The following is a 266,879-nucleotide window of genomic DNA, read 5'->3' on the forward strand; positions in this document are numbered from 1 at the left end:
AGAGCTTTGAGATAAATCCTCCAAACTCAAAACAGACATTCAGACCTTCAGACCGGTCTGACTCCGGTTCCTATGTCTTTTTTAACTAATTGAGCTATAGGACATATAACCTTCAAAATGTTTATTTATGAAAAAACAAACTTTCAGACAAAGTTTATAGGTACCTAACTGGGGCGGCTCAGTTGGTACAGCGGGTCGGCCACTAATCACAGGGTTGGTGGTTCGATTGCTGGCCCACATGACTCCACATGCCAAAGTGTCTTTGGGCAAGACACTGAACCCCAAGTTGCTCCCAATGGCAGGCTAGCACCTTACATAGCAGCTCTGCCGCCATTGGTGTGTGAATGAGTCACAGTGTAAAGTGCTTTGAATACCATTAAGGTTAAAAAGGCGCTATATAAGTGCAGACCATTTACCATAGTTAGATAGTTTTAAGGAAACAGCAGTTAAAATTTTGACAGTTGTTAAATTTCGCTCTTCTTGACAGGATGAGTCCTATAGGTTGTGTACCATGAAAATACCACATGTTGCTGTTATGTTGAATGATTAAAACCCTCCTGCAGGAATTTGGTGTGGCGATGCTACATAGTATCATATATTTTTGTTTATATGATATGATTATGTCATAAATTACATCATTGTTGTAATGTAATGGCAATGTTATGTAATGTTGCCATGAAGTAGCATAATGTTATGATAATATTAATGTTAAATTTGTACTAATGTTATATTATTGATGTGGTAATGTTGCATTAATGTTATAAACATGTGATTATATTTTGTCTTGAATGTATGGTAATATTGTTGCAATGCTGTAGTAATGTTGTAGTAATGTTAAATATATTTAATGAAGAAACAAACACACAGTATGACTGGGCACTGCTTCTCTTTTTAGTGCCTAAAAAACAGGATTTAGCACTGTGTATGTTACCTAGTAAATTAAACGTTGTCAAATTTCCCGCTGTCAGTTTCTGAAAAGTCCCAGGCATATTGAAGCCAATTTAATACCAAGCTCACAATCCTGTTATGTACCAGAAAATTATTTTCTAATATTTAGGACAGAGAACTACAAAGAGATGAACAGAAAACGAGGTATTCAAGGATATGGAGCTCTTTCTGTATCTTGGTCATTGTCTACAATTAAAATGCATTGTCTAGGACAACAAACGTTTCACACATTACACATTGAGTTCTTTAAACTCAAAATTCAATAAAAGTTTATCACATTTATGTCCCAGTTGCTTCTACACTCTGCTTGGGGAGAAAACAGTACATTTACTCATTCCATGTACCTCAAAATGAAGGGGGACAAACACCTTTTAAAAGAGCTTTATAACTCTTTCTAAGAGGACAGAAAGTGTGTCACCCATATTAGTTATCTGCTGGGTAAGGATTCTGAGGAATGGGTCGGTCAGAAAGACACACATGATCTCCGGACACTGGCCTTGACCTGGAGGAAGAACAGGGCATGACCTAAATGTCACCTTTGGACAAGTTTATCTAGAGAAGCTTCTTAAACTTCAGCTGTCACCACCTGTCTTCCATGTTTATTGAGGCATCATTGTGTTCCAGATTTAGACGGCAAGCATTAGTCCATTCACAACATTGTTGTTTTCAAACCAACTGACTAGCATTACTCAAAATTTTATAAAATGAATCAAATCAACCCACAACTGAAATGACTTAAAGGTCTCTCACTAATAAATCTGCATTACAACAGTTGTTGCTTAGCAGTGGAGGTTGAGTGTGTGTTTGAAAAGTAGAGAGAGAGAGAGAGAGAGGAGAGATTTCCTCTGTTCCAGCAGCTTTGGACCCCTGCTCTCTTCCCTCCTTAATTCACCTCATTCAGTCTCTATTTCAAAGCCTCCAAGAGGAGCCAAAAGGTCTCTCCCCTCTTGTGTATGTAGAAGAAAGACTCAGATAAAGAAGCTGGCGCATGGTTAAGGGAAACCAGGATGCTTATCAGCCACTTTTTGAAATCTACTCTGATACTTTTGATGGTCGGGTACAATAGATTTCCAAGCATGCTGAGGCTGTGCTTTCATGCAGTTTATCATGATGGAAACAAATACTCCTTGTGCAATCCATGTCCTTCATGAGGCCAGACCATTCAACAGTACATTTTCCATGTCCTTTCCATACAAAGAACAATACACATAGATAGGATGTTTAATTACCACAATGTTAACCCTTATGTTCTGTTTTGGGGCCTAAAGACCCCAAAGTTCCTTTGCATGTTTGGAGTCTCAGAGACCACGTGTGATAAAACATGAATTAATACATCGCTGTTTCGACTATCTAATTGGTACACACTTTAGACTTGTACCAGGTGTTTACTTCGATTTATTTTATTGTATATTTCTGACCCTAAATTGAAGCAATGCTATTATGCTGAGTAACAATCACCTTACAAAAATGTGCATGCTTACAGCATGGTGAAACAGACCAAAGCTTTAATAATGGCTACTGTTTTTTATTTTTTTCAATTGCACAATCACGCAAAATTACAGTATTTTAAAGACCCCTAAACATAAAGAAGATAAAGTTAATTTTATAGATGTTTAAGTGAATCTTAGATTTGATATAGGAAAACAAATCTAGTGATAGCCTTTGCTGTGAGGGTGTGTCATCTCTTCTAACATTCTTGAGATTGAACTGATTTTTTCAAGATCTCATTTTGTTATTATGGTTGGTCATGTTTCGTAATTTGTAATCAGGTATTATCTGGCCGTGGTGTTTTAAGGACTAAACGAGGTACTGAACTAAGTTCAAACGTTCAAATCCTAAAAAAAAAACCTAGACAGTAAGAAAGAGTTCAGCCTGTGATGTAGCGACATGTACGTAGCTCTCCTCTCCATTCACAGACGCAGATGGGCGTCGCCACTCTCACGAGCTCTATTTAAACACCCTACAGCAGAGGAGTGAACGGGTCTGTCATCTCACTGGTGGATAACAACTAAAACGAGGATTAATATCGCGACGCGTAGCCTACTAGCAAAGCAAAAAAGGGCAAAATGACTGAGGTGAGCAATATCTTTATGTCCTAAAGAAATATGAAAGACTTGAGACTGAGTGTTTTTAAGTTATAGCAATAGCCTGGTTCAGACACCTGCATTAAAAGCTGTATTTCAATGTACGTTATCGATATAAAAAGCAACACAAATAGGATGTTTGAGTCGTTACGTAATAAAGTTCACATAACATCATAGGATAGTTACATCCTTGACCTGTCTTGTGTCTTATCATTAACATGTCAAAGAAAAAACAACTCTTTATTTTTCCTGTAGACTATTTATTTACATTAATTATACATTTCAAAAGTTCTAAATGGTAACATAAAGCTGCATGACCAGATTTTTGACCAGACCAAGAATTATTTTTATTTTTTATTTAATTTTAAATGTCCAAAAAATATTTTAATGGATTGGCCCCATTCACTTCCATCGTGAGCGCCTCACTGTAACACAGACTTTCGCTTTTTTTTTTGTTTTGTTTTTTTTTTTTTTTTTTTGTTAATGAAAATGTTAATGTCATTCAGACAAAATATTTTATATATAAAAAAATTTAAATAAAAAAAATCGACTCGTCCCTCCTTTAAAAAAAAAAAAAAAAAGTGAAAGTCTGTGAGGTGCTCACGATGGAAGTGAATGGGGCCCAATCCATTAAAATACTCACTGTTTGAAAATTATTCCCAAAATATGTAAATATTATGTCTGTTGACATGATTTTAGTGTGATTAAAAACTCTTCCATTGTAAGTGCCTCACTGTAACCAATCAATGGTTGATTAACCAATCAACACTAAATGCTCTTACTTAAAGTAATTAAATAAATATAAAAATACGCCATGCATCTTTACTACTCCACCCACTGTCAGAACTTGGCAGTGCAAAGTTATAGTTGACTTTTGTATGACAAACTGCTTGTTTTGTTCCTCACTTGTAAGTCACATTGGATAAAAGTGTCCTGCGCCTAAATGTAAGTATAAAATTTAAAATGTATACTTTTTTAAAAGAAATGGAGGGACGAACCAAATGTAATTTTTTATGGTAATCGACATCATGCCACACAAGCTGTCCCAGAATATTCATTTAAGTCAACATATTCTGCTCTGTAATTGTTTGCTGACAATGATCTGTTTATGTTTAGAGATTTACTCAATTTATAATTCTTTATTTACACTGTTGCATGATAGGAAATCATCTCACCATGAAAATACATTCAGAAACTATAGAGGCAGCCAACTACCCTAATCTTTCAAATGGTTTCATAACCAGTCCTTGTGCATGATTTGGATCGTTGGTATATTTAATGTTCTTTAATTATACTTTATTGTAAGAATACATAATAGTATGTATAATATAATAAATGTTAACATATTTAACATTGCTCTTTTTGGCAGTAATTCTAATAATCTCTGCATGCATTGAGCATGACTTAATTAAATCATGACTTAATCGTCAACATCCTCTCGGCAAGGCCAGTGTCACAGGTTCAAGGCCTTCAAGGTGCCTGATGTTATAAAGCACTTGACCTTACCCCAAACCACTATAGTCAGATGTGACAGAAAACCTTTCATGTTATAACATAGATAGTCCGTTGTATGTATGCATTAATAACACAATCCCAGACAGAAAGGCAGAAAAAAGGTAATGAGGGCATAGAAACAGACAACAGGAGGAAAAAAGAGTGATATTCATCAATTTGTGCAAGGAACGTCCTAAAATGTTTCCTCTTTGGGCTAATGGATATGAACCATTCTTAAAAGCGTTTATCAAACAGCACTATTGTGTGCTTACTAAATGGAAGACAATCAGATTTTACTTTGTAATAAACTTCAAACAGAATGCAGATGGAGAAACAGAAAATTTCCTTTTGTAAGGGAAAATGGCGTGTAATCCAAGACCCCAAAAGTCAAGCTTATCAGTACATAAACAAAATCACACACTGTTTATGTTTTGATCAGTCTCACCACACTGCATGAAACAGACTAATTTAACACAGGATATACCAGCAGTCATATCCGTTGTTGCAACTCTGCTTGAGATTGAAGGGTTCCACTAAAAAGGATTTAGTGACCAGCGAAAATAGGATCAAGGGTCTGTGACCTCACCAACCACACGGCAACCCCAGTCTTTTAGACAGGGCCACTTACTAGATGTTTAAGATGGCGTGACGAAATCCCTAAACTGAAATTACTTCACAGAAATCGCCATGAAGCCACTTTGATTTTTAAAAAGCAGGACCAGTTTAAAAGTAACTGGCTTAAAGCCAAACAGCTTTGAGCTTTTGAAGTAGTGTCAGCTTTCTAACAGAGCTGAACCATGAAATCATAATAGGATGTTGTGATGATTTCACAAATATGTAATGTTCTGTTGCCGTAGACAAGTTTGTCTTGCATGATTGGAATGTATTATGTCAAACAAATGATCAAAACAATGTTTTAAATAGCTCTTTTGGACATATTGCACTTACAGTATGACACTGCAATAAACAAGTTGGTTCTTGAAAACACTTGACACTTACTGAGCACTTTATAAGGAACACTGTGATACTAATAAAGTGCCTGACATGGTCTTCTGCTGTTGTAGCCCATCTGCCTCAAGGTGGTTAGCTAATCTTTAGTAATACAGTAGACTGAGGCCATTATTGTAATCAAATTAGGAAGTTGGAAAACATCTAGATGGGTGTTTTAACTACTGTTTCCCTCCCCTTTCACAGATGCTGTCTTCATCTCCAAATGAGAATACTCTAAGTGCCAGTGAACTGACTGAATTCTTTGTCATGTGGGAGGAATTTAATTTCACAGATGCCAGTGACAACAGAACACTGGTGGAAACGTGCCCCACGTCCTTTAACCGATCTGCTCTTCTCCATGCTATGTGCACCCTCTATGCCTTCATTTTTGTCGTGGGTCTAGCTGCCAATGCGCTAGTGGTGTGGGTGAACTTGCGATCACAGCGTCATTACCATGAAACACACTTGTATATCTTAAACCTGGCAGTGGCAGACCTGTGTGTGGTAGCTACTCTCCCTGTGTGGGTGAGCTCGTTGGCACAGGGTGGTCACTGGCCATTTGGCCAGGTGGCTTGCAAGCTTACACATCTTCTCTTCAGTGTCAACCTCTTTGCCAGCATCTTTTTCTTGGCCTGCATGAGCGTGGATCGGTATCTATCGGTGGTATGCTCAAGGGAGATATCTCACAGACGCAGACGACAAATACGCTTTTTAGTGTGTGTTGTAATGTGGCTGCTTGCGTTGTTTGCCTCTATACCTGACACATACTTCCTCGAGTCTGTAAAGTCATTACACAGTCACATGACCTTGTGCCGTCCTGTATACCCAGAGGACAACCCTCTGCAGTGGATGGTGGGCATTCAATTGAGTTTTGTGGTTCTAGGTTTTGCCATTCCCTTCCCTGTTATAGCAGTGTCTTACACATTGCTGGCAAACACACTGACTTCCTCTTCCTTCTCCTCAAATTCCCCTTTAAGTGCAGACCAGGATCGTAGTGTGAGCAGGAAGGTCATCCTCACGTACATAGTAGTCTTCACAGCGTGCTGGGCACCATATCATGCTGTACTCCTGGCCGACTCTCTGGCCATGCTGGGAGTGCTTCCTCTAAGCTGCAGTGCAGAGAATGCCCTGTTTGTGACACTGCATCTTTCACAGTGCCTGTCACTGCTGCACTGCTGCGTGAATCCAGTAGTCTACAGCTTTGCTCACCGCCACTACCGCTATGACCTCATGAAGGCCTTCATCTTCAAATATTCCACCCGTACGGGGTTGACACATCTAATGGAGGGCTCTCAGGGCACTGAGACAGAGTATGCAATGGTGGAGAACACCCCTACAGCTGTAAACTAGATCCCACAGGAATTTCATCCTCAACCAGAGCTCTGCACTGCTTCAAAACATGACCTCACTTGACATGTTCAGATTTGAATTTTCTAGATAAGCAAAACTGAATTAAAACAACATGTTTTTCATTGAACTAGCAAACGCTCAATGGTGGCCCCAAATACACTGAACACTCATGAGCTTTTGGAATCATTCCAAATACATTTTGCAGAAATGTACCAAAGACAGATGGCTTCTTATTGTAACTTATGAACCAATAGGCACTCATCCAAACAATAGAGTTCAAGCTGAAATGTGTAATTTTTGTGCCACTTGCACCACCAGAGGTAACTGAAAAATGAATATTGTCTTCAAACAGCTTTCCGAACACACGTGAAGTCGGAATGATGTTTTCAATAGTTTTGGTACCCTAGGATCGGCAACTATATGCCGATGCGCTGACATACAGCATACTTATCAGACATGTTTGCAGTTAATGGTCTGCACTTATATAGCGCATTTTTAACCTTAGAGGTATTCAAAGCGCTTTACACTGTGACTCATTCACCCATTCATACACCAATGGCGGTAGAGCTGCCATGCAAGGCACTAGCCTGCCATTGGGAGCAACTTGGGGTTCAGTGTCTTGCCCAAGGACACTTCGGCATGTGGAGTCATGTGGGCCAGGAATCAAACCACCAACCCTGCGATTAGTGGCCAACCCGCTCTAGCACCCGAGCCACAGCCACCCTTAATTTAGAATAATCCGGATTCATTAACATTAGAACGTGGTTTCAATGTGTTTACCTTTCGACCTGGCATGATTGGTAGCGTGTTGCATGATCTGTGTGGGAGACTAGGGTTCAAAGCCAGGCAGTAACCATGTTTGAAAAGTCAATGACAAGCATGATACGGAGGTTTCACTTTTCCCCCTAACATTACTTTTGTACTCCACTAATGGTTAAGGTAAGGTTTGGGTTTGAGTTGGGGGATAGAATCTAAAAATATATTATTTTCTCTTCATTGTATAATGTCCTGTAAAGCTGAAAACAACTTGCTTCACTACTAGCTTTTGGCGACCTCTCCTGGACATAAATGGAGCTCACATGTGACCATATGCCCTACAACACTTACTGCTTTTGCCACTAGGGGCAGTGTTTAGAAATTTCAGTCAACGTATACCGATTTTGAAGAAAGAAAATTCAATCTACTCTTTCCTTTTGGTCAACGTATACCAATATTGACAAAAGAAAATTGGTCTACTCTTTCTGATTTTACTGTGAGATCAGGCTGGAAACACTGGGCCTTACTAATAATTGCGTGGATTTTGCGTACTTATGAGCACAGGATTGGCTGGAGTCCAGGATTGGCTGGAGTCATAAGCAACCAAATTGGCCCAGTTGCTAGGGAGGGTAGAGTTACATGGGGTAACCCCCTCGTGGTCACTATAATGCGGTTCGCTCGCGGTGGGGTGCGGGGAGAATTGCGTGAAGCCTCCACACATATCATGCGATGTCTCCACGGTAACATGCTCAAAGATCCTTTAAATGGAATGTTGAAAGAATGTTTCAAAAAGAAGAATTTTAAGTTATTTATATTTGTTGCATAGCTCAAGTTCTCTTTTTCTTAAGTGTGTTTATTTATAGATGTGGCCTTCTTAGTATTGATTGAACTGTGTTCACTATGTGTTTTGAACAGTCTGTGCCCACATGTTCTGTTCTCTGCAACAGCTCATTCCAACATTTTTAAAGGATGAGACAATCAGAACATTTTCAATCTGGATTTTCAAAGATTGAGTGTTTATGTAGAGTTGTTTCCAATGTATATGTATTTCTTTGTGTCTATACTTCACTGTAGTTTTTGTTTTGTTGTGTATATAATGTTTCACTACTGGCTGTAATCTGTAACAGCTTCTTATGTGTGTACTTGGAAGGGCATTTACTTAAAGGTTACTGTATCATTAATAGATTGTGTGTATATTTAGATTTTCTGTAAGGTAACTTAAATAAATTGTTATATTTATCTTTATTCTATCATACATTTTGTTGTAGAGTTCTGATTGAACATTGTTCTGGAAATATATATTTTTTCTTTCAAAAAACCTTTTGAATAACTCTTGTTTCTTAAACATCAAGTGGCTCTTCTCTAAATCCCTTTTCCTAATTCTGTTGCCCATAAAGCTGGAGTATTTTATCTCATGGAAACTGCATGGATAGGAATGTACTCACTAAGTTTTTTACACACTAAGTGCTTCATAAAAACTTAAAGGTAATGACTACAATCTTGGAGAGGGTGGATCTAAATGCAGGATTCTTATAATAATAAACAAATGAAGATGATACAACAAGGAAGGTTATAACTGAGATGATAATGTAGCATCACACCACAGCCTTGAAGGGTGTTAGCAGGACAGCTAATTCTGTACCCCTTAGTGGTCAGTTTCAAAACACAGTGTTGTGCCTCACAATCCACGGCTGTTCAAATGTTGCATTGTTTTTCAAGGCTGCTGATGGCTACATAGTCTTAAAGCATGGCTAGTGGCAAAATAAATGGTGCGATTTTATTTTCCTAAAGCCTCTATTCATCGTGTGTATCTGATGAAACCACATTCAAGTTTGATTGATTATGGCTTATGACAAAGAATACTCATTAGTTCCATATGTTACATAATATACATAGGAACATCAAATATATTTTTTTCTCAATGAAAAATGTGTTCCCATAAATTGCAGTTTGGTTGATAAAGTCAGTTTGACCAGTCTTGACCTCATTTGGTTTTAATTGTCACTAATTCTTTAAGTACTCTGTTGCACACTAATCATGATTGTGACACATTTCATCCATAAACATGCCATGTGTCTGTCTTTTTTTCTTTCTTTCTTTCTTGACATTCTCAAAGTGTTCATGTGTGGAAAATAACAACACCACAAAACTGTCAGAAATACAACACAGTCAAAACTAAAACTAAAAAAAAATTTAAAAAAATAACATTAAGCAGCTTCATAAAAATGTGTTCTTGCAAACACATCATTGCTCTGAACATAGGCTGAGACTGTGTTCATCTCATAGAGGCAAAGAAAAGACCATCAGTGTGAAACAGGTCATGACTAACAAATCACAGCAGGTTTTAGTTTACAGGCTACACAGGAGCAAAGACAAAAACAAAGCAGTGAACTGTGGAACTTTAACAGTGTAGAGAGAATGAAATAGCATGACATGTATCTCAGCATAAAAGCATCCCACAAGCATTTAGAGTAACTAAAAATAAGAAAACATGTCTCTGTCACATAACAGTTGTTATTTAGATAGGGATCACTTATGCAAAGCATAAAATCAGGCAGATACAGGTCAGGAGCTTCAATTAATGATCACATCAACCATCAGAATGGAGAAAATGTGGTCTCAGTGATTTCAACCGTGGGTTGATTGTTAGTGCCAGGCGGGCTGGTTTGAGTATTTCTGTAACTGCTGATTTCCTGAGGTTTTCGTGCCAAAAAGTGTGAGTGGTGGTGGTGTAGTGGGCTAAAGCACATAACTGTTAATCAGAAGGTCACTGGTTCGATTCCCACAGCCACCACCATTGTGTCCTTGAGCAAGGCACTTAACTCCAGGTTGCTCCGGGGGGATTGTCCCTGTAATAAGTGCACTGTAAGTCACTTTGGATAAGTGTCTGCCAAATGCATAAATGTAAATGTAAAAACTAAAAATATACTGCCAGCGAGTGGCAGTTCTGTGGACAGAAATGCCTTGTTGATGAGAGAGGTCAACGGAAAATGGCCAGACTGGTTCGAGCTGACAGAAAGTCTATGGTAACTCAGATAACCACTCTGTACAATTGTAGTGAGCAGAATAACATCTCCGAATGCACAACACATTGAAGCTTGAGGCGGATGTGTTACAACAGCAGAAGACCACGTCGGGCACTTTAGTAGGACTATAGTGTTCCTATAAAGTGCTCAGTGAGTGTATAATAATAATTAAAGTAAGACTACATGTAAAGCTTAAAATTTGATGTATAAAAAAAGACACACATGGTGACATATAACAAATGGCATATAAAACATACAGCCTAGAAGATACAGAAAACTTGGAATCTACAATGAACCATTAAACCTCATTTTAAGGCAGAGTTGCTTAAATTGACAAATATCAAATATATATAAGATGTATCAGAGGTCATTATGATGGCCTTACATGAAATAGAAAATGTTTAATCTGAAACCTAGAAGGCTTGTAGTCTAATGATAAAATTTTTCATGTAGGGACCCTGCACTTCATCTTAGCCCTTCATTACATTTTAGCTATTGTTAAATCAGTCTTCATAGGAAAAATGTTGTCTTTCATTTTAGTGACCTCCTGTGGTTTGGCTGGTGCTCCAAAAGAGATTTGAGAAAATCCACTGGTTCATACAGGCTGAATGAAGAACCCAGTACGGCGTGTACTGTGAACAGATGGTATGTATTTCTGTGAGTTGGTTTTACAACAAAGCTAAAAGGATTTGTTTCTGATGCAGTTGTTTGTGGAGTTTGCATCCATAAATATTACAGTTGCTATGGACCTATAACAAGAATGATTCTGTAAAACATGAAAATGTGTAATCAAGAAGATAAATATTTATCCTACACACAAACCTCATAAAAACAACTTAAAACTCTAGAATGGACATGCATTCACACACAAGCAATCACGTTACATGACACATAGAAAACTGCACGTGTCCTGCATAAACACACATATTCATGTGTGCAAATTTGATGTCTCTGATGTAAATGTTTATATTTCTCTGTAAGGGCAAGACAGGGTCTTTTTTCCCTTATTTGAATTTCGTGTAACAAGTCTGTGCGCCATGATTCCAGCAGTCACAGTTATCTCTTCATCAAGACTTTAAAACAGTGTGACTAATATAATTTCAGATAAGACGAGCCTTTGAGGCTGTGTGAAGGAGAGGCTCTGCTTTCCGACATAATAATGTAGATGGAAGAGCAGGGGAATATCGCTGTGGAGGTGGGGGCGTGGTTGAGCGTTGGCTTGTGAATGGAGAGTTAGATTGGGCGTTGAGAATGGTAAGGATCACCACCTGTCATTGATTATCTCTAACAGCTGCTTGGCATTGTAGTGAGAGTTGGAGATGGATTTAAGAGCAAGCCAGACGCTAGAGAGGGGAAAGAGAGCCATTTCTTCGATTGTGTGTGCGTGTGTGTGTGTGTGTGTGTGTGTGTGTGTGCCCGGCAGGCAAGGTTGCGTTGGCTGGGTCATGTAACCCGCATGCCCTGCCACCGCATGCCTAAACAGCTTCTGTTCAGCTGTATAGAGGGGGCTAAGCGGGCACAGCACGGGCTGGAGTAGAGATGGAGTGATGTGGTACAGGAGAATGTGGAGCTGAGTGGTCTTGCCGATGACTTGTACCAGCGTCAACGGCCTCTTTGAAAGAGGCTCGTGAAGGACGCTACTGGCCAGTTGGAGGCAGTCACCCTCCAACAACAACGGAGGGCAGAGGAGCGACGCTCGCAACAACTAGCTGAGCGCCGAGTGGCTAAAGCACAGCAAGTTGGCACAGTAGGTGGCACAGGCGGTGCATCAGCCAGTCATCTCAGTCGGTCGACCCGTGTCACCTGTTGGATCTGTCCCGTGACCTCCAGCCAGCGGGCGTTCGACACTTCACGTGGCCTTATCGTGCACATAGCCTGGCACAAGCATCGTGGTGATGTCACCGCCACTTAGTTGTGAAAGGCGGTTGTTGTTTTTTTGTGTGTGTGTGTGTGTGTGTGGTGAGTTGGATTCGTCGTCTCCCTCTTCCTCCTTTCCTCAGGCATCTGACCTCAGCAACATGTTGAAGAGCTGTATGTTTATTCAGTAGATGGAAACAGGGCTGTAGCAAGGAATTCTGGGCCCCATGACTGTATATTCGTCTGGGCCCCTTTTATATTTAAAAATACAGTTTACAGTTTGTTGTGGACCCCCTGTGCCTGCGGGCCCCTAGAATCGTTACCACTGTTCACACCAATAGCTACAGCCCTGGATGGAAATGCTTTCTAATGTGCTGCAGCAATCTAAATGGGTGAGAAGTAATATTAGGATAGTACCATTAGGAGTGTGCAGCAAAAGCATTTTCTGTATCTGTATTTGGATTAAACTGGATGTGGATGGAGTTTAAACTAAATGAAAAGCCTATTTCTCAATGTAACTCTATTCTGTTTACAGTTGAAATATAGCAAACAAGCCTTTAATAAGTCATACAATTATTTATTATTTTATTATTATTATTATTATTTAATTACATTATCATTTTCATTCTTTTTGTCTTACCAGATGCTGCTGTATAGGCTTGTGTATTGTCAACTGTAGATTGCTTTTCCTCATCATCCATATTGTCAAACTAACAAACAAACAAAAAATAATAATACAGGACTGTGGCAGGGCGGAGGGCGGGGCCGGGTTGTGATTATACACACCCGGCCCCTTATCAGGCTAATTAAGCATCCGAGAGGGAAAAAGGCAGATGACAGACTGTGGTGCGACGAGAGAGAGATAGTTTACGGACATTTCCGTCATGTGTGTGTTTGTCTTTTATGTTTATCATTAAAACTATTATTTATATTGTCAAGCCGATTCTCGCCTCCTCCGTCCCATTGAATCACTTTACACTGGTGCAAAGCCCGGGAAGGAGGAGGGATGCACGTCGCGGAGTCCTCGACACTGCCGTCCACCGGGGGAGGGAGTAGACCGACCGCCCGGACGCGGTGAATGGCTGCCATCCGCGAGGCGAGTGGGGACTGGACTCCCCGACTGCCTGGAGCGATGGAGCCGCTGCCAGGGGTGGAGGAGAGCCCTGCCATCCCCCAGAAACACGGAGGGGTCGGAGGAAGACCGCCATCCACGAGGGGAGGAGGGAAGTGTTCCCCGACCTCCTGGAGCTGTAGGGCCGCAGCCAGGGGTGGAGGAGTGTCCCCACTTTTCCAGCATCTAATGCTGACGCAAAAACATCACTGGAGTAACCATAATTTGCACTATAAATGTAAATATTCAATGAAACTTGCATGTTTTTGCACAAGTTAAAGTTTTTTATGCTTTTCGCAGATGCTGGACAACTGTGTCCCGTAATTATATAAAATGTCTTTTATTTTGTGCGCCTTTTACTGCTGTCAGTGGTGCTTTTTTCTTGTGGTATCACAAAACAATTTCACTATACACAGAAAAGCACATTATATTACAGAAATAAAACAAATAACCCTTAACTTGTTGATACACACCCCTTTTTTGAGCACAAACCATGAAAATGACATACCTGAACTTAAATGGTTGTATTTACGGGACCCTTTGGAGTATAGACACAGTTGTAGTATCTTTTTAAAGAAGACACTTTGGACTTTATTTCTCAATTTCAGAATTAATATATGTTGTTATTTTTTTAAGTTAGAGAAGCTGAAGTTTATAGTAATGGAAATATTTTGTGCTGAACTTGTTTTTACAATCTAAAAAACAATAATAAAAGTACCAAGACAACCCAGAAATACAATGTCCTCAAAGTCACGAGTCTAAAGATGTTACGCTTCAAATCTGAAGATGATCGAATAATAAATGAGTTCCTGCAGCTTTAATCTCTGTAAAATCTCTGGAAGTGTTCAGAGTCAAATTAAGGTTCGCATTTTTAAAAACAGACTTTGGAGACGGGCTGGTTTTGTTTATGAGACTCTAATATATCAGATCATATACAGATTTACAACATGAATGCTGCTCAGATTGCAGTTTGTTGAAGAACGATGATGAAGGAGAGATCTCATGTAAACAATGGAGAATATATCAATATTTCCCAGATTTATCACTTTTATGGACAAAAAGTGCGATTGGATGTTTTTCAATGAATGCTTGTCATGGACGATTGACCCAAGTGTGTTGAACTGGATTCATCTGGCGATCGTGTTTTCATAATAAAGGTATGAAGTCCCGTTTTGATATCGCATGTTTTCATTTGTACTCCTGCACAAATAACTCAATTGCTGTTTCTGGAGCATTGCTATCGTGAAACAGAGATCAGATATCAATGTTGAACCCTTTGACCTTTGAAAAGATGTATAATTTGTTAACATTCATTACATTTATAGATGGTAAATTCTATTTATTCTATCTATTAAATGTAAACAGAGTGACGTCACTACTGCGTCCGGTGGATTGCGTATCAGCAGTTTAATTCTTATGTAGGCTATGTATATTAGCTATTCAGTGCTGAACAGTTTATTGTGTTTTATGTATGTATTCGTTTATTTATTAGAATTATTATAGTGGGGTCCTGGGTAGGTCAGTGAGTAAAGATGTTGATTACCGCCCCTGGAGTCACGAGTTGGAATCCAGGATGTGCTGAGTGACTCAAGCCAGGTCTGCTAAGCAACCAAATTGGCCCGGTTGCTAGGGAGGGTAGAGTCACATGGGGTAACCTCCTCTTGGTTGCTATAACATATTATTCGCTCTCGATGGGGTGCGTGGTGAGTAGTGCGTGGATGCCGCTGAGAATAGCGTGAAGCCCCCATGTCAACAAACCACGTGATAAGATTTGCAGATCTACAGTCTCAGACGCGGAGGCAACTTGGGGAGAAAAAGGGGGAAAAATTATGTATTTTTATATATATTATAATTCTTAACAATTTTCATAGTAGTTTTCTTTTATTTACTTTTAAATAAAGGGGGTGGGGGCGGGGCTTCCATGTCTACTACACCACTGCTTAGCACTAGTAGTACCAAGAATATGGTATTAAACAACTATCCCAGCTACTCATGATTCTGTGGAACTTCAACAGCAAATTATGCAATAAGAATGACTGGAAGCTTTCACTGTAGCTGCTTTTCCATCATCGGTCCCAATGAACATAGTGAGTAATGGTTCCAGTAGCATTTCCACAAGGACGCTTCCATGTCTTGAACTTATGTTACAACTCTTCCATGTCTTGCTTCATGAGTCATGGGTAAATCATTATCCACAATCACCATCTATCTGTCTCCATCACAGCTACAAACATCAGGTGGCAAGTTCACACTTGATACAGTTACATCATTCTGTTAAGATAAGAGATATGTGACAGTGAACTACAATGTAACTTACTGTTGAAAGAAAAACTGTTTATTTTCAGACTGTCATCAAATCTGTCCTATGACTGGCCAAGTTCAGCTGCCATCCAGAAATTTTACAGAAGCTCTTGCGAGACTAGGTGATTGTGGGGAAAGATATTTGGGTGAGACTTAAAGCATTTACTTCTTGGCCAGTTTTTGTTCTAGTTTAGAGTTTGTTACCCTTAACTAACAGTAAGAAGAGGAGCGGTCACAAACTGTAAATTTACACAACAGTAAAATCTTTACAGGATTGAACGTGTATTGCTGTAAGCATGCCAACAGAGTATCTAAATAACACATATATACTGTACCTCATGATGTCACTCCAGCCAAACATGTCTCAAAGTGATTCTCACAGTGATGTACTGTAGCTATTACTTGAAGTTCTATACATCTAGTATTCCCTGTCTATTCTTGTAGAGTTGTTTTATTAAATGTAATGGGTAATATCTCAGGTCGTGACTGAGTGGTCCAATGATAAAATGTGCCATGTGCTGATTTATGCAGAACAAACCGTAAAAGGTTGCTTGATTGAAAGAGACCATAAATTCGATATCACTGCAGCTATGCCGTGACCTCGGATTATAAATATGGACAACATAATAATTAAATCTTCTTATTCTCTTCAAAGTACAATTGACATATACAGTATGTATTCTTATATGGCTGGTGATAAGACAGTGAAATCTCTGGGATGGATGTACAGAAGTCTTATTCCTGGAATATCTAAACCCTGGAAAGGGTGATGCACGAACCGCAGAGCTGCTCAATTCTCCCATCATCATTGTGACCCTGAGCAAGACACTTTTTGGATAATAAACATTCATTAAGTGATGAATAACCGTACCCACAGTCAAGGAGAAATCAGTGAGAGTCAAGTTTCTCTCTGGGGTGAGATGTGTGTGTGTAGATGGGCACAGAGTCTTGTTTTTACATCCCTGAAAATGACAACATCTGGTCTGTTTGAGTAAAGGAAGAAAAAAAAATAAACCTCTACACCCTTTTCACATTCACCACAAATATCAGCTCATACAATATGCTGAATCAAATATGAAAGGAAACTGTAGCTTGATTAGTAAACCAGGGAAGCAGGTTACCCCACCCACTATTCTTTCTTTTCAACCACATGTCGAGTGCACAAAAATATGCCCCCGGGGGACACAATGAGTCTCCGTGACTCAGCAAAGTGAAAAGAGATGGGAAAGGTTGTTGTAAATGTTAGATAGGGAACTATTTAACAATCATCAATTGATTATTAATCTACAAGCCATGTATCAAGATTCTTATACATCATTTCCTCCAACAAAATGTATGCTTTCTCTTGTACTGTACAGGTGTGCACACCCTTAGTGGTTCATGAGGGAACTGCAGGGGTTTCATGACATTGTGATAGAAATGTCAATGCTCTGTGAAATAAAATAAAAAGAAATACAATGATATTAATTTTAAAAGAAATATGAAAAGAGTTTATTACAATTACAATATGTACAGTGAGTGAAAAGAAAAACATGTACGACATGCAAATATGTAAAAATCATTATATTTATATAACATTACTTAAAGTATCATAAATCATTTATTATGCAGGTAATTTCGGTCCGAGGTATTCAGGATAACAAGTTGGGAATCCCTGGTCTCTTTTCTGTATCCTGTAACAGATGTGTTATAATGATAAACTAGATTTCCATGTTAATACAAACCAGTGCTGAGGGTAGACATCAACAGCACACTAGAGACTCTGAATAATAAGTCAAAAAACTATAAAGAAATAAACTGAAGTACAATTAAATATGATTTTAATATCACTGTAGGCAGGGTTTGGGTGTAACAGAGTACATGTAATGGGATTATGTATTTAAAATACATAATTTGAGTAACTGTATTCCACTACAGTTACAATTTCAATAGTTGGTAATCAGAATAGAGTTGCATTCAAAAACTGTTTTGATTACTGAAGAGATTACTTTCCATTGTATTGTCATTTGTTTAATTTAATATTTAGTCTATTCAGTTGGAAAGCATTTATCCATATAAATGATGCGATCCAAAGAGCATTTGAACAGCGGTGAAACACTTTCTTATGATGTTGTGACGAGGAGCAGGGTCGGGCCGTGAGGACACACGGCTGGCCCTAAATCGGACTAATCAGCCGGGAGGGGGATAAAGAAGAGTTGGTGGCACAAGTTTGAGAGAGAGAGAGAGAGAGAGAGAGAGAGAGAGAGAGAGAGAGAGAGAGAGAGACGCACGCACGCACGCACGCACGCACGCACGCGGTCGTGTTGCATGTGTGTCTGTGTTTGTTTTATATTGTTTGAGTTTTGACATTAAACTCATATTAACTGTTTAGTCGGTTCCCGACTCCTCCTAGCCACGGATGTGTTACATACTACCTGACAGGGAAGTACGTTTGGAGGTGCATAAATATTTAAATTTATAATCAAAACAAGTGCAAAAGATTTTACCACTGCTGGTAGTAATACAAAGTATTTAGAAATACATTTTTGAATTTCAGTAATCTAACAAAATACGCTACAAATCACATTTCACAACATGCATTCTGTAATCTGTGGTGAAATACCCTACCAACCATGATTGTAACTGAGAGGTCAAATGTAATGTAATTTGCCATGATTCATAACTAAGTTTCACTATCATCTCTGTCTTTAGTCTATCTGTGTGACGAACTGGACATGGAGGCAGCATTACAATACATATGCAGGAAGTTTATTAAACAAATCAGGCAAACATATCCAAATCACTGAGCAGAGAGATGTAGTCGATATAACAGTGATTCAATAACAGGCAAGCAGCCCAACAAGGCAAACAAAGCAAAACACTGATCCAAAAGATGATATCCAGATAAACAGGAACAATGAGCATAATGTGAGACATGAACAGCAGGCAATGAAAACACTTGATAAGACAGAGGTTTGCTGGCAATACTTCGAAATGAACATTGGAAATGCATGGCTATATATATACACAAGTGGTAAACAGGAAATGAACAGTGAAGTAATGTGGAATAATCAGTATTCGGGAGAGGGCTCCCTCTGGTGGTTGGTAGGATGGGTAACAACCTCAGATGTTAAAATATGCTGTGTTGACCTCTATTTTTCTAACAGGTTATTCCTTTACAGAACTACCGAATAAGTACCCTTAAAGTATATTTACATTATTAATTACTCATTTGTAATTTAGCTGCCAATTTTCCCACAGTAACTTATTACATGGACAGTCCCTTCTAAAGTAACCAAATATCTCGATTGCTTACTGTATGTTTAAACCTTTTTGATGTTTAAATGTTTTTGGTTACCAGTCCATATTAATATAAATAACTATTCACATTTACATGTAGTCATTTAGCAGACACTTTTATCCATAGCAAATTACAAATGAGGAACATAACAAGCAATTGTTATGGGAACACTTTACAATACAGTATCGTGTCCATACTCAGGATGATGACGCGATGGTCACTTTGTGATAATCCTTTAATGAATCTAGATCCACACATACTGTAACAGTTCGGGAAAGGGGATGAACATTCAAAAAGACTTTAATTATAACTCAACATCAAACTTAACTTGAACATAATTACACACGTCGATTACGCACGTCTCTCTCTCTCTCTCTTTGGCATCCCCAACTCCTTCTCTTATCTCTCTCCTGCTGATTGAGTTACTCAGCACCAGGCATGCACCCTCATGGCCCGGCCACACCCTCCTCCTCGTCACACATACTGAAAACATACTTGTTATACAGTATATCCCGTACACTGATAAGCCAAAAAATTATGATCACTCACAGATGAAGCGAATAACATTGATCATCTCCAATCAAGGCCGTATATTAAGGTCTGGGTAGATTAGATTATGAATAATCAGTATTTGTTGTCAACATGTAGTAGCAGTAAAGATCTGAGTGACTTTGATGAGGGTCAAAAAAGCCTGGCGACTTGGTCAGAGCATCTCTGGAACGGCAAGGCTTGTGGGTGCTCCCAGTCAGCACTGGTGAGAACCTTCCGACAATGGTCCAAGGAGAGACAAACCACAAACCGACAGGGTGTTGGGCGACCAAGGCTCATCGATGTGCGAGAGCAACGAAGGCTATCCCGTCTGGTCCAAACTAACAGTGGCACAAGTCACTGAAAATTTTAATGATGGTTACGGGAGGAATGTGTCACAAAACACAGTGCATCGCACCCTGTTGTGTATGGGGCTGATTAGCCACAGACCGGTCAGAGTGCCCATGATGACCTCTGTCCACCATCGAAAGCACCTACAGTGGCACGTAAGTATGGGACCTGGACCCACGGAACTGGACCTTCGAGCAGTGGAAGAAGGTCATCTGGTCTAACGAGTCACATTTTCTTTTACACCACATGGAAGGCCGTGTACGTGTGCGCCGCTTATGCTTACCAAGATGCACTGTGGGAAGACGACAAACCAGTGGAGGGAGTGTGCTGCTCTGGGAAACCCTGGGCCCGGCCACTCACGAGGACGTCAATCAGATATCCCCTAGACCTGTAGCTGGTCACATTAACAGGCCTGATGTGAAATACGGAAGAAAGAAAACGTCCTGGTTCTGAATACGTGTTCGTAAAGTGATCAAAGGACATTGTCTCCAACATGTAGTTTATACCATTTAAGTCATAATGTATGATTGATATAATACACAGTTGAAGTCTAAATTAATTTAAACTAAGTTTTTCACAATTCCTGGCATTTAATCGTAAAAAACATTCCCTGTCTTAGGTCATTTAGGATCACTATTTTATTTTAAGAATGTGAAATGTCAGAATAATAGTAGAGAGAATTATTTATTTCAGCTTTTATTTCTTTCATCACATTCCCAGTAGGTCAGAAGTTTACATACAATTTGTTAGTATTTGGTATCATTGCCTTTAAATGGTTTAACTTGGGTCAAATATTTTAGGTAGCCTTCCACAAACTTCTCACAATAAGTTGCTGGAATTTTTGCCCATTTCTCCAGACAGAACTGAGTCAGATTTGGAGGCCTCCTTGCTCCCACATGCTTTATTGGTGCTGCCCACAAATTTTCTATCATATTTGTGATGGGCCACTCCAATACCTTGACTCTGTTGTCCTTAAGCCATTTTGCTACAACTTTGAAGGTATGCTTGTGGACATTGTCCATTTGGAAGACCCATTTGCGGCCAAGCCTTAACTTCATGGCTAATGCCTTGAAATGTTGCTTCAATATATCCACATAATTTTCCTTCCTCATGATGCCATCTATTCTGTGAAGTGCACCAGTCACTCATGCAGCAAAGCACCCCCAGAACATGATACTGTCACCCCCATGCTTCACGGTTGGGATGGTGTTCTTCGGCTTGCAAGCCTCACTCTTTTTCCTCCAAACATAACGATGGTCATTATGGCCAAAAAGTAAAATTTTTGTTTCATCAGACCAGAGGACATTTCACCAAAAAGTAAGATCTTTGTCTCCATGTGCACTTGTGAACTATAGTCTGGCTTTTTTATGGTGGTTTTGGAGCAGCGGCTTCTTCCTTGCTGAGCAGCCTTTTAGAATATGTTGATATAGGACTCGTTGTACTGTGGATATAGATACTTGTCTACCTGTTTCCTCCAGCATCTTCACAAGGTCCTTTGCTGTTGTTCTGGGATTGATTTGCACTTTTTGCACCAAACTACATACATCTCTAGCAGACAGAATGCTTCTCCTTCCTGTGCAGTATGATGGCTGCGTGGTCCCATGGTGTTTACACTTGTGTACTATTGTTTGTACAGATGAAGGTGGTACATTCAGGTATTTGGAAATTGTAACCCAAGGATGAACTAGACTTGTGGAGAGCCACAATGTATTTCTGTGGTCTTGGCTGATTTCTTTTTTTTATTTTCCCATGATGACAAGCAAAGAGGCACTGAGTTTGAAAGTAGGCCTTAAATACATCCACAAGTACACCTCCTATCAGAGGCTAATTGTCTATAGGCTGGACATCATTTTCTGAAATTTTCCAAGCTGCATACAGGCACAGTTAACATAGTGTATGTAAACTTCTGACCCACTGGAATTGTGATTATAGTCAATCAAAAGTTAAACAATCAGTCTGTAAACAATTGTTGGAAAAAAGTAATGTACTGACTTCAACCTAAGTGTATGTAAACTTCTGATTTCAACTGTAACTTCATGAAACAAGTCCATCCTCTATTCTAATCTTGCTATTTATTTCAGCTGTTGGTCAGAGTTTGGACCCCCTCTAGAACATGTGCTGTCCTCTCATATAATGAAACAGCAGCATGCATGTGATACAGTGCTTCTCGCGTCAGAGCCATTAGGAATGAGGTAGAAGAAGCCGAGACTATCCCCAGAAGCAATGTAAAACATTATTCCCTTCAGACACACAGCGGAAACCCCTTTTAAAAGATCTCAGATGGAGCACTCACCAAACTCATCAACATTGTATGCTACACAGAATTATTGCGTTTCAGTGGTAAATCAATGTTTTTTGGGAAATCAAGTAGATACGGCTTTGGTATTATAGTCTAATATACGTTACCAGACTTAGTGTTACACACAGTTTGACCCTTTTAATGTGCCATTCATATTTTCAGTTTCCCATCACAAAAGAAATTGTTATATAAAAACTTTCAACAGCTGTGATTGCACTTAAATGAGGTGCTAGTTTTACACGAACTATTTAAAAGGCTCCTGAAAAATAACTATAGGAAATGTAGTGTTACTGGAGCCTTACTAGTGGCTCTAGAAACAAACTTTTCTGATGTTAGTGTATCAAGGTGAGGGATGAGGTGGAAATCGCTAGTGTAAGAGGTCTTTACCAGTTGGCCAGTGTCTCCTCTAGGACACAAACTATCATCTATACACCACCATTTACCCCTTTACCAAATTACCCCACCGAGAGTATCCAAGATAGTGTTTACAGTGCAATTTGGGCACTTATACAATGAAGGGTAGTCTGGTATAAATTAGGTGGTGTGGAAACAATGCCTTTAGTAAAGAGATACATGGGTGAAAACATTTTTTTAATGAATCTCTCTAAGGGCCGATAAACCAAGGTCATGGCTTTTTGGAGGGGAGTCTGAGACGCAGGTCTAGGCAAAGCCAGACCATTTGGCCAGGCTAGATAAAGTGAAATGTTGATTTTGACCATGAACTGAAGACAAAAAGAACACTGAAATTCAATAACCTGCAACAGACTCGCCTTAAGTAGGAAGTGCACTGAATGCCTTGTCTGATTAGAGGCCAAACAAAACAGGGTGCGCTATCTAAGCATGGGCAGTTTTCAAAAGTTGGCAAATAATTATTAGTATTGTTGTGAAACCTTGAAAGATCTATAAAACACACAGCTATATGCAATCAGGGTATCCAGTAGTGTTTAAGCAAAATGTCTAAACGTCTTCAGTACTTCAGTCTGCTTTAGATGTGATTCAATAGCATACTATGGGGGGAAACAGTATGCTACAGAGGTTTGACATTAAGATAACGCCTGAGTAAGAGTATACAGACAATGCTTGAATTAATTATTTTTAACATTACAATTGTTGGAGGGTTAATTCATCCAAAAATTTAAATTCTGCCATAATTCAAATTTTTGGATTAACTATTAATTTGCATTGGTCCCAAGAAAAAAAAAAAAAAAAAAAATATATATATATATATATATATATATATATATATATATATATATATATATATATATATATATATATTTAAAAAGTAGGATATGAGAAACTGTTAAAATTTGAAAAAGTAAGTGAAATGCCTAATAAGTAACATTGGTTTAATCAACATCAGCATCTTTCTTTTAAGCAACATCCTGACCCAATAATATAATAATAATATAAAAAGTTAAGACAAACAAATCTGAGGACAACTGAAACTGTTTACTCCTGTGGAGATGGAAGGACACATCCGTCACAGACCGGTCTATCAGCCGGACATAAAGAATCGGAAGGTAGAGGCTTTGAGGACACATTTTTGTAAACAGTCAAGCTCATCAGGGCAATTACATCAGTGAAAACTGGCATTCATATTCAATGTCAATGTCAAACAATTAAAGCGATAGTTCACACAAAAATGTTAAATTCTCTCATTATTTACTCACCCTCATGCCATCCCAGATGTGTATGATTTTCTGTCTTCAGAACACAAATGAAGATTTTTAGAAGAATATTTCAGCTCTGTAGGTCTTTACTATGCACATTTGTTGTTTCAAAAATCACATAAAGGAAAAAGTATTCCTTCTGAAGATATATATTTTACCAGTGAAGTCATATGAATAACTTTTATGTTTCCTTTATGTGATTACAAAGGTCTGGTCACCTTTCACTTGCATTGTAAGGACCCACAGAGCTGAAATATTCTTCTAAAAATCTTTGTGTTCTGCAGTAGGAATAAAGTCACACACATCTGGGATGGACGGAGGGAGTAAATGATGAGAGAATTTTCAATTTTGGGTGAACTAACACTTTAACATGAAAGGGGAATCCTACTGATTCCTAAAGATCACTATTTGTGGCAAAGCTCTAAATCTTCAAAACTGATTTACATGATAAACATTAAAGGGTTAATAATTACAGTGTAAATGTTAAGTGTTCAGTAAAAAACATTGGTCCATAGGTTGTGCTATGTAATGTGACCTTAAATGTTCACTTCACTGTAGATCTGTTTGATTATTGATGTTTATTCGTCGTTTACCTCCCACAATATAACAATAAAAAAAAAATACTTTTCAATTAAAGAATATATATATATATGTGTGTGTGTGACATGTCAAGCTACTTGCAGAACACCTGTGATCAATTATGGACAACCACCTCAAAGAGGACAGAGCAGAACATCTATCTGTGGGGGGAAAAAGATGTTGCTGATTATGATTACATCTATGATCATGCTTGTGTTTTGTTTTAACAACAAACTAACAGACGCCACTTGGTTTTACATCTGAAATATCACTACACATTTAGTCTTTTCTCATTGGTATACACAGAGAGCCACATACATTTTATCCATATTTTCCCAAACACCATTGATGCTAACACAATCCGCCAGTTAACGGATTAGCTACGTAACAAATAAGAAAAAACAAACAAACCCATAATCCAGTCTGCTTTTATGGAAAATGTTATGGAAATATGCTTGGGGTGCTGTTTCAGTTCATTCAGCCCACGTTGTGTTTAAACCATGAGACAACTCTTCAAATTTTTCAACGTTTATGCGACTCTACACTCAAAAACACAACCCGGTCGAACATCTGAATTATGTTCAGGTTTGGGAGGGTTACTTTTGAAATGTATTCCACTACACATTACAGAATACATGCTGTAAAATATAATTTGTAATGTATTCCTTTAAATTACTCAAGGTAAGTAACATAATCTGAATACTTTGGATTACTTCTTCAGCACTGGTAGATATTTTCACTTGTTTTAACTAGGGCTGTCAATCGATTAAAATTTGTAATTGAATTAATTACATGGTGTCCCGATTAATTAATCGCATTTAATCGCATTTAATCGCACATACAAATATTTGCTGAGAAAGCCCTCATATATATATATATATATATATATATATATATATATATATATATATATATATATATATATATATATTAAATATTCAGATCAATTAAAATGCATTACATTCCTGTAGCAGAAGAGTTCATCATTGATAAGACAAAAAGTGGCTTTAGAATACAATGTATTGATTACTACCATATTATTGATCGTAAGTCAATCATTGACACACAGTTCACAGTAATCCATTACACAAGTGAATTTGTCAATCAGAGATTTATTATGAGGGCTTGTTTAAGGACCGTCAATGAACACCTGCGTCAGACATGCTTGTGTAGTGTCTCCGGTGCGTCGCATCATAAACATAAAATATTTAGGTCACTGTGTCAACTTAAATATAGTTTAATACTTAGAACACATCTTGAGATCTCTTAGTTTGCATTTGCGCTCCTTCAAGTGTTTTGAACGCAAGAACATAACACATGTTTGTGTTGTTCTGCAGCTGAAGTGTTTTCTTCACTGTATAAACTGTGTGTTGCTCACACAGCTGAAGTTTCACTTACTGCCCTCTGGAGTAAACAGGTGGTACTACAAGCTTGCATTTCTCAGGAATCTTCCTTATACGGGCGCATTGCGATTAATTGACTTAATTTTGACTAGTTTTGACTATAAAAAAATCTGCCAGTACAGTAAGACAAAATGCACAAAATTCTCTGAAAAACCTAAATATCTTATGCAATGCTGTTTCTAAAACAAGATTAATCAAATTGTTGTTGTTTTAAGTTTAAAAAATATATATTTTTACAGGAAAACAATACAAAAATTATTAGTAAGAATATGATGTTTTCCCTAACATCAAAGGTCTTAGAAAAAAAGAAATTATGATCCAACATGAATTTTCTTGATAAAAAAAAAAAATTACTTACTCCAAACGTACTCCAAACTTACTTTTCTGTCTGCTCGTATGAATGTAACACATCATAAGAAAGTGTTTCACCGCTGTTCAAATGCTCTTTGGATCACATCATTTATATGTATAAATGTTTTCCATCTGAAAAGACTAAATATTATATGAAAGAAATGACAATAAAATGCAAAGTAATCTCTTCAGTAATCAAAACACTTTTAGAATGTAACTGTATTCTAATTACAATAATTGAAATTGTAACTGTAGTGGAATACAGTTACTTATATTTTGTATTTTAAATACGTAATACCGTTACATGTAATCCGTTACTCCCCAACCCTGGTTATGTTTTATTTTCACAAACCGCCTCCCGTATTCATATCTATGCCGCCTCCTCTTGGCGATAAGAGATGACAATACACGACTTTTATTTTGAAACACCTCAGTGAATAGCGGAAGTGTGTGAGCAGTTGTTGAGGCAGACAGAGTGCAGCATGGCGTACACGGCGAAAATAGGACCTTCAATTTTGAGCAGCGATCTGTCGCAGCTCGGGAGAGAATGTGAGAGAATGATGGAGTGCGGTGCTGACTTTCTGCACCTTGACGTTATGGATGGGTGAGAAATAAAGTTTGTAGTTCTTTATTTAATTTTCCACCTTATGATGACCTGATGACAGTTATTGCAAACAATTGACCCAGTTCTTAAAGACCATCATCGTTTAAAAATATTTTCTGCTAAATTAATTCAAAATATGAATATGCATAGCGAGATCATTCATTGATAGTACACATGTTAATTAATCAAATATGTTAGAATGTTAACTTCCTTAAAGTGACCAGATCATTAGTAAGATATGCTAGGATAATAATATATATGTTTTGTGATAATTAGAAAACATACTACTACTACTACTTATAATAATAATAATAATAATAATTATTATTATTATTATTATTATTATTATTATTATTAATAGAGACGGATTAAATTGGGTTCATCTTTATTTTGGGGTGATATTGTATGAGTCACGTGTCAAATGGTAAAACATCTATCTAACTCTTATCTTACTTTTTCCGTTCTTTTGCATCTTAAGACATTTTGTTCCAAACATCACATTTGGGCATCCTATGGTGGAATGTTTACGAAGTTCTATTGGTCCTAACCCATTTTTTGGTGAGTTTCATTCTTTGCAAAAGTGAATTTCTTCATAATTGTTCAGTACCTTTTGAACATTGTTTCTTCACTTAGCAGTCAGTTTAAATTTGTTTAATTATTTTAGAAATAAAATGTTGGTAACACTTTACAATAAGGTTCCATTTGATTTCAATTAGTAAACAACATTAGTCAACATTAACAATAAACAATACTTTTACAACATTTAGTAATCTTGGTTATTGCTAATTACAACATATAGCTATACATTTTTTTTAATCAAAATTTGCAATGTTGCTGTTTTGTTAGTTGTTAGTGCATGATCCCTAATGCATTAACTAACGAATGGAGCCTTATTGTCAAGTGTTACCAAAACGTCGTCCTATCCTGGATTCTCTTACATTTGAACCCTTTATCCGGATTGTTAAATAAACAGTATTAACTTTGGGACATACCAAATAAAATAAAACATTGTAGTGTTTGCTCGGTGGATGTGTTGAGGTTTTGCTAACCCTTTGCCTTATCGCAGACATGCATATGATGGTGTCCAGGCCAGAGCAGTGGGTGAAGCCCATAGCAGCCGCAGGAGCCAATCAGTACACTTTCCACCTGGAAGCCACCACCAACCCTGGCAACCTCATCAAGGAAATCAGAGAGAGTGGCATGAAGGTCTGTGGAAAGGGGAGAAACTGTCAGTACTGTTTTTATTATTATTATTAATGCTTTTTAATGCAATGCAGTATATGCAAAGACATTTAAGGTTGTTCATTTGGAAATCATCTGCCATGCTCTTATTATGACATACATATATTTACATCCATCACATTGGTAATAGCGCATTTGCTAACACGTTCTATATTCTAGGATGTATTTACAGGCAGATGCTTGTTTTATTGGACTACTATAGAGCTATTCAGCCATGACGTTGTAGGTTAACCCGGAAGTCTAATTCGCCATTGGTTCCCTTGGGATTTTCCAATGGGTTTTTATAATGGGTTTTTTGAACTTATGAGTTTGCTGTAAACATTGTTTTGTTCTATGACATAAATTACACAATTTCATACCTAAAATGTGAATTTTGACGCCACGTGTGTTTTTAAATAAAAGTATGTAGTTCAATACAGCTTTAAAATTCACGTATGAGGTATACAATTGTGTCATTTCTGTTGTGGAACAAAACATCCACATATCGTCAAGTAATGTTTTCCACAGACCTTGTTTTACCTTAAAGTTAAAAAACTCTGGTGTAGAGCCCTTGAAGTGGGTACTCTGAAGGGAACACAGAATTACTGTATGAATGTGCCCTTCATCTTGTGGAAGGGCCCGTTCATTTTCTCACTTTCATTTGGAACGAGCTTTCGGGTGGCATCCCCTCCCACATCAGTGCCCTTTGAGGGGGCAAAAATGAAGTTATGAATTAGACCCTGAGCATCGAAGTGCAACACGGAGCATCAGCTGTTTCATTCTGTTTGTGTTTCATAAACTTACAAATGACAAAAACACGACAGAAGATGTTTACAGCATATACACTCTAAAAGCTTTTTCTCCAGGCCATTATTTGATTTTCATTTAAAATGTGAGTGAAATAATGTGTTGTTTTCTACTCGCAAAATTTACGATCGGCCTGATGAAACGCATGTTGTTGTTTTTTCGGACTTTATGTGAACGAAAACACATTCGCCCGTTTTCTCTTTGGAAATGGTACTTTTCCAAATATCACTGTCGTGGTCACAAAAGCAAAGTTTGTGGGGAATAATAGCCATTTTCTCTACTTTTGAGGCATAAGCAATTGGGAAATAACACTTACTACCCAGGAACAAAAATTGTGTTACATAGTGTAATAAGTAACTAAACATGCTCACGTACTTTGAACTCAGTTTTTATGCTACAATAATTTAATAAATTGCTTTTGTTTATCTATGAAACATATAGTTAGCATTTTGGCTGTGCTCTCACAGAACGATAAATGCAAACCAGATCAAATGTCCACTCCATGTATTGTGTTGTCAGTTCATCAAAGGATAAATTTACGATTGCTGCTTCATTTCCGACATCACATGGCACATCTGCAGTGTAGACAGCTTTATTAATAGTGGGAGCGGTCGCATCATTTTCAGTGATAGAAATTGAATACGTCTTTTATACTGTTAATAACTGAAGGATCTTTCTGATTCAGGCAAAGCCAGTTTGGTTTTTGTTTAACTCGTTGACTAATCACTTCCAGAAAAATACCACTGTGTTACCATTTTTGGACGTGAGCTACCCATTCAGAAGCATGTTGATGAGGTCAGACTGGAAGCAGCAGAGATGTAATGATAAAGTGGAGGTGCAGAGATGATAGAAGATTGATGAGACAAGAAAAAGATTAGTCACTGCGCCGTTACCATGGTAATACCATTGTACTGAATGATTATATTAATTATTCATGATGCTGTCATAGTACTCCAAGATACTTGGAATAAAAAAGTACCATGGTTTTACTATGACACATGTTAAAAACATGGGATTATCACAGACCGTGTCTGGAGAAAAAAAAAAGTGTAAAATATGGTGCTTATTGTTTGGAATATAACAGAATAGGCTATAATTTGTCAAAGGAAATAATTGGGGAAATTTATGTTTATAATACAAGAAAAATGCTTACATACTCAAAAAGCAAATAATAAGTTAAGTCTATATTAGTGGTACTCTTTAAAAAAATTATAAAATAAATATAATGAATAAAAACAAACAGTGCCCTTTTTTTATCCTTTCGCCCCTGTACCTGCTGAGGTCTGAGTGCGCCACTGCTCTTCCAGGTTTTTGGACTAAAAGCTGAACAGCTCGTTTGGACAAGTAATGTGGCAGTGAATTTTTACATTTCATGCACCTCTCCTGACTAACAAACACATTTACAGTAGAGACATGTCCCAGACTGTGTTATTAATGGTGAATACAGGAATAGTTGCCCCAGAAATCTCATTGTTTACTCCCTCTCATGTAGTTCCAGACTTCAGTGGACAAGGGTAAATTTTTTAAGAATATTGTGTCCATTCTTGTCTACTTAATAAAAGTGAATAAGAACTACTAATTGTGAATCTCCAAAATGTCCAAAAACACAACATAAATGTGCTCCAAACGACTTGTGTGCTATATTCCATGGCATAAAAAAGTGATGTGTGAGGAACACACCAAAAAAGATGTTCTTTTGGATCTCTGTTATGACTTTTATGGGCTTTCTTTTGAGCGTCATAGCCCTTTTTCTCTTTCATTAAAAGGAGAAGAGTCGAGACATTCTTAAAAAAAAATTTGCCTTTAGGGGCCTTAGTAGCTCAGTGAGTATTGACGCTGACTACCACCCCTGGAGTCTTGAGTTTGAATCCAGAGTGTGCTGAATGAATCCAGTCAGGTCTCCTAATTGGCCTGGTTGCTAGGGAGGGTAGAGTCACTTGGGGTAACCACCTCGTGGTTGCGATTAGTGGTTCTCGCTCTCAATGGGGCGTATGGTAGAGACAGAGCGTGTGGATCCTGGAGAATAGCATGAGCCTCCACATGCTGTGAGTCTCCGCGGTGTCATGCACAACGAGTCACGTGATAAGATGCACGGATTGACTGTCTCAGAAGTGGAGGCAATTGAGACTTGTCCTCCGCCACCTAAATTGAGGTGATTAACCGTGCCACCACAAGGACCTACTAAGTCATGGGAATTGGGCATTCCAAAATTGGGGATTAAAAAAAATACAAATTATTTCCCTTTTGTTTGTCTGTGATTTTGTCAGCTCCGTTGTGATATATGTTTTTAACAGAGGGATGCTGGTGTGTTGGGCTTGGCATGTAGTTTTCAAACCATACACCTATAGAAAAAAAAAAAAACATGTTGGAACCTGCATTAAGGAAGTGGCAAAATTTGAGTTGTTTTGGGATTTTCCAAGATATGAAAAAGAAATGTTATTGGTTAAATGAACTGTTGCAGTAACCCCTAATTTGGATATGTCCTACAACATTCGTGTATATAAAAACTACAATAACTTGTCTGTGTGACAAAGTTTTGCAGACAAAAATGCAGATATCTGTTTTTATCTTATTTAGGTTGGTCTTGCCATCAAACCTGGAACAACTGTTGAAGAATTAGCACCATGGGCTAGACAGATCGATATGGCTCTTGTCATGACAGTAGAACCTGGCTTTGGTGGACAAACGTTTATGGAAGATATGATGCCAAAGGTTTGTGTGTGTGTGTTTATGCCTCTTATAGTCTTAAATAGATTCCTCATCTTTCAGAAGTGGACAATGAAGATGCTTGTGTTGTGTGTTTCCACAGGTGAGCTGGTTAAGAAGTCAGTTCCCTTCTCTGGACATTGAAGTGGATGGAGGAGTTGGTCCAGACAGCATCCACAGATGTGCAGAGGTACATGAGTCCATTCCACGTTTCTATATTAGTTACATTTATTTTATTATCAATATCATTTCTCAGGGTTTCCTCGGTCATGGGAAACCCGGAAATATCAGGGAATTTTACAAATGCATTTTCCAGACCTGTTTTAGCATTAATGAAATCTCAAGTTGTGGAAAAGTCATCGAATTTTCTTTCAAATATAATACATTTCTCAGGTTTTCCTCTGCTTGGCTAGATTAAGAATAAAACGTGCTTGCAAGCCATAGCGATTATTCAATTTGTGAGTGAATAATTCTTTTTTTATTTAGTTTTTCAATGATTCCCAAATGTTTTATAATTATTGAATCACTCTGAATTTAATTGACTTATTGATACATTGAGTAATCGCAGATGACTAGAAAGGTCATGGAAATTCATTGGTCAAAAAGTGTGGGAAGCCTGTTTTAAGAATATTTTTATGTGTTTGTTGCTGATTCTTTGATGCATTTGGACATTTAAACAGAGCCACAATAAAGCCACAGCACACTTAATACAAAACCGAAGAATTAATATGTGTGACGTCATTTAGAACAAAATCTGGCCAAAACGAAGGTGCTTTTGAGTTTGTTTTAGTTGTTCGTAAAAGCTCGCCAGTGCAAACTTTCAGGAAGATTTCTTACAGGCTGCTAAACACCTTCTTACTGCCATTTGTCCACATCATTGAGGCAGATGGCTAATTCCAGTACGCTTCAGACAGTCAAGATCAGCCAACATGAAAACGTGCAGTTATTAGCGAGCTGGTGCAAACATACTTGCATCCGTATGATCATTCGCGTAGAGATATTCTCCAAGAACATGCCATGCTTTTTTTATTTTGTATTATTCTACAAAAGGAATCCAGTCTACCCAAATGCCCTTAAGTGCCCATTCACAAGCTGTTTCACTCATATAACATCTGCATTTGAAAGCCATTCACACACCTGCCCATAGTATGGTATTCCTAGCGTTCCTTAATTCTGCCCATTAACACTATACACTCATCTTTGCAGTAGTATCAGTGTCATTGTAAATTACAATAACAGTGCAATTGGCGCATATTATGGGTACATTTGACGTGTTAGCGGATTAGCGCTATGAATGCAGACTGTAAGCATGACAAATTACACATTATCTGCTGTGTATATATATTACTTAAAATCATCATTAAGCATTTAAAACCGCTTCTTTTACTGATCTTGTGTAAATTGTGCTCAGAATGAGGTATGAAGGCATTGATAATGCATTTTAATGCCACTTTGGTTAAGGTTTTATTGGTTAAATGCCTCCCATAGTGGTGTAGCCAGTATGTCATTGCTCAGCTGTTTTGAACTCATTTTTGGCTCTGAGCCAAGAACAAAGAAGATCTTATCCACGATTGTACCAGGATCTTTATTCCCACCATATTGCTAAACGATGTGTAATACAACAGCAACACAGTTGTTGATATTATTCGCTCACTTATTTATCTGGATTTTCTAGTTACTTATTTGATTAGATATACATTTTAGAGTTTGCAGTGTGATGAGTTTCTCAATTGTATTCCTCTTGTTAATTAGATCAATCTGTGACCTGCTCTTCCAACTTTCTTAGGCTGGAGCTAACATGATTGTGTCGGGCAGTGCTGTGGTGGGTAGTGATGACCCTCGCTCCGTAATCGCCCTCCTCAAAAATGTTGTAATTGAGGCAATCCAGAAACGTTCTTTGGACCGCTGACCATCTTGATGTTTTATCTCCGTCTGTTTTCAGTCACCACTGAAAGTTTTTTGTAGAGATTCTGAGATTGAATTTTTATATACAAATGTGTTCTCGAATGTTCAGTGGTGCCTCTGAATGGGCATGACCTTGTGCGGGATGTGCCAAAGGTGCATTTGCACATCTAGAGACCATGAGAACTGCCCCTGCCAAGACTCTTGTTTGGATACAACAGAAGTTTCAGCTGTGTACCACCATCAAGAACTGCTTGAGTTAATACAGAATGTCTCTTGTCGCTCTCCTTTTAGTGACAACAATATGACCATTCCTCTCTAAATGATACTGTTGTTCTGATTTAAAATATTTTGCCTGAAACCAAATTTCAGCAAATTTTTTGCTTCTGTCATAGCACCCATAACGGAGTGTGTGAGAGGGAAAATGGCTACACCATTGATGATAAAGCTGCTAATAACTTTTTTATTATGGGTTCACTGTTTTCAGATTGTGACTCAAATACTGTATTACTCATTTACTGCAGATCATGACAGTTCAAATGGATTTTGATCATTTATTGAACATTCCATCAACCTGTTTTTCAAGAGGACTCTAAAATGATAAAAGCATTAATCAAAACAGTTTAAGTTGTTTTTTTTTTTTGTGTCTATTTTAAATCATAAATATGAACAAACATTTGGCCATTACTGAACATTGCATTAATTGAAGGACCAAGTAAGGTTAGCTGTCACCAAACTAAACGATTATAATAGCAAAGAACCATTCATTAATGTGAACATTTTAATTGAAATATGAAGGAATGGGTTGGTATTGAAATTGTGCCCACAGAACAGAAGCAGATCCGTTAATTAAATGTATAATCTGTAAGTGTCTGTCCACAGCCAGGACCTCTGGATAGCAGGTCCTGTGCTTTCCAAAATATGATTCTTTCTTTCACTTTGTGCCATCCTTTGGCCAAATCTCCAAATATACCACAGGGCATCAATGTTTGGATCTACAGGGCATAATAGAACATTAATAGAAAACTATAATAATAAAGGCAAGATCATTTTATTTGTAGTAAGTCATTTTCACCTCTTATCTCGGATAAGCGTAATGGTGGATCATTGTGAGATTTTGGCTGGGATAGACTCACTAATAGCATAAGAATACAAAGCAGAGCACACAGCTTTACTGCCATTGCTTAGTGTATGGCACCAGAGAGTGAGCAAAGTGCCACCTGATAATATCTGCAAAGTGATTGAATCAAAGCACGGTCATTTGTCTTTCTACCATTAAAATGTCCTTAATTTAGAACTGGAAATAAAATAAAAAATGACTACAAAAATGTTTGTGTTTTAATATTTACCACTCATGTTTCTATTTTCTGTACATTTGCATTTATATAAATAATTGATAGTGAGAAAAAGGTTTTGCCTTGTTGGGAAAATATGATAAATATGCCCCAATCACATTTTCCTCAATCACATACTATTTTAACCATTTAAAATAGTTTACATTTCAAAAATCTGTCTTCAATGCGTCTTAAATGTGTAAATTGCTATGCATTGAAACTTACAGGATATTGTAAGCTGTTCCCCTCCTGGAATCGTAAACTGTGATCCACAAATGACAGATTAAATGATCCTTTAGTTCAGAGTATGCATAAGTGTGTCTTGTCTAGGACTGAAGTTTGTCAGAGTCTTCACATGAACTTGAGTTTATGAGAGGTTGAGTATCTTCTGAGAGGTTTGAGTCTTTCTCAGAGGTTATGGAGATAAAACAGCCCTACAGATACACAAATGTATACCCCCTCTATGGGAGGGTGAATGGTACACAGGTTGCATGAATACACTAAATGCCATGTTGGAATTGTGCTGAAACTGAGCTATTGATTTAAAACATCACTGACACAGAGGATAATGAGATTAACACATTTGAGTAGTGTTAGATATTTAATGAGAAGAAAGATACAAACATTTATTATATATGAAACGTATATAAAATACAATATTTGATGTAATGTATCCTAACCCAGTTCATTAGATATAAAGCGGTTTTGTTTTTTATTTAAATGGCGTATGTGCTGTAAACAGACAAACATGCAGCTTCTGTTATGCACATTTGATATTTTGACACATTTTCTGTCCTAAGGAAATAAAGAGTGCATGTTAAAAGATGAGCTTCTCCTTTGATCTGAATAACCTGACACATCTACTGAAAGCATTTATTAAATATATCTGTAACACTTTACAAAAATGTCCCATTCGTTAACAGCAGTTAATGCATTAGATATGAACAAAAAATGTACAATACAGCATTTATTCATCTTTGTTCATGTTAGTTAATAAAAATACAATTGTTCATTGTAAGTTCACGTTAGTTAATAGTGCATTGACTGATGTAACTTTTGATTTTTAAAATGTGTTATGTTGAAATTAACATTAAGATTAATACATTCTGTTAAGTATTGTTCAATGTTAGGTCATATAACTAATGTTGTAGCTAATTGTAACAAAAGAAACCTTATTGTAAAGTGTTACCAATACTTATTAAAAAGATGAAGAGTCCATGAACATAACAACAACTGTCATGTGACATATGCCTGGTGTAAATGTATAAATGTTCTGTAGGTTTGTATTAATAATATATGAAAAGGCGTAATCTTTCTTCACATGATGCTCAGCTTCCGTAATAATCTTGCTTAATTGCCAGATCCTTCAGAGAAAGCAAACAGAGCATAATTAGTACCCGAAACATCCAGTATTTTCTTACAATGTAATGTTCCCCCATCAATGAATACTGACTGAACTTTTCTCTGTGGTGTTTCCCATGTGTTAGCATGTCTGGTAACTGATGGAAATGTGATAAGTAACCAGACTTTCTGAGGCAACCTGAGCAATTATATTATACCAAACTAAAGATTTTCCATTACCCCTTTCATGGCCACAGGAGGTGGGAAGTTGATTTGTTCCTGAGGCTGAGCAGGGGTCCTGATTGCTATCTGAAAGTCACTGTGTATGGTAACCGAATGTTTAACGAGGAACGTTAAGACAACATTTGCTAGGTTCCTATGTCTAATGGTGATTTACAAATACTTTACACATGTAGGCCTATTCTGGAATTACTACCACTAAATAATCATATACTGCATTAAACATGAGCATCCCTTATCATGTGCAAAAATAACTTGACGACTGACCAAAGATGTCACGAGAGAATCTAGTTTAGTAGTCTTCATAACACATATTGACTTCTTGTGCCTTTCTTGTATGGAATTTTGCATATTATATTTACATGTATGCATTTGGCATATACTTTTATCTGCAGGGACTTGCAGTGTTTTTGAGCTATACATTGTATCAGTAGGCTACATGCATTTCCTGGGAATCAAACCCATGACTTTGGCATTGCTAGCTAAACATTGCTACCTAATATACTGTTGGGCCTAGAGTACTCAAATCACATATTCAAGTTTAAGCCCAAGTTCACTGTCAATCATTTTTATAGTTAAGTTCTAATGCTCTGATAATGCTACGTCAAAAGTGACTGAAGACATTTCTAATCAGTAATAGAAAACAAATGGAGCTCTTTCTTTTTATACACAATTATGATTGGGTTAAAGAAATGGAAATGACAGATTACACATTACAGAACATTGAAAAAATGTGCTCTTACTGAATAATCATTTAACATCCTTGATGGCTGAGAAGCCGGCACGAAAGAGAGAAGACATGGCAACAATAGTCAGCCTCTTTTTGACATTGCTATAATAATCTGTTTTTAAAACACAAATATGTTTTTTCTGTGAGAGATTTAGTACATGCAGTAGAGGGTGCTGGAAGACAGACTGGAACAATGATTTCTCAAACAGCTGGTTCTCTACATACCCGTCTACGGGAGGTCTCCACTGACATCCCTGCAGCACTCAAAGCAGCGATTCTTTTCTGAATATCTGTAACCTTTAAATGAAGCAAAGGGCTGTGGTTAACAGACAGTAATTGCGTATGGAAAGTCTAACATATGCTTCATCTCCCTCTGCCTGGTCGGCGATTATGTTAATAAAGCTCACACCTGAAAATCACTTGAAAAATCTGCTTATTTTGACTCCCTATATCCTTATGTTTAGAGGCAGGTTTAGTGATGGCCTTTAGTGGTAGGAACCAGTGATAGTTAGGGTTAGGGGTGGGCTTTTGGATAAGGGCTTATAAGTAGCGGGGGGTCAGAATCTGGCAGGGAGTCAAATTCGGCACAGCACTGGCTTAAGTCACTAAGACCATCACTTTGGGGGATAAATATGTGTGGACTGGAGTAAATGTTAATGTTTAGATTGAGTGTCGTACCCCGCTTTGAGTGCTCTGGACACTGGCTGCTGCCATTGCAACTTTACCCTCCAGTTGCGACAGCTCACAGCTGGTTGTGTTACTGAGCTCAAAGGAACTCACCCTCCTCTGCTTTTTGAGGAAATTATGTATATCTGGCTTTGCTTTCTGGAGTACACACAATAAGAAACATACAATAAATATTAAGAACATCAGACTTGTTTCAAAGCAAATTGTACCACTAAATATAAGTAGTTCACTAGAATATGGCTTTAGATCAGGGGTTTGAGAAGCATTTATATTGAAATTGTAACTATCTTTGACATGAATAAGAATTCACGGATTATGGTTTACACATTTAAGCAATTAAAGCGTTGAATGTTGATGTTTTGCTCACCCATTCCTCCTCCAGTGGCCGCTCATGTCTGACATTCCCAATTCCAGCTGAAGTTCTTCTCAAAGCTGTAGCCTCATAAACAGCTTCTTTATTTGGAGAGTCCTCTGAAGATTGTGTTTCATCATCAGAGGACAGACCTTTGTCACTTATTTTTTCGGTAAGTTCATCAAGTTTTTTCCTGAGCTCAAGCTCCTCTAGGTCAGCAGGAGACAGATCTTCCTCTTTCTTCTGCTCAACCTAGAGGGAGAGAAGAAAAACAATATAAAGATCTGAAGTCTTCTTTGATGGCAAAGAAGAAAAATATCTTCAGCAAATGCATAGAAATGCTAATTATATGAATTATTCCTCAACTGTGTTTTTAAGACAATAATTAATTTATCATCTCAAAGACCTAACATTAGATTTTATTCATATCCTCTTTTTGCATTTCTTTAAAATATCATTTATTTCATTGCATGTTATTTTATAATGACCTGTTCGATTGATCCCCCAGTTACTGGAACTGTCATTTTCTGCTCCAAACGGTTGAGAAGTGTCTCAATTGCTGACATACGCTTATTTAGCTCAATAATCTAGTGTGAGAGGGAGAAAACATACTGTATATGTTACATGGGCCAGCAAACATTTTTTGACAAGAAGCATTGACCAAATTGTGAAGCCCCATTATGTTATAGAGCCATAAATGGACTTTGATGTTATCACAACTCATGACAAAATGTCACATTAGTTTGACAGTTATGACGTGACTTTTATGACATGTGGGGGAACCTCATCTGGTGAGGGCTCCCTCTGTAGGAATGGACTGTATACAGGTATGACATTCATCTGAGACTCATCATCATCGTCTGAGTCCAGGCTGTAGGAAAGCTCACGGTGGAGGTGATAGTTAGTACTGCCAGCTGAGGAAATGCTCATTTTAGACAGGGAACAAGCTTTTGTCATCCTCTGCTCTAGGTTCAGTGTGCAGTCATCTGCAGAGAGCAAAACAAAATATTTTGCATCTGTATTGTATCATCAGTTGAAAAGACCAACATGGTCACCATGTTTAGGATGCTGGTGTGCTAATCCCAACAAAGGCAACAGCTTCAACAGACAGACCTTGATGGTCAACCAGCTTCAATTGCTAAGATTCTCTAGTGAATAGTTTTGCTATATTGGTTCACCAGCTAGACCAGCATCAGACCAACATAAACCAGCCTGGACCAGCATGGAAATTCATGCTGGGCTATCCTGGTCTATTTCAGCAGGATTTTAATCACTTCACAATGTGACAGATGTATGAGTTCAAAGGGTAGTCGGCCCAAGTAAAAAGAGTCTTTACAACTAGCTTGGCCTGTCAGGAATTCAGTTGAACTCATGGTCATTCTCTTTATAGTGTGCTAGATCTATTTCCCCAGCACAAGTTAATGCTCGCTGACATAGGACACATCTTACCAAAATAAGAAGGCTTGTCCAGACTTCTTTGGCTGATTTGAAACACGTCCTTCATTTCATGACCTCTGTCATGGGTTCCATTCTCCAGAATCTGCTTAAAGGTTGTAGGCCAGTCCTCTTCAGTTAGTGAGTCTTTTCTCTGGGTTATTTTCTCATGGCTGCCTGAATGCTGTGAGAATCACACAGTCACATATAACATGGATGTTTTAAAATTATGGTTCATTTCTTTAGAAGTAAACCTTTTTTTAAATTGGGAAACAATTACTTAGTGCACCTTTAAAATTCAAAGCAACATATGACATTTAAGGTGCTCTGGTTACAGAGCCTTAGAGTGTCAGTGCAATTATTATGTTTCTGTGCAAGCTTCAGTCTTTCAGTGTTTGATGGATGATATTTGAAACTGCTCAATACATCTGCTTAGTTGTAACATCAGAGGTATAGGATAGAACATACGAACCAGCAAGAAGTGAGGCCGAGAATAGACAGAGTTCTCAACGCCAAGATTAAAATCAAGAGGATCAACTGGAAGCAGCCGTCTACCTCTTCTGGTCTTAAGGGAGAAATATTTAAATGTTTAATATTTTATTTTCTACATCGCAATCATCAGTCAAACAGTTCTATCATCCATCCATCCATCCATTATCTATCCATCCATCTATCTATCCATCCATCCATTATCTATCCATCCATCTATCCATCCATCCATCTATCTATCTATCCATCCATCTACCATCATTTATCTATCTATCCATCAATTAATCTATCTATCTACCATCCATCCATCCATCCATCCATCCATCCATCCATCCATCCAAGGCAGGTTCTCACAAAAGGTTAATGTGTTTTCAAGTAACTATCTTTTTAGGGTTTTACTGCCAAAACATTTAACAGTCTGATGAACTGTTAAAGGAATATAAGGGAATAGTGAGAGAGTTGCGGTGAACTGGTATGTCACCTCGCCACCATTTTGAATGGCCAACTGTGTCATACCTCAGGCTGAAAAGAGTGAGATATCAGTAAAACAGTCTGCAAGTTGTTTTGAGTCTGCTATTGTGGCCCCAGCTTAAAGATGTTTACATGCAACACAAAATTGGAGTAATTGTCAAAAGTCTACCCATGTTGACCGGTTTTATTATGCCGTTTAAGAGGAAAGCCATTTAATATGTTTAAATGACCACACACATTGTCGGCTCTTGAATGCGTATAGACATTCACAGTAGTGAAATATTTGATTGTTGACATGAATGATATCGAGGCTGTGAGGGGGTATTTACTCTGTTTATTATGTTTATTTAGAGTCCCATAGAATCCCTAAACCTATTCCTACCCCTAACCTTAACCCTACCCCTAAATCTAGCCCTCACTCTTGAGACTTTAGCATACAGACGGTTACCTTCTAGACACTTTAATGTCTTCAATGACATCCAATTTATAAAGCTGCTTAAAGCTCCAAGATCGCATGTTTTCTGGAGTTTTTATATCTACTGAAGAGTTTGTTTCATTGGCATTCCTGTCAAAAATTATTGATGGTGCTACTGTCAATAAAGTCCATCTTATGAGGTATCGGATGCGCATGGATGTGCTGAGTGTTGGTAGTCTTTAAAGGTTTGGTTTTCGTAAGTTTATATTAATTGATTGCGTGCCATCCCATCAGGGCTGGACTGGTAATCTGGCATACCGGGCATTTTCCCGGTGGCCCGAGGCACTTTTGAGCCGTTCAGGGGCGGAATGGCCATTGGTAGAACCGAGCGGGCTGGTGGGACAGCTGCAAAATGTACTGAATGGGCCGCGTTAAGCAAAAAATTAGCTGCCGCGTTATGTAGAATGGACCACAAAACGTTGCCACGATATGCAGAAAAGGACAGCAAAAAGGACAACTTTTGGATAACAACCCCCCCCCAACCCCACTCAACAGTTGGCCTAGTTGCCATGTAAAATTTCTCAGTTGGGCCGATTTCTCTTGTGGTGTGTTTACCTGAATGTGTTACTGACACTATTTTACCCTAAACAAGATTAGACCACAAGAGGGCAATCTTCCTCTACTGGGGAACTAAATAAGAAAACTTGTTAGGCTGATATGTGTCCTGCTTCTCGTTCATTTGCAGCATAGTTTCTGATGTTACAGAGATTGTACAGTACCAGGTTGAAGTGCCGTCTGTCTCGTCCCTTAGATTGCTCATCCTCCTGACTATACAGGGAACCAACTGTGTGGATGACAAGAATTTCAAACATGAATCCTTTGATCGTAGAGACACTGTAGTGTTCACCGAGACTGACTGTTCAGATACTTTTAATTGAATATGACCAGACCACCTACTAACTGGTCATTTTTAGTGACCATATCATAGAAAATCATGTTCAAGTTTATTTATAATTGCAAGAGACCCCTTTAGTTAAGACAACCCTGAGTTAAAATTATAAGGCTAGTGTTGTTAAGTGTTTTCTCAACACATGGGCCCATAAATTAATTGATCTTCTGAAAACACCAATAACAGAGAAATGTACGGAACAGATCTCCACATGGCTTATTCTCAAATGTTTTTGATTTTATGTAGGTTTGATCATGTCACTTAATTCTTGTATTTATTTAATGGCTATTTAAAATTTGTTTCTGCCAGCTACACATTGTTTTAAAGTTTTATTTTCCCGCATACATTGTTTTTCGTGTTCTTGACCGTATTAAATCAGATATAATGCGTGTGTTTTAACAGTGAGTTTTACTCACTGTTCACTTCAGGCATGCTGTGCGTGTCATCGTCTTGAGGCTCTGTGTGTTTGGGGGAGGTTGGGTTTAGGGAGGAACAGCAAAAGATGAAAAATTAAACAAAAGAAAACAAGAGAGCGAAAATGAGCTGTGATTTGTTACAAGAAGCAACTATCAAAAGTACAACACAAAATTTCTCTAAAGCAAAAACAAGGGAACTAAAGAATTAGCCTAACCCTGCTAGTGTTTTAAGTTAAGAATATATATAGATATGTATATATATATAGATAACTATAGATTTTGAATGTTCTGTCTGTGATCTTTACTAAATAACCAGTTATGGTCTTTTAGGGTGTTAAGCAACTTTAAGTTGTTTTTGAAAATTTGTCCAGAACATCTTTACATTTTCTAACACTTAGCCTGTTGCACATACATATACTCTGTTCATGGTAGGGTACAATGGGAGTACCAAAAGTGTTATTTTCTCCTAAAACACTACATGGTAACAAAACCACTTCAGCCTAAACACCTGTAGTTGTGCAACTAATTGTTTTGTATAAGTGCTATATGATTTATGTAATAATTATATATATATTTTTAACATTGTGCTTAACATTTTCATCTCATTTGACCCAAACAAAAATGTTCTTTTGCTGACTTCTGTATTCAGGACAGATGGAGCCTGACAATTTGATTAAAGAGATGCTTCTGAGTCCAGAAACGGAGGGAAAAAAGGCATGTGACTGTGTAAAAAAAAAGTAAATCACATGGATGATTTGGCCCAGACAAATTCTCTCTCTCTCTCTCTGGATCTCTAACTAAATCCTTCAAAGTTATGAAGCTCTCACTCTCTAAGATCTACCTTCAGATTTCTTGTTGTAAGTCATATGTTAGACATTGCTTCAGCTGTCTGCTCATTATTAACAGATGAGACATGATGGTTAGTTTTTCTAAGGGTCATTTCATTTTTTACATTTATAGTTATTTATTTTAATTTATAGTTAATTTGTATGGTTATGTATTGGTCATTTATTGTGTGGAATCACATGGTAACCCCCCTGGACATGGTGCCCTTGGGTTCTTGCCCATATGGTTAATCTGGTGCTCTAGTGAAGTCTACCTCTGAAGTCAGTTTGAGAGCAGGCACGATCATTGTTTAGTCGCTTGAAAAGGGAATTTATGACCTTTGCACTGCCAAAATTTTTGAAGCGAGAGCGTACATTCTCATGAAACCATTCCAATGTGCCAATCTTGAGGATTCTATTGGAAGAAAGGAAAAAACAAGATCATTTCAGCCTATCATGCATTTCATAGGATGGCCAAGTGATTTAATTTCTACTTCTAAATACAGCATCAAATATCTGAAATATTGCTTAAACCTGTCTCAAACCTTTAATTAAAAACACTGGATGTTGTGACTTAAAAAAGAATAATAATAATACGTTTTCTGTGGGTTTCTTATGATGCACATAACACTCTTATGTCAGTTATACGCTCACCTGGTCATGTGACATGGATCACACACCCAACCGCTTTCCTTCTTGTTAAAATGACTGCAGGACTTGCAGACAAAGAGCTTGCAGTCCAGGCATTGGCGCTTGCTGTTGACAAGTAATTTGAAGGGCTGCAGACAGCGAATGCAGAGAGAATCACTGAGTTTAGGCTGATATTCCAGCAGCTCTCTTTTTGTATCCTCTTTCAATATTTTGGTCTTTAGCTCCCTGCAAGCAAAGGAATAATCAAATTGACAGATTTACAGACTCTTTTCATTACCACTAATCGTTGTCTATGAAACTGAGTCTTTGTTGACACTTTATTCTAGTCAACATATGCCTAAAAGAATGTGGATGTTGGAATTGTGTTAATCGTGAAGATTAAGAATGTTGAGCTTATTTTCTCATTAAATATTCACATTTTCAATACAGTTGAAAACAATATAGTCTTAATATTGTAAATTCTGTTTATGTTTTGGGTCACTGTAGTCCTAAATTCTGTACAGTTATACATTATCAAGTTGTAGGCAAAAGGCATCTAATTGTAAATGGCAAGGTGAGGGTTCAGCTGATCCGACTGCTTTTTAGATCGCCAGCACAGCTCAGTTTAAGACTGAGAGGAAATGACTCCACATGAGTGATATGCACCCCTAGGGTTGTCCTCTCTTGTGCTTTCTTGAAATCCTCCATACTTAATGTGCCAAATTCTCAAGCTTCATGGCCAAAAGGATGGCATCCAGCACAATGACACTGTGTATCACAGCTGTATCACAGCTGTGGAGTATTAAAATGGGATATATAAGTAATTTCTGCTATATCTGCTCTACTGAGGAGCTTTTGAAAGATGTGCTTGTGGCACATTCAACTTTTTTTGGCAAAGGTTGAAAGCAATTGAGCATAATAATTTAAGTCAGGTTGTGTGAGCGAGTCAAATATATAACATTACATCATAATAATCAATTCATAATGGACACACAAGAGAACAAAGCGATCATGTTGCATTTTTGACATTTGTGAAGTAGAAAAACCTGTTTACAAAATGTAAATGTTATTTTTGTGAATAATAATGATTAAAATGCAATGAATAAGGAAACCAACAAAGAAAGCTGAACAAACTCAGAATTTCAGGATTCAGGATTTCTCACAAACAAATAGGCCTAATTATCAAATATAGCTTTTAAAGATATAGCTTTCCTCACAGCTGATTGGATCATCTGTATGAGCAGGGCCGTTTCTGAGTATATGGGGGCCCTAAGCGAAGCCCTTAGGGTTAGAACTTGAAATCAAATAAAGCTGTTGTGCTTGAACACAGACTAAACATAGTAACTGACTACTTAGTATTTCAACAGATAAATCATTTTGTTTGAGTATAATTGATTATCAATAGTAAGTTCAGTAGTTTGTATGTTAATGTAATCATGTGTTGAAGCAGTAAACGTATTTGGCTTGCTGTCCGTATACTGGAGGGCTCAGAGCTCGAGACTCGACTCGATTCCTGATTACCCCAGATTAATCAACTGATTACCCCAGTTGTCAGATTAAAATTAACATGTTCCTCCTGAACCTCTGTTAATTAACTCCATTTCAGTAGTTTGTATGTTAATGTAATCTTGCGTTGAAGCAGTAAACGTATTTGACTTACAGTCTGTATGAGGGCTCAGAGCTTGAGACTCGACTCATGATTACCCCCAAAAAGGTGTTAAGATGAAAGATCGGTACCATGACTATGGCATTAAATATTTAGGACAGCAAGCCAGCAACAATTCTGTTTGGTAAATTGGCTTGGCAGATATTTCAGAATTGTCCTTCCCCCCCAAAATCTGTATAGAGGGAGCACTTTACACATTTGTTTGAAGGTGCATTCTTGTACGATGGCTGGTCAAGAGGACTATGCTGCGATTCGAACAAGAGACCACCAGTCATAGAAGTGGATGGGCTCACGGCATGCAAAGTGGGAAGCTGAAAATGAGTGTTGGCTTGCGCTGTGTTCGAAATTGAGGGTTCACAGCATTGGAACGGGTAAGCCCAGCAAGCAGTCGAATGGGAAAAAATGAGAACGAGAGTTGGCTCGCACTGTGTTTGAAAGGGAGACTACTCTATAGAGAGATAGCTCATAGCATTTGAACGGGTAAGCCCAGCAAGCATCGAACGGGGAGAATGAGAACGAGAGTTAGCTTGCGCTGCATTCGAAAGGGAGGACTCACACTTTGATTTGAACGAGAGACTGTTCCATTGAGAGAGAGAGCTCACGGCATTCAAACGGGTAAGCCCAGCAAGCAATCGAACAAGGGCCACTCTGTGTCTGAAATGGAAAGCCCATCAATCTCCTCGTAGGGAAAAGGCCATGATTCAAGGACGTGGATGAGCTTGCACGGCATTTGATCGAGAGGGCTATGCTGCGATTCAAACAGGAGGACTTCTGGTTTAAATAAACTCAGCAAAAAAGAAACATCCTCTCACTTTCAACTGCTTTTTCTTCCAGCAAATTTAACATGTGTAAATATTTGTATGAACATAAAAAGATTCAACAACTAAGACATAATCTGAACAAGTTTCACAGACATGTGACTAACAGAAATGGAATAATGTGTCCCTGAACAAAGGGGAGGTTAAAATCAAAAGAAACTGGTGTGGCACCAGCTGCATTAAGTACTGCAGTGCATCTCCTCCTCATGGACTGCACCAGATTTGCAAGTTCTTGCTGTGAGATGTTACCCCACTCTTCCACCAAGGCACTTGCAAGTTCCCGGATATTTCAGGTGAATGGCCCTAGCCCTCACCCTCTGATCCAACAGATCCCAGACTTGCTCAATGGTATTGAGATCTGGGCTTTTGCTGGCCATGGCAGAACACAGACATTCCTGTCTTGCAGGAAATCATGCACAGAACGAGCAGTATGGCTGGTGGCATTGTCATGCTGGAGGGTCATGTTAGGATGAGCCTGCAGGAAGGGTACCACATGATGTCTTCCCTGTAATGCACAGCATTGAGATTGCCTGCATTGACAACAAGCTCTGTCCGATCATGCTGTGACACACCGCCCCAGGCAATGACGGACCTTCCACATCCAAATCGATCCCGCTCCAGTGCACAGGCCTTGGTGTAAGGCTCATTCCTTTGATGATAAACATGAGTCCGACCATCACCCCTGGTTAGACAAAACTATGACTCGTCAGTGAAGAGCACTTTTTGCCAGTCCTATATGGTCCAGCGAAGGTGGGTTTGTGCCCATAGGCGACATTGTTGCTGGTGATGTCTGCTAAGATCCTGCCTAACAAAAGGCCTACAAGCCCTCAACCCAGCCTCTCTCAGCCTTATCTCTGTTTGTGAGATAAAGAGGAAATCATCTAGTAGGTGAATTAAGTGGGGAACAGAGTAGTTATTTGACAAGAGCCGGCAGATAGCGATTCCAGCTGAAAGTAAGGCGGATGAAAAAAATTATATATCTCTGCGCGCTCGAAAAGATGCCAGAAATCAAAATGGAGAGACCTTATTTTAAACGCTGAAGTGATGTCGACTTCAGCTAGCCAGGTTCCATTTCCATCATTTTTATCATTGGGATGGCTTGGTCGGTGCTGTGGTAGTGGAGAGAGAATTTAGTTGTATTTTTTTCACCCGAGACAAATTAGGCTGTTAATGTCCAATGTTCCACTAATTGTTCCTCCATTTCTTCGGTCCAATGAGACTTTCTTGATACCGCAGCCATGCTAGTTGATGTTCTGTTGCAGGGACATCAGGACTCCTCCCACTGAAACTTCCCATGCCCCGTTTCTTGCTCTCTCATTGGCTGTAGGTCAACGCTGCTGTTGTATTCAGTCAAAACATACTTCACACATTATGCCGAGTTTACACTACACAAATTTTCTTATATCTTTTATTTTTATAGCTTCATGCTATAAACTGCTTCAGTGAATGGAGCATAAAAAGAAAGACAGGGTAAAAAATATAACACTTAACCGAATCCTCAGATGATCCAACTGCGTTCACACAGCCAGCTACTTTGTTGCTGCATGTCGACAGTGTCTGGCGGTTAGGTCACTAGTTGTGTGTATGAAGAGTCTAAACAGTAATGTTTCTTTACAATTTATATTATTATTATTAAAATATTAGGATCATGTGAGCTCTACCATCTTCTCTCGTATTGGCTGTCGCTCCCAAAAGTCATTCTTCATTTGCATTAAGTTAAACATTTCTCACATCAGGTCGCCAATGATTGCCGTCGCTCGTGTTGCCGGAAGTCGCCAGCTCTCATTGTAAATTAATGCGATGTGTTCGTTTTATATGTCTATGGTTTTGTCGCTGCATGTCGCTGGCAGTGTGAACGCATTCTGTTCGTGGGCAATGGGCGGGGCCAAATACCGGACAGACTGTCATGTCAGGAGAGTTGTCACAGGAAGCAGATAAGCAGCAGCTTTAATACTCCTGCCCGCGGGCTGTGATTTGTCAGATTACAATGAACATGCTCCTCCCGAACCTTTGTTAATTAACTCCATTTAATGTTGCCTTACACAAACACATAATTATTATTTGTTCAAAGCAAATCAATTAATTTGGTTTCAATTATTTTGCAAGCAAAATCCAATAGGCTCTTGGCTAACTTACCATTTACAAATCATAAGTTACATTAGCACTTCACTTATGTTTACATCTAAGTTTTCTGTCAAATTCTGTGAGGAATGCATGAGCAAATTTTGTCTTTGTTTTTATCATCACCAAATTACAACCAAGTCTCCACAGAACTACTTTGAACCAGCCTTTGTCTTTCAACTGAGGGAAAATTCAGGCAAAATTGTCATGTGATGTTATTCATTATGCTGAGACAAATCCTATTACCTCTTTTAAAATGACTGGAATTTAGACATACATGGGCACATTCGGTTTGTAACGGTATCTGAGGCACCAAAAGCTAAAAACCTCTGGTGCTTTCTGACATACAAGTGAAAGCAGAATCATTAGTGCAAATGACCAACAGCACAGGAACAAACATCAGGTTTGTCACAGGAAATGCCTTTTACATGCTCTCTAGACATGTGCAGAAGCTACAACACTGTCGGTTAGGAACTTAACCTTATGCAGGTGGCATGCAATGGACACTCAGAACCAGAATCGAACTGGGATCTCAGGAAATACATTTTCTGTTACAGTATTGATATTAAAGTCAACGTCAACCATGGACAACTTCCCACATGTTTATAAGTGTGAATGAGGGCCAAATCCGTGACCCTGTTACTGATTGATTAAAAGGAGCGAATCGTTATGAATCCTGACAGCGACTACACAATTTGTACATTATACAACCATGACTTACTACATTCACAAGACCTATTCTTGGCTAGAGTTATGTTCAGTTCATTAAATCATGACAACCAACATAAACTTCAACAACCATTCCAGAATAAAACTTCACCAAACAGTTAACAGATAAACATCCATTAAGACTGCTGCTCTCCTGAACTGTGTGATGGACTGTCTGAACGCCGTAGTTTCCCCAGCCTGAACATGCAACAGCCGGTTCTTCTTTTCTGTTTATGGACATAACGCATAACTTTTATGTAAAGACCCAAGGATGTATGACAAAAGACTTTCACGCCAAATCCAAACTGACACCTCAAAATACAAATAATTTTTCTAGGCTTATTGTAGTGAATTGGGGTTAGGCAAGCAGTTGGAGTGGTGGTGGCGTAGTGGGCTAATGCACATAACTGTTAATCAGAAGGTCACTGGTTCGATCCCCACAGCCACCACCATTGTGTCCTTGAGCAAGGCACTTAACTCCAGGTTGCTCCGGGGGGGATTGTCCCTGTAATAAGTGCACTGTAAGTCGCTTTGGATAAAAACGTCTGCCAAATGCATAAATGTAAATGTAAGCACATCTTTTTGATCAATGATTTTTTTATGCACTCACTCAATAATGCCATTTTGTTCTGCTGCAGTGCACGAACGACGAATATTCGTATTTCAAATTTTAATTTGACAGCCTTAACGGCCATTTACCTGAACACTAGTAACAGTTTATGACGACACCTTTTCCACTATAATATGAGACGTCAAAGCCCTTGAGACACATCCTCCATAATACATGAAGGTAACTAACAATATCTTTTACTAACCATCACCCACGAAATGTAACAATTCTAAGATGTGCCTTAAACCATTTCCTCATGTTCAAATGCACTGATTCAACTGTAAAAATAAAAACAAGTACACAGCAATAATTAACACTAAGACTTTCTCCTCCAACAACTTAAATAACAATTTGTTAGAATGCCTAAATACATTTTTGGTAGTTTGAAGATTATTTCATAGAACTATCCATGGAAGATAAGTAAAGTAGTGAAGACTACCAAATGAAATCCTCTCCCTAAAACATTTCTCCACTGAAAAATGATTTCAGATTTACATCAGCTGCGTTTGCATTGAGCTAACTGCAATGGAACTTTTCCTGAGAATTTGAAGCAGTTTAAATTAATGACAGACATTGAACAGATTCCAGATGAGTAGACTAGAGAGGACCTCTGATAACCAAAACCCATGAAATAACTTGATCCTCATACTGTATGATAGGGCCAGGAATGGTCAGACAAGTATATTTAGGAACACGTTTTGGCAGTTGATGATACCTATAGCACAAAATACCTCTAATAAACTATTACAGTCTCCTGGCTGCAAACCAATATCCCGTTTAAATCCTTCAAATGTTTCCAGTGGAAGAGTGCTTTTCTCCTCCAGAAGGCATTTCACATGACTGGAGACACACATTGCAAAGACTTTTGAAACCTATTTTGTCTTTTCAATTAGAAAATATTAAGGCTTTTAAACAATATTGCTCTGAATTGCCTATTAAAAACAAGAAAGAAGGTTTTGCTTTGAGTGTTTCATCTACATAAAAAAGAGAAAATCTGCAGAAATGGATTTCTCACCCTAGTCTGTCCTCTTCTTTCTTTCGCAAGCGGAAGTCTCTCTGGATAACCTGCCAGACATGCTTGGCTTCGTCATCCGTTAGCCTGGAGAGATCCAGGTTTTTCCCATCACCTTTGCTGGGCATCATCTCGAATCTCATCTGAGTGAGAGCCTATGAATCATAATCATAGCGCCGCTTTATGGTACCAAGTGTGGAAAGTTGTTTTCAGCAATACAGCAAACAATGGTTCAGCCTCATTTATTGCATGCTGGTAGCACCCAACTATTTCAAACTAGTTGATTTTACTCCTCACAGGCTAAACAGTTTATTTCACCACATTTCCTTGAGTATGTATTGCCACTTCAAAGGTGGAATAGAAAACAACATTTAGGAGAGAGCTTATTTGTAAACGAAATACTTGGCATTTTCCATTCTGACATAATACTGGCATACGTTCATCTACATAAAAGACATATTGAAAATCAACAGGTTATTGTAGAAGGCCATCTTGAGAGATTTCACTTAAACAGGTCTGTGGGAGGGCGGATGGCTGAGGCTGCTCCATTGGGGTGGATGGTAGTGGCGAGGACTCTACTACGGCACATCCCTCCTCCTCCTTCCCGGGTTTGGGACAAGTGTAACACTTGGAACACAATGGAAAGAGGAGGCGAGTGCCGGCTTGATACTATAAATAATAAACGTAACCAAAGACAAATACACACAGGTGTCGGGCAGCTGCCCGTCATCTCTGGTCGCCTTTATCCCTCTCAGGCTTCATCAGCCTAATTAGGGGCTGGGTGTGCGGAATTACGATCCGGCCCGCCCTGCCACAAGGTCATTTTGTACATATTATATTATCGTATTTGTTCCCTGAGTTAGGCTTATAATTTAGTCAAGTTTTTTTTTAATGATCATAGTCATAGTTTTTCCTGACCATTTTCCACCATAGAATTAAATGGGCTACTGGAACTTCTGCTGGGACTTTCAGTGCCTCTTTACATATGAAATGAGCAACACACTGTATTCAAGTGCTGCAGATTTTCTGTTTGGTCAGATAGTTTCCACTGCTTCATCGTTCAATAACTTTTTCTTTCATTCTTTGTTCCTCAAAATAAACGTATGCAACTCTTTTCTGACATTGGGTTAAGCAGGTGCTACACAGCCAGCACAAGGTTTTGTAGATATTTTCATTTATTTACTTATTTGTGACGTGTATTTTGGAATAATAGAACAACTTCTTCCTAATGACCTCACCCTGACTGTGCAGGCCAAATAGCTGAACAACAAAAAGGCATCATTATTGCTAAACGTTGACAGTCTTGTGCATCAGAACATTAGTTTGGATCAGTTGGTTTGGCAGCTATGTTTTAATAAATGGTCTTTTTATACTGGGGAGGAAGATTTGAATTTGAACGTTTTTTTTTTAATTAAGAGTTTACTATGAAAAATATATTAAGAAGATCTTTTTCAGGAATTTCAGAGTGAACACAAATTCACTGTTTTGAGTATTTGCAGATAAAGGCATTTTTTTTTATTATTCTCTAAAAGGAAAACAACACCAGATTGTTCAATTTTATAAACAAATCAGTGAGTTAGAATATAAGTAATCGAATTTATCCTGTGAACACTTGACTGGCAATGAAGAGAGCCATGTGACTAGTTGTGCATGAGCAGAAATGCTGCTGACAGAGACATTTAAGTTCTGGCTGAAATGTATTTGGTTAAATCCTATGACATCATTATATGAATGATGTGTCCATATTCCTTTCACAATGACAAATTAGACACAATTATACAATGTTTATTCAAATATAAATTGTTTCCTTCTGAAGCCCCTGCTCAGCTCAGCTGCAAAATGAACAAGTTACATTGTTATAAAATTCAACATCTCTGCCTTTCTTGGATGTTTCACATTTTAAAGAAAAATAAGTGTTTACACCTGATTTACCATTTTTGCTGAAGGGAAGTAACTTTTCTCACCTCTTTACACAAATTGTGGAGCGATATAGAGCTCATGTTTTTAGAGGGACTTGTATGCTCACTTTCAATTACAATTCTTTTTTTTAAAGTTATCTAGTTTCCTGGCCTTTGCAACAACAAAAACTGTGTAACCACTCCACCAATATATAATAAAAGGGCAAAAATTCTTTCAGTGTAGCAGAAAATTCATTTTGTAGATAGTAGATTCATCTTGTCTATAGTATAAGATTTTGTAAAGCAGGTTTGATTTCGTCGTTTGATTGTGCTTTGTTCATTTCTGCCATTCCATCAAAAATCATTGCTTAGGCTCTTAATATTCTACGGCTGAACCTTAAGGACTATATATAACTGATAACGGATAGCTCTAGAGGTGAACTGTTAAGCAATAAATAGTAGCATTACATGTTATTTCATTTTAAGTTTGTAGAAGAAGACTAACTTTATACAAATTGCAAAGCAAATATTGTACAAATATAGAGTTAGATGTTTTTGCAATATTCCTTTTAAATCTCTGAGTTTCTTGTTTGAAGCAAAACCTATTATTTTGGTGTATCAACAGGCTCAAAGCCTGTTCTTTGGTTTTTGCCATCATATACATGGTAAGTACAGTATGTAATAAAAAGTTTTACCTGAACTTCGATTCAGCAGCCTGTGGTAATCCTGTGGGATTTCAAATGGACAAATTCAGGCAAACACTCAAACTGCTGTGTTTATCACATGTCCAATTAACTGTGGGACTGGGAAGGGCCAGTGAACTATTTAAACCCCACTTCAGAGTTCTCTTTGAAACATCAGATAACATTTATTAAAATTGATGGCAGCAAAAACTGGACACATATGGAACCAATATTTTGTTATTTATTGCAAACCTCAACTCACTCATTGACACTTTCACTTTCCTCCCAATAGTTTTGTCTTCATGGCTGATTTTAATGCTGTTTAGCACTGTGGGGGTCTGTCCATGTATGCACATTTTTATAGACATGCAGGCTGCATAGTCTGTTTCACTTATTTGAGTTATGTATAAAGAGATTAGTAATTTGTTCTTCCTGACACTCACACATTGTGTACATTTTTTGCGTTTGTAGTTTTGCTATTTGCAATACCATAGTGTTGTTTTTGGTATGTGACTTCAAATACAGAGTACACCATCAGCTGCAAAATTTGAGCTCTAGATTTATGAAACACATTTAACTTCCAATAAATCTATAGGATGGAAATAAAGTAAACTTGAATTTTATATACATATATATATATATATATATATATATATATATATATATATATATACATGATGGCTTGTGGCCATCCATCTTCCTCTTGGACACATTCCAGAGGTTGTCATGATCCTTCTTTGTCTACTCTTCTGCCTTCCCCTGTCACTGCCAGCACTCCCAGCCATGGAGGCCATTTCCCTGTCGCTGCCAGCATTCCCAGCCAAGAAGGCCATTCCCCTGTCGCTGCCAGTGCTCCCAGCCATGGAGGCCATTCCCCTGTCACTGCCAGTGCTCCCAGCCATGGAGGCCATTCCCCTTTCGCTCACAGAGCTCCCAGCCATGGAGGCTATTCCCCTGTCGCTGACATTGCTCCCAGCCATGGAGGCCATTCCCCTGTCACTGCCAGTGCTCCCAGCCATGGAGGCCATTCCCCTGTCACTGCCAGTGCTCCCAGCCATGGAGGCCATTCCCCTTTCGCTCACAGAGCTCCCAGCCATGGAGGCTATTCCCCTGTCGCTGACATTGCTCCCAGCCATGGAGGCCATTCCCCTGTCACTGCCAGCGCTCCCAGCATTGGAGGCCATTTCCCTGTCACTGCCAGCACTCCCAGCCATGGAGGCCATTCCCATGTCACTGCCAGCACTCCCAGCCATGGAGGCCATTCCCATGTCACTGCCAGCACTCTCAGCCATGGAGGCCATTCCCCTGTCGCTGCCAGCGCTCCCAGCCATGGAGGCCATTCCCATGTTACTGCCAGCGCTTGCAGGCTTGCAGGCCTTTCCCCAGTCGCTCCCAGTGTTCCCGGCAATGGAGGCCATTCCCCAGTCGCACCCAGCGCTCCTTGCCAGGGAGGCAGTTTCCCAGTCGCTTCCAGTGCTCTTGACCATGGCGTTTGCCGCACAGCCTGTCCAGTTCCCTGTGATCATCGAGCCTGTCATGTTCCTTGTGGCCATTGATGATCCTGTCCTGTTCCCTGTGGCCATCGATGAGCCACTATGGTCATCGAGCCTGTCCAATTACCTGTGGCCACCGATGTGCCTGTCCTGTTCCCTGTGGCCGTTGACGAGCCTGTCCTGTTTCCTGTGACCTTTGACAAGACCGTCCAGTGCTCCCAGCCGTGGAGGCCTTTCCCCAGTCGCTCCCAGCATTCCTGGCAATGGAGGCCGTTCCTCAGTCGCACCCAGCGCTCCTTGTCATGGAGGCAGTTTCACAGTCGCTGCCAGTGCTCCTGACCATGGCGGTTTGCGCACAGACTGTCCAGTTCCCTGTGATCATAGAGTCTGTTCTGTTCCCTCTGGCCATCGACGAGCCTGTATATTTCCCTATGATCATCGAGCCTGTCATGTTCCTTGTGGCCATCGATGATCCTGTCATGTTCCCTGTGGCCATCAATGAGCCTGTCCATTTCCTTATGGTCATCGAGCCTGTCCAATTACTTGTGGCCACCAACTTGCCTGTCCTGATTCCTGTGACCTTCAACAAGACCGTTCAGTTCCCTAAGGATGTTGATCAGCCTGTCACGTTCCCTGTGGCTGTCATCAAGTCTGTCCAGTCCCCTGTGACCATCAACTATCCTGTCCAGTCCATAGCTGCCTTCGGCCAGTCCTTTGCTCAGTCCAGTGTCCAGCACCCGTCAGACACCAGCTACCATTCTGTTGCTCAACCCAGTAAAAAGCATCCATCAGGCACCAGCGACCTGTCTGTTGCTCAGTCCAGTGGCCAACACCTGTCAGACACCAGCTACCATTCTGTTGCTCAACCCAGTAGCCAGCACCCATCAGACACCAGACACCAGTCTGTTGCTCAGCTCAGTAACCAGCACCTGTCAGACACTAGCCACCAGTCTGTTGCTCAGCCCAGAAACCAGCACCCGTCAGACACCAGCCACCAGTCTGTTGCTCAGCCCAGTATCCAGCACCTGCCAGACACCAACTACCTGTCTGTTCTGTCTCCTTCGGGTGCCACTCACTCAGTCCTGTCTCCAGCGGTCATCAACCAGTCTGACCCATTCCTGGCCCCAATAACTACTGCCCAGTCCCCTCATGCTGTCTGTCCAGTCCTCTCGGTCCCTTGCCCAGTCTGCCAGCCCTCCAAGGTCAGTTTTCCCAGTAGCTACCATCGACCTCATATGTCCAGTGGCCGAGGATTTTCCAGTGCTGAACTCAGCTGCTTGGCCCTGGCCTCCCTGCCCATCCAGGTCTCCAGGTCCATCAAAGCCTTTGGGCCCTTTTCTGGTTCCACCATGTACTTCTGGTCCACCTACAACCTGGCCCATTCCTTTCCCCTGGTCTTCAACACCCACTCCCTTCTTGATCTGATTTCTACCCTCCTGGTCCTCTGCCCACTCACTGGGCCAATCCATCAGTACTGTCATGACCCTTCTCTGTCTGCCCTTCTGTCTTTGTCAGTATTTCGTCAGTGTGAGTTTGTTTTATGAATGACCACATGGCTTAGGCTAATGTTTAAGTTTGCCATGTGGTCTCCCAACTCTGCTCCCTCATTCCCTCTGGCCTCACCCCTAGTTTAGTCCTCAATCAACATACTGTCTTTAGCTGTTTATTCTTGTGCCTTGTCTATATTTATTGTGCTTCATTTCCTCTAGTGTTTGTCGGATCTTTTCATTCCCATGTCTGAAGACCTGCTTTGTATGTTTCTCCTCTGTCTGGTTTATCATGTTTAATTATTTTTGTGTTCTTACCAGTTTTCTCCCTTGTGAGTTTTGTGTTTCCTTTTTGTTATTCTTTTGTTTAATAAAATCATTTATTTAACTCATTCCTGTGTTTGGGTCCTGCTTACGTTACCACGACAGAGGTTTTTATTGCAGTTCAGGTCTGGAGGTTGGGCTGGCCATGACAGGGTCTTGATTCAGTGGTCCTCCATGCACACCTTGATTGACCTGTCTGTGTGGCATGGAGCATTGTCCTGCTGAAAAAAACACTTATCAAAGTTGGGGAACATTGTCAGAACAGAATGAAGCAAGTTTTCTTCAGGGATAACCTTGTACCTGGCTTGATTCATCATCCTTCACAATGATGAATTTGCCTAATTCCAGCCTTACTGAAGCGCACCCGCAGATCATCACTAATTATTCACCTGGTTGTCTAATGGTTAGATGGAGACCTGAAGATGCCTTCAAGCCATGGTGTCTCACACCCACTATGAAATTTAGTGGAGGATCGGTGATGATCTGGGTTTGCTTTGGCCAGGCTGGACTCGTCAGATTCGTCTTTGTGAAGGATGCATGAATCATGCCACGTGCAATGTTAACCTGGAACAAAACATGCTTTCAAATTGCTTCTGCTCTGACAATATTCACCAACTCTGAGGATTAGTTTTTCCATCAGGACAATGCTCCATGCCACATAGCCATGTCTATAAAGGTGTGGATGGAGGGCCACCGGATCAAGACTGTGTCATGGTCAGCCTAATCTCCAGATCTGAAACCCATTGAGAACCTCTGGAATGTGATCAGGAGGAAGATGGATGGCCACAAGCCATCAAACAAAGCCTAGCTACTTGTATTTTTGTGCCAGGAGTGGTGTAAAGTCACCCAGCAGTAATGCGAAATACCAGTAAAGAGCATGCCAAGACGCATGAAAGCTGTGAGTAAAAATCTGGATTATTCCACCAAATTTAGATTTCTGAACTCATCCTAAATTAACACATTAGTATTGTGTTGTTAAAAAATTTATATGAACTTTTTTATTTGCATTATTTGAGGTTGGAAAACACTGCATCTTTGACCAGTTGATAATTTCTCGAAATTAAATTTGAAATTTGGGAGAAAAGTTGTCAGTACTTTATATAATAATAATTAAAATAAGTCATTTTACGCAAACACATACCTATAAATAATAAATCCAGAGAAACTGATAATTTTGCAGTAATCTCATATTTGTTTCTAGAGCTGTATATACACTCATGAGTAAAAACATTATGACCACCTGCCTAATACGCCGTTGGTCCTAATATGTTGCCAAAACAGCACCGACCTGCAGAGGAATGGACTCTACAAGACCCCTGAAGGTGTCATATGGTATTTGGCACCAAGACAATAGCAGCAGATCCTTCAAGTCCTGTGCACTGCCATCAGGGAATTCCATTGCCATGAAGGGGTGTACCTGGTCTGAAATGATGCTTAGGTAGCTGGCACTGGTCAAATTGACGTCCACATGAATAGCCGGACCTTGGGTATCCCAAGAACATTGAACATTGTCTATGATCACACTCCCTCCACCAGCTTGTCGTCTTCCCACAGTGCATCCTGGTGCCATCTCTTCCTCAGGTAAACAGTGCACATGTACATGGCCGTCCACGTGATGTAAAAGAAAACAGGATTAGTTGAACCAGGCAACCTTCTTCCACTGCTCCAATGTCTAGTTCCGATGCTCGTTGGTGCTTTTGGCGGTCATCTTGGGCACTCTGGCTGGTCTGCGGCTACTTGGCCACATACGCAGCAGGGTGAGATGCAATGTGTGTTGTGGCACATTCTTCCCGTAACCATCGGTAAAACTTTTTTTACCTTCTGTCCAGATGGGATAGCCTTCGTGCATAGATGAGCCTTGGGTGCCCCACACCCTGTCGCCGGATTGTGGTTTGTCTCTCTTCGGACCACTGTTGGTAGGTGCTCACAACTGCTGACCAGGAGCACCCCACAAGCCTTGCTGTTTCAGAGATGCTCTGACCAAGTCATCTGGCCACAACAATTTGGCCTTAAGTCACTCAGGACTTTACACCTGCCCATTTCTCCTGCATTCATGTTTGCTTACCATCTAATCTACCCAGACCTTGACATGTGGCCTTGTTAGGAGATGATCGATATTATTCACTTCACCTGTGAGTGGTCATAATGTTTTGGTTCATCAATGTGTATACAGTATATATTATATATATTAGTTATCAAAGCAAATAAATGTTAAATGTTTGAAGATAAAAATCATCAAAAGATTGGGTCGTTATTTGGATTCTTTGTTTAAATCATATTCTTTCTTTTTTTTAAAAAAAAGAAGTAAACATTTATTTATTTGCTGTGGTTGATTCAGGCATAATATACTGTAAGCACTATCAACCCTAATAATGCATTTAAGACTGGCAATTGCTGAGGAAAGTTTTAAAATGTGTTAGTGTGACATATATGCATGGGAGATGCAAGTCTATGCTTATAAATGGTAATTATTGCATATAAGGGGAGTTCTAATCTCATGCACTCATGACTCCTGAACACACTGTGATGTACTGTTTATTAGGTTGGAAATGAGAAGTTTTCGCATTTGCCTGACCTTCACCAATCACATGACTTTGGACCGGAATAAATTATTCATTCTTGGCTGGTGACTCTGATTAAGTTTTCCCAAGTTATTTTCCAACACATTTAAAAGGTTTCAACCATACGCATTTTTTAAAAAGTCAATCTCTTCGTGACTGTGGGGAAATTTTAAATATCAAGATAATATGCTCAGAAGCAACTTAATATCTTTTCATCATGAGTTTCTACAATACAACATAAACTTAACCCAAAACCTGTGTTAGCTTCCCTGATAATGGGCATTTTGGGTGTGCAGACTTTCCTCTTACCAAGGTTTAGTTATGATAATCTATAAAGTCTATGCAGAAATCTGTAGACTGATATTACATGTGATTACAGTGTCAAATCTTATTAGATCAGATACACACATACATGTGTATGTCAGTAGAAATAAGAAAAACCCTGGTATGGTACATGATGTGCTAAGGAGACTATGCAATTTAAATATATGATATGAATTGTAAGCAGTATATAGCTGCAGCCCCAGCCCACTCAATCATGAGTTTGGTTCACCCTTGAAATCACACACGTACCCACCCCCCACCAACTGCCTAGCCCACCCATAAAGTCTTATGGCCACCTAACATCTTAGAGCTGAAGCCAGACCTGGCATCAGTTGGTAGTAGTAAGCAACAATATCCCCCTCTGCTGTCAAGAAAAGAAATCACATCTCTGACAGGTTTTGTTATGTGCTGTAATTAGCATCTTCACCAATTGAAGTTTGGTTGCTGAGGAAGCAAATGATGCACTCTCCCTTCATTTAAAATTGTATCAAATCACCCCACATCATTTGTAGCATTTAGTGTCTTTAGGAAAAAGTAGTTTTGTTGCATCACGTGAGATTAAAGCTACAGACGCTTTTAGTTTTGAAATGTGACTGATTCTTTAAAAAGGACTTTATTTTATTCATCGCAAATGTATTGCATTGTGAAAATATTACATACCAGAATGGAGGTGTTTGGAGGGGAAAGGAGGTCAAATTGAGAGAAAGTGAAAATTATAAGGGATTTGTAAAATTAGCCAAAAAGGAAAGGAAGGCTGTGCCAGGTATTACAAGACTACAAAGTAGCTTATTTTGATTTCATGTTGACTCATTGTGCTCTTGGATAATAAAGCAGGAAATTTCTGTTCTTGGTTACTTGGCACACACAAGAAAGGGAAGCATATCAGTTGTAGACAAAACATGAGGAAATCGCCTTTCCTCACAGAACCTTGTGAGCTCATGTAATTTCACCAAAATTATTGCATGTTTGCTGATGGGGTCTTGATGAGGTGATATCGTGCAATTACACTCTGCCTTCTCCTACATGAAGCTATGAAGAGATCATCCACAGAGGACATTTTAATCAATTATTTGGGGGACAGGCCATCATCCCAATTTAAAGGAATATTCTGAGTTAAAATTTAGCTCAATCGACAGCATTTGTGGCATAATGTTCATTATGACAAAATATTATTTCGTCCTGTCTGGCCTTGTGAGTGCTTCACTGTTACCGGAATAGTTCACCAAAAAATGTGTATTCTGTCATCATTTACTCATCATTGTTCCAAACCGGTATGACTTTCTTCCAAAAGACAAAAAGAGACGATTCTGTTTAATGAACGTCCGAGACACTTAATGCAAGATTTCTTATTTTAGTTTGTTTTAGTTGGAACAAAAAGAGAGATGCTTGGAAAATGTAAGGCCTTGCTGTCTCACCATTCACTTTCATTGCTTTAATAAAAGTTGCATTGAAAGTGAATGGTGACAGAGGCTGTCAGTCTTACATTCTGCCAAAAATCTCTCTTTTTGTTCCAAGAAAGAAAAACAACTAAAACAAACTAAAATAAGAAATCTTGTGTTAAGTGTCTTGAGAGTGTATTAAACAAAATCATTATCTACTCTCCATTTCTGGGCCATCAGATCTCAACTTGGGACAGTGCCTGCAATTTTTGTGCAAGAGGCCCAGTCCCGTAACCATTAGTAGCCCACTATACTCCTGTCATGTAAATCTTTCCTACTAATCTCTTTCCTCTCCACTTTCTGTTTGCAAACAAACATTTCCTATTTAGCTGGCTGTGAGTTGCATGCAGGAAACTTTATGCCTATCCTTTCAAACAAACATTAGGCGTGAAACATTTGAATCATGGAAATTCAAACTCCAACATGAAGTACACACTGTATGTACATAATGGAACAAATTAGTGTGATCTACAAACACACTGTTAATTTCAAAGGCTGTCGTTGTTCAAGACACCTCTTCCGATATTTTATTGCTCGGTAGTGTTAAAATGTTACATTTAGAAGTTCCATCATACCCAGTTTCACTACATTTCCAGCTATGAATATGTATAATGAGGCATTAGTCATTGTGGCATTGTAGTTGTGGTTACTGGGGTCAGATATTAAAACACCAGCTGCCAGTACAGGACACCCAGTGAGATTTCAATAGAGTTCGTTGTTCAGTTTGATTGGTGAGTCAGTGAAGCAACAAGGGAGGGTTAAACTGTGGCTGCTGTTGGCATCTGTGATGGGAGACTTGATACACAGTAAGCTGTTTCAACCATTCTGAGGGCCAAGGACTTGAACACAACGTTTCTTTTTTTTTATTTTTACAAAATGGTTACTTTAAGTGAGGCTTTGTGCAATTCTTGCTCAACAAGTTTAACTGCAAATAGGAAAATTAAGGTCTGACTGTAGATGAAATACCCTTGTAGAAAAACAAATTATAATAATGGTGCAAAAAAAAAAACGTGCATAACTAAAACCAGTATGACTAAATCTTTATTTTTCAAAAGAACTAGTGCTGTTAATAATTTCTTGTATTTATAACAGGTTTGCAGAAATACAAATGATCAAATCTTTGTCTAGCCAGAGCGAATTTTTACAAAATATGTGGCCGCATCCTTTGCCCTCAACACTAAGTGTAATCCTAACTCAGTACCATTATATGCATGTTTTTGTCCCCTATTAAGCTTTGTATGGGCCAATTTATTTGGAGCCAATTTATTTTCTTTCTTTCTTTCTTTTTTTGTCTTTCCAGGCTGCAGGAAGAATCTTAAAATGCTGGAGTAAAATACAAAACAGATATTCCCCTGAAACTATCCAAAGAGAGATAAAAAAAGATTATGGTGAGAGGGGGACTTTAGAAATGTGTTTTGCACATGCTGTGCACAGCTGCCAGGCATCTCTCAGAGAATCCATTTAATCTGATTTAGAGCCATCTCACCAAAATTAAAGAGAGAAAGAGAGTTTGGAACCCAGCGAAATCACATGATCAGCTGCGACGGACGTAAACATTCTGTGTTGTTTGTACTTTGCTTTATCTTATCTATAGTGTTGACGGACAGCTAAAGTTCAAAATAAATGAGATGTGGGATAATTTCAGCCACAGTTGAAAGAAGTTTGTTGATGATTAAGGTTCGGCATTCAATTTTAGATGCATGTGAGTGTGTTGCAAATTTGCAAATATCAGTAAGTTTAGTTGGTGTTGCTCGAACCCAACTAGAACTAATCTGCAATCTGTGAGTCAAATTTATTGACAATCTGTGCCCACCTGGCCTCATGAAAACTATATAAAGCTGCAGCTCAAGTTAGAGTTAGGGATTTAGTCAACTGCAGATTTGTGTGTGAACAGACTGCATTATAATCTTGCTAAACCGTGAAAACATTTGCTTTTTAGGTCGACATTTTTGTTGTATTAGCATCATAATAATATTAGACACTCATATTTTTGTGTACACTAACACCTTTTCCAAAATACACTTTCTGATGTAGTTCTTAGCTGGAGGCGTCTTATACTGTTGAACGAGTGCAAGCTGAAACTACTTTTGACAAATGTTTGACCATGATTGTAGACCTACTGTATTTACCTTTCAATATAACTGGGTTTGCTGACTCTAGTCATTAAGAACTGAAAATATAATGAACTACATCTGGCTCTTTTTAAATGTAGCAGCAGTCATTAGCAGCTTTAATTTGATTTATAATCCAGTTTCATAATTATCTTTGGTTTTTGTTTTGCAATCATTTTACTTAATTGCTGTACATGCAAAAAGGTTCGATTCTCATTATAATGGCATTTGTGTCCTCACCTGATCCTGCAGACCATCCATCCATCCATCCATCCATCCATCGTCAACCGCTTATCCTGTGTACAGGGTCGCGGGGGGCTGGAGCCTATCCCAGCTAACATTGGGCGAAAGGCGGGGGACACCCTGGACAGGTCGCCAGTCCTGCAGACCATTCCATTTTTAATTTCACAAGCTTTGTTTGCAACTTAAGAAATTAGATTATGATATCTAACACACATTGTGATCTACTGTATATTTTTGGGGTGTAGAATGGCTGACCAAATTGTTGCATTCAAATATTATAAGCACTAATACTTATTATAATATTAGGCTATTTATTACAGAATTACACTAAAAGCAACGTTCACCCAAAAATGACAGTTCTTTGTTTGTGTTCCTCAGAAGAAAGAAATTCATGCAAGATTTAGAAGGCATAAGGATGAGTGAATGGTGAGAAAATGATCATTTTTGGGTTAACTATTTCTTTAATGACATGTATTATCTATAATTAGTAATGTAAAAATGTAACAATGCCACAATTGTGTAATTGTTCATGAAGTGTGGATATCCATCTTTATTGCACATTACACTATTTGACTAAAACTACATAAACAAGCTGAATAAAACTCAAAGAATGTCAGCGTCATGGCCTAGTGGTTAGCATACATGCACTGACATATAGAGTCGTTGTATGTGCTTATGTAACCAATTGCTGTTTGGATCCAGCTCCCATCAATTCCCTCTTCCACAATCTTCTTCCCAACTTTTCGCATCCAAATCTCAACTCTGAACCTAAGAGGCAAACATAAACAAACAATTAAACACAGAATGACACCATAAATCACTGATCGTTTCAGCTAGTTTTCCAGCAGGCAGGTTTGCGGACACGTGATTCAGTTTGCTCCATGACTAAGCCGAGGAAACTATGATACAGTTTGGGAACATGCACAGCTCCACAATATCCATACAGTTACCCATGGAAACTCTTGGACAACACATCACTTTTCCGGGAACACATAAACAGAGTATCATACCCACCATTAAAATGTTGCTACTTTACAACATATACAAGCAGTCCAACAATATTTCCAGTGCTTAGATCGATCCAGTGCATGACAACCTTAAAAGTTCAAATAAACAGTGGTTTAGTTTTATTAATATTATTTTGCCATGCTGCTGGTTTCAATCTGAAACGAACCCTGATAATCTGGTATTATTTTAAACTGATCAAACAAGCACAAAAAGGCTGTAGAGCAGAGCCTTTGAGACACTGGTGTACAATATAAGTCTAGAAGCTCAGTGCATATTTTCTTTAGTTTTTTCTTTAGTTCATATTTTTTGGGGTTTAGCTGGTTATTTCATTGAAAAGGGGAATTCATACCAACTTTATTAATCCAAGCTTTTTTGAAACACCAATAAAGACTGTATTACACAATATAAAGTCATCATTTTTTCCAAAGTTTTTAAAAAGTAATGGTAAAATTATATCATTCTGTATTATTTTGGTTTACTATGTGCTCACTTCAGAGATTTGGTGGATGGTTCTGTTTTAAATTAAGTATCATATATAGTTGCATCGTAAGGACAGGAGACACATTTTAGTGCATGGACTAGATTCAGTTACTGCTGTAAATATCCGTGAGGCTTATGTCTTCCAGGCAATAAATATTCCAGTATAACATTTTGACCCTGACATGGCCATTACACTCTTTTGGATGGAAGTGAGAGATGAACAGAGGTGAGATGAAAGCAGTCAAATCTAGTCAAAGAGCTAGACTGAATTTATATGCCCTACTCAGGGATGATATGATGTTATATGATGATGTGTTGTTTACTGCTTTTGTCTCTCAATTACAAGTATATACAAATGGGCAACTCTTGTTTATCATCTCAAAATTATTAGGCTAAATCCATACTATGTCTTGTATTTTTAATATATTTATTTTGAGACGTATCTGTTTTACTTAAACGCAATGGGGCAGATTTTGTCAACATTCGTTTTAACTTGCAGTGTGTCCTTTTTTTGTGTGTGTTAAAATCCTTTCTCCTATTCCATTTTAAACATGCAGAGACAACTGTAACTAAGCCATTTGTAGGTTGATTTTACCCAAAAGTGTAAACACTGAGGCTCGGTGGTGCCATCAGTACATTGCTCTCTTTTTTTGACACAGCAAAATGGGCTCAACCAATGGCATGAATATGGGGCGGGACTATCTGTTTGCGCAACCATTGAAAGATGTAGAGTGTTCGGGAAACCAGTCTGACAATACCAATCATTATATTTGCAATTGAGATACACACTTCATCTCTATTTAATTGTGACGCCATTGAATCACAGGCATAAGCTGTGTAAGCTTCGTAAAAGTCCAGGAGTCTGACATAATTCAGAGTAAAGCGAAGCCAGTTAATTGCACGTTTGAAGACAGCGATATCACCGACAACAGAAACAGGTGATATCTGGGCTGAATTAGATGTGTATTCTTGCGCCTGGTCTCTCAGGACTGACCCCTCACTTTGATCCGCCCAACTTTGGTCCCCTCTTAATGTTTTAGTTGTGAGTCATCGAAAAGGAAACAACTTTATTGTGTGGAATTCCACAAGGATGTTACTGAACTTGAGTTCCTTGGTCTTCCCATGCCACATGTTGTTACAATCAAAGGGATTCAACTTGATTGGCATATTTTAATTGTCTCTGTATGTGTTTTCTGATTGCATTACAATACCCTTTGAAATATTTTCAATGATTTACATTGTCCTTTATTCCTTTGTGTGGCATTTTCCCCACATCATTGTGTAAACACAGAGTTAATATTTTTCTGCTGATTTCAGCTCTTCATAATCAGAAACAAATGCTCGCATCCTGAACCCTGTTTGTCAAAGTATTCCACGTGCGTTTACATTTATGCTCCCGAGAGACACTTTTTATGCCAAAGATACCGTGAAGAAAGTTCATACAGTATATTATGTTTGTGATAATTACTTTAGTTGGTAGCTCAGGATCCGTTTACATTTAGTCATGTAGGCCAAGTTGAGATGGAGTGGCTTAAGAGAGACTTGCTTTGGTCTGTTACATTACCTTCCCAAAAAGTAACAGCCAGACCAAATATGGCCTTGGGTCTGTTTCTCATTTATGACTCGCACAGCCCCCCCACACCCCCACCCTGTGCTTTTTTTTTCTTCTTTTCTCTTCTCTTGCGAAGGAAAGTGGAAGGCGTGGAAAACTTGAGTGGCTTTTCTCCAGGATTCTCTGAGCTGTGTGTTCTGTCCCGGGCTGGAGTGAGTGGCACTGCTCCTTTGTAAAGCACACTGCCAGCTAAAGGAACGAGTGTCTCACAGCTCCATCACACGAGCTAATGAGCATCATCTCTGCCTGACCTATCCAGCACAGTTTACTGAAGGGATATACCAGGACGATAATGACCTAAGAGTTGTCTCTTTGCAGATATTTGAAATTCCACAGAAATACTGTGGAATACAGAACTCTGAATTGAGGTGAGTGAAATATTTATGTTTGATTTATGAAAATATGTCTTTCTTAAAGGTGCATGTAATTGTGTGAGTGAGACTGCACTGGACGATGCATGTTTTGGAGTGTTTTGATGTAATTTGATTCTGAAATTGTCCTAAAATCTGCCTTTGCACACACCCTTTTCTCCACTATAAGGCTTGGGGTTTTTTTTGAACACACACAAAGTGTAGGCGGCTCTACATCATAATTAAAGTTTTATTGTAAAGTATTGTCTGCGTATAGTCAATTCCAGCTTTGGGAGAAAGAGGGAATTTTTGTTTGTTGCACAGGAAGAAGCATTGCAGAATGAGCACAATGCTCTGATAAGTAGAAGACATAAGGAGGGGCTCTGTGCACACTGTTACGGTTGCAGAGAACTTTTGAAATCACTGCTAGAGTATGTCACAAATCACTCAAAGGTTTGTGTTACTGATGATATGGTAATACTCTTGGACATGACTATATTTATTCTGTTAAAAGTGGAAAAAATACATGGTTTTCTATGAGGATGTTAAGTAGAATTGTCATAATAATCTGCTTGGGTTGGGCTGCTTAATGTTTCAAACAAGATCATACTGAGCTTGTTTTAAAAAATGCAAAAAGCAGAACAAGTAGAAAAGCTTTGGCTTAATAATTCTCTTTTCTACCACTTTAGACTATTCAAATCACACCTTCTGTCCACTGCTGTAAAGTGAGGGTGATGTGAAACACTTTTTCCACAGTCTCTGCCAGATGTACAAAGAATGCTGGGAGAGTCAGAGCTCAGACATTAAATTTAGTGAAGCAGAACCAGATGTGTGCCCTTGAAAACACTAGAACCCCTAGAAGCATTACAATTATTTACCCTTGACAAACATACATGCATACATAAGCATGACCTTAAATACCTTATAGTGACAAAAAAGTATATGGACACACCTTAAATTCACACCTAAAAATAATTTGAATTTCATTTCATAGATAACATACCTGCCCCAGGTGTCCCAACAGAGTAACCAATATATAACTGTTTATGCTATATAACTTTTTTTTTTTTTTAAAAAGATGATGATGATGATGATGATGATGAAAAAGAAGAAGACAAATGTCACTTGGTTTCATATTTTGTTTTATAATAATTGTGAAAAACAAATTAAGTGTGGCCTACAGTATGTGTCCAAATACTATTTTAGTATGTATGTGTGTGTGTGTGTGTGTGTGTGTGTGTGTGTGTGTGTGTGTGTGTGTGTGTGTGTGTGTGTGTGTGGTTACAGTGATGTAGTACTTTGAATGACTTCACTCTACCATTTTCTGACAGAGTCTTTCATGAGAGACTTTCCATTGCTATTATTCTCAATTAGCATTTCAATCTCTGGACTCTCTGAAATTTCCTTCCGACTTTATTGACCTTTAGTGCTCTGCTTGTGAGATGTCTGTTCGTGACAATCACTGCTGTGTGCCTGCACACAACACAGTTTTGCCCTGGGCCTTAGATTTTCCCTCTTAGGCCGGTTTTGAGTGACTGGAAAAATCTGTTTTCACACTAAGGCCACTAGAGGACGCTGTTGAAACACTTTGCAGCGTGCGGTTTTCAAATTTGGCTTAACACAGTGGTTCTCAATTTTTCGGATAATGACCTTTTAAACAAGAAAAACTACTTTATATATATATATATATATATATATATATATATATATATATATATATATATATATATATATAAGATTAACTACATTTTCTTTATTCTTCATATCACAGAAAAAGAAAAAAAATCTTTAAAAAAAGTCATTAAAAAACTGAACGATAAGTTAAAAAAAACTTTACTGAAAAGGACCTAAATGAAATAATTTTTGTCACTAGGATGTTGTTCTTTTATGAACATTTTGTGTTACATAAATATATAAAAAATCAATCCTCCATTCATCCTCATTTAACTATCAGATTGTTTTATATCTCATTGAAGACATTTTTACATAGATAGTTATTTTTAATAAAAACGATTTGTGTATGCAAATAAGCCTCAGCAGTCTCTTAAAGTATTTTTATAATCCTCATCCAGTAATACTCTAATAATGAATGTTATTGGCCCATCCTGACCAGCACTGAAAAAGGAAGTATGTGACAGCGCCATCTACGGCTATGCGCTGCTTCAGAAGCGGTCAGGACCTCTAGCTCAGTGTTTCCCAACCACTGTGTAGTGTGCCGCGAAAGATTGTCAGATGTGCTGAGAAAATTATAAAATTCCACAAAATAAATAAATACATTAATGATTATAATTTTTTTTTATAATTTCAGGGATCCAAACTCATCACCTTTCAGATAAATTCTCTGTTTTAAAACCATAATTGGTCACTTTTGTGATTGTGAAGAGCAATACTTAATGTGCTAAAGTGACTTTTATACGCTTTAAGGGTGTTTAACGTGACTCGCGTCAGCGCTGCAGAATACATGGAAGTCTATGAAGTGACGTCACACCAAAGTGTTTTTCACACACGTTTTTTCTTCACCAATAATGTCTCTGAGAGTACTAAGTCACAAAAATTTTTAGAAACTGTCCAAATTTGTGAAGAGACATTGAATGTCTCACTTTATTTTAATTAAATATCATCTTATCGTTTACGAATATCAGAGACCCGTTATTGAACTCATTTAAATGCACCAAGAAAACGCTTCGACTTTCTGCTATCAAAGCAACTGCAAGATTTTTTATCTCTTTCAAATACATGTTTTCAATGTTTATTGTGAACACCTCCCGCTTTTCTACATGGCAAACTGGTAAAATCTCCTCTGTGACGCTTTCTGCAACTCTTGTCATGTGGAGGAAGATGCGGCGCTTGACCATAGACTGTAAAAAAAGATGGACGACGCCCCTTCACTCTTTTCCATTGGTAAGAACTGAAGCCGTGTCCCGATATGGCGCTGACATCTTGAGACTTGAGTCTACGCAGTTGCGATTTCGGGACCAGACCTGCGCAGTAGTGAGCAAGAAGTAAAGCCGCGAAATCAAGGCTCCGCCCTCACTCTCGCTGAATCAATCGCAAGCACACGCCCCTGCACTTTTGACTTTTGAATTATGACGGTGTGAAATAATTAATTATAGAAATTTAGATATTAAATTTAAAGCTCCAATCTCCTCAGTCCTCCGAAGATCCCGAAAATAAGTCAGTTGGTGCTTCAGTGACTACTTCGCTCAGAGAACCTGTCAATCACAGCTGTCAATCATGATGTCACAGCACCGTTTTTATAGCATCAAATAACTAAATAAAAAGAAACTTATTTTGAAAACAAACACTTGAAATTACATCAACGTGATAGAAATGACAGTAAATGACATATTTACAACTATCTTTGGAAAAAGAATATGTGAAGTGTAATTTAATTGTTTAGTTGGTCTCACGTCCCGTTGAATAACATGGGGAGGTGGGGTTTATGACCTATACTAGGACCAGTCACCGGGGGGCGATCGAGACGTTTTGGCTTCACTTTTGAGGGCTTGTGCCGCACACTTGCGCTTGATGCTGGCGTTGAACGGAGCATTGACGCCTCGACTTGACTCATGTGAAATGCACTTTACAATGACGAAAGAACATTATTGAAACTCAAAATAATAATTATTATTTGTCTATTATTGTGGTCTTCTCTTATAAAAGTCATGCTCAGCAGTTTAAATAGATTACTGTAGCAAAATGATCCGTAGATCTGTTTTGTGTTTATAATTCTTGTACTGAAGTCAGGAGATTTGTAACCATGCAAGTTTTAATAAAGGAGAAGGACGTTATTGAAACTCACTATTATTAGAATATTATTGTTGAAAAATAATGCTCAGACTGAAGGAAGACTCTCGATCTGTTTTGTTCTTTTAATGCTTAAACATTATAAAGTCTCTCGGTAGATTTCGGTCATGTACGACTGAAAATGATTCACTGATTCACTCATAGCACATGAGACTCTCATTTGTCGCCACCAGGTGACATTTCCAGAAGGGGTCACTGAACAAATTTGTGAGACAGAAGCCTCACCAAAATACTCTTTATTTTACAGCTAATTCTACACAATTGTAAACTTGAATAAACTTGAATCACTAAAATAGCTGGAATTGATGCTTTTAGCTTCTTCTTTAAAACAACATCCCCAGAATGAAGTTTTAACTTTTCGCCCCTCATGAGTTTGAATCCCTGTTATTTGTTTTGGCATTGCAAGAACAAATCTACAAATTAGAAAAGAAGCAAATTTGTTGTTTTTTCATTCCTCATTTAGCGCTCTTACCACCTGTGACCTCACACAGCGCAGCCTACCGATGCAACTTTAAAAAAATAAAAATAAACAAAATACCTTTTTCAAACATTTCAAGTAAACACGCTACTAAGACGGACAGAAAACATGGAGAAGTTCTTGAAAAGGAAAAATATTGATGATGGTTAACCTGTGTGGGATAGTGGTGTGCCGTAAGAATGTTTTAGCTGTAAAAAGTGTGCCGTGGCAGAAAAATGGTTGGGAAACACAGACAATCATTTACATATGATTAATGATACTGACAAACTTTAAAGGTACTATGTAATATTTTTACTGTACTAAATAGTAAATTGACCATAATATGTCATTACAGAATTAGGAAACATGCTAAGTTGAAATACAATGCTACAGCCAGTATATTAAAACGTTTGCTGAGGCTAATTCTGGTAAACCCTGCATGAGCTTCGAGTCTGGGGCGGGGCGGGGCAGGGCAGACAACTCTCCAATATTTAGAATTTGGTCTGCAGTACATATTTCAAACGCTTGTTGTCAATCTTAAAAACCATTATTTACTCACCCTCGTCGTTCAAAACAGTATGACATTTTACATCCGTGAAACACAAGATTGAGGGATGAAAGCATCGTGACTGTCCAAACTCTGAAAACACACATAAAAGCACCTTAAAAAGTCCATAACACTTGTCTGCGCATATCTAGCGGCTTTCTCTCCTTCTGCATGCCGAGTGCAGATTTCACCCCTGGGCAGATCGACAGCACTGTTGTGTGTGTATTCCTGCTAAAGAGTATATTTTCTCTATTAGAGCACACACATCACTTTGGTCATTTTATTTGTGTAACAATAATGACAAAAATAAACTATAGATTTACTGTTAGAGCCTGTAAAATTGCATAGTTGTCTTAAACAAAATTTGATAATATTAGCTTGAATGATATGGCAACCAACCACTACCATCTGCTGTAATGGACAGCATTGCATGTTATTTTATTAGAATTTTTAGTCCTGCAGTACTGTTTATTTATGATATAAGTTTTTACAAAAGAAACTTTCACTGTTATTCTGAGATCAACATGGAGGGGTTATTTTGCTTTCTTACATCAGTCTGTGTTATTGCTTTTTTCGTCTGTGTGTCCAGCACTTAAGCTGTTTTTCTGAGTTTGGACAGTGGTTTTTTACTGTAAAGTGAGTACCTTAGCAATCCTGAAATCTCACATCTGTGTGGATTTGGCCCATGGAGTGGAAAAAAGTTGCATAGATCTCAATGTGCTGCCAAAACTTTTCAACTCCTCTTAAAAAATAAGTGTAAACATTTCTGTGTACTTCAGAGAATGGTTGTCATATAATGTATTATGAGATAGCAAGAGAAAATAAAAACTACACAATAAAGGACTATACTTGGAATATTAATAAAGTCAGTAACTTGCATGGATCTGCAGTTGAAATGTGATTAGCCAAACATTACTGAAGTGTGAGGAGTTAGGACAGAACTGTGGTTGAAAAACAGTCATATGTGTAAACACTGCAATTGAAGGTGAGTAAAAGCTCCTTGTGTCCTCTCAGGGAAACTCTATGAGGTTAACAAAGCTCCAGCCATGTGTACTATAAGCTATGCATTTTTCACAAAAATTTAAAACAAAATTGTCTTTCTTTTCAGTCTATTCCGATCCATTTGTGGACCATGTGGAAGAACCAGTTGTTACTGTATGCCCTCTTGGGTATAACGTTTTTTGGCCTATTCCCAAAACTTGAAGCTCAGGGTGGTAAGTTTAGTGCAAGCATATTTTAACTTCTGCTTTACTTTCTTTTCAGATGTAAGCATTTTGTTAGAGGTCACAAAAATCATGTTTACTTAACAGTTTTTTACTTACATGGATTGAATAAATACTTTTTTCAAAAAGGAAACTATTCTCTTACATATGAATCACAGGGTGTCAGCAATCTGTGTCTTTAAAAAACACTTCAGAGATCATCAGCAGCTATTGATTATGGCTAACCACCCAGCCAGGGCAGTCTCATGATGAATACACCCCTGAAGCAAAACATACTTTATTCTTTTCAAAGCTCTATGTAAACATTAAGAAATAAAACTTTTTTTTCCCCAATGTATTACATTTACTTGAGTGTGCAACAACAGATAACAACAACTAGATTTGAGAAGATCCCATATTATTACATCAATGCTGGTCACTTTTGTGTTCAAGCTTTGGGGTGGAATCTCAGATGCAAGATGGTGACAACAAGAGAAACATCTACAGTTTATTTTAAAAGAATGGAGAGCTTAATAATACAGCCATAGTTAGTCACTGATTTAAATATTGTGAAGCCATGCAGAGACAACTAGAAAAATATGTGGGGTGCTTTAGGCTGATCAGAACTCCTAATGTTTGAAAAACATCAACAGATAACTCAATTTTAAGCTTGCACCACTAATCCAGATGTGTCCCGAGAGCGACTGTCAGCATCAGCAAGAATGGCCACAGACTGTTAATATTGACCAAGGGTAATCCATGCAAAACTCCCCAAGAAATAACCCAATTAACCATTCTCTTGCACTGTTAACATTATTGGTTTCAACCCCACCCCCACAAAAAAACTAAACAAACAAAAAACATTTGCTGCATGTTGTGTCACCTCTCTGTTTTGAGTACCTTTTTTAAAGAGATGTGAGATAATGGATTTTAGGTGTAACACATGTTCACAACCATCAACATCCATCCACTTCCTTCTGTCTCATCCATTCACTCATCTATCCGCCCCTTCCTCCACTACATCCTGAAAAATAAAATCAAAAACATAGATCCACTTCAAAAAGGAAACTTTTCACTTACATATGAATCACAGGATGTCAGTGATTTGTGCTTTTAAAAAACTATTTAGAGATCATCAGCAGCTATTGATGATGGCTAACCACCCAGCCAGGGCAGTCTCATGATGAATACGTCCCTGTAGCAACTTTTTGCCTGCATCATGAAAATGCCATTTTCTTTTTTAATCCCCAATTTGGAATGCCCAATTCCCACTACTTAGTAGGTCCTTGTGGTGGCAAGGTTACTCACCTCATTCTGGATGGTGGAGGATAAGTCTCAGTTGCCTCCACTTCTAAGACAGTCAATCCGTGCATCTTATCATGTGGTTAGCTGTGCATGACACCGTGGAGACTCAAAGCATGTGGAGGCTCATGCTAGTCTCCGCGATCCATGCACAACTTACCACGAACCCCATTGAGAGTGAGAACCAATAATCGTGACCACAAGGAGTTTACCCCATGTGACTCCTTGTGGATACCCACCCTAGCATCCGAGCCAATTTGGTTTCTTAGGAGACCTGGCTGGAGTCACTAAGCGTGCCCTGGATTCGAACTCATGACTCCACGGGTGGTAGTCAGCGTCAATACATGCTGAGCTACCCAGGCCCCCCTGAAAATTTCATTTGCATGTAGACATTTAAAGACAAAGTTTGACATTTTGGTGAGACAGTGAACCAATGACGATCTTTTGGTGGTGAAGGCAAAAAGTCGCTATAGGGACGTATGGTTTTCAGTGTGTGTTGATCTTGAACAACTTGTGTCTTGAGATCTTGTCTGATTCTTATATGTGTTTGTGTGCTGACTGTCTTCACTGTGTATCCATATAAGAAATCGTTCCTCCACAATTTATACAGTTATGAACCTTTATGTTCTCATCTTTGAAATGTTCACCAAATAAAAGGTCAGATTTCACTGACTGAAAAAATAGAAGAATATAAACAATAAATACAAATAAAAACATATGAAGAAAAATTGCAGAAAAGCTAATGTTTTTTGCATGCTCTGTCAATATATATATTGGTTTTGTGAATACCACAGGTCCAAAGATGAGGCAAAGGGGTCATGATTGGTGCTATTATCACGGAGTAGTGTAACATGAGTCTGCATGTTCTGACTGAACACAAGAAGATGACAAGAATTTGTTACATAGGCCTCTATAGATGAGCCCAAGCACATCAAATTCATACAGAAAATGTACAAAAACTACACATATGACTAAAAGTGGCCCAACTACACATACAACATAATTAGTACTTTAAAAGCTGTAAATGAAAACCCTACAACATAATTGCACACAATTTAGAGAGTATGAAAATGAGAAAATTAGACCATGCAGGGATGATCTATATCTTCCTTGGTTCAGCAGACATGCAGCATTTTGTGTTTATGTTGTGTTTTTATGATGTATTCTAATTATCCATGATTATGTTTTATGCTTGCATCCTTCCCCCCATCCCTCCCTCTTTCCCCTTTTTAACCCACACGTTTTGCATTCTGATTTGTTTGTCTCTCTGTCCTCTCTCCATTTCTACTTTCAAAGCCCCCGCGCCAGCTGACCTTGTACTCTTAATTGATGGATCAGAGAGCATTGGAGCTGCCAACTTCCCCCGCATCCGTGATTTGGCTGTCCAATTGATTGATGGGCTTGCCGTGGGCAAGGACACAATCCGGGTAGCCCTTGTGCTTTATGGTGCCAACCCTGAGATTCAGTTCTATCTCAATAGCTATGACAACAAAGAGAGCATCCTCAGTGCTATCCAGGGGCTTACATACCCTGGTGGGGATGAGGCAAATCTGGGGGCAGCCTTGGAGGAGGTGGCAGACAGTCTGTTGGGCTCAGATGCAGGGGGCAGGGCAGAGGAAGGGGTGCCCCAGGCACTGGTGGTGATCAGTGCTGGGCTGTCCACTGATGATGTCAGTCAGGGCAAGAGGTCACTAAAGCTGGCCAGTGTGTACACCTTTGGCATTGCTGTAGGTGATTCTGGTGCTACTGCCCAACTGGAAGCTGTTGCTACAGATAAAAGCTTTGTTCTGTCTGCCCCTGATGTCAGTACAGTGGCAAGCATGGGTGACCAGATACTACCATACATTAATGGTGTCGCCGAGCGCACCATTGTGATTGAAACAGAAATAACAGAAGGTATGTAATTACCATAAGAGGGGGATTCCAAAAAGAAACGGAGGAACAGGAACCAATAGCGATAAATTAGCACTATGAATGTGTGTGTGTGTGTGTGTGTGTGTATATACACACACACACACACACACACGATCAGCTACAACATTAAAACCACCTGCCTAATATTGCAAGGGGACCTGCACAATATTAGGCAGGTGGTTTTAATGTTGTGGCTGATCGGTGCATATATATATATAGGCCTATATATATATATTAAGGCTGTCAATCGATTACATATTTTAATTATATGGTGTCCCGATTAATTAATCGCGATTAATCACATTTTTTAATCAAATATTTGCTTAGAAAGCCCCTCATGTAACAATAATTCAATATAGAATGATTATACATATTTATATCAATATATAATTATACATAGTTATCTTTATATATTTCAAAATTGTATATATATATATATATAAAATATTCAGATAATTAAAATGCATTTCATTCTTGTGGCAGAAGAGCTGCTCATTGATAAGACAATACAAAAAGCGTCTTTAGAATACAATGTATTGTTTACTACCATATTATTGATCATAATCCAATCATTGACACACAGTTCACAGCAATCCATTTCACAAGTGAATTTGTCAATCAGTTGGAGATTTATTATGAGGGCTTGTTTAAGGACCGTCAATGTACACCTGTGTCAGACATGCTTGTGTAGCGTCTCGGGTGCATTGTGTCATAAACATAATATGTTTAGGTCACAGTGTCAAGTTAAATATAGTTTAATATTTAGAACACATCTTGCACTCCATCAAGTGTTTTGAATGCAGGAACTTACTTAACGCATGTTTGTGTTGTTGCTACTGAAGTGCTTTCTTCACTGTATAAACTGCGCGTTGCTCGATACAGCTGAAGTTTCACTTACTGCCCTCTGGAGTAAACAGGTGGCACTACAAGCTTGCATTTCTCAGGAATCTTCCTTATTATGGTCCGGGGGCATTGCGAAAATTAATCGCACTGAATTAGCGCATTAAATCGACAGCCCTAATATATATATATACACGTATATATAGTATATATATATATATATATATATAATACAATTTATTTGAAATAAAAAAAAGAAATTAAGATCATACTTATGAGACAGGGGTGGGAACGTATCAGTCTTTCTATAAAATAAAAACATTTCTGTTTATTAATGAAAAATATTTAGATGTGTATAAACAACATATGCATGTTCTATTTGCAAATCAATTATAAAAATTAATTTTTGGTACACTGTTCTTGCCTGTGATTAAATGGTGTATATTAGGGATAGGATAGAATAAATCAACAGTAGTCTTTAAACACAACAATATAAATTTTTATCTAAAACTATGTTTAATGTTTAAATGGACTTAAATGGTCACTTGATACAGAATAGAAACTGCAGCGATTTGTACATGGAGACACATATAATGAGTTTTGCAAAACTTTATATAGAGTCATGTTTTCACTATGTTGCAGTAATTTTTAAATAGCAATATTTATGATAATTCATTGTACCTAGAAAGTAATCTTCTGGTTAATTCTTTACTCTTCTGTTTTATTCTTCAGTTTTGATTATAATTGTAGAAGTACTAAGCAGGATTTTTTTTTCCATGTAGCTTTGGCTGTTGGGAGTAGAGATGTAATTTTCCTCATTGAGAGCAGTATGGGTAACACCTTCATCACTGCAGTGCGAGAATTCATCAAAAAGTTTATTGACATCGTGCCAATCGGCCCTGATCAGGTGCAGGTCGGAGTGGCCATGTTTTCCACTACCCCAAGAATGGAGATTAACCTCAACTCATACAATTCAAAAGAATCCCTAATTTCTGCCCTTGCCAAAATTAAACCCAAACCTGCAGTTGACATCAACATTGGATCTGCTCTGGAGTTTGTGAGGACCAGCATGCTCAGTGCTGAGAGTGGGAGCCGCATTCAACAAGGTGTGCCACAGCTCGTGTTGCTACTGGCCAGTAAAAAATCCAAAGACAGTGTCCAACAGCCAGCTGAAGAACTTCGTCGAATGGGTGTTCTGACTTTGGCTGTGGGATCCAAGGCTGCTGATGAGGCTGAGCTCAAGCAAATAGCTTTTGATGAAAGTGTGGTTTTCATGCTTAAGGATATGAGGGGATTGCTGCGTAACCCTGGAGAAATTATCTCCCCTCTTTCTACATTGTCTGGTGTTGTTGTGACAGAGGTTCCAACAGAAACAGGTAATGTTTTGAGAAAACATTTTGATATTTGTTTAGATTTTTGTTTTAATTATTATTATTATATATGTATTAAGTATATGTATAAATCTTACATATAAAGTACTCATCAGATAAATAAAATACTGTATAATGTTATGCAATTGCACCCATTGATATAGTCTTATAACATATTAATTCTTAATCTTCGTTTAAATAATATATAGATACCTAATTTAGCAAAACTATGGTTGTGTAAAAACTTTCAGACACCACTGTGGACGTTACTACAGTCCAAACCCAAAGAGTTGTCAGAGACATTGTCTTCTTAGTGGATGGATCAAGCTATGTTGGAAATGCCAACCTGCAACATGTGCGGGACTTCATCTCTGGCGTGGTGAACAGATTAGACATCCGACCTGAGCGAGTGCGCATTGGCCTAATGCAGTTTGCTGAGGGACAACGAACTGAGTTTTATTTGAACACTCACAACACCAAAGAGAAAGTGCTCTCAAGCATTGCTCAGCTTCGACTGATGGGAGGACGTGCATTGAACACTGGTGCAGCCCTAGAATATGCCCTAGCCAACCACTTCCAGCCCTCAGCTGGGTCTCGTAGGCGGCAGGGGGTCCAGCAGGTACTGGTGCTGATAACCGGAGGTCCATCTCAAGATGAGGTCAAGAGGGTTGCAGACCGTGTAGCTTTAGATAACGTTTTGACTTTTGCTGTTGGAGCTGGCCAAGTGGAACAGGATTTCCTGAAACAAGTGGCTTTTGTTGAGAATTTGGCATACTACAGAAGAAATTTTGCTGACTTGTCAGGTGTAGTTGACCAGATTATGACACCGCTTATCTCCGTTGTTGGGGAGACTGATACAGTAGAAGCAGGTGAGCTACAGCACCAAAGACTCCACGTGTTGCCTTAATACATATCTTTATATTTTATTTTTAAAGATCCACAAAGTATTTTTTCCATTTAAAAAGTTTAACACACAAAGAGATTAATCATACTTTTGTACTTTTGACAGATGTGTTTAAAATGATGTACACTTACATAAGAGGAAGATTCTAGTACTTTCAAGCATTGTGTAATATTTTATTATATGTATTTTCTATCCATTTCACAGATATTGAAATAGTTTCGCCACCACCCTCTGGCATTGAAAGGGATGTTGCATTCTTGATTGATGGCTCTGATGATGTCAGAAGTGACTTCCCCTATATCCGTGACTTCATTTCCAAAGTCATTGAGCCTCTTGACATAGGAGTTGATAAAGTACGAGTTTCTGTGGTCCAGCATAGTGAGAGACCAAGCCCTAGCTTCTACCTGAACACTTACCAAACCAAAGAAGAGGTGCTAAGGGCTGTAAATGGACTAAATCTGGCTGGTGGTAGAAGTCTGAACACTGGTGCTGCCCTGACTTTCATGAAAAATAACATCTTATCACCACAATATGGCAGTCGAGCTGCCCAAAATGTCCCCCAGTTTTTGATTGTTTTGACTGGAGGGAGATCAAGAGATAGTGTCAAGGAACCTGCAGTTGCCTTAAAGACTGATGGAGTGGTGCCTTTTGGTGTCGGAGTAAAAAATGCAGACCCTAAACAGATTGAGGAAATTTCTCAGAATCCATCATTTGCTTTCAATGTGAAGGAATTCAACATGCTCGACACAGTGGGAAAAACGCTTAAGAACTATGTGAGTCTTCCAAAGGCAGACCTGAATACCTTACTAATGGAAGGTAAGAATTCTTTTTTTTTTATGTTGCTTTGGTCGATATGCTTACACCGCCAACCATTTTTGATGGCTATTTGGGTTTTCAGTGGCTATGCTATTCTGTTTCTAAATATTTCTCAATGTTGTACTGTATCTTAGTTGATTCCAAAGACATAGCAAAAGATGTTGTGTTCCTATTGGATGGTTCTGATGGTACTAAAAGTGGATTCCATGCAGTATGTGATTTTGTTCAAAGTGTTGTTGAGAAACTTGATGTGGAGGAGAGCAAATACAGAGTATCTGTGGTTCAGTACAGTGACAATCCAGAGGTTGACTTCTATCTTAAAACTTACTCAACAAAGGCAGAGGTTGTAAATGCCATACGATTTCTGAAACACAAAGGTGGAAAAGTTGCTAACACTGGAGCAGCCCTCCAGTTTGTGAGGCACCAGGTTTTTACTTCTTCTTCTGGGAGTAGACGACTTCATGGTATTCCTCAAATACTAATTTTGTTGAGTAGTAGGCCATCTAATGATGAAGTAAAAGGACCTGCCATGGCCCTTAAAGATCTTGGAATAATGACAATGAGCATTGGTGTGGAAAATGCAGATCCAATTGAGCTGAAAACAATTTCACATCAATCCCAATTGACACACTATATCACTAGATTTGATGACCTTCCTTTATTTGAGCCACAACTAGTTTCGACACTCAAGAACTTCTCCAAAGAATCTGGAGAAATTTTCAACACAGGAGTTCCAGACTCAACAGGTAAGTGCTGTCATAATAAGCAATCTGTAAGCACACTGTAAAAATTCAAACATTCTAAAAGCACCATTAGTGTTCCTCAGAGACCCACTGGAGAACCTCTAGTAACATAAATATATTTCAAGTGCATAGAAGAAGATTCTAAAGGAACCATTTACAGAATCTTTAGTTGTTGCAGGAACTAAAAGTTTCTCAGAGAACTTAAAAGGTGCATAAAGGTTCTTCTGTGGGTTCTGCCAGTGTGGCATCTGAGGAACCCCATATATTTAGTGCCTAGAGAATAATAGTGCCTAGAGAATAATTTCATTTAAAAACAATGAATTCCTGTTTTAGTTAATATAGTGTCAGAATTGTTACAGGAATTGTTGTGTATATGTTACTGTTTTCATTCTGGCCTGAATTCAATATATTTTTCAAGTGCCTCAAAACCTTTTCCTTTTGATGGGGTTACTGAAGAAACCGTCTTTATGGTTCTTTATGCTCTATAAGTTTATGTCCAAGTGTTTTTATCATTGTTATGGCAGTTGCTATATATACTGTTGGTTGCTGTTTCAGGATGGCCTGAATCTAAAATGATTTTCTTTAATCTTTCTGTCTTGGATTTCTTCCATGTCTTAATTGTCATCTTTTGCCCAGAAAAGATGTTCATTCCATGGGAATATTTTTTTTTTACTACATTTCAGTTGCTTTCACTAATTTAATACTATTCACATCCTGACCCACAAAATAATTTTTGAGGAGTCGATGTCACTTATATTTTATATATTTTTTTTTGCTTGCATATTTCTCTCCAGACACTCTACAACATGTTTTGGCTCTTGCACACTTTTAATGACTTTACAGTTCAGTTTATACATTGAATGAGAAAGATGTGTTCCAATATCCTTTTTTTCTTTTCTTGGAAACTTGCTCGATACAGGAATTTACAAACGGGATATAGTTTTTCTTCTTGATGGCTCAGATGACTCCAGAAATGGACTTCTTGTCATCCGTGAGTTTATTCGGAGAATGGCAGAGAATCTTGACATCGACCAGGACATTGTACGAGTAGCTGTTATTCAGTACAGTGAAAATGCTTTGGCACATTTCCTTCTTAATACTTACAATAGTAAGAAAGCTGTCCTTTATGCCATTAATGGCCTCACAGCAAAAGGTGGACGGACCCTGAATACTGGAGCAGCGCTGCAGTATGTCAGGGATCATGTTTTCACTGTTGCCTCTGGAAGTAGACATCAGCTAGGAGTTGCTCAGCTGTTGATTGTCATGACTGGTGGCAAGTCTAGTGATGATGTGGCAAGTCCTGCTGAAGATCTAAAAAAATTTGGAGTTCTGTCCATTGCCATTGGAATAAAGAATGCAGTAGAGGCAGAGCTCCAAAGCATAGCATTTTCATCTAGATTTATATTTAATCTTCCAGTCTTTGGTGACATTTTATTAATACAGCCTGATATTCTCTCATTTATCAAATCCAAAATGGGAATAGAACCCCCTACTATCATTGGTAAGAACAACCATACTTGCTTGGCAAGATCTTGATATTCAAGCTGATTCTTTTGACTTTCAGCCTTTAATAATTTGGACATGAAACTTGATGAAAATCTCCTTCCTTCACTAAACTGCTTACGTAACCATGAGGCCATTTATTTTTTCATTCAGCTTTTTTCTTAAAGACTGGAAAATAATGGCCTTTGCCACTAAATATTTACTATGTATCTGTGCTGTTCATCTTTTGTTTGATTCTCCATCTGCATACTTCAGTAATTTTCCAAAAGTTCTCTTAGCCATTGAAGTGTCTCACTGCTTGTGGGGAATCCTTTTCAGCTTTAACTCTTGTTTGAGCCAATGATTTCTGAATCATTGGTTGAATTTCATGAATGGAACCTTGTTGTTCTTTTTCTGTTCTAGTTGCTTGATTAATCTTACTCATTAAACTGAGTGTAACAAAACACTTACTCTCCCATCATAATACATATTTAGTTTTTTCAAACATTGTCAGCACATTCTTAGATAGAGAAAGTCAGTATGGTAAAATGTGTATATATTATATTTCTATGAATTATTCATATACAATTTTTTTTTAAGAACACATAAATGATCACAGCATGCAGTAATGTACCTTACTGATGTATTCAAGGTGACATTATGAAAAATTGGCACTTTTAACTGAAGACATAACATTTTCATCCCAGTTGAATTAGATGCAGCTCAAAGAGACATTGTCTTTCTCCTGGATGGGTCTGATGACACAAGGGATGCTTTTAAACAAATGTGTCGGTTTGTTCAAAGAGTGGTGGACAAACTCAATATTGGAGAGAACAGCGACAGAGTGTCTGTGGCCCAGTACAGCAGAGAGCCACAGGTACATTTTTACCTGAACACACATGCCACAAAGCAAGACTATCTCAATTCAATTGAGAGTCTGCAGCACCAGGGAGGAAGTCCCCTCAACACAGGGAGAGCCCTTGACTATATTAAAAACAACATGTTCATTGCCTCTTCTGGGAGCAGAATGCTGGAGGGGGTTCCTCAAATTCTTGTTCTTGTGACTGGAGGAAGGTCTCAGGATGATGTTAGAGCTCCCGCTGCTGCTCTGAAACAGGATCATGTAGTATCATTCAGTATCGGCACCCAAAATGCAGACATTATTCAGCTCCAGACGATCTCATATACTCCTGGCCATACCCTTACTGTCCCTCAGTTTGATGACCTTCAAACCATTGAGCAGAAACTTATATCATATGTAAAAAGAGTGCCTCGTCAGCCCAAGAGGCCTCAACCAACTACGATAGGTAAGGATTAATGTTTCTCAATTAAAGTTTCTCGATGTTTTAGCTGTTGAGGCGTACTCAGAGCAATGTCCTGACCAATGGAAATATAAAATAAATTATCTTTTATTTACAAAATATTTGGGGTGGGGAGAAAAACTATTCTGTTACAAATCACAATTGAGACAAACCATTTTTAAATTGACTCCTGATGAAAATGTTTTGCAGTTTAATTAGAAAAATTTCACATTTAGCTTAGTATGCTAATACATTGAAAGATAGATATAGGAAGATATATTTGTGCCGAGTTCCACATGAACACATTTTCTCTCTGGGAAGTTTTGTGTCTTTAATTCTCTAATTCTGTCGGACATCAAATCCTCTTTTCCGCTTTGGGTAATGTTATTAGGCATCCCGCACAGGTTAATTTGTGAGGTTTTGTGGCGAGTACTTTTCAGGAGTCGTTCTGCAGATTTTGTCTGACACTGGCTTATTAAATTGTTGCATTAAAAAAGGCTCATCAAACTGCTCGATGCCGTGAAGTACATGTTTATAAGTTATGAACTTTTGAATGTGGAGTGAGGATCACCCTGTGACTCCAAGCGCTCTACATTGAAACGCATCAGTCCGCATCAGGAATGTGCATAAGCGATTCTGTGCCGCTCTATATCGGAGCCTTTCTTGTTTCTTTTATTTGATATTTTCGAGTTATAGGTTTTTAGCCTATTTATTTGTTGAATATCTGTTAGTTAACCTGCTACATGGCATATGCTTTGCATCCATATCCCTATAAAACCCATCTCATCAGGGTCACATGGGCATTATGCAGCCTTTATTATACATGGGTTCCTTAACACTGACTAGTCGACAAATACCTATTGTGAAAATTGGTAGTTTTGCACATTCCTACCTTTTACTTCCACATTCTGTATTAAAGAATGAAACAAATGTCATGTCAGACAACTGTTCTTCATGTTCTTCAAACATATTTATTAACTTCAAATCAAATTGTATTGTTGTAATATCAAATCGGGAGGTCTTTGGAAATTCCCACCCATACAAAATAATGAGGTTGAAAAACCTCTTGGACACACAAAAAATGTTTCATAATTTGGATGATTTCAAAAGTGTTTGGGTTTATGATAAATCTATATATTAACTATTCTCTTGCAACAGATGACAGGAAGAGAGATATTGTTTTTTTAATTGATGGCTCTGATGACACAAAGGAAAGTTTCAAAGGAGTGCAAAACTTTGTTCAGACCCTGGTTCAGCAACTGAATGTGGCACCAAATAAAAATCGTGTTTCAATGGTCCAGTACAGCGATGACACAGCTGTTGATTTCCTGTTAAATACACATACATCCTCAGATGATGTTATAAACCATGTGCAACGTATAATTCATAAAGGAGGACCGCTGCGTAACACTGGGGCAGCCCTACAGTTTGTTAAGGACAACCTATTTACTGCTGCTGCAGGGAGTAGATATTTGGAGGGTGTGCCACAGGTTCTAGTTCTGCTAAGCTCTGGAAGGTCCAAAGATGATATTCAAGGTCCGGTCAAAGCTTTGCAAGACATCGGTGTCATTTCATTAAGTATTGGTACCTCAAATGCTGATACACTTGAGTTACAAACAATATCCCATCAACCAAACTACTTTTTAATTTCTGACTTTGAGAACATTCTTGAAGTTCAAGAGAATATTTTGTCTTTAATAAAAGGGATATCTTACCAACAGCTGCCAACAATGACTCCTCAGGTCTCTGGTAAGAGAAAATACTTTTTTTCATACTGCATGTTCATGTCACCAATGGACAGCAGTGTCCCATATATTAAAGCATGAGAATATAAAGAACATACTGTACATTCTTGCATAATATTTAGATTATGCTTAGTCAAAAAACATTGTCTAATGTTCTGTCATGTGCTCACAGGGAGATAAACCGATTAACTCCAGCATGGTAAATCTTTTCATTCCTATTCTTTGTTACAGAATCTGTCAAAAGGGATATTGCATTTCTTATTGATGGATCTGAAGATTCTAGAATTGGATTTGAGTCAATTCGCAGTTTTATCCAAACATTTGTTGAGAGTCTAAATATTGAGGAAGATCTTGATAGGGTGGCTGTTGTCCAGTACATCCGAGATCCCACAGCTAATTTTTACCTCAGCTCATACTCAACCAAAAAAGAGGTACTGAATTCAATACGTTCCATAAGGCACAAAAGTGGAAGGCCTCTGAATACTGGAGCTGCTCTACTCTTTATTAAAGAAAATATATTTGCAATTTCCTCTGGAAGCAGACATAATAAAGGCGTACCACAGATTCTGTACTTGTTTAGTGGTGGCAGATCTAATGATGATGTCAGAACTGTTTCACAGTCCTTAAGAGAAAGCAACATAAACGTTTTTACCATTGGCACAAGAAATGCCGATACACTTGAGTTACAGACAATGGCTTCCACACCAGCCTATGCCTTCTCTGTTCCTGACTTTACCTCCATCAGCAGCATTTACCCAAGAGTTGCTTCTATTTTGACAAGTGGTTATGAAATTACTGAGCAGTTTCCAACACCTAGGGGTAAGAACTCTGATCATTCCTGAACATACAAATGACATTAAATAAAGTTGATACTTGCTATGAATAATCTTTTTTTTTCTGTGTAGGATTTTCATATTTGGTTTAGTAAAGATATAATGGAAAGGCATCAATACTAAATCAAACGTTAGCTTCTGTATCTAGTTCTAGTTTTTATAGCAGATCTGTGGTTTTGTTGAAATGATGAATTAAAAATATATATTTATTTATTTATTTTAGTCCAGACTTCGAGTGGTGAAAGGCATATTGTGTTCCTTATTGATGGATCTGATGATGCTAGTCTCAGATTCACTGCTATACGAGATTTTGTGGCTAGTTTGGTAGAGACATTTGATGTTGGTCAAGGAAAAGATCAAATTGCTGTCGTGCAGTTCAGTAATACTGCAGTGATGAGCTTCAATCTCAGTACCTATGCCTCCACTGCTGAAGTGGTAGATGCTATAAGAAACCTCAAACCAAAAGGGGGAATGCCACAATATATTGGCCAAGCTCTACAATTTGTCAGAGACAATATTTTTACCTCCAGAAGTAAAAGTCGGCAAATAGAAGGTGTTAGCCAAAATCTTGTGCTTGTGGCTGGTGGCAGATCAAGAGACTCTCCTCATGGACCAGCTAAAACACTAAAGAGTATGGGGGTAGACATTTTTGCCATTGGGTCAAGACAGACAGATCCCATTGAAATGGAGGCCATTTCCTCACAGAAGAATTATGCCTTTGCTGTTCCTGATTTGTCTGACCTAAAAAACATGCGTCAAAGCCTACTGACCAAACTGACAAAAACTGAAGTGAGACACAAAGAAAACACCAAAATTGATGGTAAGAATTTAAATTAATATTTGGTGAAATTATTTCTCCTTGAAATGATCTACTCTTTTGTGACATTTTGGGAAACACAGGACCCTATTTTCATGTTCGCACAGGGCTATGCACTACAACCATGTGCTACGTCTTATCCAATTTTTGTCAGAGTGATAAATCTAAGTGCGAAACATTTGGTGCCAGGGCAACATGCAATTGGGGCAAGTTATTTGCTGTTAACTATGTTTCTCATATATGCGAGATATTCAGTCTGCATAGTCTATTTTTTTTCTTCCTTTTATTTGATTGGTTGTTGTTCATTTCCAGTGGTGCTAACATGAGAGTGTTTGATCTGATTTGTTGCATCTCTTTTTTCTTCATGTTTGCTGAAAACTGCTGCGGTTGCAGTAAGATCTTTAATCTTAATTTTAAACTAACCTGGGCATTGCTTCCCAAAAGCATCATGAGCCTAAGTACATTGTAGAATACATCTTAATATATTTTAGGTTTGTGTCCCGTTTCCCAAAATCATCGTAAATTATGTAGTACTTGAAAATTGTCACAGATTAAGGATTGTTCAAAGCAATAAGACAGACTTATGCAGTCAACTGCAGACCAATCACGAAAGTACACATAATACAATTTAAATACTACTGGTAGTGTTGCGATGCATAGCTACACTTTATTTATATTTGCTCTTCAGGGGTGTAAAAAGTACTTAGAAATTATACTTAAGTGAAAGTATGGATACTGAGTGAAAATTGTATTCAATTATAAGTCCAAGTATTTAGCCAAAAACATACTTGAGTTAAAGTAAAAATAAGTATTCACATTCATTTGTACTTAAGTATTAAAAAGTAAAAAGTAACTTTTTTCATTACTAGAGATTGTGTGAGAGAGGATGTTAAATTCGATTGGTTTGTTGTGTGAGTCGCATTTTTACTGTCTCTGATGACTGTCATATTTCTCCCACATTGGCATTCGCAACCTGGTCATAAATATCATTATGCAAAAATGTAGTTATTGTAACATGATTCTATGTGGCCTGTTGAACGTAGCATAGCAATTTCCTGGTGGAGTGAACACTAGCGGCGCTAAAACAACTACGAACAATCAATGTAAACAAACAATGCACAGTGCTATCTTATGACATATAAACATTTTCACTATAATGCATGATTTTAATGTTTGCATTACATAACCAACTACAGTTACAAGCTTGTTCGAGTGTGATCAGTTTGTGCGGTAGCTCAACTTATAGAGTGTTGCATATGCAGACCAGGATACGAGTCCTGAAGAGCACGCAAGTTGACGTGTGAGCCGAAAGTGTCATAGAAGTACCATAAAATGTAATGGCTGCTTCAGAAATTTTTGTTTTTTGTGACACATTTGCTTTTTCTGACACTATCGGTTAGGTTTAGCTTTAAGGTTTAGGGTCGGGAAGTCGGTTTTGTTTATTGAAATCTCGATTAACCTTAAAATCCTCATCTAGGTGAAAATTTCACTCGCTTTTAGCGCCACACAGTGGACATTTCATCTCGGAACTGCCCTGAGACCTGTAATGAACCATTTTATATTTTGCAAAAACATTGCTACATTATCATCATTGCTGGTTTTATATATATATTATTATAATTAATAGTTGCCTAACAACAACAATAATTCTGCAAATACGGAGTAGAAATGAATAGATATGATTTAAATATGAAGGCAACATGTACACATTTAATTACAAAAGTATTTTGATTATATATATATATATATTGCAATGTGAATGATCATTCCTGTCTTCATAACTGTCCAGTCTTTAGAAGTACCTGGTGTTTAGAATAAAGTTTAGGACAAAAACTGTAAGTGTTTCTCAATTCGTGCTTATAGCCTGAATACAACACATTCAGTTGGGCGGTCACATTTGGTCTAGTCACACAAATATTTCAACACACAGCCGCCATGCGACACTCTGCCATTTGTCAATCTGTCATTTGTCAGATGCAGTGAAAATGCGGCTTCAGTCCAGTAAGACAAAAGAAAATGTCCTGCAAAAATGTAATGAGTATTCTTCAAGTTTAAATAAAATTGTAAGGAGTAAAAAGTACTATTTTATCTTGGGAAATATAATTAAGTAAAAGTACAAATATTCCATTTAAATTTCACTTGAGTAAAGTACATATCCCCCAAATAATACTTAAGTATTTTTACTCAATTACTTTACACCCCTGCTGCTCTTAACACACTCTTGAGAGATCTTAAAATAGGACCCACAGTTTATAGATGTTGAGGATTATACCACAATTCTGAAAAATATGGGACAGTATGAAAAATCCAAATAAAAATAAAAACCAGTGATTTCTAAATTATATTCATTCTTTGCTAAATTGAAAACACTACAACTAAACATTATATGATGTTTTACCTGGTTTTTTTTATAATGTACAGTCATTTCAAATCAGATGATTGCAACATGCTCCAGATAAGTTGATACAGGGGCAATTTAAGACTATTAAAAATGTGACGAGTTAAAATAACAAGATGATGTTAAACAGGTGAGGCAATCGTGTCATAGTATAGAAGGAGCCTCCAAAAACAGCCTAGTCCTTCAAGAGCAAGGATCATTCGAGACTTGTCAATTTGTCAACAGATGCTTCAGCAAATAATCCAGCACTTTGACAGCAATGTTCCCCAAAGACAACCTAGAAGGATTTTGGGCATTTCACACGCTACAGTGCACAATATAGTAAAAAGATTCAAGGAATCTGGTCAAATCTCAGTGCATAAAGGGCAAGACAAAACCACCTTTCTGATCCCTCAGACATCACTGTCTTAAAAAACATAATTCATCTGTAATAGATATGATGAATATGGGCTTGGGATGACTTTAGTAAACCTTTGCTAGACAACACCATTAGCCGCTGGATTCACATATGCAATTAAGACTTTACTTTGCAAAGCAGAAGCTCTACATCAACACTGTTCAGAAGCGCTGCCGACTTCTCTGAGCTCAGTCTCATCTTATATGGAAAGTAGAACAGTGGAACAGTGTTTTTTGTTTCCGATGAGTTCACATTTCAAGTAGTTTTTGAAAAACACAGCTGTCTTGTTCTCTGGGCCAAATAGGAAAAGGAACATCCAAGCTGTTATCAGCATCAGGTCCAAAAGCCAGTGTCTGTATGGGCCAGGGGGGTGTCAGTGCCCATGGCATGGGTAACTCGCATATCTGTGAGGGCAACAATTATTGCAGACAGATATGTAAACATTTTGGAGCAGCATATACTGCCATCCAGCACCGTCTTTTCCATGGATGTCCTGGCATTTTCAGCAGGACAATTTCAAGCCGAATAATCCGAGAGTGTGGATGCTAGATTGGCTCAGGTGGTAGAGCAGGTCAGCCACTAATTGAAGGGTTGGTGGTTCGATTCCCGGCCCACATGACTCTACATGCCGAAGTGTCCATGGGCAAGACACTGAACACCAAGTTGCTCCCAATGGCAGGCTAGCGCCTTGCATGGCAGGCTCTGCCGTCACTGATGAATGAGTATGTGTGTGAATGGGACACAGTGTCAAGTGCTTTGGTAACCGCTAAGGTTAAAAAAGGCATTATATAAGTGCAGACCATTTACAATATGGCAACGAAGACCCCATACAATTGTGCAGCTGAAGACCTGCATAATGGATGAAAATTTGCGGGAAAAATCCACTTTTTAAACTAAATAAACTTGTATCTTCAGTGCCTAAATGCTTAATAAGTGTTTTTCGAATAAAAGGTAATGTTTCACAATGGTAACATTCGACTATCCCAACTTTTTCGGAGTGTGTTGCAATCATCTGATTTAAAATGATTGTACATAAAAACAATCAATATAAAGAAAATGAAATTCGCAAGGTAAAACATCATATGATGTGTAGTTGTAGTGTTTTCAATATAGCAAAAGGGTGAATATAATTTACAAATCACTCCTTTTTGTTTTTATTGTCATTTTGCATACTGTCACAACTTTTTTGGAATTGGGGTAGTATGTCTGATTATTTTACGTTTTTATTGTACCGCTTTGGGTAGATGATCTAGCACTGATAATAATTCTAGAGTTGAGGTACTGCAAATGTTGGTACCTGTTTTGAAAGCTGTCTGACTTAAATGCAGAAGCATTCTCTTGAACATGCTTCTTTTTTTCAGTTATTTTAAAATATTTTGATTGTTCAGTGATGTCTGTCTGATAAAGATCTGAATTAAGTAGAACGCTACAGAATATTTAAATGTTATTTTCTGTGTTTTAATTTTCTTTAGTTTTTAACATTTATATATTTGTCTCCTACCATTTTTACATATGATTATTTGTAAAAACTAATTATGATTTAAAAATTTTAAATACTGTAAATGTCCCTTTAATTCAAAATTATTGTAATTCTAGGCACAGGATTTAAAAGGGATATTGCCTTTCTTGTGGATGGTTCAGACAATACAAGAAGAGGATTTCAAGAGATATGTGATTTTCTGTACAATATTATCACAAACCTCAATGTGGGAACTGATAATGATAGAATCGCAGTAGTACAATACAGCAATGTAGCTGTGGCAAATTTTTATTTTAATTCATTCTCAAGAAAGGAAGATGTATTGAATGCTGTAAATGTACTTAGCCATAAAGGTGGAAGGCCCCTAAACACAGGATCTGCCCTTCGGTATGTAAAGGAAAACATCTTTTCAAGTTCTTCAGGTTGTAGGCACAAAGAAGGCATCCCTCAAATATTAATTCTGCTGACGAGTGGAAGATCAAGAGACCGCATTTCTGAGGCAGCCTCTGCTCTCAAAGAACTTGGGGTGCTAATTGTTGGAATAGGAGTAAAGTACTCAGACTCTGAATTGCATGATATATCATCTGAAAATCATGTGCTTTCATTTGCTGACTTCAGTGAATTACCAAAAATTCAGGCTCAGCTACTGGAAGCCATGAAACCTAGTGACTACAAAAAAGAATCGATAGGTAAGTAAAATACTGCTTCCTAACACTAGTCAGTCAAAAGGATTTTTAATAGATTACTAAATGTAGTATCATTATTAATCACTTTGCATTTCATCCTGACTACACTGGATGTGAGCTGTACATCACGTCGCTTTTAAAGCGAACAGATCTCAATATAATAAAGGATGCCCCGTTCTATTTCTAAGGCGATGCAGAGCTACTCTAGGCACTTTATAATTATAATACGTTTAAATCTTTTTGTCATGAATTTTGTTTGTTATATATTTTAATACGAAGTGACTATTGCACTAGGTGTAAATAGCACCTGCCACACAGTGCAGCTATTTGCACTCCAATAGTCTTATAGAAACACAGAAATTAAAGACAAACTGTGTCCTACAGTGTTGCTGCTATGGCGTAGTGTGTCAAGATGGTACAGGTGTGCTTTTCCCTTATGGAAGACCTGGGTTTGACTTTTGTGCCAGTATTCCCAATCCTGTTTCCTGTCTCCACTACCAATATTGCCTTTAATGATACTTATAATAATAAATATAAAGGTTGATATCCTCACAGTGATTTGGTCACGACGAACGTTGCGTTTTTGTGCAGAAGCCTTAGTTTTAATGCAAGTAACCATGATGTTACAACAGTAATATGCTATTAATAAAGTAACAATGTTTAATTTTGTGGTTACTATGATTTTAATATAAAAAAAAACATGGTGATACTATGGTTACTGTAGTAAAACCATGGTTAATTTTTGTAAGGGAATGTAAGGTTTAGGTATAGGGGTTAGTGTACCGTGTCTGTGGGACTCCCTGCAGTATTTGCCTCTACTGTATGTTATTATTAAATTAGGGGTGTAAATAGTATCTGCACAATTTGGGTGTAACATTTTAAATAAATTCTGACAGCTACATTAAAGCCAAATTGTGATGTTTCTGGTCTCTCATCTACTTATTTAACTAATATTTTGTGTCTACAATTTTTATGCAGCTTTAGCAGCAATAGCATAACAATAATAATTATATAAAAAGTAAATGTGAATAACAGTGGATTTTTGTTGAAAATAAAGGCTATTTTCCCTGATTAATCCTTGCTGAAGTCCACTTAGGCTAAAAGATGATTGGCCAGTGTCTACTGTAGTGAGCCTCAAGCTGTTGCAGTGCGGCGTGTCGCGTCAACGGAAGTGCCAGTTGTGATAAAACAAGTGTTATATGCCGCATTACATTATTAGAACTAACGTTCGAAGAGGTTAAATAAAATGTTGAAACTTTTATTAATAGGGTATGTGTTGTATGATCAATGATACATTTGCCTGACAACGAATTGGTTGTGCTTCTGTTTATTAAATAGTTAAAGTATATGTATTTGCTACTACTTTTAAGTAACATGTTCTTTTTAGTAAATCTATCTTGTAACATACAGTAAATGACAAAACATGGTACAAAAGAACTGTGAACTCCACTATTTTACCCTTCAGTATTTGTTTCTTAGCTGAGAGTCATACACCAAGGAGAGATGTTGTCTTCCTGCTGGATGGATCAGATGGCACTAGGAATGGGTTCCCAGCAATGAAAGAGTTTGTTCAAAGAATGGTGGAGAGATTGGAAATTGCTGAGAACAGAGATCGCATTTCTGTGGTCCAGTACAGCAGAGACACAGAGGTCAATTTCAATCTAAACACGTACACAAAAAAGGAAGGCATTCTTGATGCTTTAAGAGGTCTGAGACACAAAGGAGGCAGACCCCTCAACACGGGGGCAGCTCTCCAGTACGTCAGAGACAATGTCATTACTGCGTCCTCTGGCAGCAGACGACTGGAGGGTGTGCCACAGATACTTATTGTGCTTAGTGGGGGAAGGTCATTTGACAGTGTTGATACAGCAGCCTCCTCTCTAAAAGAGCTTGGAATCTTGACCTTCGGAATTGGCTCAAGAGCCTCTGATAGCCGAGAATTGCAGATAATCTCATCTGACCCTAATTACGTGCTCTCCGTGTCTGACTTCACCGAGCTTCCGAATGTCCAAGAACAGCTGCTGGCCTCCGTACAGGCTGTTGCAATGCCTAGTACGCCAGCTTCACCGACAGTGATCGGTATGTGCATGGCAGAACTTTGCAAGAGCTGGCTCACATGCAGTCTTTTCTCAGCATGACAACTTTTTCTCCCTAAGTTGTTTTGAGCACTTCTATAATTACCCACAGCTTAGATAGTTAATGAGCTGATGAACTAATACAACTTTTTCAAGTTTTATGAATAATAATGGCGTTTTAATTATGTTGTTTTTCCCCCTAGCTGATTACACCATACCAAGAAAGGATGTAGTAATTTTGCTGGACGGCTCAGATGGCACTAGGAATTCTTTCCCAGCAATGCGTGAATTTTTGCAAAGACTAGTAGAGCAATTTAACATAGAGGAAAACAGAGACCGTGTTTCTGTGGTACAGTACAGTAAAGACGCCGAGGCCCATTTCTATCTTAACACCTACGCTACAAAGGGGGAGATCCTTAACACTGTCAGGAGTCTTAGGCACAGAGGAGGGAGACCCCTCAACACAGGGGCGGCTCTCCAGTACGTGATGAACAATGTCTTCACTGCCTCTGCTGGGAGTAGAAAGCAAGAGGGCGTTCCTCAGGTTCTTATACTTTTCAGTGGAGGACGCTCAAACGATAACATAGATACACCTGCCTCTGCTCTGAAAGAGAGTGGGGTCTTAATTTTTGGCATTGGCACCAGAAATTCGAGCAGAGAGGTACAGATAATTGCCAATGGTCCTACCTATGCACAGTCCATCCCTGAGTTCTCTGATCTTCCCAGTGTCCAGCAGCAGTTTTTGAGCTCACTGAACAATGTGCTTGTGCAAGTCCTGCAGGTGACACCTACTGTTATGGGTAAGGCAGTATCCCACACGTCTTTATAAACCGAAAACTGAGCCATCGCTGTAATGCATGTCGTAGATGGAAAACATTTTAGAGCTCAGCTTTAATGCATGTTAGCAAAGTCCTAAGAAATTTGCCTAAAAAGCCAAGGGTTTCAGCGAGTGCTCACATGACTTTGTGTTCCATTTCCATACTCGTAGTTGAACGAAGGATGGCTGGGAGGGATGTAGTGTTCCTGCTGGATGGTTCAGACGGCACTAGGAGCTCTTTTCCAGCAATGCGTAACTTTGTTGAAAGAATGGTGGAGAGATTGAATGTGTCTGAGAGGCGAGACCGTGTGTCTGTGGTCCAGTTCAGCAGAGATCCAGAGGCCCATTTTTATCTTAACACATACACGAAAAAGGAGGACATTCTTGACACGGTCAAGGGACTGAGGCACAAAGGAGGGAGACCCCTTAACACAGGGGCAGCTCTGCAGTATGTGAGAGACAGTGTCTTCACTGCCTCCTCAGGAAGCAGACGTTTAGAGGGTGTACCACAGTTACTGATTCTGCTGAGTGGTGGAAGTTCATTTGATAATGTTGACACACCGGCCACCTCCCTGAAAGAGCTTGGAGTATTGATCTTTGGGATAGGGTCAAGGAGCTCTGACAGCAGTGAACTGCAGAGGATCTCCCATGACCCAAGCTATGTACTCTCAGTGAGTGACTTCTCTGACCTTCCCAGTGTCCAACAGCAGCTTTTCACCAACATTAACACGGTAGTTGTAGCGGGCACGCCAATCACTACCACAATAATAGGTAAGAAAAAGACACAACTGGCTTGCTTTAATGCCCCTCATTTTTTATGATCGTAGCAAGATTTCTTTTATTGTTCCTGTAGTCCTAATGAGTTGTGGAAGAAAAACTACTTGATGAATAGTACAACTTAGTGGGAGGGGACATGAAATCAAATAGAAACAAATATCCTAAAACAGGAACAATGGCTACACATATAGTGTAATGCGTTGTGCTTTTTGCTTGGTATGTACCCTTTCAATGTTTTCAATGTTTGTTTCTTAGCTGAGGGTCATGGACCAAGAAGAGATGTTGTTTTCCTGCTGGATGGATCAGATGGCACTAGGAATGGGTTCCCAGCAATGAAAGAGTTTGTTCAAAGAATGGTGGAGAGATTGGAAATTGCTGAGAACAGAGATCGCATTTCTGTGGTCCAGTACAGCAGAGACGCAGAGGTCAATTTCAATCTAAACACGTACACAAAAAAGGAAGGCATTCTTGATGCTTTAAGAGGTCTGAGACACAAAGGAGGCAGACCCCTCAACACGGGGCAGCTCTCCAGTACGTCAGAGACAATGTCTTTACTAGCGTCCTCTGGCAGCAGACGACTGGAGGGTGTGCCACAGATACTTATTGTGCTTAGTGGGGGAAGGTCATTTGACAGTGTTGATACAGCAGCCTCCTCTCTGAAAGAGCTTGGAATCTTGACCTTCGGAATTGGCTCAAGAGCCTCTGATAGCCGAGAATTGCAGATAATCTCATCTGACCCCAATTACGTGCTCTCCGTGTCTGACTTCACCGAAGCTTCCGAATGTCCAAGAACAGCTGCTGGCCTCCGTACAGGCTGTTGCAATGCCCATCACTCCAACATCGCCAGCTGTTACTGGTATGTGCATGGCAGAACTTCCCAAGAGCTAGCTCACTTGCTGTACCTTGTCGTTCTACTTTATCTCCCTACGTAGTTTTGAGCAGTGAGACAATTACCCATAGCCTAGATAGTCAATGAGTTGATGAACTAATGTAAAATTCTACAGATTTATGAATTCCATGAAAATAACTGGGTATTAATGATGCTTTTTTCTCCTAGCTGATTACACCTTACCAAGAAAGGACGTAGTATTTCTGCTGGATCGGTTCAGATGGAAATAGGAATTCTTTCCCAGCAATGCGTGAATTTGTTCAAAGAGTAGTGGAGCAATTCAACATAGATGCAAACGAAGACCATGTTTCTGTGGTGCAGTACAGTAGAGACACTGAGGTCAATTTCTATCTGAATACCTACACTTCAAAGGAAGACATTCTTGACAGTGTCAGAGCTCTGAGACACAAAGGAGGGAGACCCCTCAACACGGGTGCAGCTCTCCAATATGTCAAAGATAATGTCTTTACTGCCTCCTATGGCAGCAGACGACTGGAGGGTGTGCCGCAGATACTGATTGTGCTAAGTGGGGGAAAGTCATTTGACAGTGTTGATACAGCAGCCTCCTCTCTGAAAGAGCTTGGAATCTTGACCTTTGGAATCGGCTCAAGAGGCTCTGATAGCAGAGAATTGCAGAGAATCTCATATGACCCCAGTTACGCTCTGTCCGTGTCCGACTTCACCGAAGCTTCGAATGTCCAAGAACAGCTGCTGGCCTCCGTACAGGCTGTTGCAATGCCTAGTACGCCAGCTTCACCGACAGTGATCGGTATGTGCATGGCAGAACTTTGCAAGAGCTGGCTCACATGCAGTCTTTTCTCAGCATGACAACTTTTTCTCCCTAAGTTGTTTTGAGCAGTTCTATAATTAGCCACAGCTTAGATAGTTAATGAGCTGATGAACTAATACAACTTTTTCAAGTTTTATGAATAATAATGGCATTTTAATTATGTTGTTTTTCCCCTAGCTGATTACACCATACCAAGAAAGGATGTAGTAATTTTGCTGGACGGCTCAGATGGCACTAGGAATTCTTTCCCAGCAATGCGTGAATTTTTGCAAAGACTAGTAGAGCAATTTAACATAGAGGAAAACAGAGACCGTGTTTCTGTGGTACAGTACAGTAAAGACGCCGAGGCCCATTTCTATCTTAACACCTACGCTACAAAGGGGAGATCCTTAACACTGTCAGGACTCTTAGGCACAGAGGAGGGAGACCCCTCAACACAGGGGCGGCTCTCCAGTACGTGATGAACAATGTCTTCACTGCCTCTGCTGGGAGTAGAAAGCAAGAGGGCGTTCCTCAGGTTCTTATACTTTTCAGTGGAGGACGCTCAAACGATAACATAGATACACCTGCCTCTGCTCTGAAAGAGAGTGGGGTCTTAATTTTTGGCATTGGCACCAGAAATTCGAGCAGAGAGGTACAGATAATTGCCAATGGTCCTACCTATGCACAGTCCATCCCTGAGTTCTCTGATCTTCCCAGTGTCCAGCAGCAGTTTTTGAGCTCACTGAACAATGTGCTTGTGCAAGTCCTGCAGGTGACACCTACTGTTATGGGTAAGGCAGTATCCCACACGTCTTTATAAACCGAAAACTGAGCCATCGCTGTAATGCATGTCGTAGATGGAAAACATTTTAGAGCTCAGCTTTAATGCATGTTAGCAAAGTCCTAAGAAATTCGCCTAAAAAGCCAAGGGTTTCAGCAAGTGCTCGCATGAATTTGTGTTCCATTTCTATGCTCGTAGTTGAACGAAGGATGGCTGGGAGGGATGTAGTGTTCCTGCTGGATGGTTCAGACGGCACTAGGAGCTCTTTTCCAGCAATGCGTAACTTTGTTGAAAGGATGGTGGAGAGATTGAATGTGTCTGAGAGGCGAGACCGTGTGTCTGTGGTCCAGTTCAGCAGAGATCCAGAGGCCCATTTTTATCTTAACACATACACGAAAAAGGAGGACATTCTTGACACGGTCAAGGGACTGAGGCACAAAGGAGGGAGACCCCTTAACACAGGGGCAGCTCTGCAGTACGTGAGAGACAGTGTCTTCACTGCCTCCTCAGGAAGCAGACGTTTAGAGGGTGTGCCACAGTTACTGATTCTGCTGAGTGGTGGAAGTTCATTTGATAATGTTGACACACCGGCCACCTCCCTGAAAGAGCTTGGAGTATTGATCTTTGGGATAGGGTCAAGGAGCTCTGACAGCAGTGAACTGCAGAGGATCTCCCATGACCCAAGCTATGTACTCTCAGTGAGTGACTTCTCTGACCTTCCCAGTGTCCAACAGCAGCTTTTCACCAACATTAACACGGTAGTTGTAGCGGGCACGCCAATCACTACCACAATAATAGGTAAGAAAAAGACACAACTGGCTTGCTTTAATGCCCCTCATTTTTTATGATCGTAGCAAGATTTCTTTTATTGTTCCTGTAGTCCTAATGAGTTGTGGAAGAAAAACTACTTGATGAATAGTACAACTTAGTGGGAGGGACATGAAATCAAATAGAAACAAATATCCTAAAACAGGAACAATGGCTACACATATAGTGTAATGCGTTGTGCTTTTTGCTTGGTATGTACCCTTTCAATGTTTTCAATGTTTGTTTCTTAGCTGAGGGTCATGGACCAAGAAGAGATGTTGTTTTCCTGCTGGATGGATCAGATGGCACTAGGAATGGGTTCCCAGCAATGAAAGAGTTTGTTCAAAGAATGGTGGAGAGATTGGAAATTGCTGAGAACAGAGATCGCATTTCTGTGGTCCAGTACAGCAGAGACGCAGAGGTCAATTTCAATCTAAACACGTACACAAAAAAGGAAGGCATTCTTGATGCTTTAAGAGGTCTGAGACACAAAGGAGGCAGACCCCTCAACACGGGGCAGCTCTCCAGTATGTCAGAGACAATGTCTTTACTACGATCCTCTGGCAGCAGACGACTGGAGGGTGTGCCACAGATACTTATTGTGCTTAGTGGGGAAGGTCATTTGACAGTGTTGATACAGCAGCCTCCTCTCTGAAAGAGCTTGGAATCTTGACCTTCGGAATTGGCTCAAGAGCCTCTGATAGCCGAGAATTGCAGATAATCTCATCTGACCCCAATTACGTGCTCTCCGTGTCTGACTTCACCGAGCTTCGAATGTCCAAGAACAGCTGCTGGCCTCCGTACAGGCTGTTGCAATGCCCATCACTCCAACATCGCCAGCTGTTACTGGTATGTGCATGGCAGAACTTCCCAAGAGCTAGCTCACTTGCTGTACCTTGTCGTTCTACTTTATCTCCCTACGTAGTTTTGAGCAGTGAGACAATTACCCATAGCCTAGATAGTCATTGAGTTGATGAACTAATGTAAAATTCTACAGATTTATGAATTCCATGAAAATAACTTGGTATTAATGATGCTTTTTTCTCCTAGCTGATTACACCTTACCAAGAAAGGACGTAGTATTTCTGCTGGACGGTTCAGATGGAAATAGGAATTCTTTCCCAGCAATGCGTGAATTTGTTCAAAGAGTAGTGGAGCAATTCAACATAGATGCAAACGAAGACCATGTTTCTGTGGTGCAGTACAGTAGAGACACTGAGGTCAATTTCTATCTGAATACCTACACTTCAAAGGAAGACATTCTTGACAGTGTCAGAGCTCTGAGACACAAAGGAGGGAGACCCCTCAACACGGGTGCAGCTCTCCAATATGTCAAAGATAATGTCTTTACTGCCTCCTATGGCAGCAGACGACTGGAGGGTGTGCCGCAGATACTGATTGTGCTAAGTGGGGAAAGTCATTTGACAGTGTTGATACAGCAGCCTCCTCTCTGAAAGAGCTTGGAATCTTGACCTTTGGAATCGGCTCAAGAGGCTCTGATAGCAGAGAATTGCAGAGAATCTCATATGACCCCAGTTACGCTCTGTCCGTGTCCGACTTCACCGAAGCTTCCGAATGTCCAAGAACAGCTGCTGGCCTCCGTACAGGCTGTTGCAATGCCTAGTACGCCAGCTTCACCGACAGTGATCGGTATGTGCATGGCAGAACTTTGCAAGAGCTGGCTCACATGCAGTCTTTTCTCAGCATGACAACTTTTTCTCCCTAAGTTGTTTTGAGCAGTTCTATAATTAGCCACAGCTTAGATAGTTAATGAGCTGATGAACTAATACAACTTTTTCAAGTTTTATGAATAATAATGGCATTTTAATTATGTTGTTTTTCCCCTAGCTGATTACACCATACCAAGAAAGGATGTAGTAATTTTGCTGGACGGCTCAGATGGCACTAGGAATTCTTTCCCAGCAATGCGTGAATTTTTGCAAAGACTAGTAGAGCAATTTAACATAGAGGAAAACAGAGACCGTGTTTCTGTGGTACAGTACAGTAAAGACGCCGAGGCCCATTTCTATCTTAACACCTACGCTACAAAGGGGAGATCCTTAACACTGTCAGGACTCTTAGGCACAGAGGAGGGAGACCCCTCAACACAGGGGCTGCTCTCCAGTACGTGATGAACAATGTCTTCACTGCCTCTGCTGGGAGTAGAAAGCAAGAGGGCGTTCCTCAGGTTCTTATACTTTTCAGTGGAGGACGCTCAAACGATAACATAGATACACCTGCCTCTGCTCTGAAAGAGAGTGGGGTCTTAATTTTTGGCATTGGCACCAGAAATTCGAGCAGAGAGGTACAGATAATTGCCAATGGTCCTACCTATGCACAGTCCATCCCTGAGTTCTCTGATCTTCCCAGTGTCCAGCAGCAGTTTTTGAGCTCACTGAACAATGTGCTTGTGCAAGTCCTGCAGGTGACACCTACTGTTATGGGTAAGGCAGTATCCCACACGTCTTTATAAACCGAAAACTGAGCCATCGCTGTAATGCATGTCGTAGATGGAAAACATTTTAGAGCTCAGCTTTAATGCATGTTAGCAAAGTCCTAAGAAATTCGCCTAAAAAGCCAAGGGTTTCAGCGAGTGCTCACATGACTTTGTGTTCCATTTCCATGCTCGTAGTTGAACGAAGGATGGCTGGGAGGGATGTAGTGTTCCTGCTGGATGGTTCAGACGGCACTAGGAGCTCTTTTCCAGCAATGCGTAACTTTGTTGAAAGGATGGTGGAGAGATTGAATGTGTCTGAGAGGCAAGACCGTGTGTCTGTGGTCCAGTTCAGCAGAGATCCAGAGGCCCATTTTTATCTTAACACATACACGAAAAAGGAGGACATTCTTGACACGGTCAGGGGACTGAGGCACAAAGGAGGGAGACCCCTCAACACAGGGGCAGCTCTGCAGTACGTGAGAGACAGTGTCTTCACTGCCTCCTCAGGAAGCAGACGTTTAGAGGGTGTGCCACAGTTACTGATTCTGCTGAGTGGTGGAAGTTCATTTGATAATGTTGACACACCGGCCACTTCCCTGAAAGAGCTTGGAGTATTGATCTTTGGGATAGGGTCAAGGAGCTCTGACAGCAGTGAACTGCAGAGGATCTCCCATGACCCAAGCTATGTACTCTCAGTGAGTGACTTCTCTGACCTTCCCAGTGTCCAACAGCAGCTTTTCACCAACATTAACACAGTAGTTGTAGCGGGCACGCCAATCACTACCACAATAATAGGTAAGAAAAAGACACAACTGGCTTGCTTTAATGCCCCTCATTTTTTATGATCGTAGCAACATTTCTTTTATTGTTCCTGTAGTCCTAATGAGTTGTGGAAGAAAAACTACTTGATGAATAGTACAACTTAGTGGGAGGGGACATGAAATCAAATAGAAACAAATATCCTAAAACAGGAACAATGGCTACACATATAGTGTAATGCGTTGTGCTTTTTGCTTGGTATGTACCCTTTCAATGTTTTCAATGTTTGTTTCTTAGCTGAGGGTCGTGGACCAAGAAGAGATGTTGTTTTCCTGCTGGATGGATCAGATGGCACTAGGAATGGGTTCCCAGCAATGAAAGAGTTTGTTCAAAGAATGGTGGAGAGATTGGAAATTGCTGAGAACAGAGATCGCATTTCTGTGGTCCAGTACAGCAGAGACGCAGAGGTCAATTTCAATCTAAACACGTACACAAAAAAGGAAGGCATTCTTGATGCTTTAAGAGGTCTGAGACACAAAGGAGGCAGACCCCTCAACACGGGGCAGCTCTCCAGTACGTCAGAGACAATGTCTTTACTGCGTCCTCTGGCAGCAGACGACTGGAGGGTGTGCCACAGATACTTATTGTGCTTAGTGGGGAAGGTCATTTGACAGTGTTGATACAGCAGCCTCCTCTCTGAAAGAGCTTGGAATCTTGACCTTCGGAATTGGCTCAAGAGCCTCTGATAGCCGAGAATTGCAGATAATCTCATCTGACCCCAATTCACGTGCTCTCCGTGTCTGACTTCACCGAGCTTCGAATGTCCAAGAACAGCTGCTGGCCTCCGTACAGGCTGTTGCAATGCCCATCACTCCAACATCGCCAGCTGTTACTGGTATGTGCATGGCAGAACTTCCCAAGAGCTAGCTCACTTGCTGTACCTTGTCGTTCTACTTTATCTCCCTACGTAGTTTTGAGCAGTGAGACAATTACCCATAGCCTAGATAGTCAATGAGTTGATGAACTAATGTAAAATTCTACAGATTTATGAATTCCATGAAAATAACTTGGTATTAATGATGCTTTTTTCTCCTAGCTGATTACACCTTACCAAGAAAGGACGTAGTATTTCTGCTGGATGGTTCAGATGGAAATAGGAATTCTTTCCCAGCAATGCGTGAATTTGTTCAAAGAGTAGTGGAGCAATTCAACATAGATGCAAACGAAGACCATGTTTCTGTGGTGCAGTACAGTAGAGACACTGAGGTCAATTTCTATCTGAATACCTACACTTCAAAGGAAGACATTCTTGACAGTGTCAGAGCTCTGAGACACAAAGGAGGGAGACCCCTCAACACGGGTGCAGCTCTCCAATATGTCAAAGATAATGTCTTTACTGCCTCCTATGGCAGCAGACGACTGGAGGGTGTGCCGCAGATACTGATTGTGCTAAGTGGGGAAAGTCATTTGACAGTGTTGATACAGCAGCCTCCTCTCTGAAAGAGCTTGGAATCTTGACCTTTGGAATCGGCTCAAGAGGCTCTGATAGCAGAGAATTGCAGAGAATCTCATATGACCCCAGTTACGCTCTGTCCGTGTCCGACTTCACCGAGCTTCCGAATGTCCAAGAACAGCTGCTGGCCTCCGTACAGGCTGTTGCAATGCCTAGTACGCCAGCTTCACCGACAGTGATCGGTATGTGCATGGCAGAACTTTGCAAGAGCTGGCTCACATGCAGTCTTTTCTCAGCATGACAACTTTTTCTCCCTAAGTTGTTTTGAGCAGTTCTATAATTAGCCACAGCTTAGATAGTTAATGAGCTGATGAACTAATACAACTTTTTCAAGTTTTATGAATAATAATGGCATTTTAATTATGTTGTTTTTCCCCTAGCTGATTACACCATACCAAGAAAGGATGTAGTAATTTTGCTGGACGGCTCAGATGGCACTAGGAATTCTTTCCCAGCAATGCGTGAATTTTTGCAAAGACTAGTAGAGCAATTTAACATAGAGGAAAACAGAGACCGTGTTTCTGTGGTACAGTACAGTAAAGACGCCGAGGCCCATTTCTATCTTAACACCTACGCTACAAAGGGGAGATCCTTAACACTGTCAGGACTCTTAGGCACAGAGGAGGGAGACCCCTCAACACAGGGGCTGCTCTCCAGTACGTGATGAACAATGTCTTCACTGCCTCTGCTGGGAGTAGAAAGCAAGAGGGCGTTCCTCAGGTTCTTATACTTTTCAGTGGAGGACGCTCAAACGATAACATAGATACACCTGCCTCTGCTCTGAAAGAGAGTGGGGTCTTAATTTTTGGCATTGGCACCAGAAATTCGAGCAGAGAGGTACAGATAATTGCCAATGGTCCTACCTATGCACAGTCCATCCCTGAGTTCTCTGATCTTCCCAGTGTCCAGCAGCAGTTTTTGAGCTCACTGAACAATGTGCTTGTGCAAGTCCTGCAGGTGACACCTACTGTTATGGGTAAGGCAGTATCCCACACGTCTTTATAAACCGAAAACTGAGCCATCGCTGTAATGCATGTCGTAGATGGAAAACATTTTAGAGCTCAGCTTTAATGCATGTTAGCAAAGTCCTAAGAAATTCGCCTAAAAAGCCAAGGGTTTCAGCGAGTGCTCACATGACTTTGTGTTCCATTTCCATGCTCGTAGTTGAACGAAGGATGGCTGGGAGGGATGTAGTATTCCTGCTGGATGGTTCAGACGGCACTAGGAGCTCTTTTCCAGCAATGCGTAACTTTGTTGAAAGGATGGTGGAGAGATTGAATGTGTCTGAGAGGCAAGACCGTGTGTCTGTGGTCCAGTTCAGCAGAGATCCAGAGGCCCATTTTTATCTTAACACATACACGAAAAAGGAGGACATTCTTGACACGGTCAGGGGACTGAGGCACAAAGGAGGGAGACCCTCAACACAGGGGCAGCTCTGCAGTACGTGAGAGACAGTGTCTTCACTGCCTCCTCAGGAAGCAGACGTTTAGAGGGTGTGCCACAGTTACTGATTCTGCTGAGTGGTGGAAGTTCATTTGATAATGTTGACACACCGGCCACTTCCCTGAAAGAGCTTGGAGTATTGATCTTTGGGATAGGGTCAAGGAGCTCTGACAGCAGTGAACTGCAGAGGATCTCCCATGACCCAAGCTATGTACTCTCAGTGAGTGACTTCTCTGACCTTCCCAGTGTCCAACAGCAGCTTTTCACCAACATTAACACAGTAGTTGTAGCGGGCACGCCAATCACTACCACAATAATAGGTAAGAAAAAGACACAACTGGCTTGCTTTAATGCCCCTCATTTTTTATGATCGTAGCAACATTTCTTTTATTGTTCCTGTAGTCCTAATGAGTTGTGGAAGAAAAACTACTTGATGAATAGTACAACTTAGTGGGAGGGGACATGAAATCAAATAGAAACAAATATCCTAAAACAGGAACAATGGCTACACATATAGTGTAATGCGTTGTGCTTTTTGCTTGGTATGTACCCTTTCAATGTTTTCAATGTTTGTTTCTTAGCTGAGGGTCGTGGACCAAGAAGAGATGTTGTTTTCCTGCTGGATGGATCAGATGGCACTAGGAATGGGTTCCCAGCAATGAAAGAGTTTGTTCAAAGAATGGTGGAGAGATTGGAAATTGCTGAGAACAGAGATCGCATTTCTGTGGTCCAGTACAGCAGAGACGCAGAGGTCAATTTCAATCTAAACACGTACACAAAAAGGAAGGCATTCTTGATGCTTTAAGAGGTCTGAGACACAAAGGAGGCAGACCCCTCAACACGGGGCAGCTCTCCAGTACGTCAGAGACAATGTCTTTACTAGCGTCCTCTGGCAGCAGACGACTGGAGGGTGTGCCACAGATACTTATTGTGCTTAGTGGGGAAGGTCATTTGACAGTGTTGATACAGCAGCCTCCTCTCTGAAAGAGCTTGGAATCTTGACCTTCGGAATTGGCTCAAGAGCCTCTGATAGCCGAGAATTGCAGATAATCTCATCTGACCCCAATTACGTGCTCTCCGTGTCTGACTTCACCGAGCTTCCGAATGTCCAAGAACAGCTGCTGGCCTCCGTACAGGCTGTTGCAATGCCCATCACTCCAACATCGCCAGCTGTTACTGGTATGTGCATGGCAGAACTTCCCAAGAGCTAGCTCACTTGCTGTACCTTGTCGTTCTACTTTATCTCCCTACGTAGTTTTGAGCAGTGAGACAATTACCCATAGCCTAGATAGTCAATGAGTTGATGAACTAATGTAAAATTCTACAGATTTATGAATTCCATGAAAATAACTTGGTATTAATGATGCTTTTTTCTCCTAGCTGATTACACCTTACCAAGAAAGGACGTAGTATTTCTGCTGGATGGTTCAGATGGAAATAGGAATTCTTTCCCAGCAATGCGTGAATTTGTTCAAAGAGTAGTGGAGCAATTCAACATAGATGCAAACGAAGACCATGTTTCTGTGGTGCAGTACAGTAGAGACACTGAGGTCAATTTCTATCTGAATACCTACACTTCAAAGGAAGACATTCTTGACAGTGTCAGAGCTCTGAGACACAAAGGAGGGAGACCCCTCAACACGGGTGCAGCTCTCCAATATGTCAAAGATAATGTCTTTACTGCCTCCTATGGCAGCAGACGACTGGAGGGTGTGCCGCAGATACTGATTGTGCTAAGTGGGGAAAGTCATTTGACAGTGTTGATACAGCAGCCTCCTCTCTGAAAGAGCTTGGAATCTTGACCTTTGGAATCGGCTCAAGAGGCTCTGATAGCAGAGAATTGCAGAGAATCTCATATGACCCCAGTTACGCTCTGTCCGTGTCCGACTTCACCGAGCTTCCGAATGTCCAAGAACAGCTGCTGGCCTCCGTACAGGCTGTTGCAATGCCTAGTACGCCAGCTTCACCGACAGTGATCGGTATGTGCATGGCAGAACTTTGCAAGAGCTGGCTCACATGCAGTCTTTTCTCAGCATGACAACTTTTTCTCCCTAAGTTGTTTTGAGCAGTTCTATAATTAGCCACAGCTTAGATAGTTAATGAGCTGATGAACTAATACAACTTTTTCAAGTTTTATGAATAATAATGGCATTTTAATTATGTTGTTTTTCCCCTAGCTGATTACACCATACCAAGAAAGGATGTAGTAATTTTGCTGGACGGCTCAGATGGCACTAGGAATTCTTTCCCAGCAATGCGTGAATTTTTGCAAAGACTAGTAGAGCAATTTAACATAGAGGAAAACAGAGACCGTGTTTCTGTGGTACAGTACAGTAAAGACGCCGAGGCCCATTTCTATCTTAACACCTACGCTACAAAGGGGAGATCCTTAACACTGTCAGGACTCTTAGGCACAGAGGAGGGAGACCCCTCAACACAGGGGCGGCTCTCCAGTACGTGATGAACAATGTCTTCACTGCCTCTGCTGGGAGTAGAAAGCAAGAGGGCGTTCCTCAGGTTCTTATACTTTTCAGTGGAGGACGCTCAAACGATAACATAGATACACCTGCCTCTGCTCTGAAAGAGAGTGGGGTCTTAATTTTTGGCATTGGCACCAGAAATTCGAGCAGAGAGGTACAGATAATTGCCAATGGTCCTACCTATGCACAGTCCATCCCTGAGTTCTCTGATCTTCCCAGTGTCCAGCAGCAGTTTTTGAGCTCACTGAACAATGTGCTTGTGCAAGTCCTGCAGGTGACACCTACTGTTATGGGTAAGGCAGTATCCCACACGTCTTTATAAACCGAAAACTGAGCCATCGCTGTAATGCATGTCGTAGATGGAAAACATTTTAGAGCTCAGCTTTAATGCATGTTAGCAAAGTCCTAAGAAATTAGCCTAAAAAGCCAAGGGTTTCAGCAGAGTGCTCACATGACTTTGTGTTCCATTTCCATGCTCGTAGTTGAACGAAGGATGGCTGGGAGGGATGTAGTATTCCTGCTGGATGGTTCAGACGGCACTAGGAGCTCTTTTCCAGCAATGCGTAACTTTGTTGAAAGGATGGTGGAGAGATTGAATGTGTCTGAGAGGCAAGACCGTGTGTCTGTGGTCCAGTTCAGCAGAGATCCAGAGGCCCATTTTTATCTTAACACATACATGAAAAAGGAGGACATTCTTGACACGGTCAGGGGACTGAGGCACAAAGGAGGGAGACCCCTCAACACAGGGGCAGCTCTGCAGTACGTGAGAGACAGTGTCTTCACTGCCTCCTCAGGAAGCAGACGTTTAGAGGGTGTGCCACAGTTACTGATTCTGCTGAGTGGTGGAAGTTCATTTGATAATGTTGACACACCGGCCACCTCCCTGAAAGAGCTTGGAGTATTGATCTTTGGGATAGGGTCAAGGAGCTCTGACAGCAGTGAACTGCAGAGGATCTCCCATGACCCAAGCTATGTACTCTCAGTGAGTGACTTCTCTGACCTTCCCAGTGTCCAACAGCAGCTTTTCACCAACATTAACACGGTAGTTGTAGCAGGCACGCCAATCACTACCACAATAATAGGTAAGAAAAAGACACAACTGGCTTGCTTTAATGCCCCTCATTTTTTATGATCGTAGCAACATTTCTTTTATTGTTCCTGTAGTCCTAATGAGTTGTGGAAGAAAAACTACTTGATGAATAGTACAACTTAGTGGGAGGGGACATGAAATCAAATAGAAACAAATATCCTAAAACAGGAACAATGGCTACACATATAGTGTAATGCGTTGTGCTTTTTGCTTGGTATGTACCCTTTCAATGTTTTCAATGTTTGTTTCTTAGCTGAGGGTCGTGGACCAAGAAGAGATGTTGTTTTCCTGCTGGATGGATCAGATGGCACTAGGAATGGGTTCCCAGCAATGAAAGAGTTTGTTCAAAGAATGGTGGAGAGATTGGAAATTGCTGAGAACAGAGATCGCATTTCTGTGGTCCAGTACAGCAGAGACGCAGAGGTCAATTTCAATCTAAACACGTACACAAAAAAGGAAGGCATTCTTGATGCTTTAAGAGGTCTGAGACACAAAGGAGGCAGACCCCTCAACACGGGGCAGCTCTCCAGTACGTCAGAGACAATGTCTTTACTGCGTCCTCTGGCAGCAGACGACTGGAGGGTGTGCCACAGATACTTATTGTGCTTAGTGGGGAAGGTCATTTGACAGTGTTGATACAGCAGCCTCCTCTCTGAAAGAGCTTGGAATCTTGACCTTCGAATTGGCTCAAGAGCCTCTGATAGCCGAGAATTGCAGATAATCTCATCTGACCCCAATTACGTGCTCTCCGTGTCTGACTTCACCGAGCTTCGAATGTCCAAGAACAGCTGCTGGCCTCCGTACAGGCTGTTGCAATGCCCATCACTCCAACATCGCCAGCTGTTACTGGTATGTGCATGGCAGAACTTCCCAAGAGCTAGCTCACTTGCTGTACCTTGTCGTTCTACTTTATCTCCCTACGTAGTTTTGAGCAGTGAGACAATTACCCATAGCCTAGATAGTCAATGAGTTGATGAACTAATGTAAAATTCTACAGATTTATGAATTCCATGAAAATAACTTGGTATTAATGATGCTTTTTTCTCCTAGCTGATTACACCTTACCAAGAAAGGACGTAGTATTTCTGCTGGATGGTTCAGATGGAAATAGGAATTCTTTCCCAGCAATGCGTGAATTTGTTCAAAGAGTAGTGGAGCAATTCAACATAGATGCAAACGAAGACCATGTTTCTGTGGTGCAGTACAGTAGAGACACTGAGGTCAATTTCTATCTGAATACCTACACTTCAAAGGAAGACATTCTTGACAGTGTCAGAGCTCTGAGACACAAAGGAGGGAGACCCCTCAACACGGGTGCAGCTCTCCAATATGTCAAAGATAATGTCTTTACTGCCTCCTATGGCAGCAGACGACTGGAGGGTGTGCCGCAGATACTGATTGTGCTAAGTGGGGAAAGTCATTTGACAGTGTTGATACAGCAGCCTCCTCTCTGAAAGAGCTTGGAATCTTGACCTTTGGAATCGGCTCAAGAGGCTCTGATAGCAGAGAATTGCAGAGAATCTCATATGACCCCAGTTACGCTCTGTCCGTGTCCGACTTCACCGAGCTTCGAATGTCCAAGAACAGCTGCTGGCCTCCGTACAGGCTGTTGCAATGCCTAGTACGCCAGCTTCACCGACAGTGATCGGTATGTGCATGGCAGAACTTTGCAAGAGCTGGCTCACATGCAGTCTTTTCTCAGCATGACAACTTTTTCTCCCTAAGTTGTTTTGAGCAGTTCTATAATTAGCCACAGCTTAGATAGTTAATGAGCTGATGAACTAATACAACTTTTTCAAGTTTTATGAATAATAATGGCATTTTAATTATGTTGTTTTTCCCCTAGCTGATTACACCATACCAAGAAAGGATGTAGTAATTTTGCTGGACGGCTCAGATGGCACTAGGAATTCTTTCCCAGCAATGCGTGAATTTTTGCAAAGACTAGTAGAGCAATTTAACATAGAGGAAAACAGAGACCGTGTTTCTGTGGTACAGTACAGTAAAGACGCCGAGGCCCATTTCTATCTTAACACCTACGCTACAAAGGGGAGATCCTTAACACTGTCAGGACTCTTAGGCACAGAGGAGGGAGACCCTCAACACAGGGGCGGCTCTCCAGTACGTGATGAACAATGTCTTCACTGCCTCTGCTGGGAGTAGAAAGCAAGAGGGCGTTCCTCAGGTTCTTATACTTTTCAGTGGAGGACGCTCAAACGATAACATAGATACACCTGCCTCTGCTCTGAAAGAGAGTGGGGTCTTAATTTTTGGCATTGGCACCAGAAATTCGAGCAGAGAGGTACAGATAATTGCCAATGGTCCTACCTATGCACAGTCCATCCCTGAGTTCTCTGATCTTCCCAGTGTCCAGCAGCAGTTTTTGAGCTCACTGAACAATGTGCTTGTGCAAGTCCTGCAGGTGACACCTACTGTTATGGGTAAGGCAGTATCCCACACGTCTTTATAAACCGAAAACTGAGCCATCGCTGTAATGCATGTCGTAGATGGAAAACATTTTAGAGCTCAGCTTTAATGCATGTTAGCAAAGTCCTAAGAAATTAGCCTAAAAAGCCAAGGGTTGAATCTTCAGCATAAGATTGTAAATGTATCTGAAGCATGGAGTTATTTCATTTGTGTTCCATCTCAGCATATACACCTACCTAATCCGACAGTGCTGACATGACTTTGTGTTCATTTCATACTGAGTTGACGAAGGATGGCTGGGAGGATGTAGTGTTCCTGCTGGATGGTTCAGACGGCACTAGGAGCTCTTTTCCAGCAATGCGTAACTTTGTTGAAAGGATGGTGGAGAGATTGAATGTGTCTGAGAGGCGAGACCGTGTGTCTGTGGTCCAGTTCAGCAGAGATCCAGAGGCCCATTTTTATCTTAACACATACACGAAAAAGGAGGACATTCTTGACACGGTCAGGGGACTGAGGCACAAAGGAGGGAGACCCCTCAACACAGGGGCAGCTCTGCAGTACGTGAGAGACAGTGTCTTCACTGCCTCCTCAGGAAGCAGACGTTTAGAGGGTGTGCCACAGTTACTGATTCTGCTGAGTGGTGGAAGTTCATTTGATAATGTTGACACACCGGCCACCTCCCTGAAAGAGCTTGGAGTATTGATCTTTGGGATAGGGTCAAGGAGCTCTGACAGCAGTGAACTGCAGAGGATCTCCCATGACCCAAGCTATGTACTCTCAGTGAGTGACTTCTCTGACCTTCCCAGTGTCCAACAGCAGCTTTTCACCAACATTAACACAGTAGTTGTAGCGGCACGCCAATCACTACCACAATAATAGGTAAGAAAAAGACACAACTGGCTTGCTTTAATGCCCCTCATTTTTTATGATCGTAGCAACATTTCTTTTATTGTTCCTGTAGTCCTAATGAGTTGTGGAAGAAAAACTACTTGATGAATAGTACAACTTAGTGGGAGGGGACATGAAATCAAATAGAAACAAATATCCTAAAACAGGAACAATGGCTACACATATAGTGTAATGCGTTGTGCTTTTTGCTTGGTATGTACCCTTTCAATGTTTTCAATGTTTGTTTCTTAGCTGAGGGTCATGGACCAAGAAGAGATGTTGTTTTCCTGCTGGATGGATCAGATGGCACTAGGAATGGGTTCCCAGCAATGAAAGAGTTTGTTCAAAGAATGGTGGAGAGATTGGAAATTGCTGAGAACAGAGATCGCATTTCTGTGGTCCAGTACAGCAGAGACGCAGAGGTCAATTTCAATCTAAACACGTACACAAAAAAGGAAGGCATTCTTGATGCTTTAAGAGGTCTGAGACACAAAGGAGGCAGACCCCTCAACACGGGGCAGCTCTCCAGTACGTCAGAGACAATGTCTTTACTGCGTCCTCTGGCAGCAGACGACTGGAGGGTGTGCCACAGATACTTATTGTGCTTAGTGGGGAAGGTCATTTGACAGTGTTGATACAGCAGCCTCCTCTCTGAAAGAGCTTGGAATCTTGACCTTCGGAATTGGCTCAAGAGCCTCTGATAGCCGAGAATTGCAGATAATCTCATCTGACCCCAATTACGTGCTCTCCGTGTCTGACTTCACCGAAGCTTCGAATGTCCAAGAACAGCTGCTGGCCTCCGTACAGGCTGTTGCAATGCCCATCACTCCAACATCGCCAGCTGTTACTGGTATGTGCATGGCAGAACTTCCCAAGAGCTAGCTCACTTGCTGTACCTTGTCGTTCTACTTTATCTCCCTACGTAGTTTTGAGCAGTGAGACAATTACCCATAGCCTAGATAGTCAATGGGTTGATGAACTAATGTAAAATTCTACAGATTTATGAATTCCATGAAAATAACTTGGTATTAATGATGCTTTTTTCTCCTAGCTGATTACACCTTACCAAGAAAGGACGTAGTATTTCTGCTGGACGGTTCAGATGGAAATAGGAATTCTTTCCCAGCAATGCGTGAATTTGTTCAAAGAGTAGTGGAGCAATTCAACATAGATGCAAACGAAGACCATGTTTCTGTGGTGCAGTACAGTAGAGACACTGAGGTCAATTTCTATCTGAATACCTACACTTCAAAGGAAGACATTCTTGACAGTGTCAGAGCTCTGAGACACAAAGGAGGGAGACCCCTCAACACGGGTGCAGCTCTCCAATATGTCAAAGATAATGTCTTTACTGCCTCCTATGGCAGCAGACGACTGGAGGGTGTGCCGCAGATACTGATTGTGCTAAGTGGGGGAAAGTCATTTGACAGTGTTGATACAGCAGCCTCCTCTCTGAAAGAGCTTGGAATCTTGACCTTTGGAATCGGCTCAAGAGGCTCTGATAGCAGAGAATTGCAGAGAATCTCATATGACCCCAGTTACGCTCTGTCCGTGTCCGACTTCACCGAGCTTCGAATGTCCAAGAACAGCTGCTGGCCTCCGTACAGGCTGTTGCAATGCCTAGTACGCCAGCTTCACCGACAGTGATCGGTATGTGCATGGCAGAACTTTGCAAGAGCTGGCTCACATGCAGTCTTTTCTCAGCATGACAACTTTTTCTCCCTAAGTTGTTTTGAGCAGTTCTATAATTAGCCACAGCTTAGATAGTTAATGAGCTGATGAACTAATACAACTTTTTCAAGTTTTATGAATAATAATGGCATTTTAATTATGTTGTTTTTCCCCTAGCTGATTACACCATACCAAGAAAGGATGTAGTAATTTTGCTGGACGGCTCAGATGGCACTAGGAATTCTTTCCCAGCAATGCGTGAATTTTTGCAAAGACTAGTAGAGCAATTTAACATAGAGGAAAACAGAGACCGTGTTTCTGTGGTACAGTACAGTAAAGACGCTGAGGCCCATTTCTATCTTAACACCTACGCTACAAAGGGGAGATCCTTAACACTGTCAGGACTCTTAGGCACAGAGGAGGGAGACCCCTCAACACAGGGGCGGCTCTCCAGTACGTGATGAACAATGTCTTCACTGCCTCTGCTGGGAGTAGAAAGCAAGAGGGCGTTCCTCAGGTTCTTATACTTTTCAGTGGAGGACGCTCAAACGATAACATAGATACACCTGCCTCTGCTCTGAAAGAGAGTGGGGTCTTAATTTTTGGCATTGGCACCAGAAATTCGAGCAGAGAGGTACAGATAATTGCCAATGGTCCTACCTATGCACAGTCCATCCCTGAGTTCTCTGATCTTCCCAGTGTCCAGCAGCAGTTTTTGAGCTCACTGAACAATGTGCTTGTGCAAGTCCTGCAGGTGACACCTACTGTTATGGGTAAGGCAGTATCCCACACGTCTTTATAAACCGAAAACTGAGCCATCGCTGTAATGCATGTCGTAGATGGAAAACATTTTAGAGCTCAGCTTTAATGCATGTTAGCAAAGTCCTAAGAAATTAGCCTAAAAAGCCAAGGGTTTCAGCGAGTGCTCACATGACTTTGTGTTCCATTTCCATACTCGTAGTTGAACGAAGGATGGCTGGGAGGGATGTAGTGTTCCTGCTGGATGGTTCAGACGGCACTAGGAGCTCTTTTCCAGCAATGCGTAACTTTGTTGAAAGGATGGTGGAGAGATTGAATGTGTCTGAGAGGCGAGACCGTGTGTCTGTGGTCCAGTTCAGCAGAGATCCAGAGGCCCATTTTTATCTTAACACATACACCAAAAAGGAGGACATTCTTGACACGGTCAGGGGACTGAGGCACAAAGGAGGGAGACCCCTCAACACAGGGGCAGCTCTGCAGTACGTGAGAGACAGTGTCTTCACTGCCTCCTCAGGAAGCAGACGTTTAGAGGGTGTGCCACAGTTACTGATTCTGCTGAGTGGTGGAAGTTCATTTGATAATGTTGACACACCGGCCACCTCCCTGAAAGAGCTTGGAGTATTGATCTTTGGGATAGGGTCAAGGAGCTCTGACAGCAGTGAACTGCAGAGGATCTCCCATGACCCAAGCTATGTACTCTCAGTGAGTGACTTCTCTGACCTTCCCAGTGTCCAACAGCAGCTTTTCACCAACATTAACACAGTAGTTGTAGCGGGCACGCCAATCACTACCACAATAATAGGTAAGAAAAAGACACAACTGGCTTGCTTTAATGCCCCTCATTTTTTATGATCGTAGCAACATTTCTTTTATTGTTCCTGTAGTCCTAATGAGTTGTGGAAGAAAAACTACTTGATGAATAGTACAACTTAGTGGGAGGGGACATGAAATCAAATAGAAACAAATATCCTAAAACAGGAACAATGGCTACACATATAGTGTAATGCGTTGTGCTTTTTGCTTGGTATGTACCCTTTCAATGTTTTCAATGTTTGTTTCTTAGCTGAGGGTCGTGGACCAAGAAGAGATGTTGTTTTCCTGCTGGATGGATCAGATGGCACTAGGAATGGGTTCCCAGCAATGAAAGAGTTTGTTCAAAGAATGGTGGAGAGATTGGAAATTGCTGAGAACAGAGATCGCATTTCTGTGGTCCAGTACAGCAGAGACGCAGAGGTCAATTTCAATCTAAACACGTACACAAAAAAGGAAGGCATTCTTGATGCTTTAAGAGGTCTGAGACACAAAGGAGGCAGACCCCTCAACACGGGGGCAGCTCTCCAGTACGTCAGAGACAATGTCTTTACTGCGTCCTCTGGCAGCAGACGACTGGAGGGTGTGCCACAGATACTTATTGTGCTTAGTGGGGGAAGGTCATTTGACAGTGTTGATACAGCAGCCTCCTCTCTGAAAGAGCTTGGAATCTTGACCTTCGGAATTGGCTCAAGAGCCTCTGATAGCCGAGAATTGCAGATAATCTCATCTGACCCCAATTACGTGCTCTCCGTGTCTGACTTCACCGAGCTTCCGAATGTCCAAGAACAGCTGCTGGCCTCCGTACAGGCTGTTGCAATGCCCATCACTCCAACATCGCCAGCTGTTACTGGTATGTGCATGGCAGAACTTCCCAAGAGCTAGCTCACTTGCTGTACCTTGTCGTTCTACTTTATCTCCCTACGTAGCTTTGAGCAGTGAGACAATTACCCACAGCCTAGATAGTCAATGAGTTGATGAACTAATGTGAAATTCTACAGATTTATGAATTCCATGAAAATAACTTGGTATTAATGATGCTTTTTTCTCCTAGCTGATTACACCTTACCAAGAAAGGACGTAGTATTTCTGCTGGATCGGTTCAGATGGAAATAGGAATTCTTTCCCAGCAATGCGTGAATTTGTTCAAAGAGTAGTGGAGCAATTCAACATAGATGCAAACGAAGACCATGTTTCTGTGGTGCAGTACAGTAGAGACACTGAGGTCAATTTCTATCTGAATACCTACACTTCAAAGGAAGACATTCTTGACAGTGTCAGAGCTCTGAGACACAAAGGAGGGAGACCCCTCAACACGGGTGCAGCTCTCCAATATGTCAAAGATAATGTCTTTACTGCCTCCTATGGCAGCAGACGACTGGAGGGTGTGCCGCAGATACTGATTGTGCTAAGTGGGGAAAGTCATTTGACAGTGTTGATACAGCAGCCTCCTCTCTGAAAGAGCTTGGAATCTTGACCTTTGGAATCGGCTCAAGAGGCTCTGATAGCAGAGAATTGCAGAGAATCTCATATGACCCCAGTTACGCTCTGTCCGTGTCCGACTTCACCGAGCTTCGAATGTCCAAGAACAGCTGCTGGCCTCCGTACAGGCTGTTGCAATGCCTAGTACGCCAGCTTCACCGACAGTGATCGGTATGTGCATGGCAGAACTTTGCAAGAGCTGGCTCACATGCAGTCTTTTCTCAGCATGACAACTTTTTCTCCCTAAGTTGTTTTGAGCAGTTCTATAATTAGCCACAGCTTAGATAGTTAATGAGCTGATGAACTAATACAACTTTTTCAAGTTTTATGAATAATAATGGCATTTTAATTATGTTGTTTTTCCCCCTAGCTGATTACACCATACCAAGAAAGGATGTAGTAATTTTGCTGGACGGCTCAGATGGCACTAGGAATTCTTTCCCAGCAATGCGTGAATTTTTGCAAAGACTAGTAGAGCAATTTAACATAGAGGAAAACAGAGACCGTGTTTCTGTGGTGCAGTACAGTAAAGACGCCGAGGCCCATTTCTATCTTAACACCTACGCTACAAAGGGGAGATCCTTAACACTGTCAGGAGTCTTAGGCACAGAGGAGGGAGACCCCTCAACACAGGGGCGGCTCTCCAGTACGTGATGAACAATGTCTTCACTGCCTCTGCTGGGAGTAGAAAGCAAGAGGGCGTTCCTCAGGTTCTTATACTTTTCAGTGGAGGACGCTCAAACGATAACATAGATACACCTGCCTCTGCTCTGAAAGAGAGTGGGGTCTTAATTTTTGGCATTGGCACCAGAAATTCGAGCAGAGAGGTACAGAAAATTGCCAATGGTCCTACTTATGCACAGTCCATCCCTGAGTTCTCTGATCTTCCCAGTGTCCAGCAGCAGTTTTTGAGCTCACTGAACAATGTGCTTGTGCAAGTCCTGCAGGTGACACCTACTGTTATGGGTAAGGCAGTATCCCACACGTCTTTATAAACCGAAAACTGAGCCTTCGCTGTAATGCATGTCGTAGATGGAAAACATTTTAGAGCTCAGCTTTAATGCATGTTAGCAAAGTCCTAAGAAATTAGCCTAAAAAGCCAAGGGTTTCAGCGAGTGCTCACATGACTTTGTGTTCCATTTCCATACTCGTAGTTGAACGAAGGATGGCTGGGAGGGATGTAGTGTTCCTGCTGGATGGTTCAGACGGCACTAGGAGCTCTTTTCCAGCAATGCGTAACTTTGTTGAAAGGATGGTGGAGAGATTGAATGTGTCTGAGAGGCGAGACCGTGTGTCTGTGGTCCAGTTCAGCAGAGATCCAGAGGCCCATTTTTATCTTAACACATACACGAAAAAGGAGGACATTCTTGACACGGTCAGGGGACTGAGGCACAAAGGAGGGAGACCCCTCAACACAGGGGCAGCTCTGCAGTACGTGAGAGACAGTGTCTTCACTGCCTCCTCAGGAAGCAGACGTTTAGAGGGTGTGCCACAGTTACTGATTCTGCTGAGTGGTGGAAGGTCATTTGATAATGTTGACACACCGGCCACCTCCCTGAAAGAGCTTGGAGTATTGATCTTTGGGATAGGGTCAAGGAGCTCTGACAGCAGTGAACTGCAGAGGATCTCCCATGACCCAAGCTATGTACTCTCAGTGAGTGACTTCTCTGACCTTCCCAGTGTCCAACAGCAGCTTTTCACCAACATTAACACAGTAGTTGTAGCGGGCACGCCAATCACTACCACAATAATAGGTAAGAAAAAGACACAACTGGCTTGCTTTAATGCCCCTCATTTTTTATGATCGTAGCAACATTTCTTTTATTGTTCCTGTAGTCCTAATGAGTTGTGGAAGAAAAACTACTTGATGAATAGTACAACTTAGTGGGAGGGGACATGAAATCAAATAGAAACAAATATCCTAAAACAGGAACAATGGCTACACATATAGTGTAATGCGTTGTGCTTTTTGCTTGGTATGTACCCTTTCAATGTTTTCAATGTTTGTTTCTTAGCTGAGGGTCGTGGACCAAGAAGAGATGTTGTTTTCCTGCTGGATGGATCAGATGGCACTAGGAATGGGTTCCCAGCAATGAAAGAGTTTGTTCAAAGAATGGTGGAGAGATTGGAAATTGCTGAGAACAGAGATCGCATTTCTGTGGTCCAGTACAGCAGAGACGCAGAGGTCAATTTCAATCTAAACACGTACACAAAAAAGGAAGGCATTCTTGATGCTTTAAGAGGTCTGAGACACAAAGGAGGCAGACCCCTCAACACGGGGGCAGCTCTCCAGTACGTCAGAAACAATGTCTTTACTAGCGTCCTCTGGCAGCAGACGACTGGAGGGTGTGCCACAGATACTTATTGTGCTTAGTGGGGAAGGTCATTTGACAGTGTTGATACAGCAGCCTCCTCTCTAAAAGAGCTTGGAATCTTGACCTTCGAATTGGCTCAAGAGCCTCTGATAGCCGAGAATTGCAGATAATCTCATCTGACCCCAATTACGTGCTCTCCGTGTCTGACTTCACCGAGCTTCGAATGTCCAAGAACAGCTGCTGGCCTCCGTACAGGCTGTTGCAATGCCCATCACTCCAACATCGCCAGCTGTTACTGGTATGTGCATGGCAGAACTTCCCAAGAGCTAGCTCACTTGCTGTACCTTGTCGTTCTACTTTATCTCCCTACGTAGCTTTGAGCAGTGAGACAATTACCCACAGCCTAGATAGTCAATGAGTTGATGAACTAATGTGAAATTCTACAGATTTATGAATTCCATGAAAATAACTTGGTATTAATGATGCTTTTTTCTCCTAGCTGATTACACCTTACCAAGAAAGGACGTAGTATTTCTGCTGGACGGTTCAGATGGAAATAGGAATTCTTTCCCAGCAATGCGTGAATTTGTTCAAAGAGTAGTGGAGCAATTCAACATAGATGCAAACGAAGACCATGTTTCTGTGGTGCAGTACAGTAGAGACACTGAGGTCAATTTCTATCTGAATACCTACACTTCAAAGGAAGACATTCTTGACAGTGTCAGAGCTCTGAGACACAAAGGAGGGAGACCCCTCAACACGGGTGCAGCTCTCCAATATGTCAAAGATAATGTCTTTACTGCCTCCTATGGCAGCAGACGACTAGAGGGTGTGCCGCAGATACTGATTGTGCTAAGTGGGGGAAAGTCATTTGACAGTGTTGATACAGCAGCCTCCTCTCTGAAAGAGCTTGGAATCTTGACCTTTGGAATCGGCTCAAGAGGCTCTGATAGCAGAGAATTGCAGAGAATCTCATATGACCCCAGTTACGCTCTGTCCGTGTCCGACTTCACCGAGCTTCCGAATGTCCAAGAACAGCTGCTGGCCTCCGTACAGGCTGTTGCAATGCCTAGTACGCCAGCTTCACCGACAGTGATCGGTATGTGCATGGCAGAACTTTGCAAGAGCTGGCTCACATGCAGTCTTTTCTCAGCATGACAACTTTTTCTCCCTAAGTTGTTTTGAGCAGTTCTATAATTAGCCACAGCTTAGATAGTTAATGAGCTGATGAACTAATACAACTTTTTCAAGTTTTATGAATAATAATGGCATTTTAATTATGTTGTTTTTCCCCTAGCTGATTACACCATACCAAGAAAGGATGTAGTAATTTTGCTGGACGGCTCAGATGGCACTAGGAATTCTTTCCCAGCAATGCGTGAATTTTTGCAAAGAGTAGTAGAGCAATTTAACATAGAGGAAAACAGAGACCGTGTTTCTGTGGTGCAGTACAGTAAAGACGCCGAGGCCCATTTCTATCTTAACACCTACGCTACAAAGGGGGAGATCCTTAACACTGTCAGGAGTCTTAGGCACAAAGGAGGGAGACCCCTCAACACAGGGGCGGCTCTCCAGTACGTGATGAACAATGTCTTCACTGCCTCTGCTGGGAGTAGAAAGCAAGAGGGCGTTCCTCAGGTTCTTATACTTTTCAGTGGAGGACGCTCAAACGATAACATAGATACACCTGCCTCTGCTCTGAAAGAGAGTGGGGTCTTAATTTTTGGCATTGGCACCAGAAATTCGAGCAGAGAGGTACAGAAAATTGCCAATGGTCCTACTTATGCACAGTCCATCCCTGAGTTCTCTGATCTTCCCAGTGTCCAGCAGCAGTTTTTGAGCTCACTGAACAATGTGCTTGTGCAAGTCCTGCAGGTGACACCTACTGTTATGGGTAAGGCAGTATCCCACACGTCTTTATAAACTGAAAACTGAGCCATCGCTGTAATGCATGTCGTAGATGGAAAACATTTTAGAGCTCAGCTTTAATGCATGTTAGCAAAGTCCTAAGAAATTAGCCTAAAAAGCCAAGGGTTTGAAATCTTTCAAGCATAAGATTGGTTGTAAATGTATCTGAAAGGATTGGAGATTTATTTCCCATTTGTAGTTGCCATCTACAGCATACTACACCTACCACTAATCACAGACAGCGAGTGCTGACATGACTTTGTGTTCCATTTCCATACTCGTAGTTGAACGAAGGATGGCTGGGAGGGATGTAGTGTTCCTGCTGGATGGTTCAGACGGCACTAGGAGCTCTTTTCCAGCAATGCGTAACTTTGTTGAAAGGATGGTGGAGAGATTGAATGTGTCTGAGAGGCGAGACCGTGTGTCTGTGGTCCAGTTCAGCAGAGATCCAGAGGCCCATTTTTATCTTAACACATACACCAAAAAGGAGGACATTCTTGACACGGTCAGGGGACTGAGGCACAAAGGAGGGAGACCCCTCAACACAGGGGCAGCTCTGCAGTACGTGAGAGACAGTGTCTTCACTGCCTCCTCAGGAAGCAGACGTTTAGAGGGTGTGCCACAGTTACTGATTCTGCTGAGTGGTGGAAGGTCATTTGATAATGTTGACACACCGGCCACCTCCCTGAAAGAGCTTGGAGTATTGATCTTTGGGATAGGGTCAAGGAGCTCTGACAGCAGTGAACTGCAGAGGATCTCCCATGACCCAAGCTATGTACTCTCAGTGAGTGACTTCTCTGACCTTCCCAGTGTCCAACAGCAGCTTTTCACCAACATTAACACAGTAGTTGTAGCGGGCACGCCAATCACTACCACAATAATAGGTAAGAAAAAGACACAACTGGCTTGCTTTAATGCCCCTCATTTTTTATGATCGTAGCAACATTTCTTTTATTGTTCCTGTAGTCCTAATGAGTTGTGGAAGAAAAACTACTTGATGAATAGTACAACTTAGTGGGAGGGACATGAAATCAAATAGAAACAAATATCCTAAAACAGGAACAATGGCTACACATATAGTGTAATGCGTTGTGCTTTTTGCTTGGTATGTACCCTTTCAATGTTTTCAATGTTTGTTTCTTAGCTGAGGGTCGTGGACCAAGAAGAGATGTTGTTTTCCTGCTGGATGGATCAGATGGCACTAGGAATGGGTTCCCAGCAATGAAAGAGTTTGTTCAAAGAATGGTGGAGAGATTGGAAATTGCTGAGAACAGAGATCGCATTTCTGTGGTCCAGTACAGCAGAGACGCAGAGGTCAATTTCAATCTAAACACGTACACAAAAAAGGAAGGCATTCTTGATGCTTTAAGAGGTCTGAGACACAAAGGAGGCAGACCCCTCAACACGGGGGCAGCTCTCCAGTACGTCAGAAACAATGTCTTTACTGCGTCCTCTGGCAGCAGACGACTGGAGGGTGTGCCACAGATACTTATTGTGCTTAGTGGGGGAAGGTCATTTGACAGTGTTGATACAGCAGCCTCCTCTCTAAAAGAGCTTGGAATCTTGACCTTCGGAATTGGCTCAAGAGCCTCTGATAGCCGAGAATTGCAGATAATCTCATCTGACCCCAATTACGTGCTCTCCGTGTCTGACTTCACCGAGCTTCCGAATGTCCAAGAACAGCTGCTGGCCTCCGTACAGGCTGTTGCAATGCCCATCACTCCAACATCGCCAGCTGTTACTGGTATGTGCATGGCAGAACTTCCCAAGAGCTAGCTCACTTGCTGTACCTTGTCGTTCTACTTTATCTCCCTACGTAGCTTTGAGCAGTGAGACAATTACCCACAGCCTAGATAGTCAATGAGTTGATGAACTAATGTGAAATTCTACAGATTTATGAATTCCATGAAAATAACTTGGTATTAATGATGCTTTTTTCTCCTAGCTGATTACACCTTACCAAGAAAGGACGTAGTATTTCTGCTGGACGGTTCAGATGGAAATAGGAATTCTTTCCCAGCAATGCGTGAATTTGTTCAAAGAGTAGTGGAGCAATTCAACATAGATGCAAACGAAGACCATGTTTCTGTGGTGCAGTACAGTAGAGACACTGAGGTCAATTTCTATCTGAATACCTACACTTCAAAGGAAGACATTCTTGACAGTGTCAGAGCTCTGAGACACAAAGGAGGGAGACCCCTCAACACGGGTGCAGCTCTCCAATATGTCAAAGATAATGTCTTTACTGCCTCCTATGGCAGCAGACGACTAGAGGGTGTGCCGCAGATACTGATTGTGCTAAGTGGGGAAAGTCATTTGACAGTGTTGATACAGCAGCCTCCTCTCTGAAAGAGCTTGGAATCTTGACCTTTGGAATCGGCTCAAGAGGCTCTGATAGCAGAGAATTGCAGAGAATCTCATATGACCCCAGTTACGCTCTGTCCGTGTCCGACTTCACCGAGCTTCGAATGTCCAAGAACAGCTGCTGGCCTCCGTACAGGCTGTTGCAATGCCTAGTACGCCAGCTTCACCGACAGTGATCGGTATGTGCATGGCAGAACTTTGCAAGAGCTGGCTCACATGCAGTCTTTTCTCAGCATGACAAATTTTTCTCCCTAAGTTGTTTTGAGCAGTTCTATAATTAGCCACAGCTTAGATAGTTAATGAGCTGATGAACTAATACAACTTTTTCAAGTTTTATGAATAATAATGGCGTTTTAATTATGTTGTTTTTCCCCTAGCTGATTACACCATACCAAGAAAGGATGTAGTAATTTTGCTGGACGGCTCAGATGGCACTAGGAATTCTTTCCCAGCAATGCGTGAATTTTTGCAAAGAGTAGTAGAGCAATTTAACATAGAGGAAAACAGAGACCGTGTTTCTGTGGTGCAGTACAGTAAAGATGCTGAGGCCCATTTCTATCTTAACACCTACGCTACAAAGGGGGAGATCCTTAACACTGTCAGGAGTCTTAGGCACAGAGGAGGGAGACCCCTCAACACAGGGGCGGCTCTCCAGTACGTGATGAACAATGTCTTCACTGCCTCTGCTGGGAGTAGAAAGCAAGAGGGCGTTCCTCAGGTTCTTATACTTTTCAGTGGAGGACGCTCAAACGATAACATAGATACACCTGCCTCTGCTCTGAAAGAGAGTGGGGTCTTAATTTTTGGCATTGGCACCAGAAATTCGAGCAGAGAGGTACAGAAAATTGCCAATGGTCCTACTTATGCACAGTCCATCCCTGAGTTCTCTGATCTTCCCAGTGTCCAGCAGCAGTTTTTGAGCTCACTGAACAATGTGCTTGTGCAAGTCCTGCAGGTGACACCTACTGTTATGGGTAAGGCAGTATCCCACACGTCTTTATAAACCGAAAACTGAGCCTTCGCTGTAATGCATGTCGTAGATGGAAAACATTTTAGAGCTCAGCTTTAATGCATGTTAGCAAAGTCCTAAGAAATTAGCCTAAAAAGCCAAGGGTTTGAAATCTTTCAAGCATAAGATTGGTTGTAAATGTATCTGAAAGGATTGGAGATTTATTTCCCATTTGTAGTTGCCATCTACAGCATAATACACCTACCACTAATCACAGACAGCGAGTGCTGACATGACTTTGTGTTCCATTTCCATACTCGTAGTTGAACGAAGGATGGCTGGGAGGGATGTAGTGTTCCTGCTGGATGGTTCAGACGGCACTAGGAGCTCTTTTCCAGCAATGCGTAACTTTGTTGAAAGGATGGTGGAGAGTTTGAATGTGTCTGAGAGGCGAGACCGTGTGTCTGTGGTCCAGTTCAGCAGAGATCCAGAGGCCCATTTTTATCTTAACACATACACGAAAAAGGAGGACATTCTTGACACGGTCAGGGGACTGAGGCACAAAGGAGGGAGACCCCTCAACACAGGGGCAGCTCTGCAGTACGTGAGAGACAGTGTCTTCACTGCCTCCTCAGGAAGCAGACGTTTAGAGGGTGTGCCACAGTTACTGATTCTGCTGAGTGGTGGAAGGTCATTTGATAATGTTGACACACCGGCCACCTCCCTGAAAGAGCTTGGAGTATTGATCTTTGGGATAGGGTCAAGGAGCTCTGACAGCAGTGAACTGCAGAGGATCTCCCATGACCCAAGCTATGTACTCTCAGTGAGTGACTTCTCTGACCTTCCCAGTGTCCAACAGCAGCTTTTCACCAACATTAACACAGTAGTTGTAGCGGGCACGCCAATCACTACCACAATAATAGGTAAGAAAAAGACACAACTGGCTTGCTTTAATGCCCCTCATTTTTTATGATCGTAGCAACATTTCTTTTATTGTTCCTGTAGTCCTAATGAGTTGTGGAAGAAAAACTACTTGATGAATAGTACAACTTAGTGGGAGGGACATGAAATCAAATAGAAACAAATATCCTAAAACAGGAACAATGGCTACACATATAGTGTAATGCGTTGTGCTTTTTGCTTGGTATGTACCCTTTCAATGTTTTGAATGTTTGTTTCTTAGCTGAGGGTCGTGGACCAAGAAGAGATGTTGTTTTCCTGCTGGATGGATCAGATGGCACTAGGAATGGGTTCCCAGCAATGAAAGAGTTTGTTCAAAGAATGGTGGAGAGATTGGAAATTGCTGAGAACAGAGATCGCATTTCTGTGGTCCAGTACAGCAGAGACGCAGAGGTCAATTTCAATCTAAACACGTACACAAAAAAGGAAGGCATTCTTGATGCTTTAAGAGGTCTGAGACACAAAGGAGGCAGACCCCTCAACACGGGGCAGCTCTCCAGTACGTCAGAAACAATGTCTTTACTGCGTCCTCTGGCAGCAGACGACTGGAGGGTGTGCCACAGATACTTATTGTGCTTAGTGGGGAAGGTCATTTGACAGTGTTGATACAGCAGCCTCCTCTCTAAAAGAGCTTGGAATCTTGACCTTCGGAATTGGCTCAAGAGCCTCTGATAGCCGAGAATTGCAGATAATCTCATCTGACCCCAATTACGTGCTCTCCGTGTCTGACTTCACCGAGCTTCGAATGTCCAAGAACAGCTGCTGGCCTCCGTACAGGCTGTTGCAATGCCCATCACTCCAACATCGCCAGCTGTTACTGGTATGTGCATGGCAGAACTTCCCAAGAGCTAGCTCACTTGCTGTACCTTGTCGTTCTACTTTATCTCCCTACGTAGCTTTGAGCAGTGAGACAATTACCCACAGCCTAGATAGTCAATGAGTTGATGAACTAATGTGAAATTCTACAGATTTATGAATTCCATGAAAATAACTTGGTATTAATGATGCTTTTTTCTCCTAGCTGATTACACCTTACCAAGAAAGGACGTAGTATTTCTGCTGGACGGTTCAGATGGAAATAGGAATTCTTTCCCAGCAATGCGTGAATTTGTTCAAAGAGTAGTGGAGCAATTCAACATAGATGCAAACGAAGACCATGTTTCTGTGGTGCAGTACAGTAGAGACACTGAGGTCAATTTCTATCTGAATACCTACACTTCAAAGGAAGACATTCTTGACAGTGTCAGAGCTCTGAGACACAAAGGAGGGAGACCCCTCAACACGGGTGCAGCTCTCCAGTATGTCAAAGATAATGTCTTTACTGCCTCCTATGGCAGCAGACGACTAGAGGGTGTGCCGCAGATACTGATTGTGCTAAGTGGGGGAAAGTCATTTGACAGTGTTGATACAGCAGCCTCCTCTCTGAAAGAGCTTGGAATCTTGACCTTTGGAATCGGCTCAAGAGGCTCTGATAGCAGAGAATTGCAGAGAATCTCATATGACCCCAGTTACGCTCTGTCCGTGTCCGACTTCACCGAGCTTCCGAATGTCCAAGAACAGCTTCTGGCCTCCGTACAGGCTGTTGCAATGCCTAGTACGCCAGCTTCACCGACAGTGATCGGTATGTGCATGGCAGAACTTTGCAAGAGCTGGCTCACATGCAGTCTTTTCTCAGCATGAAAATTTTTCTCACTAAGTTGTTTTGAGCAGTTCTATAATTAGCCACAGCTTAGATAGTTAATGAGCTGATGAACTAATACAACTTTTTCAAGTTTTATGAATAATAATGGCGTTTTAATTATGTTGTTTTTCCCCCCTAGCTGATTACACCATACCAAGAAAGGATGTAGTAATTTTGCTGGACGGCTCAGATGGCACTAGGAATTCTTTCCCAGCAATGCGTGAATTTTTGCAAAGAGTAGTAGAGCAATTTAACATAGATGAAAACAGAGACCGTGTTTCTGTGGTGCAGTACAGTAAAGATGCTGAGGCCCATTTCTATCTTAACACCTACGCTACAAAGGGGAGATCCTTAACACTGTCAGGAGTCTTAGGCACAGAGGAGGGAGACCCCTCAACACAGGGGCGGCTCTCCAGTACGTGATGAACAATGTCTTCACTGCCTCTGCTGGGAGTAGAAAGCAAGAGGGCGTTCCTCAGGTTCTTATACTTTTCAGTGGAGGACGCTCAAACGATAACATAGATACACCTGCCTCTGCTCTGAAAGAGAGTGGGGTCTTAATTTTTGGCATTGGCACCAGAAATTCGAGCAGAGAGGTACAGAAAATTGCCAATGGTCCTACTTATGCACAGTCCATCCCTGAGTTCTCTGATCTTCGCAGTGTCCAGCAGCAGTTTTTGAGCTCACTGAACAATGTGCTTGTGCAAGTCCTGCAGGTGACACCTACTGTTATGGGTAAGGCAGTATCCCACACGTCTTTATAAACCGAAAACTGAGCCTTCGCTGTAATGCATGTCATAGATGGAAAACATTTTAGAGCTCAGCTTTAATGCATGTTAGCAAAGTCCTAAGAAATTAGCCTAAAAAGCCAAGGGTTTGTAATCTTTCAAGCATAAGATTGGTTGTAAATGTATCTGAAAGGATTGGAGATTTATTTCCCATTTGTAGTTGCCATCTACAGCATACTACACCTACCACTAATCACAGACAGCGAGTGCTGACATGACTTTGTGTTCCATTTACATACTCGTAGTTGAACGAAGGATGGCTGGGAGGGATGTAGTGTTCCTGCTGGATGGTTCAGACGGCACTAGGAGCTCTTTTCCAGCAATGCGTAACTTTGTTGAAAGGATGGTGGAGAGATTGAATGTGTCTGAGAGGCGAGACCGTGTGTCTGTGGTCCAGTTCAGCAGAGATCCAGAGGCCCATTTTTATCTTAACACATACACCAAAAAGGAGGACATTCTTGACACGGTCAGGGGACTGAGGCACAAAGGAGGGAGACCCCTCAACACAGGGGCAGCTCTGCAGTACGTGAGAGACAGTGTCTTCACTGCCTCCTCAGGAAGCAGACGTTTAGAGGGTGTGCCACAGTTACTGATTCTGCTGAGTGGTGGAAGGTCATTTGATAATGTTGACACACCGGCCACCTCCCTGAAAGAGCTTGGAGTATTGATCTTTGGGATAGGGTCAAGGAGCTCTGACAGCAGTGAACTGCAGAGGATCTCCCATGACCCAAGCTATGTACTCTCAGTGAGTGACTTCTCTGACCTTCCCAGTGTCCAACAGCAGCTTTTCACCAACATTAACACATTAGTTGTAGCGGGCACGCCAATCACTACCACAATAATAGGTAAGAAAAAGACACAACTGGCTTGCTTTAATGCCCCTCATTTTTTATGATCGTAGCAACATTTCTTTTATTGTTCCTGTAGTCCTAATGAGTTGTGGAAGAAAAACTACTTGATGAATAGTACAACTTAGTGGGAGGGGACATGAAATAAAATAGAAACAAATATCCTAAAACAGGAACAATGGCTACACATATAGTGTAATGCGTTGTGCTTTTTGCTTGGTATGTATCCTTTCAATGTTTTCAATGTTTGTTTCTTAGCTGAGGGTCGTGGACCAAGAAGAGATGTTGTTTTCCTGCTGGATGGATCAGATGGCACTAGGAATGGGTTCCCAGCAATGAAAGAGTTTGTCCAAAGAATGGTGGAGAGATTGGAAATTGCTGAGAACAGAGATCGCATTTCTGTGGTCCAGTACAGCAGAGACGCAGAGGTCAATTTCAATCTAAACACGTACACAAAAAAGGAAGGCATTCTTGATGCTTTAAGAGGTCTGAGACACAAAGGAGGCAGACCCCTCAACACGGGGGCAGCTCTCCAGTACGTCAGAAACAATGTCTTTACTGCGTCCTCTGGCAGCAGACGACTGGAGGGTGTGCCACAGATACTTATTGTGCTTAGTGGGGGAAGGTCATTTGACAGTGTTGATACAGCAGCCTCCTCTCTAAAAGAGCTTGGAATCTTGACCTTCGGAATTGGCTCAAGAGCCTCTGATAGCCGAGAATTGCAGATAATCTCATCTGACCCCAATTACGTGCTCTCCGTGTCTGACTTCACTGAGCTTCCGAATGTCCAAGAACAGCTGCTGGCCTCCGTACAGGCTGTTGCAATGCCCATCACTCCAACATCGCCAGCTGTTACTGGTATGTGCATGGCAGAACTTCCCAAGAGCTAGCTCACTTGCTGTACCTTGTCGTTCTACTTTATCTCCCTACATAGCTTTGAGCAGTGAGACAATTACCCACAGCCTAGATAGTCAATGAGTTGATGAACTAATGTGAAATTCTACAGATTTATGAATTCCATGAAAATAACTTGGTATTAATGATGCTTTTTTCTCCTAGCTGATTACACCTTACCAAGAAAGGACGTAGTATTTCTGCTGGATCGGTTCAGATGGAAATAGGAATTCTTTCCCAGCAATGCGTGAATTTGTTCAAAGAGTAGTGGAGCAATTCAACATAGATGCAAACGAAGACCATGTTTCTGTGGTGCAGTACAGTAGAGACACTGAGGTCAATTTCTATCTGAATACCTACACTTCAAAGGAAGACATTCTTGACAGTGTCAGAGCTCTGAGACACAAAGGAGGGAGACCCCTCAACACGGGTGCAGCTCTCCAGTATGTCAAAGATAATGTCTTTACTGCCTCCTATGGCAGCAGACGACTGGAGGGTGTGCCGCAGATACTGATTGTGCTAAGTGGGGGAAAGTCATTTGACAGTGTTGATACAGCAGCCTCCTCTCTGAAAGAGCTTGGAATCTTGACCTTTGGAATCGGCTCAAGAGGCTCTGATAGCAGAGAATTGCAGAGAATCTCATATGACCCCAGTTACGCTCTGTCCGTGTCCGACTTCAACGAGCTTCCGAATGTCCAAGAACAGCTGCTGGCCTCCGTACAGGCTGTTGCAATGCCTAGTACGCCAGCTTCACCAACAGTGATCGGTATGTGCATGGCAGAACTTTGCAAGAGCTGGCTCACATGCAGTCTTTTCTCAGCATGACAACTTTTTCTCCCTAAGTTGTTTTGAGCAGTTCTATAATTAGCCACAGCTTAGATAGTTAATGAGCTGATGAACTAATACAACTTTTTCAAGTTTTATGAATAATAATGGCGTTTTAATTATGTTGTTTTTCCCCCCTAGCTGATTACACCATACCAAGAAAGGATGTAGTAATTTTGCTGGACGGCTCAGATGGCACTAGGAATTCTTTCCCAGCAATGCGTGAATTTTTGCAAAGAGTAGTAGAGCAATTTAACATAGAGGAAAACAGAGACCGTGTTTCTGTGGTGCAGTACAGTAAAGACGCCGAGGCCCATTTCTATCTTAACACCTACGCTACAAAGGGGGAGATCCTTAACACTGTCAGGAGTCTTAGGCACAGAGGAGGGAGACCCCTCAACACAGGGGCGGCTCTCCAGTACGTGATGAACAATGTCTTCACTGCCTCTGCTGGGAGTAGAAAGCAAGAGGGCGTTCCTCAGGTTCTTATACTTTTCAGCGGAGGACGCTCAAACGATAACATAGATACACCTGCCTCTGCTCTGAAAGAGAGTGGGGTCTTAATTTTTGGCATTGGCACCAGAAATTCGAGCAGAGAGGTACAGAAAATTGCCAATGGTCCTACTTATGCAAAGTCCATCCCTGAGTTCTCTGATCTTCGCAGTGTCCAGCAGCAGTTTTTGAGCTCACTGAACAATGTGCTTGTGCAAGTCCTGCAGGTGACACCTACTGTTATGGGTAAGGCAGTATCCCACACGTCTTTATAAACCGAAAACTGAGCCGTCGCTGTAATGCATGTCGTAGATGGAAAACATTTTAGAGCTCAGCTTTAATGCATGTTAGCAAAGTCCTAAGAAATTAGCCTAAAAAGCCAAGGGTTTGAAATCTTTCAAGCATAAGATTGGTTGTAAATGTATCTGAAAGGATGGGAGATTTATTTCCCATTTGTAGTTGCCATCTACAGCATACTACACCTACCACTAATCACAGACAGCGAGTGCTGACATGACTTTGTGTTCCATTTCCATACTCGTAGTTGAACGAAGGATGGCTGGGAGGGATGTAGTGTTCCTGCTGGATGGTTCAGACGGCACTAGGAGCTCTTTTCCAGCAATGCGTAACTTTGTTGAAAGGATGGTGGAGAGTTTGAATGTGTCTGAGAGGCGAGACCGTGTGTCTGTGGTCCAGTTCAGCAGAGATCCAGAGGCCCATTTTTATCTTAACACATACACGAAAAAGGAGGACATTCTTGACACGGTCAGAGGACTGAGGCACAAAGGAGGGAGACCCCTCAACACAGGGGCAGCTCTGCAGTACGTGAGAGACAGTGTCTTCACTGCCTCCTCAGGAAGCAGACGTTTAGAGGGTGTGCCACAGTTACTGATTCTGCTGAGTGGTGGAAGTTCATTTGATAATGTTGACACACCGGCCACCTCCCTGAAAGAGCTTGGAGTATTGATCTTTGGGATAGGGTCAAGGAGCTCTGACAGCAGTGAACTGCAGAGGATCTCCCATGACCCAAGCTATGTACTCTCAGTGAGTGACTTCTCTGACCTTCCCAGTGTCCAACAGCAGCTTTTCACCAACATTAACACAGGAGTTGTAGCTGGCACGCCTATCACTACCACAATAATAGGTAAGAAAAAGACAAAACTGGCTTGCTTTAATGCCCCTCATTTTTTATGATCGTAGCAACATTTATTTTATGGTTCCTGTAGTCCTAATGAGTTGTGGAAGAAAAACTACTTGATGAATAGTACAACTTAGTGGGAGGGGACATAAAATCAAATAGAAACGAATATCCTAAAACAGGAACAATGACTACACATATAGTGTAATGCATTGTGCTGTTTGCTTGGTATGTACCCTTTCAATGTTTTGAATGTTTGTTTCTTAGCTGAGGGTCGTAGACAAAGAAGAGATGTTGTCTTCCTGCTGGATGGATCAGATGGCACTAGGAATGGGTTCCCAGCAATGAAAGAGTTTGTTCAAAGAATGGTGGAGAGATTGGAAGTTGCTGAGAACAGAGATCGCATTTCTGTGGTCCAGTACAGTAGAGACGCAGAGGTCAATTTCAATCTAAACACATACACAAAAAAGGAAGGCATTCTTGATGCTTTAAGAGGTCTGAGACACAAAGGAGGCAGACCCCTCAACACGGGGGCAGCTCTCCAGTACGTCAGAGACAATGTCTTTACTGCGTCCTCTGGGAGCAGACGACCGGAGGGTGTGCCACAGATACTTATTGTGCTTAGTGGGGGAAGGTCATTTGACAGTGTTGATACAGCAGCCTCCTCTCTAAAAGAGCTTGGAATCTTGACTTTCGGAATTGGCTCAAGAGCCTCTGATAGCAGAGAATTGCAATTAATCTCGTCTGACCCCAATTACGCGCTCTCCGTATCTGACTTCAGTGAGCTTCCAAATGTTCAAGAACAGTTACTGGCCTCAGTACAGGCTGTTGCAATGCCCATCACTCCAACATCGCCAGCTGTTACTGGTATGTGCATGGCAGAACTTCCCAAGAGCTAGCTCACTTGCTGTACCTTGTCATTCTACTTTATCTTCCTACGTAGTTTTGAGCAATGAGACAATTACCCACAGCCTAGATAGTCAATGAGTTGATGAACTAATGTGAAATTATACAGATTTATGAATGCTATGAAAATAACTTTCATAACTTTCGTTAATGACGCTTTTTTCTCCTAGCTGATTACACCTTACCAAGAAAGGACGTAGTATTTCTGCTGGACGGTTCAGATGGAAATAGGAAATCTTTCCCAGCAATGCGTGAATTTGTTCAAAGAGTAGTGGAGCAATTCAACATAGATGCAAACGACGACCATGTTTCTGTGGTGCAGTACAGTAGAGACACTGAGGTCAATTTCTATCTGAATACCTACACATCAAAGGAAGACATTCTTGACAGTGTCAGAGGTCTGAGACACAAAGGAGGGAGACCCCTCAACATGGGTGCAGCTCTACAGTATGTCAAAGATAATGTCTTTACTGCCTCCTATGGCAGCAGACGACTGGAGGGTGTGCCACAGATACTGATTGTGCTAAGTGGGGGAAAGTCATTTGACAGTGTTGATACAGCAGCCTCCTCTCTGAAAGATCTTGGAGTCTTGACCTTTGGAATCGGCTCAAGAGGTTCTGATAGCAGAGAATTGCAGAGAATCTCATATGACCCCAATTACGCCCTGTCTGTGTCCGACTTCACAGAGCTTCCGAATGTCCAAGAACAGCTGCTGGCCTCAGTGCAGGCTGTTGTAATGCCCATCACTCCAACATCGCCAACTTTTACTGGTATGTGCATTGCAGATCTTCCCAAGAGATAGCTCACTTGCTGTCCCTTGTCTTTCTACTTTATCTCCCTAAGTATTTTTGAGCAGTGATACCATTAGCCCTTGCTTAGAAAGTGCTTGGAGTCTTGACCTTCGGAATAGGTTTAAGAGCCTCTGATAGCAGAGAATTGCAAAGAATTTCTCATGATCCTTATTCAATACTCTTTATAAGGGATTTTGCTAACCTTTCCAGTGTCCTACAGCAGCTTTTCACCAACATTGATATGGTAGTTTTGAAGTCTATGTCTTCCACTCCCATAACCATAGGTAAGTAACATTAGTATGAATTGTCGTGTTGCATTTTATCTCCATTTTGTTCATTCTGCTCTCATGGCAAAACATATTTTTGTTTATAACAATCGCTTCATATAATATTGCTATGCCTGTTTTATACTTTTATAATAATATATATAATTGGAATAAGCCGAACTTTTTCTCCTGGACTTACTAAATCTCCCTAGGCGAACAAAGCCGCCATTTATACCACGCGCAACGTCGTTTAAAAATGTGTTTGTTTAGGATGATGCCATGATGTTCAATGTACTGTTCCAGCCACAATTAAATCCAGTAATGCTGGTTTTTCTCCCCATGGACCGACGCTTTTAGCGCTGTGTTGCTTCTTTGCTTTATTATATTTGTCATGGCCCATTTTACTTTTAAAAACTCAAATCTCTCTCCACTCATTTGTCATGGTCGTGCTGTCTTTGAAGATTTTGTGTTGCAAATCATGTAAAAAAGTATACTTAAATATGATCTCTGCAAGACAGGCTTAAAAGTTATTCATTTTAACAACAGTAGCCTAGGTAACATCACTTCAGCTGGCAAACTCTATTGTAAATAAAAAGTGTCACGTTGAAACCACACCCATGAGTAGTTTTAACAAATCGTCAACGTACTTCGACCAGCTGAGTTCTCTTGGGTCAAGCATTTCTGAGATGTGCGTGAACAGGAGAAATCTCACCAAACAAACACCTTGGCAGAGAAAAGGCATCATTACATTTTGCCATCATTTACAGGTGAACTAAGCAAAGCCTGGCCGCACAGTAAGTATAAGTAAGCTTTTAAAGGGAACTATATTGAATGGGTATTCATTTGACTTTCATTGGTCGTGGTTATTAAGGGTAGCATCACTTATCATCATTATTGTTCATACTTAGGGTTAGAAGTATTTCACTATGTATTCAACTTTGATGTGTATTCCTGCATTGTTTGTGGTACGACATGAATAATGTTTCAAATCATGCAGCTTCTTGAGGAGACATGTGCTATCACTTTTATAAACAATTTGACTAACACTTTGCCCATAAATCTATATTCATGGAAGGGTACTTGCCATATCTAGTGACCAGAATATCAGTAGACGACTCTCATAGAGGGGTGTTAAGCTGATCAGCATCTGGTATCCCAGCCTGACCAGATGACAAGTGCCCAAAACTCCTCTTTAAACAGCTCAACAGATCAACCTAACCAGTTTGCGCAGGCTGGGAGACCAGTTAAGACAAATAAAGCAACTTAGACTGCTTAGAATACTTGCTTTAGTTGATAAAGAGGTTTGTATTATATGCATTTCTTACCATCCAATATGCCTTTTTCAGTTATGTAAATGGACGGTCATCAATGTTGATAAATCTCAACATATTAAACTCCTTCTTTCTCCTGACAAGGTACTACTGTATGTGTTTTATCACCATACAAAATAACAAGATTTAGTATATATCAAGGTGATGCTGAAAGTGTTACAGTCCATGTGGGACAATTAGGACCAGGACTCTGTTCATTTTATTCTCTTAGGAATAAACATAGCCAAATTGTCTTGGTAGATAAAGCATTAAAAGAATGTCTGAAGAGATATTTTAAGCCAATTTGCTTTCTAAATATTGCTTTTATTGTTGATGTGTTGGCAGCATGTTAATCTCCCAATTGTATTTAAAAATTCGAACTCATGTGTTGTATACATTTCGACACCAGTGAACACTTAAGCAATCATTCCACTCAAGTTAGGAGTATTATATTGTAAATGGATTTTATGTATGTTACATGCATGCATGTATGTTATTAGACTATTCTCCTCTTGACATTTTTTGTCTTATTTTGCATTTGTTCAAATGTTAAGAGTGGTGCAGTTTTTAAATATGTTCAAGGCCTCTTTGATTGAATAGTACAGGTTATTAGTCAGGTTCATTTTTCAATGCCAATAGGTTGTACAATTTGTCATTATGTCTCAGCATATGATGCTATTGTTTTTGTTTATGCAATTTTACAGTCTGTGCCCTCCTCCAGTCAGCATAATTTTATATTAAATCAGTACTTCTTTTACATTCATTTCAGCCGAGTCCCAAGGACCCAAGAAGGATGTCGTCTTTGTAATCGATGGTTCTGATGGTGTTGGCAGGGAGTTCCCAATTATCCAGGAGTTTGTTCGCAGAGTTGTGGAGAACCTCAATATTGGTGAGAACAAGATCCGTGTCAGTGTGGTGCAGTATGGAGATTCTCCAAACGCAGACATATACCTCAACTCCCATAAGACCAAAGAAGGGGTCCTAAATGGCATCAAGGAACTCAGACAACGAGGGGGCAGACAGCGCAACCTTGGTCGGGCCATAGACTTTGTTGCTCGTGAAGTTCTGGCTTCTGGACGTGGTGGAAGAAAACAGGAGGGAGTTCCACAATTTGTTGTGGTGGTTTCAGGAGGAAAAGCAACAGACAATATAAGAACGTCTGCAACAACTCTCAAGCAGTCAGGAATTGTCCCGTTTAGCATAGGGACAAGGGAAGTTGATACTGAGGAATTGCAGGTGATCTCCTATGTCCCCAAATATGCCTATGTAGTTGATGACTTGCCTGGTCTTTATACTGTTCAGGACACACTCATAACGTCACTGACTGAGCTATCTAGTGAAGAGCTAGCCAAATTGCGTCCTTTTTACCCTGCAGAATCAGGTAATTGCAATAATCACATTATTAATTTTCATGATTGATGTGCTACAACATTGAGATATGCCTGTGAAGGTTTTAATTCATCCATGTCATTGTAGACTGTAGATTTCATTCATGGAATTTTCTTTGAAGTAGTTTTAAAACTCATCCACATCTAAAATCAGCACCTTGGAAGATTGTCTCTAAATGCACTTACTGTATATTACGATTAACAAATAAAAGTAACTCCCTCAGTAGTCAGAATTCACACATTCATAACAAAGAAGTGATTCCCACAGCAATTTGTTAGTTATATGTCATAGTATAAAAGCTGAAAAATTCTGCCTTCGCAGGCTGTATATAGAGGTTGGAAGGCATCAAGGCGCTTCCAAATCCAATGTTTGCGCCACATACTGTCTGTTAAGATGCCTTCATCTAGTCAGGCACCATAGGCCTTTAAGGCACCATAGGTATTTTTAAAAAGTAAACGTGGTGATTGCTAGGCTTGCTGAAAGTTGGGCAGTGCAGAGAAGGGTTTGGTTTAAGTAGAGAGGGGTCGGTCGCAGTACTTGCACTTTTGCTAGTCCGGGGCGTGTAGGTAGCGGCAGGTCTGTAGCTATGTGACCAATGATTTTATGCCTCATTCTATGAGTAGAATTCACATGATGCCAGAAAAGGAGGCTATCTTAACCTCTCGATGATGATTTAAAGACAGTAGAAAATGTTATATTTGTCTTGTTTACATTCTGAAATGTTGGCGCTAATGCGGACATTTACTGGAATAATTGTATGATGCAGGTAAATTTGCATAAGCTCACTCATAACTCTACAAGCCTGTGTGTTCATGTTGACTGAACTTGACTAACTGAACGGGAATCAGCTGCTGGCATAAAAGTAGGGTGAGTTTCAGGTCACACCTTCTGATGATGTGGACTTATGACGGTAAAAAGGTGTTTAGCAGCCGGTTAGACGTTTTCCTAAAAGTTCACCCAGGCGAGCTTTCATGAACCACCGAAACAAACTCCAAAAACACTGTCTTTTTGGACAGATTTAGGTCTAAATTATATACACTGCTGTGCAAATCATATCTGCCACAATTTACACAAATAGCATGTGCCACTATTTACAATAAGTGTAAATAGCATCTAACTTCCCTTAATTTGGTCATTTAATTGTTTCTTATTTATTTGCACAGTCTTGTAATTTAAGTTGTGCATGTGAGTAATGTGTACTTATTCTTGAATTGTTGTACTCCTAAAGCAGCTGAGCTAATCATCAACAGTTGATAGTTTTGCATTTTTTAGTTTTATACTTTTTAATAAATTGACTTGTTTATCTGGACAGTTTAAGGTTGCTTGATATTTGGTGTGTTTGGATAGGTGAACCTGTAGGTAGGGATCCACAGTTTTAAAATCTGCTTGTGGCCCCCAAAATGCTAGGGCTAGATCTGGTTGGATGGTCAACAAGGGAGAGTACTGCCACATATTTTGGCGCTGTTTTGGCAGATCATTTGCTGCTCGGTCTGACAAGTGAAACGGCTGCTTTCATCCATGAAGCAATGCTTTTAAATCAGGAGAAAAAAGCGAACGCCCCCTTCCAGGTGTGAAATTCAATTGCTGTTGATTCATTTCTGTCAATAGGCGTTTATTCATTAAATGTTTTGTGTAATATCAGTTTATTACAAGACCTGCTGAACCTGCTCGAAAATGGAAGTTCTAGAAAACAAAATGTGTTTGTTAGTCAGAATCTGTATTGGAAAATATTTTTCAAGGAAAAACATTGATTTTGATGCACAATCGTGAGTCGTGTTTCAACTTTAGGTTCTACAAAAATAGCAAAAGTATATGCATGCTTACACACCACAACAAACAAACAGCAAATGCAAGTGCATTATCTAATATTTCTATCTATTTGAATATGCATTTACTAATTATCTGTTAAGCTTTATTTAATGTTTGCTAATGATTTATTAATAAAAGGTATTATAAAATATTACTAGAACTTATACACTAGCAAACAAGGTACAGGTGATCACTTGAACTAATGATTATCCTATTGAGCAGGAGTACGGTTTTGGAGTTTTTTTACAGTAGTTTCAGTTTTTTTCAATGCTATTAGATTTTATTATTATTCTAGTTTACAAAATGTTTTAATTCAGTTTTAGTATCCCTTTACAATAATAACCGGCAAGGATATGTACCATCCAGTTGTGATGAAGGTGCTTGGATGAGTTGCAAAACATCTTTAAAAGATGAAAAATTATGTCCAGTTTGAAACTAATTGAATCTACTTGTCTGATATTCTGTATTGAAAATAAAGCTCTGCTGCAACTCATTACATGATTGTACTATGCTGCTATTTGTGAATCCTGTCATCTGACTTTCAGGTGCATATAAGTATTAAAAACCATGTTTGCTTTTGTTTTAATTCATTTAAATGTTTGCCTCTAATTGTCATCCCTTTATTTCAAAACATAGTTCCAATTCCATCAGGACCTCGTGGAGATAAGAGGGATGTTGTGTTCCTTATTGATGGCACAACAAAGATGCGCTCTGAGTTCCCTGCTATTAAAAGCATGATTCAGAGGGTGGTGGATAAGTTGGATGTGGGTCTGGACAATGTGAGGGTGTCAGTTGTGCAGTACAGTGATGATCCCAAACTGGAATTTCTCCTCAATGAGCATTCCACCAAGGAGGAAGTTCGCCAGGCATTACAAAGAATTAGAAGCAAAGGAGGCAGTGAGCTTAATACTGGGCAAGCTCTGGAATATGTCTCAAAGAACATCTATCAAAGATCTGCTGGTAGCCGCGTAGAAGAGGGCGTGCCTCAGTTTCTCATTTTAGTGACCGGAGGAAAGTCCAATGATGATGTATCTGGTCCTGCCAACCAACTGAAGTTAAGCAATGTTGCTCCCTTGGCAGTTGGAGCTCATAATGCTGATGCAGAAGAACTCAAACTAATTTCCTTCACCCCAGAACTAACCTACACCATTAGAGACTTCCAGCAGCTACCTAGAGTGGAACAAGAGCTTTTTAACAAAGTCAGTACAATGACCAAAACAGTCACTTCTGTCACAACTACGCCTGAAGGTATCCGTCTCTGTTTTGTTTTTTTACCACTTTTTATTATTATTATTTTAACATTATTATTGCTGAAGATTTTATTGTAAATTTAATGTCATATTTATTTTTATACAAACACAAAAACATACGTACAGTAGTAAACTGTGTTTAATAGATTTGATAGTAATGTAATTTCTGTTTCTCATAAGTCAAACTTAGCCTTGGAAAAAAGGACATCATCTTCCTCATTGACGGCTCTGACAGTGTTGGACAAAGCGGTGTTGCTCACATCCGTGACTTTATCTTGAAAGTTGTTGAGCAGCTTGATGTGCAACCTGACCAAGTTCGTGTGGCTTTGGTGCAGTATGGTGGAAAACCTAAAACTGAATTCTCTTTGAACTCCCACAACAACAAGCAGTCTGTCATCTCTGCAATCAAGAGACTGCGTCACATGGGTGGACGTGGTGCTGACCTAGCTGAGGCTATAAAGTATGTGATGCAAAAAGAGCTCCAAGGTTCGGCTGGGGTACGTCCAGTAGAGGCTTCCCAGCATTTGGTGGTGCTTACTGGTGGAAGGTCATCCTCTGATGTATCTTCATACGGCCCAATCCTCAAAGGCTCTCGGATTAACTGTATAGGAATTGGTGCAGAGAAAGCAGACAGAAATCAGCTGGAGCAGATTGCAACCACCTCTGCTGACGTCCTGCAGGTGCCTACATTCCCAAGTCTTCAAAACATAAAAAGCCAGTTTATAGCCAGACTTAATGGAACAATGGTTGATGAGCCTTCCCCTGAGGAACCAAGTGAGTGGAGCATTCATTTTATTGTTATGTTAGACATACACAATGGGTATTTAAAAAACAAAAATAGGCTATTTATGATTGAATAGAATTGGACTGTTTCATTCTGTTTTGTCTTGTCTCTTTTAGCTTATGTGCTCCCACAGTCAAAGGCTGCTGACATTGTCTTTTTAGTTGATGGGTCAATTAATCTTGGCAGGGAAAATTTTAAAGTGGTCATGGAATTCATTCTCAATTTAATTGACCTCTTCTTCACGGAGAGAGACAATCTTAAGATTGGTCTGGCACATTATGCTGCAGACGTGACAGATGTCTTCTACCTCAATTCCTACAAAAATAAGGATGACATCATTAGCGCCATAACCCGAGTAGAGTACAAGGGAGGTCGGGAAATTAAAACAGGCAATGCCATTCGCCATGTTCAGCAAACACAATTTGTAAAAGAAAAAGGCAGTCGGAAAGATGAGGGCATTCCACAGATTCTGATGGTAGTCACTGGTGGACGGTCAAATGATGACAGCCAGTCAGCAGCACTAGCTCTTAAATCCACTGGTGTGCGCATCTACGCTGTTGGGGTGGGTGACCTTGAGGATGAGCTTAATAAATTGGGCAGTGAGGCAACCACGGTGGCCCGAGCCAGTACTTTCCAAGAGCTCTCTGAGCTGAATGAGCAGATTTTGGAAACACTTGATGATGAGGTGAAAGGAAAACTGTGCACAGGAGTGCAGGACACTACAAGAGGTTTGGTTCTAAGTTTATTTTATTTTATTTAAAGGAAATATTGGTTAAATATACTGAACAATGATTTACTTGGGACTGTACTTAATCCCATCTTTTTCTCCACCCTGGCAGCATGCAAGTTGGATGTTCTTGTGGGGTTTGATGTAGCTTCCCAGAATATTTTTGCTGCTCAGAGGTCATTAGAGACTAAGATATCTGCTATTCTCCAACGCATTACCCAGATGCAGCCTATCAGCTGCACCTCTGGCCAGGTCCCCTCAGTACAGGTGGGCATGCTAGCTATGGACTCTGCCTCAGAGCCTGTTCAGCTAGACTTCACTAACAGATACACAGATCTTCTTGAAAACTTCAAGGCCCTGCGCAACCGTGGACCTTTTGTTTTGAACACCGCCACAATCAAAGCTTATTCTGACAGATTCAAAACTCAGCCTTCAGACAGTATAAAGGTACAATTCTCTTCCTCAATGAGGGCAAAGTTCAACAAACACATCTCTAACTATCAACACACTAGCACATTAACATACTATCTGCATCATACCTGTCAACAACTCTTCCGTATTTCACACCCATCTCCCGTCCCCCTCCCGTTTTGCTATTTCTCCTGGGAAACTCCTGTAATTTGTATGGCCCAAACCAAGTTATATGAATAATCAAGTCAATATATATTTCCAAGGTTGTCCAGTTGCCAGATCTTGTATGAAACACATCCTACTCACACAATTGACACATCATACAAAGACCTCAACCTGGCAACCTACAACCCAGCTGTGCTGTTGATATCTGCGCAGGTATTAGACGTGGGAACTTGAATGAAGGTAGATGGGAGGAGAAGACTCAGCTGGTGCTCCGGCGAAAAAAACTAAATATACATGTAAATTTAACAACAGCTGGATGGAAGAATTTCATTTCATATCTTGAAGCCATATTGATAATACCCACTCTTTTTGCAAAGTATTTCTCACTGATTTTAACATTGGACATGGGGAAAAATGACGTTACTCACCACATTAAATAACAAGGACAAAATATGTATGTATTTAGACTGCCTCTGCCACCCAGCACCCCCTCCACCCGCCCCGCTCAGAAGTCTCCCAGATTTTGGTACCCAAATGTTGACAGGTATGATCTCCATATATTTACAAAGAATTATCTATGCTATAAATAATTTTTTTTTTTACACCCATAAAGGTTGTGATCCACTTAACTGATGGATTAGATGCCCAATATAGCATTTTGAAAGAGCGAGTTGAAAAGATGCAAACAACTGGTAAGAGAAAGAATAATAATTATAAATATGAAAATGTGTGATTACTTCAAAATAAAGAGGATATTTTTTGGTAAAATTTCTACCATATTCCACATTGGAATATTTTTTGTTTCTTATGTCACCTCACAAAATGTGTTATTTGTTTACTTCAAAATAAAATAAATGTAATTATCCTTTTTTTTTTTTTTTTAAAGGTATTAATAGTTTCATCCTTGTTGCTCTGGAGAGAGTGCCACGATTTGAGGATGCAGTTCTCTTGGAATTTGGCCGTGGCTTCAGGTACACACGACCTCTGCGTGTCAACCTCATGGACTTGGATTATGAGCTTCTGGAAGAACTGGTTAGAATCATCATAATTTATCAGACAACACATTTCAGGCATGTGTGTGTGTGTGTGTGTGTGTGTGTGTGTGTGTGTGTGTGTGTGTGTGTGTGTGTGTGTGTGTGTGTGTGTGTGTGTGGTTTACGAGGAAAAATTTTTGGTTACAAACTGTAGTTTATGAGTACATTTCTAGTGTCCCCATAATTTTTACAACATATTAAACGATGTTTTATTGAAAATGTAAAACTGCAGAAAGTTTTTCTGAGGGTTAGGTTTAGGGGTTGTGTTAGGTTTAGGGGATAGGATCTATAGTTTGTTCAGTATAAAAATCATTATGTCTATGGAGAGTCCTCATAATGATAGGTAGATCAACTTGTGTGTGTGTGTGTGTGTGTGTGTGTGTGTGTGTGTGTGTGTGTGTGTGTGTGTGTGTGTGTGTGTGTGTGTGTTCACCAAATTCAGCCAAACTGTATATGGTAATTAAAAAAAATTCTGTTTTACTAAGGACAACATTGCTGAGCGGGAATGCTGCTCTGTTCCGTGCAAGTGTAATGGCCAGAGAGGGGACAGAGGGGCTGTTGGTGTGCCTGGACTGAAGGTCAAATTTATCTTTCATTTACTGTACTAGAAACAGCTTATTTTGAGCTAGAATGCAGGTGAAAATGATGTGTGTTTGTAAAATCTTTCCATGTTTTATCATCTACAGGGTCAACCTGGTGGTCAGGGCTTCAGTGGGCATCCTGGTGATGAAGGTGGACCGGTGAGCATGTATTATTTCCCTACAATTTTTTGGAAAAATAGGCATAATTGCAAAGACATAATTCTCTTTACTAAGCAGTTTCACAACAGGCACCTCAGCCTAATTTTACCTACCAACCAGTTTATATTTTCTAACAAAGCTATTCTCATGTCACAGTATTTATATTATGCATTAATGGCCTATTTGAGTTTTGAGTTTGTATAAGCAACACCTGTACGATACCTATCTCTCTTTTCCAGGGAGAGAGAGGTCCACCTGGTGTAAATGGAACTCAAGGGTTCCAAGGTTGTCAAGGCCAGAGAGGTGTTAAAGTAAGTACATTTAAATACATTTTATTTCTAAAAGTCACTTTTTGGCTAAAATATATTCTGTGACTAATCCTATATATTTTTTTCTTTTGTTTAGGGATCTCGAGGATACAATGGTGAAAAGGTAAGAACTACACCTAGATACTCACCACTGAAAACCTTTTTAAATGACTGTATATACAGTAATTCTATAATATATGAAAAACATAATATTTGTATTTCAACATATGCAAGAATAGAAACCATTTGTTTTCTTTTAGGGGGAAATTGGAGAGATCGGTTTAAATGGAATCAATGGAGAGGAGGTCAGCTGTCTGGCAAAAATATATCATGATATATATTTCAAGCAAACAGTTATCATTGATTTGATCAATTCGGTATGGTGCTGTCTTAATGAATGCCCAGGTAAAATCTGGTTGTTGTCTTTCAGGGAACAACTGGAGTTGCTGGCCCTCCTGGAGATAGAGGAAACCCGGGCGAAAGGGTAACATCTTGAGTCATGTAGAATATAGTTCAAACAAATAAATGTTATATATTTAATAGTCCCTTTATCTGACCTTTTCTGTGTTTTTCTAGGGGCCTAAAGGGGCCAAAGGCCAAGCAGGAGATGTTGGTCAGACTGGGATACGTGGTGATCCAGTAAGTATTATACAGTATTTATTACTTAAGGCTTTGTTGAATCTCTTAATTTAGAATAAGTCCTCCTTCAGTATGTTTTTTGTTGTGTAGGGCACCCCAGGAATTGAAAACAACCAAAGAGGACCAAAAGGTGATCCAGGCGATGCTGGCCCAGCGGTACGGCCTCATTTTACATTATTCCGGATTGTATCTGGTCAGGACTGTAGCACATATTCATGCATCAATGTTAAAAAAAAGTACCAAGCTTCATCTCAGCTAAATGTCATCGTTCTGCACTATATCCATCTCATTAAAAAGCAGTATAGTTTGCCTATTATTAGTCATTCGATGCTGCATTAGTGCCTGGCCATTTGTCACGCTGTACTGCTTCTAGCCTTGTAGGCGTAAGGTATATCCAAGTGTGGTTTTTAGTTACTACACATTTGTAAGTTTGCTGTCTATTGCATGTGTTTTTGTGTCTTTGTGAATGAAGTACATAACTGTGATGTGTTCTTTGGAGCTCATTGCTTAGTTTTGTCTATAGGGAGAGCCAGGGGTGGACGGAACTAAGGGAGATCCTGGTGAACCAGGCAGACTGGTGCGTTTTTATATTAAATCTTCCCTTCAAAGCAATTTAATCAAATGTTTGAACCTTGAGTCTGAAAAAATAGCACATTGTTGTGAGACAAAGAGATTACTTATGTGACTTTGATAAAAAATTCTGATTATTACTAGTCATAAATCCAAAGTTTTAACCTGGACTCAATGGCAATATATGATTTGTAGCGTTATGCATCAGATCCTTAAAGAGACATTGAATGTTTAGTGGCATTCGGTTCTATTTCTATTCACCGTATGACACTCTCTTCTTTTTAATAAAAAAAAGGGCCCTGATGGTAAAAGAGGGACTCCAGGCCAAGCTGTGAGTAGACATCTGAAATATTATTTCTGTCACATTAATTCAGGGTCATACCGTGCTATTACATGCCATTGATGGACATTGTTCTACCATATCTATCAAGAACACTTTAATGAGATTAAACAATTTAACTCTGTGAATTTATTCATGGCTCTGTTTCATCTTTAGGGTGCTTCTGGAAAACCCGGTGCTGCTGGTTTACAAGGAGAGCCAGGAGTTGGGGGATCACGGGTAAATTGACTGGAATTAGTCCCTGCCATTGTGCAAAACAATAAACTGATCACATGACATACTATCCACGCATAAGTGATACACAAAATGCATGCACCTGCCCTGCAAGACAATGTTAATCTTGTGTTGGTATTGTAATATAAAATATAATGCATGATCATGTCTATATACTGTAAGAGATTTGTATCTACTTACTGTAGGGTCCCGCTGGACCAATTGGAGCACCTGGTATCAGAGGAGAAGGTGGAAACCCTGGTCCGAGTGTAAGAAAAGTTGTCCTGTTTTCTTTACTTGCTTACAAGTATAACAAGTATAATGACAAATTGGGTTAAGACAAGATGTTTTATAACCATTGTTTTTGGAATGAATATACTTAAAGGAATGGTTCACCAAAAGATTTATATTGTGCCATCATATACCCAACGTGTTGTTCCCAATACGTATGACCTCATTTCCACCTGGTATTAAGATGCGTTTCGTGTCAGCTCTAAACACAGGTCAAAACAGGGTCTAAAATGTTTTGTGGTCGGATCACAAAAAACAATTACAAATGTGGTCGGATTACAAAAAACATGTGACCACATCGCATTTGAGGTGTGAAGGCTAATCCGACCTTTATGTGTCCCGGCAGCAGTGAAGTGCACCCCTCTCTTGTCAATAATCCACTGTGCTAAAACAAGAGTTTAAACTTAGAGTTAAAAGCAGATACATACACAATCACAAGAGCTTCACAGATCTTCTTTAGTGTGTCTGATATCAACCGAGAAAAGAAGCATAAACACTTGAAGCTCCTTTAATACAGATAATCCACTCAAATAATGGTTAATCCTGCTTGAATTGTTGCGTTTACGCTTAGATAAAATTTCAACCGCATCTGGGAGAATCAGTGTGCCATTTTTTTCGTGCTTTCTTTTCTGAATAGCTTTAATATCATGCAGTAACACACTGACAGTGATTGATGTATGTCTTCATGAAACAGACATCCTCGCCTCCAAATCCGAACTCAAGTGGTCACAGGAGATGCATTTAAGTGACCAGGTGTAAACAGCGTTGTGTCTAACCTGACCACATGTGATCGGATCACCCAGTGCGCATTGTAATACCAGGTGGAAACTGAGTCTTTCTTTCTTTCATGGAACACAAAATGAGATGTTAGGCAGAATGTTAGCCTCAGTCACCATTCACTTCCATACAATGAATGAATGAATGAAAAGAATCCAATCTCAGTTGTGTTCCTGATTTATATTAGGAAAGCTTTCATCTGATTTTAAATATTTTAGGGTCCAGGAGGACTGCCAGGACCTTCTGGAGAAAAGGGCAGAAGAGGTGCATTTGGCCGTAAGGTACTGACTGTCTTTAGCAATATTTGCCAATTCTTTCTGCAAAGAAAGTATGCACTCTTACTCCGGTTACCACTGGCAAGCTTGTGCAATTTATTAAGGAAAACATCTCAGAGTCAACTTGAAGCAAAGCTTTGGGGGAGTTTGTTTTTGTATAATTTGGGAAGATTAAATTAACTATTTTTTGTATAAATGCACTAGTGTGAGAAAGTAGGACTATATTTCAGCAGATAGATTTTATTCTATGTTGTCTCTGTCTATGTGTATCACCTTGTTGTTTATATATATATATTCTATCCCCTCTGAAAAAAATGCTTTGCTTTCATTATACCTCTGAAGGGTGAACCAGGGGAGCCTGGAACTAAAGGTGTTGTTGGACCCCAAGGACCCCGTGGGGAGCCTGTAAGTGAGGAGTCACACTCTGCACCAGCCATTGCTAATAGATTTCATACATTCATACACTCATACACTAAAGGCAAATTCACAATGCACAACAAATTTCAACAAAAGACAGCATTATAATGTTGGCTGTAGGAATTATATTGTTGAGAAGCATAACTGTCATTGGATGTGTCCCAAATGATGAACTATGTACTTTGCATCAACACTAGGGGTCGGCAGTCTTTTTGACATGGAGTGTCATTTTTTATTTTCCTGGTCAATGGTTGTGCCAAATAAATGTGCGTTTATTTTTCATTACAAATTATGTTAACCTGTTGATACGCAATCCACCCATGCAGTAGTGACGTCACTCTGTTTACATTTAATATATAATTTACCGTCTATAAATGTAATGAATGTTTACAAATGTACATCTTTTCAAAGGTCAAAGGGTTCAACATTGATATCCGATCTCTGTTTCACGATAGTAATACTCCAGAAACAGCAATTGAGTTATTTGTGCAGGAATACAAATGAAAACATGCGATATAAAAACGGGACTTTTATTATGAAAACACGATCGCCAGATGAATCCAGTTCAACACACTTGGGTCAATCGTCCATGACAAGCATTCATTGAAAAACATCCAATCGCACTTTTTGTCCATAAAAGTGATAAATCTGAGAAATATTGATATATTCTCCATTGTTTACATGAGATCTCGCCTTCATCATCGTTCTTCAACAAACTGCAATCTGAGCAGCATTCATGTTGTAAAACTGTTTATGATCTGATATATTAGAGTCTCATAAACAAAACCAGCCCGTCTCCAAAGTCTATTTTTAAAAATGCGGCATACTTTTATTCATAAAAGTCAAGCAGTGCCATCAGATTTAGTGTCGTCTTGAAAAGCGGAGCCTTAATTTTACTGCAATTGAAATTTTAAAGCTGCAGGAGCCTCTTTTTTGTTCGATCATCTTCAAATTTGAAGCGTAACATCTTTAAACTCGTGTCTTTGAGGACATTGTATTTCTGGGTTGTCTTGGCACTTTTATTATAGTTTTTTTAGATTGTAAAAACATGTTCAGCACAAAATATTTCCATTACTATAAATTTCAGCTTCTCTAACTTAAAAAATTAACAACATATATTAATTCTGGGAAATAAAGCCCAAAGTGTCTCTTTCAAAAGATGCTACAACTGTGTCCATACTCCAAAGGGTCCCGTAAATACAACCATTTAAGTTCAGGTATGTCATTTTCATGGTTTGTGCTCAGAAAAGGGGTGCGTATCAACAGGTTAAACAGTTTGAGTGAAAATTTTGTGCAAAATCTGACAATTATGATCCTGTAAGTGAATTCTCAGAGCATCTAAAGCTTTACTGAAAGAAAAACTGTCCTTTTGTGTTATGAGTTAACAAAGTTAATGTCACAAATTTGCTTATTTGATGACTGATCACGAAATTGTGTTGAATCTTAAATATTTCTTATATTATGTCATGGTAATCATTTAATCACTAGCACTCAAGCAACAGCTGCCCTTGCAAGCCATTCATGCATCACAAGCCATTTTCAGTTAATCGCACCTGCAAATTCCTAAAACTTTATTTCCAGGTTTAATTTATATTTGGAATATTGAAATCTCAAGGATTAATAGTGTTTGTGGCGTGCCAGTGATTACCCCTCCACGTGCCATAGGTTGCCGACTTAGTCAAGCACAGTCCTAATTAATATATCTCAAATAACGTAGGTGTTAACACAGTAAGGTACTGTCATCACAGATGTTTTGCTAGTTGCCCCCTTCACCATTAATTACAATTGTTTTGTCAGATAAACATCACGCCCAGGTAACTCCGCCCCTTCCGCTATGTAGGGCAAACCACTGCCACTGAGTGCACAAAGTATCTAGTATTCATTTGGGACACAGCTATTGTCACAATGCTCCAACAAACATCAACAGGGTTAAGGCACTGATCCAGCGAAACCTTGTTGGAGTTTAAGGCACTGTGAACTGGCCTTTAAACAGAAATGCAAATAAGTATCAACATAATAACATTGTGTTATGTATACATTGTATGCATCAATTTTATTATAAGAGATTTTCAGCACATTATGTATTTAACAAAACATTGTACATCCAGTTATTCTAGATTAATAGTTACATTGATTAAATGATCACTGGTGATACAGGGTGATGATGGCCGTGATGGGGCTGGTGTACCTGGTCCCAAAGGAAGAAAAGTGAGTATTCTAATCTAGAACAAAGTAGTAGATACATTGGATTATCTTTGCTTTAAAAAATTCAATACAAAAAAATCGCACCTATGTTGTTCCAAACCCGTATGACTTACTTTCTTCTGTGGAACACAAAGGGACATGTTTGGGAAAATGTTAGCCTCAGTCACAAAAAGTGCAATGGAAGTGAATAGACTGAGGCTCACATTCTCCCAAAAATCTCTATTTGTGTTTCACAAAAGAAAGGAAGTTATACATGTTTGGTACAACAAGAGGTTTAGTAAGTAATGACAGAATATTTGTTTTTCATAAAACTATCCCTTTATGCTCAAAATGGATTTCGGAACTACAGCTGCACCAATCTAAATGTGATTTTGTTTTAGGGTGATGAAGGTTTCCCTGGTTTCCCTGGTTCAAAGGTGAGATTATTGAAGTAATCTAAAGTCTTGGATTTTTATATCAGCCTTGAAGGTTTTATATAGCCCTTATACTAATGCAGTACAACACAATGGAAGTCATCGTTATATCTGAATTGGTTCAAAGGGGGATGCCGGTGACCCTGGCTCAAAGGGAGGAAATGGACCTAGAGGAAATAATGGCCAGAGGGTGAGTAAGCTAGTGAAACGTTGTAATGCAGCACTATTAGTGCTGATGTCTCCTTAAGATGAATTGCTTGTGATGTTTTATTCCTATTTTGTAAGTTGCTTTGGATAAAAGCGTCGGCCAAATGTATAAATGTAATCTTGATTAAACAATTCCTTTCATATATCAATGTGTTAAGATATGCTAGATTTATAGATTAACTATTATTCAATAACACAACGTTATGTTTACAAGCAAGGCTTCTGCCTAATTTATTTGACTTATCTCAAAAGCTTTCATACAGTATATATGAAAGCTTTTGAGATAGCTTTCCAAAAGTAATTGACCACTTGGCAAGACCAAACCATATATAAAAAAAATGTACCATGGTTACTGTTCCCCAGGTTACTTCATAAACATAGAGCAGCACATAATTATAGATAGAAAAATAACAAAGACCCTGGAAAATTAGATTGGTCTTTTTTATTTAAGCCTGAAATGAGCAAATAATTCATCCTTCTGAAACATCTGAAATAAAACGAATACCTTTCTAAAAAGAAATGGGTCGCACTATGCATTATGGAAAAGAGAAAGCTTACAGTGGAATCTAGATTCAAGCTTTGTTTGCCTTCTTACTAAATTCATTATTTTGATCAAATAAGAAATAAATGGACCAAATATAGCTTTGCTATATAAATGTTAAGAGTAAATGTTGTAACCTGAGGTTTGACTATATTCTCCTCCAAATTACGCCAAGCCACAGGAGCTGATCTGTTCAACCAAAAAAAAAAAATGAAAAAAGGTCTCAATACCGAACACCATCTCAATACCGTTAACCATTTCCATTACATAATTATATCTATAATGCACGTTTTCACTGATTATATGGTTGTGCGCTTTCTAGGGTATGTCAGGAGGAACTGGTGGGCCTGGACAGAAGGGAGAAATTGGATACCCGGGGCCCTATGTAAGCTCCATATAGTACTTTTATATAATACATACTATTCTTTGGATTGATCAAAAACAAGTGTTTTGTTTTACATGGATCATCTCTGCATGAGTTCAAGCTGTCAAAATGTGTTTAGAACTAGTGGCAGATGCACTGTTTGGCACTTATAGCTTAGGGAATTGATTCCAGATGGCTCTACTTAGCTCTGTTCAGCTTTTGAGAAAATCTTTTTTTTTAACAGGGTCAAAAAGGACCCAGAGGACCTGGTGTGGTGGTATGTCCTTTTCCTTTCTTTCACTGTATGAGCCTCTTAAACGTATCGTCCTATGTTTTTGGAGCATAAATGCCCTGATAACAAATATACAATACATTTTTCTTGTCCTCAAAGCAATGTGACCTGGTTAAGAAAATAAGGGATAACTGCCGTAAGTATCTGTCCATACTACAATAAAATGTTCTGGACTGTCCAGTTTAGGTTTAATAATGTTGTTGTTTCCTTTCTCATAGTTTGAGGCTAAGATTTCGAAATCTTTCTTATTCTTTCTTTTTTTTTTCTTTTTTTAGCTTGCTGCTATGGTGAGTAAACAAACTTTTCTACATCTGAATTCTGTTGTTAAGATATTACGCTCTCAAGCACTCATTGCATAGTACTGCCAGTTGAACTTTTGAGTCCCAATTCCTCAGGTGCTCAGGAATGTCCTCTCTACCCCACGGAGTTGGCATTTGCCTTGGATGCGTCAGATGGCGTATCACGCGTGGCTTTCAACAACATGCGGGACACTGTTCTCCGCCTGGTCAGTGACATCACTATTGCTGAGAGCAACTGTCCACGAGGAGCCCGTGTTGCTCTAGCACTCTACAACAATGAGGTGACCACAGAGATCCGCTTCGCAGATGCGCTAAAGAAGCGAGCACTCGTTGAGCGCGTTCAAGGGCTCCAGGCTTTGCAGACCCGTAAGCAGCGCAGCTTGGAGACAGCCATGAACTTTGTTGCACAGAACACATTCAAGAGAGTCCGCAGTGGGTTCCTTGTGCGCAAGGTTGCTATTTTCTTCGTCAACGGCCCTGTCACACTCACAAAGGAATTCAGTTCAGCTGCTCTACGCCTCTACGATGCTGGAATTGCCTCTGTATTCCTTCTTAATCGTGAAGATCGTCAACTCACCAGAGCCTTGCAGGTAGGGGAAGTTGAGAAGTAAAAATCTCAGTTATTAATAATCTAAATTTCTCCTGGGCAAAGTGATGTCTGGCTTTATTGGGTATTGTAAAATGCACAACTCACCTTTTTTTTTTAGCTTATCTTTTGTTTAATTAGTGCCTGTTAAGGTTTTCATTCATCCAGTATGACGTGAAAAAAGCAGTCCATTCAGTATGTTACATTTACTTTGTTTCAGATAAATAACACTGCACTAGCCCAGGTTATCGTCCTACCATCACCTGGAAGTACTGAATACAACAATGTCGTCAAAAAGACCATGGCCTGCCACATCTGCTTTGGTAAAATCGTGTTGTCACGTGCACAGTAATTTAACTTAATGAGGACCACCCAACAAACTATTTAACCATAAGCCATGGACACATACTTATACAATTGCAAAACCATAGCAATGCAATTATAACAATTTATTCTGTCACATTCTTTCAGATGTCTGTGCCCCAGATCAGATGTGTGACTATGTCCCTCCATCAAGAGCTAGGGACCGGAGAGATTCCACCACTGACTTAGACATTGACATGACCTTCATCCTTGATAGTTCTGAGACCACCTGGCCCTCCGTCTTCTCAGAGATGAAGCTATACGTGGCACAGATGGTAGCACAGCTGGAGATGTCCCCCGAACCGGCCAGCACTACTCATCATGCTCGAGTGGCACTTGTCCAGCACGCACCTTATGAATACTTGCACAATGGTAGCGGCATCCCAGTCAGTGTGGCCTTTGGCCTGACAGACCACAAGTCTGCAAGCACTGTCCAAAGCTTCCTGTTGGATAAGGTGCACCAGCTTGAAGGAGGATGGGCCCTTGCTGCTGCACTTGAAGGCACAGTGGAACATGTGTTTGAGAAGGCGCCACATCCTCGCAGCTTGAAGGTTTTAGTTCTACTGGTGACTGGGACAGTAGAACAGGATGAGGAGAGGATAGTAAGGGCTGCCATTGAAGTTAAATGCAAAGGCTACTTCATTGTGGTGATGGCAGTTGGAAAGCTGTTCAGTGCAGGTGATGCCCGTGTCCTGGCCCAAGTGGCAAGCGAGCCCTCAGACGTGTTCTATAAGAGGGTGGATGGACCTTCAGGCTTCTATGATGACCATATTCAGACATTTGCCAGACTATTGCCCAAGTACCTTAGCCGTAAGTCAAACGAAGGACTGTTTTTTAAATATTTAATGAGAATTATTTTGCAGCAGATTTTTGCTTCAAATATTATGTCTAATCTTGTTATAGCTTGTCCTTTAATAGCAGGTTTTGCTAATGGCATTTTCCACTAGAATAATCAAAATCATATCACTGTTGTTCTGTTCTTTCTATATAGTTGAAAATGCTTTCTACCTGTCCCCTGAAGTCTCTAAGAAGTGCCAGTGGTATCAGAGTGACCAGCCAAACAAAATCCCATTCAGACGGCCACAGATACACGAGTAAGTATACTTATAAGGCTCTGCCCATTCGTTTGTTAAATTATTAAATTAGTCATTTAAAAATGTACTTCCTTTTTAAAGGAATGGTTCACCCCAAAATTTTAATTCTGATGTTATTTACACACCCTCATACCTAAACCTACATGCTGCGATTTTCCAGTGTAATACGTACAGGAAGTAGGAATTTTGAAGAATTTAAGAGTTCATAGTGACCATAGCTGTCAAGCTCCAAAAAGGACACACAAAAAAAAATAAAAAAAAGTATCATAAAAGTAGTCCATTTATCACTTTGTCATTTGTAATATACAATGGCTTTTGTGAGGAAGAGATTGAACTTTAAGTCATTATTCACTGAAGTCTTTTATTAACATGAGAGTGAATTCATATAAACAGGGTTCAGTCATGACAACTCTGAAATATTTAGTCCATTAATGTGGGTATGAAATATTGATAGGATTTTTTGTCTTGGTAGACTATATCTGCTATGCTGCTGCTGCAAAGCAAGTACGAAGACTTGCTACTTCTAGAACATACACAAACATGCTGTTTTAGCATCATCGAGCATTTAGAATATGCTGCTGCACAACTAGACATAACATACCATCAAACCAACAAACGCATAACACAAATCACAACCGGTGAACTTGACAAGTTTCATAAAGATTTAGTATGTTAATATTGATCTTGGCAGACTAGATCTGCTACTCTGTTGCAGAACAAGTACTGACACTTGCTGCTAGTAGAAAACACACCGAGTTAAGCATGTGGACGTAAATGCTAATTAAACTAAATGCAAGACATGCTGCATCGAGCATGTAGGACATACTGTTGCACAAATAGATATACAAACAATCCCCTTGTAGCAGATCTAGACATGTGAAGCTGGGGTGGAGGTGGTTTTCAGGGAAATAACACCAGCTTCTCTGCAAAACTGAGCTATTTAAATGTTAGACAAAGAGAGAAACGCAAGTTAAAGGACTATTCAGCTTACAACAGGTGAGCCAATTTGCTTAAAATGCCACATGTGAGTGAGCCAACTGGCTAACAGATAACAAGTTCAATTAACCTAGTAGCTTGCGCCACACTGAGTTTCATGTTTGATGTTTGATAACTAGCGCCATTTACAATTTCATGCCTAAACTTTTTTTGGTCAACTGTTCCTTTAAGTGTGAAGCATGTTTCTGTCTTTATCTGACTTAATTAATTTGATTCAAATTGACTGTGATTGCGAATATGCATATTGGAACATAATATTATGGAATCTTTTTCCAGGAAACACCAGAAGCAACATGAAAAGCAGGAAGTTCATGACAAAAAACATAAAGGTACAATATGAATTGTAGGCTGGGTTTGTTTGCTGATTGTAATATTTGGGAGCAGTCATGTCACATGTGTGTGTATGTGTACAGAATCAAGTATGGAGGAACTACATCTTGTTAACGTCACCTCCAGTGGATTCTCCTTACAGTGGTTAAGCAGTGATTCAAAAGCCATTCATGAGGTTACAGTGACTCGATTGAGGGATCATAGTCTGGTGCTGAGAAAAAAATTTACTGGCACACATCTCTCCATCACTGAACTTGAGGCAGCCCAAACCTATCATGTAGTGGTCACCACTCGCAATGACAATGGTCAGGTTGCCAACACCTACAAAGGCATTGTTTCCACAAGTAAGCTCATGATGGGTTTCACAACACTGTTACACATACATTAAATTACTCTAGGCAATCATCATTAATTAAAGGTGTTAGTTATAAAATAAAATCACATACTCTCATGTAGTTCAAATTCTTATAATAAATTAATTAAAGGGACAGTTCACCCAAAAAGGAAAATTCTGTCATCATCCACTCCTCTGTAAACCTGGATTTCCTGTGGAACATATAAGTTATTTAGCAGTATATCGAGGCTGCTCTTTTCCATGAAACCAAATTGAATAGGAACAAATGGTGTCAAGTATTGGAAAGCAAGTGGAAATTATTCACAGCGCTTCACTTTTTCTACATTTTGTTATGTTACAGCCATATTCCAAAATGGATTAAATTCATTCTTTTCCTCATAGTTCTACAAACAATACCCCATAATGACAACGTGAAACAAGTTTGTTTGAAATCTTTGCAAATGTATTAAAAAAAAAAAATACATAAGTATTCACAGCCTTTGCTCAATACTTTGTTGAAGCACCTTTGGCACCAATTACAGCCTCAAGTCTTTTGTATTGTAAGTAGTGTATGAAGCTACAAGCATGGCACACCAATTTTTGGGCAGTTTCTCCCAATCTTCTTTGCAGGACCTCTCAAGCTCCATCTGGTTGGATGGGGAGCGTCGGTGCACAGCCATTTTCAGATCTCTCCAGAGATGTTCAATCGGGTTCAAGTCTGGGCTCTGGCTGGGTCACTCGAGGACATTCACAGAGTTGTCCCGTAGCCACTCCTTTGTTATCTTGGCTGTGTGTTTAGGGTCGTTGTCCTGTTGGAAGATGAACCTGAGGTCCAGAGCGCTCTGGAGCAGGTTTTCATCGAGGATGTCGCTGTACATTGCTGCATTCATCTTTCCCTCGATTCTGACTAGTCCCCCAGTTCCTGCCGCTGAAAAACATCCCCACAGCATGATGCTGCCACCACCATGCTTCACTGTAGGGATGGCATTGGCCAGGTGATGAGCGGTGCCTGTTTTCCTCCAGACATGACGCTTGCCATTCAGGTCAAAGAGTTCAATCTTTGTTTCATCAGACCAGAGAATTTTGTTTCTCATGGTCTGAGAGTCCTTCAGGTGCCTTTTGGCAAACTCAAGGTGGGCTGTCATTTGCCTTTTACTGAGGAGTGGCTTCCGTCTGGTCACTCAACCATACAGGCCTGATTGGTGGAGTGCTGCAGAGATGGTTGTTCTTCTGGAAGTTTCTCCTCTCTCCACAGAGAAACGCTGGAGCTCTGTCAGAGTGACCATCGGGTTCTTGGTCACCACCCTGACTAAGGCCCTTCTCCCCGTTGTTATTATGGGGTATTTTTTGTAGAATTGTTTGGAAAATAAACAATTTAATCCATTTTGGAATAAAGCTGTAACATAACAAAATGTGGAAAAAGTGAAGCGCTGTGAATACTTTCCAGATGCACTATATACAGTATATATGAGTTGCAAGTCTTAAAAGCCAAGTAATAAGCTATAATGCAGTTTTACAAAAATTGCACAGGTTTCCAAAGGCATAATGGTGAGCAGATGATGTGACAGAATTGTCTTTATTTGTAAAGTAGCTATTCCTGATACTGTATATTGTTTCATATTTATGAGCTCTGTGATATCTAGTTAACCTTAGATTTGTCTCTTTGAACAGAATCAGCAGAACAGAAGCTTCTCACTGTAAGTGAAGTGATGGGGATTGTGCCCACTGCACCCCCAAGTAAACTAGAAATGAGTAAGTGACAGAGAATTTGCTCCACATTCTGATCATTAAAATGCTTTAAAATTGAGTGAAAACTGTGATTTCTGCAAGATCTAGTTAACCTCAGATTTGTCATTTTTAACAGAATCAGCAGAACAGAATATCCTTAATGCCAGTGAAATGATGGGAATGGTATCCACTACACCCTTGAGTAAACCAGAAATTAGTAAGTGACGGGATTTGCTCTACAACTTGTATCAGCAAGATAATATTTTCATGTCCAGTATAAAATAACATGAAGAGAAATGTATTTTGATGTTCCTTGCTCATATACTTGAGTATAAATGCATAAATGATAACTACATTTTAGAAGCTCTTAGCTCTAACTAACCTCAAACGTGTCCTTTTGATAGAATCAGTAGAACAGAAGAGTCTTACTGTGAGCGAAGTGACAAGGATTGGGTCCTCTGCACACTTAAATACCCCGGAAATAAGTATGTGACACAATCTAGATCAGCAAGTTGATTATTACAATTGAACATTTTTACATTGCTTTTGGTTTTATTCATAGTTTTAGTCTTTTGACAAAAATATCCTTTAAAATTAGTCAATATTTTGTCACGTCATATTCATTCATTTCAGTCAGTTTTACTATGACATACTATATCATATCATTTGTCAACGAAAATAATATATATTATTTGATGATAATGTGCAAATGTTAAAAACGTGTCAAACTGTAACAGACTAAACTTTAATCAAATATTCAAACATTTGGAAAAATGGATAGACATGTTCTTAATTTAAACATTTATCAAAGCCAGTTCAGGATTTTGATTTGGGTGTAGCGTCTTTGTAACAGTGTATTCACAATGCAAATTACGCAACGTAAGTTACGAATTTTATGACAAGGTGCATTACTTAGTTCAAGTTCACCTGTTCATGTGCCAGCCAAGCATCTGCCATTGACATGAATTGACATGAAATACCTCTCCAGGTATTTCAGACCTCTTTAAGGTATTCTATAAAAAAAATAACAAGGTTAGTATATATTAGTAGGATGCTGTTCAAATGTAGATTATTCACATATTTCAACAACTGCAGTCAAACATAACAAGGCATTATTTTGTAATTTCAGTCAGAATAGTGAAATGCATATTTAAATGAAGTAATTGTAATTCTTCTATGTGCAAACATGCCTCTATTCGATGGAAATAACACCTATTATAAAATGCACTGGATTCACAAACGTTAATGTAGTAGTTGAGTAAACTTCAGCATTTTAAAGAACCAATTCTTGTTCTCGGATCACAGTGGTGGAGTGGTGCTATTCAGTCCCACTATAATATAGCAGATTGTGGTTGTTTGCTACATCCTATACTGCCCCTAGCACTCAAAACCGGCCTGCAAGCTGCAAGGGAAATTACCCTGTTCATGCTCGAAATTAATAGAGTGGGTGTGTTTTAACCTGATTTGCATAATTCCGTTAGTTAATCAGGTACTGGCAAATAAACATGATCAGTGGGTGCTATTCATAGTGCATTCCCTCCATGTTGATGGCCCTTGCTTCCATTACACTACATAGTTCAGAATTTAAAGTATTGCATTAATGTTGGCTAAAAACGATGACTTCTGCAAGATGTGGTTAATCTCAGGCTTGTCCTTTTGAACAGAATCAGCAGAACAGAAGATTCTTACTCCAAGTGAAGTGACTGGGATTGTGTCCACTGCACCCTTGAGTAAACCAGAAATTAGTAAGTGATGCAGAGGCTTAATTCTACACTGGATTTTTCTATATTTGATTTGTGCATTTCCATAATTGCATAATACGCAAAGCTTCATATTTTCTGAGATTCTGATCCACAAACAGCAATCAAGGATTAGCATAAATAAATGCAAAGAACGTAATTAATTTAATAAACTGCAAGAATTCATTTTCTTTCTCAAGTGTTTTTGTCTAACCTTCCAGTAAAAATATGTAAACATCCTTAAAATAATATAATATAAGATATTTTGTTTTCAGAGAAATCTAAAAATTGTTGATGTGGTTTATGCTTTACACAGGGGGATACATCTATTTGCCAATGCGATAAGAAAAACAAATTTGTTTTCTATTTGAATTATGTACATTTTTCCTACTCCATCTCCATAAAATGATGTTCGAATTCTTGTTGTGACTTTATGATGTTTAGAAAACCTTTTAAGGAAAACAATATAAAAATACAGATAATTGTTTATGCAGTGTTGGTTTTGTGGGCTTCTTGGTGATATTTTCTATTTGAACTGTTTTTGGAGAACGTATTGTTATGGTCCTTTGGTATGAAGATAATTTAAGGCTTTTTCCATGTGTGTGTTCATGTGGATCTAATGATAAAAACAAAGACAAGATCAAGGATGAACCTTTTCTGAAATGCTTTAGACAGGAGTATTAGATTATAGTGGAGGTTTTGTGAATTATAACTGTGTCTGCATGTTCATGTCAGAACAGTTTCAAAAAGCTCACTGTTGTAAAATCAGCATTGTGTTTAAGGAAGTAATGGAGAATCTGCAAATGTTTTTCACCATGAGTTTTGGTGTTAAATCTGAAACATTTTGTGATCGTCCTCTTACCCTGTTATAAGCAGTGAGATCATTGTCTTCGTAGTCTAGTCATATGGAGCCATTTACAGCCTCTTGTTCAATGAATGTTTTACTTGAAGCATAAACGATGCAAACATAAGAAAGCAACCAAAATTATATTGACCTACATACAATACTGACTTTATACTGATAAATACTACTAACCAGGTACAATATTTACTTTAAATGCAAAGAAACCGTTGTTTTACATAAAAGGCATGTTACCTCTGTGCTGAGTCACTCTCACAAATGTCTGATTCATAACCCCGACAGACACAGTTAATGAGACTGACGTCACACTAATTAACTGCAGATGTCGAGTGCATTGCATGTAATTCAAATGCATTGGAAACTGCATTTAAAGTATATTTTTCCAGTGTGCTTTCACAAACAGGGTCACCTTTTTTCTCATGGTACTTTTTGAGCTGTTACCAGGTGACTGGACAAACAGAAATACTCAAATTAAAGCACCATTCCTAGAACCTTATTATAAATGCTCCGACCCAATAGAGGTCAAAATGTGTCTGATTGTTAACTGTAAAGAAGAGACTTTCTGTGTTTTGATGGCCTTTGCAAGTGTGACATAGTATCGTTTTTTTACCATTATCCTAATTGATGAATATATGTAGGAGATCTTGTATTGAAGCAATGCATCAATACAAAAACAATGCAAAATATATATATATATATTTTTTTTTTGCAGCTAACCCATGAGAAATCATTTGTGAATCCTTTTTATGTGTCCATTAATGTAATCTGACATCACTAACTTTCTCTGTCTTTCCACTTTCATAGTAAACCCTCCTTGTTTGTTTGTTTGTTTGTTTGCTTGCATGTTTCAGTTAACAATCTTATGGACCCATGCTCCCTTGACTTTGACTCTGGACTACCATGCAAAGACTATGCAGCTAAGTGGTACTTTGACAGAAAGAATGGATTCTGTACGCAGTTCTGGTTTGGAGGTTGTGGAGGAAATGACAATAGGTTTGAGAGTGAGGCAGATTGCCTCAAACACTGCTTGAAGACAGGTAGGTGTGCCCATTGAGCCACTGACCTGAGACTGTGACAGTCGAGCTGCCCTGTTATTTCTGTTTCTGAGACTATATGATTGAACATTTGCATGATTTGTTATTAAAGCCAAAATCAGAATTTACAGGTTGCAGTGTAATAGCATAGACTTAAAATAGCACTATCCCAAAATAAGATGAAACTGGAAGATGCTTTTGGAGACGCTTTTACCCAGAGCGACTTTCAATGCATTCAGAGTACATTTTATCAGGATATGTTCTCTGGGAATCAAACCGGGAATCAAACTAGATTTTGACCTTGGTATTAATATTGCCAAACTCTACCTGTTGAGCTACAGGAACACGATGTAAAATTACAAACTAGAGACTTCTAGACTACTAAAATCCACCCTTGTAAATACATCGGACCATAAGGTGGTTCTTGAAAGATTATTGGTGGAAAAAATTACAGAATTAATAGATTTTGTTTTCTTTTTTCTGACTACAACAGTGACTGAGCAAAAAGCAAGCAGCGAGCATATCGAAGCTGTCTTACCCCCAGCACCAGCTCCAGGTCAGTCCTCCATTTACAAAACCTCTTGAAAACATAAGGTTTTTATAGCTAAGGGATGTGTATGTCACAAATTTAGTTATAGTGCTATTTTATATATTTAAGCAAAAAAAAAGGATTTGGGTGCTTGTTATGGTAAGTGATGTGTCGCAATGCATTTGAAAGTCAGAAGCGATACAATTATTAATGTTATGGATAGTAAGGTACACCTATGATCCTTTTAATGGGTGAAGACCTGCTTTCTTGCCAAAGTGACCCATGGAAAACTAAATTATAGTGTTTATGTATTATGATAATTAAATGTTGTAGTTATAGCAATTTAAACATGCATAAGTCAAGAAATAATCGGTTGCATGCTATATTTAAGTAATTTCACACGAGCAAGAGTGCGATATGGCCCTACATCAGCACTGCTGTGATTCGGCCGCAGGCCGAGTGCCGTAGGTAATTACAAAAGTGCTGATATAGGGCCATATTGCATGATTGCGAGTGTGATATTGCTTATATACAACAGTTCAATGAACAATTACATTTAAAAAAAATAGGAAAAACCGAGCATGGTCATAAAAACGCATTTGTGCATGGAACTACTTTCTTACGCAACCGATCAGAATGTGCCGTTGCTGGTTCAAAACAAATGATGCGTCCAAGACTTACTACATTAGTAATTCAAAAAGTTCACTTCAGAAATAGTATCATGGCTTGTGCTGTTTCTAACAAGTTATTGGATAAACAAGGATAGACGGCTGGATATGTGTGTGTGTGTGTGTGTGTGTGTGTGTGTGTGTGTGTGTGTGTGTAGAGAGAGAGAGAGTGCAATCACCTGTTGCCACACCCAATCAGAGATGCTGTCAGCTTTCTCAGTGGAAAATAGATGTCCAAGCGGGGGTATTCCTCTCTATTTCATGGTTGCCGGTCTGCAAGTGTTGTTCACTATAGAAACAGTGATGTCTTCCGCCACAGTATCCAATGTGGAAACCCTGATAAAAGGTAAGCACTTGAGTTCTGTAATAAATCAGTCTGTTGTGTCTCTCAGCATGAGCCTTAATCCTGAAGTTGTCCGTTTAAAGCTATTTCCTAGTTTTGGTAATGTGTAATATGAGTGACATAAAGGGAATCCGTTAGTCAATGTTTACATAGAACTGCGCTCTGTGATCGCTCGTATTAATACATTACCAAAACTAGGAAATAGCTTTAAACGGACAACTTCAGGATTAAGGCTCATGCTGAGAGACACAACAGACTGATTTATTACAGAACTCAAGTGCTTACCTTTTATCAGGGTTTCCACATTGGATACTGTGGCGGAAGACATCACTGTTTCTATAGTGAACAACACTTGCAGACCGGCAACCATGAAATAGAGAGGGATACCCCCGCTTGGACATCTATTTTCCACTGAGAAAGCTGACAGCATCTCTGATTGGGTGTGGCAACAGGTGATCGCACACACTCTCTCTCACACACACACACACACACATCCAGCCGTCTATCCTTGTTTATCCAATAACTTGTTAGAAACAGCACAAGCCATGATACTATTTCTGAAGTGAACTTTTTGAATTACTAACGTAGTAAGTCTAGGACGCATCATTTGTAATAAAGTAGTTCCATGCACAAATGCGTTTTTATGACCAATTTGTTTTCCCAATTTTTTTAGATGTACTTGTTCATTGAACTGTTGTATATAAGCAATATCACACGAGCAAGAGTGCGATATGACCCACATCAGCACTGCAGTAATTACCTACAGCACTCGGCCTGCGTCCGAATCACAGCAGTGCTGTGAGATATATAGGGTCATATCACACTCTTGCTTGTGTGATATTGCTTATATATATATATATATATATATATATATATATATATGAGACATTCTGTGTCCCTTAGACAAACCCATAGAACCTGGCAATTATCCAAAACCTATTTAAAGATCCAGCATGCAAATATTTGACAAGATTTAGCAAATAAATATACACTAGATTCAATTCTGACAATTTTGTACATTCTGTCACGACACTAACAGCTGCCCTGCGCTCCAATGTTGATATCTGCAAGCTACCAAAAGAAGAAGGCACCTGTATTAAATTTGTGCTTATGTGGCACTATGACACCCTAAGTGGAAAATGTACACGCTTCTGGTACGGAGGCTGTGGAGGGAATCAGAATCGCTTTGACACACAAGATGAGTGCAGGAAAGCCTGTGAAAAAACAGGTGGGTTTACTTCTAAAAACAATATGTAAAGATCTGCATATGAAGTCATATATAGAAATCATATATCTATACAAAGTATGTATAATAGCATTAGTATTGTTCATTTTGTGTCATCAAATTGGTCTTTTGATGTAACATTGTACTTGGTTTTAGATGAGGATATTAAATAAATCCTTATGTTATCCTTATTCATATTTTTTCCATAGATGTGTGTGAATAAATGCAATAAAAATGGTTTAATATCGCTTGACTAAACTCCAGGTACATTGTTTTTAACAGCACCTGTTAAACAAGCGGTCATTGCTGCAGGTCATACATAGAAACTAATGAAGACTCTTAGCTGACGACACTCAGAAGATATAGCACCTTGAACAAGAAGCTCAGACAAAGCTAAGATGCCTGCACTGGATTCTGCCAAAGGATTTGATCGAAAGTAAACCTTGAAGTATTTTTTCACAGAATAAAAAAACTAAAGTTTCTTTGTTTCGTGCTGGTGCTACATTCGATTTTTTTTTTATTGTTTTATTTTTCATGTGTGTGTTTCAGAGTATGTAAATGTCCAGGGCAAAATAGCTTTTTTTAATTTTTTAATTGTATTCTGTTTTACTCATGTGGTTTTAGTTTCATAGACAAGCTTGTGGTAATATCTTGATCAAAACATATCAATAAATCTTTGTAGTTATGAGACAGGTTGGTAAGAGTTTAGTTCCATTTAGTAAATCCTGCTCTAAAATGACTGTAATCCCCTTATTAAGTTTTCACGGCTTAGAAGAAAGAATCTTAATTGCTCTCTCTCTGGTCATTTTGTTGGACACTTCCACTGACTAAAGATCAAGATGCTCTAAACAAATCCAATGTTGATGTTTGCACATATCATTTAGGCGGTTGTTAAATGACAATCATTCATTTTGCCAAAGAGTTTTCAGAACAGATGCACTTCTGGAACCACTGCCTTTCAAACATGTTTTGGTTTCCAAACCATTTGGAATGTACTTGTCAAGCTGTTTTTTGGGGGGACTTGGTTTTTAAACTTTGTATTTCATTTGGAAATGGGAAGATATAAATAAATTAGTCTTTATATAAAAATGTTTGAATGTGCTTTCTTTCATACATTGTTTGTAATGCAATGAAAGTGTTAGAATTGCTCAGTGCTTGTTGCTCTTGGAGTTTATCTGAAAACAAAATATCTTTAAAAGCTCAGAACTATCACTCTGGTCTGGGAACTGCTGCGGAAAAAAAAGAAATGTGGCAGATGCAACGTATGCTTGCTCAAATGAGACCATAATGTGAAACTATCATATAAAAAATGCCCTCCTCCCTTTAAAGGAATATTCCAGGTTCAATACATGTTAAGCTCAATCGACAGCATTTGTGGAATAATATTGATTTCCACAAAATATAATGTCGACCCTTCCCTCCTTTTCTTTCAAAAAAAGCAAAAAAAATAGGAACTAGTTAAGACACTTTAAATGGAAGTGAATGGGGCAAATCCGTAAACGTTAAAAAACTCACTGTTTCAAAAGTATAGCCAAAAGACATAAACAACATGCATTTGATTATGATATTAGTGTGGAAAAAATTGCTAAATAAACTTTTCGGTGTTTGTTTGTCGTCAAGTTTGTTGCTATGATGATGAAATGTCAACAAACCCTAAAATGGCTGTAAAAATTATGATTTAAACAACTTTACAGCTCAAATAATAAATACGTATAAACAGAATTAAAGTGCTTTTATAAAATTATAAGCTTCACATTTCTGCCTTTTAACCCTCCAAAATTAGCCCCATTCACTTCCATTGTAAGAGCCTCACTGGAACCTACATTTTTGCTTCTTTTAAAAAAAAAAAAAAAAGGGACAAGTTTGTTAAAAAGAGGTAAACATCCAAAGTACAGCTAAGATCATCATTTCCTCTTTCTCTCTCTGTCCTGTAAGCAGTTCCATGTTTTCATCGCCCCAAATCATGAGTGTTTGGGGAGGGCAGGCAGCTTCCATCCAACCAGATGCTCTATAAATCAAGCTCTATGGCAACTGGCGATAACAAACTGACCCTCTCTTGAACCACTTTGAAATATTTAGAAACATTGCAGGTTTTCAGAGCAGCATGTGCACAGATGTAATGTCAAAAACCGGTTCCGGTCATTTCACATTTTCAAAACAAAGTTATTAGTATATTGCTTAAAATGGAAATGTGCATAATCTCCAGCTACAGCTGAGGCCATTAATATCCCTTTTTTCCGGGCCCCACATTAACACCTCTTACATCATCATCATATACACACACTGTTCAAAGCATCTCTGGCTGATTACCCAGCACAGTCCATCATGTACACGTGTTGAGTTTTTCTATGCCATTCTGTCTATAAACGCATCACAGCAGCATGAACATATTATCATGTTTAAAACAGAAATCATGAACAGTCTGCATATGGTCTTATGGGTTTTGAAGCAGTCCCGGTGGCCTCTGCCCACGCTGTGTTGTACTGTATAAAACAAATGTATTTGTGATTAAGTCATGCTAATCGTTTCCAGCAGAGCTCCATTTCAGTCTCAGTTTGCCTGTTCTGCAACACTGCAAGAAAAGAAAAATCGTATTCAGTATTTTTGTCTTGTTCTAATATCTAAACATCCTTAAAACAAGATAAATGTATTTGAGAAACAAGCTAGCATAAAATAATGACTTGTTTTCATACAATATATCTTGGAAAAAAGGTGATAAACCTCATTATTATAGCCAAAAGCTAAGAAAGGAACATGATTTAAATTACAGCTGTTCACTAACGTCACTTACCTTGGTGTCCTCCAGTGTGCCAAACTGAATGGATGAGTATAGGTCACTAAACTGTATAATGAAAAATCATACAGTGATTAAACAACAATTAGCACATTTCCATTCAACCTATTAACATTGTAGCAATGGTGCATTGGAACAATATGCATAACTACTGTATATGTTTTGAAAGTAGTTTTCCAATAACTTATTGAATAACTAAGCATTTATTACTGTCCTCCATCCTTTTCACATCGCTTACTGGGGAAATCACAAACCTCAGAATGTACAATAATGTACTGTGTATCCAAAACCATTTGAAACCATTTAATCATTTAAATAACTATCAGGCAAATCATTATTTTTCTATAAAGTGTCAGGAAACCTTTTTTTTACACTCTTATAACTGTATTTTCAATATATATATATTGAAGATATATGGGATGCATTCTAGTACATTCAGTGTTGGGAAAAACAGCTACACCATTGCTTGTGAAGTAAATATCACTGCACTATGAATGTCAACAAAACTGGGATTATTAAGAAATGTCAGTGCTAATCAGGACTCGGTGTACCTTCTAGAGTATATATTTTATTCTGCTGGTTCTTTTCATTCTAATTAAGCTGAAAAGTTCAAGCTCCTTCGTTCTGTGACTGTGTTTTCAGTTTATCCCAGGCCCCTTTATGATGACTCATAGTAGTGGTATTTTGGCTTTCCACTAGTGCAATAAAAACAAAAACCCACCATATATTTTAAATAAAGAAACGCTTACCAAAAGTCCAATAGCTGCGTCAGAAGGGCAAACTGCTTCCATTTGCCTGATCATGGGAGCCAAATATGTCTTGGTGCTGACACGATCTCTGTCTTCAAGGTCATTGGAACCTTAGTGTAACTTCGTAGAGGCTGTCAACAAATTAGACACTGGCAGGAAAAAAACAACATACTCCAACATTAAAGTGAATTATATGTTTTATGTGTTCTGCATAGACACTTGACAGCAGCATTCTTTGTCTTTTTGTTTGTTGTCTAATTGTTTGTGAAGTTTGAAAACAGCTGTAAAAAGATTCTGTTGTCATTTACGTACCCTCATAACTTTCATTCTTCCATGGAACATAAGAGGAGAACCTTTGAATAATTTTGACGCTGCTCTTTTTCCATACATGGAAGTGAATGGGGACTGAGTCTGTTCCAAACATTGTCTAACATCTTTTTTTGTTTTCTACAGAAGAATGAAAGTCATACGAGTTTGAAACAAACCATGTTACTTGAAAGAGTAAATTGTGATGGAATTAAAAAAAAATTGTGAACTATCACTTTAAGAAAAGTTGATTTTGAAGGTTTTGCTCATTTAAAGTGAATTCTCTCTGAAAAGTAAAAGGTGAGTGGAAATATGAAAGGCTTTTTTCACTTAAAGCATCTTCAAAATTAATTTACAACTTTCTTTTCACACTTCACTTTTGGCCTTTCTTCCTTCCGCCCTGCATCATGATATGCTTGAGGGGAAATGGACTTTGAGCACAGAAATTTGGTAAACAGATGTACAAGTGTTAAATGACAGTAGATTGCTTGTTTTTAAAAGAAATAAAATCAAATTCAATTGTAATAAACAACTTCATAAGTGCACAAACATGGTATGCCTGTCATAAGAGCTAAACAACGTTTGCGCTGTTTTGAAGAGAATAAAGCAACCTGATTAGGCTGGAATTAATTGACCATTTAAACAATGTGGTACACTGCTGATATTGCACATTACTGTGCTATCGGTCTTTCTGAGCAATCAACAATGAAAGTGGCATAATCCACTTGTTTGTTATATGTCCTGTGCAAAATGTGCTTATAGGGTTAAATCACCCAAAAATGATAATTATCCCATAATTTACTCACCCTCAAGACATCCTAGGTGTATATGACTTTCTTCTTTCAGCCAAACACAATCAGAGTTATATTAAATAATATCCTGGCTCTTCCAAGCTTTATAACGGGAGTGAATGGTACCTTAGATTTTGAACCCCAAAAAAGCGCATCCATCCATCATAAAAGAAATCCATACGACTCCACGGGGTTAATAAAGGCCTTATGAAGCGATGCGTTTATGTAAGAAAAATATCCATATTTATAACTTTATAAACTATAATTACTGGCTTCCGGTAACGGCCGACCGCGCATTCACAAGAGAGTCGAGTTCCGGCGTATAACGTAGGTGTAGCATAAGCTCCGGTGAGATGCGACGAATGCAAAAGCATGTGTTGTTTACAGCAAAGGAAAATGGCAAAAAGTAGTCAGTTGTTTTAGCTATACTGTAGATTTGTATTAGTCTTAAATGGTGCGTTCGTGCGTCTATTCACTCATTTCAATCGTCCATTCATGGCAGTAAACACTCTCAGCCTCTGTTGTCATTACCTTGCATTTCCTGCATGAGCACCATAATGTCTCCCGAACTCTCCGTCTCCCAGATTCTTTAGTTTGTGCTGCTGCTGCAGCCTCCTGCATCTCCCGGAGTTCCTGGTCAGTGTACTCCGGTTCAAACAAATAGGGCTGGGCAAAAAACTCAATCTCCTATTCTCTTATATCGAAATCCTCCAAGATTTTTCTTATAAAAAAACCTTGTTGTTGTCTTCTAATTCGTGAGCACCTTTTGGTTTTGCTCTACCCTCTGCATTTCTGTATTCGTCACTTCTCACTGGAGCTTACGCTACACTTACGTCATAAGCTGGAACTCAACTCTCTTGTGAACACGTGGATGTCCGTTAACGGAAGCCAGTGATTATAGTTTATAAAGTTATAAATATGGATATTTTTCTTACCAAAACGCATCGCTTCGCTAAAAAAGGCCTTTATTAACCCCCTGGAGTTGTATGGATTACTTTTATGATGGATGGATGCGCTTTTTTGGGTTTCAAAATCTAAGGTACCATTCACTCCCATTATAATGCTCGGAAGAGACAGGATAATTTTTTATGTTTTGTGTTTGGCTGAAAGAAGAAATTCATATACACCTAGGATGGCTTGTGGTGTAAAGGTAAATTATGGGATAATTTTCATTTTTGGGTGAATTAACCCTTTAAAAACACAATAGCTGAAGACAAGCCTGGAGTTACTAAATGACCTAATTTCAATGAAACACTAATGCTAACATATCATCAGTTTTATTGATGTTTCCTCAGATTGTGACATTCCCTAAGATGACTTAAATGTAATCGTATTTTTTTATATATAAAATAATTATATATAATTTATGATAGAAATGTAAATGTTACATCTGTGAGGTGTCATTTAAATAAATAAAATCTAAGTATTAAGGCCTCACTAACTTTTGTCTCAGTCTCAAATAGGCTCCAAAAAAGGGTTGGACTGGCCATCAGGAGCACCGGGACTTTTCCCAGTGGGCCGATTAAGAAGTGGGCCACTTAAAATACACAGTGTAAAGAATCCGCACTACCCAATTAAACCGCATAGTATATACGCATCTAGCCACAGCGTTTGAGAAGTGCGGGACCCATCTGTCATATCCACACAGCTTTCCATACATCAATGCACATTGCATTGCATTGTGTGGGTGCTTAATTGCGTCGGTATTCAAGGGTTGGAAAGCCAACTGTCCCGTATTAGTAGTGTCATCCCATATTTTAGCGCCTCTTTCCCGTAGTTAAGTGGCAAAATGCTTGATGGGGAACTCCCATAGTGAAGCAGCAAAATGTAAATCCTTCAGGGCTTAAGCCCACCTCCAGCACTGCCCACATCTGACATTATGTAATGTCTTTAAATTGACATAGTAAATTAACTGCAATTATTTCTATTCATTAAACAGAGTATTGTGTAATTAACTTTAATCAATTGACAGTCTCATTAATTATCTTGATATTTTCACAACTGTCTGTTTATTTAGTAAAAACCCCATTATGTCCACCCCTGCACAATCACAGTACATGCTCATCTTTGGACTGCTATCCTCAGAAGACTGAGTAGCCTTCAACCCACAGACATCGCCCTGCTCCGAATTAAAGTTTGGAAAGGGGCTTTTTTTCCCCACTGACTACCAACATCTTGATGCTTCTAATCTGCCTCTATTTTGGTTTTGAAAAAAATATGCAAAGAAGTCTGCGATGAGAAACCACATGCTCACATTTTCTGATCCACCACATCCCAGAGCCGGGTAAAGCAGGTCAGAATGCTTGGTTCATCGATTTTTTTTGGACATAAAAGTGTGGACTGCTGTAGTCAAATAATTTTTTTTTTGTACAACTGATTATTCTATATGACCCACTTTGTCTTCAAGTGATTGCAGTCAAAGAGTAACAAGCAAATTAATCTTAATTGTCATGAAAACTTTGGCTGCTTTGGCTGAGTGGTTAGCACATCTTTCCATGTCCTGACAGACTTCAGCTTCTAGGGAGCATTATATAATTTACTGGCCCAAATACTCTAAACCGTGTGGAGTTGTTGCAGGTTGGAATAGCAAGAGATTTCTAAGCAATGTTTAAAATTACAAAAATGATGTGTTCCATTGTTCTCGCAAGTTCATTAATTCTCCAATGTAGTTTTCTTTTGCTATGATGCAGCACTAAGCAACATAATAAATACTGCTAAATAATAGTGCTGACAGGAGCGGTTTTGTCCAGTCGTGTAATTACAATTTGACAGGTCCCTCCCCCATAAAATACATTATAACACACACACACACACACACACACACACACACACACACACACACACACACACACACACACCAAATAGAACTCCTTCCCATAATACTTGCAATGTGATGCAATAATAATGGTGTAGATCTGGGCTCCCTGCTACATGTGCACCAGGTCAGCTTGACAGCTTCCCATGCAGCACACAAAAGCACAATGTAGATCAGCTAAGAGATACACAACCAGACATCTAAACAGCTTCATAACACAAAACAGACTGCAGAGATTAAATTAAGAGTTAGATGACAGCTAAACCTCTATACAGAGAAAAACAATGTGATTCAGACATTTGAAGAAACATAAATCTTTTTATCCTCTTTTACCCAAGATTAAAAAAATAAAAATGCTGACTCAAAATAAAAGCCCCAAATCTTGGAATCAGACAACAAGCAGCTGCAGTTCAGGTTTGAATGTCTTCAAATGCAGCAGCATGAACTCATCTCTTCATCACAGAGAACAGTTTGCAGCTCTATGTGTTGACTGTGTTTGGATGCCACCTTGATGTGTGGTTTGTTGGTGTTCCTGTTGGTCTGACCGCAGTGACTCAAAGCCACATCTCACCCACCTTTGACTTGCTGTTTTTTCCTGGACTAACCAGACAACTGCTATATACAATATTGACTTCATATTCCAAATATGTCAAATGAAAAAAGCTAAAATAATAATAAGAATTAAAAAATCTATAACATTGCAACTATTAATACTTCAAAGACTTTGTTGATTTGCACCATAAATCAACCAGAACAAATGGCTTCAAATTCTACTATGTTAAAAAAGTGTTTCTCTGTTCCAGCTCTCTCACACTTAACCACAGAGTGACACACACACACACACAGAGAGAGAGAGACAGAGAGAGAGAGAGAGAGAGAGAGAGAGAGAGAGAGAGAGAGAGAGAGAGAGAGAGAAAGAGAGCACTCAGGCCACCAGCCTATGACTCATCCGCCCATATGGAAACATTTTCTCCTCAACCGTAGCAGGATTTTTGTTTGTATAAATTCAAAAAATCCTTTACTTTGTATTTTGACAAATAACCACCCTTCCTAAATGGCACATAATGCCTTCTATCCATAATCAGAGGGGTAGTCCTGAAGCAGATTTTAGATTAGAAGATAACTCTTGCAGTACACTAAATCAAAATTCTAAGCAGATGCAGAAAATGTGATATTAAGAGCTACATTTTCTTTAGGAGACAGCAGGAACACCATTGTAAGCAGCAATGCACTGGTTCTGCAGCTAAAGCACATATATTAATTTCAAGTTATTCAAACACTAATGCAATGACAATCAAAAAATAATCATAATAAACAAACGACAAACCGTCTGGTTGAATCTGAAATAGGCCTTTGCAAAAGACTATTTAGATACTCTCAAGACCGGCTTCAGCACTGGGTAATATGAATCACTGACACAATGTTTGCATCGTCCTCTAAAAGGAATGCATAAGCTAAATAATTTTAGATCATTTAGAAACTGGGGCAAGTGAAGGACTCAAGACCCATTTACCTCCTCCACACCTCACCTTCTAGGCATGTAACAAGATGAGATACAGACTTCACCCTTAACCCTTGGAAAAAGTGACCTCATAAGGAATGGTAACTAGCACTTAACAACACTTTGTTAACCTACCTCAGGGGCGCTCCTTTTCTTTGAGGGACACCAATGGTCTAAGAAAGAAAATTCTGTACCGTAACAATGCTGATGTGTCATTTGCCAACAGACCAGAGGAATTGAGCATAGAAAAAAAACTACATTTTCAAAGCCTGGAAGGGGACATTCATTTTCATTAGTGTCCAAAAGAAAAGGCTGAGATTCACACATGCACACCAGCTGCTCCAATGAAGCTGTCTGTGAACTCTGACCGTTCTCATTGACAAAGACTACAAAGTTCAGCTGGTCTGCATTTCTGTTTATTGTAATGCAAGGCCAAGATGCTCATTAGTGATCTCAGACCATCGACAGATCACATTAGACATAAAAACTCCTTTTGAAGTTGTATGCAATATAGATTATTTTGCTCGAACAGCAAAAAATGTACTTATTTTAAATACGTATATTAAAAAAATTAGGCAAGGCCAAAAGACAATAAAAACAAGGTCCCTAGTTTTAGTAGTATCATTTTGCCCATGCTGGACTAGTGTGGCGGCCATATGGCTACATTCATCTCAGGACTGCCAGGTTTCAGTTTACACAAAGAAACACTGCCAATACCAGTCACAGTGTAATAACATCCAAAGGAAATCCATACAGAATCAAAAGAGATATTTTTCAATATTTCACTAATATGTTTAGTTGTGTTATTATAGCGTAAAGGATCATGCTGGAAGTCAAAAGCAAAGCTTAAGTTCAGATTTTGAGAAATAAAATACCCTAGTAGTAGAATAATGTTTAAGGCTCAAAGCTGCTGGATGATGCGGTTTTGAATTTCATCTAGGGAAATAATGAATTACAGAGTTCCTGAGATCTTGCCCTGTCTCTCACCATTATTCCTTTGGGTGGGACACAAGTTTAATATTGTTCTGTAATATTAAAAAAGCATCCACTATGTTAAAAATAAGATAATATTGGTGCTATTTCAAAAAGTCAATAGAAGAGAACATGCCATGTAAGATGTGCATATAAACCAATCAACAGTAACAAAGACTTTGTATTTTCTAGTAATCCATACAACTCCATTGTTTCCAAATTGGCCTGCTTTTGGGGAGGGTAGAGTCACATGGGGTAACCTCCTCGTGGTTGCTATAATGTGGTTCTCGCTCTCGGTGGGACATGTAGTGAGTTGTGTGTGGATGCCGCGGAGAACAGCGTGAAGCCTCCACATGCGCCATGTCTCCACAGTAACAAGCTCAACAAGCCACGTGATAAAATGCATGGATTGACGGTCTCAGTCGTGGAGGCAACTGACATTAGTCCTCCGCCACCCGGATTGAGGCGAGTCACTACGCCACCATGAGGACTTAGAGAGCATTGGGAATTCCATATTGGTGAGAAAATAAAAAAGAAATAAATTAAATATACTGTACATCTTATGAAGCAATGCAATCACTAGGGGTGGAAAACAGATCAATATTTAAATAGTTTTTTTACTATAAATCTCCACTTTCACCATCACTTTCAGAATGTGAAAGTGGAGATTTATAGTAAAAAAGGACTTGTATATAGATTTGTTTCTCACCCATACCTATTATAATGCTTCTGAAGACATGGATTTACCCACTGGAGTCTTGTAGATTACTTTTATGCTGCCTTTATGTGATTTTTGGAGATTGAAAGGTCTGGTCACCATTCACTTGCATTGTATGGACCTACAGAGCTGAAATTTCCTTCTATATATAGAATTTTCATTTTGGAGTCAACTATCCCTTTAATTGCTCTTGAAGTTAAGCTTTATCAATGATCAAAATGTGCTTAAATACAGTCTCATTTTTCACTCTGATGATGTAAAGAATATCTTTAAGTAAACATCAAGAAGCAAAACAATTTAAAGTGGTTAAAAATGAACAAAAACATTTGTTCACCGCAATAATGCAAGATACATTTGTTTACATTTAAAATTACAAAAAGATCGTGGCTCCAGATTATGTAAACGGGGCCTCCAAATTGTAACAGATGTTTCAAATGATATATAGCATCCAGTAAGAAGTTCTGAGTCTGAAATGAGTTGATCAAATTATAATCAAGCATGGACAACTGTGGTGATTCATTTGATTGCTGAGGGAAAGACATTCTCTTACTCTTTGATGTTCCACATCAAGGAAGACTAAATCTTTATGATTTGCTCCAACGATGCAAAATATATTGATTTTTTTTTTTAGGTACAAAATTCAAGGATAAAAATAAGTGTTGCAGAACAAGCAAATGTTAACCTGTAATATTAAAACAACACAAACAGCTCTCATAAACATAAGGCCCATACAACATGTGGATATAGTGAAGTATTTATGATGAAAAATAATAATTTACAGTTTTGACAAGTGTCACACTCCATAGTGGACATCAAATTTGTAAAAGTAAAAACTATTTGGAAATCTTGTCCTATATCATTATGGAAAATGAGTTCAAAAAGCAAAAGAGAAAAGAGAGACATGGAGGTTCCATCACTGTGTGACAGAGTCCTGGACACCAGACGATAGGAGGCGGCGGCTTCCTTCCATAAACCCGAGTATCTGAGAGGTGGTGGGGAAGAGGATAGGAGAGCGTGGAGTGCTTATCAATTTTCAAGAAAAGCCACGTAGTCGGTAAGTCTGGCCAGCTGTTGTTCGTTTGGAACCAGTGAGACCGGGGGCGGATCTGCAGAGAGGAAAAGGCAGAAGAGAAACATGAGAGAAGAGGGGATTCCTTCCATGTCCTTTACGATCTGCTTTTTAACACAATCCAAAGACGTGACCAAAACAAATGCATGAATATGTGCATGAGACCGCGAAGGAGGTTGAACTGTTAGAGATACAACAACCTAAGTAAACAAAATTCAATTCCAACCGTGTTTAATTAATAATTACCAGCCGTTTTTACTGAAAGCTGCAGGACAGCTGCACTGGGACTTATTTCTCAATCATCAGTTCCTCAAACACATTACAGACATCTGCACTGTATCATGAGAGGCATGCAGAAACCCAGATGCTGCTCGTTCCTGTTCCTTTGGAATAAATGTGCCTCGTAAAATGGTGCTCAACTGTTACTGGCGAACACATTAAAAGCGGTTTGCCTTGAAAACACACAATACAGAGCTGTATCACTCTAAGTAGGGCAAAAAAAGAATGGCACAGGACAGCAAAGTGACCAAAAACATGAAATGAGGAGTCTTTAGAGACCGTGAGAGCAAGTTCATATGCCTGTTATGACACAAACATGCAGAAATGTCAACTTGATGGAACAAGTTTTTTTGTACAAAGGATAGGCTATGAATGAAACCTTATGGAGGAATGAGTCATAGAGGGGGAAAAAAAACCTCTAGTCTTATTGGTAAAATGAAGTGAAACAGTGCCCCCACCTGGTTTCTGTGGCATGATCATCCTGGTGTTGGGATCTGCCTGCCACCCATGGCTGACTACACCTTGAGCAAATGAGAAAGAGATTTTTATACTTTAATAACATTTTGTGTAATATTGGTGGACTTGTTAAAAATGCACTCAAAATATATAAAATGAGGACTGGAACAGATAATGCATAAATAGCTGGAAAGAATAAGGCAGGGAGACACAAGGAGATATGGAAAATACAAAATGTAAGAATTACTGGAGGGGGAAATATTTAAAATCCAATAAACCGAAAACATTTATATATTTATGTGAAGTATTCCTTCATTTGAGTCACTATGACCCCAAAACACATGTAGAAATTTATGCAATAAATAACAAGGAATGTCCCAGATTTCTGATTATGTTAATATATTATTATTTCTAAAGTGATTATTATGTTTTTAATCCAAACCCTTGCAACAATACAGTCATTAAACTTTAGTGAAGTACATTCGCAACCTTATAAATGTTTCACACTAAAGCAAGCTCAAATATTTAGTGGCAGACTTGTCTCAAACCATATGATGGTATCTACCTTTCACCGCCTCTTCTACAGAGTATCCCACAAAGGCAGCAAAGTCATCTGCACTGATTGAGGTGTAAGCTTGGGCTACTAGCCCATATGCCCTCCTACGGGTGGACTCTAGAAGAAAAACAAACAAGAAAACTCTGCTTAGCATAGCCACAGAATGTAACAGAATGTTTCCAAGGCATAAAGTTATAGTTCACCAAAAAAGGAAAATTCTCTCATCATTTACTCACCCTCATGCCAGATTATCCCAGATGTGTATGACTTTTTCTTCTGCTGAACACAAAGATTTTTAGAAAAATATCTCTGCTCTGTAGGTCAATACAATGCAAGTGAATGGTGACCAGGCCTTTAAAAGGCCCAAAAACCGCATAAAGGCAGCATAAAAGTAACCCTTATGACTCCAGTGGTTAAATATGACAGGTGTGGGTGAGAAAAAAACTAAATAAATATTTAAACTATTTTTATTTTATTTTTTTTACTAAAAATCGCATATGTGCCAGCTGGGCAGGGAGGACAATTTATAATAAAAAAATAAATAAAAAAAAAGTCTTAAATATTTATCTGTTTTTCACCCACACCTATCATAACACTTCGGTAGATACACCGATTAGCCACAACATTAAAACCACCTGCCTACTATGGTGTAGGTCCCCCTTGTGCCACCAAAACAGCTCTGACCTGTCGAGGCATGGACTCCACAAGACCTCCAAAGGTGTCCTGTGGTAGCTGGCACCAAGGCATTAGCAGCAGATCCTTTAATTTCTGTAAGTTGCGAGGTGTAGCCTCTATGGATCGGACTTGTTGGTCAAGCACATCCCATAGATCCTCAGTCGGATTGAGATCTGGGAAAATTGGAGGCCAAGTCAACACCTTGAACTCTTTGTCATTATCCTCAAACCATTCCTGAATTTTTTTTGCAGTGTGGCAGGTTGCATTATCATGCTGAAAGAGGCCGCTGTCATCAGGGAATTCCGTTGCCATGAAGGGCTGAACCTGGTCTACAACAATCTTTAGGTAGGTGGTACAGTTGAAGTTTATATAAACCTTAGCCAAATACATTTAAACTCAAGTTTTTCACAATTCCCTGTCTTAGGTCAGTTAGGATAGCTACTTTATTTTAAGAATGTGAAATGTCAGAAAAAATAGTAGAGATTTATTTCAGCTTTTATTTCTTTCATCACATTCTCAGTGGGTCGGAAGTTTACATACTCTTTGTTAGTATTTGTAGCATTGCCTTTAAATTGTTTATCTTGGGCCTTCAACAAGCTTCTCAAAAGAAGTTCCTCAAGACACAGTAACCGAGTCAGGTTTGTAGGGCTCCTTGCTCACACATGCCATTTCAGTTCTGCCCACAAATTTTCTATTTGATTAAGGTAAGAGCTTTGTGATGGCCACTCCAATACCTTGACTTTGTTGTCCTTAAGCCATTTTGCCACAACTTTGGAGGTATGCTTGGGGGTCATTGTCCATTTGCGACCAAACTTTAACTTCCTGGCTGATGTCTTGAGATTTTGTTTCAATATATCCACATAATTTTCCTACCCCATGATGCCATCTATTTTGTGAAGTGCACCAGTCCCTCCTGCAGCAAATCACCCCCACAACATGATGCTGCCACCCCCATGCTTCACGGTTGGGATGGTGTCCTTCAGCTTGTTAGCCTCACCCTTTTTCCTACAAACTTAACGATGGTCATTATGGCCAAACAGTAACATTTTTACTGACATATATAGTCTGGCTTTTTATGGTGGTTTTGGAGCAGTGGCTTCTTCCTTTCTGAGCAGCCTTTCAAGTTATGTCGATATAGGAATCGTTTTACTGTGGATATAGATACTCGTCTACCTGTTTCCTCCAGCATCTTCACAAGGTTCTTTGCTGTTGTTCTGGGATTGATTGGCACTTTCCGCACCAAACTACGTGCATCTCTAGGAGACAGAATGCATCTCATTCCTGAGTGGTATAAGGCCTGCATGGTCCCATGGTGTTTACACTTGCGTACTATTGTTTGTACAGATGAACGTCTTTAGGCATTTGGAAATTGCTCCTAAGGATGAACTAGAGTTGTGGAAGTCCACAATTTTTTCCGTGGTCTTGGCCGATTTCTTTTGATTTTCCCATGATGTCAAGCCAAGATGAACCAAGTTTGAAGGTAGGTCTCAAAATACATCCACAGGTACACCTCCTATCAGAAGCTAATTGTCTATAGGCTTGACATTTTCTGGAATTTTCCAAGCTGCTTAAAGGCAGAGTTAACTTGGTGTTTGTAAACTTCTGGCCCAAAAGTGAAACAATCTGATTGTAAACAATTGTTGGAATAATTACTCGTGTCATGCACAAAGTAGATATCTATAGTTTGTTAATATTTAAGCTGTGGAGTGGTTAAAAAAATGAGTTTTAATGACTTCAACCTAAGTGTATGTAAACTTCTGACTTCAAATGTATGTGTCAAATTAACATCCACATGAATGCCAGGACCCAAGTTTTCCCAGCAGAACATTGCCCAGATCATCACACTGCCTCCACCGGCCTGCATTCTTCCCATGGTGCATCTTGATGCCATCTCTTCCCCAGGTAAACAACACACATGCACATGGCCGTCCACATGATTTAAAAGAAAACGTGATTCGTCAGACCAGGCCACCTTCTTCCATTGCTCCATGGTCCATTGTAGGCGCTTTCAGCGATTGACAGGGGTCAGCATGGGTACTCTGACCAGTCTGCGGCTACGCAGCCCCATACCCAGCAAGCTGCGATGCACTGTGTGTTCTGACACCTTTATATCATGGCTAGCATTACGTTTTTCAGCAATTTGTGCTACAGTAGCTCTTCTGTGTGATCGGACCAGACGGGCTAGCTTTCGCTCCCCATGTGCATCAATGAGCCTTGGGAGTTCACCGGTTGTCCTTCCTTGGACCACTTTTGGAAGGTATCCATTTGTCTAGCCATCACAATTTTGCCCTTGTCAAAGTCGCTCAGATCCTTATGCTTTTCCTGCTTCCAACACATGAAATTCAAGAACTGACTGATCAAATGATGCCAAATGTATCCCACCCCTTGACATGTGACATTGTAATGACTTAATACATGTTATTCGCTTAACCGGTCAGTGGTTTTAATGTTGTGGCTGATCAGTGCATATATTGAACCACTGGAGTCATATGGATTACTTTTATGCTGCCTTTATATTCTTTTAGGACCTTCAAATTTCTGGCCACCATTCACTTGCAATGTATTGACCTAAAGAGCAGAGATATTTTTCTGAGAAATCTTTGTGTGTTTAGCAGAAGAAAGAATGTCTTGCACATCCGTGATGACATGAGGGTGAGTAAATGATGTGAGAATTTTTTTTTTTTTTTTTTTTTGGCTGAACTATCCCTTAAAAATGCTGTAAGCCATTTCATTGAAAGGTATGCAAAAACTGTTCCTACTCCCTGAAAGAAATTACTAAAATAAGTTGCTGAGATATCGGAGAGGTCTCTGTGACCGCTCTAGACTTTGTAAACAAAAATGTGACCGTGGGCCGCGGTCTCTGATGCTATCTGCCTGTCAGTCATATTGTGCATTCTCAGCGTTGTCATTTCAGCTAATTATTTAGGCTTAATGCCATATTCTGATTTATAATTTGTCAGTTGAGGGCGCTATTTTGTTGCTGTAGTGTTTGACAACTCTGGGAACATGCTTTGTGTCAGTTTCAACGGTATCGGTGCAATGTTTTGGAAAGAGGGGGCATGACTAAATCAAAGGCTCATTTTTCTGGAAGTTAGAATGACTAAAATCGCTTACAGCACCTTTAGGAGATTTTCAAAAGGTGGCCATTTCCCATCACACCTGCAAACTCTTTCCTCTCACCCTTCAATCGGTTGTTTTAAATCCTTGCATCAAAGCATGGACAAGCAAAGTACTATGGACTGTGAAAGTGTCCTGTCTCACAAATATCCCCAATTTGTATTTATTCCGCAACCGAACGTGTCTGATAATAGGGGAGTTACCAAGATAAACCAAGCAGAATTCCACTGGTTATCTGATCTGAACATGCAACCAACATGTGTAAACACTTAAGTAGAATGAAATGCTATTTTTACATTTTAAACTATTGTTGAAAGTACTATTAATGTCTTTAGTCATAATTCTTTTTTTTTCACAGTAGAAAAGAATGTGTCCACATTTAAGTCTAAACTACATGCAGTATGAAACTTTAACCATATTTAAAAAACATTATGCATTATAGCATTGTGTTGTTCAGGGAAATATAATACTAAAACATCCTATAGAATAAAAGTTCTGCATGTTGTGATGTCTTAAGGCTATAGGGTTGCTGCAAAACAAAAACTTTGGCACGATACCAGCGCTGGTATACATGTTAAATGTTTTAATGTTTTTATGTTTTATGTTATGATCAAATGGTGTTTAATCAAATTGATACATACTGTTTTAATCAAATAATAATATAGTAGTTTTTGTTTTTACAAAAAAATTGCGGCAAAATAAAATGCTGCACAACAGAGCTTCACAGAATTAATGAAAACAAAAATCTGATTACCTGTGGCACAAGCCTGCTTGCGTTTGTGATATTGCTTACAGATAATAATAATAATAAAACCATTTAGTATTAAATAATTATTATGAGTATTATTGCTACTTTTTGAATATAACATTTTTATATAGTAGTAATATTATTGTGTCTTCAATATCACGCATCCAGTTGAATAGTTTTCATTTAATCGGGACTTTTATTTTGACAGGCCTTTGAGTTCTTCCTGTTTTTGACAGATAATGTTATATCGAGCTTCCCATAAATGCTGGGATAATTCCATCACGCATGTGAATTCATATTATAACATTAAATTACATCCTTCTGTGGTTTAATTTATCACACTTGGCCATTTCCAGATGTATTTTATTTTTATTTTCAAATTGTAATTGATTTCATCTAAAATTTGTCACATCTCATATAATTTTGGTAATGACAGCATACTGTAATATGATACCGAAATTAGCAACAAGATGATATTGTACAGTTTTAATTTTTGTGGTATCATGATACTTCGTTAGTACCGGTAAACCATGCAACCATTTAAGGCTCATTTATATTTACTGGGCAAACAGGCTTCGCTTAATTAATCTACAAATGATGACAAAATGCAGTGACATTTTTGTTCTGCCAAAGTGTTCGTTTGATGAGATTTCTCCAGTTCGTGCACATCTCTGAAATTCTTGACCCATGAGAACTCGGCTGGTTGAAGAGTGTTGATGATTGGTTAAAACTATTCATGGGTGTGCTTTGGGCATGACACTTTATTTACAATTGCGGATGACAGCTGAGGAGTTGTTACCTTGTTTACTGTTGTTAAAATTAACAACTTTGAAGCCCATCTCTCAGAGATTGTGAGGACGTATATATTTTTTTTTTTACACGATTTGCAACACAAACTATACACAGACAGCACGACCACGATAAATAAGTTTAGAGAGATTTGAGTTTTTAAAAGTGAAAGGGGCCATGACAACTTTAATAAAGCAAAGCAGCAGCACAGCACTAAACAGCATTATTGGCTTTACTTGTGGCTGAAGCAGTCCGTAAAACACAGTCACATCACCCTAAACAAACTAATTTTAAAACGATGTTGCACGTAGTAAAAACATGGACCAGGCTTTATGCCAATAGTCAAACGTCTGGATCTGGAAGACCACACTTCTGATCACTGAAATATCATACATTATCAACTTCAACTAATTCCATGAAGGCTCAGATGAAAACATACAAGTGTGACATTGTCCATCAACCTAAGATCAACTTGAGTGTTTTTGTCTGCTAAAATGGAAAATCATAGATTTCACTGCTAACAGACACTTCCATTCCAACAGTTTTAGCTCTTGAACTAAACAGCAACACTCTTAGCAATGCTCGGTTTACTAATAGTTTCTTGAATGTAGAACCAGGGATATATGGTGATTACAAGAGGGCTGTTTAGAAACAATCATTCAGATGAGAACATGGCATTTACAAGGATGACCTCTACAAAAAGAAAACAAGTTTCAATGTGGGAAACATGTCTGGTCTTAGCACCTCGAGTAACAAGAGGAGTTGATCATAGAGTTATTGTACATTTGGGGGGGGGGGTTCTAGATGATTATTTATTTTTTAATGTTGCGTTTTTATTTTTAGCAACAGTAATCCTTGCTAGCCAAACTGACTCCCAGTTCCTGATTTCTCACTAGTCTTGACCCTTTATAATGATCAGCAAGAGCTGCTGAGCAAGGCAAGGGGGTGGCAGCTCTGTCCAGCTGTCCTATTCCGGTATTCTACCCTAATGTTCCCCCAGCCATATCTCATCCTGTTACGTTTTAAAAATAGAACGTGCCTTTACCAGAGAAGGAAGTTGAGAGTAAAGAGTGCTTGTTTGAAGTGGTAAAGCCTACTTTAAAAGTGACCTTTAGAGTAGGTCCTAGACACTCTATACTATATATCTATATCCTTAAATGTTTAACTTGTGGATTGACACGTCCCAAAAAACAAAACTCAATTATGATATTCAAACATTTTATTTCACAAAAAAGTCCACACATGAGAAAACAGAACATACAGGATCACATATAGTAAAATAAGATAAACATAATGAGTCATATTTCATTTCTCGTTCTCAGTACAGTAAAAGTAGAAAGATTACTCCTACAGTGACAACGGAAGGATATGAACTAAAATAGAAAAGTATAAAAATGGCACCTAAATAAAATGTTACTCTGAAATATTCTTATGATCATATGAGTTGAAATGCTTACACTGCTTAGCAGTGATATACAAACATTAAAACCTCAGTAACATATTGTCATTGTCACGGTCTGTGGTTCTTCATCCTTGTTAATTTTGTCCTTCTTTACATCCTTTTTAATCACCAGCATTAACATCAACATTCAAGTTTGACACTTTTCCTTCAGTGCTATCCATTTACTCCTCTTCCTCCTCATCTTCAGCATCTTCATATTCCTCATCATCTTCTCCCCCAAAGTCCATCTTGGACAACAAAGTTTCCACATGTTCTGTATCTAGAGTGAAATGGTCCATTCTCTCAAAGCCTGGCTCAGGCCTTTCTTCACCCAGTGATCCCTTCGCTGCATCCTTTGTCTGTGCAATCAGGTTCTTGGAGGCTTGCAAGAACTCTGCAGCACCACTTTGCTCCAATGCACGTACTGCTGTGTCGGTCAACTCCGTGGCTGCCTGAAGATGATCTCCATAACGCCTAGCCAGACTCCTGAGGGCAGCGATCTTCTCATCCTGCTCCTTACCAACACGTTCCAAGAGGGCATTCTTCCGCTCTTCTAAGGCTGCATACAGTGAATCAAAACGTTCACCAAGCTTTTGCTTGGCACGTTGAGCGTTTTCCTGAACGGCTGTGCAGGCTTCCTCCATCTGGTTAAGCAGAGCCTGAAGGCGACCATTCCCTGCCACAAGAGCATCAATAGCATTACTCAGCTCTCCTTTTTGAGCCTGGTAGACACTAGCGAGTGGTGACACCTCACAGTCTTTATGCTGCCCAAACACCTTACACATGGAGCAAGTGGGAATTTGGTGGGTCACACAGTAAATGTTTATTTTCTCATCCTCGTGCTCTTGGCACATCAGCTCCTTGGAACTCTTGGGGCTTATAGAAGATTCTGAGGTTCCGCCGCCGCCGCCGCCGCCGCCGCCACCACCTCCACCCTCTTGTTGCTGTTTGTATATGTCAATTATATTCTCCACTAGAAGATTTCTTTGAAGTCCATGTACACCGTGACGATCAAGAACCACTTCAAAACGACACGTAGGGCACCGGAAGACACCACCAGAGAAACGATAAGGGTTTCGAGAGTCATAGAGATCACTCGCACATCCTCGGCAGAGGTTATGTTGACATGGCAGGATCACCACTGGTTTGGTGAACATGTCCAGACAGATTGGACAGCTCAGCTGTTTCTCAAGGCTCTCCATGGAGCCAGGAGACCCCAACAAGGAGGCAGTTCGCTGAATTTCCATGTCAGTAAAGGCTTTGTCACCTTTTTCTGTATCACTTTAGTGGCTGTAGCGCTTGGTTGAGAAAAAAAAAAAAAAAAAAGCTGCAGCGCAACTGTAACGGAGTCCTTGCAGTTGCCAGATTTGTTCTGGGACACAGTGACCCTGGTCTTTATACGTCCCTCAGCCAGTGGGTGACATGCCATTCCTCCAACCAATCAGAGCACAAATTCCTATCCACTTATTTTCAAGATTCATTTTTGGAAAAGCAAAAGCCCCCACACCTTTTGAATCCATGTGTTGTGTCGTGAAGATACCATAACACTGCTACCCTTCCATGTACAGTGAGATTTCAATTGTGAAATATGGGAGCTGTGACAAACAAGTTTCACGTGTTGGGCAATGCAAAGTGTATTAGAAGAAAACAAACCCGTCTGTTTCAAAAACACCATTTGAATTGTTATTGCCTATTTGTGTTGCTGGAAAAGCATAGATTAATTACTTAAGGGGTTTTATACAAGAAAATACTAAATTGTACACTCTTAGCTCCATTGAAAAGTTGTCAAACTATGCCTAGATATCCACAAAAGTTATTGGAGATATATATCTCCAACTTACTTTAGGGTATTTTCCTGATATGAAAGCCACATAACCCATTACTTTTTCATAATTTATATTATTTACAAGTGTAATGAGTATAATAACCAGATTTGATGGATCTAATAACAATATTTTTATTTTTGAGGATTCATCCTCACTTTTCTCTGTTGAATCTGTAAGTCACACAAAATTTGCTATTTCTCAAAATAAACATACAAACCCAAGACTTATGACATATTCAAATGTTCTTGAGTAATTTGTTGGTTAAATAACAGACAACTATCAGTGTCCTGAAAGACAGTACACAGGGAACCCATGAACACATGGAAAGGGTTATTTTTAAATCTATCCTTGGCCCGGGTTAGTCAGGTGTTGGCACATGGGGATCAAATGAATGTTGTGTTTTAGCTTGATCCCTGAGGTTACTCGAATAAATACAGAGAAGAGGTTTAAAACAACTTTTCACTCTCAGTAAATCCGTAAAAGAGGGAAGCAAGACACAGACTTAAAAAGTAACTTTCACACTTCATCTAACAGCAGTCATATTTCAAAGGATTCACACTTGGTCCTTGGGAGATAATGCCTGTGCTATGTATAGTCTTGAACCACTTGAAGTGGAATCTGAGCAAGATACACGGCACTCCCCAGGGTACATTTTTTACATCCATCTACATTCAAAAGGTCTATTTCCCATGTTTTATACTCGCGGGAGAATGTTCATCAACCACAACCATAACATGTTATGTATATTCCTAACACTGACAAAATCTGACCGTCAAAGAACAACTCAGAGAAACCTTGTCTGAGCACTGTAAATTTAGCAAAGAAATATTAAATCTGTATTTTAATCCTATACCTTTAATTGAAACTTTCAAAAATTCTTTCAGGTTAATTAAGCCCTGCAATTATTTATAAAGACAAAACACATAGGGATGAAAGCAGATAGTGCACTCGCTCTCAGCTGTTGTAATAGTGTATTGCATCTGTTTAGAAACTCCAAGAGCACACAAAGATTTCTTGCTCCTTTTACCCCGTGTAGCAGCCAGCTTGTTTTGTGCATAGCTGCCATTGCTGATTGGTTTATATTAGCAAGCACAGAAAATAAATAAAGACCTCATAGTTTCCTTGAAAAGCAACCATTCTTCGGAGAATGAGAACTTGAAACCTTGTTGACAGATATATAGTATAATTAACAATTTGTTAATACTATGTGTCATACGTGTTATGTGATGCTCATTTGATATATGCAGTTCAGCTATTTAACGAAAGCTTGAATTTTATAAGAATTATGATTCCTATCCTTGAGGTTTTTCATAGTACTAAACAACTGCAAAGCTGTTTATGAAATTATTGAGTTCATGTAAAAATGTATTAAAATACAATGGTACAAAGAAATCTAAAGATGAAAACTGCATAAACTGAGAAAAGCACAAGAAATGTGTTATTTAACCATAAAGCAGAGCCGTAAGCAGACGTGCTAATAGGGCACATTGAAACTATTTCACCGATATCGACTTAAGAAAAGGATTAGTCCCTTAGTACCTTACATCTGCGATTCATGCAGCAAGAGTAGAATCTCACAAAAACACAAGGTTCATTTTTAACCCCGCCTCATCTATTTTTATACCATTAAAGAAATATTCTGGGTTCAATACAAGTTAAGCTCAATAATCAGCATTTGTGGAATATTATTGATTCCTAGAATATTCCTTTAAAGGTTTCATGCATTGAGAAACCACATTTTCCTTTATCTTTTGACATATAAGAGGTCATAGTATTATAAAAACACACTGTAAGTTTCAGAAACATATTCATTAGTAAAAAAATAAAAAAAAGGCTTTATTGAAACCAATGTTCCTAAATGACTCGTTTTCTACGTCCTCGTCTCTATTACATAATATAGAGGTATACGTCAGCACAAGTCTGCCTCTGCATAACCAGGTCAACGACTACTTCATCATTGCCTCTTTAGCCTGCCCACAGGTTCGTGGTTAGAGCGAAGATAAGAAATGGCAGGCAGGGAGAAACACAGGGATTATTGAGCAACAAGAGGTTCGAGACGCCTTCAAATTTTACAAAACGTTGTGCAGTGCAGGTTGTGGAAAAACAGACTCTTTGCATTTCATTCCTAATGATCCTAATATGAGAAAAGGTAGGCTGATATTGTGCAGTCAGGTCTTCGTCTATGAGTTGTGTAAAGTGTCCCGATCTAATGGGGAGAGATTGAAACTGCAACCGGTTGATACACACTCGGTTCACAGGGATGTTCGTCCCATGAGCGTGCACTTGCTGCAGCTAGATCATAACGTGATGGCTCTCGACTTACTGAATCATAATATACAGTACTGAGCAAAAGTCTAAGATGTTTCACAAAAGCATTTGTCTTAAGATGGCTATTTATATCTTCAGCTTTAGTGGGTCAATAGGAAACATAAAATGTTAGACTCGCTAACAGGGGAGGCGTTTCATTAGGGCGAAATGGGCGACGCACTGCCAAACGGGAAAAGGAAGGATTTTTTTCTAACCAATTCTATCACGGCAACAGTCAGTGTTCTAATCTAGACGTCTGATCTGCCAATAAGGCTAAAGTCGAGCTTAAAATGGCCCCACCCCTTTTGGGGCGATTTCAGTCAGGTTGAAAATCGCCCCAGAAGTCTCTCATAGACTCTCATGTAAAAACAAATTTTTTTCAAATATCAGAGCTTTCAATACAATCTCTATGGGTTCCGGGAGGGCTTGCACTTACGCGCTTTCGTCATACGTAACGTAACGTAACCATGAGCATAACTAAGAAAAGAGTGAGTTGCAGCGTCAATCAACTCACGTACTACTGTCAAGATGGCTAGCGTTCAGTGCAACTCAATTGTCTCTTTGAAAGAAGTTCCTTTTGTCGGCGAACGAATCAAGATGAATTGTCAACGAAACAATTAGGACCTCCCAGACCAAATTGAATCATTCAACAGGTTTCTACTAGAGGGGGAAAGTCCTACACTCGAGGATTTTCCAAAAATTGGTACGAACGAAAAACCTGGATAGCAGGCTGCGACGTAGCCAATGCAGTCTTCTGCTACCCCTGCCAACTCTTTCACCCTGAAGGCGGCACGGCAGACAGCACCGCTTTGACAGCGACAGGTGTAACAGACATGCACCATCTTTCAGAAAAAATAAAGAAACATGAGACCCACATTGATAACTGTTTGAGATTGTCTGCTTTGGGGAGAGTGAACATTGCCACACGTTTCTACACAGACACTGCTGGTGCTTGTGCTGAGGTACATCGATAGCAACCATAAAGTGCAGGAACGCTTTTTTTAGTTTCTTCCCATCTCGGAATCAATCTCAATTGCCAGTGTGTTTTAGGAGAGACTGAACGGTATTTTTGCCGACGATGAGAAAGTTAAACTCAAGACATCCTCACCAAGCAGCATTTTTCACAACTGCCTAAAACCTTTGCACAGTATTGTATTTGTCACGCTGCATTTCTTACCGTGAATAAATTTGGCAATACACAGATTTATTAATAAAATTAAGACAAATGCTTTTGTGAAACATCTTAGACTTTTGCTCAGTACTGTATATTATGATAAAAAAGTTTTTTTTGAGAGTTAAAGATGGATTGAAATGAACAGAAAGGTGAGAGAGGGAGTCTTCATGCCATTATACACTGCAACAAAATCCGTTTTTGATTTGATTTTGTTTTGGCTTGTTTTCCAATATAAATATCTAAAACTCAAAACTGCAAGATGTTACCAAATCATAGCAGTGGGCGTTTACATTGAAGTCTTAAAGGGGACACGACCCCAAATTGTAGCTTTTTAATCTGAGGGCCAAAAACGGGTTAGAAAAATGGACAAGTATTTTTGATGAAAAATCTTACTAACATTTTAAATAGACCTCAGTGAATATTATAAAAAAATTTGCAATGCATGACACCTTCAAGATTGCATTATGACATTATTGTCATGACAGTTAAGCACACTGGCCCTCTACCTCATTCATAAGTTTGATTGTCATTTTTTTATTATTCCCCATGATGAGTCTCGTGTAATACATTAATGAAAATCATTCTGTCTAGACACAATGATGTTTTCTTATTAATAATGCATAAATGAATTGAATTACAACAAATACTTCCATGAAGTATAAATACAACGTAAATGTATCACTTTTGCACATTACATTAATGAGAAACTGGGGCTGGATTTTGGGGTGAATTATGACTCAGACAGACACATTGTTGCCAGCCATCATGAGTTTACCTTTGAACACATGGAACAAACTTGTATCTGACAAATTCATATGAACACTACAATCCGAATGACCAACCAACAACTTCTTGATCATTGAACTCTTCTCGCAATATTTCAGTAAAAGCTTCATTTTAGGAATAATACATAAAATAGCCAAAAGCATAAACTAGCCAAAAGCATAAACCCAAAGTCACATGATCACAATACCTTGTAAGGCTTCCATCACAGGAAGAATGTTTTCAGACCACTGGTAAGCAGCAATAGCAGTGTAGATCCCTGGAAAGTCTCGCTGCCAGATACACTGTCCTACTGCCCAAATAGCTGATAACTCTGGGTTTGCCTGTAAAAACAAACTCAATCAGAGTTCTACATATTATTTTTGCTTTACATAGATCTAACTGGAAACCAAAATAAAACTTACTGTCTTGATTGCTTGGGGTATCCGTTTCCAAAGATATCTGGCATTGTTCCTGTGTAAAAGAATTAGGAATATGATTTATAATATGTTTATGATAAGATCAACTGGTAATATAAATGTCAATTACCATAAATTGTAGTATATATGTGAATATACTCACATGTCATGCAGGAGATAGAGGACGAGTAACTGTGAATACACCTGAGGCGTTGCAATGCCACCAGGAGCCTGAGATTCAATGTAACATGTTGTATGAAATGAAGATGACAAACAGGCTATATTAGTACACACAGAGACAGTCGTACAAAAAGCCATGTTTGTGTACTTACATCCACATTTGAGCACAAGCTCTAAGATGTTGCACAAACTAAGGGCTAGATTTAAAAAGTTAGACCTAAAAGTTCGTCTTTAATATCGTATATCTTCTGTAGTCTTACTAATGTCAGATTGGCTTTACGTGACTAGTGATATTTCACTGTCACCCCCAGCTGTTTAGCAGGTACTAGCCTAAACCTCGACCAGTTAAAGAACACATGCAAACACAGATCCGCCTATCGCTGTCTATTTTTTACCTCCAGCTCCTGAGTTTCGAACTGCAGCAGCAGATTTTCATCAAGTTCAGCCATCATGACAGACACGAGCATCTTTCACAGAAGCTTCAAATGCTAACGGCTACCAGCTATAAAAAACAAACCGCTTCAGCATTGGCTTTGCAACGTCACACCGCCACCTGCTGGACAGGAGAGAAATGACACCTGTGGAGAATCCGTAGAGATGGAAGATTCTCGTTCATACAGGTCATCGCAGAATTAAATCGAAATTAAGTGAAATTATGTCGTTTCAACTGGACTGATTTCTGTTGTTATGAGGTTTTTGGTTAGCCATGACAAGAGAGTATATTATTATTTGAAATACAAAATGCAAACATGAGGAAATATAATGTCCTCCTCTATCAGAATTAACTCCCTTTCTATTCATGAGTTAGGATTTTAATGTAATTGGCAACACCCCACAGGAAGTTGAATTTGAATTATAGGAAGTGGAATTTACTGAATTTCAATTCAAAGAAATTCAAAACAGTCATTACTTTTATAAGACACATTTTGTTTCAGATAATGACATTATTAGTTTTTACAAAGTGCCCATTTATTTCATAATATGTAGATTTACATGTTTAAACTTTTTAAATGTAGGGAAATAAATTAAATTGAAATTTCTGTTGGTGGCATTTCAAACATGATTACATTTTATTATATTTAATATTGATTATTAATACAGTAAAAAGTGATGTGTTTGTACAACATAAAGAAATTACGTACTGTAGGTTTGCATTGATTATTTTAAGTTGATTTTACATTTCAAGTGTCAGCCTGCCATGACTTTTACATATTAGTTGTATGTATTAAATATACATTTTACATATTTAACAATTACATATTAAAATTAAGCAACTTTAAGACTATTTTTTCAACTCTGTCACCTTTGACTAATGACAATTGCTTCCTTTATTTACGTGATTTTAAACTGTTCAGTATTCTGAGCATCTCATGTACATTTCAATAAATGTATATTTCATGAAATGCGATGCGCTTGCTGTCTTTAACCAATAAAATCACATTTCTAGTCATCACATAAACACTTAAGAGGAAAAAAAATCATACATTTTAAAATGCTATGCACATATTGGTACATGAAGCACGACAAGGGTAATAATCTACAAATTGATAATTGTAAAAGAGAAACAAATTCATCCTGACATCACAAAATAAGTTATCTATCTTGACAACAAAATCAACAACAAATATTAAAATAAAACCATGCAAACGACCAAACAATGAAACCATAATACTCGTTCCCATGTGCATGCTGGGAAGAGATTGAATGGGATTGAACCACATCAACGTTTTTGTAGGCCAATTTAAACTTAAATAAATGCAATAAATAAATAAAGTTGCATTGAGATGCAGTACTTGCACTGAAAAACAACAATAATCAAGTACATCTTTTATTGTTTTTTCAGCTTTATTTACTTGATCTAAGGAATTTTACAGTGTAATGTTTCTGGAAATACCATATGTGTTATGCATGTGATAATATTATAACATGTTTCATTATATATTGAAAAATCAAATGTATTTAAAAAAAATAAACTTAAAAACACAATATGAATTTCTTTGAATTTCATTCTATTTTAATTCTACTTCCTTAAATTTTCAAATTAGAATTGCAATTCTACATGCTTTTAGCTACCTCAATTTAAATTCAGTCCAAATTTAATTGGAACAGCCCTGGTCCTGTGCCCGAGGTATCCACGTACTTTGATTTACTGACACATTTTAAAGAATGATGTTAAAGTGGTCGTGACATGAGATGTAGAATTTTCCTTGAACCTTTGACAAGAGGTCATTGTACTATAGAGTGTAAAAGTTTCAGAACTGAAAACTTCCTCCTCAACAGAAAAAGAGCATTTATTTGAACCAAGCTGTAAAAACGGCTTGTTTGGAATTCGTGGAACTTGTGGGCACCTATTATGGAATTTTGAAAATTACCTTTCATGTAGTGTGTAACATAGATTTAAGTGAACAAAAACATCCTGCAAAGTTTTATATATGAAAGTTCACCGTAAAAAAAGTTATTGTCTCTCAAAAGTAGGAGTCGACTCTGAGTCAATTTAATGAATCGTTTTTCCAATGAGTCATTTTCCTTTTCGTTGTGACGTCAAGGCGAAAAATTATCAAATTGGCGCGCCCACTCATTGCTGCGCGCAGACACCAGGAAAACTTGAAAACATCATGTCGACAACAAGACGCTGTGTTCTGAAGTGCGTATCAAAAGCGACCTTTTTTCACTGCCCAGGGACGAGCATGTGAAGAATCAGTGGCTAGAGTTTATATTTACAACTATACCACACAAGTATAGCCCGAACCTTGTGCTGTGTTTGCCTCATTTTAATGACGATTGCTTTACTGAACACGAGCGGCTTTCAAGTGTGGATTCAGTGAGCGGTTGATACTGAAGGAAGGTTCAGTACCAAGTTTATTTGGATCAGCTTCCTCCTCCGAATCACAACCTGTAAGTATTATTAATAATTGTTGCTTTTATGTGTTTTTAGCATGCTTAACAAGTATTTGTGTGTGTTGTATGCGTTACGCTCAGTGCAGCTTCTAGGTCTCCAATGTCAATTTTTTGAAATATGTGAAATGTTTGTCGATGTTATTGGAGTTGTCATAAAGAATAGAGCAATAACTTGTAGTAATGCAGTGCTTTACCAATATGTTTATGCGTTGGGCTAACGCAAACAATAATTGATTGGGTGTTTTCCACCGAACTTTGGGCTATGATCGCTAATATAAATCAACTCAAATTCCTTCTCTGATTTAGATTGTTTTACTACAAAGCGGTGATGGGCATTCCGTTTCCGACAATCTCTGCACAGAGTATACCAATCACAACTGACTGGGTCATCTGACCAATCACCGCAGATTAGCATCACACAAAGGAGGGGTTTGGAAAAATGAGTCGTTGAACGAATCATTTGGGAGTCGGTGAGCAAATCAGGTAAACATAAATGCATATTATAAGACAACATTGTTTTTTGTCATTGCATGCATGTAAAAATGTTGTTGGGGACTCCCAAAACAATATTAGGAACATTTTAAATGCCATAATAGGTGCCCTTTAATACAATTCATGCTTTGAAAAGGAACTGTTATTGAAGGATGGGGCAGTTAAAAACACTTGGACGCGATCGCAAAACCTGTTTGTAAACAGTTTCATTCGTGAATATGTCATATGTCATGACTGTGTGACGGAGGTTATGGTGCTGACATCCTGTTTACGCATCCATTGATGCGACACAACGGCTTGAGGCTGTCTACACCGGGTGCGTCGACACAGACTTTCTAAACCCTTTATTTGTGTTGTTGGCGCAAAATGGAATGGGACATCTGTTTACTTTAAAATAAAAAAAGAGCATTTCATGACCCCCTTAAACACAACTACTTGTGTCAGATTAGTTGAAAAAGATTGTCATATATGTGCATCTCCTACAGGGGGCGCACCTATCCATTTCTATAGCGGACTCTCCATTTTTCCAAAGTGTGCACATTTTTTGTTGCATTAAGACACGTGTCTTCAAACAAGGTGAAATTAGGCTATACCATAGTAGTACTATTGATTTAAAGTATTTGGCTAATAAGTGCTGAAGAAAATGACAATTAATGTTTTTGTTATTAAGCAATTTGAGCCATCATAACCTACATTCATAGACATATTTCCAATAGAGCTGTTCTGTTTGTAGTCCAAAAACCCGGAAGAGAATTCGCCATGGGTTCCCTCGGCTTTTATAATATTCAACTTGTGAGAAAAATAAGGTCTGTGGTAAACCTTACTTGATTCGTGGACATTTTGTTCTACAACATATAGTAAATTATTCTGATTAAAAATTCACGTTTTAGGTGTGAAAGTGTCTAATTTATGTTTCGTCAATTACTTCTTCAAGTAATTTTGGCAGGGCGGAGGGCGGGGCCGGGTCGTGATCCTACACACCCGGTCCCATATTAGGCTAATCAAGCCTCCTGGATAATTCTCTTCAAGCACATGGGTAGTGTAGTTCTTCACCAGGAATTTCAATATTAAACATAACTTCTAAAATTTGAAGTTCAAATAATGCAAAGTGATGGCTTCAACAGACACATACTATCAATTAATAACTTAGGATCTCACTGTAGGTCTTTTTTTTTAACGTTTTATACGTTTTCATTTACAATGAATATGTTTATGGAAAAATGTATGGGATTTTTACTTCTTGCACTCTGTTGCAAATAAGTATTTGTAACACAGTTAAAGGATGGGCAAAGAGGAGGCGAGAACCAGCTTTTCAATATAAATAATGGTTTAATGGTAAACTTAAAAGAAGACACAAACACACACATGACGGACATGTCCGTAAACGATCTCGCTCTCTCGCACGAATCCCTGCAGTCAGCCTTTAACCCTCACGGATGCATAATTAGCCTAATACGGGACCGGGTGCGTAGGATCACGACCCGGCCCCGCCCTCCGCCCTGCCACATTCCTCCATTGTTCTCTCAGGCTGGGGAGCCCCCGGCGCCTTCTGCGCCGTCTGCCGGCAGGTCATCCCCATCTACCTGGACGAGGGAGGGGACAAGGGGAGGGAAACTTCAAAATTAAAATGGGGGTACTTCCTGTAACAGTGTAGTTCCCCCCCAAAAAACTGTAAAATTTAAAAGAGGGAAAAGGCCAACGCAGAGCGACAGTGAGAGAGAGAGAGGAGAGAGAGATGGAAAAAAAAAACTCTTACTCGCCAGTTCTCCGATACGCCGCAGCTTGTTCCTCGGCCACTCCTCCACCCTCTATCGGACGACAGCCGCGCCTCTCCGGGCGGATCCAAGGCAGTCCTCCAGCCCCTGGCGGACGGAACACCCCACCGCGTTCTCGGGGAATGGAAGGGGTCTCCCTCGCCCCTGGCAGCGTTTCTCTCGCTCCAGGCGGTCGCCAGTGAACCCCTCCCCGCTCGCGGTAGGCGGTCTTAAACCCCGCCGCATTTCAGCAGCCGGTAGGTGACTCCTGCGCCCCTGGCAGTGACCCTGACCGCTCCAGGCGGTCGGCTAGGAGCCCCTTCTCCCCTCGCGGTCGGCGGCCATCGTCCTCGTTCAGGCGGCTGGGCTCCTCGTCCCCCGGCAGATGGCCGCGGCTGCTCCGTTGGGGTGGACGGTAGTGGCGAGAACTCTACTACGGTGTATCCCTCCTCCTTCCCGGGTTTCGGCACCAGTGTAACACAGTTAAAGGATGGGCAAGGCGGAGGCGAGAACCGGCTTTTCAATATAAATAATGGTTTAATGGTAAACTTAAAAGAAGTCACAAACACACACATGACGGACATGTCTGTAAACAATCTCTCTCTCTCGCACGAACCCCTGCAGTCAGCCTTTAACCCTCACAGAGGCATAATTAGCCTAATACGGGACCGAGTGTGTAGGATCACGACCCGGCCCCGCCCTCCGCCCTGCCACAGTATTGTATAGATGACAGAGGTTTTGCTCTATGCTTTTATATTATGTAAAACAGTGATTAGAAAAGGCTTACAACAGTTTATTGTTTTTCTCAGAATTTTGTGTGGTCAAATTTGATTGACTGTCCTGAAAAGTTCTGGCCAGCTGCTCACCAGCTTTGTCTAGTGGGAAAAGTATGTCTAAAACTCCCCTATCACTGTCTCATAATCCCCTTATAACACCACACTATATTTAGAAACATATCTTAATCAGATCATTACTGTGATGTTCCTGTAACTGTCTCATCTACTTTAACACATGGGACCATACTTCATGCACAGTTATTAGCACATTTGAAACATTCAAGTGTTGCTCAATTAAAACAGGTGATACTCTGAGAAACTGGGGGGGGAAGGTTTTGAACAGCAGTTTATACTTTATTAGTCCTTTTTCATTTTATACTTCTCCATTCACATGACAGATATTTCACAGAGAGTTTTCACAGTATGCGTGCCCATCCCAGTCTTATAAACATTTAGATCAGCTTACAGTCTGACTTGTCTATATTTAGATGTAACCGCTGAGAACAACAGATCACCAACATATGAAACTTATTACAGTCTCAGCCTTATTGTGAAAGAGTGGAAACTATTAAGAGTGTTATGTGAAACAATGTCAGAAGACATTGATTTGGATTACCAGCTTGAATTAGAATTTGTTCAGACTCTTAAGGAAGATAGAGAGGACTCTATACAGTATGTGTGCAAAATCCAAATATCATAGAGTTATCAAATGATGATTGGATGAAAGACCCTGGTGTCAAGCTCCTCCCAGATGTGCTGTTGGGTAAATACAATCATGGGGGATGTTTAAAAGTGGGTGATGAAATATAGTGCTTGATTGACGTTTCTCCATATTTTGTGTTTTACACTTATTTAAATAGAAAGTGAATTTATTTTAAATAAAAAATGGACAAAAATAATATATATATATATATATATATATATATATATATATATATATATATATATATATATATATATATATACACAATACATATATATACACTTAACACTTTAGAAACACCTTTATACTTATTTATGCGATTCTCAGGATCATCAACCATCAGAATGGGGAAAAATTTTATATCAGTGATTTCAACCGTGGCATGATTGTTGGTGTCTGACAGGCTGGTTTGATTATTTCTGTAACTCTTGATCTCCTGGGATTTTCACTCTCATCAACAAGGCGTATCCTTCCACAGAACCACAACTCACTGGATGTTTTTTTGTTTTTGGCACCATTCTGAGATGTGTGTGAAAATCACAGGAGATCAGCTGTTACAGAAATACTCAAACCAGCCCGTCTAGTTTCAACAATCATGCCCCAGTCGAAATCACAGAGATTACAGTTTTTCCCCATTCTGTTGGTTGATGTGAACATTAACTGAAGCTCCTGACCCATATCTGCATGATTGTATGCACTTCAATACAGCCACACAATAGGCTGATTAGACAATCTCATTAATAAGTAGATTTACAGGTGTTCCTTATAAAGTGCTCAATGAGTGTATAAATATATACTCTGAGAGTATATATAAACAGTACAGATATACTGTTAATACAGGGTTTGGGAGTAATGGAATACATGTAAAGGGATTACATATTTAAAATACAAAATATTAGTAACTGGATTCCACTACTGTGACAATTTAACTAATTGGTAATTAGAATACAGTTACATTCAAAAAGTATTTTGATTTCTGAAGATTTAATATTTAGTCAATTCAGATGGAAAACATTTATTTGATGCGATCTGAGGAATGTTTGAACATTGGTGAAACAATTTCTCATAATGTGTTGCATTCATACGAGCAGACAGAGGGCGCTTTCACACTGTTAGTGAAAAGGAGGATTCGACGTCATTGATGAACAATATGTGGTTGTGTACACTCTGTGGGGGTTTTAAAGTTTGGAGCAGCAGAAATAGTTAACCTTGTGTAAATTGTCATGTGAAACTTTAACTAAATTGATTTTTCTAACCCTTTTACATGCACTTGTTACCTACCACGATTAATTTTATTTCAAGAAAATGATCGTACATGTTTAAGAATATCAGAAAATGTATTTTTAATGTAAGTGTATTTGTATTTGCAAATTATTTTTTTTCACTTCTTATTAACTTGTGTATAGTCAAAACAGGTAAATAAAAAAGTGCCTGTGCTGAAGGAGTAATCCAAAGTATTCAGATTAAGTTCCTGAAAAAGTAACTCTCCCAACCCTGTATATATATACAGGTGAAACTCGAAAAATTAGAATATCGTGCAAAAGTTCATTAATTTCAGTAATTCAACTTAAAAGGTGAAACGAATATATTATATAGACTCATTACAAGCAAAGTAAGATATTTCAAGCCTTTATTTGATATAATTTTGATTATTATGGCTTACAGCTTATGAAAACCCCAAATTCAGAATCTCAGAAAATTAGAATATTACATGAAATCAATAAAAAAAAGGATTTTAAATACAGAAATGTCGGCCCTCTGAAAAGTATAATCATGCATATGTACTCAGTACTTGGTTTGGGCCCCTTTTGCATTAATTACTGCCTCAATGCGGCGTGGCATGGATGCTATCAGCCTGTGGCACTGCTGAGGTGTTATGGAAGACCAAGATGCTTCAATAGCGGCCTTCAGCTCTTCTGCATTGTTTGGTCTCATGTCTCTCATCTTTCTCTTGGCAATGCCCCATAGATTCTCTATGGGGTTCAGGTCAGGCGAGTTTCCTGGCCAATCAAGCACAGTAATACCATGGTCATTGAACCAGGTTTTGGTACTTTTGGCAGTGTGGGCAGGTGCCAAGTCCTGCTGGAAAATGAAGTCAGCATCTCCATAAAGCTTGTCTGCTGAAGGAAGCATGAAGTGCTCTAAAATGTCCAACACCAGCCAATGACATGGCTCCCCAAACAACACTGTAGACTGTGGAAACTTCACACTGGACTTCAAGCATCTTGGATTGTGTGCCTCTCCATTCTTCCTCCAGACTCTAGGACCTTGGTTTCCAAATGAGATGCAAAATTTGCTCTCATCAGAAAAGAGGACTTTGGACCACTGAGCAACAGACCAGTTCTTTTTTTCTTTAGTCCAGGTAAGACGTTTGACATTTGAAGCCCATGTCCAGGACCCGTCTGTGTGTGGTGGCTCTTGATGCAGTAACTCCAGCCTCAGTCCACTCCTTGTGAAGCTCCCCACACATTTGAATGGCCTTTTCCTGACAATCCTCTCCAGGCTACGGTCATCCCTGTTGCTTGTGCACCTTTTTCTTCCACACTTTTCCCTTCCACTTAACTTTATATTAATGTGCTTTGATACAGCACTTTGAGAACATCCAACTTCTTTTGCAATTACCTTTTGAGGCTTTCCCTCCTTGTGGAGGGTGTCAATGATGGTTTTCTGCACAACTGTCAGGTCAGCAGTCTTCCCCATGATTGTGAATTCAACTGAACCAGACTGAGAGACCATTTAAAGGCTCAGGAACCCTTTGCAGGTGTTTAGCTGATTAGAGTGTGACACTTTGAGCCTACAATACTGAACCTTTTCACAATATTCTAATTTTCTGAGATTCTGAATTTGGGGTTTTCATAAGCTGTAAGCCATAATCATCAAATTATATCAAATAAAGGCTTGAAATATCTTACTTTGCTTGTAATGAGTCTATATAATATATTCGTTTCACCTTTTAAGTTGAATTACTGAAATTAATGAACTTTTGCACGATATTCTAATTTTTCGAGTTTCACCTGTATATATATATATATATATATATATATATATATATATATATATATATATATAATATGTAATGTTATATGTAAATATATATGCATATATTTTAAATAATGCATGTGTTATGAATAAATTGAAAACTCAGAACCAATAAAATACCCACATATGTCATCGGCTCATTAGGGGATTCAAAATCAATCTTATAGTAGTGTATATTTCCCTCTGCTAAATTCTACTTGCTTGTGTTTATGAATACTTTTTAAATGTGAGGTCACATTGAGGAGCAGCTAAAGACCACTCTTACATGTGACAGGCACCTAGACAATGCATATGAACTCCTTACAATATCTATTGTGATTTTGCAAAACTGAAGCCCTATATTTTATGAACACTTTTGTCTTGAATAAAGTGAGCAAGTCAATCAACTGTCATAATAAAACGCTATGATTTTGTGTCAAGGATAGTATGATTTGCTCTCTCTGGAATTAGAGTTGACAGTTCAGGGCACTTTAGGAATTAAGATCAGAATGTAAAGCACTGGGGTGGATCAGATTCCCATGCAGACGTGTGGCCAGTCTGATTGGAGGACAATGTTGTCGCACCTCATGATTTGTTGAAATGTAGGGTCTGATTCTATTTCTGGGTAATTCAGTGGTGATATCATCAGTAGTGCTCTCCACTCAGCTGCGCATCTTGCATATTTATCAAACTGACCTCTCCAAAGTCTTTGTCTCTGCTGTGTTGATGAAAACAATGATCAAGGCACACTTACAATGCAATTGCACTACAATGACCACATGTCATATATACTAAAAATACATTATGTAGAGCAACAGTGATAATATAAATAGCCATAAAAACAGGCAGGTAAGAATCCAGAGAGAAAGTGGACAGTGTTGTCATTGGTAGCAATGTTCTCGCAAGGCAATGGGACGTGTGTTTTTAGTTGCAAGGCCACATTTTTGACAGAGAGAAGGCGGTTGTCTTTAGAAAGTGATCAGAGGGTTGGGAAAAACAAAGCTAAGGGTTATAAGCAACCAGGGAGAGACTTTGTATGTCCCCCTGCTCTGGATGCCCAGCTGACCCACCACTGGAGGGACATGCAGGATGGATTCAATGATCCAGAGGAACTGAACAATGTGCTAGAATTTCAGAGTGATGAACTGCTGTGGACTGCTCAGAAACAAGGTTAGTTACATTTGATGAGTAGGATGATGATACAAAAGTTGCGCCTACTCTGTTTGTTTAGGGAAAACAATAGGGAATGGTTAGTTTATTTGAGACTCTGATGTATTTAGCACCACTGTGTTGGTCCAAAATATGCCGAAATGTGTATACTGAACTATGTACATTCAAAGGGTCTTCTTTAAAATGATTATATTCTATTCAAAAAGTTTAATCATATTCTTCAAAATATATGAGTGTTTTCATCTTGGTTTTAAAGAGTTGTTAATAGGTTCAATGAGATTCTACTGTGGACAGTATGTCTGCTAGTAAACATCCCTCACATTTCTTGGACTTCATGGTTCACACTGACATATTTGAGCATTTCATGCAAGCATAACAAAGGTACCCTCATCCAAAATAGGCAAACATGCCACTCTCTACAAGTCCTTTATCACTTGGAAATCCCTTAGCTCATCGTGGCATTGTGCTTTATACTGTCTGTCGGTGAATACAGTATTATTGCGGTGAGGAATCTGTGTTGGGTTGACAGTGGATTTCTAAGGGATTGTGGTAATCTTCTGTGCATATGAATGTCATGCATAGATCAGTACTCATGGGTCCTGATTCCAGTCATTGTTTGGGTCCGTCTCCATGCAACACTTGAGTCCTATGATTCATTCTGCACATTCCAGTAAAGATTTCCTGCTAAATGCCAAAATGATATCATACAGCTAAGACATGATGCCACTGAACTTAAAATCTCTACTATAAATATCTAATTTGTTAAGCTGGTAGTTGCTTTTTAGGCATACGTGGAAGTAGCATGTAAAATTTGATCTCTTTAACAATGCAGCATGTCATAAATGTCCTGGCAAAGACAGGTCTATTATTCAAATAAAAAGCAACAAATGGACTTCGATGTTTGCGGCTCAAAGGGTTTAGCGTATCTCATACATCAACAACTAATTTTGGACCCAATAAGCTATGACCAACTGATGGAGAACAATGGCATTTTAAAAATAGAAGCAAAAAAGTGCTCAGAGCCATAGGAAAACATTACTAGGACTATATCAACTCAAGTCCTTGAAAGCTTTCACCATTTGAAAAGTTTGGAGATGCTTAGAACTATGCATTTTGAGAATCTGTGCTCCACTGTGCAGCTGAATGGATGGCAGGCACTGCTGGTTGATAACCACGAGTCAGGGCAGGATTATTGGGAAAGAGCTCATTTACGCTCCTTATGGCTCTATAGAGCTGTAGTGAAGGGGGACACCAGAGGGCTTCGTACCCTCCTTAAAAGGAACTACATTGATGTTAATGTGTTTTACAATGTGTGTCGGGAGGAACTTGAATGGCAAGCTTACCCTGACAACACCTTTGGACCTTCAGGTATTAAAAAAAAGACAGTATTGTGGTGATGGATGCAACAAAGACTGATTTAATTGGCTGATGAAGATCTATAGAAGGATCTCCATGGTTCTGTGCATGGTATAGTGTATAACATAGAAATATATATTGAATTTATAGAACTCACTCTATATATACAGTATATTGGAAACCCAACAATGGAGATTTAATGTATATCTCCAGGATTAGCTTGATATCTTGACATTAGCAAAGGACATTATTAAGATATTGTTGTTTGTGTTGGCAATTCTGCAGTAATAATAAATTTGTCAGTATATGATTTATATTGAGAATCAGTAAGATGCCTAAATTGCTAAATGGTTTCACGTATCAGGTGTGGAATTTTGATTTACCATAAATATTCAAATTCTTAGAAGAGTTTTAATGGTCTGTCAATGTCCCATTTCAGGTCTTTGGTCTTTGGAATATAAAAGAGAACTGACAAGCCCACTGTGTATCGCTGCTGCTCAAGGCTATAGTGAATGCCTGCAGTACTTGCTGGAGCACGGTGCACATCCCAACCTTATTGCAGGAGGAAAAGCGGCACTTCATGAAGCTTGTGAAAATGCCAACACTGAATGCGTGGAGCTGCTGCTGGAACATGGAGCTAACCCTAACCAGATGACAGAAGAGGGGCTGACTCCATTACATCTCTGCAGGACACCACCATCAATACGGTATGATATGAATCTGACATGTCCTATAATAAAATACTAGAGATAGTATAATTGAAATATAATGCAAGATGTTATATATACTTGTGGCCAAAAGTTTGGAATAATGTACAGATTTTGCTCTTATGGAAAGGTATAATAACGTGAAAAATTACTATTACAATTTAAAAAAAATTAAAAATCAGAACTTCTTAAACTACTTCAAAGAGTTCTTATCAAAAATCCTCCACGTGCAGCAATGACAGTTTTGCAGATCCTTGATATTCTAGCTGTCAGTTTGTCCTGATACTCAGGTGACATTTTACTCCACACTTCCTGCAGCACTTGCCATAGATGTAGCTGTTTTGTTGGGCACTTCTCACGCACCTTACAGTCTGATCACAAATAAGATACTCTGTTGTCCCTTGACTTTGAAGACTGTAGTGTACACCTTTGTATGAAATCTTCATTGTTGTTTTTTTGTGGCAGTTTCAAGCATTGTATCGCCTTCATTCCTCAAAACAATGATTGACTGACGAGTCTCTAGAGAAAGCTGTTTCTTTTTTGCCATGTCAGTCTATTGCATACTGTGGCAACTCAAAACAAATACAATGTTAAGCTTCATTTAATGAACCAAATAGCTTTCAGCTGTGTTATAAATGGCAAGTGATTTTCTAGTACCAAATTAGCAATTTATCATGATTACTCGAGGATAAGGTGTTGGTGTGATGCTGCTGTCTAGATTTGATCAAAAATGACTTTTTTCAAATAGTGATGGTGCTGTTTTTTACATCAGTAATGTTCTGACTATACTTTGTGATCAGTTGAATGCCACTTTGGTGAATTAAAGTACCAATATCCTTCCGAAACAGCAAAATCTGTACATTATTCCAAACTTATTTTTAAATACTTAATATACACTCACTATGCACTTCATTAGGAGCACCTGTACACCTACTTAGTCATGTGATTATCTAATCAGCCAATAATGTAGCAGCAGTGCAATGCATAAAATCACGCAGATGCAGGTCAGGAGATTCAATTAATGTTCACATCAACCATCAGAATGGGGGAAAATGTGATATCAGTGATTTCGACCGTGGCATGATTGTTGGTGCCAGATGGGCTGGTCTGAGTATTTCTGTAACTGCTGAACATTTTCACGCACTCTAGAGTTTACTCAGAATGGTACCAAAAAACAAAAAAAACATCCAGTGACAGCAGTTCTGCGTATGGAAACGCCTTGTTGATGAGAGAGGTCAACAAAGAATGGCCAGACTGGTTAGAGTTGACAGAAAGGCTACGGTAACTCAGATAATTCAGAATAATTACCTCTCAGTTAAATGAGTGTATAGTTAAACAAAGTAATAATTTATCAATGTAGAGTGCAAAAGGCATACAGGTTTGATGTTCGACTTAAGAGTGTAGGCACCTTAGTACTATACACTTGGTTTTAGCCTAAAGCAAAAAAAGTCATACATTTTAACCGTGCAATAAGTGTATCGGGGGGGTAAATTTTTCAGTAGGAATTTTTTACTCCTTTTTTAGAATACTGTACTAGTTAATGCAATTTAACTAAATGTTCTGCTTCCACTGTACTTTAAAGGACACAAATTGCAAAACTGATTATTCAAAAAGTATCTGTAATTAGTTTTTAGAAACATCTATGCAAGCAGCAATGATATTGTTCACACATTGTTAGCAGTTGTTGTACAATCTTTTTGCAGTTGTGCAAAAGCCTTGGTGAGACAGGGTGCCAAGGTGAACTTGCCTAGTGAGGATGAAGATGAAACACCATTGCATGTGGCAGCTAGACATGGTCTGCCCCAACACGCAAAACTCTATCTACGATTTGGAGCCTATGTAAACCATGTCAGCTCATCAGGTGAAACACCACTGGGGGTTCTTTGTGGGGTAGCCCCAGAAAAGACAGCCAACAGCCAATATGATCAATACCTTGAGCTCTGTCATCTCCTCCTAGCCAATTGGGCAAACATTAATTTGGCTGATAAAGAACGCCGCAGTCCTCTACACAAGGCAGCTCGCAACGTTCAGCACAAGCTGGTGGAGCTTCTCCTGGACCATGGTGCTGACATCAATGCCATTGACTATAATGGGTGTTCACCACTATCTAATGTGCTACAAAGTTGTGTGGTTCGACAAGAGTGGGAACCTCATACAATTGTACGGACCCTGTTAAACCGTGGCTCAATTAAAGTATGGCCAAAAGCACTGCTGAAGGTAACTAATAGCATTGCAAAGGGACACAATTTTAAATAATGGCTATATAGTTCAGTTCACTTTATTGTCCAGCCATGGCTGAAAATTGTTATTTGGTCTGGAAAAAAAAACACAAACAGTTACATTTACAGCACCCCAAAACAACAGATTTCTAAAACAATACATACAGTACACACACACACACAAAAAAAATCTATTAATTAATATAATTCAAATTAAGCCAAAAATGCACCCTTGCAAACTCCTGACTTCTACTTTGTTTTATTAAGGAGGCACATGGAACAAAGGATTTTTTATAAATTAACTTTGTAGATTTCGATGACCTATAATGCCATCCTGATGGAAGTAGCTGAAATTCATTATTAAGAGGAGTGTTATGTAATTTGTGATTGACAAGACTTTTCTGTGTACCATCATATTGTTAAGGTCATCCAAGGATTTCTATTTGGCAGCAACAATTTTCCCAGTTATTTCAACAATCCTACCCATTTTATTAAAATGTTTTTACCAAAGTTAGTTGTCTGTACCAAACTGTTATATTGAACACTAGAATACTTTAAACTGGGCTGGTATATACTTTTTGCAGGACAACTTGGCTGACAGCAAACTCTCTCAACTTCCTCGGCAAGAATAACCTCTGATTTGCTTTGTTACAAATGAGATTGACTTGAAAAGTTTGTTTGCTGTCAATCAAGGTCCCCAAGTACTTAAAACAATCAACAATGTCCAGCATCTGCCCACATAATATTATTTCCAGGAGGGGTTCTGGGTGATTTTTCAACATTAATTTGTAATAAATTTGACTTAGACCATTGTTCTAACTTACAGACTTATGCAATATTCCTATTACAGCGCAATTAGTGCCATATCATCTGCATATTTAAAAAGTTTAAAATGCCAGCTATGCAGTTTTATTTTCATTTCATAAACAGAAAATGAGACTCGTAGTGACGGATTAATTGACAGCTGCTGTCAGACCCTATGTTATTATTATTCCTCACACTGTCGCAAGACGACATGAACATGAATCTGGCGTGGTGAGCTGGAACCTGCTTACGTCAGCTGTCACCGCTTACGTCACGAAGTACCGCAACAGCCAATAGGAAAATTCAACTGCAGTAGCCACCGTTCAACCTGAAGAGGGCAGCACTCAGACGTTTTTACACCATATATTGTAGAATTAAAACACTTTATACACAAATGTCAAAAAAATTACTTGAATCAATGACCAGTACTAATAAAGCCCCATTCTTACAGATCATTAACTAAAAAAAGTTGGTTTAGGGTTTAGTTACCCTTTAAAAGCAGAGCTATAGTCAATAAATACAATTTATTCATAAGCCTTTGGCTGTTGTAAATGACTAGCAATTTATCCACCGTAGTAAGCATAGGGGCCTCTTTTCCTCTATGAGAATTATGGGCAAACTGCAAAGGATCTAGTTGCTCACAAACAGTGGCGGCTCAAGCTTGTATGGCGCCCTGGGCCATTCAAACTAGAATCAGGGCACCCACTCCGAAAAGTTTAATTGACCAACAGTCCCACACGGTGACATGATATCATTGACATGATGTGCAAATGAGCGATAGAAAACTGAATGCACAAATGTCACCATTCCAAATGCCACCCCCCGGCATTGCCGGCAAAATGCCACCCTGGGTGCTTGCCCATGTCGCCTATACCTAAATCCGCTAGTACTCACAAATTTTGTGAAAATCTTTTAAAGCTTTGAACCCATTTTTGAGGCACAGTGTGAGTGTTGAATAAGAACTGAAAAAGTCACTGGAGCATACCTTTAAAACACAGCCTCATAGGCTATCTTGCCCAGGTCTTGGGTTTGGCCCATGTCAAACAAGTCCTGATCTCATCCTGTGTAAAATTAATTGTTATTGCTCAAAGGAATATCAGCATACATATTATTAATGTCTTCACTATTTTAGCATTCATCAAATCTCCCATAAAATTCATTCAAATCATTTACAAATTTCAAATTGCTAATAATATTCATATTATGGTCACTTGGAACCTGTTCCATCATTTTATTAAGTCCTTGCCATGAAGCTTTAAGGTTTGATTGCCCAACTGGCTTTCCATTTTGTTTTTAAAATCAGTTTTTTCTTTTTGTATCTTAGCACTCAATTCCTTCCTTTTAACATTGAAGCTTTCCCAGTCGTTTCTAAGGAAGGCTGCCTTAATTTCATTACATGGTTTGTTATTAGAAAAGACTTTAACAACTTTTGTGTCTATAACAGTCTCTTAGCAAAAGTCTTGGTTACGTACGTAACCCCAGTTCCCTGAGACGAAGGAAACGAAACATTGCGTTTGCGAACGCATTTGGGGGGTGTCCTTCCACACAACCTCTCTACAATAACGGCAATATTCTTATACTGCCTATGGTGTTTGAGCCCCACCCTTTTAGGCGCAAAGCTGTCCGCTATAAAAGCAGGCACACAAACACCATTCCTCAGAATTTTCAGACTGAGGGTCAAGGAGCACGGAGTCTTGTAGCGTGGCCAGCGTTCGAGATGTTTCGTTCCCTTTGTCACAGGGAACCAAGGTTAAGTAAGTAACCGAGACCTTCCCTTACGACTCAGTTCACTTGACATTGCATTTGCTAATGCATATGGGGAACAGAATCCCATAAAATAGACTCCCGTTTGGATCGCATTGTGAGCCCTCCCTTTCGAATGCAGTGCGAACCAACTCTTGTTCTCATTTTCCCCCGTTCGACTGCTTGCTGGGCTTACCCGTTCGAATGCCGTGAGATCTCTCTCTCTCCATAGAGCAGTCTCCAGTTCGAATCGCAGTGTGAGCCCTCCCTTTCGAACGGAGCCAACTCTCGTTCACATTTTCCCTCCTTGACTGCTTGCTGGGCTTACCTGTTTGAATGCCGTGAGATCTGTCTCTCTCTCTCCATAGTGCAGTCTCCCGTTCGAATCGCAGTGTGAGCCCTACCTTTCAAATGCAGTGCGGGCCAACTCTCATTCTCATTTTTTCCCATTCAATTGCTTGCTGGGCTTACTCATTCAAATGCCGTGAGTTCTTTTTATCCATAGAGTAGTCTCCCGTTCGAATCGCAGTGTGAGCCATCCCTTTCAAACTCTCATTCTCACCTTCAATGTTCAAATGCATGCTGGGCTTACCCTTTCAAACACCATGAGATAAATCTCTCTCTCTTTAGAACAGTCTCGCATTTGAATCGCAGAGTGAGCCTTCCCTTTCAAACAAAACACGAGCCAACTCTCGTTTTCACCTTCCCTATTCACAAGCAGTGAGCACATCCACTTCTATGACTGTTGGTCTCCCGTTCTAATTGCAGTGTAGCCCTCGTGACCATCCATCGAACGAAAACGCACCTTCAAACACATGTGTAAAGTGCTCCCTCTATACAGATTTTGGGGGGAAGAACAATTCAGAAATATTTACCAAATATAATTGTTGCTGGCTTGCTGTCCTAAATACTTCCTGCCATAGTCATGGTACTGATCTTTCATCTTAACGCCTTTTTTGAGGGGTAATCAGGACTTGAGTCAAGTCTCGAGCTCCGAGCCTTCCAGTATACGGACAGCAAGCCAAATACATTTACTGCTTCAACACATGATTACATTAACATACGAATGACTGAAATGGAGTTAATTAACAGAGATACAGGAGGAGCATGTTCATTGTAATCTGACAAATCACAGCAAGCCTGCGGGAGTGTATCAGCCACATCTTACATGTTTCCTGTGACAACTCTCCTGACATTCCACCTGCACCCAGATTAATTATCTAAATAAGTAAAGTTAAAGAGGATAATCAGGTCTCGAGTCGAGTCTCGAGCTCCGAGCCCTCCAGTATACGGACAGAAAGCCAAATACGCTTACTGCTTCAAAACAACATTACATTCACATACGAACTACTGAATTAGCACTTCGCAGTATGTAAAAAGATAAAAGATAAACCATCAAACACAACAGGATGAACAGCGAGACACAGGGTCAGCAGCAGGCCTGTATATCCCCACACTGTATATAGCTATAAACAGTATAGTCTATGTTAAGCACTCCTTTTATTCCATAAAGTTTTCATTAGATAAACAAATAACACTAGATAAAGAGAGGTTTCTTATAGTTTCAACTCAGGATGCCATAGCAGTTCGGCAAAAACGTTTCGCAATGTTGTCATTGTGATGTAATTGTATCCGTGTCACAAAAATAACATTATCTTTTTTACATTTCTTTTGTTTTAAGGTATTAACAGCCTGCGCAGGAGCACCTAAAACTGTGGAAATTCTATTTAACTCATATGCGCTTGTTCCTGTAACTTACAGATGGATTAAAGCCATACCTGAGGATATTTTTCATGTGAGTCTTTTACAGGATACTACTAGATATGTAGATCAACATGATCTGCTTTAGTATCATATATTGATGCTAATACAAATAATTATATTTAACAACATTAACATGTTTGTCTTTAGCTTCACAGACCCTTTTATGAGTCTCTGTTTGCACTGGAGTACAAACCCCGTAGTTTAGAGCATCTGTGTCGGTCTGAACTGAGGAAATACTTTGGGAAGAACTGCTGGTCACTCATTCCACGGCTCCCTGTGCCAAATGCACTACAGCAGTATCTTCTTCTGGAACCCGAGGGCTACATTGACTAGTCCTTTGATGAACTTTGAAAGCCTTTTTTAATGTTATGCATAAATCATTCTGAATTTGACACAGCTGTCTTTCATTTCACCTCACAAAATCAGCTTACTGTGATGTATTTAAGAGCTCATAATATCACCTGTAATCCTGTTTATATTTTAGTGTAAACTCATATTAGCATTACAGAAATGATTAAAGATTACACATTTTATTGTTTGATTGACTGTGTTAGCTGCACGGTATGCTACCATCATTTTTCATATACATTTGGATTGCTTAATGTTTAGCCTATTACATCACATCTCTTTCTTGTTTGTCCTCCAATAAAATATTATACTTCATCAATCTTGACTGTTAAAAATAATGTCAAACCGTATCCCTTCCCATTCATTATGACTTAATTAACCCTAAAAAGGTTTTTGTTTCATAATCTGACACAGAATGTTTGTATCCTAGGGGATACGTTGCCCTTTTAGTTGTAAAAGGGCAACATTAAGGGTAAGCAATATTTTTAAGAAAAACATACAATTTTATTATTTGGGCAATAATGTATCAGAAAAACGCCAACAAATTAAGTTTCTGATGTTTCTTTTTCTTGCCTTTTTAGGATTAAAAAGAGAAGCCTTAAAATATTTTTATATTAAATAATGATAATAAAACATATTTAATATGTTTTGGTGTATCAATTGATACAATGGCTTTAATCGTTTAGACTTATCAGTAGGTAGGCATTATGACGTCTCAGACCCTGCGTGAATACGCGCTTTAACTGCGTTGTGCCACCTGGGAGCGGTAAACGCACCGCTATTGAATGAACGGACTGCGGTGACGCACGAGCTTTCGTGAACCGGATCCGACAGACTCTGGCTTGTCCTGTCACTGTTAGCTGTGGTCATCACCTTTAGCGGTGCCGGACCTCCTCAAGCCTTGAAAGTTACTAAAAAGCATTCATTTGTAAGTAGCCTATCCGCAGGGCGATAAAGAGCAGGAAAAGAAAACGGAAGACATGTGAAGTTGCAGCCACTTTCACCAGAGATGGAGAATTCAGCGGAAGATGAGTTCGCTGATTCGGGAGCGGAGACCGGAGGGTGAGTGATGATAAAAGAGCAATATTTGCTAAAGCGTTGAAAAAAGCAAGTGGGAAAAAATAAACAGGATAGAGAGTGTAACCAATGCAACACGATTTAAAGTCCGTGCTTTTCTCACACACAACCTCTGTAAAATATTTCCAGAGCAAATTACTTACTGTTTTTCGGCAAACTCAAGGGTCCTCTAAGAAATGTAATCCCTCCCGAATGCGAATGATATAGAATTTTCACAACGCGTCACCTCATGTATTTTGACCTGAACGAACTGCCGTCAAGATCATACTTATATGAGCTCGCGCGGCAATATGCTGCGTGAATTTCAATTTGGATGTAGATTTTTTTTGCCATCCTACGAAAATATGATCAAATAAAATCAACAAGGAGAGCCAAATAGTGGCCACTGTAATATGAGCCTCTGGTAAAGACATTTAATATATTAAATATTTGTATTATTTCATTGGGTTTATTATAATCAGCCACTTCTATAAATTCTAATTTACAATGTATAACTAATAAATTACAATTAAATCAATTAATTAATTGTTTAAAATTAATTTGTAAAACTGTAAGACATTTTTGTAAACTAATCCCATCCGAATAGGACTTTAGTCAGTGTTTTTCATTTGTGGATGAGGATTTTGATCATACTGAGGCACTAAGGTTAATGAGAATGTTAAGAAGAGCATTTGAACACTTTCATTTCGTTTCCACCTCTTGTGGCCTATTTCTTTTTTAACCATCTGTTGCTTGGAATTAACACCAAGACATCTGGCGCAGAGATTTACTGCTTAAAGTGTTTGTGGAAGGGAGCCTAGATAGAAAGCCAATGAGTGTCTTAATAAAACACTTGAGCTAGTACACTCTTCTTCTTTTTTTAACAAGAGTAAACAGAAGTAACCAATATTTTAATAACCTAAAACTAGCATCAGTTGTTTTTATATGCAAGTAAAGTCATGTGCATGATCTCTACAATCATTCTGTGCTTTCAGCTGTGGAAAATAAGAAAAGATGCATCCCAGGTTGTTTTTAGGTATGTTATATCATTGTGGCTGTCTTAGTTCAAATGAATGTAGGTGTGTTTGTGTTTAGTAGGACAGTAGAAAGACAGCTGGCACACTGGCACACTGCTTGAATCCATCATTTGGAAAACATGTGACAAATGTATTTGTAGATACATTTCTGTACTACAACTCTCTGTATCACAGCTTTTACACTGAAATGAAGGAAATGATCCCAGAGCACTCCACTAGATTCCATGTACTGAAGAATCTTGTCAGTTTCTAATTACAAATTTCGCAATTAGCTGATGCTTTTATCCAAATCCACTTACAGTACTTAATACAGGAGCAACTTGGGGTTTAAGCTCAAATGTATAATGGTGATAGCTCACCCACACTTGGTGAGTTTGAACCTACAATCGCTTACTTTTAAGGCGGGGACAATCTGTTTGTGAGTGTTTGGGAAGGAGGGTTTGCTAAACTTTTTCAGTGATGCTAGTGGCATAGAAGTGACACACTTCACCTTTAACAACATTATAGTAAACCGACTGGACGGCAGTAGATCAGGGGCTTTCAAAATGGGTGAGATGTTCTGAGCATCTCTCTAGTGACGCTCAAGAGTTCATTGTGCATATGAGGATGTTTAGTGTGCCATCAGTGTTCCTTCGGCAATTTCCGAGGTTAAAGCCACTCATCAATGAAGAATGAACATGCAGAAAATTAACCACTAGTCCAACTTATCACATCATTCTGTAGAGCTCTGTGCAGCAACAAATGGTTTAGCATTCGCAAATGTAAAACACTTAGTATTACAGAATTACCTGTATATTAAAACTACTTGGAACTACATGGAATTTCCTATGTTTAGAAAGCATTTTATATTTTGCTGCCCTGTTCGCACTACCAGAGAAACAGGAAATAGAAAGAGAGAGAGAGAAAGGAAAGGGAAAAAGATTGGCCAGAGAGTGAGTGATAAACGGAAGAAAAACATGTACAATGGAAAAGGTTTTCAAGGCCACACGGTACAATACATGCACATATATGATAATATGGGGTACATTTTGGATTAGTTATATTGTTTGTTTTTACCTGTCCTCAGCAAATATTTAATTGTGAGAATAGACCATATTTTCATCCTAGAGCAGCAAAAGACAAAGTCTTTGATCATAACCTGTGTGTGTATAAACCAGAGAGGCTACTACACAAACACACTCTATACCATGACACCCATGATTGTTTATCCAGATGTAGGACCTTCCTTTGAAACCTCGGGATCCTAACGCTCTAAATCACTCTTGCAGTCTCTAACAAAAGTCTCTGTTTCTCTGTCTCCTTTTCTGTTATTCACTCTCTTCTCAGGTCTGATTTCAGTCTTACGTCATCAGCAAGTAGTAAGTACATCAAATTCGATTGTACACTCCACTTTTATGCTATTCAGATTAAAATAAAACATTACACATACTTTAAAACTTTGGGAAGACAAATTAGCTAAATCTGACTGATGGCCTTTAAATCATTGGTTATGAACTGGAGGGTTGCAACCCAAAAAGGGGTCAGAGGTCTGTTCAGGTTTGTTTACAGCAAGGTTAAAAAATAATCAAATGCAACTAGCCATGTAATTTTGCATATTTAGGATGTAAGGAATGCGGTCATGATGCACAGTGGATTGGCCGGTACACCTCAAGTGTGCATTATTTTGCAATGACTTCAACGGGCGGGAGTCAATTATTCTCATTATACTACAGTTACCACACCTTAAGACATTGTTCAGGGTTCTATCTCAATACATGTTCTGGTTTCGTCCCTAAAACACTTGTGAGTAGAACTACAAATTCAGCATCTTGCTTTGATTCAGCCCAAGCCTTTGTTGCTAGTTCAAAAAGTCACTTTAGACCTAGCAAGAGAGGCTTACACTGCTTTCAATCACTTACTGGAGTAACAGGGTAGTGCATTTGTATGTGTTTGTGCGTGTGTTTGAGCGAGAGAGAGAGAGAGAAAGAAAGAAAGAAAGAGAGTAATTGATAGACATCAAGGTTGGGATTACTTTGCTGTGGCTCTCATCAGCAGCAACATCGTAAATAGCCAAAATGTATTTTTAAGAATACTTCTCAGCAATTGCGTAGCCATTCTTGTATATAGCTTTCCCGTTGCCACTGTTAGCGCTGGTGCATTAACATCAAGGCTCTGTTAGTTGGTCACGACTCTCTATCTGTGTGTGTGTGTGTGTGTGTGTGTGTGTGTGTGTGTGTGTGTGTGTGTGGCGTGTATTTATCACTTTGTGGGGACCAAATGTCCCCATAAGGATAGTAAAACCCGAAATGTTTGACCTTGTGGGGACATTTTGTCGGTCCCCATGAGGAAAACAGCTTATAAATCACACTAAATTATGTTTTTTGAAAATGTAAAAATGCAGAAAGTTTTCTGTGAGGGTTAGGTTTAGGGGTAGGGTTAGGTTTAGGGGTAGGGTTAGGTTTAGGGGATAGAATATAAAGTTTGTACAGTATAAAAACCATTATGTCTATGGAAAGTCCCCATAAAACATGGAAACACAACATGTGTGTGTGTGTGTGTGTGTGTGTGCATACGAATATACACTCACAGAGCACTTTAATAGGAACATTATGGTCCAAATAAAGTGCCCAATGTGGTCTTCTGGTGTTGTAGCCCTTCCGCATCAAGGTTCGACATGTTGTGCATTCTGAGATGCTATTCTGCTCACTACAATTATACAGAGGGGTGACCTGAGTCACTGTAGCCTAGAGAAGAGAGAAGAAACGCTTCCCAAACATCTATAGTTGTTGACGTCCAATCAAACTATGGCATTTTGCTGCAAATTCATCTGTTCAATTTAAAAGAAATTAGCCAAATTAGGGAGATGCCAACATGAACAGGTTAAATGATTTGCACTGATCTTTGAAAACCGTAAACAAAACAACCCAACATATAGGATAAACATGGCTTAAGCTGACAACAGTGTGTTTTGTGCGAATAATTATTTGCTTTCAAGAGCATGAAACCATTAAAGGGACATCTAGGAACCAAAATTGTCAATATTCTTATTCAGCCTATGACACTTTAATAAATATGCATATTATTAGGCTTGTGTAGTTCATGGTAACATTCATATATGTAAATGTTTGATTTTAATACTGATACTTGTAATACTGATAATGATTGATACTTCTGTACAAAAAAAACGTTTTTGGTACTGTGTTGGATTGTCTCTTGATGTCTAATATAATGTCCAGATGAGACATTATAGCTGCTCTAAATAACAAATCAGATTGTCTATCTGCTAGATTCCAAGTAAAAGATTTTAGTCTTGACTTGATTGTTGCCATGACGATGAGATTAGGTTGTTCTCAGAATCACTGCTGGAAGTGCTTTGAGAGATCTAACACCTCCGCTTGTTTGTGTGTGAGTGTGTGTGTGGGTGACCTTTTCCCCATGGCTGTCAGGCCCATTAGGTTTCCCTATGGGGGGGATTAATGTCCAATATTAGCCCATTAATCTGGGCAGCAGGAAACACACTCCTCCCAGTGACAACGCAGGAAGCACTCACCCACCCACCCACACACACACACACACACACACACTCACACACACACACAAATCAAGTACACCACATAATATACAGTGTATAATTTACTGAAGAAGATGAAAAATGGTTTGATGTGGACTAAGGAACAGAATTTAAAGAAACGGAATGAGACCATATGAAAGACAGAAGAATAAAGTGGAATAAATTGAATAATTGGAATAACATGTTTGAAAGTGTATTGCTATATTCCAATGTTCATACCTTGTTTTCACATATACACTCACCAAGCACTTTATTAGGAACACCTGTACACCTATTTATTCATGCAATTATCTAATCAGCTTATCTAATCAAATTATCTAATCGTGTGGCAGTGGTGCTATGCATAAAATCATGCAGATGCGGGTCAGGAGCTTCAGTTAATGTTCACATCAACCATCAGAATGGGGAAAATTCTCTCTCTTTATCTCTCTAGCTCTTTATGTCTTTCTGTCCATCTCTTTTTATTTCTTCTTTCTGTATTCCATCTTTGGGCAGATATCTGTGTAAGTACTGGATTTGTATTATGTTTTAGTAGCTATCCATTGATTTTTTCTTTAGCTAAACAATAAAAATTATTGAAAAGAACTGCAGCACCTGATCAGCAAATTAAATACAATCTTTAAGTCTTGGTTAATATATTATATGAACATGATGATTTGACTGAGCATTTTCAACATTTCTCCACCTATGCAACTCTTCAGTCCTCATCAGATTTTCCCTGTGTCCATGTTCACTTTCCTCTCTGTATCCTCAGTATGACACATCACTAGCTTTGGACACCTTTCTAAGAATGACATCAGCTTGAGGGTCGTATATTAGGAATGATTAGCTGGTGCTAATTATGGGGCCTTATTTAATGCTGTTGCTTAAAGCCAAACAGATTACATTCCACTGACTCAACTGAGATTAGAGATGGTTAAAAGTGATCAAGACTTCTTTAAAGCACCTAAACTAGGGCTGCACCTAACGATTATTTTTTTAATCGATTAATCTAACGATTATTTTTCAGATTAGTCGATTAATCTAACGACTAATTTGCTGGTTTTTCTAAAGATTTTTTATTATTTCTTGATTAATATAACAATTAATTAGCCCAAACTTGTCTCATTAATATTTTACATTTTAATAAATTATCTTCTCTTAAACACAAACTAACGTACAAGAAACAAAGTGAGCATTATTCTGCAACAGAAATATCCCCGTCTTAACTGGTAATCTCCATTTTACAGTCCAACATTAATTTTACTTTGGAGAGATTTTATGTTGGACTGCTAAACTCGAGGTTGCACAATGTTTTGATATTCCTCCTGAAAGTGACTTGAATTTTACATTTGTTTCATTTATTTTGTTGTTGGATTGCTAAATGTAGATTACTTACATTTTATTTTGGAGTGATTTTAAGTAAGAACTTGTTAAATTCGAGTAAAAGGAAAGTGCAATCTACATTTAGCAATCCTACAACAAAATAAATTAAACAAAATGTCAAATTCAAGTCACTTTCAGAGGAATATCAAAACATTGTGCAACCTCGAGTTTAGCAGTCCAACATAAAATTATTTTACAGTAAAATTAGTGCAATTTGAGTAACACAAATATTTTTCTAACAGGAATAACTAAAATGTGTGCATTCTTAATCAACTCTCAGTAATACACACAGACAATTTACCACATACACACAATCTCTCTCTCCCTCCTTCTTTCCCTCCCCTCCCTCCACCTCTCCTCCCCCTCCTCATCTTACAGTAACATTAGTGCAATTCGAGCAACAGTTAACTTTTTCTAACAGGAATAACTAAAACTATTGCAATCTGCATTAAATCTCAGTGGGGCAAGGAATATAATTGAAACGATTTACAGACTGTAACAGTCACACAGTTTACGCCATTTTCTCACTCATACATGGCAACCCTCTACGATCATGTTGGAGACAGAATCGTCATTGGCTAGTACATTTTAGTTTTTACTCGCCAGACTTTTGACGACATTTAAGCAAAATGTACCTAAAAATATATTAAGCAAACTAAGAGAGCGGTCCTCTTCATATATATTCACACAATATAATATATTGTACCTTTTTATTTGTATTTTTGCTTTTTAAAATTTTACAAATTTCACATTCTATCAATTTATATGATGTCATGAAATCGCATTTTTAATAATGATACAAGCTGTTGTCACTGTTTGAAATGTTGTACACACAACAAAACAATTCACAAGGTAGGAACCTAATAATGAAAATTAGGGGTCACGATTGTGAAATTTGTCTTACAATTAATTGTCAAACAAATAATTGCGATTTATGACTATGATTACTGTTTTAGGACTATGATGATTAATGGTCTGTTTTAGGTGTTTCACAAATATGATTGATTGAACCATACAAACTCACTATGTGTGCTTCATTTATACAAATTTAGCTTGGGTCATATAATAAAATAAGGGTATATGATTTCCTTTTCAGGCTTCAAACACATATGAATGACTGTCAAATAAAATTATAACATTTAAAATAATTAAAATAATGTTTTATTTATCAAAATATGTCTAAATAACTAAAATATTGGACATCTTTAGCTTCTTTTGTAACCCAGCTAATCTGTATTTATATTATATTATATTCAATTATATTTCTGCCTTAAATTGTTCACTTTCACACATTATTTTAAGGCTCTCTGAATAACTCACAAGCCCTTATTTCTCATGAAGGAAGACGAGATTCTGTTTCTTGCATTTTATCATTTCCACAGAAATAGAGCAGGGCATCTGTTTCACTGCATGTTATTAACACTGCGTAAATAAACCCACAATGACCACGGATATTTGACATTACATGGCAGTTAAGTGAAACTGGAGCGCTTTGCGTTCACAAAATTAATACTTTTATACCTTGGGTTTATATTTTGGCGGGAGTTTGGCGCAAGTGTCTGTAGACGGCGTGCACATCAGAACTCTTGAGAAGTGGTTCATCTTCACACGCGCTCTTGTGACGTCAGCGGTGCGGTTCCCTGAGATGCTCCGAGCTCAACTGAATGAGGCACAAGTGCTTTTTCCCGCGTGTCCATGAGACGGCATGATTTTGGTCGCATAGTGCGAAATTTTATTTGGTCGCTTATGCGATTGATTTACTCGAAATGTAGAGGTCTGCATGGCCGGTAAAGTAAACAGAAAATATAAAACGGCCAAATAACAAAATTAGATGACGCATGGTGTAAAGTTACGTTAGCATGTTATGCAAATCGACGTATTTCTGTAATCGATGACGTCGATGAATCGTCCCAGCCCTAACCTAAACATAATTTAACAAAGCTGTGTCTCTAGACAAGAAAGATGCACAGAAACTTACAGACCAGCTTTAATTTCAGACATATGCTAACAAGCATAAATATAGTTTTCACCTGAAAGCTTTTGGTAATTGAAATATTACTGCAACAACTGGATCGCATTTGGTCATCGTGATACTGTATATAGAGTGGGGTCCAAAAGTCTGAGATCACATTGAAACCCTGGGATTTCTGAAGAAGAAATATTTAATCAAATATTATCACTAATCAAAGGGAAGCAAATTTATGACACTAGCCATATTATCTCTGTACAAAAGGGCAGATTTACTGGCTTCCATGAAGTAGACAAGATGCTCTTTTAACAATTCTCAAATCGTGTTTTGCACAAACTTGTGGAGTCCATGTCAGCTCAAGTGCATGCTGTCATTAAAGTAAAATTGAGGCATACCAAATACTGAGAACTTCTGAAAATCATGCTGATTTTTTTTATTAAAATCCCATTACATTTAGAAAGAAACACAAAATGGAATCAGTTCCACTAGTGATCTCAGATTTTTGGACACCACTTACTTACGGAAATAGCACTCAGATGTGCGTTAGTTGAGTTAGTTGCAACCAGAGAGGTGTGTTTACTTGTGCGAGTGTGTTTTTGTGTGTAAGTGTGTAAGAGCAGAGCATTCCCTCTGCCTTGGGTGCCCCCAACCTTAAACAACAAACAAAGTGGGACAAGTCTCCTGGGGGTAGAGGAAAAGAAAGAGGCAGCTGTCCATTTACTGCCACTTTCTGGTATTTACTGGGGAATTTGTAATACTGGGTTTGTGAGAGTAGCCTCACAATAATTCTGTTCTCATCCTTGAATTACAAAGAAAGATTTTTGCTGTTGTTGCTGGGTCATATCATTTGTGCTGTAACAAATTAAATAGACTGCTTTGTAAGTAATTGAGTTTAAAGGGCCTGTTTCATTACCCAACATTTCTCAAAATGCGTCATCGCATATGAACATTTCCTGTGCATCCTTACTTGAATTCCTGTTCATGAACATTGTGGTTTATTCTTATTCTGCTATCATAAAATGTCACATGTGCCTTTATCAGGTTGCTAACGGCCTTTCATACAACAATGGTATTTGCGTGTGTGTGTCATGGCGGTAATGCCAGGGCAGCAGGCACTCGCATGAACACAGTTCGGTAATATCTGAGACACACCCATTGTAACTGCCAACGTTAATGTTGTATGGACCATGTGCCTGGTATAGTTAATGAAAATGGCATTTAAACAAGCGGAGTCTAGGTCATGTACACAGGCTTGTAGTGAGGGGGTTACAGGTTACAGGTATGTCCAAAAGAAAGGCCATACAGCTGGCCAGATACGGTTCTGTATCAGCCATTATTGGTTGTCGCAGTGTGTGGAGGAAGCGTTGTTATTTGTATCCTTGATGCTAATGATTGAATACTGACAGGTAACCTGCAAGTTTCTTGCAAACATGTATGTGAACTATTTTTGTGTGTGTGTGTGTGTATACACTTAGGGGCTTGTTATGGTCAAAGGTTCAGCAGAAGGGCACACCTTATTCAGAATTCCTACTGGGAGCCAAAGTATTTCTCCAGGGTTACTAACCATCCACTAATGCAACTAATGAGGCTGCGGTGTTCACTATACAGCCTGATTACAGAACAAGAGAGCTCACAGATTAAAAGATTTCATTGAGTCTTGAGAACCCATCTATTTTATTTTATTTATTTATTTTTTCATTTATATTAATACTGTCTTTTAACAAACTCAAAAGTAGGTTTATTGTCATTTCTCTCCTACATGGCAAGAGAGGAATCAAAATACACAGTCAGCCTGTTTACATGCACTTTAAGAGTTTGATTTCACTCAGACAAAAACAATCATTAGTCTTATTTAAATGTCTTGTAACTGCGTTTGTCTGACTCAAATTGTACAAGTCTGAATTTTGCTAAGTCAGGCTTCATCCTGAATTTAAGAAAGACACATTACATGGACCCAGCATTGTACACGTTTCAAAAGACAGAACTGTCACACGTGTATTTAACACGTCCTCCTTTCTTCAAATATTACCCATTGTATCATGTATACTTCGACACACAGATAAAAAATCTCGACTATGCAAAAACCTACTATAGCTTGATTATACATGCAAATGTAAATGCACTGAGACATTAAAGTATAAAGTATATAAATAAAAAGTACAATTGGATATGTGTATGAATTATATTATCCCTGTCTCTCTACCTTCCCACATCTTCTTCATATTATGTCTTTCTATTAGGTGATTTGTCCATGGGGGACCTACAAGACCCTTTTCTAGTTTCTATCCACATAATCACTGACCCAGGTCAGGCCAGATCCCTCCAGCAAGCTGCTGATCAGGTCCTCTCTTGGCTTCACCCTGATCTCACCCTCTTCAGGGTGTCAGAACGTGCATCTGGCCTATCCCACAAGCCTAAAGTCCGCCTGCAGCGCTCCAACGAAACACCACGACAGCCAGCCCTGGCAGTCATCCTCTTTCTGCAAGATGAGTATGGAGGCGAGGAGAGTCTCGAATGTCTCCACAGTCTGCTGAGATGCCCCCCATGGCGATACCACCACACAGAGCGGGTGAATGGACGAGGCCTGTTACCCCTCTCCCCTGCCAGCCAGGACTTTGTTACATTGGCACCAGGCACGCCACTCTGGGCACTTCGCCAGGTGCACTATGGCAAAGAAATTGTGCGTTTTACAGTCTACTGTTGCTACGAGAGCTATACCGAACAGGTGCGTCTCTACAGACTGCTCCTGCGACGAAGGCTGGCCCAGAAGAAAGACGATTTCTGCTTCTGTGTGGTCTACTCCAACCCTGACACAGAAATCCAGCTGTCATTCAAGCGAATGCCCCGTGGACAGAGCTCATCCCCCACTGAAAATGCTGTGATGGAGATTCGAGTTAGGGACATCGGGGAACTTGTGCCACTGCTGCCACGCCCCTGCACACCCATCAGTGATGTCCGCTGGCAAACAAGCGATTATGATGGAAATAAAATATTGCTACAGGTAAGACAGCATGCCAGTGTACTGTAAATGCGTGTGTGTGTAAAAGTCAGTAAGCTAGTAATGTGCCGTGTTTTATTAAGAGTACTTTCTTCCTTATAAAACTCAATTTATCTGATGTCCTACATAATATAATTCTTAATCAAATGTGATGATTATGTATTCTCAAAATGACATACAATATATGCATACAGGATAACATAATATGCCAATTAACAGAAGACACATCATGATCATGCAACTATTTCAAAGTTATTGGAAATTTGCTGTAAAAGATTTGTCTATTGTAGTTCATGATACATTAACTATTGCGTTTAATATAGTTAACATATACAAACTTCCGTTACAACATACTCTGGCAATATACAGTCTGCAATGACAAGAAGTAAAAAGAAACAAAATAAACAAAGGAAAATTAATGACTTCATACTGTCTGAAAACAATATCGTTTCCATGTAGCAGCAATGTACTTTATGTTTGCAATGTTTACAACAACATAAATTTGGTTTGCGCCTCATGGGTCCGTTTGGTCCACGCAGCACTGACCACTGGGTGGCGCATGTTAATAACTCAGCTTTGCTTCACCTAATTTGTGGCCCAGTCTGAATTTCTGAGATCTAAATTTGAGAGATTTGTATTTGGAGTTCTGAATTTGTCTTAATCTGACATTTTTAACCTATCATTTTTTTTATTAGATTTTTTATAGCTTATTCCACCTTAAACATGTTTAAAAATACATTGTTTTTGGTCACAGTTCTAGATTTTAAATGAACACATTTAGTCCTTGTTCTAGTTCCATACAAACTCTTGTGTTTGTGTGTGCAGTTGAAAGACTTGATACTGAACTATTTAAAGGTAGTCAAACATACCTAAAGACAACCAAACTAACTAACACACAAACACATTGTTACGTCCAAGGACGTATTCATTTATTTATTTATTCATTTACTTATAGTAATATAAGTATCTTCTTCTGAACCTTTGATTTACTTTATTTCTGAAAGTGTGGGCGTGGTTGTGTGCCCTGTGTTTGTTTTGCTTGCTGTCTCTCCTTCTCTCTCTACTCGCTCTCAGGCCTAATCATCAGCACCTGTCACTCGTTTGTGAGTGTGCCTGAGACGGAGAGTATAAGGTTGCCGTCCAGTGTTTGCAGAGGGAGACGCACTTCTCCGCTGCTCTAGATTGAACACTGGTGTTAAATTGGGCTAGTTTCTGATTTAGACACTGTAGTTGAGAGTTAGCTGTGGCTAACTGAGAGTCACTGACTTGTGTTAATGAGATCCTGAGCTCATTTCAGCTAAATACTAGGCAGAAGTTAAAGTTATTGTGTGATTGCTAACCTGTTTAGTAGTTATTGTTGTGAGGGGAGCTGTAGGGGTGAGTGCCTTTTCTTTGAACTCTGTTTGTCCTTGTTTCTGCATAGCAAGGGAGTTGAGGGAAGTTTGGTGTTGTTTATTTCTTTTTGGTTAACCTTTCTTAGGTTAGTTAGGACTCCTCCCAAACTTAGTCAGTGGGTTGTTTTCTTTGTTATGTTAGGCCTTGCTCACCCGTGAGCCATTGCTCCCTGACAATGTATGTTCTGTCCTTATTTTCTTTTTTTTTGTAAATAAAATCCTTTTGTTGATATCCTCTGGTGTTGTCTTCACTCTGGGACAGAGGTTTGAAGTTTGTTCTCGCCTTTCTTTTATTTTTTGTCTCTTCGTTACCTCTCCTTTCGACCCCTAGACGGATAGGAGAACGTAACACACATACAGGTCCATTCTGTCTGACCTGGATTAGCTAAGATCAAAGCAGGGCTTGGTCCTCTGTCTATAGCCTCATTAAGTAACCCCTGCTGGTGCCAAATGGCAGTGAGGATTTCACACATAATACACATTATTTCTCAAATGAGTAAGCAGAACGTGTACTGAGTGAACAGACTTACTGTATATAGCTATAGGCTTTGTAGTCATGCAGCAGAAATCCAATATTTTGATGTATCCAATCCTAAAGATCGGATTTGTGTGCAGTGTGAATTAAGTCATAGACCCCCTCAATTCCCTGAAGTCTCATCAGAATTTACAACAGTCCTATAAATTGGACTGTAATCAACTTCTCAACCTACATTTCATCTTTAGAACCTTTAGAAAAATGAATAGGACAATATCCAAAAATAAGAAATCCATAAATGTTGAGAATGTGGAAAATGTGTGAGACTGGAACAGTGAGGGAGAAAATCACACAAAGAGGAACAAAGATGGATAGATGGATAGATGGATGGATGGATGGATGGAAAAGAAACAAAACAAAAAAAGCTACGGAGGAAAATGATAGATGGAAAGTTAGAGGGATAGAGGGAATGTGCAGTGAGCTGTGAAAGAGGAAACAGTGGAACTTTGTTACACTCCCGCACACACTCTAACCACAATGCTTGCTAAGTTTAAAGAGAAACGTTCCTCTCTCTTTCTTTCTCTCTCTTTCACATACACAGGTATACAGTTACCTCATCGAAGTCACATTCCCACATTGTGTTTTGTTCGGCAGTTGCAGGAACATAGCTGCTTTTCCCTAGTTAGTTTTGTCAAATGTCAAACTAGTATGACAGCTAACTGTGGAATCATCTACCACAGGACTTCATATTGTTAGTCATGTTTAAATAAGTCTGTATTTAGAGATAAGCTTGGGATTGTTACCTTTTTCATGCATCGATAATCAGAAAATATTCCTGATTATTATCAATATATATTGGCATTTTTCAGCTATAAATAGGACTGTTACACAATAGTCTTTGTCTCTTCAGACATATTTCTCGACAAAGTTGGCAAAGTGTGACAGGCAGGGTTGCTCATTGGACACGTCTGGCAGATGACATGGGTCGGTCTAAAATTAAAAGCAATTATTTTCTATGAAGGTATGCACACCACTCAAAGTACTGCAGCACCACAGAGTATAAATACAGCCCTGTGCAAACGTTTTAGGCACTAAAATGTTATTTCTTCAAAAAATAATGCAATGAATATTTTCCTGTTGACACACTAAATCTGAAGGTACAAATAACCATCTTAAGACAAATGTTTTTGTGAAATATCTTATGTGTTTTATACTTTTGCAGAGTACTGTATATTCAATCTTTTTTTGGTTTGAATGCTTGAATGAAACATATTCAAGGCTACATACAGAGAATTGTATCATTCAGTTTGCACAGTTTCATACACTAACCTGCAAACTCATTAACGTCTCGTTGTTCACTCTTGAAGAAGTGCAAAAACCCTCGTAACCTTGGTGCGTATGGTACTAGATTCACAGCTTCCACTTGCACTGCATCAACGCATTCTGTGTGATGTGATACTGTGCCTTGTCCTGCCCACGACCAGATTCAGTAAATGCTATAGCACCCTTTTGTGGTCTCCTAAAGCTATTACGCCAGACTACATTAAATGAAAGGCCAATATATCGATAAAATAACATATTGATCAAGAAATTATATATTGAAAGAGAGCCTATTAAGAGATTTTCTATGCTGTGTTGTGTCCTCAATAGAGGAAAACAGGGTCGTGTTCCACTCCTTGCTTATTTGAAACCATACCGTATATTCAGTGTGTGTGCTAGTGTGTTTGTCTTTAGGTTTGTTGGGGTATCTTAGAACTGAGGGTACAGTTTTTGTCTTTTAGATCCACACGTATAAACACAAGGATTGAAGTTGATTGGATCCCAATTTCTGCAAAAGGATCGTTGACATGGAAACCTTTGAAAAATCCTGCGGTGTGACATGCTATACTCCTTCTAAAACTATTTTTATCAGCATTTTTCTTATGTAAAATGGACCTGTGATGGTAAAAGTGTGATTTAAATTGGTGAAATTTTTTTTTAAAGAAACTTACCAGTCACAGTACCAAAAATATACACTTTCATTTAATTATACATTCATTAAAATTTTAACCTACAATCTTTATGTTCATATAAATAAATAAAAAAGAAAGGTCATGGACATGTTATGTGCCATCTTCTTCAATATAATGTGCCTGCAATATAACTAGATTATTTAGGATATATGTTTTTATCGTGTGTGTGTGTGTGTGTGTGAGAGCATGTATTTATCACTTTGTGTGGACCAAATGTCCCCATAAAGATAGTTAAACCCAACATTTTTGACCTTGTGGGGACATTTTGTCGGTCCCCATGTGGAAAACTGCTTGTAAATCATACTAAATAAAGTTTTCTGTGAGGGTTAGGTTTAGGGGTATGGTTAGAAGATAGAATATATAGTTTGAACAGTATAAAAATCATTATGTCTATAGAAAGTCCCCATAAAACATGGAAACCCAACGTGTGTGTGTGTGTGTGTGTGTGTGTGTGTGTGTGTGTGTGTGTGTGTGTGTGTGTGTGTGTGTGTGTGTGTGTGTTTTCAAATACAACTTGTCTGTATCCCCCAAAGTGACTGGAGTAGACTACTCACAGCTCTGTTCTCATTCTGTCTTTGTCAGATTCAAGGTTCACGGTATTACCGCAAACACACCATTGCAAAGTTCTTTCATCTTCCACCTGATGATACTCTAATCGACTCCCCTCCTCCACCTGAGGCTCCTCCTCCTCCTCCACCCTACGGCCGTGGCCCCGCCTCTTACCGGAACCGACGTTTCCACCGCAACTCATCGCGCTCACGAACCCAGACCCTCCCTGCTCTGGTCACAAATGGCTCCAAGATGTCTCTGCCTCTGCTGTGTGATCAGGACAGCCACACGGAGAGAACCCAAAGGGATGTGGAACTCTTTCGGGCCGAATGGACAGGCCACCGTACACAGTCCCTCTATTCTTTGCCTACAGATGACCTCTCCTCAACATGTGCCTCCCCTTCAAGCTTCCGTCCTCGATGCTTCTCCTCCATGGCTGCCCCAATCTTCCGTGTCAATGTTGATGCACTGCTGGGTGCTGAAGAAACAGATGTGGACACGGGACAGACCATCAGCGGCAGTACAGTGGACCTGTCAGTGGTTTCAGGTTACTCTCGTCCACAGATGAGGGCTCATCAAAAGGCCCCACCTCCACGGCCCAAGTCTGCTCCTCCATCAGATGGAGGCTCTGACTTTGCTAAACTGACCAATAACAATGCCTCCTTCTCCATGAGACAGGCTGCTTTAACACCTAGAACACAGAGTGTCTCCGAAAAGTCCAAACCTTCCATTGTATACAAGCCCCACCTGAAGAATATGTATGTGTCACAGACAGACATATTGCAGGACAAGGGACAACAGAATGACAATGGCATTGCAGCAATAAATGACTTTAGCAAAGAGGGCCCAGAAGAAGACGAACAAGAGTTTTATATTTGACACATAGTCTAGTGGTTGCAGGACAATCATCTCATAAATGTGTACACGCAGTTAGCAGATCTACATTTCAGCAGGTGTTGCAAGAAGAGGAATATTTTGATATCTTCTTGTCTATAATTGGCAGCAGCTAAATATGTGTGAGTTGTGAGAAACTCTGAAGCTTTGTTATTCTATATCAAATTTGTTTTATTAGCAATGTCATTCATAAAAAATTACATTCATAATGAATGATATTAAGATAAATTAAATTGACTTTGTCATGCATGTGTTTTGTTGTGGTGTGGTATTCTGTAGTTTTAGCATTATTGCTTTTATGTCAGAGGAACTCGGTTTAACAGGCCACAAAGTAGGAATATAACTCTGCCACCCAATGGCTGAACTTGGCACGTCCTAAACACCATATGTAATTTCTACATTATTGTTTCAACAGCTCTGTATTTCTTTTAGAAAATTGCTTTTGTTCTGAATGTAGGTTTTATATTATAAAACTCATATTTTTAATTGTAGAATAAAATCATGTTTGAGATCCTTTTGGCTGAAGTCTAAAGAGCTTAAATGATTTTGTTTTGGATTATCTGTCAGTGAGTGAGATAGAAACTGTGATTACAAATTTTATGTAAAAAATTATTACATTATTTTACAGATTTAATGTGAGAATTTAAACAGGATGTTGTATTAAAGCTAATGTTTGTTAGCAGCTATTTGCTTTAATTCTTGTTTACTTTTTAAAGTAATGCATTTGAATGGGATTTCACTTATAATAAGATTTTACAGTGGTTACTCTTTCATGACAAATTCCATATTATGCATAATAAATCTATTTTGTCTTGTGAAAAACAGGAGAGAGGATTTACACATGAAGATATACGATATGAAACATTCATGGAATTGGCTATTATTACTCAAAAGGATGCAGTGCTGTAATATTAACTCAAATATTAGTGCTTTTATCAAGGAAGAAAAAGCCTTTGAAGAGGTTTGTGCATGGTTGCATATTTGGTCTTTGTTTTAACACAATACTAATACTGTATATAAGGAAATCTAAATTACAATTCTAAATAATAATGAAAATGAATCTCATTTATTGACCAAAAAATAAGCGAAGAATGCCACTGTCTGCTATGGAAAGAAATTTTTTTTGGTTGCGCTTGTATCTATCCTGATAAGAACAATTGCAATGTTCATTTTTAATATTTGTACCACTCAGTGATTTTCTTTCTTCTATTTCTTATCATAGAAAAAGTGTAACATATTAGGTGATTGATGTAAAAAGCTCAACTTCTTCGTCCAGTTAAACATCACATCCTGTGGTATTTCTTATTATTTTTAGCCCCTGCTTATTCATTACCATCACTTCTTTTAACAAATCCATAAATAGCCTAAATTACTGTAATGGCATTATGTAGGGCCAAAGGTCAAAAATGTTTTGCTGTTGCAACTGTCTACCTCCTAAACTTTACATTTTAGTAAACCCATGTAAACCGTTGATGTTCATACACATACATAAATACACAGGACAGACGTGCCTGAGTTTGGTCCCCTCTTTCAGTGCCAGCACCCGCCCAACTAATCCCATGAGCGTACCTGGTACATTGCAACGGCGTTACCGGCTCTCAGTGCTACTGCGCTCCGGCACTGTTCTGGGATTCTGTTAATCCGGCCCAGCAGCCATAGAGCTACGGAAATAGGGCACAAGAGGTGAATGATAGAGAGTATACTCCTCCCAAATGTAACAGAGCTCGGTTTCAGCACACAGCACCTGGGAAGACTACTGTTACACCCAACATTATGCACATTACTGAACGTCACTTTGGTAAGAAGACCCCATACAGTTAAAGTCGTCCTAGTAAAGATGGCATCACATGTTGGAGCAGGCCAGTGGATACTTTTGTAGAGAACATATGCTAAGACACAGAGCTTCATTGAAGTTCTATCTATCCATCCATCCATCTATCTATCTAAGTCACATAGACACCGCACCAGCAGTAGCACATCCCTCAGTCTGCTCAATTTCAGAAATTTCCACATTCATCCCAAAAATTGTGATCACTTCTTTTATGTGTCCTTTCCATTTTTATATATCATTTCGATATCACTCTTTTGTCTATCTGCCACATCAACATTCCTTCTCCATAACACACTTAAATATGTAAGTTTAATGCTAAACTGGGACCTACAACGTCCAGGCAGTGTATAGCACACATTGACCCTGACTGGCTACTCCCACTTAGGGATTACCTATTTTTAACCCTGTTCCTTCAAGGGGAAAAAAGAGTTTCTAACATTTCATACATGTGCATCAGTTTAATTAACACGGCTGAGAATTTTACAATTACAGTATGAACATTTTGGCCCCTGAACACATTTCTGTCTTCAAAGAGGGTTTTCATAGCAACTTTCAAAAAAACTGACCTCAAGATGAAAGAGTTGTTTACTTAGGCTGCTATTCATTTTGGGTCCATTGTTCTTGCGCAAGTTACCATGAGTTTCCCATCATGTCCTTAAAAATTCAAATTCCATGGATGGAACCCTGGAATTAAAGAATCTTCTCCACTGACTGCTGCCAAGTTGGCTCTACTAATTAACATGCCTTCTGATGAGCACAGTCCAAATACCCGATGCTTACTGATCATTTCCCGCTTGCAATTTACCATGGGAAAATGTGCCTTCAATGCATTAAAGGGTTATTTGATAATATCTGACTGGACAATGAAAAATAACCTTAAATATCAGAGAAGCATATCAGGACATCTTCTACCCAAAAAGCCTAGGTAAACATCTATGCACAGTATAGGGCTGGGTAATTTGGATATTTACTTAGAAGCAATCCATAATGTACTGAGAAAACTACAGTAAGTATGCGCACAATGGGGCAAAAGACACTCATTAAGGATTTTTTCTTTTTTTTTTTTTCTGGTTGCAAAGTATTTAGAAAATGTATGGAGCAACCTAATTTGTGTGAAAATAAGTAATAGCAGAATGTTGTTTTTAGGGGGAGGGAAAAGTGTATAGTGCAGCTTTAGGGACAATAGTTATAGGGCCAAATTTGTCAACTAATTTTAATACATTTGAGAGAAGATGCTTTTGTGAGTAACAAATTAAGATAGTGTGTATTTATAATAACCAGTCTGGCATTTCATAAGATCTCAACTGAATCTCCATTGTGATTTGATCAGTGATTTGACCCATTTTGAATACACTGAATATATTTCACAGCAAATCTATTCCCCCACTGTGGGGGCCTTTAGCCACCGCAACAAGGGCCAAACACCCCAAACATATTTCATTTTTATTTCTTTTTTACTTTTGTTTTAATCACCTTCAATGAAACAGAAAATATGACTGTATTTTGCTCAACAACACATGTGATCATTTTAGGGATTCTCATTAGCGACACAACTTTGCAACATTTCAAACATTATTAAATGTCATATCAAATGACCTCATAATCAACCTTTAGACATTGCACGTGATGACCGGGACAAACAGGTGTTTAGGAAAGTGCTGTGGTAGTTACTTCATCCCCGTTGCATCCCCTAATGTTTAAAACGAACAAATAGATTAGTGCCGTAATAAGCACATGTATGAAAGCATTGGTAACATTTTACAATAAGGTTCCATTTGTAAACATTATCAACATTGGTTAAAATAAACTAATGATGAACAATACTTATTAAGCATTTATTAATCTTAGTTAGTGTTAATTTCATCATATAGTAGGTTAACACATTTTTTTTAATCAAAAGTTACATTATTATTAGTTAATGCACTATAAACTAACATGAACTTCAAATGAACAATAGTATGTTTATTAAATAACATTAACAAAGATTGATATATTATGTAAACATATATATTGTTAATTGTATGTTCATGATACCTAATGCATTAACCTTATTGTAAAGTGTTAACAACAATGTAATTACACTCATACTGAATTGCATCCCATGCAGAAATGCTGATGCATCAAGCTGGCCCAGAGTTCAGGCCACATTCTTGAGAGATAGCTGGGATGGCATTTGATTGCCCCATCAAAAGAACAAGCCTCTTATGTAACGAAGCGACCTCCTCTATGTATTATGTGTGTGTGCCATTGTGTATATGTGTGTGTCTGCCACCTTCTCAGCTCCAGTGCGGATTTGCTGGACGGGGGAATGCCTCCCTCTGCCTGGCTCCTTATAGTGCCGGCGGGAGGCAGGAATTCTGTCCGAGTGGTACGGACATCGCCGCTGGAGACTACAAACACGGAGCTCTCCCTTTAAACAAGGTCTCATGATCGACAACTCTTTCAATTAGTTGTCCAGTCGTGGAGGGTCAAGGCGAACCCACGTCCTCCCACACTTAAAGCAAGTGCGCTGAGTGACGTTGGAGCAAAGTGAACATCACTGAAAGGTCTCGAGGACACGCAGCTGGCACTTAAAGAATTCTCATAGAGGACGAGCCAACAGGTTAGATACTCATAATAGAAATAATAATAATTTCAAGCAATTCAGCAATTCTATATAGATCAATCAGGACTTTTTTGAGATCTTGAATGACAACATCAGTTTAGGAAGTATTTCTGTAAATGTTTAATTGGCATGTTTCTGTATTGTCATTCACCGAAATTTCATATTGCAGGCTATTAATATTGTTTACCAAGTTTTTTTTTTTAAATTTTGGGCAATATAGACTTACCTTTTATATTCCTTCAGAGTAATCTAACAGCTCTTTCAACTCGCAGCCAGACTATTATACATATATTATAGGAATATTACAATTTAAATAATGTGTAATAGAATGTTACTGTTACTTTGTAACTATTCAAGAGCGTAGCAGCCGTGGGGGACGTGAGAGACACGTCCCCCTCACTCTATAAAAAGGAGATTTTAGTTCCTCGCACTTTTCCACGCTAAACCCATACTGAGTCCAAATGGTGGATTTGTATTCAGTATTCTTTGCATTTTGTTACTTTGGGCTGATGAACGAGCATCCAGCCAATCACAGGTGAGTTTCATGAGCCGAAACAACCCTTACGTAACAGGCCGTCAATCAGACACTCTAATCAACACGGCTCCATAAAGTTGCTTTCAACGACGCTCATTTATCCATGTTTTTTATCAGCATTGATGTTAATCTAAATGTATAATCTAGGGATGAAAACACAAATGAGAGTTATTTATGTGAAATGCACTGCAGAAAAATATAAACAAAGGACGATACTTCTTTTAAGCACACATTGTAAGTGGAGTTTATGAGTCTTCATTAAGTTATGCTTTTTACATGATGTTTGTGAGGTAATAGTTTGATCGGTTGTTTTTGCCAATTTAAGCAGATTACAAAATCTGTGTTAAATGTGAAAAGATGTTTTTCATATCAGCTCCTGTTTTTTACCTCTATGCTGGTGTGCAGTTGACTGTAGGAAAAAGATAGATCTGCTGTGTTTGAACATGTATTTGACTGAAGTGAATAGAAATGTAGAAACGCTTTTTTATACATGAAAACGTACAGACGTTATTGAAACGTATTATAATTATTATAAGACTATTATTGATGTCTTTTGATAAAACTCAACTAAAGTCACTTTGTAGGTCTGTAGATGTAAATGTTCCTGCTCGTCCTGCTCCGAAAGTGATTTGAACCTACGTCTCTGGTGTGGGAAGCAGGTGCGCTAACAAGGAGGCTAAAGGCTACAGCCTTTAGCATCAGTCGCTATTGCGCCTCTTGAGGCCATATTTTGTCCCCCCTAAAATATCATTAAAATATGTGTATTGTAAATAATATAATGATATATTCTTAAAATAATTGTTTAAGAAATAAAATAATACATATGCAACAACAACAAAAAACCTTGGTGCCCCCTTCAAAAATTGCTCTTGAGAATTGTTATGTTTATTGTCCCCCCCAACATTTTGATGACATTTTCGCCCCTGCACTCACCCTCCTAAACCTCACTCCCATCCGGTACACAGCACCTCTGTAACCGGTCCTGCTCGATCTGCTCCGAACAGGATTTGAACTGGCGTCTCCAGTGTGGGAGGTGGTCGCACTAACAAGGAGGCTAAAGGCTACAGCCTCTAGCGTCAGTGGCTAGTGCACCTCTTGAGGTCAGGGGAGTGAGGTTTACACTCTGCACAGCTACCATTACATAAATATACACATTTTAAAGGATTACATTTTGGGGGCCTGGGTAGCGAGTATTGATGGTGACTACCACCCCTGGAGTCACAAGATCGAATCCAGGGCGTGCTGAGTGACTCCAGCAAGACTCCAAAGCAACTACATTAGCCCAGTTGCTAGGGAGGGTAGAGTCACATAGGGTAACCTCCTCATGGTCACAATTAGTGGTTCTAGCTCTCAATGGGGCGTGTGGTAAGTTGTGCATGGATCACAGAGAATAGCATGAGCCTCCACATGTGGAGTCTCCGCAGTGTCATGCACAACAAGCCATGTGATAAGATGCACAGATTGACTATCTCAGAAGCGGAGGCAAGTGAGACTTGTCCCCCTCCAGTTGATTGAGGTAACCGCGCCACCATGAGGGTCTACTAAGTAGTGGGAATTTGGCATTCCTAATTGGGAGAAAAAAGGGATGAAATTAAATGATAAAAAAAGGATTAAAATTTTCTTTTGATCGTTGATTCAGTGACTAACTTGTTTCACACAGGACACTCTTTTATCACCACCTTCTGGCATCACCAGGAATGGTCACTGAATCATTAAATGGATCTGAATGAATTTTGGTGAATGTAGTCAAAACACTCAAGACACTTGGATACATATAAATCCCACAATGCACAGGAACAGAGTAAAAAATAAAATCACAAGCCACCTACTGACAGCTGCCCCCCCTCTCCCCTCCAGGTTTTGACTTGTTGATCCTCTGATCTGACATCATGCATCAGCTGTCTGTGACTTCCCTGTTTGTCTGCCTGTGGCTAGTGGAGCACAGCCATTGCAACAGTAGCTTGGGCAACAGCCTCAATGATCTTCACACACAGTTTGGTGTCAGCCTCTACCAAACACTTACTGAGACAGAGAACAACTCCAACCTGATCGTGTCTCCAGCCAGCGTCTCACTGTGTCTGGGCCTTCTGCAGTTAGGTGCAAGAGGGAACACTCTAGCACAGCTTGATGGGACTCTGGGTTATGATGTAAACGGTAAGAGCCTGACTCTCCTTGGCACACCCTCATATTATTTCAGACTTGTGTGACTTTATTTCTTCCATGGAACACAAATGGAGAGGTTTTGAAGAATCTTCATGCTGCTCTCTTTCATACAGTTAAAGCAGATTTGGACCAGGGGCTGTCAAGCTCCAAAAAGGACATAAAAGCATCATAAAATAGTCCATATGACTCATGCACAGAAGCAATATATTCTGAGTATTCTGAAGCTATACGATAGCTTTGTGTGAGGAACACACTTAAAAGTAAAGTTGAAGTTGAAAACTTTTGCCATTAGCATCACCAAACAGAATTGCAAAAATAAATATAGTTTTCAAACTGCTTTTTCGAACACTCCCCCTGTTTGCCATTGATCAAAAAACAGGTAGTCAATGTTGCTGTGTTGGGCTGGACGGGTCACTCAAAACAAAAAGAGCAATTTTTATAGCGCCACAGATGCACAGTGTTTATAGTCTATGAGTAAATGAACTTACAAATTGCTTATAGTTGTCTCTGCATAATAAGGTGGGATAGTTTAAAGTATTTAACATCGATTCTTCACTCTTCAGCCTTCAATGTGCTGTAAGCTATTTTTGCCATTTTGGAACTTCCTCAAGACTAGCTGTTGGGGCAGGACACCGTTCCGGCACTTGCACGAGCATTTAATGGGCTGCCCTGTGAACGCACAATGATTGACAGGCAGGAAGTGTTTTTATTGGCTATACATATAATCTGGCCGCGGCCCGCAAACATCTTTTCCTCCACTGTTTACAGAGACAGGTGTGATATTTTATGGCACCTATTTCAGTGATATCTGACAGGTAATGAAGGCGTTTCCTGCATGTCATTTCACCCTTAAAGCAATATTCTGGGTTCAATACAAGTTAAGCTCAATTGACAGCATTTGTGGCATAATACTGATTACCACAAAAGTTCATTGTGACTTGCTTCACCACCTTTCTTTATAAAAAATCAAAACCCGTGGGTTGTTTGAGGCACTTACAATGGAAGTGAATAGTGAAAATCTGTTAACATTAAAAAACTCACTATTTCAAACGTATGGCCACAAGACGTAAACAATATGTACGTTAACATGATTTTAGTGCGATAAAATGCATTACTAACCTTTTCTGTGTAAAGTTATGGCCAGTTTTACAACTTTGTTGCCATGAGGATGCAATGTGAACAAACCCTAAATCCCTAAAAAAGATTTAAACAACTTTACAGCTCAAATAGTGTAAGAGTTTTAACAGAAGAATTAATGTAAGTGCATTTATCACATTTAAGCTTCACATTTCTGCCTTTAAACCCTACAAAAATTGGCCCCATTCACTTCCATTTTAAGTGCCTCTCTGTGACCTTAATTTATGCTTCTTCTTTTTGTGTGTGTGTGTGTGTGTGTGTGTGTGTGTGTGTGTGTGTGCGTGTTTTTGTGATTTACGAGGACAATTTTGAAAGTTACAAATTAGTAATTACAAGGGTATTATGCTATAAATGTGATTTATGAGGATATTTCTAGTGTCCCCATAATAATTCAAATCGCTTAAAAATCATACTAAACAATGTTTTATTGAAAATGTAAAAATGCAGAAGGTTTTCTGTGAGGGTTAGGTTTAGGGGTTGTGTTAGGTTTAGAGGATAGAATCTATAGTTTGTACAGTATAAAAGTCATTATGTCTATGGAAAGTCCTCATAATGATAGGTAGACCAACATGTGTGTGTGTGTGTGTGTGTGTGTGTGTGTGTGTGTGTGTGTGTGTGTGTGTGTGTGTGTGTGTGTGTGTGTGTGTGTGTGTGTGTGTTAATAAACATTGTGCCACAAATGCTGTCGATTGAACTTAACTTGTATTGAACCTGGAATAAAATCTTGCGTGACAGCCGTGGTTACTATTCACTTTCTTTGTTTTTGAAAGAGCTCTTGGACATTCTGCCATAAATTACTAATTTTGTGTTCCCCAGAAGAAATAAAGTCATTTCAAAAAGACATGAGGTATGAGTAAATAATGGCAGAATTTTCATTTTTGGATGAATTACTACTTTAAAACAATTTGAGAGATGAAACATGAGAGCGTTCATGTATCACTTGTATCGTGCATGTTGGTGTGCTAATGACAAATATTAACTAAACATTTCGGTTATGATGATACAGCAGTCATGACAATATAGTGGTCTCTTCATAGATGCTCGTGTGCAGGATATTCTGTCATGGCCACAAGGTGACCTGGGTAATTCCAGTAAGGGTGTGCGGCTCGAGCTTGCTAATGCCTTATATGTCCAAAGTGGTGTGAAACTCCTGCCAGAGTTTACTCAGCATGCCTTGGGATGGGCTAACAATAGCCTACTGAGTGTAAACTTCATTAATTCCAACAACACTCAGCTACAGCAATGGGCACGCTACCATAGTAAAGGTGAGTTATGTATTTATTTATTTGTTTAGATTATGTGAGTGTTTCATTTCAGTATGTATAATGCCATAGTCATATCACTATTTGCACTTCTGGTTAGATGCTAACTGCTTTTCATTAGCTCTGTTTTAAACTTAGTGTATATACTAGATGTATACAGTATGTGTATAGTGTAAATATTTAAGTATGATTCAAATTGTGTTTAAAATATGACAAAAACATAAAGAGACTGTTACGTGCATAGACATGGTGGTCTTTAAATTATTGCATTTACGTAGTTTGCCTGTTTGGTTACATCTATAGTTAAATGTAATTCATCTTATTTCTAAAGCTGATGACCACCTTCAGGCTAAAGAGGAGCTACCACAGTCTGGTGATCCACAAGAAGAGGCCTCCAGGCAGGATATATTGCCACACATGACTCTACTGAGTACAGTGGTTTTCCATGGAGCCTGGCAGAAACAATTCCTCTTCACAGAGACTCAAAACCTGCCCTTCACCCTCTCTGATGGCAGCACAGTCAAAGTGCCAATGATGTACCAGTCAACTGAAGTCAACTATGGTAAGGGAAGGAGCAAAACAAAAACATCAGTAGTTCACTGATCTGCGCTAAGAGGCATTTATGGAAAAGACAGCATCTCCAATCACACAATGCTTTTATATATTTTTTAGAAGTGCTATTCTATGTGGACTATGGTTGATTGATATAAATATTCACTGAGCACTTTATAGGAACACTATGGTCCTAATAAAGTACCTCACATTGTCTTCTGCTGTTGTAGCCCATCTGCCCCAAGGTTCGACTAGTTGTGCATTCTAAGATGCTATTCTGCTCAATTGTACAGAGTGGTTATCTGAGTGGTCGCTTATCTGTTAGCATTAGCCAGTCTGGCCATTCTCCGTTGACCTCTCTCCAGGCATATCCATCCACAGAACCATTTTTGGCACCATTCTGAGTAAACCCTAGAGACTGTTTTGTGTGAAAATCCCAGCAGTTATAGAAGTACTCAAATGAGCCTGTCTAGCATCAATAATCATGCATGATTTATGCATCGCACTGCTGCCACACGATTGGCTGATTAGATTTTTGCATAAATAAGTAGGTGTACAAGTCTTCCTAATAAAGTGATCAGTGAGTGTATAAACATTTTCAGCATTACAGTGTTAAAGAAATGCTTCCGTCATATTAATGAACGTTACGTAAATAATGAAGTGCCCTCAATTTATCTGTCCACCTCTATTGTCTGCTCACAGGACAGTTTCGCCTGCCTTCAGATCAGCAATACACTGTATTGGAGCTACCATACCTGGATCGCTCACTCAGGCTGTTGGTGGCATTACCTGGGGACAGAAAGACCCCTCTATCACAGCTGGAATCACAGCTCACATCCCGTGCTGTGGGACTTTGGGATACTGGATTAAGACGAACCAAAATGGATATCTTTTTGCCCAGGTAACACTGTGATAAAATACATCATGTAAAATGTACTGTAATTTCATACATACGGGGGTTTAACATCAGTGGAATACACTGCTGTTGTGTGTATTTCAGGTTTAAAATGCAGAGCAGGTTCAATCTGAAGGCTGTTCTACAGTCTCTTGGTATCTCCGACATCTTCAGTCCTTCAGCAGCAGATTTTAGAGGGATCTCAGGTAGTGTTATTGAACACAGACATTCAGTTTATTTTTGTTTGATATAAAGCCATTACACTGGGGAATTAACTGTATGAGCATTTAATAGAGCCCTACTAGTCTTTAGCTTGAAGCTAGTAAGCTTGTAGCCTGAGAAGTGAAACTTTACCGTCGATATTTCTACAGATGGGGAAGGACTTTTTGTATCAGAGGCTTTCCATGAGGCAAAAATAGAGGTGACAGAGGAAGGGACAAAAGCAGCTTCAGTCACAGGTAAGACCCTGACAGATTTGCTTGGGGGTGATGGTTGGTAGGAGTTGGAAATGAGAGTATTGTTTGGGAGCAGCTTATTAGAGATGATTGAATATTAATCGGCATATGTGTTTTTTGTCTTTTTGTCTCAGGCTTTGAAATAGGAATTTGATATTGCACTTAGCACAGCTTGTCCTTCTAGAGCATTGCACCTAAATAAAAATGTACATTTGTTCTTAGGAGTTACACTTCTCACATCTCACACTTCCTGTTTACTGCAGCATTGTAGTATTTGATTTAAGTGAACATGTGTGATACAGCTGAACTGTCCGTTAGACCACTGGTAAATAGGATGGACTGTTGATCGGGATGCAGGATCAGTTCCTCCGGCATGTTTGCAGCATCTCAATGCTCCACTTTGTAGCCACAGATATTAAGGCTGAAGTTGGACCTACATTTCACTTGGAGAGTGTATTCTTAGAGCTTAACCACTCGCTCTTGTCTCTTTCTTCTTTAGCAATGGTGCTATTGAAAAGATCTCGTGCAGCAGTTTTTAAAGCAGATAGGCCATTTCTCTTCATCTTACGTCAAATCAGCACAGGTAAATACTAAAAACTAGACAGATGCATGAAATCTGCTTGGCTTCAACATATGTCGGTCTGCAGATATAAGACATGATTGAGGTTCATTGTTGGGATTTTATTCCACAGGTTTATTGCTGTTTATAGGTCGAGTGTTGAATCCAGCAGAACAGATGTCTTGAGAAGACACATGCAATGACATCTGCTTGAAATAATGAACACACACACACACAGGAGTCCTACATTTATAAACACTTTAATCCATGTGATTTTGCCAACTCAGCACACCCCAACATCCCTCATGGGAATACAGGGTGAGAGGAATATCTGGGGACCATTAGGAGGGTCCACTGACACTTCAGGAAGAGGGACAAGACTTTTGTACATATCTGTAAATAAAATTTTATTACATAAGGGTTTTTTGCACTTCAAAGTGTCTGCTGTCATTTATTTCCTCTACGCTCAATAAATTCTCTTATTTCCGGTGGAATTGTTTTGGTTACCATCGGTTACTGATTTCATGGATTTAAATTCAGTAGATCCCAAAGATTTTCAACTTTAAACCCATGATGTTGTTTACCCACATGCAGATTGTCATTTTTAAGTACATTTAGTGGATTATGAATTCAAAAGTATAATATTTAACCCTTGTGCATTGTTCAAATTCACTACCCTTTCGTTATGTTCGTGGCTGAAAACAGCCACTACTTTAAACTGCTGTAAAAATGTATCAGATAAATATTTTTTTCACATTTTTTGGCATAAATCTAATAATCAACCTCAGTCCTGTTCAAAACTACTAAAGGTTTAAAAAAAAAAAAATCAGGATTTTAATTCTTTAATTGCCAAATTCATAAATGATGTCACTGATTTGGGGGAAAAAACATACAAAATGACGTATTTTCAATATAAAATGTGATTGTGGACTGGATTTTTTTTTTACCTTTTATCACAGTCTTGGACATGTCAAAGATTAGAAACAACATTGGTTTTGATGCATTGTTAGTTTTTGTGCAGCATCAGATTTTAACTTTTTCTCCCGCATTTACTGTTCGTGGCTGTTTTTGCCCCATTGACTTCCATTATAACCACATTTTTTGATTGCAAAGCCATGACACCATATAATCATGCATTTTTGATTGTTTGTGGTTTTCCCTGTTGGGAAGAGGAAAAATTATTAATTTTTACTGTTGATAACCACGTGGCACCATTAACCCTTTAGATAGGCCTGTGCAAAAAAAAGCTTAGTTTCTGGCTTTTACATGGAGTTATATGGAGAATAATAGCATATTAAAGTGTGTGTGTGTGTGTGTGTGTGAGAGAGAGAGAGAGAGAGAGAGAGAGAGAGAGAGAGAGAGAGAGAGAGAGTGTGAGAACTCACCTTGTTGCGTCTGAGAAAATCAAAACATGCACCTCAGCTCTCAGAACTACATGGAGTAAACAAAAACAAAGTGCCTTTTGATGGTGAGAAATGCAGAGTAATCAAAAACAAAGCAAGTGGATTTAAACACTTGCATGCAAGCCTGCTGGTCATTTGATGGTGAGAAGAGCAGCAAGCAACATGAGAAAGGGCTTGATTGTAGTGAAGTTTTAGAGATGATAATGCAGCCTGACCCCTCCAGCGAGCTGCAGGATGTATTGTCTTCTCCCTCTGACACCACAGACTCAGCAGAGTCAGATCCTGATTTGGATGTGGCACCCTCATCATCCTCTCTAGCTTCCACTGAAGGCGAGGAGGATTCGGAGGATCCTGGATCTGGGTGGACTGGAAGAAACGGCGAAGTGTGGTTTTCCACCAACGCGGAGACAACTCCCTTTCTTCAGCCTGCCAGAGGCGTGACTCCAGGGCCGACGCGCTATGCCATCGCAAGGGTCCAGAACATGGATTCTGTGTTTAATCTGTTTTTCACAGAGGAGATGATTGACCTCATTGTCAGCAAAGCAGTGGTGACAGAGGGACCAAAAAAGAAGCCAGAGATAATTGCAGATTACAACCGCTGCAAGGGAGGTGTCGACAATCTAGACAAGGTATGTGCCATTACACATTTGTTACTACATGCATCCTATTCCTGTTAATTTTTACTTGAATTCATGTGCTTGTTAGAGATAAATTTAGGAGATACTGTTTGTGTTTTGACAATGTTTGCATGATTATTCTCATTGTCATGTGCAGCTTCAAAAATACTTATTATGAAATCTGTACTTATTCTTTTCTTGTTCTTTTATTTTTGTAGGTTGTCTGCACCTACAGCTGCAGAAGGAGGACCAATCGGTGGCCACAGACGTTATTTTTTAATATGCTATTATTCTCCATATAACTCCATGTAAAAGCCAGAAACTAAGCTTTTTTTTGCACAGGCCTATCTAAAGGGTTAATGGTGCCACGTGGTTATCAACAGTAAAAATTACAAATTTTACCTCTTCCCAACAGGGAAAACCACAAACAATCAAAAATGCATGATTATATGGTGTCATGGCTTTGCAATCAAAAAATGTGGTTATAATGGAAGTCAATGGGGCAAAAACAGCCACGAACAGTAAATGAGGGAGAAAAAGTTAAAATCTGATGCTGCACAAAAACTAACAATGCATCAAAACCAATGTTGTTTCTAATCTTTGACATGTCCAAGACTGTGATAAAAGGTAAAAAAAAAATCCAGTCCACAATCACATTTTATATTGAAAATACGTCATTTTGTGTGTTTTTTCCCCCAAATCAGTGACATCATTTATGAATTTGGCAATTAAAGAGTTAAAATCCTTATATTTTTTATTTTTAAAACATTTAGTAGTTTTGAACAGGACTGAGGTTGATTAATAGATTTATGCAAAAAAAATTTGAAAAAAATATTTATCTGATACATTTTTACAGCAGTTTAAAGTAGTGGCTGTTTTCAGCCACGAACATAACAAAAGGGTCGTGAATTTGCCCACAGTGTACTGTTGAGTTTTTGAAAATTTTCAAAGCATTTTCCTAAAATATGTGTGAAAATAAGATTTGTCACCAAAAATCATTCCATTTGCTGAAACACGGAGAAAGTTATGGCCAAATTACGACTCAACAGCACCCCCTAGTGGCTGAAAACATCCCGAACAGCACACAAGGGTTAAATAAATCAGTAATGCAGCTGCACAAGGAAGTTAGATTTGAGTTAAGTTTGATAGCCAATTAGCAATATGTGTCTGAAATAAACAAAACAGAAAAACAAAGTTTGAATAAGTTTAAAGGTGCACTCAGTAACTTTTGTCTGTGTCATCTTGGACTTACAATGACACCTAGCAGTTTGGATGCAGCATCATTTAAAATAAAGTTGTCATTTTCTGATGCCACAGTAGAAATGTATTGTTCAGTCAGCCATGGTTACTTTAATCAATGAGTGAGTGTCCAATAACAGGACGGTTACTGAGATTTAGCAAACTTCAGCTGGTCATGTGATGACCCTCTCCATGTAGAATAAATCAGCTTGATTTTAATGGGAGTGCTCATTATTTCCTACTTCTACTGCAAAATTAAAATGTATGTCTTTAGGTTACCGAGTGCACCTTTAAGTTGAGTCTGACGTGTTGTGCTGCAATGACAAATCTGCAAGATAATCTTCCTCATAGGCTACACTGGTTACATATAAGTGCCTCAGTAGACCACAAACTCCCCATACAATCAAGAAAATATGGCAGGGCGGCCTCTGAAATTGAACATATGTCCTATGCCAGTAAACAAACAACACCTGAACACATGAGTGCTGAGAAAAGAAGAAATCAGAGACACTTGAACCATTCTCTCTTTCTAAAACCAGATTCCTTCAAATCAAATGTAGGTTAAAGATGGCAGGACGTGCAATCCTTTTAATAACATCAAGTTATTCACAGAAAATTCTCATTTATTTGCAGGACTATTCACAGTATAAAATATACTTTATTCAAATACATACAAAAAGAGGCTTTCCACCAAACATTCTCTTAAATAATACTTGCATTGTCACTATGTACATATATACACATCATATTAAAAATATTGTATTTTTTTTTTTTAAAGAAGCCATTGATTCATCTTTATCGATACACATATGGCAAAGACTTGGTCCCTACAATAGGGTGCAGGGTTAAAAGGATGAGACAGGACAAGAGATAGGGGCGGCGCAGCGGCAGGGACACTGTATATTTGGTAGTAATGTAGGAATACATTAGCAGCAACTGCCTTCCATGTAACTATAAGTGACTATATCCTGGATGTTTATATAATGCTGTTTTACATTTTCAGGAGGAAAAGACAGACCTTTTCCCACTTATTTTGACATCTTAAATCAAATCGGTCTCTATATATAAATATATATCGTTCCTTTTGTAACTATAGAGGAAATAAAAAAAAAAAATTGAAAAGGTTTTTCAAAGATACCTAAATTAAGAGAACTCAAAGTTCAGATAAGTGAACAATCCTTAATTTAGTTGTGTAGAACAACGCCGCCAGATATTAAGGTCTGTAAGACACATCAGTACAGAACATCAGACATCCAAGTGGCAAAAGGACCAGCAGAACCTCATTTTATTGTAGGAGAAAGAAATCACTAAGAATTACGAAAACAAAATGCCAGAAATATGTCCCTCTGCTGCCAACTGCGAAATCTTTTGAAAATGACATCCTTCCAGAGATTAGTAGCTTAACTACTTTTGGAGTGTGGTGTGTGCATGTCTAAAAGCAATTATAGACTCCCCAAGCAACTTAATCCTCCATCATTAAAGAACTGCTTGATAACTCACCTTTTATTCATGTAGAATATTGCTGATTTAGTCTCTATATTATATCTGTCTGGTCTGAGACTGAATGTGGTGATGAGTTTGTAAAGGTGCTTTCCCAGACTGAAATTAAAGGAAAGTATGTTTGTATTGGTGATCAATGCCAAGAGTCTAATGTCACAGCAGACAATGGGGGGTTGCAGTAAACAAATGAGCCAAGGAAGAATCCGATGCTATTAATCAATTCAGCTTTGGCACAATTAGAAAGAAAACTGGACTAAGAAAGAGAAGTGCGTTGTTGTGTCTGTTTGATAGAAAAAGAAACTCTCACTTTCCCCCAGCCCTGAGGTTTAGAAATGACACCCAAATTCCTCATCAATAATATCAGCTTCAATACTGCTAAAGACTTGAAACACAAGAGTCCCAAGTAACATTACATAAATAGTGCAGATCTGTGCGCAAGTCCCAAGTAGGGCAAATAAGAGTGCTCAGAAACCATCCAGATGATTCATGCTGTTGGCTCTTAAGTGAATCTCCTCCAAGAAGTTCTCCAGTTGCTCAATCAAGACCCTCTTCTTGAACCTACACACACAAAAGCCAAAAAGCGTCATTTACACACTAATCATTCATGCACGGTCTATCAAGGCATTCTGCATCCAGTGTATTCTGAAAAAGGTGATAAGTTAACCCTTGTGCATCAATTAAAAAAAGTTACACATAGGTTCATTATGGACAAAAATGGCCATGTCCAAAAACTGTCATAAAAATATTATAGATTTATATTTTTTTCCACTTTCACTGACATAATTTTTTTAACCAGCATCAGTTCTAATCAGAATGACCAAACATTCATTCATTTTTAGAATTTTAACCCTTTAAACGCTGGTTTGTTTACATAATGCCACTGTTGTTTTTTTAGGAAAAAATGAAAAATAGTTATTATTTTCAATTTAATAGATGCTAAGCAGAATGTTTTTTCTTTGACTATTAGAGCCTCGGATATGTCAATGATTAACAACAACATTCATTTTGATGCTTTCATATTTTTTATGCAGTATCAGATTTAAAAAAAGCTACCACTTAGGACCATAATGGACAAAAATGGCCATGTCAAAAAGTGTCATAAAAATATTATAGAATAATATTTGTTTCTACTTTCACTGACTTATATTTTAACCAGCATCAGTTCTAATCATAATTACCAAACATTCATTTATTTTCAGAATTTTAACACTTTAAACGCAGGTTTGTTTACATAATGCCACTGTTGTTTTTTATAAAAATATAATAATTATAATTATTTTCAATTTAATAAATGCTAAACAGAATTTTTTTTATTTTTATTATTAGAGCCTCAGACACATACAAACCACACTCTGAAATCCATACCAACACACTCACACAATTATATATTCATAATGTATCTAATTGGCTCTATAATATGCATAAGCCAAAAACAGCAGAAAACAACAACAAAAGCGATGATATGCCAAACCTGAAAAAAATGGCACGATCTGGTAAAGAATATTTAAAATGTAAATTTTGAAGCCTTGCCAACATAATGAAAGCATGTTAAACAAGATTGCATAATTTTATAGTTAAATGGCACTGGGATTAAAAATCGCAGTTTTAATGGGTTTCAATGTGCCATTTTTGTCCAAAACGACGCTAAGAGGGAGTATTTTGTGTAACTAGTGCAAAAAATATATTTTTTAAAGAAAATAGGGTGAAATATTAAAATTCCAATAAAAATTCACACCTGTGGAAAATGTTATGCAGTTAGCATTAACACAGACAAAGTTATCAAAAAAACAAAACTGAAAAAGCCAAAAATGTCCACAAGGATGCACAAGGGTTAAACAACTATGAAGGACAATGACATGCAATAAAAGAGATTAAGTCTATGCAAACAGAACATGATTGCTATTAATATGGAGCTAAAGAGAACAAACAGAATTTTTCCCTGTGTGCATCATGACAGAACAAGTGGAAACTTGCTTATGTATTGTGAATATAGAGTGGGGCTCACACAAACAAATACTAATATCGCATGCAGCATTTAACATCTACTCCAATAAACTGCAGTTTCCCACAGAAGGAAGGAGTACCTGGCAGCCTCTTTGATTATGCTTTGCAAGAAAATCAGACGTGTTTCCAAACTGCCTTGGATTTGCTTGAGGAGGTAGAAGATTTTCTCATAACCTGCATTAACACACAAGGAAAAGGGGACTTTGAAGTGGAGATAAATACCTGCTAACAATTCTCCTGCAGACAGATGAGATTTGACAAACAATATGCTGATAAAAGCAATGCTGTTATGAGCAATGTCAAATCAATCAGCAAATGAAAAACCGTGGAGGCCAAATCCATTTCCCAAGAAACTGTAACATTCATTACAAATGTGCAAACAATACTGACAAATGGAAACCATTTGTGGCAATGATTCGGCTTTTTACATTTAGCAAGTACAGCCAATGCAGGCCCATGGGCAAAAATGTTTGTGCTTATTGATCGCCATCCAGGACCCCACATTTATTAGCACTAGGACAATATTCCACGTTTGAGTGCCCCGTAAAAGGTCCAGAGAAAAAATAAAGTTACTGTAATTAATATTTCTCAGAGATGCCAGAATAGACATGTCAACTCAAGCAATAAAAGTTTCTCATTATTTTTCAAAATCACAATTAATGCATTTACCATTAAAACAGCATAAACCCTGGTTGGAGGGGGGCTTTGTAATGTACCCGCCTGGAGTCATTGCACGCAAGCGCGCACAGTAGTGCTATTTGATGTACAAAACAAGCCCCCACTTATGACAGAAATCAAGTATTTTTCAGCATATGTAAGACACATTTTAATTACCACAGAACAGGTCAAGTCTTAACCATCACCAAAACACAATAAACCTTTTTGTCTGCAAGTGCTTTTCATGTGGAGTTCAAAGCAGCACTTGATGCTAGTGTTGCCGCCCTGATGCAAATCATGAACTAAGCTTTACAATTGCTGTAAAATAAGTGAATAACCACAGTCTGCAGGCTGATTAATACTATGGAGGATGAGAGTTTAAGACAGTTTTTCTCAACTTGTTTTGCTTTGGGACCCAGATTTTACACGGGACATCAAATGGCGACCCACCATAGTAAAAAACATAAGCTGTATTTAACGTATCCTGGGTAGAATTTTATTTTATCTTGCATAGTTTTGTTCATGGTTTTCCAGTATGAATGAGTGCATCGTGAATTTTCTGTTTTGTTTATGTCAACAAAGTTCTCTTCCCCCTTTTAAAAGTTGACGAGCCTGTTACATTTAGCATCTAATTTATTTCCTAATATCAAACTTCATTCTAACAGAACATATTACACAGGAGGAAAACTTTATTCATAATTTGTCCACAAGTCTTAGAAGTCCAGACTTTAAAGCCATTTATGTATTTGTCCTTATATTTAGTGTAATGATAAACAAGCACAGGCATAAGACCATGATGCCTCTCATTACTATGGCTACAGGACAATGTAGCAAGTTTTCTAATAATAATAATATAATAAAATAAATTGGTGTTAATGAAAAATAGATTCTACCCAGTAGATTTAATATGAAACCATAACATTTGTCAAAATATCACAGTAACTGCTAAATTGTGAAAAATTTTGTAGGCGAGGTGTAATTTTAAAAACAACAACTTTATTTTGGCACATAGCACAGTGTTGCTCTGTTCCACCTCACTGCGGTTTATAATGTTGGGGCTGCCTGTTTGAGAGCTTTAAAAAAACAAATATCGAGTTGCAGACGAGAAGCCTTTTGAGTGTATAAAGTGCTGAAATTTGACTTGGAGAGAAGTAAATTAAATCTGCGATTTAATATTTATGCATAATATAATTTATAAACCTCATGCACAAATAATTTTCTTGCATCATCAGTGGCAAATTTGTTTGCAAGTAAAAGCACGAGGCATGATTCAACATTATCTGCACACATAAATGTAAAAAACTAAATTTGTATAAATAGTGTATTTTAACTACGTATTAGCAATTAAGTAACCCTCTAGTATAACTACTATAAAGTGAATAACTAAAATAAATGGAACTATGAAAATAAAAACAGCCATTTGTAGCCATTTTTCAATTGGTGTGGATACATTGTGAAGTGTGAATTGCTCCGAGCAAAGACAGATCAAGGTTCCCATAAAAACAATAAAACATCTTCCAGATTGTGCAGCATTTTTCCACATTGAATGTGCAAAACATGTTATTTTTTTTTTTTTTTAAATCCCATTCTCTCCCAATTTGGAATGCCCAATTCCCACTACTTACTAGGTCCTTATGGTGGCACGGTTACTCGCCTCAATCTGGGTGGCAGAGGACAAGTCCCAGTTGCCTCCGCTTCTGAGACAGTCGATCCGTGCATCTTATCATGTGGCTCATTGTGCATGACACCGTGGAGACTCCCAGCATGTGGAGACTCATGCTACTCTCCACGATCTATGCACAACTTACCACGTGAACCATAGAGGTGGAGAATCACTAATCACGAGGAGGTTACCCCATGTTACTCTACCCTCCCTAGCAACCGGGCTAATATGGTTGCTTTGGAGACCTGGCTGGATTCACTCAGCACACCCTGGATTCGAACTCACGACTCCAGGGGTGATAGTCAGCGTCAACACTCACAAAGCTACACAGGCCCCCAAAACATATGGTTTTAAATATTCCAACACTACCTTAGAGCATCACGTAATGGGAGAGGAAATGGTGAAAAAACTTGGGCAGAGTTAATTTACAGATGTCTGAAAACATGTATGCACGTTTTGTTACTTGACGTACGTCTCCCAGGTTTCCTTATCTCCTTGGTGATGAGCACTCGGAGTTCAGAGTTCAGCTCCTCGTTTTCTTTGTTTCGGATCTTCTTCAGCTGGCAGGGTGAAGGGTAGCGTCGAGGGGCCTCCTCTTCACCCTCACTGCCCAGAGACAACTCACTCTCACTGGACTGTCCGTTCTCCTGCACTTCTTCCTGCTGGTTCTCTGCTTCATCCAGCTGAAAGTGGTTTATCTGCTGGAGGGGATCACATTCTGGCCCAGGACTCGGCTCGCTGTCTGGGCCGTAGTTTGACTCGAGATGGTTAGTAATGTCATTCATCAATACTGTATGATCATTTTCTGGAGCTATGAGGAATAAAACACTTGTCAGTCCAAAAAGCATGGAAAATCCATGAGTAAAATGTTTTACACGACTTCTAAGGAATTCATGTTGTAACGTGTGACAGCGTATCCAGCACCTGATGCAGAACATACATTTGTGTGCATATAAAAACAACTAAAAGAGTTTTTCTACATGAGTGTGTTGGTCAGACTGACTTCTGGGTGGTGTTTTTGGAGGAATGTATGCTCGCCCTGGCTGAAGCAGAGGAGACATACAGCGCCTGCGTTTCGGAGCCCCTCCCACTACAGTACTGCTGGGCTCTCCAGGACGTTTGCCTTTGCCTTGAGTGCCAGTAACAAATTCATCTGCTTCATCCACCATCATTGCCTGACAGAGAGCAAAAGCAGAGTGAATTATAGCAACAAAAAAAAATACATATACATGTTTTAGCGCCGCTTTCTGAAAGTCCATACTTCAATTATCAGAACACAAAAAACTGACGGTACCTTCTTGTCCAGTTTGAAGGGGTTTCCAAAAGTGTGCACACGTTTAGGCTGGTCTGGGTCTGCCTCTCTCAGAGGGGATGGGCAATTCTTCAGGAAGTCCTGATAGTTGCCCATCTGAGCAATAGGCACACTGTGAAGTTCATCTAGGAAAATCAATGATTTTAAAATTATAAAAATAAGTAATCAAAATGTACCATGTAAAGAGACATTAAGATAAGATTACTTTAAAAATAAAACAAATATAGAGTTATGTAGTCAGAGACTTGTGCTCGTCTTGGAAATCTTGAGTAAAATACAGCCAAGTTTGCTCCAAGAATATCAATATCCATTTATGGCCCCCTCTGAATTTTACCTTGATCCTGTCCTTTCAGAATGCAGATGCTGGCATGCAGGAGGTTCCTCCTCATGCGGCTCAGCTGGTCCAGCAGATGAGCTCTTGGGATATCATATGGGTTCCGCAATCCTTGTGGTTTCAATGCCTGTGTGAATAGAGCGAGCGATGAAGGATAATGGAGAAGCTATGGGAGCTGAATCAGTGAAAACTGATCTAGTACCAGATATTCAGTATGCATAAACCGTATTAAGTGTGACACCGTACCTCGATGTGATACATTTGTCTTTAAAATCACATGTTTTATGCACCAGTATAATGAACCACACACATGTGCCAAGCGAAAACTTCTAAAACACTTGTGGGTTAACATTCAAATAACATATGTGTATTTAACTGAACATTCAGAAAGTCTTCAAAGTCTTCTGCCACGATTATTACATTTGGCTGACGATTAATTGCCAAACAAATGATTGCAAACTGTCTGTTTTAGGGCAATGGCGATTAATTGTCTCCTTTAGGGCTTTCACAATTAACTGTCATTAATTGTAATATTTCTTTAGGTGCATGTGAGCTTGTCATTTTTTTGATCCCCTTTTCTCACAATTTAGAATGCCCAATTCCCACTACTTCGTAGGCCCTCGTGGTGGTGCGGTTACTCACTTCAATCCGGGTGGTGGAGGACAAGTCTCTGTTGCCTCCGCTTCTGAGAGAGTCAATCCGTGCATCTTATCGTGTGGCCCACTGTGCACGACACCGCGGAGACTCACAGCACAGGATGCTCATGCTATTCTCCGCGATCCACACACCATATTGAGAGCGAGAACCACTAATCGTGACCTCGAGGAGGTTACCCCATGTGACTCAACCCTCCCTTTTGGTTGCTTAGGAGACCTACTCGAGTCTCATCCTCTGTGCCATTATAACGGTGTATGAACATGCCAGAGCACTTTGCGTTCACTATCAAAGTTCATATTTGTACGTTTATATTTTAGCGGGAGTTTGGATGCACATGCAAAGCGCTCTACCGAACAGGAGCTGCTCTGGTTGACATCGGCGGTGTGGCTCAGTGACACTCGGAATTCAACTGAATGACACACAATTTTGTTCATTAGATTTATTCTGTAAATTTGCTTAAAATTCCCTTATCTGGGCATTCAAATGTGAACAATAATCACTGTTCTCAAATAACCGTGGTTAAGATTACATAACCACGATCAGACAATTATTTTAGGATTGTGACAGACCTACTTATGAGAGTCTCTTTCAGAACAGAGGCTTTGTTGAGATGTAATTTGTGTTTTGTCTATGCACAAGAGAAAAGTACAAAAAACATTGTATGTGGCATTTTGGCATGACAAAGTTTTCTATATACATGTACTTTATTCAGAGCAGCAAGCTGAAACCCAGCAAACTCCTTGGGGTTTGCCTCCAATGGCAGAGCTGGACCATCTCCCATGATACTATGCAGTAGCTGTGTGAAATCCTTCCGGTGAGCCAGAGAGAGGGCGGAGCTTCTGCAGCGAAGTTTAATCCCGCCCTCTAGTGCCGCCTTCTTTCCTACTGATGCACAAACTCTATCAGCCTCCACCTTCGTCTGTAATACACACACCCAAATCCAATTTAACTTCATGATTTCACAATACAGATGTTAAAAGCAGGCTGTATGTTGGCAACTACCTGCTGACTGAGCTTTTTGAGGTAGGACACAACACTGTAGCTGAGGCCATACTCCATGCTGTCAGCTAACAGGTTTGGAGCTCCCATCATTCTAAGTGCTTTCCGCAAGGCCTGGCAAGATCAGGATAAGAAAATATTAAAAGGAATAACTTCAACTCATACTTTAAGTTAAACACACTGTTGTAATAATAAAATGAATGAGCAATTTCATTACTTACAGTGATGTAGTAGGGGGGCATTGCCTTAAGATAGTTTTCAAAAGATTGTCGCCATTTAGCTGGAGGCTTAAACTTATGCACCGTAATCAAGTCATCTAAAAATGCACAAACACGGTTAGCGTCAAGCAGCACACAGAAAAAAAGAGTGCCAATTTTAATCTTTTTTTGAAGCAAACATAGGGTTTTAGACTTTTCTCTGAATTAATCATTCACTTCAAACTTGTCTTTACAAAAAGCTTAATGAATGGTAAAAAAATGAAACTTACCAAGTAAAGGCAGCACCACAGGATAGTTGTAGGGCATAACAAAAAGGTTGACACAGTTGAGAGCTGTGCTGGCCTTCAGATAGCCAAACGGCTGCCCAAGCTCTCCATATTTAGCACTGCTACATACAAAAACCTAAGAGAGAACAAAATGTTACAGCAATTAATGTTCAGCCACAGTAGTAGCAATCAAGGACTGTATTTGATTTATAGTTCGTCTGTTGCGTGATTAGAATATATAACTATTAAATGTTAACTATTGAGATGAGCAGTACCTGCCAGCAGTTGTGTGGTGATTTCCTCTCCAGTATATACTGTGTGAGAGGTGAAGGCTCCAACTCGTACTTGTCAAAGGGCACTTTATCCACCACCATGGGCTCCGAATCCACACATGAGAACTTTACCTGTGGGTGAGCTGCACGTGGAGGCTGCAGGGGAACGGTACATTGTATTTACATGATTCATGACATTGGAAAAAAACAAAAGCATACAGTGCAAACCTATACAAAATATATTTACAAACCTAGTATTTTACATATAAAACATACAGGGAATGAGAGAGCACACACACACACACACACACACACACACACACACACTTTTCTCGTACCAAAGTAGGTGAGTTTTGATCAGGCCAAAAAGACTCCGGGATAGGCCAATGGCCCACAGGAACACCAGTTTTAGGGTTTGGTCTGACATAGATGAGTTTATGACAGCTATGCCATGGCTGAGGTCCATACTTCACCTCAGCTGGACCATCTGGGAAAAATATGATGACAAATGTATTTGTCATCTTTATCATTAAATCATCTTTACATTGTATCCATTCACTGTATACTTGTTTTTGTCAACTCTGTGATAGGGTCTTAGCCCACTTTTCATCACAATTTTGAGTCCAATATTAAGTTAAGAAATTATTAAATATAATTGTATATAATGTTAACTAGTATTAGTATTATTATAAAATATTACCATTTATTTATTACATATATATATATATATATATATATTTATTATTACATTATATTATTTATGTAATATTTTCTTAACCTGCACGCTGCAAAGCTATGCAGGCCTTTGTTTTGGCGGAAGCTTTTATTTTGGCGGTACACTCAAGGAAGTAGTAGAGTTGACAATGGCCTTGTAATGCATAAAATCGCTCTCATCCACAAAAACCCATTGTAATGAGGTTACTTTAGATTTGGATAGTAACTTTTAGCAACAAAGCAAATTTGGAAAATTAGTGAATCTAGAGTTTTGTAAATACAACACACTCAATCAGCATCACACGCTCTTGCAGTATGTTTAACACTACAGAGAACAGCTCTATGCACATGCAGTAAGTGCAACAAGCAGTTTTTTATTTATTTATTTAACGAAAATCGCAGCCTTTCCAGCGATGTCATATTGCGATTTCTATTATATTTCTTAAAACCTTTACAAAAGTACCTTAATTTCCATACATAATTACCATTACAGGCAAAATACTATTATGTAAAATTAGTTTTCTTTTTTTAAATGCTTCTGAAGAGTTAACTACAGAAAAATTAGCTATTGAACTCTTCTTTAAGAGCCTCCCTTACCTTCAGTGGGTGTAGGGTCAGGACCAGTCTTCTCAAAATTGATGACTACTCCACTGTGGATCTTCTGAACCAGAGACTCCAGGCACTGGTTTAGCATTCTCTGGGAAAACACGCTGTATGATCGGCCTGCACACAATTTAAAAATGTACATTTTTTTCAGAGCTATTATTATCTGAAGTAGACACACGTGAACAGTAACTTAAATTTAAACCACAGCCTGGATTAAGCGTAACAGGGGCCGGTTGCATACAACTTTTTTTAGACTAGTTATTAGTCTAAAATGTTGGTCTTACCTTTTTCAGTCAGTTGCATAAAAACTTAGATCGGTCTAATTTAAGACCGAAATGTAAGAAAGCACACCCCCGGGCTAACTTTTGTTTTACATTCCATGTTGTCATGGAAAATAACGGTCAGCTGAGCCAGTGGGGGCTTGAGCTGTGACTTCATAGAAGACATTTACTTCTACGATGGTAATAATTTCTTGTATATTTTTAGTATTTGGGATAATCCCTAAATGTGTTAATCAGAATACATTTTGAAGCATTGTATTAGTCTAAACAGCTTTAAAAAAAAAAGCCTCAATGCAGTTTTCATTTGCTGAAAATATTTGCTTGTTAGTGTCTTTTTCCACAATGCAATGTGAATTAGACGGTCTTACTAAAGACAACTATGAGCTTGTTTTATCCAACAGGCTTTCTATGGCATCTTTAGCTAGTCAGATTAATTGTTAGACTAAGTCTTAAGTTAATGGCTATTGTGACAGGGCAGGGCCGTGATTCCACACACCCGGCCCCTAGTCAGGCTAACCAAGCCTCAGAGAGGGAAAAATGCCGACTGGAGACTGCAGTGGGACAGAGAGAGAGATTTACAGACAGCTGTCCGACACCTTTGTGTGTTTGTTTCAGTTTTATATTAAACTATGATTTATATGGTCCAGCCGGTTCTCGCCGCCTCCTTTCCATTAATCCCTTTAAAGCTATATATATGCAACCGGTCCCTGGTCTGTGTGCTTTTTTTCTTATCAGTTCATTGCCAGGCCACAACTATTCACATGCAAGTGCACACACTACAAAGTAGCTGCCCTATTGTGTTAAGTATTTGATCAGCAGTAGAGCACAGACTCCCTTCCTCTCCATTGTATTGTTCAGTGTGTCTATTACACAGCTGTATTAGTCAGCACAACAGTGTCCAGAAGAATCTACCCTTGACAAATCAGCAATTCCCTTCAATTCACAATTCAAACATTTCCACAGCACTTAAATACCACCTTACAGGTCTGACCTGACAGGGCATTTGTCAGTTCTGCCATAATTTTGAAACTTTTCTAACAATTTCAAACTTGCTCAATGACCTGCTTGTTAATACCACACCAATCAAACTGGATTTTGTTCAAAGTTACTTTAATAGCCCACCATTAAAATAGAAAGCACTCAGATTATGACAGTAGTACAATAAAAGATTTGCATTTTATTAATTATTTGCAACGTTTATGACGACTGAATTCGGCCTTTGAGCATTATATCCCTTCTTTGTACCCAAGCTTTAAAATGTATGAAGTTAAGGTACATAAACTAAAGAAACACACCTCCTGTGACTTCACACATGGGCGTAATAGGAGAGGAGTCGGGTGGAACTCCACCCATTGGTTCAGGGTCAGGGGAGGTGTGGCCTGGAATGCGTAGCACTAAAGAGAATAGTCGCTGGTCCCATCGGAAGGGCTCTTTTGTCAACTCACTGCCTGGCAACGGTGTTGTCAGTGGTAAATGTAACTGCAGGAGAGAAATAGGATGAAATTAATGCACGGTTCATGTCAGCACATAATTAGAGATTTTGCAATTGCAGTTGTGTCCACAACTCTCCGGTTATCTTTCTCAGTGACTTGACCTATTTCTAATCGTACCAGCTAGAGACTTATTTTAACCGATCTGCAAGTCATACTGCATGCATATAAGAGTACAACTGATATGAAGACATGCAAAGGAAGAAGATGAGTGAATTATATCAAAGGAAAATAGGTGAGTGGAAAAAAGCTGGGGAAAGCAAGAGATAAAGAGGAGAACTGTTGACTAGATGAAGTCCTCAAGACCAGCCTATGTTGACCCACCTCGTCTTGGACCCCTGAACTGCCAGTCAGCTTGTTTCCATCAGTTATGGCCAAAATTATAGCAGGCTCCAAGAAAAAGGGGTTTCTACCCTGCAAAAATTATACAACAAACAAATTATAAGACAAAAAATAAGCTGAGGTGCAGCTGAGACAAATGCAGAGCTTAACATACACTCACTGTTCTTGATGTTTGCCACAGTAACACTAATATTTTGGCACACATGCACATTTACTCAAATCAAAAACTCTTCCCTTTAAGACTACACACTTAACAGTATTGTCAGCATAGTGTAGATTTTATGGATGACAAAATAATACTAAAAGCATTGGTTGTCATTTTTACAACAATTAAGTTAAACAGAATTGCTTGTGTCAGTTGATAGATTCATTATTCCGCAAGCATTCTGCATTCATCACAAGCAGCCAGAGGAAAATTGTAATTGGCCCCTTTTCTTTGAGGCATGACATTACATTCAGTTCTAATACATGACTAAGCAATTAAGAGAAAGAACATATAATCAACCATCTCATACCATATTAAAGCATATTTTAAAAATGCTCTTTTTCTTTCAGAGCATCAAAACAAATAAGCTGCTGCTTTAGTGACTGAAGGATCATGACAACAAAAAGGCCAAAATGGCTAATACAAGTTTAAAAAGACAATTTCAGTGTTTCAGTGTCAGGTCCACGAGCCTACAAGGCCGGACCAGTATTTAAGCACGTCGGTGGCGTAATATCTTAAAATGACATTAGAATAATTATAGATGGGTTATTCATGTTCGCCTTGACATGTGTGTGTTTGTTATTTACTGAGAGCTTTTGACACTTGGAACCACTCAAAAAATCACTCACAATTTTTATTAACCAAACACCAATAGAAAATATAAACCTATCTAACAGAACATACATGTCACCACAGGGCTCCAGACTAACATATGAGAGCGGTGGTTCTACAGATGGTGGCAGTGGTTCTACAGATGGTGGCACAGCACCTGATTTGGTAGCAAAAGTGAAAAAATACATATTTTTTTGTCCATAATTTAAATTATGATAAATTATAGAAACTAAATAGTGACATTATTGTATATTTTATATTATCACTGAAATGCACATTAGACCGTATAGCATTGCTTTTGACTTGATGCAACAGTAACATCTGCAAAAAGGTTTACAGGCCTACCTAATTTATATAGGGCTAAATTGAATTATTTATATTATTATCTACCCTGCTGTTGAACACAACACCACCGTGCAGCTGGGTCCAACTAGTGTCGCCTTCCAAAACGGTCAGAAATCTAGGGGTAACCATCGATGATGAGCTACAGTTCAGACCACATCTCAAAGACTGCAAGATCATGTAGATTTACACTCTACAATATCAGGAAGATAAGACCTTTCCTCTCTGTACATGCCACACAACTACTCATTCAGTCACTTGTCATAACTAGACTGGACTACTGTAACGCTCTCATTGCAGGCCTTCCTGCATGTGCTATTAGACCCCTGCAAATGATCCAGAATGCAGCAGCACGTCTGGTCTTTAATGAACCAAAGAGAGCACATGTTACACCACTCTTTGTCTCTCTCCACTGGCTGCCGGTTGATGCACGTATTAAATGCAAGGCCCTGATGCTGGCATACAAAATAGTCACTGGATCTGCTCCAGCATACCTACGGTCGGCTAAGGAACGTCGCCTTGTCGTACCAAAACAAAGAGGCACCAAAACACTTTCCCGGACTTTCTGTTTCATCATACCACGTTGATGGAATGACCTTCCCAACTCAATCCGTGAAGCTGACTCACTCTCCATCTTCAAAAAACGGCTAAAAACACATCTTTTCCAAAAGCACTTTTTCAGTCACTAAATTTCCAGTCACTAAAAAAATCAAATAATAATTTACAATTCTTGTTGCACATAAATCTGTTTTGTATACTATTCTGATGATAGTGAAACTTTGTAGTATGGCACTTTTCGTAACACGGTCTCCTTAAGATGATTCGCTTATGTTTTCCTCTTTTGTAAGTCGCTTTGGATAAAAGCATCTGCCAAATGAATGAATGTAAATATAAATTATTCTGCGTGTGATCCTACTGATTAAGTACGGTCATCTCTTTGAATTAATGAAGGCAAACAAAGCCAGCAACTCTATTTACAATCCAAGAGCAGATTCTAGAACAGATTTTGCTTGGTCAACAATAATTATAAATAAAGTTGACATAGTTCCTCAAATAACTAGATCACAGGTTGTCACTGGTAAAAAGCATAGCTCATTACTACGATAATAAGTAACTTCAACAAAACAAACTATGGCATTTGTTAGGAAATGACAGAAACTATAAATTTAGAAACTATAAAACAAAATAACTGTGCTGCGTGGGTGAGACTGCACTGCATTGTTCATTGAGCTGGCTGATCCTTAATCTGGGTAGTGGCTAGTGCTGCTATATTACATTTTTCTCGTACGAAATAGAAAACAGATGTGTCGCGCATAATCAACGAGAATTAACAAAATTGGTAGTCGCATCGGTTTGACCTCTAAAAACAAAACAAAAACAACACTCACCGACAGGAAAAAATTATTGCAAGATGCGCCCATTTAGTTGCAGTCTGGGGCCCAATATTTCTACTACCTTTGCCAAAGTTATCAGAGTAAAAGTCTTTCTGCTAGAAGAGGAATCGTGTCGGGTCTCCTGCTTTATACAGTACTGTATAAAAGCCATTTTACCATTGTCCACAAAATAATTTTATTTTGTCTCGCTCATATTACATTCTTGAGCTTCAATGGTTGATAAATTCCACCAAATGAAAAATTACTTCAAATTTTCCATGTGGTCTTCCATCAATTACTGACATTTTATTAGATAGTCATTAACTCTTTCCCCGCCAGCGTTTTTAAAAAAAAAGTTGCCAGCCACTGCCAGGGTTTTTGACGATTTTCGCTAAACTTTAATGGCCCGCAGAATATTTTCTTCCATGAATATATGAAGATGCTATATATCACAATAAAGATCTGAGCCTCGATTTTATTTTATCTTCATTTGTTCTTTTTTTATTGCGACTTGAACAGAGCTAGGTTTTGTCAAAAAACAACATTTCAGACAAAAAGCTGAGAAAAAGGCATGTTTATGTCTGATATTTTGAGCTTCTCATACTCCACTTCTTCATGTTTGAGACGATCGCAGTCTGTTTCTTTGATCAAAGAGTTGCGTACTCTTTCAAAACATGCGCAGGGGTCTTCCTTACCGTATAACACCTAAAACACGGAAAATTCCGTGTTTGGCGGGGAAGCGTTTTTTCATAAAACACGGAAAATTCCGTGTTTGGCGGGGAAAGAGTTAAGTGTGCTAAGTAATAATTAGAAATGTTTTTATTATTAATTTATTTTTCTCCCCTTTTCTTCCAAATTTAGAATGCCCAATTCTCAATGCGCTCTAAGTCCTCATGGTGGCGCAGTGACTCAATCTGGGTGGCAGAGGACGAATCTCACTTTCCTCCGTGTCCGAAACCGCCAATCTGCGCACCTTATCACGTGGCTTGTTGAGCATGCTACTGCGGAGATGTAGTGCATGTGGAGGCCCGCGCTATTCTCCACGGCATCCACGCACAACTCACCCTGCGCCCCACAGAGAGAGACCCCATCCACACATTATAGCGAACACAAGGAGGTTACCCCATGTGACACAACCCTCCCAGGCAACCGGGCCAATTTGGTTGCTCATGAGACATGGCTGGAGTCACTCAGCACGGCCTGGAACTCACGACTCCAGCGGTGGTAGTCAGCGTCAATCCTCGCTGAGCTACCAATCCCCCCAATAATTATAATTGTTAAAATAATCATCATGTCTGTTTATTATATGCATGCAGGTCAGTTAACGAGCATCGGCTGTTCAGACTAGTGTCTCATATGGGCCACATGTGTAATGTAGTGTGAACGACCCTACAAAAAAATTATTTGAGCAGAAAATCTGATTTGGGCCACATTCAGCTTCAGTGTAAACATTGGAATATATCCAATTAAATGATGGACCTGAGCCATGCATAGGGACCAGAATACTAGAGATACGGGGGAGGGCTCTCTTTTGACTTTGGCCATTAAGTGCACACCTAACAAACAACCACAACATCCTAGAAACCATATAATACCTTTGCATTAAAGCCAAAAGTTTTTTTTTTCTTCAGAAAATGTCAAAATCTAGTTTGATAATATTCTTCAACATATGTTTCTTTGAGATGCATAACCACATGGATTGCAGCAGGAATTTCTCCAAGTCAAACCTAAGACTAGAACCTAATCTACCACAGTGGTTTGTCATTCATCACACATGGCAACAATAACAACTTACTGTTATTGTCAAATGTATGCAAGGTGATGCTGCAGTCAATCTGTAGTAGTTTCACTACATTTCCTATATGCTCAAAAACAATAGAGGTCTTGAACAAAACTGGTTACCATGATAATTTAAATGTTTGTGTTTTGTATACTACCTAAAATCTAAAAGGCATACCAAGATTAACCTGGAACAATTATAACTCGAGCATCAATACACAGCATAAACATTGGTCTCCACGCAAGACCTGGTTCAGTTTGTCTTGGCCCTTATTTGCATCCAAGTGTTTTTTTTAACTACTACCATGTTTCACTAGGGTCTCTTGGGATTGTGTTGGCTCAGTGTAAGCCTATTGGGTGCTTGTAAAACTGTGAGATGTGTGCGTGTGTGTGGGGGGGGCTCGTGAGGTCAGGCCAGAGACTTTATACCAGTCACTGGTCCATAACATACCTGTCCATAGTTGTCTATCCCCGTTACTAATCTATTGAGGTTGAGTAAATCAAAAGCGGTCCTTAAAGACTGGCCAAACGTTGTTAATCCAGCTGCTTGGAGGTTCCTCAGCTCTGTCATAAAAGTGGCATGACTGTCCTTCCATCCAGCCTGAAATACCAAGACAAGACAAAGCAAAAGTATGTGTTATCCCATCTAAAACCACCAGACATCCACTCACTCTCAACATCACACATCAGACAGACACATTGATCGGTTATTGGACTTAGCTGGAAAGATTTCACAGAGGCAGTGATGTAGAGTGCAGACAGCTCTGGAAAGAAAGCTAGCTTTGAGGATCTCTCTCGCCCTCTCTGGGTGGAAAACTAAGTTAGGTTAGCCTTCCCACCCCATCTGTTTTCTCAAGCCCACAAAACACACAGCTCTGTGCTGCCACACGGAACAAAATGTCGGCCATGTTTAAACACACACACACACTCGTTATGGGTTGATGTTTTCACATCACATATTAAGCCATCGTGTTTTAACAGCAAACAAACAAGCAAAAGCTGAAAGTGTCTAGAGTGAAATAAAAACAGTTTGTACCTTGATTCCAGCCGGTGCTTCCTCGAAACTCACTAACATGTATCTGTCTCCTCTGCTTGCCGGATCTCTGCTCCTCAGCTGGGGAAAACCCGAAAAGAAACGTTTGTTCTTTTAGTACGTTTCCATCAAAGCGAGACAGAGTGGAGCAGAAAATTGTTCATTTACCTTCAGGAAAGTCTCAACTGCGCCCTTCGCTATGTCCAGATAGCTTGTGCCCAGATGGGAGCGCTGGTTCATGGAGGCTGACGTGTCTATCAGAAAAAGTAACACGGGCATTGTGTTGATAATCACCCCTACTACATGGACCGAGTGTCAGAGCAAGCGGACAAATTCAGAGAAATCTTTTGTTCGCCTCCTGTCGCTGCTGTCAGCACGCTGCTAGCCGGCTAATGCTAACTGGCTCGCGCATTCTTTCTGTCAGAGTGTAATTGTAGTTAGTGTTTAAAGAGCGATGCCTTGTAAACTTGAGCAAAACCTCAGACCCTGGGGGGAAAGGTTATTGATTTACAAGGGAAACTGATGATGTTGCTGCAATTTTAAAGAAATGCCTAACTTTTACCATGGTAACTTTCTGTTCAGTTTACGTCCATGATTCTTCCCTCACTAAAGGTTGCTCGCGGGCTGCAGTGGTTTTATTCTTCACTGAGCACTTGACTCCGCCTCCCAAGCGCTGCCCGAGTAAAATACGTCAAAACGCCTCATCTTATTGGCACTTGAAATGGGTGATTAGCATATTATAATTTTTTATTTTATTTTTTAAAGCCAGGAGCATGCGTATATGGTTGTGAATTAACCATGGAATGTTTTTGAGTAGCTCGTACAAGTATTACATTGTTGTGACATGTTATTACTTTATGGATGTATGCGCTGATTCCTGTCCTAACGTTTATTGAAATGTGTTTTGTTTATTTGCCTTTGTATGGCATTAAAAATATGATCAATAGGCCTGTTGTCTTACAATATGTGATATGAAGACCAACCTGTTTACCAATGCTCCAAATGTTGTATTTTTTACATGTACTTATGTCCCGGTCTAAAGGGTGGCTAGGGGGTTGGCGAAACAACTAATGGGGACTTCACTCCCCTTCCCCCAATCAGACAAAGACAGGGACGGATTACGACTAGCAAAGGCCCTGGGGCCAATTATCCTTTTCATTCTTGATGGGTTTTCGAGCAGGGGGATCCCCAAACTGGATCGTGCAACCTTAAAGCCCAGGGCCCACGGGCAGTCAAGGGCCCCTAGTAGTCAAGGGCCCCTGGGCACTGGCCCCTTTGGCCGGGTCAGTAATCCATTCCTGGACAAAGAGAGAACATATTTCCCACCCAAAAGGTCAAAATGCCCTCCCAAAGATTACATCCTAGTACCAACCCTTTATAAATGACTTATATGTATTTTACGCAGTTATTGAAGGCTTATAAGTTATTGGAATTTGTATTGTCATTATAAGATTTTTTTCAAATTATTAATTTTCATACAAAACTTCTGTATTTATATTTATTCATTATGTTTACAAGCTATGGTAATGTGTTTTTCGGCTTTTCTGGATATAACTGACCATCTACCAACACTCAGTCTTTATATATATATATATATATTACTTAGGCAAACAAGTCCATTGCCGTGTATATGAAATGTATTTAGTGCTAAATATCACCACAATTCATTTGATACAAATTATAACTAGTCAATCAATACATAACCTGTTTTTCTGTTCAGCGAGCTGTATAACAGAAATGCCATGCTCATTGCAACAACAAAAAAACAACAACAACAAAAAAACAACAAAATAACAACCTGGAAATATTTTTAATTTCACAAGAAGTACAGATTCACTGTAAACCATATCAGACATGAACAAACTGCATCAGTAGTAAAGGACAAACATGTGGCATGAATCTTTTCAATAAAGAAAAGGTTGCATCTAAATATGCCCTAGTACATAGTATGTCAAACACAGTATGTCAATTGAGTAAGCTGACAGAAATCTCTGTATTCATAAACATTTTGTGAGAAATACCCGGATGACTTTCTACATCTGGCGAGATTCTGAAGTGCGCATATTGGACTGTTTACTATCCAATAATGCAACGGGAGCTGTAGAGATGTCACATTCAAAACGCTGGAAAAAAGGCAAGAAAAAGCAACTCTTTTCAACTGTATGAGCTATTTATACACCAAGAAACTTTTCCTTGAGGTTCATTTGTACTTGTTTATTAAAAGCAGTGTGTGTCATATATTCTGGTCACATGGCAATGCCCATGCTCCAGGATGAAGTATGTCAGGGAATGCATGTATGCTACTCACCTGTATACCTAAAAACCTACTTTTTTTGAATATCCAAGAAGTGATATCCAAGTAATATCTGACTGTAACGTTCCTGTGTTGTCTGTTTCACATGCCACCTTTCACGTTCCATGTCACGTTTCCTTGTTGTCTGCCCCGTGTTTTCCGTTTCACCCTTCACGGATCACATTCCATGTCATGTTTTCCTTGTTGTCCGCCCCGAGTCTCACTGTCCTTGTAGAAAACTACAATTCCCACAATTCCCGGCCTCCCTCACTGCCTGCACACATCATTGTTCTCACCTGTGTCTCGTTTAGTCTTTATTGTGTCCTTGTGTATTTAAACCCTGTTTATTCCTCCATTCCCTTGTCAGTTGTTGTATGTTGAGATGTTGTTCTTGTTTGCTCGAGGTTCCTTTTTCATTGTGGATGTTTTGCTGTCTGTTTTACCCGCTGTGTGTTCTTTTGTATTTGAGTTAGTTTTTCCCCTTGTGGACTTTTCTTTGTGTTTTGCTTATTTATTATTTTTGAAATAAACCGCTATTGGATCCTTACCACCCGTCTGCCTTCTCCTGCTTCACGCATTCATAACAGAACAACCGACCACACAAATGGATCCAGCGGTCCAGCAGGCCAACTACCAGTTGCTTTGTTTGAAGCAAGGGGACCAACCGGTTGAAGACCACGTCCGGGACTTCCTTGAGCTGGCAAACATCTCCGACTTCCCGGACTCGTCCTTGGTGGTTTTCTTCTGGGGTAACCTGGACCCCTCGCTGAAGGAGCGGCTGCCCCCGGCGACGCGCGGCTGGGCCCTGCAGGAGATCGTGGAGGAGACTTTGCTGGTCAGCGGCTCGCCACTCACTGTGGGCGTGGCAGAGGAGGACCCAACCTCACCTTCCGCAGTGGAGACTTCGCACTCGCCCATGGCTCTTCCAATCATGCCTGCCCCACCTGCCAGCGAGCAAACCCCCACACCAGTCGTTTCCCATGAGCCTGCACGGCCCACTTCGTCTGCCCGGAGGAGGAAGAGAAGACGGGCTTCCGCCTCCCGGCCCACACCTGCCCCGGTCTGCGAGCCTGCGCCCTCGTCAGCCCCGGTCAGTGAGCCTGCGCCCCGGTCAGCGAGCCTGCGCCGTCGTCAGCCCCGGTCAGCGAGCCTGCGCCGTCGTCAGCCCCGGTCAGCGAGCCTGCGCCCTCGTCAGCCCCGGTCAGCGAGCCTGCGCCCTCGTCAGCCCCGGTCAGCGAGCCTGCGCCCCGGTCAGCGAGCCTGAGCCCTCGTCAGCCCCGGTCAGCGAGCCTGAGCCCTCGTCAGCCCCGGTCAGCGAGCCTGAGCCCTCGTCAGCCCCGGTCAGCGAGCCAGAGCCCGCGTCACCCACGGTCAACCAGCCAGAGCCATTAGCCCCCGATGTCAGTGAGCCAGCGCCTGTAGCCTCGACCGTCCCTGAGCCAGCGCCTGTAGCCTCGACCGTCCCAGGGCCAGCGCCAGTAGCCATGACCGTCCAAGGGCCAGCGCCTCTCGAGCCACCCAGGGCTCCGCCTCTCCAGTCTCTCGAGCCTCCCAGGGCTCCTCGTCTCGAGCCTCCCAGGGCTCCTCCTCTCGAGCCTCCCAGGGCTCCTCCTCTCGAGCCTCCCAGGGCTCCGCCTCTCAAGTCTCGAGTCTTCCAGGGCTCCTCCTCCCGAGCCTCACAGGGCTCCGCCCCTCAAGCCTCTCGAGCCACCCAGGGCTCCGCCCCTCAGGTCACTCGAGTCTTCCAGGGCTCCGCCTCTCAAGCCTCTCGAGCCTTTCAGAGCTCCGCCTCTCGAACCTCTCGAGCCACTCAGGGCTCCTCTCGAGTCTTCCAGGGCTCCGCCTCCAGAGCCTCCTACGGCTCCGCCTCCCAAGCCTCCTTCGGCTCCGCCCCCCAGAGCCTCCTACGGCTCTGCTACCAGACACTCCAGAGCCTTCTAGAGCTCCGCCTCCCACGGCTCCGCCTCCCGAGCCTCCTATGGCTCTGTCCCCAGAGACCCCAGAGCCTACCAGGTCTTCGCCTCTGAAACCTCCTACGGCGCCACCTCCCTCGGCTCCGTCTCCTGAGCCTCCCTCAGCTCCACCTCCAGAGCCTTCCAGGTCTCCGCCTCTAGAGCCTCCTACGGTGCCACCTTCCTCGGCTCTGCCTCCTGAGCCTTCCTCGGCTCTGCCTCCTGAGCCTTCCTCGGCTCTGCCTCCTGAGCCTTCCTCGGCTCTGCCTCCTGAGCCTTCCTCGGCTCGGCCTCCTGAGCCTGCCTCGGCTCGGCTTTCCATGGTTCCGCCTCCCTTGGCTCCGCCTCCTGGATCTCTCTTGGCTCCGCCTCCTGGGCCTCCCGAGCCATCCTCGGCTCCGCCTTCCTCAGCTCCGCCTCCGGAGCCTCCAGAGCCCCCCTCAGCTCCGCCTCATGAGCTTCCAGAGCCTTCCTCAGCTCCGCCTCCTGAGCCTCCCTCAGCTTCGTCTCCAGAGCCCCTCTCAGCTCTGCCTCCGGGACCTGTCCCTGTCCGATGGCCTCCTCCCAGGCCCCCTGAACCGGCCCCTGCTCTACGGCCATCTCCCACAGCAACTAAACCTGTCCCTGCCCGGTTGACGCCTCCCAGACCACCTAAACCTGTCCCTGCCCGGTCGATGACTCCTAAGCCTATCCCTACCCTGTGGATGCCCCCCAGGCCACCTTACCCGGTTCCCTTCACACACCCCCAGAGACTGCTTGCTTGCCCTCTCGGGCTCCCTGGTCTGCCCCTTGTGCCCCCGTGGACTGCCTGGTTGCCCCTTTTGCCCCCATGGACTGCCTGGTTGTCCCTTGTGCCTCCTTGGTCTGTCTCTGTGTCCCTTGTGCCCCCTTTGGTCTGTTTTCCCCCTTTTCTGGCCCCTCTTTCCTTGAACATTTGTTTATTTTTTCTTTTCTTTTGTTTCTTGGGACCGTCTGGAATCCGGTCCTTTTGAGGGGGGGCTATGTCACGTTCCTGTGTTGTCTGTTTCACATGCCACCTTTCACGTTCCATGTCACGTTTCCTTGTTGTCTGCCCCGTGTTTTCCGTTTCACCCTTCACGGATCACATTCCATGTCATGTTTTCCTTGTTGTCCACCCCGAGTCTCACTGTCCTTGTAGAAAACTACAATTCCCACAATTCCCGGCCTCCCTCACTGCCTGCACACATCATTGTTCTCACCTGTGTCTCGTTTAGTCTTTATTGTGTCCTTGTGTATTTAAACCCTGTTTATTCCTCCATTCCCTTGTCAGTTGTTGTATGTTGTTCTTGTTCGCTCGAGGTTCCTTTTTCATTGTGGATGTTTTGCTGTCTGTTTTACCCGCTGTGTATTCTTATGTATTTCAGTTAGTTTTTCCCCTCGTGGACTTTTCTTTGTGTTTTGCTTTGTTATTTTTGAAATAAACCGCTATTGGATCCTTACCACCCGTCTGCCTTCTCCTGCTTCCCACATTCATAACACTGACAGTATGTGAATTTGGACATAGCCTAAGTTCACTGGGACAGACAGACTTGACAGGATGCAGGCCAAATGACACAAAATAAAAACATTGTGAATAATTTTGTGAGACACAATGTGAAGGATATTTAAGATTTAATCCGTATAAAACAAAACTGATAAAAAAAGTAAAGGACACAGAAGTTGCAGAGTTGTGAGAACATTTTGTGTCTGCACATGATAAGGCTAAAATATAAATAGAATAAGCAGACTGTTTTGACTAGGATTTAATTAATAAAAAAATAAAAAAATAAATACACTGGATTTAATAATTTTTTTAATTAAAATATTTTAAATAATTATTATTATTTTTTATTTAAACCACACGGTTGCCAAAGCATTGGCATTTGGTGCAATGAACCATGT

The 266,879-nt window shown here is 39.5% G+C and overlaps 11 protein-coding genes across 16 annotated transcripts; 7 read left to right on the top strand and 4 right to left on the bottom strand.

Annotated features, from left to right (window-relative positions):
- The first annotated feature begins 2,897 nt into the window (after positions 1 to 2,897).
- Positions 2,898 to 9,599, top strand: LOC127655004 (atypical chemokine receptor 3-like). The gene is made up of 2 exons (XM_052142597.1): positions 2,898 to 3,023; positions 5,721 to 9,599. The coding sequence occupies exons 1-2, from the start codon at positions 3,015 to 3,017 to the stop codon at positions 6,864 to 6,866; spliced, it is 1,155 nt and encodes a 384-aa protein (XP_051998557.1). The 5' UTR covers positions 2,898 to 3,014; the 3' UTR covers positions 6,867 to 9,599.
- Positions 9,600 to 11,228: 1,629 nt separating this feature from the next.
- Positions 11,229 to 34,928, top strand: LOC127655263 (ribulose-phosphate 3-epimerase-like). 3 transcript variants are annotated; one of them, XM_052142953.1, is made up of 6 exons: positions 11,229 to 11,293; positions 27,464 to 27,543; positions 28,052 to 28,191; positions 31,591 to 31,725; positions 31,823 to 31,909; positions 33,506 to 34,927. In XM_052142953.1, exons 2-6 carry the CDS (start codon positions 27,498 to 27,500, stop codon positions 33,626 to 33,628), a joined length of 531 nt encoding a protein of 176 aa, XP_051998913.1. In that variant the 5' UTR covers positions 11,229 to 11,293; positions 27,464 to 27,497; the 3' UTR covers positions 33,629 to 34,927. The 3 variants fall into 3 exon arrangements, with proteins under 3 accessions (XP_051998913.1, XP_051998912.1, XP_051998914.1); XM_052142952.1 differs by lacking the exon at positions 11,229 to 11,293 and adding an exon at positions 26,658 to 26,985 and having other exon boundaries at positions 33,506 to 34,928; XM_052142954.1 differs by lacking the exons at positions 11,229 to 11,293; positions 27,464 to 27,543 and adding an exon at positions 26,858 to 26,985.
- Positions 34,929 to 35,532: 604 nt separating this feature from the next.
- LOC127655262 (melanophilin-like) lies at positions 35,533 to 53,545 on the bottom strand. 3 transcript variants are annotated; one of them, XR_007972026.1, is made up of 15 exons: positions 53,462 to 53,545; positions 50,872 to 51,023; positions 43,958 to 44,179; positions 43,579 to 43,718; positions 42,480 to 42,521; positions 41,894 to 41,958; positions 40,212 to 40,304; positions 39,755 to 39,923; positions 39,089 to 39,291; positions 38,794 to 38,892; positions 38,321 to 38,557; positions 37,945 to 38,091; positions 37,492 to 37,563; positions 37,280 to 37,378; positions 35,533 to 36,319 (listed from the first exon to the last, which is right to left on the bottom strand). XR_007972026.1 is itself a non-coding variant. In XM_052142950.1 (14 exons), the coding sequence occupies exons 2-14, from the start codon at positions 51,009 to 51,011 to the stop codon at positions 37,349 to 37,351; spliced, it is 1,659 nt and encodes a 552-aa protein (XP_051998910.1). In that variant the 5' UTR covers positions 51,012 to 51,023; positions 53,462 to 53,545; the 3' UTR covers positions 35,533 to 37,348. The 3 variants fall into 3 exon arrangements, 2 of the variants coding, with proteins under 2 accessions (XP_051998910.1, XP_051998909.1); XM_052142950.1 differs by having other exon boundaries at positions 35,533 to 37,378; XM_052142949.1 differs by lacking the exon at positions 37,280 to 37,378 and having other exon boundaries at positions 35,535 to 36,319.
- Positions 53,546 to 66,665: 13,120 nt separating this feature from the next.
- On the top strand, positions 66,666 to 163,843 carry col6a3 (collagen, type VI, alpha 3). Its single transcript, XM_052143232.1, has 67 exons — positions 66,666 to 66,899; positions 72,801 to 72,906; positions 75,493 to 76,092; positions 77,733 to 78,326; positions 78,572 to 79,189; positions 79,429 to 80,040; positions 80,175 to 80,786; positions 82,973 to 83,572; positions 84,725 to 85,315; positions 85,543 to 86,130; positions 86,368 to 86,964; positions 91,353 to 91,925; positions 93,402 to 94,001; positions 94,201 to 94,797; positions 101,473 to 102,072; positions 115,371 to 115,970; positions 119,414 to 120,013; positions 120,212 to 120,808; positions 121,107 to 121,706; positions 121,967 to 122,566; positions 126,117 to 126,716; positions 130,273 to 130,869; positions 131,168 to 131,767; positions 132,029 to 132,628; positions 132,838 to 133,437; positions 135,804 to 136,415; positions 138,869 to 139,480; positions 139,663 to 140,256; positions 140,383 to 140,994; positions 141,106 to 141,440; positions 142,183 to 142,261; positions 142,456 to 142,601; positions 143,089 to 143,181; positions 143,290 to 143,343; positions 143,583 to 143,654; positions 143,749 to 143,775; positions 143,912 to 143,956; positions 144,082 to 144,135; positions 144,228 to 144,290; positions 144,381 to 144,446; positions 144,814 to 144,867; positions 145,156 to 145,191; positions 145,357 to 145,419; positions 145,620 to 145,682; positions 146,700 to 146,762; positions 147,099 to 147,161; positions 149,331 to 149,381; positions 149,759 to 149,794; positions 149,919 to 149,981; positions 150,862 to 150,924; positions 151,148 to 151,180; positions 151,295 to 151,331; positions 151,471 to 151,482; positions 151,591 to 152,084; positions 152,301 to 152,403; positions 152,552 to 153,253; positions 153,435 to 153,537; positions 154,810 to 154,862; positions 154,947 to 155,207; positions 156,869 to 156,949; positions 157,062 to 157,142; positions 157,330 to 157,410; positions 158,590 to 158,670; positions 160,378 to 160,563; positions 161,054 to 161,116; positions 163,140 to 163,328; positions 163,608 to 163,843. The coding sequence occupies exons 2-67, from the start codon at positions 72,825 to 72,827 to the stop codon at positions 163,646 to 163,648; spliced, it is 20,478 nt and encodes a 6,825-aa protein (XP_051999192.1). The 5' UTR covers positions 66,666 to 66,899; positions 72,801 to 72,824; the 3' UTR covers positions 163,649 to 163,843.
- Positions 97,187 to 97,871, top strand: LOC127655404 (collagen alpha-3(VI) chain-like). Its single transcript, XM_052143233.1, has 2 exons — positions 97,187 to 97,249; positions 97,448 to 97,871. Exons 1-2 carry the CDS (start codon positions 97,216 to 97,218, stop codon positions 97,729 to 97,731), a joined length of 318 nt encoding a protein of 105 aa, XP_051999193.1. The 5' UTR covers positions 97,187 to 97,215; the 3' UTR covers positions 97,732 to 97,871.
- An 8,876-nt stretch (positions 163,844 to 172,719) lies between the features above and the next one.
- Positions 172,720 to 190,325, bottom strand: LOC127655041 (COP9 signalosome complex subunit 8-like). Its single transcript, XM_052142634.1, has 7 exons — positions 190,165 to 190,325; positions 189,753 to 189,820; positions 189,596 to 189,644; positions 189,382 to 189,514; positions 176,341 to 176,448; positions 175,778 to 175,840; positions 172,720 to 175,077 (listed from the first exon to the last, which is right to left on the bottom strand). The coding sequence occupies exons 1-7, from the start codon at positions 190,234 to 190,236 to the stop codon at positions 174,998 to 175,000; spliced, it is 573 nt and encodes a 190-aa protein (XP_051998594.1). The 5' UTR covers positions 190,237 to 190,325; the 3' UTR covers positions 172,720 to 174,997.
- LOC127655040 (tripartite motif-containing protein 54-like) lies at positions 182,868 to 184,451 on the bottom strand. Its single transcript, XM_052142633.1, has one exon. The coding sequence runs from the start codon at positions 184,346 to 184,348 to the stop codon at positions 183,284 to 183,286; it is 1,065 nt and encodes a 354-aa protein (XP_051998593.1). The 5' UTR covers positions 184,349 to 184,451; the 3' UTR covers positions 182,868 to 183,283.
- A 9,791-nt stretch (positions 190,326 to 200,116) lies between the features above and the next one.
- Positions 200,117 to 209,833, top strand: LOC127655039 (ankyrin repeat and SOCS box protein 18-like). The gene is made up of 5 exons (XM_052142632.1): positions 200,117 to 200,580; positions 202,376 to 202,643; positions 204,347 to 204,860; positions 209,091 to 209,204; positions 209,321 to 209,833. Exons 1-5 carry the CDS (start codon positions 200,304 to 200,306, stop codon positions 209,504 to 209,506), a joined length of 1,359 nt encoding a protein of 452 aa, XP_051998592.1. The 5' UTR covers positions 200,117 to 200,303; the 3' UTR covers positions 209,507 to 209,833.
- A 509-nt stretch (positions 209,834 to 210,342) lies between these two features.
- On the top strand, positions 210,343 to 227,495 carry LOC127655038 (protein FAM124A). 2 transcript variants are annotated; one of them, XM_052142630.1, is made up of 4 exons: positions 210,343 to 210,583; positions 212,941 to 212,972; positions 220,739 to 221,499; positions 225,960 to 227,495. In XM_052142630.1, the coding sequence occupies exons 1-4, from the start codon at positions 210,531 to 210,533 to the stop codon at positions 226,803 to 226,805; spliced, it is 1,692 nt and encodes a 563-aa protein (XP_051998590.1). In that variant the 5' UTR covers positions 210,343 to 210,530; the 3' UTR covers positions 226,806 to 227,495. The 2 variants fall into 2 exon arrangements, with proteins under 2 accessions (XP_051998590.1, XP_051998591.1); XM_052142631.1 differs by lacking the exon at positions 212,941 to 212,972.
- A 3,456-nt stretch (positions 227,496 to 230,951) lies between these two features.
- On the top strand, positions 230,952 to 239,229 carry LOC127655291 (probable serpin E3). Its single transcript, XM_052143017.1, has 9 exons — positions 230,952 to 231,253; positions 233,649 to 233,945; positions 236,129 to 236,356; positions 236,685 to 236,915; positions 237,608 to 237,806; positions 237,906 to 238,006; positions 238,172 to 238,258; positions 238,755 to 238,838; positions 238,948 to 239,229. Exons 2-9 carry the CDS (start codon positions 233,681 to 233,683, stop codon positions 238,998 to 239,000), a joined length of 1,248 nt encoding a protein of 415 aa, XP_051998977.1. The 5' UTR covers positions 230,952 to 231,253; positions 233,649 to 233,680; the 3' UTR covers positions 239,001 to 239,229.
- A 2,399-nt stretch (positions 239,230 to 241,628) lies between these two features.
- Positions 241,629 to 261,327, bottom strand: LOC127655337 (integrator complex subunit 6-like). Its single transcript, XM_052143094.1, has 18 exons — positions 260,901 to 261,327; positions 260,736 to 260,813; positions 260,151 to 260,300; positions 255,371 to 255,460; positions 254,852 to 255,035; positions 253,267 to 253,392; positions 252,294 to 252,442; positions 251,959 to 252,111; positions 251,687 to 251,819; positions 251,421 to 251,515; positions 251,203 to 251,313; positions 250,904 to 251,119; positions 249,544 to 249,670; positions 249,192 to 249,334; positions 248,901 to 249,072; positions 248,370 to 248,708; positions 245,658 to 245,751; positions 241,629 to 244,131 (listed from the first exon to the last, which is right to left on the bottom strand). Exons 1-18 carry the CDS (start codon positions 261,009 to 261,011, stop codon positions 244,038 to 244,040), a joined length of 2,565 nt encoding a protein of 854 aa, XP_051999054.1. The 5' UTR covers positions 261,012 to 261,327; the 3' UTR covers positions 241,629 to 244,037.
- Between the last annotated feature and the right edge of the window lie 5,552 nt (positions 261,328 to 266,879).

This window comes from Xyrauchen texanus, chromosome 14 (assembly GCF_025860055.1).
Source record: "Xyrauchen texanus isolate HMW12.3.18 chromosome 14, RBS_HiC_50CHRs, whole genome shotgun sequence".
Lineage (NCBI taxonomy): Eukaryota > Metazoa > Chordata > Actinopteri > Cypriniformes > Catostomidae > Xyrauchen > Xyrauchen texanus.

What these genes read in the sequence shown, in the direction of transcription:
- LOC127655040 (XM_052142633.1), bottom strand. Translation starts at nt 184,348, where the DNA reads ATGGAAATTCAGCGAACTGCCTCCTTGTTGGGGTCTCCTGGCTCCATG.
- LOC127655262 (XM_052142949.1), bottom strand. Translation starts at nt 51,011, where the DNA reads ATGAGATTCGAGATGATGCCCAGCAAAGGTGATGGGAAAAACCTGGAT. An exon ending in ACAGACGGCACTTCAACCTG is followed by an intron (nt 40,305 to 41,893) that starts GTACTGTACAAT and finishes TTCTCCCTTAAG; the next exon opens with ACCAGAAGAGGTAGACGGCT. An exon ending in GGCCACTGGAGGAGGAATGG is followed by an intron (nt 38,092 to 38,320) that starts GTGAGCAAAACA and finishes TGTGTACTCCAG; the next exon opens with AAAGCAAAGCCAGATATACA.
- LOC127655291 (XM_052143017.1), top strand. Translation starts at nt 233,681, where the DNA reads ATGCATCAGCTGTCTGTGACTTCCCTGTTTGTCTGCCTGTGGCTAGTG. An exon ending in ATGGATATCTTTTTGCCCAG is followed by an intron (nt 237,807 to 237,905) that starts GTAACACTGTGA and finishes TGTGTATTTCAG; the next exon opens with GTTTAAAATGCAGAGCAGGT. An exon ending in AAAAGCAGCTTCAGTCACAG is followed by an intron (nt 238,259 to 238,754) that starts GTAAGACCCTGA and finishes TTTCTTCTTTAG; the next exon opens with CAATGGTGCTATTGAAAAGA.
- col6a3 (XM_052143232.1), top strand. Translation starts at nt 72,825, where the DNA reads ATGTGGAAGAACCAGTTGTTACTGTATGCCCTCTTGGGTATAACGTTT. An exon ending in AGGAGTTCCAGACTCAACAG is followed by an intron (nt 80,787 to 82,972) that starts GTAAGTGCTGTC and finishes TTTTCATCCCAG; the next exon opens with TTGAATTAGATGCAGCTCAA. An exon ending in CTTAAATACCCCGGAAATAA is followed by an intron (nt 157,411 to 158,589) that starts GTATGTGACACA and finishes CCTTTTGAACAG; the next exon opens with AATCAGCAGAACAGAAGATT.
- LOC127655337 (XM_052143094.1), bottom strand. Translation starts at nt 261,011, where the DNA reads ATGCCCGTGTTACTTTTTCTGATAGACACGTCAGCCTCCATGAACCAG. An exon ending in GTTCAGGGGTCCAAGACGAG is followed by an intron (nt 255,036 to 255,370) that starts GTGGGTCAACAT and finishes TCTCTCCTGCAG; the next exon opens with TTACATTTACCACTGACAAC. An exon ending in TGACCCTACACCCACTGAAG is followed by an intron (nt 252,443 to 253,266) that starts GTAAGGGAGGCT and finishes TATTTTTCCCAG; the next exon opens with ATGGTCCAGCTGAGGTGAAG.
- LOC127655404 (XM_052143233.1), top strand. Translation starts at nt 97,216, where the DNA reads ATGCCTAGTACGCCAGCTTCACCGACAGTGATCG. An exon ending in AGCTTCACCGACAGTGATCG is followed by an intron (nt 97,250 to 97,447) that starts GTATGTGCATGG and finishes TTTTTCCCCTAG; the next exon opens with CTGATTACACCATACCAAGA.
- LOC127655041 (XM_052142634.1), bottom strand. Translation starts at nt 190,236, where the DNA reads ATGCTCGTGTCTGTCATGATGGCTGAACTTGATGAAAATCTGCTGCTG. An exon ending in TGTAGAAGAGGCGGTGAAAG is followed by an intron (nt 175,841 to 176,340) that starts GTAGATACCATC and finishes CATTTGCTCAAG; the next exon opens with GTGTAGTCAGCCATGGGTGG. An exon ending in GATCATGCCACAGAAACCAG is followed by an intron (nt 175,078 to 175,777) that starts GTGGGGGCACTG and finishes TCCTCTCTGCAG; the next exon opens with ATCCGCCCCCGGTCTCACTG.
- LOC127655039 (XM_052142632.1), top strand. Translation starts at nt 200,304, where the DNA reads ATGTTCTCGCAAGGCAATGGGACGTGTGTTTTTAGTTGCAAGGCCACA. An exon ending in GTGGACTGCTCAGAAACAAG is followed by an intron (nt 200,581 to 202,375) that starts GTTAGTTACATT and finishes GTCCCATTTCAG; the next exon opens with GTCTTTGGTCTTTGGAATAT. An exon ending in GGCCAAAAGCACTGCTGAAG is followed by an intron (nt 204,861 to 209,090) that starts GTAACTAATAGC and finishes TTTTGTTTTAAG; the next exon opens with GTATTAACAGCCTGCGCAGG.
- LOC127655038 (XM_052142630.1), top strand. Translation starts at nt 210,531, where the DNA reads ATGGAGAATTCAGCGGAAGATGAGTTCGCTGATTCGGGAGCGGAGACC. An exon ending in TCGGGAGCGGAGACCGGAGG is followed by an intron (nt 210,584 to 212,940) that starts GTGAGTGATGAT and finishes CTCTCTTCTCAG; the next exon opens with GTCTGATTTCAGTCTTACGT. An exon ending in TCTTACGTCATCAGCAAGTA is followed by an intron (nt 212,973 to 220,738) that starts GTAAGTACATCA and finishes TCTTTCTATTAG; the next exon opens with GTGATTTGTCCATGGGGGAC.
- LOC127655263 (XM_052142952.1), top strand. Translation starts at nt 26,864, where the DNA reads ATGGCGTACACGGCGAAAATAGGACCTTCAATTTTGAGCAGCGATCTG. An exon ending in CACCTTGACGTTATGGATGG is followed by an intron (nt 26,986 to 27,463) that starts GTGAGAAATAAA and finishes TTGCATCTTAAG; the next exon opens with ACATTTTGTTCCAAACATCA. An exon ending in TGGAAGATATGATGCCAAAG is followed by an intron (nt 31,726 to 31,822) that starts GTTTGTGTGTGT and finishes GTGTTTCCACAG; the next exon opens with GTGAGCTGGTTAAGAAGTCA.